The following is a 270877-nucleotide window of genomic DNA, read 5'->3' on the forward strand; positions in this document are numbered from 1 at the left end:
TGTTGGCATGCAGCCTCGTTCTGTGGATCATCGAGGTATGGACTTAACTCTGTGTCACTAGGTGCGTTTCAATTACAGTTTTGCGCAAAATAAATGCGATATTTCGACCATTTCGATAAAGTACAATTGCAGCTTGCAGGTGTTTCCACTGAAAGGTGTTTGACATCTAAGGCATAATTCTCGTAAAGCTCCGTCTCGTGGGATTGCGTAATTCCCGTAAAAAAAAATGGATGTCCAGAGTCTACTCCTTAAACTTATTGATATTGGCAATGTGGTTTTGGTTGTATCTACTGCTGTTGCCATGACCATTTTTAACAAAAGATGAGGGCAGCGGATGATAGCGGTTTCCTCTGTCCACATGTACCGTGTCATTTTGTTTTGGTTAAATGGCAGCTGCCGTAAATAGAAAAGAACCCGTCCGGTGGAAAAGAACCCGTCCGGTGACGTAGTGGGGTCACTTGACGTGTTAATGCGCTACAAGTGTTTCCATTACACTTTTGCGACATACATCTGTATCGACACGTCTGAAAAACCACCTCATGAGAGCGTAAAAACTTTTTAGCGATATTTGAGAGGTTTTGCGAAATTCAGGTGTTTCCATTACCTGTTTTCTATTGCGCTATTTAGGATTTGCGCATTTCTAGGGGTAATGGAAACGCACCTACTGGTGAAGAGCCAGGAAATACAGTGAGTGCTGGACAGAGCAGTGAGTAACAACAATCCCGCCCATATTTAGAGTACTGTTTGTGGTGAAAATGCTAAACTGACCAAGGGTCTAGGTACCATGTCTGAAGGGTATCAAAGGTACTATACCTACGGACTTGGTGTACAGAGGTCTTTACATGCTGAACACTGAATTCACTTTGTCACGAGTTATCTTCATAGAGCATATCATTTTGGCCGCATCTCCAGTACAGTACCCTTAGAACCCCTAGGTAACCTGCATGGACATGTACCTAAACCCTTGATCTGTTTTACTTTCCATTGCAGACAGTACTTCTAAATGTCACATGCTCACAGCAGAACGTCTGCACCTCGTTGATCATTCACAGAATGGGACTGCGCAGACATTTTCGGAACAAAAAAGAACAGGCTAGAGTGTTTAGAGTCTCTGTCACAATCAATGAGATATTCAAAAAAAAGGAGGTTTGTGCATTGAGTCCTTGTAGAGCAAAAGTGTCAATTCTCTTGACCAATCAACGGACTGCAGTGTTTGTAGCTCCACCTTTTAGCATCGCATCTGTGTACTAGGTAATGAAAAAACGGGATGGAATGGAGTTGCTCTCTTGGTACCATCCACAACTTTTGACAATGGAAACATTAAAAAAAAAACAAAAAACAAAAACGTTGTAAACTTGTAATGTATAACAAACTGAGACGAATTGACCTGAACCAGACTGCTTGAAAGAAGCAAGGCATATGTCGAGTGTCTGAACCCTACGAGGCATATTGTAGGCATTTTCACACACAGGACATGAACCCACCTATAGGCACAGACACATTTTGTACACACTCTCTAGAGGTCATGCTTTGCTACTGGATTTACTTCAGTTTAGAGTCAACAGCGTGAAAAATTAAAGAACCATCAGGTGTGTTTGGTTTGTTGCTGAGTCTGGCGTGCTCCTGAGAAAAATCACACAGCAGTTTTTGCCAACTGGGCCTCAGGACGGATGATTTAGTAGACTCTCCGCTCTCAGTCATTATCTCCAATACCAAATCTCATAAAAAAGGCTGTTGGTGTCATGGAGGGATGCATCCTCACGCTCCTCTCCGGGGTTTCATAAAAAACTGCAAAGACTCCCAGTATTACACTTCCAATAACCGTATGAGGCACAACAAGTCCTCAGGGTAACAGGTTGCAGGAGTACAAATGTGTGTGTGATTTGTAGAGTGTTGAGCATGTTGTTAAGTGTTTACAAAATCTTACGCAAGCTTGCCGGACAGGTATGTATACTGTGATTATCCGAGGCTTTGGGAAGTGCCCTCGGCAGTGACGGTCCTCCATTGATTTCTGTAATCACTTTGAGGTAATTATGCAGGAATACGCTGAATGAGCTCCTCGGGGGACAACGCAGAATGCTTTCTGTAGTGCGACTGTGTGATCGCAGCTCCCCAGTGACACCCGCTATGCTCTGCAGCAACCCTCTGCCACAGAAAAGCTCCGACTCGACACATTAAATATGGGCATTGAGGGATGGATCTTAATGCAACAGAGCAGCATCAAATACAGAGGGGCCCGCATACATTACTGCACGCTTTAAAGTTTACTTTGTGCTTGTCTCACTAACCCTCTTCTTTTAAGTCAGGGGAACAACTTCAATACAGATAGTACAGTCTCAGCCTGGGGTTTGGGGGGGGTGCTGTCAGGCTCCAATTACATTGACAAGTTTTATTTTAATGATCCCCGAATGCAGAAATTAAATAAGGAGGGAAAGCAGCGTGCAAAGTGTTGTCAAGCTTTGGTGGAGGAGGTGAAGCTCATGAATACATTTGGCATCCATCTAGGAACGGAACAATAATGCAACAAGCCAATTTATATAAGCTGATTCACTACATTGTAAAAGATTAACGCTCGCTAAACCTCCTCAAAGCAGCAATTGTCCAATCGTAGCTTAGCAACCCAGCTAGGTAAGGCACACCTGTCAAACTTTAGATGCTGAGGCAGTGTGTATGGGGCTGTAATGATAAAAACACTTTCCATTTAATGAATCTGGATGGGTTTGTTTTGCCTCTTGCAAAAACACAAGAGCAAAAGTGTAAAGAATGGATTAAGCAGTGCATCTATCTGTTTTAACGTTGGCTGCAAACATCAGTAAGTTCGACTAACTTACTACAGAGTTAACCGAGTGCCACTTCCAAGACCTAAGAGTGTGTCATGTTATGGGATTTGTTAAAAAAAAGCCCAGTCCTTGACTAAGGGCCTATGTCCACGTAGTGTTTCTTTGGCAGAGAAGCGGTGGAGCTCCCAGCATCTTTTTGATGACACTATATTAACAGAGGATTGATTACATAGCTTGTACAAGATGTCACCGCATCGGTACAGTGATAAAAACACAACACTCACCAGCAACCCACAAAGAAGCTGTTCTGTCTGTGCTATGATAGATTTTGTCCAACATATCATACAGCTTGGATAGACACCACCAGAAGAATCTTCTCTTACAATTTCTTAAGAGATTCACCTGTATGATTTGTGGAAAAAGAGAAAGAGAAAAAGTGTGACAGTGATGACACCAGTGCTTTTTGGAGTAGTTGAAAAGAACTGCCTTTAAAAAAATAAGCCATCTACCTCAAACTCCAAGGAGGTGGCCTATGACACCACTTATCACCCACTTACAATGCAGTCTTGGCATTACTTCCCAGACGGCTTAACACCCATTCACACCTGGACCCATCTAACCCTAACACACAAGATGGCTGGGTGGGTCAGCGACTCACATGTGACCTTAAAGGCCCTGACACACCAAGCCGATGGTCAGCCGTCGACCAAAGTCCGGCCGTCTGTGAGCGCCTGTCGGCCTACTTTTTGCAGTGTGTCCCGCACCGTCGGCACTTCGGTGTCGGTGGCTTTTCGGCCGATTGAGCATGTTGAATCAGCGGTGGAGCTTGTCGGTGAGAGAGATCACTCTGATTGGCTGTTCAGGTTTTATTTCCTCGCCCCTGTAGTGAGTGAATCTGCCTGTAGTGAAACCAGGGCTAACAGGTGCTTCCTCCTCAGGCTCCACTTCACTCAGCTGCCAGAGAGATCCGCTGCTTCTTCCCACTTTAACCTGAATAACAAACCTGGGCTAGCGGAGCGTTAGCCGCAGCATGACGGGAGGGAAGCACAGCCAGTTAGCCTCTGCTAGCCTCCGAGCAAGCCCCGGCTCTCCGTTTGGATCCAACCGGAGCACCGAGCCCTGGTTTGTTATTCAGGTTAAAGTGGGATGAAGCAGCGGGTTTGTCGGGCAGCTGTGTGAAGCGGAGCCTGAGGAGGAAACACCGGGCCGTCTGGATGTAATAGTCAGTGGAGGGGGCTGTGGTGCTCGGCTGCACAGATAGGAAACCCCTCGGCTGACAGGACTCCACTACTTTGTTTATCTCATACATTCCTCGGACTTCCGGTTTCCCTTTTTGCGTCATTTCCTCTCACGCAGGAGCAGAACGTACATGCTACTTGGCTGTCAGATGTAGTCCGTGTAGTGTGTTCAAATGCAACTGACACAGGGCGACGTGAGGCGACACAAACGACGCAACAGTTGGCTTTTGTCGCCGCACCTTAACAACTCTGAAACTCAGAGCTCACATGTGACCTCGACGACTCTGTAAGGGTTCAAACCTACATGGAGTATAGAACCTGTGACTCCGCACCAGTCAGTTATAACGGAAGAAGCCTCTTGGATGAGAGGTGAAACATCTTCAAGAAACACAAGCAAGTCCAGTTGCCTGAAAACTCAGCTTCAGATGTTTTTACTTTGTAAAGGCTGACAAATGCATGTGATGGCTACATGCATTATATTTGACTGAGGCAGCAAAAAGTCCTCACCAGCTGATGATGATCCATGTAGAAGAAATTAAAATATAACAAATAAAGAAACAGCATTGAAAGATAAAGATAGGACATCGTAAAATATATGGCAATGAATGGCAGCAGGGCGTAGCGGATGATAATTTAAATCACAGAGGAGCATGAACATGATATTGAATAATAGTCATAATAATAATGCAAATAATAATCACGATATAATAATAATGGATGTGTGCTGACAGGGCTTGACAGAGCATCTCAAGCGTATGTGACAAACGGTTTCCGCTCAGTAAGCAGAGGCGATTTTTGAGATGAGGGCTGAGGCTGTTCCCCTCAAGCTGTCACAGGAAGCTGGCTGCATCAGTTCCACTGACACATCTGAAATTGGCTTTGGTCTACCTGTGTGTATACACCAGGATCCACATCGACCTTTTGCTGCACTGATCAGCCAGAAGAAAGGGCAAAGTAGTAAAGGACAGACAGGGAAATGAGTTGTAGTGGGAAAACAACATGCTTTGTCACGGTGGTTGTCTATAAAGAACTCTTAGTCATATGTCATGTTAATAACGTGCGGCATTAAAGTAAAAAAAAAGATGAACAGAAGGAGTTATAATCCACAGGAAACCTATTTAATAGCTGCTTTGTTTCATTCTGCGAGTTCCAAATGGACATGCATACAACCTTTATATAAACTTACAATCTCCTGTCCGTATCTTTCATGTGCTTTCAGAAGAAACCCCATGGAACTCATTTGCATAGGCTGTGAGGGTTTCCTTGAATATCTTAGTCATACTTAAGCTCCCTCTGTTTATCATGGTCCAAACACTTTCTTTCCCTTCTGTTCAAAACACTTAGATTGAAGATTTCTACACCTACACTGCTCAAAATTCCAAGGACAAAGCACACAAGTTAAATTTCAAACAATAAATCAGATGCCATGATTTAGCGCATGCATGAAGTCCTCCTCGACAGGGCTTACTGTACGTGTTTGCACTTCTTAAATCAAAAGGCTTTCTAGCAGCTAATGTGATTTTCCGTGCATTTGTGTGTTGGCTGTAGCTCTTACGTGACTCTCTCAGATAGGGGAATCATTGTAAGTTCCCGAGGGTGCTTTTGGACGACTGTTGTTTTTAAGAGGCTCTAAATAACATAAAGCCCCCAGAGCTGGGCTTATGCCATGCCTGCCTATGTACTGATATTGTAAGTGATGCAATCCTGGACTTGCCACTCAAAATTATGGTGATGTTACAGTATATCTGCTCATGAAAGTTTAATGTGCAAACTGCTTTTAGGCATGTTTGGTGTTGTGTTATGCATACGTCTACTGCAAGTCTACAGTGTGCATATTGCAAAAAACCTTTGGGAAAAAACTGACAAGGTGTCTTTGATGCAGATTTTCCATCTGGAGGGAGGCGATAGCCTCAACCCAGTGTGTTTGGAGAAGGACCTTTGAATGTTTCAAACATTTTGCTGAGCTTGAGTGAACAGGATATCCTCAGGGACTCATTCACATCATTGATTTAAGGATCTGGGACTAATCAGATGTGATTATTACAGGTTTTGGATTGTGTTCATGAGTGTTTTGTTTTATTTACATGCTGATAAGGAGGACTAGCAGTTCATCAGCTGTACAAGCTACACTGCATTCAGATGCTTTTTTGTGAGGAAACAGGCAACAAACTGTTATCTGTTAAGCAAGTCTGCAGTTTAGCAGGTTAAAAAACCATCAGTGCTTTGGTGGATGTTTGCACAAGACAACAAGTGCACTCTAGTTCCCGAATTTCATTACATTAGCCCAAAAGCTCAATAAATGCTGACAACATACTGGTTAGGATGATTTAATTATTTCAGTATTGGATTTTTCTCAATTTAGAATTCATTGTACACCAAATGCAACAAATTTAACTGTACGTCTAGAAGACATCCTTGAAACTGTCTTTTTTTTATCAGTACAGGGCACTGAATATATGGAAGAAATGACTCCCTGAAGAAGAGCTTTGTTTAAACAGACTTGTTAAAGACAAAAAAGGACTGGAAAAACTACAGAAGTTCACTCAGAAGAGTGCAGAGCTCCACAAGGCAGTCGCACTCCGGCTGCAACATAGCCGCCCAAGTGGATCATGGCCACTAAACTCTTGTAATTTCAGCAGACGCACCACAGCATGTTTCAGAAGCATCCTTGAAGCTTATCACAATTAGCGCTTTGTCCATTTCTGACGGAGCTGCAGTGCGTTTCTAGGAGCAGATTGAGTTGTCCTGCTAACAGTGATTGTATGTGAAATATAGATATAATATAATCATGAGGATGAATGTATTCTAAAAAACTGAAACAGCCACAAATTCTTGATCCATGTCATTCATAACTGGATTTTAACAGTATTAACTTAACTGTAGGCAACGGCACAACAAAGTAGGAAATAACAAAAAATAAACATGATTAAAACAGACAAGAAAACATATAACTCCATAGCCTGCTTACTTACGTGTGGTAGAAGCACAAAATCATCAAAACCTGCAAGTCTAAAAAAACGGGCAGGCAAAACACTCCACTTCTGAGACACCCTTGGTTTGGTGTGACACTGTGCGGAGGATGAAACAAAACCAGGTCGCAGCCAAGGGAGCTGGACCATTGCCCTGCTATACCCGATGGAATGTCAAAATGTGGCCTGTTACAGACTGGGTAAGGCTTGTTGTCTTTAGCTGAGTAGATTTCCGAAAAACGTACAACCCCTACTGGCCGGTCAAGAAGAGTGAGGAGTCAGCAGTCAGTGACGGTGTCAGTAAAACAGGTTTTTCGACAGCTGTGAATCCCTACTAGAGAGCTCCTTGAGCATACAGCCATGTGCACGCAAAATATTAGGCTGATTGGTCCAGTAGTTTGCAGTTTGTGGACACACAGATACACACACAACCAAATGCATGATCCCGCAGGCTTACGCCAGGCAGAAATAAACATCATTCAGTATTTAAGTCAAACCTAACAAGCGTATTTCACGTAAGAGATAAAGCTACACAACACATTGCTACATAGCGAGAGAACATAGGCCAAGGCAAACTGATGGCAGGACACAGACAAATTTCAAGATGAATATAGTTCACATCAGCAGAAACTTAAGACCGAGGAACCTTGAAAGAGATACAGCGTGTGCACTGCCGAAATGACACAGGTCACACAAGGTACCCTGCGGTGCTGCTGGAACAACTGAAATGGACTTGGGGCACCCGCAGAAAGAAATGCACTGCTGGCAAAAGATTGTGACGTTGATGAATGCTGTCCTCCGAGTGTTAGGTAATATTCTCTGATGAGATGCAGCGTGTGCTCCGGCCCACAAGGTTGTGAGTACAGCACAAAAGTGATGACGTGACGGTGTTGGAGCCAGTACAGTGAGGGCCACAGGAGGAGGGTGGAGGAGTCACGAGAGCAGTGATAGAAACGATTTAAGCCATCGCACCTGGACATGTGGCATAAAATACAGTAAACTAAAGTGTTTTGTTTAGTTTTCCTTGGGTAGATCGATTCTGGGTGTTTGTCCTCCAATAAGCTTCACGCTCCACTCATTTGAACATGCTTTTAGATGAGTAAACAAACCTAGAGCACATACAGTGTGCAGTACAGTACAGTACACTGATGCTGACGGTATCCGACTATAGACTTGGACAAGAAACGATAAGATAAGCTCCTTATACTCTGCTGCATAGCTCCCCAATGAATTCTTGCAGCAGTGTTGCTGTCTTAATTAATTCCTTGTTCTGCCTTCTTGGAGTTTGTGCAAGCAAATTCTGACAAATCCATTGTGTAAGGTGTTATGGATTGATTAAAACAACCAGTGACAATATATTAACCAGTGTTATTCCACAAATCTGCATTTTGACACACGCAATGCCTGACAACAGCCTGACTCATTACTTGATGTCTGCCACATAAAAACAGAAATGAACATTTGGCAGATGCCGAAATGAAAACACGTTAAGATGAGATTTATTTTCAAATAACAACAAAATCTGAGCAGAATCACTGAGACTCATTATTGTCTTGTTCTGGCCTAAAGTTGCCTGGCAAAGCAAAGCAATTTTGCCAAAGACAGGACTGCTGTTTGAGCGTTTGTCTCAAGCGCTGGTTCAATATCAGGGTGGTTTTATTGAGCGTGACCAGCAAATCACTTAAAACAGGCTTTGAGGGAAAACAACAAAAAACGATTATCAAGCAAACTTTCACAGACCTAGAAAAATGGATTGTCTGCATATCTGCCAACGGAGTAAGGTTGTGACCTGTACAATCCACAGAAATTACTTTAATAACTATAAGTTCTTGGATTAAGGTGGATGATTTTTTTCTTTACTCAAAAAAATACACAGTGGATACACTATTAAAAAAAGCACAAGACTTGATGTTACTAGAAAGCCCTCTTGCCATAGAGAAGGGTGAAGGAGTCAAGAGGCGCTTCAGCGCCTTCTTGTGGCCGCTCTCCATCTCTTCTTTCTCCAGGGCTCCTGCTCACTAGTGTATCACTTTCAGTACATAGCCACAAGACACTGAGTATAAAAGACCTTGAGAAATACTATGTAAAATACTGTTAGGTTAGTTTCTCTGTAATGCCCATGATTTATTCTGTGATAAAGAGATAAAGCCTCTTAGTGTGATGCAAAGTCTCCACACAGCTTCATGAGCTATAGGGGATGTTTTAAGCAAACATGAAAAATGATCCCAAACGTTTCCAGCAATCACTATTAAGCTGCATTTCCTCTGTGTCATATTTTCTCCTTACAATTGCTTTCACGTGAGCACAAGGGAAAATTACCTCTCTGGTTTCGACAAGGAAAGACCATTTATCTTACTAATACCAGGGGTGAGTGATCATGAAGTGTGGAGACTCCAGCGGAAAAGTTGGGACCTAATAGTATCAATCATCATCACGCCTGCAAATGGAGATCTCTCATCGCACACCGCACATAGTAAGAGAGACAAACGAAAAGCTTTCAGTGCGACGGCTACTAACTGCACTCATTAGTCAGATGTGTTGGTCATTATTTAACACAGCACCTCGGGGGTTGTTGCTGCAGAAAAATAACATTCATCAATCCCGTGCGGATGTGACACATTCAATCACGGAGTGGGTGAGTGTGTAAAGGAATTGCATTTGATTAAGTTGACAGCTTAACGAAGCGAGGTGCACCATACTTGACCTCTAACACTCATGCCACTTTGGTGGAGTGTGTTTTAGAACTGATTTAATGTGGTCAACATGTCAAATACTAACTACACACTGTAATACTGCTGACTTTGCTTCCTCACTCACTGGTTTGATCCTTCTTTCACATAAATCTACAGTCATGCTAGCTGCTCTCTGAGGTGGCACTGAGGCACAGTGGTGCTTTGAGCTAAACGCTAATGTCAGCATGCTAACATGCTCACAATGACAATGCTGACATGGTAAGGTTACTAATCAATGATGCTCTATACGAAAAGATGATGCATCACAAGCTGCACCAATGGTGTGAAATGGTACTCCTAAGTGGGCCTGGTTGTCCCCCTATCTCCCCCACCTCATTTTGAAGCGTTGTGATAGTCGCGTGGATGGATGAAAGCAGATTAAATTCAGCAGAAAATCAGGTATAGTACAAATTTAAAGTTTGCTCCTGATTTTGTCGCTTGCTTTTATCTGCTAGCTTACTATCTAATATCAACGGAGTATAAGATCTTGGGCTCAGTTGACCAATAGTCGTCATTTAGGGCCATTAGTTGACTAGTCACCTGCATGTTTCTCATATTAAATTAATTATCAAATGATATATTCTGTCCGGGGCAACACAATGGTTTGAGTTGAAGGTGTGAGAAAGAATAGTGTCAGTAACATTGTTAACACTGTGCTACATTACAGAGAAATACAAAACCGTACTAATGAACCTTCATTAATATAGGCCTATATTTTATCTACAAGTGCACGTCACACACTGAGCGAGCCGCCTGTTAATGACGCTGTGGGCTAATGGGCATGTAGCTACTTCCATGTTTCAGATGATACGTCATGTTTGTAGTCGACCAATGAAGATGAGTTTACATATCACCTTGGGTTCGTCCTTCACCTTCTCAAAATGATCCCACACTTTGGATTTCCTGCCCGACATGTTATTAACTAGCCTGTGGAATAACCGCAGGTACCAGCCCTGGAAACTAACCTGACTCCTGTCTGACTGCTGAGCGTGGAAATTAAAATTCACACATGGTACAGTCATATAGGTTTTGATTTATTCGTGAACAAAGTTAATTTTCATTTATTCAACTGAAAAATGCCATAGTGCCAGAATGTTTGGAAGATATGTGGCTTGTAAAAAAACGGTCTAGTGTCTACTTCAGTGACTATGGGACAAAAGAATTCTCTAATAATCCGTGTTCAGGTAAACTTCTCCAATTGGAATGAACAGACTCAAGACCACCACTAGTCTCCTGACACAGATACAGGAAATTACTGTGCGCCGTCACACTTCTAAACCACCTCCGGTATAATGCTGTCCATGTTCAACATCTTAGTTTAGCATATTAGCACAAAACACAAAGTACAGCTGAAGCCGATGTAAATTTTAGTCTAAAACCTAAGCTTTGGACAAATTAAAAAACACTGTCCTGAAGATGACATCAGATGAAAAATTAAAGGTTCAGTTTTTACAGTGTATTCCAAGGGGTGACTCCTCTGCGAACTATGAATGTTTGTGCAACATTTTGCACCAATCCAACCAATAACTAGCCTGGTAAGACCATCCTGATGGCATGAGCTCAACTTTCTGTTTTGCTCTCTGTATCCGTCTGGACTCAGTGCTGCCCCAAACAACCGTAATGTTGATGACCTGACATGACTTCAGCCAGATGACCTGACATAAACTCTTATAGTGGAGATGACCTAACGTGACTAAAGCCAGATGGCCTGACATGACACTGACCAAATTTAGCTAACTGAAAAATTTAGGTAGCTGAAGTCTCGTTTATGTTACAAGATAATTGGTGTTATCGGCAGAGAAGACCCTGGACACGGCATCCAGTTTGCTGCGTCTCTTCACTCATTAGCCCTGATTGGATTTTGATTTCTGGAAAGTGTTTGGGGTGGTACCGAGTCCAAACTGATACAGACAGCAAAACAAGATGTTGAGCTTGCGTAATCAGGATCGTCTTACCAGGCCTAACCATGGACCATGACCACAGACATGCGAATTCAAGCTCTGGGTACCATGAACACCAACAAATTTCAGAGAAATCCATCTAGTAGTTGAGATACTTCACTAAAAACCAAAACTGTTAAACTCATAGTGGCATCAGAGGACCAAAGTCAGGGGGCTTTATCCTCTGAGGACCTCGAATGTCTAACATGAACACGAACATTGCATGACAATTCCTCCCGTTATTGTTGGGATATTTCGGTCTTGATCAAAGGTGGAGGGCCATCTGACTGACAGGCCAACATTGCCGTCTCACCAGCATGGCTATAAACCAACTGAGCATCTTTATCGTCAACTGGTGAGCACAATGTACAACACTGTAACATTGTGCTTTTTTTTGTAAGAGAACAGCAGATGTGCTTCACATTTCCACCTCCAAAAGGTCAGCGTTCTTGAGCAACAGCCAATGGCCAGCGAGGTCAGAAATACTCAGTCAAGGGTCATTGCCATAGTAACAAGAGGGGGATCTCATCAATTTAATATGCTTCATAAAGCTGCATCCTGGCAGCAACATAAAACACAAGGACAGATGCAGAGAGAATCAGTAAAAGAAAAGTACCCCGAGCAAATCAACAAAACTGTAGTGCCATGAGAGACAATGGAAAGTTCATACATAGAAAGCCTGCAGACAGCGTGGGTACAGTAGTTTAACTGAATTAAAATGTTATGACTCAGCGACATTCAGATGAGTTGGCAGGTTTCCGAGGAAAGGCCCAAGTATCAGCGTGGCAGACTGCCCACATATCCGTCTTAATTTGCTTTTGCGACAGGTGCAAGTATGTGGAAATGTTATTCCAGCCATAGTGACTGCCATCATCTTTAATAGGTGTCACACACAGGTGGCCCCACAACAGAGATGTGATTAAAAGGCAATCATACCCTACCAGAAAGCTGCCGCTGTTGAATGTGCATGTAACAGTAAAAGTAGTGGCGGCAACTGTGTTCTCCCAATGGGTAAATCTGGGTTGTGGCAGACTTACAACAGATATACAATGTGTGTATGTTAACATGTATGTTTCAATGTGGTTTTCCAATGTGACATTTGAACGCCTGTCAGCCACACAGATCTTCAGCAGTGACCTTCAATGACCCCAAGCAGCCTCTCTTTAATTTTTCCCTGAAGTCAGAGCTGTAAGTCGGCAATGAAGACCTCAATGTGGCACTTCACAGCACCGAGTCAGACACAAACAATGACTGATGGTGCTGTGGGAATCTCCAAGTGTCAAAAGCCTAAACAACACACGACTATGACATCGATATAACTAACCAGTGGGTTTTCAATAATTCATAGCCTTGTAAAGAGAGTTTACAGAAGAAATAAACAGTGCCTGGTTTGGTGGTACTGACCTGAAAATATCACTGGCACTTCAGATACATGCATAGATGAAGCACCACAACAATGTATCTACCGTCAAAACACACAACTGCAGGTGTTTGTACTCATGAAAACATCAGTGTGCCAGTTTGCACATAATGAGGAAGGCTTTCTTTGTGTGTCTCACAATCCTGCCTGTGTTTATCTCCCTCCTCGGTTTGATCTCTCTCTATCTCTCTCCGACTATCCCTCTTAATAGTGGTTAATCATGGTTCAGATCAATAGCGTTAGCCTCAGGGATGGACCTTTGCACTAAAACCAATTGTTCAAGGAATTCTGTACAAGCAGAGCCCCGGCTGTTTTCTGTGAAGCCTGCCTGATTTTTGCATCCAACAAAATATGCTAGATCTGACGGTGTCTTTAGTTGGAAAGAAAATGTGTAAATTCGACAGGAAGGCAATCCAGGCACTCCAGGAAAATATAGAAAAATGAGAAAGGAAGTATTACAAAGGCTTTGTTGTAGTGGGTAAATCAATAAAAGAGCCAAGATGTTTTGACCACTGCACGTCTTTAAAAATACGCAACGCAGGTATGGCCACACCTATATAGTGGCAGGAACCAATCAGAGGTCATCACATGACCCATCTAAGGGCATGGCAGGTGCAACAAAGAGACAATAATGAAAAATAACAAACTAATAAAATGCAGAGTGACATTAGATAAGATACCCAGGACCTATCTAAACCCAGAGGTTAAGAAAGACAAACTACACAAAAATGCATTGTTTGCTTAGTGTCATGGATAAATAATGTTTACTAGGGCTACACAATATGCAAAAAATAAAATTATGATGCAATTATTTTGACAGATATTGCGATATGAGTTGGAATTTTAGTGGGAATGGTCATTTCTGCATTTCATTTTAACTGAAAAACAAAAATAAAAAATCATGATGATGATATTTTTACTGAACAAGCACGTTCCCTTACATCTGAAATATAATCTGTAGACTGGGACATCTCTGTCACACCACAACACTTAATTTATAATGATGTGTTGTGACATATTTTACCTTTATCAAAAAATTGCAGCTCCTCTGATTTGGATATTGCACTTGGCCATGTTGAAATTTTGATAACATTTTGATTAATTTTGCAGCCCTTATGTTGACAATAAGAAAAAGCTTGTTAGTACTAGTACTACTTGAAGAACATATACAAAGTTGGACTTTTTTTTCAAAAACTCTTTGTCTGTCCAAATTATAGTCTTTTACAATAGTCGGGCTACTTCTAATAGAAACAAAAAAAAAAGGTATCAATCTTTACAATAGGTACTGTATGTTCATCCCACCCCACCATCCCAACATCTCAAATAACAAAAGCAAGCAAAACAAACAAACAAATAATAATAAAATAGATATGACAGTACTATAAATAATCATATATGCATACATTCTTACACACATACAGTACAGGCCAAAAGTTTGGACACACCTTCTCATTCAATGCGTTTTCTTTATTTTCATGACTATTTACATTGTAGATTCTCACTGAAGGCATCAAAACTATGAATGAACACATGTGGAGTTATGTACTTAACAAAAAAAGGTGAAATAACTGAAAACATGTTTTATATTCTTGTTTCTTCAAAATAGCCACCCTTTGCTCTGATTACTGCTTTGCACACTCTTGGCATTCTCTCCATGAGCTTCAAGAGGTAGTCACCTGAAATGGTTTTCCAACAGTCTTGAAGGAGTTCCCAGAGGTGTTTAGCACTTGTTGGCCCCTTTGCCTTCACTCTGCGGTCCAGCTCACCCCAAACCATCTTGATTGGGTTCAGGTCCGGTGACTGTAGAGGCCAGGTCATCTGCCGCAGCACTCCATCACTCTCCTTCTTGGTCAAATAGCCCTTACACAGCCTGGAGGTGTGTTTGGGGTCATTGTCCTGTTGAAAAATAAATGATCATCCAACTAAACGCAAACCGGATGGGATGGCATGTCGCTGCAGGATGCTGTGGTAGCCATGCTGGTTCAGTGTGCCTTCAATTTTGAATAAATCCCCAACAGTGTCACCAGCAAAACACCCCCACACCATCACACCTCCTCCTCCATGCTTCACAGTGGGAACCAGGCATGTGGAATCCATCCGTTCACCTTTTCTGCGTCTCACAAAGACACGGAGGTTGGAACCAAAGATCTCAAATTTGGACTCATCAGACCAAAGCACAGATTTCCACTGGTCTAATGTCCATTCCTTGTGTTTCTTGGCCCAAACAAATCTCTTCTGCTTGTTGCCTCTCCTTAGCAATGGTTTCCTAGCAGCTATTTGACCATGAAGGCCTGATTCGCGCAGTCTCCTCTTAACAGTTGTTGTAGAGATGGGTCTGCTGCTAGAACTCTGTGTGGCATTCATCTGGTCTCTGATCTGAGCTGCTGTTAACTTGCGATTTCTGAGGCTGGTGACTCGGATGAACTTATCCTCAGAAGCAGAGGTGACTCTTGGTCTTCCTTTCCTGGGTCGGTCCTCATGTGTGCCAGTTTCGTTGTAGCGCTTGATGGTTTTTGCGACGCCACTTGGGGACACATTTAAAGTTTTTGCAATTTTCCGGACTGACTGACCTTCATTTCTTAAAGTAATGATGGCCACTCGTTTTTCTTTAGTTAGCTGATTGGTTCTTGCCATAATATGAATTTTAACAGTTGTCCAATAGGGCTGTCGGCTGTGTATTAACCTGACTTCTGCACAACACAACTGATGGTCCCAACCCCATTGATAAAGCAAGAAATTCCACTAATTAACCCTGATAAGGCACACCTGTGAAGTGGAAACCATTTCAGGTGACTACCTCTTGAAGCTCATGGAGAGAATGCCAAGAGTGTGCAAAGCAGTAATCAGAGCAAAGGGTGGCTATTTTGAAGAAACTAGAATATAAAACATGTTTTCAGTTATTTCACCTTTTTTGTTAAGTACATAACTCCACATGTGTTCATTCATAGTTTTGATGCCTTCAGTGAGAATCTACAATGTAAATAGTCATGAAAATAAAGAAAACGCATTGAATGAGAAGGTGTGTCCAAACTTTTGGCCTGTACTGTACATAGGATTACTGCAATAAATAATAAAGAGGAGTAAAGTAAATGAAATGACTAAAAATTTAAAAATATAAATAAAATAGTTTGACTTTTGAGGAAAAAATTAACATTTTTGGCAAGATTTTTTTTTTTAATTTATTACTGTTTTACAAACTATTGACACCTCTGTGTAAACATATTTATCACTTCTCATTATGTATATAAATGTGCTTACATTCCTTTTTCTGTTTATTTGTAAAACTGTCAACACAAATTTATGTTACTTTACGTATGTTTTATTATGTTAACAGCTTAGCCCTATATTTTAAGTTGCACTTTTCTAAGTCCTAGATGCATTTACTTGGTTAAATCTCTTTTTTATGGTTTTTAATGAGCACTGTTGGAGGGTGCCTGAGGCCTAAGATTTTATTACAAGAACAAAGAACTTGAACTTGAGATAAGAAGCTCGATACCATTCTCGACCATAGGAGTGGTACCAAGCTTCTCATCAAACTCTCAGCAAGAAAGGAAAAAAGCATTAACTACCAAAATGCTGAACATGTCCTTTCAAATTTGTCTCAGAAAAATAGACCTTGGTGCTTAGATAACCAGGCAACCCTTTCTGAACCCGCATTCAACTGCAGCAGGATCAGAGAGCAGTTTGGACTGTACCTGCCTACCAAACATCTGCTCTGAGACCAGACAGCCACAGGATGTTACTGTGAGGGTAATACAAACTAGTGATCCGTGTGAAATTGTGGAAAGTGCTTCTACAATATAGCACATAATGTGCTGACTCATGCCACCCCTCTCATTCTCTGACACACACGCTGAGTAACTTATGTGAGCAAGTGAGGGAGAAATAGTGGCAAGTAATTTATTTTATGACACAAAGATTGTTCACCATCCAGTTATCCAAAATGAAAGATAATGTGAAGAAAAGTAAAGGACATAGAGACCCGTGGGAGCAGACATTGTTCCAGACTGAATGCCAGGGACTGGAATCCAACACTTTTAAAATAAATGTACTGTAAGTGGTCATGTGCCAAATCAGGGGGTCAATGCACTTTTAATTTTAGCAATTTAGCGAGTGAATTTTCTTTAACATGCCAGATTCTTTTCTTTGGAGAAAGTAGCAATACCACAGTGTCAAATACACAGTTTACACTTTGTTTGAGTGGAAGGGGACATATTATTGATACTGCAGTATGGTACATTACCAGTAGAACGTACTCAAGGTAAATTAAAGGGACAGTTCACCATAAAATCAAAATTACATATTTTTTTATAATACCTGTAGTGCTGTTTATCAGTCTAGATTGTTTTGATTTGAGTTGTTGAGTGCTGGAGATATCAACCGTAGAGATGTCTGCCTTCTCTCAAATATAATGGAACTAGATGGCACTCAGTTCATCATATCACTGTGCAGAACAAAGCATGAATCTCTTGCTAGCTCACCTAGCACAGCTGAGCTAGCTAACATTACAGCTCAGCCAAGATGGACGCCATTAATGTTTACATGCTGTGCTGTCACAAGCACAAGCCTCTCATGTATGGGTCGATGCACACTTCCTCCTGCGCAGTGATACGGTCGGTGGGTGTAGTTCAATAGACAGAAAAATAGTTCCTACATGACACCGCTCACAAAAAGGTCTGTGGATTACCTTGGATAACCGGGTCATGATTTCTGGAAAGAGACATTGCTGTTGAGTTTTTCAAATGTATTTTTGGCACTTTGAGCACCACAAGCCGAGTGCCATCTAGTTTCATTATACTGTAGAGAAGGCAGACATCTCTACGGTCGATATCTCCAATACTCTGCAACTCACACCAAAACAATCTGATAAGCAGCACTACAGGTAAGAGGAAAAGTATGTATATTTTATCTGGGGTGAACTATCCCTCTAAGGCACTTAAAATCCAGGACTGCTCTTCCGCAGTGGTTTACTATTATTTAAAATATTACTGGATCTGTATTATTGATGCATTACCACGTCAGCAGCTGGTCAAGGTGAAGCTACTTCATGCATTATTGGGTAGTTTGACCTATAACTACAGCTGTCAGATAAATATAGTGAAGTGAAATTTACAATATTTTCCTCTGAAATAGCAGGAAAGTGACCTTAGTTAATTAGATAACACCTGTAGAGAAGGCAGACATCTCTCAGGTGATCATTATCTTCTGCTATATACTCTGCAACTCACACCAAAACAATCTGATAAGCAGCACTACAGGTAAGAGGAAAAGTATGTATATTTTATCTGGGGTGAACTATCCCTCTAAGGCACTTAAAATCCAGGACTGCTCTTCCGCAGTGGTTTACTATTATTTAAAATATTACTGGATCTGTATTATTGATGCATTACCACGTCAGCAGCTGGTCAAGGTGAAGCTACTTCATGCATTATTGGGTAGTTTGACCTATAACTACAGCTGTCAGATAAATATAGTGAAGTGAAATTTACAATATTTTCCTCTGAAATAGCAGGAAAGTGACCTTAGTTAATTAGATAACACCTCCACTAGAAGGAGAACTGCAGGTGATCATTACTCTTCTGCTATATATCACTGCAGACCTTCTGAGATTATGCAGTTTTGATGGTGTTTCTTTTGGCATAGGTGTTTCGGGCTGTTGTGGGTGATGTTTTTCAGATAATTACAAGCGTAATTAACTTCTCTGGCCTACAGTGCTCACCCAAAATGTGGGATGATAGGGGTGAGGCATTGCACTCACTGTGATTGTCTCCCAGTCTTTTGGGAAACACAAATTGAGCTCTAATATTTTAAATCAGTTAAGAAAGTCATTGTGGATTTTGACGTGTGCATGCAAACACACACACACACACACACAATCAAGCACCCCTCGTAGTGAATTTCATTAGTTGACTGTTTTCCTCCAATAAGTGGGCTAAATACGGACTGTGTCATTGGCTTCCGTGGCTGAATAGTTTGTGGACCCAGCTGGTCACTCACGAGGGAGAGAATTAAAGGCTAAAAATGGAAGCAATTTTCTTCCAAGATTAGCCTGTAAGGAAACTAAGAAAGATGAGTTTAATGAAGCTTTATGTCACTAAATTTACCCATTCAGTGGTTTGGCAGTGGATTCCTTCCAAATCGTTATTTGCTGTTAAAGTCTTTTAAGTTTTGATTAACATACGGGCCTGTAATTACTTTACACAAGAGCAGGAAACGAAAGAGGGAAAGCAACATGAGGAAGAGAAAGAGAGTGTGACACATTTCTTGCACAGTGCAGAAATAATCCACAGAGAAGACATTGGTATTGTGGTATTAATAAAAACACTGCTAATCATTTATGTGTATGTTTCTCTATGATTATGCTCGGGCTGCTGAAAGGATGGAGAAAATGTAAACCACTGCTGTTTATGGACTCTCCCATTGTTTACTAAAGAGAGCCATCTACTGGAGAACTACCTATATTAAACTATATTCAAATCAGTGTATGTTTGCATTGATTTTTGCATTTCTAATTATAATTCCTTATAGAAAAATAACTGTAGGATCACTGACTTAATTCTCTCTGCAACAGCAGAGACAGAATATACAGTGCTTTCAGTCAAGGCTTCATGGTCCTTGCCCCCCAAATCCATAGTCTTTGTTTAGCCATTACTCACACTCAAACGTTTGGATAAGTGGCTTTATGTTCCTGCGAGTCCATTAACTGGCCCACAATACCCTTGGCTCCTGGTTTTTCTAATAAAATGAAGAATGAAGGATTGGCAGTTTGCAATAGCAGATGTGACAGCAAACAGTAGTGTGAAGGTCACTTTGATGGAAATGTGTTGTAACACACTTGTAACCTGAAAGTCATACATGGTGCACATCATTCTGTTCTGGTAATGGCCAATTTCATGTAATTTGTCAGTGCTTTCAGGGTCCAAGACGACAATCCCATGTACTGCTATATGACTTTCATCCATGTTGCCATAACAGCCATTTGGCCATTAAACAGCCCTGACATGGACGGAGCTGGAGAGCATATGGCCTGTTAAATGTTACAAACATGACAACACATGGAGTCCTTATGATTCAGGCAGTGTCTCTCCCCCCGTCACAGTTTTTGTCTCAATTCAATTGTGAAGCTACAAAAACAATTCATCACATATACTGTTGCCCCTCTTTTTCCCTCTGGCTCATTTCCCCAAACTATTTTGGATCTAGTGCTAATGCAGTTGGTGATGTGTTTGGAAAAATAAGCATCTTTTCAAGGTGATGATGACCCTCACAGAGAAAAAGGAAGGGAAGCCTCTGAAATCCTATTACCCAGAGATATTTTATTGCCATCAGCAGTGCTGGCCCATCGGCAGTGCACAGCAACTGTTTCCAACAATTGCTCCCACACTAATTCTATCGCTGTTGCCAGACTTGCCCAGGGTGTGGACATTAAACTCAATTTTCATCTTAAAGTGATTGCATCACAGCTGACAATGTAATTGAGGTAATGTGGGCGTTCAGGTAGAAATGCCACGAAAAGAGGAAACAAAATTTGCATGAATCACACAAAAGAAGCAAAACTTTCATTCCATTTATACATGCAAGGCATGTCCTCATTTTGTGACTATCTAAAAAATTAGAATACGTAGGAGTTAAAAGTTTTAATTTAAGGATTAAAAATCTTGAGGACACACTGGTCTTGGCAAAGGCAGATCTATCCAGAGAGAGGAAGGGAAGGAAATGATACCAAATACATGAATAATGAATATATCAGTATTGGATACTTTAAGTTAAAAGGGATCTGCTCAGTGATGAAAGCAGCTATAAGGGAGGATGACAAAGATACTACACAGTCTCCTCAAGGTGTTGTATTTTCCTCCAACATACTCACGATGTTTCTATATACAAAGAGACTCAATGTAAAGGGGCAATTAGATGATGTGATCCTTGTGTGTGTAAAAATAATTTCTGAGTCACTAATTGTCATAGTGGCGTGGTGCACTACAGTATAAGACTGGGTGAAAAGACCGCAATGACTCAGATCACCTCTGAGGTTTCTGTTTAAATATAGAGTAGAGAATGGATCACATATTCAGTGTGAATGCTACGAGGGGTAAAGAGGGTCTACTCATCATCGTGATAAAGATCCACATCTGCAGGAGTATGTTTCTGACAAAATCCAACAGAGTAGGTGTCTGTTTTGAATGTGCTACAGTAACTACTGTTCAGAGTTGTGTTCACAATACCTTGGAAAACATTGATATCTGATCCCATTATTAATACCATCAGGAAAACTGACAATAAGGGCATGCAAATTTTTTTTTTTAAGATAAATATAACATGATGATAGGGAAAACCCATATCTGGTTATTTGCGCTAGCTTGACTTGTGGGTAGAAACAATGGCGGAGTCAAGACTAGTCAGGCGTGTAGCGTTCCTTATCGCTCAAATTCAAATAAGAAACAGCCGTATTTGTCATTGTCATCATTCATTGTGGGAATATGATGGTGTCAAGTATAGCAGGAGAACACATTTGTAAATTGGAACTACAAATTGCCGGTAAATAATACTTCAAAAAGCAGAATTATTTCAGAAATCCATTTAAAAATGTATTTGTTTATTCAGCATTTAAAGACAATATAATGAAAAAGTATTGTTAATGGTGCAAATAGTTTTTTTAGCTGTGACATTTTCTGTAGATACAAAAAAAAAATCACTGAATAAATTGCTATTTATAAGTATTAATTAAGTTTAACCTATTATTTAACACTAAAAGCTTCAAATAATCCGAATGGCACACTCTTTTGTCCTTAAAAACAAGGTGCTGTGATATTATATAGTATCAGTGTCTCATACAGATATAATATGGTTTAACTGAAATGTTTAAAAGCAAAATCATAGCATCCAACTTAAAAAATTAAAAACTCAGAGCGTGTCCCAGAAATACTGCGGGTTCAGTAATCTCGACCAAAATGCTTGTTGACTTTGCCGACAGTCAAACACACGACTAAACTGATGAGGACACACTGCTTCTGTTCCTTCATCCAAACGACTTTCATCGTAACCTGACCGTCTGAGTCCTGATAGTGGATCAGGAAGTGCTCACCATCATAGTCATAGGAGACAGGTCTCTCCTCTGGCTCCATGGAAACAGGAGAGCCGACACACCAGAAGGGTTTCTTGAATTCGTCCAGCAGAGTGAGACTCATGATGCAGCAGTTCTGGTAAAGAGTAGAGACATAAACAAATGTCAAGACCTGTTTGTTTGCATGGAAGTATGGATACTTCTGGAAAAAGTCAGAACTGTTGAAATTCATGAGAAAAGGAGAGAACAACTGTATTCTCCTTCTCCTTCTAAAATTAACTTCTTAACAGATCTGTGAACATTCACAATGAAACACGGTCCCTGTTTTTCTGCACTTTTTACCATTTGTCCACAACCTACTTAAGATGTTACAGCCATGCCTTTCTTTGCTCTTACAAAACATAGTGAGATGAGTGTGTGAGTAGCCAGCAGCACATGTTGTACCTCCACTGCGCCCTGCAGGGCCTCACACCTCCAGGAAAGCTTGATGTTGCCAGACAAAGGTGTGTGCCGGGACAGGCTTGTCCCGCTAATGGCAGTCAGCTGGATTAGGCCGTCATGGATGTGAGCTGGTCAGAGAGATCATCTGTCAGTTATTTTTCTTGATTAATGGATTAGTTGTTTGGTCTATAAAATGTCAGAAAATGGTAAAGAAAATGTCAAGCTGTATTTCCCTAAGCCCAAGATGACGTCCTCACTCAAAGATATTCTGTTTACTGTCATACAGAAGTTAAAAGAATCAAAAAAATTTGAACTTTTGTCTCTAAAAAAATTGCTCAAACCAACAAATCAATTGTCAGATTAATTCGGATTAATTAAATAGTTGACAACTAATCAATTAATAGTTGCAGAGCTAATGCTTATCACATAAGATGATTGAAAACATTATAATGTTACTTGGATTTCAATCTACAAGCAATATAATTATCTTTGAATGCAAGCAGTTTCTGAGTGAACATGGCTAGTAAAGTGTTTTTACAATTACTGTTGATACAATATTTGCAAAAATGCAGGTAAACTCTTGAGACTGTGCTAAAAAGGTAGTGTGCAATAAAAAATATCTAAAATAAGAGAAAAATAAGAATTGGAAATAGAAAAATAAAAAGCTAAATATTTTGAGAATTAAAAAAGTATGTAAAAATATGTGATATAAAATACTGTGTGTATTAGTCTTGTGTGTATGACCTGCTTTGTATATAGAAATGTAAAACATGACATTTGGACTTTTTTAACCTTTGCATTTATAATTCATTAGTATTATTATTATTATTATTATTATTATTATTATTCAACTGTGCAATATGTTTCACCTCTTGAATGTGTATATTCATTCAACATATGCACATACCTACATATTTATTATGTTTACTCTAATTCTATTGTTGTTTTATTCTACTGATGTATATATTGTAGTTAAATTTTCATTTACAGCCTCAGCACAGTGGCAATTTTCATTTTATTTTAATTTCTTATATCTTAAGTAGTGTTAAACAGGGTAGCATAATGCACATTTATTTTTATTTTAATGCACATTTAATTTCTATTTTATTTTATCTTATTGCATTATATTTACATTGGTTCATTTCATAATCTTATACTTCTTCTAATTCTCTATTCTTTACATCTGAGCAACTGTGATGAATCATACCTTCCCTCAGGGATAAATAAAGTATTTCTGATTGTGAAAACGTACATATTTCACAGTCGTAAGGAAAACTAAAAATATGCAGTATGAGAAAAAAGACTAAGCAAATTAATTCTTGACACTTTACATTTTAAGGTTAACGCTCATGTGAATCACACCTCCTCCAATTAAAGACTGGAGTTTTTAAAATGACCTCTGCAGTACAGCAGGCTGTGTGACTTTGTGAAAATGACTATAAATAAATTACTTCTCCGGCAGAAGAGCTGGGAGAAGCTTCCGGACATGATCTCGCATACAGCGTCGTGGAGGACAATGTGTAGCTGGTAACCATGGAGACCGTATTCAGGGTCTATGTCATCAAGAGGGGGTTTATCCATTGGCTCCACATAGGGGCTGGAGGAGGAAACAAGAAAATAAAAAAAGGTAAATGAAATAAGGCTGCGCTGAGAGAGGAGAGCATTGAGAGAAAGGAATTTCATTAAGAGGGCATTTTGGGGGTTTATTAATTTGTGGACTGTAATCATGGTGTGCTGAAAACACTGTGTTCTCACAAGAAACCAGGAGAGGGGGCTGTCTACACACTCTGCTGAAGTCCGAGGCTCACAAAAGGTGGGGCAGACTCAACGGTGCTGTGCAGGCCTGCTCTCCTCTCAGATGATGAGTGAAGCACCTCCAAGACTATACAGCAACTCCAATACTAAATAACTTTTTTTTTATTTTCCAGATGCATGGAAAGTAAAATGTGTACACACAACATTCGTGGCTCATGACCCCATAAAATAACTTGTGACCCCTCTTCTCAGGATTTGAGAGGCCTATGGAGTGACAATATTCAGTGATTTACAAAAAGGAAAATTAGAAAAAGTACAGATTGTTTTGTTAAATATTTGACTGTGTTAACCCTTCATTTTTGTCCGAGGCCCTTTGAATGTTCCTAAACCCTGTATTAGCAACCACTGATCTAGCCCAGTGGCTTTACATAATTGTGATCGAATCATTTTAACAAACTCAACACTACAGAAGCAAATTTAATTACACTCTCTCTGTTTTAAGCTCTGCTAATGAGTGAATTCAATTATCTGCAGTTAACACCTGCACTGTGTCCTCATGGCAATGCATAAAAAACCCGTATCTGGTCCTGACACATGACAAGGAGAACATTTTATACACAAAAATGTGGTGCAGTCACATCACCCTATGTGCTGGTGATATACAGGCGCCAGTGATGCTGCTGACGCTTCAAATCTCACCCTGCTGCGCATCATAGATGGGTCACATCAGGGGCATCAAATGAATCGCATCGCCCGAATCTGAGCCCTAACCATCTGATGGTGATACACTGCACGCCACGTAAGCATGTGAATAAAAAGGTGCCTGTTCAAGTGCAGCCTACCCAACAGAAGACCCCTGGGTGCTTCTTTCCAGCAGCTTGTGGAAGTGGAGGGTGAGCATGACAAAGGCAACAGAGCACTGGTCCTGTGAAGAGAGCAATCACTTTAAATGCTTGAAAATTTTCGTCTTTTATTTTTCAGCTATTAAAGCTAATAATAAGCTAAAAATGGCCGCCTGTTAAGTAATTACCTTCCACACACCGATAATTATGCCAGGCTGCAGCAGCTTCAATTCAACCACTCGGTCCTGGCCAATGACCTGCGCACTTTCAGTTAGAGCCCGCATGTCTAACGTCGACATGAGGGACCTCCAGCCGGGGCTGACAGAGCGGGCAAAGAAAACAACAGGCTTCAGTGAGAGAAAAGAGGAAACAGAGACATAAGGAAAGAGCGGAGATGGACGCCGGCTGTCTCACTTCTTCAAACCGGGGCAGTCGAGGTCTATCCTCCTGACGCCGTGGAGTTGAAGGGTGGAAATCTGCTGGTAGCTGGGCAAGCAGCCTCCTCCGCTCCAGCACACAGTCACAGAAGTCTCGCAGAAGTGGGACCAGCTCGGCTCGAATGTGACCTCACGGCCTGACTTATCGGAGACCGTTAGCTCCCAGGTGACGTGCAAGTTCCTAGAATAAGAGGCAGAATTATAGCACGAAAGACATGACAGATATTTGGCGATAAAAGCCTGTACATTTGTTTGTGTGCAGTGTAGTGGCGGGAAGCTGAAATTAAGAAGCTTCCTACTTTATAAACAGGGAGATAAGTCACTTACTATTCCCTGATAGCTACATGAAGACAGAAATCAACCTTCAAACATTTATTTTAAGTCAACATGACGCAAATAATTGGGCAGTGTCGACTCATGCTCTTTAAATCAGCCCAACTATGAGTTTAATGGCTGTAACGTTTCTTTTGAAAGTAGTATGACTCCAGTTAAGCTGCTCTTGCTAATGAAATGATATGCAACGAATGAAATGAAACCGCAGCTGTTGTGATAAATCTCTTGATCCAATTCTGTCTAAACTGTGATTCAGGGCTGCCCCTACTGTGATGCAGCCGGTGTCTCGCTGAGGCACCATCCAATATCAATTAAGTGGAGGAACAAAGCTAAAAACTGGAGCAGCCCAGGAGGCCCCAGATGACCCAGGGGATTTCGCTCTGCATTGTCTGTGTGTGTGATGTCTTGTGAAATGATTATTACCAAGGTAAATCGCATGCTCCTCAGAGTCTCTAACAGACAAACCCCCCACAGGGAATTGTCTGAGCTGGTGGGAGGCGGGAGGAAGGGGGAAGGTGTGTGTGCGTGAGTGTGTGGGTGTGGGTATGTTGTGGAAGAGGAGTTGGGGGGCTAAGTAATTTATTTCAACAATTCAGGCAGCCTCTGCAAGGAACACAATTATTTCTACTTCCCCTCTGTACCACAGCGACTGCCACAGAACTCAAAATTGAGTGCTGCACAGCCTCTAATCAGAGGTTATAAAAACACAGCAGAAACCGCGGTGGAGGCGATGAGGGAGCTTTCCCCTGCGTGCTGGCATCCCCCTGAGCAGACATCTCGCTCAGACAGAGACCTCCTTTCTCACCTTTAATAAGAAAGTGTCATTAAGTGCGATATGAAAAACAAACCACGCTTTGTTTTTGATAGCCGGCGGCTTGAACTGTCCTCTAGTCTCTACCCTTGAACTTTCTTGACAGCGACTCGGGTGGATCTCTAAAGTTTTAGTGTTTGCTAACCACAAACAGGGCAGGGGTTCCCATGATACCTCGCAGAGCTGCTTCCCATTGTTAAAACAGCTAGACATACCAAACAGATGGCAGATTAAGGCGCGGTATACAAACTATGATAAACACACCTTTTGGTTGAAATAAAGTAAAGCAGCAAACTGTAAAATATAAAACTAATTGACATAAGGATTACCAGAGAAATAATGAGACCTTTTTTTCTCACCTGAGGGATTCAAATGCTTGAAAAAAAACCCCGGTAAGCACTACTTACAAACAACACTTGCCGGGCTACTCAAGTGTATGCAGAGTGAAATCAAGTGTCCGGTACATTAAACAAATCATACACCTCAGGTACTTCATCTAAGTGCCTTTCAAGAGCAGTTTCTGCCTCTCTCTGTCTCTTACCTGAGGACCCGCTCTGTTTGGCCGGGCAGCCCAGTGTGACGGCTGATGAGTCCAAGATGTCTTTTCCACTTGTCCATGTCACATGCGGCTACAGTCTTGAAGTGCAGCCACTTCCAGTAGCCTGCAGCCCGATCCTGCACTTCCACTGTGGCCATCTTCAGCAGCAGCTCGTCTGTGCACTTCGATTTCCGCTTTCTGTGCTTGCCGAACTCTGCCATGTGTATCTTCTTCCACAGAGCACTGCATGGATGGTACAGAGAGGTGAGAGGTTGCTGTGAGTAATAAGAAAATGATTAAATGGTGTCAAATATGTCTGATGTGCTAATTTGTGAAAGGTCTTTCATTCTAAGACAACGGAAAATGCAACTGACTTGTCCTTGAATATACCCTCCTTATTCCTCGCCCCCATTATACCTTGCGTGAATTATGGGAGTAACTTCCGGCGTTGAACCGCAATCGGCCATGTCTAGTGGTAACAGTTTGTTTACAGTACTCTATTCTTCTTTTCAAGAGCAACTGGGAAATAAAACGTGGAACACACTACCTGTTATAGCTCAAACAGGATTATGTGATCATACCTCTGCCACCTCTGACAGCCATCTCAAAGCATTGTTAGCACGCTAGCAATTTAACTTTAACATGTCTTGAGCTATCTTAAGGTAAACATATGCTCCTTCTAAAGATGATTTCTGATGACTTATTAAGACATACTAACACATTCAGCAAACATTTAATATAATTCAGTATTAACTGTAGCTCCATGTTAAGTGAACAAATGTGATGTTTCCCAGCTAATCCTCCTCTCGCTCGTCTATGTTAACGATGCAGTTTACACGTTTTTTTAACTTCTGATTTATTAAAAACTGTTCTGAGTGAAACATGAAGCTGAATTTAGCAGCAAACAGGTAAAAGAAACAACTTTTACCATTCATTTTTTATATGATATAAAGGAAGTACGGTAAATCAGTAACACATTCTCAGCCCTAATGTCAGACGGGGAAAGACACGGATATCATGTAGTGACGATGAGTGACGGACCTGTCAGTCTAGGTGTCATTCTCCTCTGCAAAGTCTGATTTAATACTTTTTCGCTATGTCTCGTGAAACTCTTGTGGTTTTATTTCTCATATCAGTGGTACCTTTGGCAACAGGAACAATCCCTTTTTGTTCTGGTTACATGTTCAACACATAGTTGCTGAAGACAAAGATTTAGTTGAGACTGGTTGTTAGTCATTACAGACACGGACAGTGCAACAGGTACTAAAGCTCCGCAAAGACATTTCAACATTAGTTAAATCTTTGCTAAAAAATAAATCAGTATTTGCTAAGCTGAAGGCAAATTACGTTCCAAAAAAATCAGCATTAGCCACCAAGAGTAGCCACTGGGACTAACCACAGATAGTCTATGGGACTAATTAGCTTACTGCTACTTCAACTATCTCACTGGAAGGTACGCCTATAATCATTTCTACAGTAGTGCCCTCAGGAATAAGGTGGATATGTTCTGATAAAGCTTACCAGTCTTTAGGTTTCGTGGAAGCTTCTATGTGACTTTTATGTTTTACGAGTCATAAACGCAGATATTCTTAGAAAAAGCAGCAGTTTTCTTACAGTCAGTTTGCTTTTTATCACTAGTTTCAGTTTGCTTTACACTGTTTTCCATCATAGTGAATTATAGTGTTTTCTGCAGGCTGCACAAATTACAACCTGTCAGGACGTTTGAACGTTCGTCTCCGTTGTTAAGAATCATTACTCATGACAGTTTACGACAACCACTAGTTTTGATACTGCCTGATATGTAGTAGCAAAAAGTACAACATTGTAGAGTGAAGCAACACAGCAATCAGTGTTACTAATACCTAATCACACTCTTCCTTACGGGATGTCATGTCCAGTTTTCCGAATTTAAGTGGACATGAAAATTGCCTCCCAAAAACAAGTCTCTGTACAGTTTATATTATATATATAGATTCTAGTTTCTATATTATTTTCTAACAAGTCAGTTCATGTTGGACGCCTTTACGTGAGCCATTTGTGGTGAAGGACAATGAGGTTGCCAGACTGCTTGTCGACAAAAGAGCTGTCACGTTGCAAAAAACACTCCATCTAACCCAGTCACTGCTGTTGAAACTGAATCCAAAACTATCCATTAAAAGAAGTGAACTCATCTGGCGATGCAGAGAGTATTTTTTAAGTTTTATCAGTTTGTATCTTCGATGCATCATTCATAATGTTGACATTTGAATTCTAAATCAACATTTGAATGCTGCACTGCTGCACAGTTGCAGAAAAAAAGATTAAGCTTCACTGTTATTACTGGTATTATGCTATTAGTAGAATTAGATTCCAGTGGTGGCTGCGTAGGATTGTTTTGAGACTTCTGAGCGCTGTAAAGTCCAAAAGTAGAAAAATAATTGAAAAAAGATTGATGTAATCATTCCCAGAATTCACAGCATGCTTTTATCTAATTAAATATTCTGCTTCAATCCATTTTTTGTTGATGTTTCACCTTTCAAAAACAGTTTCAAAATGGTTTGCTCTCCAACTGGCTGCACACACAGCGGGGCATGCACCTGTATTAAAAGGGTGGTCTAACAACAATCTAACAGCACCATAAATTACATTTATTCATTAAAGGAAGCTGATTTATGTAAAGAAAAGACTTATTCATTTAATCTGCTGAATCACTTTATTGAAATTGAGCATTCTGTTTGAGGATATTTTTTTTTATTTTTTAGGGTGGTAACATCATAAAATATGACAACAGACCATTAAAACCTTCATTTTCAAACATCAAAAGCTTTAAATGTCAAAAAAGGACATTTGGTATTATTTTTCCAACTTATTTTCAGTAAAGTAGACTTTTTTCAATAATTTTCAAAAGAAATTTGTGACTTTCTCTTGAGATAAATAAGAATAGTGGAGGCCTAAAACTAAAATTAAAATAAATGAAACTTGTTTTCACAAATACTTGAAACATTTGGATCTTTACTGAAGACAGGATGAATAAGTGTTACTCCACCAGAGCTGAAATGATTAGCTGAGGAAAATAAAATCAACAATTCTGAGGACCAATTAATCACTCGTGATTTAAACAAAAATGCAAAAGTATTCACTGCTTTCAGCTTCTAAAATATGAATATTTTGAGGTTTGGTTTGTTGGTCACCTTGGAGTCTGGGAAACTATAATGAGCAGTTTTTACTATTTTAGATCAAACAATTAAAAAATAACTGGCAAAATAATTCAGTTCAATAAAGCCCAATATCACAGATTACAATTTGCTTCAGAGGGCTTTACAGCAGACGACATCCCTCTGTCCTTGGACCCTCACAGCAAAATAATCTATGATAATTTTTTTTTTTTTTTTACAGCACCAGAAGATTTTTTATTTGACTCAAGTAAATAAGACATAAAAACTTGACAAGAAAGAGATTTTTCTGCAGTGAAGTGTAGATAAATCCCCTGACTTGTAAGCTCTCTTTACCCACTTTTGGGTTGGATCCCTGAAACACTCATGTATTTAAAGTACTGCCCGTGCTGCATTAACAAGACCTGGCTGATACTTACTGATCATTGGCGAGCTGATAGAAGAGCTTATTGACGTGGCTGACGGTATGAAGAGCGGAGGCATCCAGGTATGACAGAATCTTAATCAGGATGTGAGATGGCAGTCTACGGGAAAAAAGGTAATTAGACATCACTACAAGGAAGCGACACCAGTGTTTCCATGCCACCTGTTGTTCAGCACACAGTTCTTTAGAGGCACTGGTGCATGAGACAAATGTGCTCTCAACAGGATTCTTGGCAATCCAACCACACACTTCTGGCAACAAAATAAAATGACCTGCGTTGGTGTTCTCATTAAGTAGATTTGGTATTAAAACAAACAACAACATTCAAATACACTTAGACCACAAAACAGCAGCAGAAGGTGTTATATCCTGAAAGACACACAGTCGTTCTGACACATTTGCTCAGATAGTGTGAAGCAGACCCATTCTCAACTCTTAAGTGAAGTATTTAGGTACACACAAAAAAAGCTGAAAAAAGAAAAGATGCTGTCCATATCTGTCATGGAGATATATCGATCCAGTTTGCCCGGTTGCACCCGTTCTGCTTAAAGATGCCGATTCCATTCAATTTAATCTCTTGATTAAGGAATATATTGGTGTTCATATCACCTGCCTGCTCAATCACTGACAGTCCACTGCATATCAAACACAAACCACATGAAACAACTTCAGAAACCAGACACAACATGAATAAAACATATTTAGCCTGTATTCAAGCTTTAAAATTCAAATCACTCAATTAGTTAACCTCTCATTGACATTTGGAGCTGTCAGCATATACAGAGATACTGGTCTGAGTCTGTTTTATTTCTAAAAGTTTGAAAAGGGGAAAGGATGGATGGTAGAGTTGATGACATCCAACACAAGTCATAAGTTATAGTATGTCCACAATACTGCCGAAAAATGTCACATAAAAGTCGACATTTTGTCTTCTTAAAAGTCTAGGATTAAGAGGAATATATGAAAATAAGAACTGTTGTGTTTTTGTTACCTTAAAATGAGCTGTTTATATCAGCACAAGGAGCATGTCCTTGTCTGCAAAGTTTGCCATGTTTCTACAGTAGCCCAGAATGGACAAACCAAACACTGGCTCTCAGGGATGCACAATATTGGATTTTTTGCCGATATGCTGATATGTAACAACTCATTTGACTGGTGACCGATACTAATTGCAATATATCCACTTTTGTCCCTGCCTAATGTTACTGATTGTGTCTGAAAAACACTTCTTTTTAAATGTAAAACTGCTTTATTCTGTGTTTTTCCCGGTTTAAATCACCAGGTCCTTTTGTGTTGGAGAGGAAGAGACCTCTGCTGATAATTCAGCTCCCGCTATAAACCTTCTGAACAATAAAACTATAGTCAGTATCTAACCAGGAGAAGTTTCAACTGGTTGCAATCTGTAATCCACACTGTTATAGGCCACTAATTCCCCCCCAAACCTTACACAGTGGGCTTTTAAACCAGTAACTACTGAGTCCAAAATTCCCACTGAGGCCACCTATGATTTAGAAAATTTTTTAGGGACAGATAATTGCTTGAAAAGATTGTATTTCTACACTATCTATAGGCTTATATCCACATCACTCATGCTGAATAGGCTAGCTGTGAAACGAATGGCTGATTAATCAATTAGGGGATGAACGGGGAAAGAAATATCTAAAATTGTTTTATATTTTATTCACAGTTTACCTCAATTATGAGACAAAAATACGAAATATTGTCTGGTTTTATCTTCTCACACATGAGGATTTGCTTTTTGTTATGTAACAGCAAACTGAATATCTCTTGGTTTTAGAGTGCTGGTCGGACAAAATAAGCAATCTGAACACTTCACTTTGGGCTTAGGGAAACTGGGACAAGCAAAATTCACTTTTTCTTTACTGAAAAGAAAGAACAAATTCATTGTTACTTACATCCCTAATCTAAACTACATATTTACGATAACGTGTCAAGCATTTTTAGGGTGGGTTAGTCAGGTGTTTGCATTGCTTATAGGTATAGGCATAATGTTCCAGCAAACTGTGAGCACTTTTTAAAAAGGGATTGGGTAATGTGAGCATAATGAGGTCTTGAGACACAGTTTCTAAAAGAAAAAATAAATTTAAAAAGTGTTTTGTGTGCATGGTAAAACAATAACCCTGCTAAATATGAATATTTATCTGCTTTAACAGCATTACACCCTTGTTTTGCAGTTCACACATAAGCCTCAGTGGTGCTGAGGCAAACAGTTGTATGCTGACTGGTGTTTCATTGCTGTATTTACTGCCTCCATTCAATGGGGAGAGAATCAGATTGCTTAATATGAACATGTGAGGTGTCTTCCACCTGTATTGATTTCTGCTGTGCTTTTATTGTGTTTTGCCGCAAACAAACACGGTCTATAAATCCTTTTACTTACAGGGCCAATAAAGCCTTGACTCGCCACAGTGTGTGAACACTGGCTGTCTGAGGTGTTGATGTCACGCAGGTGGAAATATGAGCATGTTCTGATGGATTACCTTTCCACAAAGTTCAGAGATGATTTGTCAGCTCTTTTAGTCGTCCTCACTGCCCGTACTCTGGAGGAGACTGCTTTGGGTGCTGACATTTGTTTCACTAGTCTTGACCCCTCTGAGTCAGGCACAAGGTAATTTATGTTTGAAGGGACGTTGAAGCCGTGTAACGTTTAGTTTGCGTACAGGCCGCGGAGTAAAACAAAGAAATACACTTCCGTCACTACGTAAACTCCGTAACTTAGCTTTAAAAAATAGCGCGTCTCCCTTTTTGTCGCCACTTCGTGTAAAAGAAAAACTGTTTCTAAACTGTCCGCGTTCGGTTCTGTCACCATGGTAACGTCCGGTCAACTTCCTTCCACGTGCAGAAATAAATCTTCCGGTGGGAAGTGGCGACATTCCCCTTCAAAATAAAAGCAGGTAAACTTTTTATTTCAATCATAGACTGTAAATTCTGTAATATTTTAAAGTACACATTTTTCTTTGATTAAATAAAAAATAATTTGTTCGATTGTGGTTTAATAACTCGGTTCATTTTCTGTAGTGTTGCTGTGGTTTTAAAGGTGTTGAATAAAATAAGGGACTAAAAAGAGTCAGATTTAAAACAAATTGTTTAAAACAATAGCAGAAGATATGTTAAATTTCAGTTTTTAGTATGTGTCAACCTCTTTAAGCAGTGGATCCTACATTTCCCATAATGCAACTTGATGTGCCCATAATGAGACAGTCCCTGCCTTGGTGGAAAAAAATCCCTTATGACTTTTTACCCCCGTTTTTATTGCAAACTTCTTATTTTACATTTGCAGAATCTATTTTTTGTGTAATTTAGGTGAAGATGACAATGAGGTTCACTTCCTGTTTTACTGTCCTGTACATGAAGACATAAAGAATGTACTTCTCAGTAAGATGACTTTTATCTATGTTGATTTCTTTTGGTTGGATGATCATGAAAAATGTGAGTTTTGTTGTAGAAAGGGAACTTTTTTTGTGGCTGAATATCTTCTCCAGGCCTGGGATAGAAGGCAGAGTATTCTGTTTCTGGACTGAGGAGTTAAGTGACATGTGCTTTAGATTGTCACTGCAACGTCACTGCAATGGTGTCTTGTAAACCCACGAGAGAGTTGGGCACAGTGTTCATGACAAATAAAAATCAGTCAATCATGTAGACTCAGAGCCTAAACTGACATAACTCATATGACATAGGCTGAATCAAGGTTATTTTCTCAGACTTGACAAACTCTTCCAGAGCCCCAGAAGACATTATGCAAGCGTTTTAATAGGCGGAGTATTAAAGGAATACTTAACTCACAAACTAATCATTTGCATATCAATTACTCACTCCGTATTACACTGAATTCATGAAGGAAACTTTGTTTTTAATCGCATGGCTCCACAGCAGTGGTGTAGTGAAGGGTATACGTACACAGGTATATGGGGTAGACTCATCTCCTTTTTTGACCATTTGCAGTAAACCCACCTATCAGCCACTCGGCCACTGGAGTATATAGGAGAGTATACCAACTTCCTCCTCAGTAACCCACCCACCTACATAGTAGTACCCACCTACATAGTAAGTCATCTGGCAAGCACATGCACTTTAACTCTGTAAGTGCATCTCACAGAGCTGCCCAGGCCACTACTTGCCTGTGTGTGAGACTGCTTATGCAGAAGTGAGTTAAATAGTAAGGTTTTAAGAATAACGCATGTATTTGGGATGTTCTGAGCATACAACTGAATAAATGAGACTTGGGTTCTACTGCACAAGTTGTGTAAGACTTGGGAAACAGATGTTTTGATTTAGTTGTTAAATACGGCCCCCTTTTTCTACAGTTTATCAAAAACTTTCATAATTTTTTGGATTCTTCATTCACCATGGAGGCATGCAAGAAAAAATAGGTTTTCTTCACAAATTCAACACGACACAGAGCGAGTTATTAATACAGGCTACAAATTATCCTTTTGGAAACTCATTTTGGGCGCTTGTATCCACAATCTCATTCTTTCGGTCACTACCCACACCTCATGACCATAGGTGAGGGTTGGGACATAGATGGACCAGTAAATTGAAAGCTTCGCCTTCAAAATAGGGTAGAGAAGATAGGGTAAGGAGCTTGGACATACGGAGGGAGCTCGGAGTAGAGCCGCTGCTCCTTCGCGTGAAAAGGGGTCAGCTGAGGTGGTTCGGGCATCTGATCAGGATGCCTCCTGGACGCCTCCTGCTGGAGGTGTTTCAGGCACATCCCACTGGTAGGAGGCCCCAGGGCAGACCCAGAACACGCTGGAGGGATTACATATCTCATCTCGCCTGGGAACACCTTGGGGTCCCCCAGGAGGAGCTGGAAAGCATTGCTGGGGAGAAGGACGTCTGGGGTGCTTTGCTTGGCCTGCTGCCCCCCATGACCTGATATGTCTGTAAGCTTTGAGTTATGTGTGCCAGAGTACACACAGAGACAGAGAGCATATAGAGACACATACAGTCTGTTCATCTCTTTTATCTACAGGCTGTTTTAGTTGTTTCGTCACGAATTCAGCCCCATACACATTACACCTGCTGCATTTCTTTGTTTTGTGTACCAGCATTTACCTATATTTTTTTTCCAATTAAATAAACAAATATAGTATACATATAGTAGTTTTTGGCAGCTTAGAGTAGTGAGTGCCAAAGGTTTAAAGATATTGTAGATGCCAGCTGTACGATACATTCTGGCAAATACAGACATCAAAATATTAACAATAAAATGATTCAGTAATTGTCATCATCATCCTGTTGCCACACAACACAACTATACCCAGCTAAAATTTGTATGTCTGGCCCATGTGGGTACGAAATGGGCTGAAAATGGGCCCTATAAGGAACTGTCCATGGGTTCCATATTGACCCAATGCTAATGCCCACATGGGTGGGTTTACCCAAGTGAGCCCCATATAAGGTGTCCATTTTGGGCCCATCACAGTTGCTACCTAGGTAGTGGAGCCCACTTGGGTAAACCCATCCATGTAGGCAATTGGGTTAATATGGAACCCACGGACAATCCCATATAGGGCCCATTTTTCAGCCCATTTTGTACCCACATACAAATGTTGGCTGGGATATGTAATGAGAGGGTTTCCAAAATGGTCACTAATCAAGATACCTTTCATTCTTTTTAACTTAGATAAGAACAAAACTTCAGTTTCCCATGCGACTGGTGTACATTGTTAAGATCTGTAGATACATATAGACACACACACATTGCATTTACCTTATCAGATTGCCTGTCAAATTAACCATAATCACAATGTACCTTTATTCAAGTCTTACTCCTTATATTCAGTGGTTTACCTTAAAGCAACCTTCTTTCATCCCCTGAAGAAAACTATTCTGGTCTCTACAATTTCATCACATATACACACACACTCATACACAAAAGTAAAACCAGTTACTGTAAGCTTGAGCATGCACAATACCGCCTGCTGTAACCTTTCTCTGGGTTAGCAATATAACTCCTCGTCAGGGTGTTAGCCCAGCACTAGCAGGGGAGTAACAGGCAAGATTGATGTTATTTGTCTCCTCACACATGCTTAGATAGAGGTCACATCTTACTGATGTAAGACAAGACAGACATAACCAAATTCACTCGGCGGTTTCTTCCAGGGCTGCGGCGTGTGTGTGTGTGTGTGTGCGTGTGTGTGTGTGTGTGCATGTGTGTGTGAGAGAGAGAAAGCTCTCATATGAACTCGTTTGAGAGTCTGACCTCATTTCAGATATGAAGATACAGATTCATTTCAGGCTGCACACAAACAGATGGACAGGCAGGCAGATGGACGGACAGATATCGGCTATAAAGTGGGTATTTGAAACTCTGTGAAGCATATGATGGTGTGAGCACGCACGGAGTGCCTCCTCTTATTTTTGGGATGTTTTATGCATAGTATTTGTGACAGAATTATATGACAAACTGTGATAGGTGTGCAGACTCTGTTGTAACAGGAGTCCTGCATTAACCAAAAAAACGTAAAGTCATGAAAGGAATCATGCTGATATAAATATTGGTGTGCTTTGTACAGAAAAACGAACCAGACTGAAGTCCTTTTCTTTGCAAAAGCAGATGGCTAGCTTTAAGACCCATCACATAATCGACCTCCCCGTTCCTGGAAGCCAGTAGGCTCTGCTAGCTGTCAGGGAAAATAACCATAACACTGTTGTCAGTCTAGCCGATCAGCTTGCCTGATGGAAGTGAAGTCCCTTTTAGGGCAACGGCAGCCCCTGGTACGGCAACGCCATGTAGGCCACATCCCTTCCCCTTGCATGTCCCCTCGTACTTGACATTTGATGTTTTCTGTAGCTATGTGTCCTTCTGAAGGCCTGGGGTCAGTTGTAGCTCTTGGATACCTGATGTCACTCTTCCGCATGGTTTGTCAGTCAGCTCTGACAGTGTAATGTTTGTCAAATGGGGCTGAGAAAGGGGGGAAGGGTCGCCATGATTAAGTCTAAAATAATGTCCTCTCTGTGCACTGCGAGTCGCAGATCATTATACGAGGACAAAGCATTTATGGAAGCCTCATTCTGTGTTTGTGTTACGGCTTTTAGTGCTTATTCATAATGACATTTACCTTTAAGTAAAAGATTTAGTTTAGTCCTTTCTGCCTGTCCATTTGCTTGCATGCATTCAAAATTCAGCTTCCAGTTTTGATGAATTATGAGGGAAATTCAGACGTTTCCTCCCATTATTTACTTGAGCCGATGAAGCTGAAGACAGGCCGTACAGTGCCTCCTCTCGCAGATGTGAATGCCATGCATAATGTAGTCGGTTAGCATATCTTTAGGTCGGAAGATGACAGCTCATTAAAGGTCTAACGTGAGGGTTCACCACTCATGAAGCCCACTCTCTGACTCTTGAGAGGCGAGGAGCACTGATAGGGACCCTCTACACGGTTTTTCAAAGGATGATGACATGTCAGGGATTGAAAAGAAAGGCCAAGGGGTGGCACAGAGAGGGGCGCAGGACATTCTCTGTGAAGTGGGCATTTTCTGAAGTGTCATCAGCTTTCAACTTGCTCTTTGGGTGTTTGTTAAATGTGAGTTTCGTGTAAAATTATTTGCTGATGTCACAACACACCAAGCAGTAAAACATGCAAGGTGGATATCACACGAGATTGTTTTTTTAATCACCTCTAAGCTTTGATTTTTCCTCCGAACCAGATGCAGCACATTCTGCAAAAGTCAAATCCGCCACTGGATGGCGCACAAGTATCTTTATTGGAGTCATAAAAACGCTTGTTTAAGTCTCAAATTAGTAACATGTACATGCATGCTGAATGTACCATACAACAGCAAGGTTATCCGCTGCAACCCCCTTCATTTCGGATTAATCAGGGAGTGACATGAGAAACCCACAGCATATAAATGACAGACATTGAGAGCAAGTGATCTCTGCTGTCCCGGGGGGCCCCTGAGCTCACAACATCGAACTGATTAATATGTAAACAAAGCCATTAGTCCACGCATGTGCTCTTAATTGCGGGATACTTCTGAAGAGTCTTGTTGCAGTGGCTACACACAAAGAATGGGCGTGAGTTGTCCCTCGAAAGGGAGCCCAGAGACTCTTGCTTTTTTAGCACCAGCGATCTGAGCGCTCAGTTCACAGTCTGCGAGAGACAGAGAGCATACCAGCGGGATGGATTGCACAGGTAGGTCGTGATTTACCTCTTTTCTAAACAGAAACGGCTGCAAAGTGCTTGTTTCGCCATAATTTCCAATTAGAATGAGGAGAACATTTAACTGTAACACGATTTTCAGTGGACACTTTAATTTGTTACCAAGTGCTGTGGCGCACAGTTATAGGAAACAACCCGCAGTAGCACGACTAGTTGTTTTGCTCAATAAGGGAGGGGTAGAAAATGTTTACTAATATCAACAACGCGATTTTTACATTTTGGTATTTACTGCCAGCCTCTGGCTTTCATTTTACGCACGATAGCCATTTTACGCACACATGATATGCTCAAGTTTAATGGCTAAACTCTATCATTTTCTCCCTGCTGCTGTCTGATGTGAACATTCTCATTTTGTCTCTTAAATCATCAGGATTTACAACTACAGTTGTCTGAATACTCTCCCAAAATCAACTAAGACGCACAGGAGGGAGGGGAGTCACAGCCGGAGAGAGTCTGAGTGCGTCTGTGTGTCAGAGGGTGTTTGAGAGAGTGAGGGAGCTTCACAGATAGAGGAAGAGAGAGAGGGGAAGAGAAGGGAGTAAGTCTGGACCAGGTGATCGAGTACTAACAAACCTCCAAGGGGCTGCCGGGTTGTATCAGTGTGCACGGGATCAGCGATCCGACCATGGTGCCCGCGCGCTGCCCGGGACCCTGTGCCATGCTGGCACTGGTCCTCCTCTTGGGATGCGGCGTGGCTTTCTGCCTCGGCCAGAACGACACGGAGCCCATCGTGCTCGAAGGGAAGTGTCTTGTGGTGTGCGACTCGAACCCTTCTTCTGATGGAGCGGTCACCTCCTCGCTTGGCATTTCAGTCCGCTCCGCTGGGGCAAAGGTGGCTTTTTCCGCCGTGCGTGGAACCAACCACGAGCCGTCAGAGATGAGCAACACGTCTATGACCATCTACTTTGACCAGGTCAGATACCCACTGATTTTTAGCACTAACACAGCGCAGTGAAGTCGAATATTAATCAGATATGGGCCAGAGTCTCAGCTCCATTACCATTTTCTCTCCCTTTTCTCCCTACACCATACATACCATGAAATTGCCGTGGGCGAGCAGAACTTGTTTAAGGTCATGTTTCATCGATTTCCTATCACTGCTCACGCTCTGTGTGATCTGAGCCCTGAGTATCTCTAACCTAAACATCATGATGCTGTTTTGCTTTGACAGGGGCTCATTTAATGCTGTGCGTAATTGGCGTGGTTTAGAGCTGCGCTGCCAAAACGAATAACCATCCACGCAGGATCACTGGTCACATATGCGTCTTAGGCCTCGGCCGAATTGACATGTGCATTGTGCTGCTTTTGCTCGGATGTTCCACTAAGTTGTCACGGCTGAGGTCTTTGGACAGCGGCCTGTTATACGCATCAAATTGGGAAGCATCCCAAACTGCGACTGAAGTGCAGCCTTACAACATTTGGCATAGCAGAGCCAGAGTATGACTGATACGCCTCTCTGTAGTCACTGTGCGTGACAGAGACAAACAATACATTACTACAAAACCAGCTGTTGTGTGAAGTGAAGCATGCAGATGTGAGAGGGAGAAATAAATAAAGCGCTGTCTCATTTTGCGTCCCTCTTGGTCACAGGTTTTAGTGAACATCGGCAACCATTTCGATCTCAAAGCGAGTGTTTTCCAGGCTCCAAGGAGGGGGATATATAGTTTCAGCTTTCACGTGGTGAAGGTCTACAACAGACAAACCATACAGGTGAGCACTTATGAAACACTTGGTCTGCGTTCAGCATTTAATAGATGCCATTTCAGTGCACACACAGAGAGAGAGGTGAGACTAAACACGAGACTAAACTCTCCCCTCTCCTGCAGGTGAACCTGATGCAGAATGATTATCCCGTTATATCAGCATTCGCCGGTGACCAGGACGTAACGAGAGAGGCGGCCAGCAACGGAGTACTGCTGATGGTTGAACGGGAGGACCGCGTCTATCTGAAGCTGGAACGGGGCACCTTAATGGGCGGATGGAAATACTCCACCTTCTCAGGCTTTCTAGTCTTTCCTCTATAATCTAATCTGCGATGATCCACGTCGCACGGGACTCTGCTTAGGTTGAGGAAAACAAAAAAGAAAACACAAAAAAAACATGCCATTTATTTTCAACTTAAATAACTGTCAGCCAAGGAAGCCGACGAATATCTGTATACCTACACTCGTCCACTATCTAGTCAAATATGAACGTTTCCTTGGAGTTTCATATATTCAAAAACCATCAGTCAACTTTTACGCAATCTGGATGATTCAAGTTATTGATCGGCCCAGTGGCGCGTGCTTGTCGGGAATGTGGATTTTTTTCTTGCTTGGAAAACAAAACTTTGCCAACAGACAAACGGGTGTATGGGCAAAAAAATGGACAAGGCAGAAGACGTTGAAGTGGAAGAACTGACGTCCTGGACAGGCCGAGTGTGTTATGCTCTATTTTATGTTTGTATAGCCTTAAAGAATATATGGTTTCCGTCCAAGTGAAGTATATGGAATTATGGACAACCTGAGAAGAAGTGCTTTCACGCCCAAGGCATTTTTTTTGCACGAATGGAAGTTTTTACTTTATGTTTTGTGCTGTCAATGGTGTTGCGTTTGGATGCTGAACATATTGAAAATAAGCCAAATGTAGGCCGCCGACGAGTTTATTAAAAAGAGAAAAAAAGGCGACATATTTCAGCCACCGGAGACGACTTAGAGCCCTTTTATTAAAGAATAACTATATAATTTATAAAGTACATATTCACATTATTGTGTGTTCTACATTTCGGAATCTGCGTAGCTTTGACTGATTTAATGTTCAGTGACGTTGCTCACCAAATGTACATTGTGGAAATAATAGAAGAATCCCTATATGTCCCGCTTAATAAAAGATATTGTATTGTATAGGCTAAGCGCATTTATCACTTTTTATTCACACGACTTTGCATTTAAAGGGATCACAATGATGGTTTGTTTATTAGAAGTGACAGTTTTGTACAGTAGCTTGGAGCGAACCAAAGGCCTCAGGTGGAAACACAGTGTGACCAGCTCGCTTTAGCCGCTGTCCGAGGTGCTGGAATTTACTCTTGGCACTCCTCATCCAAAAAAAAATCTCGCAGCTGCACTTGTTACACGTTAAGAAATAAATCCAGCGACTTGTTTTTCACAACATAGCTGCACTTTTTTTTTTTTTTTTTTTTTTACAGAATAACATTGCTGGAATGGAAATACAGAGCATCAGGTTCCAGCACGGTGCGCCGGTGCGCCTTTACGCAGCGCACCACGGATAGAAACAGCCAGGCGCGTCCTCCTATGGAACATAAACCAACCCCGATTTACACAAACATACGTCCTGATGGAGAATCACATATGCTCGAGTGTGCTATGATAAAAGAAGGCAAAACATTCTCGATACTGTGGTTTAACACGCGCAAAGAGTCCCCGCCCTGTGGTGTAAGTTTGTTTTTTATCACATAATTGGTTGCCAGGATGAAAATCAACGTTTTGGGATAATTCCGCCCACACACACACACCACCCTCACCTTCCCTCCTCATCTCTCCCTCCCCCCCTCTCTCTCTCTCTCACACACACACTCAGTCACACCCCCACCCCTTCCCTAAACTAAATTCAAGGCCATCTCTGAATCTGAATCAAAGCAAAAGAACTAACTTGTGCCAGAATCTTTTAATGAATGATTTTTTTCCCAACTACTATCCTAAAATCAGAAGATGCAGCACACAGTTGAAGAGAAACTCAGCTGCCCTATTTTTTTTTTTTTTAAATATTTTAACACAGTTTACAGGGCTTAAAATGATATTAAATCAACATTCTGTGGGACCCTTGCTGGTTTTATGATGCACGGTGATGAGGTGAATCCAGGTGAACGCCTTTATCCTGTACTGATTTCCCTTGTTAAATCGGTGCCAGGCGCAGATGAGTTTGGGCTAACTGAGGTATAGGCACAGCTGCAGCTCAATATCAGACACAGGTCCCTGCTGTTTCGTACAAATATGGGAGTTGCCGTTAAGTTGTCTTTAATTTTGCAGGTCAACAGAGCTGATCTCTCTGATGTGAGGCTGTGGGGTCAAAGGGCAAACTGTGTTGCTTCAGCTAAGCTTGGAGAATACATATAACTGACTTCTTTTAGCGCTGTAGAGGCGAGCACTGTTGTGTTATGAACTTTGCTGTGTTGACACCTTTAAACTTGCTGTACTGAAGCTGGTGTGTAAATGAGCATGCTGAAACAGGTACACCTGGAGCAGGAGATTTAGAAAGGAACAACTAAAGCAGAGTCGCTGGTGAATACAAAACTTCTTAATTACTCTGCGTGAAAACAAAAGAGGACACACTGCAGAAAATGTGAAGATTGGTTTGAAAACAATGCACTGCTTTTCTCAAACGAGCTTAAAATGGCTGAAGAATTTAGGTTCGTGAAGCTTTATAAAACCTTTTACTTGTTTTCTAATCGACAAGATTCTTGAGTGACTAAACCCTCTGATTGGTTGAACACCAGGAAATCCAAACAGAGAGTCAGTCTGTGGAGGAAAATGTCCGTTTAAAACAAAGCCAGCATGACATTGGCAGAAAGAAAACACTTAGTTTATGAGTAATGGAGAAAATCCGCCAGAAAGAGTTAAGAGCCTTATTGCAACACTTTATGATAATCCTTAGCTTGTTGAAACACATTCAACTGTCGCACTGTGTCAAACACAAACATAAGAAAACATAGAAGTGATTGTTTGTTGGTGTGGGTTAAAGAATGAAATCCAGCAGCTGCTGGGCTGGGAAAACATTTGCATTTATAATTGATGATATCATACATGTGAGCATCTGGAAACTCGAGCTTGCTTGCTTCCTCTTCGCGGCTATTTGCTTCTTTCTTTTTCTTTTTTTTTTAATATAAATACCGTCTTCATGTGTGTAACCGAACACAACAGCTGAGAACAAAGAGAAAGACCTGCTGATAGCCTGCTGATGCCAGCAATAGGACTGCACAAAGCAGCTGAAACTGCCAGCAAATCGGAGTGATTTGGAGAGCGTGTGGAATTGGCCTATAAAGTGCTAATTGTGCCCATACTGGAATGAAAAGTCTGTTTCCAAATGATGTCCTTAGATAATTAAAATAGCCGTCAAACACGCAGAGAAGGAGGAATGGGAAACACTTTGGGTTACTGCATCAAATAAGTCTGACTTGTAAAGCGTATAACTTCTATAGATGGGATTATTAAAGAGCAAAGTGAGAGATATATCTTGAGAGAAAGACTTTTCTGCACGCTGATGGGCACATTTTGTCCAAAATGTTGTTTAAAATATCCCATAATGCTCCAGTTTGCTCAGCCTAACTGCTATTTTCTGTGTTTAGCTGTAAGTACAGTCATCCATGTTTTCAGGGGTATAAACCTACAATTAAAGCACCCCAAAGTACAATCAGTCTTCAAAAAGGGGGGCCATTTTTTATGGAGGCACAGATGGCATTTTACTGCGCTTTGTAGGCCACACGCAGATAATCACAAAACTTGCAGACGCCATTAAAAAAGCCCTGAACTCACACGGCCTTTTTTTTTTTTGCTTTTTAGAGCCTTACTTGTTCCTCCCTCGTCCCTTTAAAGATTTTGTCCTTGTGATACACGTCCTTTGAGGATTGGCCCTTTAATTTGTATGACTCCAGGACTCGGCACACACAGTAAAGATCATAGGCCGGCTGCAGTGAAGGCCCCTCACAGCGGTGCTCCATGCATTGGAACCTAAATTATGTAATAGACTCATCAGACGGATGTCATCTTTGGTTCTAGACGCTCATGGAGAATGTCAGTTATTCATTAATGAGGTTGTTTCAGTGTGTAAACACCCACGCCGGCTCAAATGCGTTTACACTTATAACTATTACGTACACGCATGCACGCACGCAAGCACATCACAGCGTAATCCCGGCTCATTCAGCCTTGAACAAAGTGGCTCATATTTGGAGACATCTAAACATATCTTCAATCAGCTGCAGAGAGAGGAAGAAAAAACAAACATTAAAAACCATTTTAGCAATAAGAATTTGTTGCTGGTGTTGATTTGAAAGCTGTCCTCTGAAGATCAAGACAGCTTTGACATTCATTTCTGCTCCTCTTGTGGTCTCTAAACATTTAATTACATTGCCTTTGCGTATCTTCAGTGGCTGATTTGTTCGGTTTTAACGAGGGTGATAGCTGGCAGGTAGAGTGTCATCTTTGCTTTTTCTTTCCTGTTTTTTTAACACATTAAGAAAAATGAAATTATAATTTGTGCAAACAAGATAACTGCCACCCTCCTCTTCCTCCACGCATCACTAATTTATTTATTAGAAGGAAATGACAAAGAGCTTAGTTTCAGCATCATTAAAACCTTTGCTTTTTTAAAGTGTATGCGTCATCTTGTGGCACAAACCAGTGTGTGTGTGTGTGTGTGTGTGTGTGTGTGTGTGTGTGTGTGTGTGAAAAGATTTGCGCTCTTCATCACCCTGGTGTCATAACCCACTTTGTTAACTTAGCTTCACACCGATGCTCATTCTTCCTCACGTCATGAATGTTAGACAATCTCAGATTCAGCGCTAAATATTTCTAAAACAAGAGGCACAACCACTGACTCTAATTAGATATTTTTCGACATATAAATTGGCACCTTCACCTTGAAACATCTCCTCGCTTGTTTGAAGAGTTCAGTCGTCACGGATTGAAGTAACAGCACACACACTGAGGATAAACTTGACCTCCACTATAGGCATTTCTTCTCTGTAGCAGTGAGAAGCTGTCTTCTTCAGACTCAACATTTACTTTTCCATCCAGAGACCCGAGGTCAAGAAAACATGTTGATACTGCCGGCACACTGCGAGACCTTTAAGAAATAGTTTCCTGCTCCGTCTTGAAACCCAACGTGGAGTTTAAGAGCAGGGGAGTTGAGGACTTCTTTTTTTTTCGCTGTACTCACTTCCTCTCTGAGCAGAGCAACAATTATTAAGTCATTATCTCAAACTGCATTTCACTGGCTGGTCAGTTCAGCTAATGACGCAAAGTTTGGTGCCATATTTGCTTCCTGGATTTCTATACCTCTTTCTTCTTTTCAGTATGTGGACGTGCATTGTGTCTTTCTCAGGACACACACTGCCAAAGGAGAGAGACCCTAACAAGATTTTCAACCTTTCCTTTGATTGCAGATGAGCTAAATACATTTTGTATGCATGAGGGGGGAAAAAAATCCTCAGAAAAGGTGTCTTTTGCCATAGACTCATTTTCTCCCAGTCCTTGTCCCTGTTATGGCTGAAATTGCCTTAAGTGTGATTGTGTGTGTGAATAAGCCTTTCACAGCATTATTTTTATTCAAGCTGTTCCCAGGCAAACCTACAGGCAGTTCCTTTTGGGTCTGAAATGACGCTTAGGGGCCCGCTCAATCTAATATCTAATGTGGCTCCGAGTTCAAAGGAAATGCATACTGAATGTCAGGATTTATCGCCACTTTTAATGGCCCAGACCTCTTTATATCATCTTTAAAACCTTTTTCCATAGGCCTGCTTCCAAATGAGCCCTGCTAATTTCACGGGCCGTGGTAATGGTGGCATTTTGTCGGCAAAGCATGGAGACATAACCCTGCGCAAGGCATAAAACCACCTGTGCCCTCTTCAACCAGGCCGTAAGACATAAGCACTTCTGCACAGAGGGATATTTTTATTCTTAATTATAAGGCTATATCAGGTCGTATATCCTTCCAGTCTAATTCCACCTCAGACTTTGGTGTTACAGTGGAGGTAGTGCAGTGACCTAGCTAATTTGCACTTGAATAGAAAGACACTGATGCAAACGGAGAATACACTGAGAGGATAACATGTGGCAGTGGCTTGTTAATAATGCATTTGTTTGCCAAACAAATAAATAGACGCATAACACAGACAAACATCAGTCACAGAACCGCCTCTGTGAGCAGACCCATCCCTGAAGAAAAGGGGGGAGAGGAGAAAGACAGAGAAAGTCTGTTTATTCCTTCTGCCACAGCCTGCAATATCCATACTGCTGAAACACGCAATTCCCTGAGGAAAATACAACCTCGTCCAAGCCCACCCCCCCCCCCGCCACACACAGACAGTAAGCAACTGCGGAGCCAGGCAACCCAGGCTCATATGAACAACTCCTTGATGTGATGGTTCCAATACATCATCTGTCTCCACATTAGATTCAGGCACAGCAAGCCTGAGAGAAAGCATCCCGGGCCCAGCATCTATAACCAGTTTAACTACATTCATTAGAATGGGAAAAACTGTGCCTCAGCACAACTAGCTGGAGAAGATGACAAAACACACACTGTGAGTTGTTGATCCTTTGGATTGCGGACACACACGGGGAGCTACACACACTTGTGTGGCATGTGCAAAGTGACAAACATGCACATTCACCACCACAGCAGCAGCAGGAGCAGCAGGAGCAGCAATACGACTATTTTTACAGGTGTAGGTGTGGATTCTGGGTATGGTAATTTTATAGATCATTTGGAAGGGATATAACACTGGGTTTAATAAGGTTACATTTCTTGCCACAGTAACTGGAAATAGACTATCACCCACCACAGCCAAGGAACTGGTGTATGTTTTATTGCTAATGGAAACCTGTACATAACTCAATATTTAAGGTATTTCATCCAGAAGTTGTTTTCTGAGCAGATGGGACCATAGAGACCACAAATCAGGTGTCACATGTAAGTGTTGTTTTTTTCATCTCATGCATGGCTCCGTCTAAAGATAGTAAGAAGTGTTTGTTGCTTTAAAGGTGCAATAAAACCAGAAGAAGACATCATATCAAATATTCACATATAATCTCAAGTGATTCCTGTCACCCTACAAATGTTAATGGAATTGAATCTAAGACTATACTGTAGATTATTGCATTCACATGGCTCTGTGACGGCATGTGAAGTACCCACAACTGCATGAAACACTCTGCACTGTTGTACACTGACAGAGACGTGGGCTGTTTACTTATAACTCTCTGTATTGCTTTATGGATTTATCAGACAGGTACCAGCTCGCCAGATTCCATCATATGACCAGTACAAAAGTCATCCCTTTCAGTCAACGCAGGGTGCAGTGATAATGAGCATCTAGAGAATTAGCTACAAGTACAAACAGCATAATGACAATATTGATTAGATTTCTTTGGCTGTTTTTTCATGTTTGATGTCACAAACATGAGACTAAGTTGAACTGAGAAGTTTTCACAACACAGTTTTGATGAAAATGGCATAACTGTATGCAAATGTATGGCACAGGAGGCGTTCATCATGAGCTAAATTTAGGTCGGCCTATCAATCTGTCAAAAACAGCTTCCTCACCGTAAAGTGAGTGAGTCTCAGTACAGGATGTTTTCAGTATAGCAAATATAGGTGCAACATTTACCTATTAGTGTCGAATACAATCTGATTTAAAGGAAAAATACCTGCAATTATTCTGCATACCAGGAGTCTGGTTTATAAAATGTACGTACAGAAAAAAGACAAAAATGCGCCAAAATTTTTGGACAATTTCTACAATCAGGCTTCCACCTCACCATCTGCGTCGCCAATATCCCGTCTCCAAAATGTTCGTAAGCATGCGTCAAAGTTTCTTCCATCAAGTCTGCTTTTACAGACCACAACTTTTGCGTGGGAAATGGCGTACACCACTTTCCAGTGTTGCCAGATCTCGTGAGACAAATAAGCAACCAGGCCTGTGAAAACAAGCCCAAAACAAGCGGCTTTTTCTACGGAGCCCCCCTAGGTTCCTGTGAGAGAAAATTAAATAAAGTGTGTGCACGGTTTTACAATCTGTGGGGACGCATTTTAAACTGTGGGTACAGATTGTCAATTTACATCCATGTGGACAGTGGACAGTAAACTGTGCGCAGTTTTGCAAAACTGTACCCACGGTACACAGTTTATTTATTTTTCTCCCCCCTGAGCTTCAGGACAATGACTACAAGAGGGAGTAGTCCTTTTAACATTATTTAACATTAGAAAACAGATGGGACATCAAATATAGACTCATGTACCAAGTACATTACACAGTAAACCACTGATAATTAAAATTTGCACACACAAATAAATATCATCCTGAATTCACAAATTCTTTATTTATTATTGCTTTTTATGCACTCATCTAACTTTTTTCTTTTAGTTACAGGACTGACGTTTTCCTAACCAGAAAAAAAAAACATTGCCCTGCTCTACCTCTGATTGGCTGGTACTCGTTGCCATCAGGGTGAGAGCCAATTAGAAGCAGGATGCGGGTGGGAAAAAACTCTGCTGTCTCCTGTGTGTATGGGGAAAGGGGAGGGACAGAGGGAACAGGCAAGACAAACTATCCTACGTTTAAATAACATATCAAAAATATCTGCTTGACAACTTATTATGGCGCTGGGAACAAGCCCAAATAAGCAACTACACTTTAGAGACAAGCCCAAAAAAACGCGACCCGCGACTACCAATATTTGTAAGCGACTTTACAGAAAAACAAGCCCAAAGTCGCTTATAATAAGCGGACTTGGCAACACTGCCACTTTCAAGCCTGGTTTTGTGCGTACACAATGTTTATCAATGAGACCCCAGACATTTAAAGTTTGCCCAATATAAACGTAAACCTTAAACTGCATCCCAAATCCACACACAGTAATTCTATTAAGTACGCACTACATGCTTATCGTCACAGTGTAGTCTTTGAGAAGTTAGCTTACAAATTTATCAACTTTTTATACCAACTGGAAATCATGCAATACATGTGACCAATGTCATATATTCATGTGTGAACATATGACATAGGTTGTCAGTGTGTTACCTCCAATTCAACTTAGAATAGATCAATAAAAATATTGTCTCCTAAGATTTAATTCTTACGTCTTTAGTACTATTCAGACGGGATTAGTTTTACATAGGGATGTGGACTAATGTCAGTTTACCAAAGGATGTCTGTACTATAAATGGCCGATTAGTGCGGGACAAGAAATCTCCGTAATTCTACTAGAGGTGGGAGTGGTAACTCAGTTTGTGCCCTGGCGTCACCTCCCTGTCGGCATGTGCGTGCTACGTTGCTTTCTGTATGTGTTATGTTTATATGAAATATTGCCCATGATCAGGATTGTGTATACACAATGATAAGCAATATACGATACGATACGATATGATACAATATACTTTATTGTCCCACTAAGGGAAATTTGTCTTGGACTCAGCAACTGCGCCATAAATGCCTTGACAGCCACAATGACAACAAACAATACAACAACAGCCACACCATCCCATCAATAATATGGACTTATATTAGGCCTACCTAACACAACCAGAAGTCCCGTGGCTCTGAAAAGTGCTTTCTTCTCAACCTTTTTGATTGGTCTCCCACGTAGGTCTATGTGATCATTAGAAGAATGTCCACTATCAGAAAACTAGTTCGGACAGGACTAAAATCCCTGGTAATAATTTACCCCACGTCTCCACGTCAAACTAATCCCATCTGAATAGGGCTTTTGTTTTCCAAAATATTTTTGAAGCTGCTTCATTCATTGTCACTTCACTTCTTCCAGCTATAAGGAGGTCTTCAATTTCCTCTGTGAACTGCATTGTTGGACAAAAATTTACACTGTCTTGAAAGGAGTCTGGTGCCCAAAATGTCACTTAGTGGTTATCATGGAAGCATTATCTAGTGTGCGAACTCTTGTTTTCCTTCTTTCATGTCCTTCTGTGCAGCACCTATTTATTGTCTGATGTACGTAATTTTCCAAACTTTACTTTTACAGTGGTGCAGTGGTTAGCATTGTCGCCTCGAGTGTTCCTGAGGTGAGTGTTCCTAGTTCAAACCCAGGGTGGGGGAGCCCTTCTGTGCGGAGTTTGCATGTTTGCATGTCAGCGTGGGTTTTCTCTGGGTACTCCAGCTTCCTCCCACAGTCCAAAGACATGCAGGTTAATTGGTGACTCTAAATTGCCCGTAGGTGTGAATGTGAGTGTGAATGGTTGTCTGTCTCTATGTGTCAGCCCTGTGATAGTCTGGTGACCTGTCCAGGGTGTACCCTCCCTCTCGCCCAGTGTCAGCTGGGATAGGCTCCAGCCCCCCCAGGACCCCTAACAGGATATGTAGTTACAGAAATGAATGAATAAATGCACTTTAATTAACCCTGCTTAGAATTAGTATTGATTTGGGGCACATTTGTATTGAGTGATGCTAGTTTGTACACGTTTTTAATAAGTCTGTTACCATAAGCTGATATTTACTGACGGATATGTTGAGCTAAATTAAGCGAGACCAAAAGAGACGTGGAACTTTTTCAAGGGGGGCTTTAGTTATGAAACATCTTGACTAACCAGCTGCCATGATACTGGAAGTCAGCTAACCTACTAGAGCATAAAATGTACAACATGGAGTTGTTATCCTCTTTATTTCAGGGCCACTGTGAGATTAAATACAGCTGCAGCTGCTGCTACATCACCTCGTAAATACTATATCTGTGTTGTATGCATTTTGGATTCACCGTGACACATATGGTCCCTTTCCCACACTCATTATACAATGACGTCAAAATTATTTGAAACAAAAGGTGAAAATTCTAGACAGGGGCTTTGGATTGATTTATCAAAATTCAGATATTTGTTAAAAACTGTCTTCATTATTGTATTTATGGTGATAAGGAAGCAGCCCAATTTTATTTCTTCCTATTAGCAAATTATGATTTTCGACAATAACCCAATTGCTGCATGAATAACTGATGACAAATTAGAGAACGCTTTAGGAAGGAAGCCGAAATTAAGCTTTGCATCCTCATCACCAGAGACAGCAACAGCCTCAAATCAATCAGTAGCACAGATATGTAAGCCCAGGTATATATTTTGGGGAGGACCCAGGGGACATGCCCGCCTCAGTATTTAGAGCATGAGCTTTTTTCACCCCCAATAAAAACATGGAAGTGTCAACATGAAAGAGGACTTTTATTTTAGGATTAAAGACCATAAATTGATGCAGAAAAGAGGTACAAATTGATGCGTACAAATTCACTAGAATGCAGGAAATTAAGTATTGACACTCAAAATTTCTTGGCAGAGGACCCATTTCATATGTGCCCCACCCCCCTATGCTGGAACAAGACCTTCACCCTTATATAGAGGGTAAAATGCTCTACAGTTAAAGGTTCCTATGAGGAAAGATGCCAGTTGATAGGTGTAGATTGCCCAGTTAGTTCAGCACTGGTGACAAGACAAAGTTTGAACACTGTTATGGCGACAAAGGCGAGCAGGCTGCACCACCTTGCAGAATTATTGTTCAGCAGCTAACAAGATAGTCAGCTACAGCAATGAATTACAGGTGCTGCTCAAAGTCCTTCCACAAGTTCGCACCCTCTCTCATCATTCACTGTCACATACCTGCACTGAATCTATACTGTGACCAGGAGCAGGGCTGAAACAAGAAGCATGTTAGCATGTGGACAACCTCAGGCATCATTATTTCTCTCCGTAATAAGCTGTTGTCCTAGACTCCTGCATGATGCTGCCTTTTAATAATGATACACATACTGCCTCTACCTGCTCCTGGAGAACTGTTTTTGGACACACTGACAGTCACGCCTACTTAATGGTATTTTAGACAATAAGACGAGTTACAAAACATGAGGGATTTTCTACAGAATTTTACAGATGTGGCAACTGAACCTAGAAATTTGATCGTGTCCTGGAACTTATTAAAATATACAAGTGCTTTTGTCATGTAGAGACCCATTTATTGGCAGATTTTAGGTCCTGACACATTGCTCCGGCTTCACAGTACAGTGCACTATACTCAGAGGTATTGTAAGAGACAGGAGAAATAGGGAGGATTTAAGGAGCCCCTGTATTTCTCAATAAAATGTTTTATAGAGAAAATATATATTTCAAGGTGGCAAGTGTCATATCTTTTCATGGGACTTGGAATTCATGTCATTATTCTTTGCCTATACGTTTTAAGAATTCCAATATTGACAAATTGCATGTTGCTGCAGGTCAGATCAATGTCTCCACGGGAAGGGAAATAAAAGCCTGAGCATGTCAAGCTCATCTTATCATAAACATACGGGTGGAGAGGCTTGGTGGAGGGATTGAATTGAGCTCCGTGTTCATCTGAGTTTCTCCACAGCCTCAGGCATCACGGGGGACCTTGAGGAATGCTACAGGCATGTTTAAGGGCAAAAAAAAAAAGGGGGAGAGAAGTATTTCGATGGGCTGGAGAGTTGAGGTCGGTCTGCGATAAGTCCACCAGAGTGAGAATGGAAATTCATCTCACTGTCAATAATCACCTTCATTTTCCCCCACCTGACATGGGAAGCTAAAGGAAGGAATATAAAGGCAAAGGAAGGTCATTTTTTACAGTAGCTCCGAGAGCTCAACACACTGCAGCTAATGAATACACATGCAAATAGACTAAATACAGGGAAATGAAGAAAACATCTTCACCTCCGCACATATGCAGCACATATGCAGCATAATGAAACGTGCTGTAAATACAGAAGTGCACTGCTAATGCAGACAATACGGCCAAACAGAGGAACATGAAACCAAATACAGAAATGCTACCTCTTCTCAATGTTGGAACCAATCTGCTACCGGTCTGACGAAGATAAGCCTTAGGGGGCTACGACCAATATTTTTGAAGATCTGCTGTAGCACGTGGATATCTGGGCCAGGACTTCGTCCTCCGTGTGCCGGTCATTTCGGCTAATCTCTTCAAACAGACATATACAACATGTGGATAATTCAAAAGAAGCTGAATCAAAGGAACATTTTCAGACAATAGCTGGTGGGTTCAGAGACAGCATTTCAGCCGATGCCTTCCACCTCTTTACATGGACTATTTATCTGCTGCTTACACGTTATAGGTCAGCTCTACTCTGACTACAAACAAACAGAACCCAGGATGCTTCCAGTACCAAAATCCTGAAGCTGCCAGCAGCGGGTTAGCTTTCGACAGGGATACTCGACTTGCTTTGCCTGGGGGCCACTTTTGCAAAAGGACAGGAGGCCAGGGGCCAGCCACAACACCCCTGAACAGGTCAGGTGTACTACGGTGACCATATTTTGATTTCCAAAAAAGAGGACACTCGGCCCGGCCACAAGATAGCCTACTTAAATGATACTCACAGTTTACTCAAAGATGCCTTATAATTTTAATATATTTAAAGTTTATATGTATGGATAGAAAATTCAGTTATATTACAAAATAATATCTCTCAAAGACAGAAATTCATATAGGCCCCATTAGGGGACACATACACACACTAGACTGTGACTACCCGATCCCAATGGGTCCCGACGGGTCCCGACGGGTCGGGCCGGGTTTGGTCAAAAATCTATAAATTGTATTCGGGCTCGGGTCGGATTCAGTCAGCTTTCAGTGAAAATGTAGTGTAAAAATAAATAAAATCCTATTGTCTGTCCTGTTTATTGCTTGGGGACTGTTATTTACGTGACAACACCTGAACATAACACACACAGACACACATTGGCTGTTTGTTTCTACCTCTCCCCTCGCTGGAAGTCTCGGACCTCCAGCCGCCCGCCTCCGCCTTGATAAAACGCTGAAAATAAAATAAAAGAGGGAGACAGGTTTTTCCTATTTTATCTTATTTTGTTATATTTCTCCCTCTCCCCTCGCTGGAAGCGTCGGACATCCCGCCTCCCGCTCCCATCTCAAACGGAGGTCTCCCTCTCCGCAGAGCACCCACGGCGCACGCCCGGCCTGTTAAATAGCCTGTAACCTTAACAACTGTGTGACACAAACTCAGTGCTTTAGTCATTAAATAATGTCAGGCTTGGTTTGGGTTCAGACAGAAATATGCGGCCCATGCCGCACTCTAACAAACACACACACACACACACACACACACACACACACACACACACACACACACACTTATCATCAATTTATATAAACCCCCCGGACGCCCCGGACGGGACGTGAAAAGTGGACATGTCAGGGCAAAAGAGGTCTAGGTGTACGCAGGGGCGTTTCTAGGATCTGAGGACATTCAAGGGTTAACCAGTGCCTCTGTCCAACCCATGCCTCTGCATCAGGCAACCCAGTTTACCTGTTCTTGATAACACACAGCCAATATACACACCCTAGCCTCAAAGACACTCGTTGCCAGATTGTTCTCCACGTCTCCTGTCTGCTCCAACACAGTACCGTTGCCTGTTATTAAAGTGAACAGAGTGTGTGCTTGGGCAAACATCACCGTCCACTCACCTGCTTCCTGGCAGCCTGTCGAACCAGGCATATTTTGGCATTTAATGTCATTACCAACTACCAGCTGCATCTGGGTGCCAGCCCAACCTGTTACAATAACACAAACTAACTAAGAGATCAAGGCAGTGGTGGACCAACAGCTCACATGTGCATCGAGGTAAAATTACCATCCTTGTTAATGAAATTTGAGGCTTTAACAAGAGCATAAATAGGGAACTGAAAACGTAAACGGCCTCCCTGTCGAAAAAGGCTGTCTGATGGAAAGATTAAGGGAGGAAAATACTCCCAATACTGTGCACACAGGTGGTTAAAATATGTTTTGTTGCTACCCCTGTCCAGCACAGTACATTGCAAAGCTCTTGCCTCAAACTCCAGCCTGCCTTTCCAAACTGTGGGTGTGCTGACTGCCATCTACTGTATGTTAAACACTGAGTATGGATAAGTGCCCTAAACAACCCCACCTCAAAAAAATCTGATCTATCCCTTTGGCTTAGCAAAACTCACCAACCAGCACTTCTTAGTTTTACTAAATAACACATTACATCTTCTTTATTTAGTCCGTACGAAGGGTAAACGCAATAATTTGCCATTTTAGAGGCAGTCATGTGACTATTTCTTGATTGGGGGCTGTTGCCAGGCAACCAGCAGAGATTCCATGAAGTTTATATAGGCCTAGACTGAATCGTAATGTTTGTTACTTTCAGGTAGAAAACTCCCACATCACGTACATAAAACGAAACCGCACTGAGCAAACGCTGCCTCAGTTGTTAAGTGTTTAGCTGCCCACAAAAATGGCCACCTGAAAAAAATCAATATTAGTTTAAGTGGATGCTCTATTTAAAACATTTTCACTGCTTTTCCTTGCCATCAGCCCTTTCTCACGGGGAACTGAGGCCAATATTTCAAAGCCATCAGACTCCAAAAACAAGAAATTTACTTCGTAGAACACGGTACTTGCTGGTCTAAAGCTGCCGATATCCGATCAGCTGATGCATAATAACTCACTTGGCCAATAACTGCAATATCAATAGATCCACTTTTTTCCTGACCTAATTTAGTGATCATCAAATCTCTTCTATACTGAAATTAACATATTTTGCATGCATACTCTTATCATGATGGCCAACCAGTAGATGGAGACATGAAATACAATACTTTTCTACTGTATGTAATATTCACTCATAGTGCAAAATAAATGAAACCATGTTGGCCGATCCTGATAGTTCATTTTAAAGTCAATATCGGCAGATACTGAATGCAGCGAATAACTGGGAACTGCCCATTGGTCTGACAGCGCATTGTTTCGACCGTATTAAACCCATTGTTCCGAAGTCCGTTCCGAAATCATCATGATGCCTTGTGGTTAAGGTCTGGTTAGGTTTAGGCACAAAAACCACTTGGTTAGGGTCAGGAAAAGATCATGGTGTGGGTTAAAATGAAAAAGAAAGTGACAAACACATAAGCTGTGAGCCTGCTCCACCTCAAGCCACTCGCAGCTGACCCAGAGCCGGTCACGACGCACCATACACCCGCCGCGAGCCATTCAGCACCGCGGACAGTCGGACTAATAGGATGTTGAACCAATGGGCTGTCGGACCAATGACATGGACCCGAATAACTATGTATTAACCCATTTTGGGAAAAAGTTTAAAGTGGATCACACAGGGAAGTAGCTGGGTATGATGATACCTAAATCACCAATGTTATGCCTTACGAGGAACCAAACAGAAACACTGAATGCATCAAAATATGACCTTGTTGTGATGAATGGAGGGGTCGTCACAGCTGCTCGAGTGATCCTCAAGTTCTGGAAGAGTACATCACCTCCAGATTTTCAAAAGCGGGAGGAATTTTAGTGAGAAATTGTGTCATACGAACACGTTAGCTAGGGTCCGCAATGAAGTTGAAAGCTTTAAGAGGTCATGAGCAGGCTTTGTTGTTTGTAATATGTCTGTTAAAGTGTAACAATGTGGTGTGTAGTTGTACCTCTGCGGTGCTAAATTACTATTATGAGTATAAGCATGTGTCGCTACCAGGTGCCAGTACTGTCAGTTTGTTCAGATTTGACTGAATTGATAAATAAAAAACTTGACTGATAAAAAATAATATATGTATTGCTGCAGCCTCCGTCCATATCAGTACATTGCTTAGCTTATGTGTCGGTAGATTTGGTTTATCAAAGACACAAGTGAAGCAACACAGGAAATAAAATAAGCACAGCAGAAATGTAAGACAGGTTGGACCATTGTGTTAAACTGTATATCTTTAAATGTTCCAGTTGTGGTTGAAAATGAAAACAGAAGTCAACAAAATTGCCGATTTCACATATCTCCGTGACTGGAATAAATTGCCAGTCGTCTAGCTGTAAGTGACTGATACATAGTGTTGTATTTATAAGTGTATATTTGAGCTTTAGACATACTGGATGGTGATTTTTAATCTTTTCAACAGAGCCAGGATAAAGTCAGGACACAGAGTGAGAGTGGAACTGATCTTCTCATCTAACTCCCTTGGCAACAGTGAATAAGCTCATTTCCCATTACGTCTAACTATTCCTTCAATACATGAACGTACAGGGTTTAAACCTGAGTGGTGGCTTTCTGTACAGACTATGCATGTTCTCAATGTGTTCACTTAGCCCGAGCACTTCTTTTCTTAATGCAACCAATTAAAACATAATTTTTTGTTGTTAAACACAATTATCCCACAACATCTAAAGCATCCTTCCCTTGGCCTGCGAATGAGCTGGTGTGTTTTTTCTGTGTGCTCTATGGCTGACAAAAAGAGCCTCTTGTTGGAGGCTCGAGCGTGCGTTGGCTCAGGTAACATGTTTAAAGGATGCGTTAGAGCCAATCCACTTTGGGGAGAACCTTGTGCGGGATCAATGCTAGCATGCTGATGAGCTTTGCTCAGGTGTTGCCAGAGGCACCATGATAATGGCCAGAGCATGCAGAATTATTCCAGGAGCAGTGATGGCTCAAGAGGAGGAGGAATTAATGAAATACAAACCATATCACACACGCTCACACAGTACAAAGGTTCACCGTTGGTAACATGGTGACATCATACTCAAAGGTGAGAGGTCAGAGCCGCTCTCTCTTTCCAGGAAATTAAAGGCAGCCATCACAGCTGACCCTGAGACTGCAACCCCAGAGAGCTGAATCCTCCACACAAAGCCCAAACACAAAGATGCTCCCTACAAAGTGTACAATTCCATGCTGAATTTCACCATTTTGAATACTTTAATATTCAGTATATTGAATAAAAAACTTAATTCAGAATTATTTAAAGCCATTTAGAATTACATGACAGCACAGTGCTTAGGAGAACCATTTTGTTCTGATGCTAGTGTCTGGTTTGTGTTGAGATTTGCCCAATCAGAGTCCCTCCCCATCCACTCTGCCCCAGTTCTCGAACAGTCCCCATCTGGTTTGACAATCTGTTTTGATGGAAATCAGTTGTTTTTTTCTCCTCTCTCATCTTCACTCTCTGCTCTTGCGGTTTTTACTTGAAGCTTCCCTGCGATCATGGCTCAGACGCTTCAGATGAAACTTGGGCATGATCACAGCCTCTCCTGCGTTGCCACCAGTGCCTCACAGCGCTCGCCTACCCGGGGGGAATAAGGCCTTGTACAACGGGATCTCTTAGATTTCACCTAAAATAGGACTCAGAGAATATTGGGATGGAAATGTAAGTGTTGGGTCTCCGTGCCACTGTAAAAAGAGGCTTTTTCACCATCTGTTAATCTTTAAAATCTGGATTTCTTTTTTTTCACAAGCTGTTTCAACTCATTCATCTTACAAGACCATTAGTCAGGCTAATGGTCTTGTAGATCTTTATAGGAGCTGGATGATGTGTCGTTTTATTTCCTTTTATCTATTTTTTCTCTGAGATACAGATGGACTTCATTGTTCTGTTGAACAGTTAAGTGATTGACAAGTTGGCTCCTGAGAAAGAGGGACAATTTTCACAGGATGAAAGTGCTAATGCTAAAAAAATACTAAATGTTAACAATTACTCATTGAACAGACCAATCCTGTTATACCTCTATCTGGATTTAGCTCTACATGAAGCGCATTAACGTATGTTTTCTAACCTTATATGCTGTCGGTGTTACATTTCAGCTGGCAGGAAAGTTTTATCGTCGCTGCATACCTTTGGATGTCAGTGTTGAAAGAGTAAACACAGTTAAGAGAGTCAGCAAGAAAACAAGAGAGGGGAGTCGACTCCCCCTCATCGCCCCTCCCTCGTGTATCTCTATGGAATAACTGTGACTACCATCACAAACTCTGTCTCTGTCAACAACTGCCAATGCATCTTCAGACGGTAAATCGTGATCAACGTGGAGAGACTCTACCCAGGCAGAGAGGCGAGGAAGCAGAAGAAACAGCGGCTTTTTTTTTTTTTTTTTTTTTTTTCTCGCAGAGGCATTGTGAATATTCTTTTGTGTCCTGCCTTCCTACTCCTGCCTTTTATATTGCAAAGTTTTGGAGTGTTTTTAAATGCAAAGGTGGTGTTCTTTTTCTACTCCCCAAGTGCATTCCCATCCCAAAACACTTTCTGTATGTGTGTCTCCCCCTTCCCCCCGTCTCTCTTTCTCCTCTTTCACCCTACACTTCTTGATTTTCCATCTCCCACAGGTTCACCAGATGATACCACTGCCTCAACGTTCTTTTCTTCCCTCCCTCCCATCTCTGCACATATAATTTCTTAGCTTCTGACTTTACTTCAAAGAGGTTTTAAGGCAAGTGGTTCTACCTTTCCTGTCTTTCATCTGAATGTGCATGAGGAGGATACAGCCAGCTGCTCAGACTGAGCTTCTGTGCACTGAAACAGCAAAAAAAAGCCTAGCAATGTACAGCTGTCGAAACCCACGGATATACAGGACATATGCACGTGGATGCAAAGACAATCAAAAAGCTCTCCAGTAGCATATTTCTGGCATTCTTCGCCACCGCTTTTATCCATCTAAAGAAAAGGGAAGCCACCTTCCCTTTTGTTACATCTAGCCTCCTTTAAGCCTCGTGTGCTCAGGAACAGAGGGATGAGGGGTGATAACACGCCACACGTGAACCTTAAAACACGTCCTACATCAAAAGATCCGCCTGTTCTCCGTTGAACCCCTTAGATTCTTAGAACACAGTAAAACTGTTCAGTTAGCGGTGGGCAGGAAGAAATGAAAAGAGCGCTTGATCCATGTTCGGCAGTGTGGGCTGTATTTAATCCTTACCACAGACTATACAAGAATCCTGTTATATTCACATATTCTTCAAAATAGCAGGATTTTTTTTTTTTTTTTTTTTTTTTTAAGGGTGGTGCTACAACCTGTCCCACCCCCTTTCTTCTACGCTCTGCTTCCTCCTCCATGGGCTGTCCCAGGTGTTCCTGTATTTTTGTGATTTAATAATTCTTTAAAAAAAAAAAAGTGCAGGGGAGGAAAGGGAGTCCTTGTGGCCACTCCCCGCACCCTCCGGCTGCTCCTCTTTCATCGCGGATTGTACTTCCTTTGCTCCACAATGTGTGTGATGCTATTCTTTACTTCTCTGCTGTATGGGCTGTTTCTGTTCAAACTAACAACAGGCCCCTTGTGAATCAAATCAGGAGATTATAAGAACATTCAAACAGACCAAATTGGCTTCCAGGAGAGCTTAAATCAATCTAAACTTGAAATTACAGGGAAAGAAGCCCTCTGGATATTTGGGGAAAGGAGGAAGATGTAGACAGGAAGGGAGGTGGTGGTGGTAGTGGTGGTGGGGGTGTGAGAGTAAACCAAGGCTGTTTTGGGTAATACGAGCGTGAAATGCCACAGCATCAATTACTGAGTGATTGAGGGCAATTCAACTGTGTGTGCTGCCATTCAGCAGGAGAGAGGAGGATATAATGGATAAACAGTGATTATGCCAAGTCCAGATTGAGAATGTTCATATTTACAGTGTGACACTGGGACAACAACAGCTGTATTACTGCCTGTCATTTATGCAATATGTATTTCATTGCAGCATGTCTCCAATTACCTAATGCTTATAAGGAGCACAATACAGGGAATCCTGGCTGCTGAAGCTAATAGACTGTGGGCTTTTTCCAGACCAATAGCAGGAAAAATGAATGCTTTAAACCACAGATATGTTACATTTGTAGGTTTATTTTTTTCAATTTTACACTGTGGTTAATGTGTGGTTAGGTATTGGCATAAAAACTACTTGTTTAATGTCAGGAAAACATCATGTTTTGGCCAGAAATAATGTGTCTGGTTGCCACAAACACAGCTGAGAAAATATCAGCTTTTGTTGCTACAAACATAACTGGAAATGTCCCAAACTCTAGTTCAAAAACATCTGCTTTTTTCACTGCAAACACAGCTGGAAATGTCCCAATGGTCGTCCAAAGAAAATACCCATTTTTGTCGCTACCAACGCAGCAAGAAATATCCTGAACTCCAGTTAAAAAATAGCCGCTTTTGGTACAACAAACACATGTATTTTCAGTTTTATGTTGGGACAACACTGCAGATAATGTGTGGCTCAGTTTCGGCATAAAAACTACTACTTTAGATGTCCACAAACACAGCTGGAAAATACCCACTTTTGTCGCTGCAAACACAGTTGGAAATGTACTGAACTCTCATGAAAAAAATACCCTCTTTTGTTGCCAGAAACATGGCTGGAAATGTCTTGAACCCTTGTTATAAAATACCAGTTTTGTCACTACAAACATGTCTAGAAATGTTCCAAATTCCTGTTAAAAATGACATGCTTTTGTCACTACAAACATGCCTGGAAATGGTACAAACTCTGATTAAAAAATGCCTGCTTTTGTCGCTACAAACACAGCTAGAAATGTACCAAACTCTTCTTAAGAAGTAGTCACTTTTGTAACTACAAACTCCACTACACACTTTCGTCGCTTCAAACACGGCTGGAAATTTCACAAACTAGTTAAAAATACCTGCTTTTGTCACGACAAACATGGCTGGAAATATTCTGAATTCCTGTTAAAAATTGCATGCTTTTGTCGCTACAAACACAAAGCACAAAATGCCTTGAACTCTTGTTGAAAAAATCCCAATTTTTATTGGTTTTGAACAGCGGTGTGCTGCTGTTTGATGCTTGGCAGTCGTCTCATCTAGGTGTCACACCATGCATCATGCCCTCCTCCTGTTTAGGGGAAACTCAGCTCATATACACGTCATTTTATAAATTTTCATATGATACATATGAAACATACACATGTAGTGTATTTGTGGTTTGCAGAAATGAACAACCAACATTTTATTCCAGCAACCCGGCTGCTTTTTCGGAAGCAATGTTTGTTGTATTCTGTGCAATTTAATGAGTAAGATGTTGACTTATTTTCTCTGAATGGCAAACTAATTGACCCGTGTGCCACATCGCTACAGCAAGCCACGGTTTAATACCAGATCTGTCATCGAAATAATGCTTTAAATCTGCCACAATTCTGCTTGAAATTCTGAAAAGGGACAGCTTTCATCTGGCAGGAGCCAAACCTGCACCATCCCACCTCTGTCTCCCTCTGTTTCTGTCTTTGTCTCTCTCTCTGTCTAACCCACCACCCCCTGCTTAGTTAAGCTTGCTAAGTGATAGGCCATGGCATGGGCTTCTTCGTTCAAAAGACAGGCACATCATTAGGGAGCTGAAGAGTGCAGTTCCTGCCCCCAGGGGAGGGTTGACAGTCCGTCACCGCCCTGGGGCTTACCTTACTTTGGACTATGGAAATCAAAGATGGTGCTGTGAAATTTGAATAGAATAGGATGAAATACTCATAGCTTTCTTCTTTGTCCAGTGTTAATTCTGCTGTTGGAGGAGAGGTAAAAAAGCTCACACCATTTTGAAGCGATGATGATTAATCACTGAGGGAAGGCCAGGCCACTTCACAGTCAAAGTGTGTTTTTGAGGTTGGACAGTGTAAATAAAGTGAAATTTGAGTAACTGAGGAAATGGTGCCACAGTTGGTCAAACACAGCATCAGAGATGTAAACATATTGATAATTCACAAGACCTGAAACAAATACCTTTATATTCTATTTGTCACAGTGGAAGACTTCTTTGTAAAGAAACAACCGTTTTGATTTTGTCTTCTGAGGATTGCCTTGTGTGAGCACGGTTCAGTATCTTTCAGCATCTCTGTGGTAACCTTGTTATGTCACTGCCATAGTTTTGCTCATGCGTCTGCAAGGTACAGGACTGATCTGCCGCTATTCATGCCAAACAAAGACTTTCATTTTGACTGAACTGCAGCACCAGAGAGAGCGCAACTTTGAATCACATGCTTTGAATCACTTTGCTATTGTATGGCTCCCCTCACTCCAATTACTCAAAGCACTTACTAGAGACGCTCACACTCACACAAATATGTGGGACATGAGAATGTAGCTTTACGTATTGGTAACACTCTGCAATACAGGTAAACAAATTCCTGAGCTGTTAGCAAATAATACAACATATGGGTGTTAACATCAGCGTAAATATGATGTGATGAATCTTAATTTCTGCAGTCTCTGGTTTGAATCATTGATAAACTAACGGTGCTTTTACAATCAGAACCCAAGCTAGATGTCAGATTGATAAGAAGACAGACAGACAGACAGACAGACAGACCCAACATACACAGCTTGGATGCAGCTGAGATGATGTAGCTTGTATCCATGGAGCCTTCCTGCCCCTCCAGCTGATCAATCAGAAATGACACTATCTCCAGAGGGTTGGACTCATCCTTCCTTCCTTACAATGGAGTCTAGGTTATGACGTTATAACATAGTTCACATCCTAACATTATGAACTGTACAGTATGAATTGTATATTGTTATAACAAGAACTGCTTCTCTTCATAATATAACAAGTTTGAATGTTGTAAAATATCTCTTTATAATGTTAAACAATACACTTTTGACGTTTTAATGTGATACTGATCAGTTTTTCTTTTTTTGGCTTCTGTAATGTGCTATTCAACACAAATTACACGTGCTGTCGCCCACCCAATCTCTCCTCTTATGAATTACATTGTTGTGGCAATGCAATTGCAGCCTGGATTATGTTCAAAGACAACGTTTTTTTCAGGTAACAAAATGCTACATTTATGTACCGCGTAAGCCTCGGAAGGACGTAGTTAGAGAGAATGTCAGGCGTTCAAAGGGCAAGACTTTCACACCACTCCTGTCTCAGGCAACATAGGCCATGTTGTTAAGGTTAGGGAAAGATCGTGATTTTGTTGACAATTAAATAAAAATGTAATAGCGTACTGCAAGAAATGAGTCCTTAAACCCGGAAATGATTTAGCATTTTAGCACTCCCAGCTACCTTGTCTCGAAGTCAATGTTTGTTTGTTTTTCAGTTCATGTTTTGTTCCACAACATAAAATACATCAGTTAAAACCCCACGTGAATTTTGAAGCTTTTATGTTTCTTTAAAAAGATTGCTATCAAGTGGCTTGGCTAAATGTCACTACAGGACGTCATCATGTGACCATGAAGCTCATTTATAGCCTAATGTTAGTTTTTTGTTTGTTTGTTTTTTTAACTTTTTTTGTGTGTAACGTGTAAGTGTCATGAATTTTGGTTTGCTATGGAGCTTATTTTCAGAAGTATTCCAAAATCCAATGGAAACATCCCATAGGCTTTTTGACGAGGGAACCAAGGTGACAAACTTCTGTGTCGGCCAACAGAAAAACGTTATCCCTGGAGCGCTCTGTAACAAATATTTGTCTTAGGTTTAGGCAACACAAGCACTTTGGTTAAGGTTAGGGAAAAATCGTGATTTTGGTTACATGTTAACAAAAAAGGTCATTTTAAAAAATTATGCTGTAATCACTACAAGAATTGCGAGTTGACTATTTTGGCAACAAAACAATTGAAATAGTGGACATTTTGTTGATAACTTATTGTGGAAAAAGTATTAAATGTTTAAGTCAAGTGAGGGTCCAAGGACAGAGGGATGTCATACGCTGTAAAGCCCTTTGAGGCACATTGTCATTTGTGATATTGGGCTTTATAAATAAAATTAAATTGAATACAATAGTAAATGTATGAATGTGTGATTTATTCATGATCATGGTTTGGTCTTTTGGAGGCCTCAGAGTCCTTCATTGTCTGTACGCAGGAATGTGAAGAAGCTGCAGGGTGTCTGAAGGCTACCATGCTGTAAGATGAGGAACTTTTAGATGTTCAGATTCCAATGTCGAACACATCTGTATGATATGTGTAATACACTATACAAGGCTGAATCGTTATTCTGCTCCTTTAAGTATTTGGTGTGGCTGTGTCCATGCATACATGTTGTACCAAGATCTTTTCTTTTTTTCTTTCTAGATGTTATTTTTGAGTTTTTAACACTTTAACAATACACAAACACGGGCATAAAAAAGGACCCAAAAAAAAGGAAAGAAACAGATGACCAAAAAAACCTAAAATATTAAAATAAATGAATAATAATAAAAAATAGTAGTAATAATAATGATGGTAAGAACGTGTAAGATAAATGACTTACTGCCAACTAGAGGAGAAACGGTCTAATCATACACCAATTCATACTGTGTCCACAGGAAGGTTGAGGCAGAGAGATAGCATCCATGGGGTAAAGACCCTGGGTGGTCAGGGAGGGACCAACGGAGATGTAGTGTCCTCGCAGATCGAAGCACAGTACAAGGATGTCCAATGTGGTTAGTCACCTTGACTCCTCATTCTTTTGATGTGTTCAATAAAAGGTCTCCAGATTTTAGAAAACTTGATGAGGGAGTTAGAGTGTATCAAATTTCTTCAAGATGTAGAGAAGAAACCATGTCATTCAGCCAATTTGTAAAACAAGGAAGGGAGGCAGATTTCCATTCTCGCAAAATAACCCTTTTTGCTGTGACTATAACAAAGATAAGAGCTTGCTGTAATGCAGGGGGAAGAGTCAAAGAGTAATCAGATCAGCCCAGTATCACTGCGAGAGAACCCAACTGTTTGCTATATATGTTGCTATACAATTGAAAAATGTCCGCCCAGAAATTCCTGTTTGGGGCAAGACCAGAAAAGATGACCTAAGGTCCAAACACCTGATACCAAGATATTTTCTGACATCAGATTGTGTTGTATTTAACATATTCAGGTAAGATCAACTGAGGCTCATCGAGTTTATCTTATTAATCATCAAAACAAAGACTGACCAAGAGTACAAGTTTTCTACATCATCACTGAAACACATTGTCAGTGATCACTTGCTGATACGTTCAGTATCAACATTTATGCGACTAGCCAGATACATATTAAATTCCCTAAACATATATTTGTTGTTTCAAACTGGTTGAATGTAAACGCAACCAGCTACTGTTTATTGAACTCAGTTGCTTATGTAGTCAGAAGGCTGGAGGATGCTTTTGTCTACTGAATTAATCCCACTAACATATGCTGCTTGTGAAGCAGAAGCCTGACAGTTGTCAAAAACTACTGAAAACAAATCAGCGACCAAACTGTTGTTCTGGGTGATATGTTCCTTTATTACAACGAGCACAGGCTATGTAGTTTATCTCGAGCCAGCCCCACATACACCACCTTAATGGCGAAAACACTCAGTGGTGAACCAAACAATGTATGTTGAAGAAAGACTCTATGACTTGGGGTCGATTCATAGCCTTTGCGGATATTTTTTTGAAGACACATCATACAACTTCAAATACCGCAACAATAAGACAGCCCCACAGAGCAGTTAACCGAATATTCTTCTACTCCTCCTCAGATAAACTTCATACATAACTTTCCGTGTGTGTGTGTGTGTGTGTGTGTATGTGTGTGGGAGTGATGTCCTGCCATTTCCCGGAACTTGTGCTTAATTCATCTTAATACTTGCCGTTTTACCCCAACTTGTTCCTGCCAACGACATCTGTTACCCATCACAATGTTTCACCATCACAATGTTTGCCAGGTCACTCTGCTCTTAGACTTCTCCCCAGAGTGAGACCACTCAGGGTTACTCAATTTTAGTAAACATGTTTTGCTTCTAACTTGACCTTAGGGTCAAATATTTCTAGGCCATTTCACCCCCACATGTACTGTTGCATTTGTATGTTCACCCATGCTGATTATTGTACACAGAGTTGTACCGATACTGATACCAGTATTGGAAATGCCTCCGATACTGCCTAAAATGCGGTATTGGGTATCAGCGAGTACAGCCTATGACCAATCTGATACCACGTAATGCCTCACGTCATTACGCATACGCACGCTACAGGCAAACGAAACGGAAACGGAGAGGAGTTTAAAAAGCATTCTACTGTAGCCTTTAAAATGTCTTTTTTACCAAATTGTGTGGCTGCACTTTAACCTGTGTCTTGATCTGTGTCAACACTGGATAATAATAATAATAATAATAAAAAGTTTGATGGGATTCATTCTACTATTATGTATTTATTTCTTAATATTTTACTTAGAGTTTTAGGAGTTGAGACATACAACAGTTCATATCCCATCCATTTTTATTTTACGCGTTGGTATCGGATCGGTACTTGGTATCGGCAGATACCTACGGTTCAGGGATCCACAGATTTGCATCTTCGGGAACAAATGAGGTTCAGTGCCACAAACAGGCTGAGGAAACTGGAATGTATTGAACGACGGACTAATCAGGTAATGTTTGTTTTTGTCTTTCAATTAACTTTAACACAAAGAAAAATGCTGCAGTTTTAGCAGCAAACAAGACATTTAGTGACCCCTTATAACATTATTTGATAGGGCTAAATTGCTACATGACATGACTATAACACCCCCTTTATACATGCACACATGGCAAGGGCGCTTACTACAGGGTAAAGGTAATTTAGCTGAATATCTATGCTCATATTTTATCATTAGCGAGCACATTACTAGTCCAACAGAAGGTCAATCACCTTTGAATCTCTTTTCCTCTGTGCGAACCAATATTCACCCTCATTTCTGAGTAACTGCTGAGTTCTGCATCCCCGCTGCTGCTCTGCTGCCTGCTTTCACAAATGTAACTAATTCCAGAGCATTACATGACCCGAGGCACACTGCCAAACTAAAATGCATATTGCCACATTAAATGGTTAAAAACCTTGATGAGAGTGTTTGAAATTATCAACTACATAAACCTAAATTACAGCTATTCAGGTGCTGCTTTTTAATTATTCATTGATTAGCAATTAGTACTGATTTGTTCCTTGCATCAGGAATTTGTGCACCCATGGATTCTTGTTCAAAATATCAAATTATGCACTCTATATGAACTCATGGGCATATCAACACATTAATGTAGACATATAAACAATCCACAGGAGCCCACAAACACATGCACACATGGTAATTTAACAAGGTGTGCGACGGTATGCAGAGAGCAGGCATATGGGTATGAAGCTGCACCACTGTTGCTTGATTTAAAACATTATTCAGTGGAGTGGTGGGGATTAAAGGACCCCCCACAGTGCGATCCATTTTGGCTCCTGAACAGAAATGTGCTATCTGGGCGGTGCTCTTCCTGCCTTTACACACGGGAGTCTTTGTCAATGCTAATTGGCCAACCTACCGACTAGCGAAGTGGAACACAGCTTCCCGAACACATCACGCCTTGTTTGTTATTGAGTGAATCCAAATGGTACTATGCCTGTGGCACTGTGGAAGCGGCCAGCAGCCCCAGGATCTGATAGGGGAGTTTAACCTGTAATTTTGTACCTACATGCGGCACACTGATCGGGGGGGAGAAGTCGTCACTTCACTGATTGCAGGTTGTAGAGAGAGAGCAAGCTCCAACCAGCTCATCCTGTCCCGCACTAATAGCAGAATATCAATGCCCTGACACTCAATTCATCTCAATTTATTGTATGTTGTTTCCATGGTGAGCCTATTAGCACATTAGCTGCATGCTCATTCTAACTGCCACAAACCACAGTGAGAAATAGATTCCTCTCAACTCTTGTGTGGTACCCAGTGTAACTGTCGGAAGCTGCTCATTGGTGGTAAGATAGCAAATGCCTCCATTTAATGTGTAGTGATTCTTTCTGTGGCATTTTGCCTCCTCCTGTTGTCTCGCCTCTCTTATTAACATGCACTTAAATTCCCTTTGTTCTCTCAAGTGCTCATTAAAGAATTCAGTGCCTTCTGATGTCTATAGTTTTACATAATTAGAACCCAAGAGGGTTCCACATGTGCACTAAAGTTCTCCATTTGTTTTACTCTGCATTAGAGGAGCAATTTGTTTAATTTCTCTGGAGTTTAACCTTGCTGACTGTGATGGAAAAGCACCTGCAAATCTTGCATTCAGTCAGATCACTGGTGAGAAAACGTTGCTTGGGAGGGTTGTCTTCCTTAGTGTAGCGTCTGTGGGTTATTATATATCCACGGCAGATGTATACACTATAATTTAAAACATGAAACTGCCAACTCACTGTCTTAAAAGCATTAAAGAATATGTTCCCATAATATGTTACTGTTATCTACAGCGTGTGATGTGGTGAAAATACAGGGTTCCCACACATTTTCATGGGTAAACTTTCCACATTTACCATGGCTTTACAAGGACCTATAATAAAGATTTTTTTTCTTGCCCTACTTGCCCAGCATTTTTCAAACATATCAGATAACAATCAAACAAAACCTCACAAATATTAAAGCTATGTTAAGATGACAGCTACAGAGCATTAATTTGGTGTGATGTTATATTGTGTTATATATGTTTATGTGGAAGGTTATCCATGGAAAATTACTGTAACAACTGAAAACAAAACAAAATTCAATGATTTCTCCCAAAACTTTTAATGATTTTGACTGATTCCATGACCCTGGGAACCCTAATACATTTAATCATGTTTATTGTGCTTTCATCATTTTGCATCTGTTTTGGTGGAAAAAAAACATAATGTTGTTAAAATTAACTACTTCAGTACACAAAATAAGTTATCACCTGAAAACCTTGTAGCTCCAAAACAATAAAAGAATAGGCTGACAGTTTGGTGAATATGCATATTTGCCAGCTTGACCGCAGTTAGATGAGAAGACCACTCATGTCTGTTTGATAAATATGAAGCGACTGCCAGCAGCTGCTTAGCTTAGCTTAGCTTAGCATGAAAACTGGAGACATGGGGAAGCAGTTAGCCTAGTTTAAGGCAGGTTTCTTCCTCCTGTCTTATCTATAAACTCAACAGTTACTGAATCATCTATCAATGGGCTGACACCAAGAGTGGCATTTCACATCTTATATATCACTCAGTGATATATCAAATAGTCCCCAGATGTAATGTGAGGAGCAAAATAAAACATGTTAACAATATATGAATGTAGTGAACATTAAATTATGTAGCTGCAAAATCATAAACAGAGAAACACAAGACAATCTACTTGATACGTCCTCATGGAAATAAATCTTCCAATACACTACCTTTGTCCAAAGTTAATAAAAGCTGCCTCCTAGCACCTGTAAAGCTAACTTATTCACACATATGGTATATCTTGTTTGTTTAATTGCTATAAAAACTTAAGTGTAAATATTCTATTGCTCCTTTATTTGAATTATTTTTATGGGAGTGATTCTACTTTTACTAGTATAGTAAAAAGTACGAGTATAGATTTTAGTGCTCCACTGATCACCACAGATCCCCGAGAAGGAATTTCACTTAATTTCGCTTTTGAAAGCCAAACACCTATTAAATAGTAACTAACCAGTTCATTTTTTAAGAAAAAATGCGAAGTGACATGAAATACCAGAAGCACTTACCTTTTAGTCCAGTGCTCGATGGGCTCAGTGAGCTTTGCTGCTGCATTTCGAGCGTTATCCATTTAGAAGGACTGAAAATTTTAAGTTTTTTGTCTAGCCTTTTTTTAATTACTGTTGGCTTTGCTGAATTTCATTGCCGCATTCTGATTAGGTCATTGTTGCAAAAGAGAATGTGTTGTCACAGATGGGGAGATTTCCCTCAAGTATCGTTCCACCTCACTTTCCGCCTCTCCCGCCTCATGTGCCGGCCTGCATAGAGGCCTGCAAGCATGTTGGGACCCAACAGGACCGAACACATTGAGTCGATTCGGGTCATACTCGGGCTCATTTAACTTCTGTCCTTTCAGTGTGTCCACATATGTGCAGAGCCCACAACAGACTGAGGAGCCAGCTCGCGAGGTATATTGGGTTGTATATGACTGATGCACAGATTGCAGTTATATCTGCCACAGCGATCCAAACTATAAGTGTGTCCCTCCATTAACAGAGATGCTGTGCGCATTTACGCACAAAGTACAGCAGCGTAACTTCACTGGTTATTTAAATGTGCAGACACAAAAAGAATCAGTCGGGATCGAATGTTAATTGATTGTGTTCTTCAATACACACTGTTTTGTGTCAGAGAGAGAGCTCACAATGATAGTCCCCGCCCAGAAACCACATCACAGCACTGGCAGCAGGTCGCTCTCAAGCTGTTAGTGCAAAGAGTGTGTGTATGCAAATTAACCTATAGACTGACATACATAAAAGGTGAAAAATATTCTTAGTGGTTGAACGATAAATCTCTACCCCCCAGTCACACTAAGCCCAGATGTGAGGCCTTTAGAGGGTTACTGGGAACATGGCAGATATGTCCCCGATGAGCCTTTTATTTCCTGAGCCAATATTACAGACTTTCTTCTCCAGGAGAGAAAAAGTATGGTTTGTTTTCCATCCCTTTCTCCTCTCCTCATGATCCTGCTACAAGAATGAAAGAAAAGCATTTGGCAATGTTTGCCATACAACCACTGGTGCCAAAGTGAGAGACAAGGACAGAGAATTTATTCAAAGCCATGCCCCCCTCAGCATCTTGTCTTTTTATTTGCCATGATTTCTCCACCAAAGATCCAGAATGCAAAAGCCCTTTGAGCCCATTCCTTGTCCTACAGCTGTGCAAGGCCAAGGGTGAGAGTGATGTGTGTGTGTGTGTGTGTGTGTGTGTGTGTTTATGTGCAGTCGGGATTATGTACACACAGTTTGACTGTAGTTTGTGTATGTCCGGGGGTCTGGAGTGCGGAGAGTGTGAGGTGGGGAGGGCTTGATGTGGTGTTCCAAAGTGAGTGGCCCGCCGAGGAAAACAATAAAGCACGAATGACAGGAACAGATGGCCCTCTTTATTGTCCCCTGAAATGCAAACACTGAATATCTTTGCTTGGTGGGTGGCATTATTATATATTTATTTTCTCCCTCCTGTCCCTCTCCCTGCTAATAGCACTGGTGGCTGGCACCCACCCACATTTAAGACTAAAAGGCCTGATAAAGGGTTGGAGCCAGATGCTTATTATTGGTTGCTTAAAATTTAATGGGCAGTGACACAGAACAAGGATGACGAGGGTGGCACAACTGTCCAAGCAGTTGGATAAGACTGCACTACAGTGAGGACATCCACATGCAAAAACATACTCGACAACAAAACAGAACACTATAGTGACGCTAATCTTAATTTACTACTCACTATAGGATGTAGCATGAACAATTTGGGATTGTGAAGGAATGATTTTAGACACAACATATGTCAGCTAAATGTCTGGTTTCACTTGGCATCAAATGCTGAGCTTCTGAAAAATATTTTCCCTATATCCACTTCCATTTACCACCTGCTGTGTGTTTGAGGCTTCTGCAGTGTAATTGAAGGTATAATGGACTTCTATGGTATGTACACAAGTTGCTCGCTAACTGAGACAAATATGTGCTCTGCTTCCTGCTAAAAGGAAGCGTCTGACAAATTAAAAACAAGCCTGGATGTGTTTGTAGTCTTATTGAGTTTGCTGAGGGATAGTCAGTGTCAGGCAGAAAATCTGAAAACCAGATTTAAAATCATGGTCCCAAAAAACAAAAACAAACCTCATTTCAGTCAAACCCTGTATCCTAGAAATTATATTTCTGCTGTGATTATGCAGGCAATTTTTTTTTCAAATGAATACAGCAATAAATTTGCATGCCACACAGAAGATATGGGGTGGATGTTTGGCATGCACAGCACAGGACTTTGACAGCAGAGATCAGGGTTGGCTCGTCGAGTTCAGCAAAAGCACTTTGGATAAGGTTGGTGAAAGATCATTGTTGTGATTAAATGTTAATAAACATGTTGTGTGTCATGCTTCAACTCACTGTGGACTTCCTCTGTATTAAACCAAGATCTTTCACTAACCTTAACCAAGAGCTGCCAGTGCCAAAACATTACAAAAAAAAATCCTTAATAATGCTTGAGCTACTATGAGAAGATATTTTAGTATAAAAATCTGTCAGAAAAACAAATGAAATAAGTCATCACTTAATATTTGACTGTAAAGTTCAAGGAATACACCACCCACAAAATGATCCTTTGTACATCAGTTACTCGCCCTGTGTTACTTTGAATATGGGAAGAGAACTTTGTTTTTCTAGCATGCCTCCATGGTGAACGAAGAATCAAAAAAATCTTGATAAATTGCTATAAAAGGGGTCCACATTTAACAAACAGAAAACTATATCAAAACATCAAGTTACAGACTCTCACACAACTCATGCAGTATTATCCAAGTCTCATTTATCCAGTTGTATGACCAGTATTTCCTAAACACATGTATTTTTCTGTAAATATCTAAATACGGACAAGTAGCATGCCTTGGCAACTCTGCTCAATGAAATGCACAAGCAGAGTTCGGATGCACTTGCCAGGGTGCACCACGCATATGTGTAAGTGTTTTAAATAGTAAGGTTTTAGAGAAAAAGTGTGTATGGTGAGAACTGAGTATAGGATTGGATAAAAATGCAGCCCCCATTTATTTCAATTCATCAAGACTTTATAGTTTTGGATTCTTCATTCACCTTGGAAGCAATCAAGACATGCGTATTCAAGGTAATACAGGGCGAGTAACCGATCTACAAGTGATCATTTTGTGGGTGAAGTATTCCTCTAAAGTCTATGGAAAGCAAGATCAGTGATTTCTTTCTAAACACATTATTCGAGCCTCGTCTCACTCCAAAGTCGTCAAAATCTGGCGCTTAGGCAGTGTCTTGCGGTGTCAGAAACCACAAAAAAGGCGTCCTTTAACGCCAGCATGGTACGAGGCCGGTTGTCGTTATAGTTTAACGGCGCCCAGCAATGTCAGGGGAAACGCAGCAGGACATGGACGAAAGTTAAGGCAGCTAAAGTCAGAGTAGGGTGGGTGGGAGTTGTGGTGGATGGGTCCAACAAACACCAACTTTCACCCAAGAGAGCGATGTTCGCGTCCCCTAAGATTCTAAAGCCAAACCCTGTTCTTTTGTCCTAAACCCAACCATGTGCTTTTGTTGTTGAAGGGAAAAAAAACTCCAATTCGGGGTTGTACCATCTATGCTATTACAGACTGTGTGTGGCGGCAAATGAGTCTGTCGCTGTGCTGCGTCTTGTTCTTTGGCTCGTGTATACTACCGTGCTACCTGCTTAGCTCCCAATTCATGTTTATCGTATCCCAGTGGTTCGATCTCTTGGGTGGTTTGTCGGCTTTGTGCTACTGATTTAGCTGATAACAAGAGCACGTCATTTTTTCGTTGGGGGTGTTTGTATGTTACTGTGCTACTTACTTAGCTCCTTATGAGTGAGCGCCTCATGGTTCCACCATCTTGCTATGAGTAATCACACCTTTACTAGCAGTTAGCTTAGAAGTGGAAGTGCTAATATTGGCAGTAGTAACATTGTGATCTTTCTGTAATAAGCACCATGGAAAGTATAGTTATCGTTCTAAATGATACTGTAATGAAAATAATTACAGACGGCTTTATTTCGGATTAGGGAGATTACTAGTTTAAGCTCTTCATTACAGAGTCTTTGCAAAGATACCTTCCATTTCACAGTGGCAGCCTTAAAAGAGGATCCTCAAACTCTGTCAATTTCCCGTGAAGCAAAGTTCAAACAATGACATAAATACTTTGCCGAGGCTCTGCCCTCACGCTGCTCTTGGTTAAATCATTACCTCATTTGTATCCCTTACACCTCCTTACCCCTTCCTCATTTCTCTTCCTCCTCTCTAACTTTTGCTCATCTGCTTCACAGCCTCGCTCCCTCTCACTTTGTATTTCTCTCCTCCTCCGCCTCTTATCACCCGGCAACTCTCCCCCTCTTATCTCACATGCTCTCTCGTTGCCCCTCTCTATTTCCTACCTCTCTTTCCGTTCCTCCCCCCTCATTTGACACCTTCCCCCCTCTCTCTCTCTCTCTCTCTCTCTCTCTCTCCCTCTCGCCGCACGACTGTAATACAGCGGTGGCCGCCCCGGTTTTTGCTGGGTTCATCGCTCCTCTCCCTGATAATTCCCCTGTATTAACTGGCTGGAGTTATTACCCGTTATATGAGATGTCTATGTTGAGAGCGCTTTATGAGATCCTGGTCCCCGTGGATAAGATGATGGAGTTGGTGAGTGCTGTCATCCCCCAGCCGTATAATGGCATCAGTTGGGAAATACACAATGCCATGGATTATTGATAGAGCCATATCTGCACTTCTGCTGACAAATTCCTGGCCTGGGTTGAAGGGGCACATAATCCTGAAGAATATCTCTGCTAATATGGCCGCCTCCATGCAGTAACACCTCTGCTCTCTTTGGGGTACTTTGGTTTCTCTCCTCCCCTGTGACAAATGATCAAGCATTCCCAGTGATTCAAATGAGAGGGGTGAAGATTTATTCCAACAATAGGCTCTCCCACACCATCTCACATAGAAATAAGTATCACCCAATTGAATAGACTGTCTTCCTGCCGCCGCCGCCGCCGCCGCCGCCGCGACTCCCAGCACCAAAAAATATGATTGTATTTTACGACAGGAAGCAAGAGGGAGCGCAATCGAATGAGGAAGACATGCAGAGTTTAAAGATGTGTCATGAAAACAGCTCTAAGGCTCTTACAAGTCATTTCCAACATGCAGTAAGTACCGGAAGGTGATACAAGAATACAGCAAAGCTACCTCCTCTCATTAGCAGTTCAGCACCCGTCAAAACAAGTAGCAAAGAAAGAAGGTAAACAATCTTGCACTCCCTATAAATAGCGTGTAGTAATTCTCCTGGCTCTCATTACATGCCTCCTCCCTCTCTATTCCTCAATCTGTCTGATGCTGTGCGGTGGGACTCAGGCTCAACAGCGTTTAGTCGGCATGAAGACCACAGGCTGCATTCTCAGTTATGGCCTTGATTTTTGATCCCAGATGCAAGGATTACTCTCCGACGTGTGGGGGGAAGCGAGAGACAATAACTGATCAAATGCGAGTGGTTAACGAAGCTACCCTGGGATGCTGTACGGGTCCAATAAAAGAGGCCTCCTCGGATGGTCCGCTGATGCATCAGAGGCTTCTGTGTTTACACGAGTCTTCTTCCAATACCTCCACACCAAACTGGTCGCAACACATTTGCGCGTTTGTTTGAGAAATTTTATGCAAATGACCAAACAAGCATCTTGTTGTGAATTGCTCTTCATTGCTCATCTCGAGACTCGAGCCTCAGTAGCCATGTTGCTTTTCAGAGGAATATGAAATTACTATCACATTGAGGGAAATCAAAGTCTTGTTCTGCTGCAGTCCTCTGGGCAGCATTGTGCAGTATTGCTTTGGAAACGGGCCTAATTGGTATGTGTGGGCCAAACTCACCCCACTGCCTGAAACTAGCTGGCTTCATGTTCACAACAATTGGATTTGGAATAGCTGCCCTAGATTGTTTGTGTTTTGCAGTTAGGGTGTGTGTGTGTGTGTGTGTGTGTGTGTAACATCAAGAGTGCAAGCTAATCCCAGTCTCTTCTCTGTCTATCATATTAGAATGCATGACTCTTGTAATTGCTTGATGCCCATTGTAGCCAATAGCGCCAACCATGTATTTTTAAAAGTGGTGGGCGGCCGTGGTCTCCTAAAGAAAATGGAGGGATTTGAGCTCAACAATTAGTGGCAGCTTCCATCTGACAGACCGTATTTCTGCCTTTTAGCTCAGTGTATGGCCTGGCAGTGCACCAGAAAGCAAAGAAAAAAGGAACATTATGTCACCTATAATTTGCTTTCCCACAGTCACAATGTCAAACAGACACATGACAGCTTAGTGATTCATCTAGTCCGAGCACCATGTCTGCCTCCTGAACGATGATTGGCTCTGGCACGGGCCTTGCCTCCACCATGCGAGCAGAGTGTGCCGCTCCCCGAGTCAGAACCTGTGATGCCGTCTCCTTTGCTGGGCTCCAAAGCAAGTATTAACCTAATATCTCATTTTGAAATATGGAGGCAGGGAGTTGCTTCTTTGCATGTGTCCGCATTCTGTGGTCTCAACACAACCGACCGTAAGGGGGACATGTTGAGTGAAAGCTCCCCTGCCTGCCTCTCACCTCTCATCGGAGGCTATAAATGCACAATGTGTTAATAATTTGGAGAGCATATTAACTCTCATTCTGTTGTTCAGCAAAACCCTAAGCACTGCCGGTAATGTGCACAGCGCTCACCTCCAACATGGAGGTTTGCCGAATTAGCTTGCGCCAGTAAGTTTTTTCCTCCCAAACGCACCATGGTGCAATATAGGGAGAGAGAGAATGTGATTACAAACAGTAAGTTATTGCCTCGGGCACAATTAAAACTTTGCAGACGAGCATTCCTGATTGCAAACTGAATCAGGTATGGTGTTGGTGGGGCATGTTGCTTGTTAATTGGTTAATTACGGAGCAGGAAGGCTTGCTGTACAAGTATTAAGTGGGAAATCTGCTCTACATTTTCTGTCAGTCCCACATGTAAACCAGACACTGGGGCAGCCCCTCGACTAAAAATAAGCTCATCAGCAATTTGGAGCTGTGTGGGCTGTCTCTCATCATGATGGAAGAGCTTTCACAAATGGGCGCTCGCTGCTCACACACACCACAATGCTCTCCTTCAAAACGTACAATCTCACTCGATGTATTTGTTGCCATAGAAGCAGTGATGCGGTTATATTGGGAGTCAGAGAAAACTGCCTTCATATGCATAATTAGGCAAAAAATGGTAATAACAGTTGTACACAAGTCTCGTTGGGTTGTTATTGCAGTAATTTTGAATAAAGTAAGAGGTCTGAAAATGCATCTTGGAAATTATTGGAGGTTATTTTTTGTTATGAAGCTGTTCTCTGCGAGATAAGGAATAAATCTGGTTAACTGCGGACTGGCCCTGGGACTGTGAAGTGCACAGCACCAATGACTTAACACCATGACTTGCAGGTGTATTGCTTCACACCACATGTTTCTGACAAAGTCAGGAAAAAACAGCCCAGGGCACGGACTCGCCACAAGGACAGCCTGTACACACACACACGCACGCATATATATGCACACCTCATACCTCTGGAGGAAATGTTGGGATTTCTTAGTCAATGCCCTCAACGCCACAAATCCTACAGGTCTTACTCAGAGCCAGTGTTCACTGTTGCTTGAGTTAATCAGAAGTGTTTTCTGACTGCAACTGCATTTGGCTTTGATTAAAGCAAAGCCACGGGCTAAAAGCTGTCCACATCCCTTTATGAGCATGCTTTTCTGACCTTTCTGTTCAGCGAGTCTTCTTAGGACTGAGGACTTGACACAACATGACATGTTGCCAGGTCAGTAAACATGGTGTTGCTGGAGATGAAACAACAGCAAGCAGAAAACAAATTGGAGATTTGATGTATGCTTTGATTTCTTTTCATCTATTACATACACTGGTGTTGCTGATTGAGACTATGTGTGTGTGTGTGTAGTAAACAGTGGAGTACATTTATTATAGGTCATCATGAATGTAAGTGTAAATCATTGTGAAACGGAGCCATGATCTGAGCTCTTTTGTTCTAAGTGTATAATTTTGGCAGGGTTTTTCTCCACACATGTAAGAACGAAGGTGACAAATCTTACTCTGTGTATTTGCTCTTTCCTATTTAACTTATTTATTTATTTTTTGTTGGAAGAGGCTTTAATTTCTGACGCATAGCTTTTTATTCATGCCCCCGTTCACAAATTAAGGGAAAATATCAGTGTAATTAATCCGTTGAACTCCATGAAAGCATGTAAAACATGTCAGCACACTTTGCACCTCAGCTTTGTGGAATATTTTAACACTACTAAGTGAAATTATGCTGCCTTGGTATTAATAACATGGCTGGGAGTTGTCATAATAATGTCCAGGATTTTTTGTTTTAGCAAAATAGACATGAATGCACTGCATAAATTCATGCCTGGTTCTGTTCAATGTTTTGCAAATAATTTAACCCTTGGATGCAAAGGTTGTAGGAGCCTACACTTTTCCATAAGCGGGTCAAAAATGATGTATTTAAAGATTATGTGCTCCTCACACAGAAGATTTTTTAGGAACACCTGGAATTTGTTTTCCGAAAACTTTATGTGACAAAAAATTCTTTCTGCTAGTGCTGGGCGATATGACCTCAAATCAATATCACGATTAACTGAACATCTTGAGATTATTTTGGTTTGGGTTTTTGGTTTCATAGTTCACTGACAAGGTTTGTACTGTAAATATGCTCAACTACTAAATCTGGGATAGTTTTTCTAATGGAAAAGTGCATATCTTACAGTATCTTTGTGCCTTTAAATAATTGAAGGCAACACACAGATGAACTATTTATGATTATTTATTGAACATTTTGTGATTGAAATCAAAGCACACATCGCTTTAAATGTAAATGAAAGAGCAAGTTCCCTAAAAAATAACTTGCATTTCTTGCAAATGAAATATTCTAAATATTGCCGTGTCAAAATAAGAAAATAACTCTCTTCAAAAATGTCACATTTTGTGTCACAAGTTTTCTACTACGGCAAAAGTAAATAAAAAATAACTTGTGTCACTTGCTTTATACGACATGAGTTGTACATGTTTGGCACTGCATTTTGGTAAAAAATATTTTTGCGATGGCACAGTATCTTCTGTTGAGGGTTTCAACGAGGTGTTTAAACCCACTGTGCTCCACTGTTGCTGTGGGAGCCATGTCCTTCGCGATGTGTTAGGAAATGGTGAGTGATTCTTTCCATTTTCTTGAATCTTTTTCATATCGTGTAGCCTTTGCAAATGCTCGTGTTATCGAGAGCTGCTTTGTGGAGGCACTTGTGGAGCCTTGTGCTGCTCATATTCGGTAACGTGATTGTGCTCCAAATGTTGACAGAGATTGTTGGTATTACCTTTGGTTGCTGAAATGGGTTTACATCTTATTTTCCTTCTGTTCAGTGTCATCATCACAAAAGCCAAAATGTGTGACGGACACAACATTTCTGTTTAGTACAAGCTGCTTAAGTTGCTCAGTTGGCTCGGTGTTTGAGTCCTCCTCCATGTTGCCTCCAGGTCGCGCACTGGACAGGGCGGAGAAGTGAATATTTGAGGGGCTTAAGGTGTTCCAAAACTCATGAAACTTTGCACACACATGTAAACTGGTGAAAATGTATATCTGATATGAAAGTGGTTAACAGGTGTCACAAAATGGCTCAGAAGCTCCCCCTAGAAAATTTCAACGAAACAGCCCCCAAAGTTACTTTCACCTACATGTACCAAAATTGGTAGGCACATAGAACGTCCCAAAAAGTACAAAAAAGCCTCTTGGACTCATACTCTATACCCAACAGGAAGTCAACCATTTTGAATTTAATGTGCAATTTTGGTGCATTTTTGGCCATTTCCAGGTGTCGTTCTATCACGAACTCCTCCTAGAGATTTAATCCGATTGACTTCAAGGTTGGTCTGTCCCACTGCAAGACCTTAAAGATGAAAAGTTATCACAAGCTTGAGTTTTCATCAATCCACGTGACCATGGCAGGGCGCCAAACTTCGGTGTTTCAGCACCAAACAGGAAATGGTTAATAACTTCAGCATACATGCTCCAATCTGCTCTTAACTTGACAGGATTGATGACAGTTGCGCCATGAACGCATTTATATGTCAATAATTAGTGATTGTTATAGCACCACCTACTCGCAACAGGAAATTACATGTTTTATTCTACAATCTTTGATGTACATCTCCTACAAAGTTGACCATGTCCACCTTAAACATTGACGACATGGGCATGTTTCTTTCTGCATGTTTTTTGTTTAGTTCTACTGTAGTAATTGCAGGATTATTATACAAGATTTCATTATATTTCACAATTGTCAATGTAATTGTTTGCACCCCTTTTAAAAAATGAACACCAGTTTGTTGCAAATTATCTATTGTTTAAATACCACTACTGACCTTTTACTATGTCCTCTCTTTTAATAAGATAAAGCTTAGTATTTGATACTTTATTATTCCAACATGGTCTCAGCAACCTGCAACAACATGCATCTCCCCTCTAACGTGAGTACCCACTTGTCACTGTCTCATTTAAGTTACATTACAAGTAAGCAGATCAGTAATTGCTAGTAAATGATCAAGTTATTTAGTGTAACATCTGTTTACATGGCTTTATTTCACATTAATCTGCCTGTAATGTGAGATTAGTGATAAATGTAAGGTTAATGAGGCATGGCAACAGAACATTAGTAGCCAGTAAATGGATAGGTTAGTCTTATTGTTAAATGCTGTGGGAGGATTGCATTGCAGATTTATGTGCAGGGACAGAAATGGATCTGCTGTCTGGTATCCACGTCACGTTGGCAAATACTTGTTTCTGGATGTTGGCAGCCAGACAACAGTGAGCAACCAGATTAATACTGTAACCCCTCCAACACTCCCGCCCGTCTCTGTTTCCCAGTTCTGCCTCTGTAGTTAGATACTTTTACAGTGAACCACATAAAATCAAAGGTTTCGTTTGTTTTCCTACACTATTGCTCAAGAATCTCTCTCCACGCTGGAAACTACTTCCTCAGCTCATCCCGAGCACGATGGTGTCTTTGCCAACAGGTCTGCAGTCTGGCAATGTCACCCACTGGCCCACCAAGTCCGGGGTTGCACAGGTATGCCAAGGTGCCCACCACCCACACATTCGTCTTATCTATCGCCAACTCAGCTTGGACGAAGTAAAACTGCTGTTATTTCACTAATACAAGCCTGGAGGAGTTGGTGGGAAGGAAATAAGGTAAGAAAGATGCTCTCGATAATGAGGGAAGAATTGGTGGTTGCAGTTTTCTTTTGGCAGTATACACACAACTTGGATTCATGGTGGAAATCATAGTAAATATTTGCACAATAAACTATTGTTTGGCATGTGTTGAAGTCTGAACAAATATAGCTACTAAACCCTTAAAATAAGCAGTGGCTGCCCCAGAAAGTTGATCCTTTGCTTTCTTATTTTACAGTTAATGTCACTAATTATTTGATGTATGCAATCTAACACCAGAACAGTTAACATTTGAAGTTCCACAACAATCTTTTTTTAATGTGTTATGTATCTATACATTGTTAGGTGACTCATTGTTCTTCAAATGGGCTGGTTTTCCTTTCCCTTAAAAAGACAAATATACAGCTTTAATTTGAAGGAGTACATTGATCGTAAAGGCAGATTTATACTTGTGCTCTATGCAGAGCCTTCGCCATTGTGAACATCCATACTTGTGCGGTGGTGTGTCTGTGTCACTCTGCAGTTAAGCCTCCAAAACACTAGTTGGAGGCGGAGGTTTCTGTGAAGTGCTGTTAAGTTTAGTTGATTCAAAACACACGTTAAACACACATTAAACATGGCTTAATAGAGACAATTTCAAACACAAGTACACAAATCAGCTTCACTATAACTCGCAGCATTCACAGACAAACACTTGTCTTTATCTGGACACATTTTCCCCACAAATACAACATGCTAACGTTTTTAGCACAAGCCTATGGCATTTTACACTGTATAAATTAGCCTAGCAACTAGCAAACTTTTCCTCTACTTTTATGAAGCTAGAGACAACAGCAACATTTAACAAAGGTAACGTTACATAATTTGGCTCTATTACAACTCACAATGTTCACCAACAAAACAACTGTCTAAGACTAAATATGTTTTCCAAACAAATACAACATGCTAACATTATTAGCACAAGCCTATGGCATTTTGCATTGCATAAATTAGCTTAGCAGCTAGCAGCCTTTTCCTCTTCTCATATGAAGCCAGGGACAACAGCAACACTTAACAAAGGTAACGTCACGAAATTTGGCTCCATTACAACTCACAAGGTTCACTGACAAAACAACTGTCTTATACTAAACACGTAATAGACATGTAAATAGAAAAGAGGTCTGTTTTGTCAAAACGTGTAGTTACATTTCTGGGGATTTGCACTTCAAGCTACCCTGTAGGTACAGCATCAGTTCGACGCAGAAGTACAAATCCTGCTTAAGGGACAAAACTTTTACTGGGAACAAACCTGCGTCAGTTTAGGGGAGACTAATGGTCACCCATAGAAACCATTTTCATTTTAATATTTTAAGGTGAGAGGTTCAAGGAATCCCTGTGAAAACTGCCAAGCCTGTTGTTTCCTCACCAAAATTTAGTCTAACTTTTGAGCATTATTTAGCCCACTTCCCGACAACCTATGCCGACATGGTTGGTACCAATGGATGCCGTCGGTTGCCGAGTTCACAAGATACCACTACTTTCAGTAGCTTGAGGGTGAGGGTGCCACAGCCCCTTAAAGACAGTAATATTGACCTTCCATTATTTTCACCCAGGGGTCCAGATGGGGGCCAGCAATTTTATCAGTAGGGCCAAGGCCCCCTGGCCCAGCCCTTGAGGTTGGCTCAGCACTGACAATTGGCAAATATACACAGTAATTTTGTTTTTTCATGACTGTTATTTGAAATTTTTTCCTTTCAAAACAGCATAATCATTGTCTTTCCATTATAAATGAGCAAAAATGACCTCTTGCTAATAAATAACACATTTTACCCAAGTAGAAAGGCTAAACACAGGCAATTGGGTTTAAAAGGGTGTCAGATGAAAGAGCGTATTATTTATACAATAAGATGTGACTTCAGTTGGGGGAGTACTGGTTGGGGTCTCCAGGTTTTGGGATTCAAACATTATCCTTTGCATAAATCATAAACCCAGCACAATTACAGTCTTGTATACAGTTTTGTTTTCCGATTCCCTCTCCCCCTCACACTCTCTCTTAATCACCGTGCTACCAGTGCCACAACAACAAAATCTTAAGCTTGAAATCACACAACCCACACAGAGTGCTATCATCAGATAAAACGCATTGGCTGATGTGAAGTAATTTATTGTGGCACTTGCTCATACTGGCACAGAGGGTTACATCATTGGCAGTATGAACTGGTGCCTCGCAGCTAATATCCTGTAGATTGATAGGATATTTTCTCCATGTCTGTCTCTGCCTTTGCTGCCTTCCCTTAACAATGCCAAGAGGGTATAGACTGTTGAGATTTGTGCACAGAACAAATCATGCTGTTGTTCTGGTATTGTTTGACAAACATCCAAGAACTCGAGGTGGATTGACTCAGACTTTCATATCATTCTGTGGTTTTGGAGACTAAATGGAAAGTGCCAGGGGTGAAGTCGAGGCAGAGGACACCGTGAATGGGCGAAGTGATTTAACAAGCACAGGACAGACAGATGGTGTAGCGAAACAAAAACACAGAAAAAAAGACAACAAAAAGGTAATAAGAGCGAGAAGGCTCACATCAGAGGGAAAGAATGGCAGAGAATCCCCCTGGTGAAAAGTTGTTGTGCACCACAGTTCTCAGATCTCTCGTCCAGAAAACATCTTCAAATACAACAGGAATAGCAACAAACGACAGTCTCCAAATGTTGCAAACATTTATCCTGATCTGTCACTGTATCAGTCAGACTGAATCAAAGTCAGCACCCCTGACTGGGGTTAAAAAGTTGTGATTCAAAACAGGAAAGAGGAAAAATAGTCCTCTTGATACACGACACATTTTTGAGAATCCATGATGACAGGATGTCGCGGAGACCCAGGGGGCGCAAGAGGCTTCACAATTAAAACTGAGAGTTATGAAATCGACCAACGGGGAAAACACAAAGTGGCTTTAATAAAGAATTCAGGAGTAAACTAAAACTACAGAGGACATTTGTAAGCTTATTCATATAGGAGTCATGGTGTCCTCCACAGCGGAGAAGGCCTTTACAGTTACAGTGTGTGTACATGGAGTCTGTCTCATTGGGGTGTGTAATGCTGTCAGAGGCAAAACATTAATTTTGAATCTTACCTTGTAGTTGATAGGAGAGTCTCCATCTTTATCCGTCTGGTAAAGATCTTGAACATCTGTAGGACTGCAAGGAAGTATGGTCAGAGGGTCTAGGAAGGTGAAAAGCAGCAGAGTCAGCAATAAAGCTAGGTATCGCTTAAAAAATTAGCAATACCAACAGTGTACTTAGTTCGATGCTCATAATGTGAATAAGGTGGTGAACGTTGTGGTGGTATCTCGGCTCGCTGAACTACCAATTCCATCAAACACATTGCTCTCAAATTCACCACACCAAGCTGTGAGAGTGTTGCTGCTGCTGCAGAAGTGTGAGCTCTGTGCCAAGGACAGTTGTGAGAGTCTACCCCGCACACACACAGTGATAGGGCTAACTATTAGCATCACATGGCAAATGTTACTTAAGGGTTATTTGCCGGTTTAAGAACAGAGTCAAGCTGTTTCGGTGTCAGTGTGAGTTTGCTGGGACCATTAAGGGCTTGGTGTTGGAGGTTAGCCAATGGTGCTGTGTTAGCTTATGCTAACCACGCAAATGTTGAACTGACCATTTGAGGAGGAGAGGCTGGAGAGGGGCAGCGATAGCAAGTTTTGTTGTGACAGTTTAACGGCTTGGTGTTGAATGTTAGCCACTGCTGCTGTGTTAGCTCATGCTAACCAGGCAGATACTGAACAGACCGTTTGCCAAGGAAAGCGCATCCGGAGACAGCAGCAGCAGGAAATATGCTCAGGATGTCAGGATGGTCTGGGATCCAAAGGATCGAATGCAGGTATTATTTGACTTAAGATACTACCTGTACTGGGTTATTTTGGTATTTCATAAAGGTGTCGAGTGCAGATCCCCAGCCCTACTTAGCAACAAATTCAATGACAATAAAAAATGTTGACGGCAACTGTAACAAAATAAAATGCTTAACTCGTGATTAATGGTTTAAGCATAAAGCACTGAGACTTTCTTTCTTCTTCTGTGCCAAAAAAAAAAGAAGATTTGAAGTGTCGGGGCTTCACACGCAGCAGGCAACGTGATTTCTTGTGGTTTGCAATACTTACAGCAGCTCTTCAAGGCTGGAGCCAAAGCACTACAACACCTCTATGATTGGAACTGTTTTAGTCTCATATGTGTGCAATAAAGGTCAACATGCTAGTAATAAATGTGGCATACGTTTGTTCAGAAGTGCTGCATTAAATGTAGATGGTACCTTTGTGAATTTATTTAATTGTAACCTCTGTGCGGTGCATGTATACAGATACATGACAGGCACACACTGGGGTTGGTGCTTGCAATGCTACAGATAAAGATGTTTAAATGTGATGATAAATGTCAGACTTGTGCTTGTAGATGTAAAGCACATCCGGAGTAGAGCAGAAAGTCTATTGGATTTTCGACAAGATAGAAAACTGAAACATTTCTTCATCAATTTCATTTATATTTAATTTCATTTTCACTTTAATGCTAATATAGAATATTTGTAGTTTGCAAAACATTTTCTTCTGGCGAATAGGACGAATGCTGATGTGTTCACTTTCCTCAGAGAGAAGGTGCACAAACTACAGAGTCAACGGCAACACATTTTTGAAGTGATATGCATCAAACTATTCTAATTAGCAGCATTATTTTTTCAAGAAAACACATTTGCTTAACTAATTCAGTTGTATATGAACACCACGTTTGGGTAGCAGGTGTGTCCCGGTCCAGGTGCTGATTGTTGGCAGCATCTTCCTTCTATCACCTCCTCCCCGCCTGATCATGGTGGTTCATCCCTGGTGATTTAGCCCACTATGAGTAAATGATATCAGATGAATTATTATTTCTGCATGTAAAACAGGAGGACCAAATTAATACCAGCGTGAAGTGAAGGAGAGAGTGGACACCGACACATGCTCAAGGTCGGTGCCATAGATTGGCCCGCTCCAACCGCTAATGGTTGTGTTTGTATTCAGCTCCAACACATGCCCCACCATTTACCCCACCGGAGGCATGTGTGTTCGCTGTTGGGTCTACTGAGAACCATTAGGCTAATTTAGATCCCCGCGTGTGCATGTGCGAGCGTGCATGTGTTGAAATGCACATGCAAGCTAATTTAGAATTTAAACAATGAGCGAGCACGACACTTCAAAAGGATTACTTTGCCGCAGCCTACATATATTCCGTATGTGGACTGTTTGTGGCCACACACTATCGATATTTGCATACTTGAAATATGAAATTGCTCTCAGCATAATTGTACCCGCGGAGAAGTGGCGTCTATGAGAGCGAGTGAAGAGGAAAGTAAATGGCATCAGACCAACTCAATAAGATTTTCTACGTTCTGTACATTCATTATAATATTTTGACACATGAAATTGATTATTTTTACATATTCATCATCCATGCACATGACTGGCTGTGGCGTTGTAGGTCTTGGCACTCTACGGAGCAACTAGTGACCTTAGGCTTTTTCCTGTAAAAGTAAAAAGTGAGCTGTGACAGATCTTGTCACAAACGCACGCACACACACACCTCAATGCTGACTGTGGAGATAAATAAATGAACATCCGCGGTCCCTCTCCACCCATAAAATATAACCCACAACCCTTCCCCAGGTTGTTGTGATTTGGAAGCAGCTGTTGTTGTGGTGGATTCGCCCCTCTCTTCCAGATCACGTTTCCCCTCTGCTTCTCCCCGGGGAAGCTCTGGTAATATTTTTGCGGTTGGGAGGGGTGTTGAAGAGAGGGGGGAGCGCGCGGGGAGAAACCTCGTCTATAGTTCTCTGTCAGAGCTTTAAAGCCCAAGGAGATACTTTAAATAATGGAGCACCTGTACCCAGTGTCGGTGCACGCACAACACATGCATGCACACTTCCACTCATGTATGTGTCTGCGTACAGTTCGGTGAAACAATATAAACCCGGGACAAAAACTTTATCAAATAAGATGTTTACCGAAGGGTACTGACTGTATTTGAGCTGCATATTATATTTAGAGCCAAAACACTCATTACTTTGCTATTAAACTCTCATCTACCACAATTTGCAGATGTATGTACTCTGCCATCTCTGGAGATGTCACCGTGAACAGCACATTTATAAATTATCCATTTGTAACAATGTGGATTTCTCTCTGTCTTTTTCTCTTCCCGCCCAGCAGCTCCCTCATTTTGCAAAGCATCTACATTATTACTAATCACCTGCTCTATCTCCAAAGATATTTCTTTTTTGAATAAGAGGCTATTATTCATCTGCCATTGCTGAACACTATTTTAATCATGACCTTCTCAGACTGCCAGATAGGTGCAAATCTGCAGTGACTGCTAAATTATTTCTTTCACTGTCTCGCAAACTGAATTGTTTTCCCTCTATTACAGGACTAGTTAGACATCTTGGGAAATACACGGATTCACTTTATTGAGACTTTATTATATTTACTGTACTGACAGATAAGACGACAGACAGCAGGTCTGTACAGTAAATATGAAGCTACAGCTATCTTAGCTTAGCTGGTAACTGGGAATCATCATCTGGGTCTGTCCAAAGCATAAACCATATAAAAAATGGACGTAGCCACCATGACATCACCCACTGGTTTGTGGACTGCTGGTTTGAGGCCTAGAGTTTGGCACATACAGCATTTAAGGTGGGACCTTGTTCATTCCTATGATTTGCTCATTGACGTCTGAGACCATTGCCAAGTCTGAAATTACCCAGATGATGGGCACTGCTACGGCACTATGTGGCCCATAGAGAAGGCACACTAGACTTCCGTCAGCCAAGCCAGCTATTTCCGGTTTAGCGCTCTGTTAACTTGAATGCAGCTCCTCTAGACTTTCCAGTTATCACACTGATCGGATTAAATCTGGTAGAGGATGTGATGCACAAAAAATGTATCCACTAATTTACAGACGTCTTTTTCGCCATGTAAGTGTATGGGAAAAAGGCTTTTTGGGCCATAGGGCATCATGTAACAGGCTCAGAAGTTGTAATTCCACCGTTTGGCCAATATAAAAATTGGCTTCAAAACCTGGTGCAAGTCCTGGGGGCCTTGTTTGGAATTTTGGCCGTTGCCATCTTGTTTTGTTTTTTTTGAGCCAGAGGTGACTTTATTTGGACAAGAATGGTGGAGGTGGGGTGTCCAGTAGCTCAGTAGGTAGAGCAAGTGTCCCATGTACAAAGGCAATGTCCTTGCTGCAGCAGCCATGGGTTTGATTCCAACATGTGGCCCTTTGCCACATGTCATCCCCTTTCTCTCTCTCCCTCCCTTTCACACTTAATACTGTTCTATCGATTAAAGGTAAAAGCCCAAAAACATAATCTCAAAAAGAAAAGAAGGGTGGAGCTGTGGAGGAGTGAGGGGTGGGTATGACTCATAGACTGTAGTGACGCCTCTCAGACAGTCTGTCACTCAAAGTCGCCCCATCCTTAAATATGTATTAGCCTTTATAAAAATATAAACAATGAGTTATTTAAAGAGTCACCACCTGTACAGTTGTCCTAAATGTTGAAATCCGTTACAGGGGCCAAAACTCTTTTTGTACCAGGCTGTGAACATCAGGCATTTTTAAGATTGACTCACTTTTGGAGCCAGCCTCCAGTGGCCATTCAAGGAACTGCAGTTTTTGGCATTTTTGCGCTATGGGTTAAATTTTCAGCCAGTAAGTTGCCGCTTGGTCCAAAGACATTAAATATAATTACCAGTGTGTCAAAATTTTCTAATCTTTATACCATTTGTTTAATCCACACAACTTAAGTCCTGCTATCACCATGAGGTTGCCAGGCAACCAGTAAGACTCCAAGAAGTTTCTGCTTGTTGACACTTTGCTCTTTGTAGAGTTTAGTAGAGCGAGATATAACGTGTTAATAAGTGAGCTTTAGATGTGCTGGTAAACAGTTAGACAGAGATGGCTAATTGTTGTTCTCTGTTTTCAGTTTTTGTGCTAAGCTAAGCTAACTAGCAGTAGCTTCATATTTACCATACAGACTTGAGAGCGGTGTCAATCTTCTCATCTAACTTTTCGTAAGCAAAGTCAAAAAGTGTATTCCCTAAAATCTCCTAAAATGTGAAACCATTCTTCCGACAGTGTGTGTCCATGCACTTCATACATAATTATCACCCCAGCTGATTGTAAAAGAGATCCGTAACCTTTTTATACGCGGGAGCAAAGGCAACATGTGCATTTGTGTATGCAGCGTAGGGTGTGTTTGTGTAGTAGCGTATTTAAATGTGCACACGGCATTCCCCATTAATCCAAGGTTTATGGTTATGGTTGGTGCAAAAGAAAAAAAAAAAAAAGCATTTTCTTTCCCTAAATAAGTCATTTTGAATTCAGCACCCTGAATATGTTTATTGCCATTGTCTGTGGAATACGCTGCAGCTTTTTTAATAGCCTGCCCGGTGTGCGCTCATCAATCACAGAGCAAGAGCAGCCCTCTCGTTCTCTCCACAGTCACACGCTAACTGAGTTACAGGGCTCGGAAACTAACTCCAAGTTTTGAAATGTGATAAAAGTAATCGCATTTCTCCCAGTCAGTATCCTTACAGATGTGAATCGATGACATTAATTACTGCATCTTATTATACACCACAAATGTGTTTTTGTTCATTCTTATTTATGAAAGAGGCCCTGATAATTTAGCAGAAGGGTTGGGAAGACGGGGAATTGGTATCGAGGTTTGAATTCTCAGCAGGAGAGTCGAATCCAACAACCCCCCCGTTCAGCCCCCACATCAGCATGCAGCATTAAACACAGAAAAAAGCAACACTTAACTTTGTGAAATACTGCTTTTTCATTATTTCTGTTGTACACTATGTTATATCTGACATCACCGTTTTTTCAGTGTGCGTGGAAAAAGAGACTTCAGGTTGTGTGTTTCATTGCCGCTCTGTCTGTTTTCTAGACAGATGTGTGCTCAGGATAGATTTTCTAAAGATGGTGGTACCTTTTGGGACCTAAAGACACACATGTGCCAGGAGACAGCATCTGCATGGCATCAGAAGTAAAAAAAAAAAAAAGTAGGAACCTCAAGGGCTGTGCAGCAACAGTTACTGACAGTAATCCAAAGGCCCGGGGTGACAGAGCTTCTAACTAAGACAGAACACTTCCCCCTCGCAGACAAGTGACATTACCACGGCCAGCGATGCGCAACTAAAGCCTCATAATTGTTTGGGTTTCCTTTATTATTCACTCCTTACCACTAAGCACCCACATGGAAAAGAAATTACGCTCACTCAAAGGCGCGTTATGAAACATGAAATATAGAGAAACACTCAAATTACGGCCCAGTTCATTTAAGCACTACGACAGAAGACATCCTTGTATCACCAGTGCTGAGCGGGAGGAAGACTCCCCAGAGGGTGCCACTGTGTCTCAGCCATTTATCCTTGTTAAAATTTCAATAACACACGTCTCCTGCACATGACACTTTTCAGTAGGCTCATCAATACAAATGGGATTTGTGTGAGTTTAACTGTTAAAGCAGATACTTTTTTTTTCATCGGGGAATATCACTACATCCCATTATTCATTTTTAAGGAGTTCCCTATTTGTGTGTTTCAATCTTTATTAACAAGCCATCAAAATAGTGCCTTTTTCCACACTAAATAATATATTTTTCCGCTTCGCTATGCGATGAAGGCAGGATCGGATTACACTGATGACAGTGTCATGAGAGGTTAATTGGATACACTGTGTTCTCAGAATACAAATCACAATACAAACACGCTTTTTATTCCCAATAATTTATCTTGATGTTTCAGATATAGTCATTACCGTAATGACACTATCTCCTCGTCATCTCTTTGATCATTTCATATCCATAAAAAGATGAATACCCCTTTACTTAACCCTAAAACCACATAATTGGTTATTCCTCACCAAATGTAGCTCTCCATGTCATATCAATTCAAAAAAAAAAAAAAATCACAATAATGAGTTTCTTTCCAAAGACGCACATTTTTTTTTAATTAGAATTCTCTGCCCAGAATAAAAATGGATTTTTAAACTGCTGCTATTTGGCAGGCGGCGTACAAAAAAACAGAAAGGCTCTGAATTCATATGCAGCAGAGCCACGGGCGTGAGCCGGCTGGTGAGGTGAAGAGTGGACAGGTTAAGAGGTTCCAAGCCACTGAAGGGGAGATGCAGGCTGTGATGGCATCGAATGAGAGCGGCGGCTGCATGCTGTGTGAGTGTCAGGCTGGCACTTGCCACAACTGGTGGTATTAATAAGACTGGGCTAAGATGAGCTCTGGGACGCGGGTGACTCAACATGTGCTGGTGCCGCTGATGGGCAAGTGCAAATGAAATTAATGGGTAAGGGAAATCAAGTGAGTGAGCCTGAAATCAAATTACCAATCCAGCCCTCAAACAAATTAGTCGGGTGCCAAAGTTGTAATTGATAGCAACACATGAGCATGCTATTGGATCAGACAATATGATCTAGCATGCATTGCCTCTGATGTGATTTGCTGCTGTATTATCATGATTAAATATTAAAGACGCGTGGATGACAGTGGGCCCCTTGGTATGCATGGCCTCATAGGACAGGCTGAATTCTGATTGGCCCTTTTTTGGCGAGGCAGCAAACAAGTCTCTCTCACCTGGTGTCTTTAAATAGCATAACTCAAAAGGAAGAAAATAAATTCAGTGTCCCATATTTACCAATCTAATCTGGCACTGAGAGAAAGCCGGGAGCTGAAGAACAGAATACGCTGTGTAATATCTGAGCAGAAAGAGTAAAACTCTGACTGGGTAATATCACAGCGATAATACATTTAGGCTGACAGCTACAGCAGCTCTTGTGGTAGCATTTATTTGTTTGGTTCATAAATGTGTAAACTCCGATACCTATTAAAGGCTTACTCTCCCTCAGTTCTGTGTGAGGCTTTTGATACGACGAGGCTTTTTCTTCCCAACGTCGGAGAGGGCTTTTTATATAATGAACTGAGATGCTTTTAATAAAATATAATGATCAGCTAAAAATTGGTTTGAAATCAAACACTCCACCGTGGCTCAGCAAAACGCGTGTCTCAAGGCACATCCACTCTGCCTGCATAAGAGATGAGAGATGGGTTTTTTTCCCTTCCTTCTTCTTCTTTTCAGATTTGCAAACCTTCAAACCCCCTAAAAACATCAAACCTTTACTGCTCCACCAAATTCCCCGGCTTTGTCCTCACAACTGCTGTGTCTTTATGATGTGGGAACCAGCAGCTACCAGCTCCATAATTCATTAAACATTGCATACAATTGGAATACCATTTGGCCTATAGCGTACAGAGACAACACAGGAGTCATTTGAGTTGATTAATAATTTAGATACTGTTGCAATGCCATGTAACGTTGTCTTATTTGCTCTTTTAACTATTTAGAAGAGCAGCTTGGCAGTGTAAACAACAATAAAAATCTAAATTTAAAGAAAGCAACATAGTGAGGCATCATGAGGCAGCGGGAAAGTAATAAAACTTAGTCCTGTCTTTGTTTTCCCTTTATGATCCACTCTTGCTAATAATGGATTTTTTGAAAAGTTCATCCTAATTAAATAGCGCATGCAGCACAGTACGCAATCGCTGCAATCCATTTGGGTAAAGCTCAGAAACAAATAATGTATACTGTGCACACACAAAGCCCACACAGTATTTGCTTTGCACACACGCACATCAAAGCACACAAAAGAACACATATAGCCTGAGAGAAGCACACATGCACACATCAAATCATCCGCCCTGACATGCTTATACTGTACTTCAGCCCGGCGTGACATTTCAAGTGACTTTGTCCTCAGATTTGAGCAGTTTCTATCTGATTCTGTGTATTCAAGCGCGCTGGACGCCTCACGCTGACACTGGTCTTATGCTGCGATACAGCGGCCACTCTGAAAAAAGCACAATGTGTTTACGTATCATCATGCACGTGTGTTGCCGAGTGTTTGTGTGCACTCGTGCATTCATGCATGCGTGCATATGTGTTCCCGTCCCTGCACCGGCACAGAGCCGTCTCCTTTGAAGTCTGTTTACTGTGCCGAAGCCTTGCTGAGAACACTGGGATGGCAATCTGTGACACCATTGACACCTGGCATGTAAACATTGACAATAACTCAGTCATAAAACCCTCCTGCAGGTTTGCCCTTTCTTACCTTCATACGCTTTGGCTGCAAACACAATGTCCCCTCTGCTCACTGTAACCTCCTTTGTCTCTCAACTTTAACTGGCTTTGTTTTTACTTTAAATGCGGCCTACTTTATCAACTTCTGTTACAGTTTCACAGTGCAGCTACTCACCCATTGTTCAAGGGCTTAATAAGACTACAAGTTAGATTCTTCACTAACTGTAAGTAATAATACAACAGTGTACAAATACTAGAAGTCAGAGTCCAGGATTCAAATAAAAATAGAAACACATTATCAGCAAAATGTACTTAAAGGTTTAGTGTGTTTGATCAAGAGGCATCCAGCCGTGACGTTGCCAAACTGAAACTTGTCCTGTGTGCCAAGCGTTTGGTGGCCAAAAATATGAAACAAGAAAACGCGGATGGCTCTGTCTAGAGCCAGTGTTTGGTTTGTCCATCCTGGGCTACTGTAGAACAACATGGTGGACTCAGTGGAAGATGTAGATATAAATGGCTCGGTCCAAGGTCATGAGAGCAAAAAAGTTCTTAGTTTAAGGTGATTATAAACTAATATATACATCGTATTTGCCAAAATATGCCCCTAAATCCTTCACACTAGATATTTTAAGTATCAAAAGTACTCATTCCACAGAACATTGTTTTTTGTGACTGATATTACTATTATTATTATGAACATTATTAGATTATTAACAATAAAGAATCACTGTGTAAGTATTTACTGCTGTAGCTGGTTGAGATTGATTTTATAAACTGTTAGCTTGTCTAGTGGTTCCTAAACTAGGGGTCTGGCCCTTCCAAAAGCTCAAGAGATAAATCTAAGAGGTCGCATCATGATTAAAGCAACACTTACCTTTCTGGAAATTTTACGCTTTTCTTTGTTTAGGTTAAAATGCTATTAATAAGCTAATGGCACACTAAAATGTAAGTGAATTCCACCAAAGATAAAAACTCATAATTATACCATTCTCACATGGTTCTAAGAAAACTCCGACCAATCATTGCATTCGGACCAAATGCAATGATTGGCCACCGACTTACGTAACTGCTCACGTAACACCCCCTCCCCAGCCTCTGAAACATTAACGTTATCTTCCTTGTGCGTTTCCACTTACTAGTAACGTTAACACTCCTATCTAATGTTAGCACTGTAACCAGTGCATCAGTCATCACTGACTCCCTTTGAGTTTTAAAACTCCGGGGTTGCGTTTGACTGTCTTGGTTGTAACGTTACACTCACTCTCCTCTTCCATGTATCTAACGTAACCTTGACAACACCTACGTCTATCATAGACGTAATGAGGACGTAATGGAGGAGGGCGGGGGGGTGGGTGCTGTGTGAAATGCAAGAAAGGTAAGAGTAGCTTTAATGGGGCAAGAGAGAAGAAAAACTAAAGATGTTACTAGGGATAAGCAAGAAGACCATTATCTGTAACTGTGTCTGCATCTGTTCAATCAACTAAATTATCTGTACTTGATATGGGCGGAGTTTATACCAGAAGTGGGTTGGGCCTAATCAGAAGCTTTTATTTTAAGCCTGAAATTCATATGGATTAATCAGAAGCTGCAATATTTATTGCGTATGAGACAGTATTTACCGAGCAGCCTCAGAATTGAGCTTTAGATCATTAGTAAGAGATTAAACCTAACTACCCAAATGAAGATTTTCCTCTGTCGTGAGTATCCTGACACATTTTACTCGTATGGTATTCGTACTAGTAAAAAGAACATGATGTGTACAGGATGCTCGTTTCATCTGAGTATTCAGCTCAGCCATAGAGGTTACAATACTGTGTTTTACTTCCTGATGTTGATTCCTTTTGCTGAACATACTGGTAGTTTCGGAGTATGATCATAAAATAATTGCTGTCATAGTTGTCTGGCACAATTAAGGTGAGACACTTTGTAAAACATGTACAAATACAGAGAATAAATGCCATAAAACTTTATTTTATTATCTAGTTTGGTCATTTGTTAATGGTTTACATTAAACCATTTACCTGCACAGCGCAACTACTGTTTAAGAGCGGTGAAGAATCGATTTTCAGAAAGAAAAAAAAATGCTGTTTTTGCCGATTCCCAAATCACCATTTTTGGCAGTATCTGAGACATCTGAACAACTCTGGGAAAAACAGTTCAGCTACAAAAATTTGAATTCTTTGTTGTTGCTGTTTTTACTTCTCTCTTACCTTTGCTCTCCTGAAAAATAACGGCTCACTTTACCTCTCTGGGCCTTGAATAGTTATTCAAATGAATAAAACCACCTGCGAGGAGAAAACTCATGGACATCTGAAACCTGAGGGGCCCCAAGCAGACACATCTTTTGCACTACAAGTTAAAGCAGTTCCTCACTATTGGTTCAATCCATAACAATGTGTTGTATTTTATAAGGTTATCATACAGGTATCCTTTTCATGTAAACATCTTAATCTGCAAAGGAACTAGTAGCTACAGCTGTCAAATTACTCTATTAATAGTAAGAAATGAATAAATAAAAGTCTATTATCCCAGTGAAAAGTAACGCAGTAGAAGTAAAAGTAGCATAAAATGGAAATACTCAAGTACAAATACCTCAAAACTAAACTTAAGTACAGCTACCAACTATCACTGCCACCTATTTGAATGTTATCACTCGCTTGATATATCAGTGTCATAGATATGGGTTAGAAGGCTCCTGCTACACTGACTAGTATGTTCACAATGCTGTAATCAGCACAATAATGACCGGTTGGTGACGGAGCAGTGTCTTTACGTGTCACTTTCACTTTCTGCACATGGAATCCGGCAGATGTGTATGATTTTAGTGGGCGAGAGCAGGACAGTAAACGCAACGGCAAGGGAAGACTGCACTGCCAAAAAAAAAAAAAAAAAAAAATCTTTTTTTTTTTTTTTTAGTTTTTGCCATCCTGCATGATGTAATTTACAACCTCATGTTACGTTGCTCCTTCATACAAGGCGAAAACATGGGCGATGCTGACAATTACTGGACATTAATAGAATAATTACTTAAGATAGCAAGCACAATATAATTTTATTTAATATATTTTATTCCACTCTTTGTAAACAATAAAAAAACCTTCACAAAATATCGTCACGCACGTTTTGTTTTACCTATGCCACCTGGAAGGCTGACGAATCAAGCTGTGCGCATGACTCCATGTGAACGCAGCATTAGACACAAAGACTGCATGATTAGTTTTAGAAAAAACATCATGTTTGGCTTAAAATAAGTAGGTTACGTAGTGTATGTCATGTGAGGTAAGTCACACACACCATGTGACATACCCCACATGGTATATGTCACTTACTTAAAATAAGGTTTGTTTTCCCTCCTTTTTTATTGAGTTATCAAGCACAAAATGATTTTCAATAATTTCTCTCTTTATACTAACATTACGTCAGCCGACCTCCTCTGGTCCAGCATAACAATTAACACGGCCATTTAATATGCTTATAATGGCATTGTGAAGAAGACCTGAACATATTATAGCTCTGTGTGCACAAGCCATGTTCTCATTGATTTTTTGGGGGGAGATTTACCACCACACATTTTTTCAGTTATTTATTCATTTATTTTTTATTGAGACACGTTTTGTTGGAGCAGTGCCCCCCCCCCAAAAAAAAGCCAGGATTTATGTTTTCCATTTCACTGTGAACTTCACTAACCACTTGTCTCGTGTCACTTGGTGGACCAATAATCTTGCACTCACCGCTGTCCTTGCTCACACTGAGGGCTCTTATGAGAAACAATTTACTTTTTGAGCATAATTTGTCACTGGAGCAACGCTGCTTCATTATCATATCATCCTGCTAACTCTTGCCTTTGTTTTGACAGATAGCTTTCATAAGTCACTGGTAAAAACCTTCAGCGGACGTTTGGGGTTTTACTGTCACATAGGCTCCATCTGCTCGGTTTGGTGAATTTTATGCTGAATGACTATGTCAAGGAAAACCAGCTCTCCACCACTCTCACCTATTTCTCTCTCCCTCTCTCTTGCAGTGTTGGAGGTCTTTTATAATTCTCTTTCATGGGAAGGAACAACAGAGCTAGGAAATAGTAGGCAGTGTATTGGTAACACAGAGAGGTTTGATCTATGCCTCTTTAGAGAAAAAAATAACTTCAAAGATCTTCTGAGGAATTTATTCTGATTAGAAAGCTTTATTCTGCAAGAGAAAGCTCAACTTTTGACTCCTGCTATATCGCTGATGAATACATGACATAATCTATGGGGATGAGATACAATTGTTTTCCCAAATCAAAATAAATGGGTCACACAAGGTTCTCATATCGTCAAATATTTTTGCAGTAGAAAGCCAGCCCTGCAATATTGACTGTATAATTGAATCGTGTGAAAGCACAGTCGATTTGAAACAATAGATTTGAGGGATGAGGAAACTGTCAAGTCATGCATCATAGTCAGCATTTCACCTCAGGTTGAGGACAAGATTACTTGAGTCCGTCTCAATCTCTCTTTCGCAAAACAGATGCACGACACGATATTTCTCACAAGTAACAAGCTCTCGTGGATATTTTGACATTTTTGAATAATTTCCACAGAAACTTAAGCATTAATATGAAAAACAGACTTTTGAATTAAGGCTAAGAAAGCCATAACCTCAGGGCGAGATATTAAAATCCTGATGAGGCATGGAATAAATGGCTTACGGTGAATAAAAGACTTTTGGTGGTGGTGTCAAGGAAAACCAGCTCCTCCACCAGCCTCACCTATTAAAAGATCTTTTTCATTTCTTTTCACCGCCATCAATCTCCCTGTTTTTCTAATTTCAGCTTTGTCATGTTCACTTTGTTCGATTAGAATCCACATATAGTGTGACTATATCAATTTCCTCCACCTGAGCCAATGAAATTACTTCCTTCAACAATTGGGCCTGTGCAGGATTTTATTGGAGAACCATAACCATTTCTGCCATGGAAAAAAAAAAAGAGAGAGAAACGCAGCTGTATGGCCAATTCAACTGTTATCAATCACCCAACTTGGTTGCTTTCATACAGTAAGAGGGCTCGCTTGTTTTGACAAGAGTTTTCATCAGAAATAAAGGCTGTCTGAAACACTGGTCTGTTGTCCAAAGCGGGCACAGGGTGACAGTGCCAGGCCGAGCACATTCAGCACCTGAGCAGGCTTTTTACTCACCCCCCCCCCACCCCCCAAAACTAAAAATGCAACTTTGCTGAGAAACAATCATAATAAATAATTGGCAAATTGGCCTTCATCTTTGTGTTCTGTTTTCTTTCGGTACTTCATTCCAGATGGCTTTTGCCTTTTCATTTTGTCTTGTATGCTCTCCACATCCACTCCACACCAATCAATGCTCTACAGCAGTGGTTCCCAACTGATCCAGATTTCTCCTTAGTCATTACTTCAAGGTCCACAACGATTTGTGCCAGAAATTCACTACACTTAAAAATAAAGTGTGTTTATTACAAACTTGACACATTTGGAAGTCACTTGCCATCCATTCAGAATGGACTAAACCAAACATTTGCATTTTTCCTTGTTTTTTTTTTGGTTTGTTTGTTTGTTTGAATCAAACTGTCTTGACTTCAGTTACACTTAATATTTTGAGTGCATAAGTGCTTTCACACTGAGAAGTATGGAAAAATGCAGTGCACCCAGATGGTGCACTCAAGACAGTCAAGAAGTTGAGTGTGGAACTATGGACACTTCTCGCACTCAATAGTCGCCATCTTGGCTACGTAGTGGAAGGGGAGGGACTACTTTTCAAACTGGAAATAGCGGCCGAGGACTTTGCGACCGTGAACGTCACTGCTTTGTACAAACTGACGTGTTTTTTGCACTGAGCACCACTATACTGTTGTTGGATATAAGCCAGCAGTATGTTTATTGGGTTAATTTAGCAGTCTGTAATGATTTGGTACCACGAACGATTACGCGAATGCTAATGCTAGTTTGCTAACTAGCTAATTTGCGGTCATCATTTCCGGTGAGTGCGCAACAGCCGTGTTTGGTTTGAGACAACACTACCCTGTCGAAATTTGTGCACTACGTCAGTGAGTAGATAGTGCACATAGTATACTACATGGAAGTGTACTAACGGAAGTATGTGATTTGAGACACACCATCGTGTCTCAACAAGAATGCCAACTAAAAAATGAAACAAACTGATTGTAAATATGTAAAGCCATATTGTATTAATAAGAAACTTGAATCGTGTAGGCCAGAGATAAAATTCAACCACAACCAGTATAGGCTTTGAAGGTAACCCAATAAAACTTTTATCATTACAGTCTGCAACTTGTAAAAACACACTCCTGCTTACCGTCTAACTTGCTATATAATTATTTCAATACTGCTGCAATGTTTCGGTGACTAGACCATCATCAGGCAAAACCAGCCTACCCTATGGGCTAAAAGCTGTGAAGTGTACTTTTAAAATGTTGGCTAGAAAATTGGCTGAACAACAATTAAAGGTCTTCTTCTAGAGATAGTCTGGTCCTTATTTATAAACATGTCTGTATTTAAACATTTGTAGCCTGAATTGTTATATAGAAATGTATGAATATCATTTAGTTCGGGCACAAGCAACCTGTAGTCTACGTGGGATTTATATTTTGTTATCTGCAGGGAAGCATGAGCAGACAGAACATGACAGCAGCGTCATCATGTACATGACCGTAGTTGCTTGAACATTTTCACTGCAACGAGTGAAAAAGAAAAAGCCAGACTTTACGTGATGACAGTAAACACACCACAGTGCCTACTACTGAAGTTGGCGACGGCTCAGCCAACAAGGCCAGAGGGTGGACATTTGGATTCAGCTAAAGATCTGCCACTGGGTGAACTAACATGGTTCCTATCTGGGTTCCAAGGCCAAACCAAGACGTTAGGCTACTGTATTTTTATTTTAGAAGATGGTGTACGTGTATGCGTGAACCTTTGGTTTTCGTAGACATAAATTTCCTCCTTTAAGACCTCTATTTACAGCAAAGGATTTGCTTGAGTCTGCATCTGTGAAACTGGCCGCTGAGGTTGTTTAAACATGTTATCACACAGGGGGAGATCCAAAGGATCTATGGAGAGACACACTGAAAGATACTGGCACTGTCAAAAAGACACATGTTGGCATCAGGCTGTGAGTATAAGTGAAACAGTCATATATAGATTGTCAGCTATTTGCCCATGTCCTGCGAGTCCTCCAAAGTTTCACATTCAAACCCTAAAGTTTATGTTTCCTTGTGGATATTAATAAAAACAAACTGTAAAAAATATATAGCCTGGCTGTTAAACACTTAAAACACTGTTAAACTGGGTTCAGTTCTTCTCTCTTTTCTCTCCCGCTCTCTAACTCATACAAATACAAGAATATTTATTCCCAGGACAGGGCCTGAATTTTATTTTGAAGCATAAAATTTTAAAATGTCTAGACAAAGCATTGTATTCCTCATGCACACCGAGGGCGCACTGTCTTTCAAGGGCTCGTTATATGCTAAAAAGCGGTAATATTTGTGGTCTGAGTGAAAACTTTTCATTAAATTCAAGGCTGCTGTGTTTCTCTGGTGTTCGCCTGTGGCATTGTCGGCTGTGAACCGCGCAGGCTGATCTCCGGGATAATTTCTTGGATTCCCTCCACGGGATTATTGATCCCTCTATGATGAAAGAGAGCACTGTACAATAGTGGTCCAATTATAGTTTCAACACCTGCACGCGGCACAATCATTTGTTTTTGATCATTGTGTCAAGTGCATTATTAGTTATCTGCCGTCCATCAGCAGTCATCAAACCTCCTTGAAAACAAAGTAAGAGATTATTTACCGCTCCAGGACCACTTTGTTATGAGGAATAAAACTTTATAAAAGGAGTGAGTAAGACATCCAAAAAGAGCTGCTTTAAAGCACTGCCAGTACCACTATAATACATGTGTGAGCAAATGTGACTGTAAATTTTCATGTGCAAACATAAAGTGATCATCAATTAGTAAGTTGTTTGTGTTCATTACCAGAATTGCCAGATGGCAATAAATGCAAATTTGCCAATTTAAGTAGATTAATTAGTTGGTAATTGATGGTGTCCTGGGGTTAATGTTTTGCAGAGCGATAGACGGACACGGGGCTGGTGGTGTGTCGGGGCTCCTGGATAACTGTGAGGCACTTGGTAAGGAGACAACAGACAGCGCGGCTCTGATAAATACCTTGTATTCCCTCTGGCTATCTCCGCCAGCCACACTTGACACGGAACAACATTAGATGTGTTGATTCAGTGCATGACCGCATTGATTTGCTTTTAGAGTAACGTTGTCATGGCACATGCGGATTCAGTCACGGGAGAGGAGCGGGGGACTGGCAAACACTAAAAGAAGATGAGGTGAGAGGTGAACAATGTTTGTAAAAGGAGGCTGTGGTATTTGTGCAGTCGATCAATCTTTTTAGTGGTCATTCTCAACGGCAGCTTTATGAAAGATTCACAAAATGATACGATGACATGAATCCCATAAAACATGTTTGTGGTCACTATGACAACAGTGGCAGGCTGTTAAAGGCTTAACCTATAGAAGTATATGAGGAAATAAAAAGGATATGAGCACAGATGCAAGCTTTACTTGTGATTTTTTTTTTGACAAACTCAAAAGTGCCAAATGAAAATTCCTTCTTTTTGTGTGTGGGAGACTTGAGAAAAGATACTTGCTGGCAGTGGTGAGGAGTGAGATCTACCTCACTGTCAGTCTACCACCTGCATTGTTATGTTATGACACTTCAAACATCTGGAGTGCACTTTATGTTTTGAGGCATCCAGTTTTCCACAGGAAGAAATTACCAATCAACAAGGAGGGCAGCTGTGGCCTGAAGGCTCGTGAGGAGGGTTTGTGACTGCAAGGTTGCCAGTTTGACTCCCCAGACCATCTGGGAATATCCGAAATGGGCGAGGTGAATGAGAAACACTCTCTGCTCCCCTCAATGACTGCTGCTGAAGTGCCCATATGTAAGGCAGCGAGCTTCCAAATGATCCAGTGGCAATTCTCTGGTAATACTGGGCAGCTCCCAGAAAGTGAGGCTGTCTGTGTGTGTGGAAACCCCTGAGGCAGCAAGGATAATCGGAAACACTTTTATTTTGCTGGTGTGCAGTACTTTACACTTAAACAACATAATTGCATGTTATAAAGTTGGAATGTATTCCAGTAACCAAAAAAAATATGTTGGCATTATACATTTATACAAACCATATATACATTAGATTTGCATGTTTTAAATCTATCATATGTAATGTATCTTACAGCTTTTTAGGCTCAAATCATGGGTGTTTTGTAGCAACCTGTCAGTGTGTTTCCAGCAGCCTTTTAGGCTCCAATCATGGATGTTTTGTAGCAAACTGTCGGTGTGCTTCCAGCGTTTTTTTTTTAGGCTCCAATAATCTGTGTTTTGTAGCAAACAGTCGGCAGGGTATGAAATTAACAAAATATTCTGGGGGCAATTTTGGCCCCCACAGTCAAAAAAATGGGGGCATTTTCAAAATGTGGGGGCCATCAAAAAATTGTAATTATGTTCTAACAATAAGCACATGAAAAGCAAAACCAACTAAGATAGTGTCTTCACTCTTCAGTAGAAACCACTATAAATAAAATAAATAATGGGTTACATAAAGTTATGGTTGCAAAATATCACTCAGATTTCCTATAATTCAACCAGTTTAAATGTGATGATTTAACCATTAATCTACTGATAGCAGTACTAATGTTTCACCACATTACAGTTACTTTTACTATTAAAAAAGCCAAATTACTATAAATTCCTTAGATGCAATCCTGGAAGTAAGTTAAGTTAAAATTTAACATTCATTCTACCTTGATTTTTCATTAATTTGTCATTGTGTAGACACAGATCACCCAAGAAATGGTTCATTTATACTTATGGTAAAGCAAAGCCCCCTCCCCTTCTCTGTCAGATTACTCTCACGTAATCAGTGCAATCTCGTTGATTATGTCTGGAAAATGAGTTGTAGACGTGATGGTAAATTAATTTAATGAAAATAAAATTATACTTTAATGTCAGATTGTAATACCATTAAAAATATAAATACATATAGTTGTTTCGAAAACCTGGGGGCAATTTTGGCCCCCGGAACATGGCTTTTGGGGGCATTCTTGGATAAATTGCGGGCCAAATGGCCCGTGGCCCTTGCTAATTTCTGACACTGACAGTCGGTGTAGTTCCAGCACCCTTTTAGGCTCCAATCATGGGTATTTTGTAGCAACTTGTCGGTGTAGTTCCAGCGGCCTTTTTAGGCTCCAATCATAGGTATTTTGTAGAAACATGATGTGTTTTTAAAAAGCTTTTTAGGCTCAAATCATGGGTGTTTTGTAGCAACCTGTCAATGTGTTTCCAGCTGCCTTTTAGGGTCCAATAATTGGTGTTTCGTAGCAAACAGTCAGTGTAGTTCCAGCGCCCTTTTAGGCTCCAATCATGGGTGTATTGTAGCAACTTGTCGGTGTGTTTCCAGCGGCCTTTTTAGGCTAAAATCATAGGTATTTTGTAGAAACATGATGTGTTTTTAAAAAGCTTTTTAGGCTCAAATCATGGGTGTTTTGTAGCAACCTGTCAATTTGTTTCAAGCTGCCTTTTAGGCTCCAATAATCGGTGTTTTGTAGCAAACAGTCGATGTAGCTCCAGCGCCCTTTTAGGCTCCAATCATGGGTGTTTTGTCGCAACTTGTCGGTGTGCTTCCTGCGGCCTTTTTAGGCTCCAATCATAGGTATTTTGTAGAAACATGATGTGTTTTTAAAAAGCTTTTTAGGCTCCAATAATCTGTGTTTTGAAGCAAATAGTCGATGAAGTTCCAGCGCCCTTTTAGGCTTCAATCATATAAAAACCTGGTTGTTGGCTACCTTAAATTATGTATCCATTCCTTAGTTACCCTCTTAGTTATCCATATTCCTTTAGTCTGTAAGGGTCCTCAGATCAAAAGAATCAATTTTTCAGTTTTCATGAAAATTATCCAAGCTGTGACAAAGTGGTGTTGTGTTGGTATGCCAGGTGCTGTAATCCTTGAGTGCCATAACTCTCTCTCGCTGATGCACTGTCTGTCGGAGCTGGATCAAATGACTGATTCATAACTGATATATTACCTGAAGCCTAACTTTTAAACATGTAATATTCATACTGGTTTAAATAAACAATTTGATCCTATTTCCTTATCTCTGCTGGCCAACAGTTCTGTTTAAAAGGAATTACAGGCCTGTCCCAAATATAAGCCTCTTGAATTAAGCAAATAATAATCCAAGCTATTAATTTAAGTTTTATGGTAAAATAATTAGCATGTTCGGCAAGTTACTAAATATTCGAGTCCCATCCTAAACTGAGAGCTAAATGGTAGATTTACAGTTTTTCAATTACATCTTAAATCAACAGACAGGTGCTCAGGTTTGCTTGCTGTGATTATTGATGTAGGGATGTACTCTCAGTGAAAAAAGTGCAACAAGGCTTTGTTAAGTTATTATTCGGCAGTTAGTCAAAGTGAGAACCTGAGAATAATATTTCCTCTTTGTGTATCCTAGGACAGAGTTTTTCTTGCTGAGCTACAGTGAGAGGGCTGCAAAAAAAAAAAAAAAAAAAAAAAGGAATTTTCTACTAAAAAGGATCTAACTTTGGACGACATATTCACTGGATTTAACCAATTAGGACAGCTGAAGCCTCATGTTAGCTTCAGTTAAACTTTTGACAATTCTTGTGAGGAAGGACTGAATTTTGTCCCCATTCACCGACATCAAAGCTCAAGGGATCTTTTAATGACAGGATGTAATTCAGGTTTTCTAAATCACAATGCAACACATATGCAAGACAATGTACTAAGTAAATTAATGAAGAACAAGTAACAAAGCAGGGCAGATATGGCTTATCAAAGTGAAATAAGTGAAGCCAATAACACAATGGGGAAAAAAGAAGACATAAAAAGGGGCACAAAGTAACTTAAATGCCACATAAATACAACATTAAGGGGTTAGCACATTTTCATTCTGTTATGCATCTTTGTTTCTCTACAGTCCAAACTTCTCTGTTAATTAGTAGTCTTTGAGATAAAAGATTCAAAAGATGCAATTACGTTTAACCATTCAGCAAAAACAGGCTCTGTCTGACTCTTCCAATGGCAGAGAACAATCCATGAAGCACCAAAAAAGCCTGCCAATGCAAGTCCAAATTTTTGTTTGGCTACACCTGGTTGGTAGGAGAGACCTGCCTCCTAATAAGCACAACTAGGAAGATTCTGGCAAATGGTTTATGCAACCACTCTGCAATACTTCATCCATGAGTCCAGTTCTCACTGCTGTATAATAATACCTGTGTATATTTTGGTGTGTAAATGTCATCAGCCACTATGTGTTGGCGTATATATTCTTCTATGTTTGAATAAAAAAATGAAATGTTCACAGTTACCAAGGAAAGTGTTTGCCGCCATTTCATAGAAAGACTGAGGCTGACTGTGCACTCCTCCACAAATTAAAATAAGATAATAGTTTGTTCTCTTTTTCACTTAAAATAACCCTCTCAATCTCTTTATCACCAAAATTCCCTCTTGTCCTCATGTTCTGAAACCGTTAGGCACTGGATAGTTTTCTGCCGTATTAGAGTTTATGAATTGCTCTAAATAGAACAATATTGCTTATAGTAAAAAATATGTAACCGATTAGTGAGCTTTTATTCATTTCTTTCTGGAATGCTCTAGAATCAGATTGGCATTCATGTTGACGATGCCTCTGTCAGCCCAAAGGGGGGCAGTAAATGTACATTCTACCTGTGTCCATGCAAGTTTGTTATTACAATTGCATATACAATTCTGTAATGTCAAATGATGATTCCCACAATTGCAGTTTGGTAATGCTAATCCTGCTAAATTCCTGGTTGTGAGCGTATTTTTCAATCAGGACCTTTTCCCATTCAACAGAAAATATCCAATCAACTGAACTGTTTAAAGTCTGTGGAAAAATGTTGACCGGCACCATCACTGTTTACAGGGACATGAAAAACCTGTTTACGATTGGGTTTTTGGAGGATTACATCTACGTGTTTGAGCAGGTAAACACCATAACCCCATTTTCAGGAACCTGGATAAGCCGTTAATGAGAAAGCTGAATATGCTACCTCAAGTACTACAAAAGAAACTGTGATACAAGTGCTTGTGTACACCTCATCCCGGTTACTGAGAGCTGCTAACTACCTGTGCAGGCACCCTATCATAAATGATCAGAACTGAAATTAGCCTCATGAACAGGTTATTCATGTCCACGTTAACACACTCACTGGAATATCAACCCGGTCTCACTCCAAAGTCGTTAAAACCCGGCGCTTAGGCAGTGACTTGCGGCATCAGACACTTAGGAAAAAAGACGTCCTTTAACATCGGCATGATACATGGCATTATAGTTTAATGGCACTCAGTGGGGTCGGGGGAAACACACCAAGACAAGAACGAAAGTTAATGTGGCAAAAGTCCAAGTAGGGACTTTCTCCTGGGAGAGTGTTGTTCCTGTCCCAAAACCCAGTTCTTTTTTCCTGAACCTAACCCGATTTGAGACTAGATAGACTAAAAACGTCTATCTGCATTGTTGTACTGATGCAGTGCATTTATTTTGAAAGAGGCAGTATGTTAACATTTAATTTCCTGTGAAAACAGAAGTGAATTTTGAAAGAGGATAATGCATGTAACAGGCAGAACTTGACAAGCTGTTCCAGGAAGTCACCAATAAATGCACCCAGATCTACAACCTTTTACATTGTATCTGGCCGTGGAAGGTCCATGACCAAACGTCAATATGCGACAAGGTCGCAGTGAGAATGTGCTGGAAATATAAATCTAAGTAGCAGTGAACTAATCGAGAACTCCTGATGACAAGTTCTCCACAAGCACAAACTCGACTCACACCAATTACATTTGCAACCTTGTACCATTGAATAAATTTCAAGTGAGTCTAATAATATAAAGGCTAAAGAGAAAGGGTCTATGGATAGCCATGAAATATAATTCACATAAAGCCCCCACAAATCCTTCGTATGTCTCTAACAGCCACTGTACGTGGTTCAAGATATGATGCAGTAAGACCTCTTGTTTGCAGCAACCACCAGGAAAAACAATATTTTTCAAAAAGGATGCTAACAGGATTTACGAATCTGATTTTAGATGTTGTCAAATTCAAGAGGAAAATGGGCGAGTTTTTTAAAGCAATGTCCCATGTTTCTCTCTTAATGGCCACTGAGCACAGGAATGAAACGTTTGAATGACCCAACCTAAACAACGGCTCGCATACGCATGCACATCTTTGTATATCTACATTTATGTTTACGTGCAGCTGAATCAGTATAACTATATATATGTATGTTTAACATTCGACTCACAGGACAACATTTTTGGGCAAGAGCAATGCAAAACATACCCAAGAAAATGACAGATGCCCAAGAAAGGGAAAAATCTGGCATGAAGTTTGTTTTCTTTAACAAACACAACACATCCCAGCGTGTAATGACTTGTTACTTTTTAAGCACAGTCACACCATACTTAACGTCAACACTTTCCTTTACATAAGGTTGTTTTGTAACTATTAAGCAGCTGGAGTGTGAATGCTTTAATTCCGAACTGTCTTCTAATGTGTTAATCAACAGTCATTGTACACCAGCCGTGCTGTTTTTGCTATATTTAATATATTTGGCATGTGTAAACATACTGTAATTGCAGTGATGGGGTACTGACGTATTGGTGCAATGTGAATCATCTTCCATTTATTTGGACAAAAGCAGTAATGAGCACTAATGTCAGGGGGAAAAAAAAGTCTTATTTTTCAGTTTAACTTATTCAGTGGCTGGACCTGCTTCCTGTTGGCACAGAGAGTAACTACATTATGGAGCATGAAATCCTGCTAAGAATATACGCATGTGTTAACACTGCGTCACTTATGACATACATGATGAACAAGTTGTTGTTTTTAGTGTCATTTGACACTAAACCATCCAATTTATATGAACTACCAAATTAGATCATCCCATGCGTGTTAGTGTGAAGGTGTGAATGTGTATGTGATGTGCGGCCAAGCGTACATGTGTATATTCGGTTGCACTTCAACGTGTGAAGTAATGCCTCGGATTAAAGTTTCACTCTTAACACTTCTTTAAATTACTTATGACACCAAAGATCTGGTATCAAAAAAGTTGTGGAAGGGAAAAAACTGTTGAATTTTGGGGTATGCAGTGCTGAGACTCTCACCCCATGCGCTCTTATCTGAAACACTATGAATGTTTTGACCTCAGACCTTGAGGCAAAGAAACAATTCAAATATACCTTTTATCACATGTGATTCAGTTCTCTAAGTCTGCAAGTTGAGAGAGTGAGAGAGAGAAACCAGGAGACAGATAGAGAGGGTTGGGGTGGTGGCCCTCAGCGTTTATCAAAGAGCTTTTCAGAGCCTTTGACAACGCTTCCGCACTTGCCACGGCAGCATACTGATCTACAGGAGCCCACGCAGAGGCACACAGATCTCTCCAAGGTTAGGGTGATGTGTGTAATGCCAAACAGAGCTCTTTAGTACTGTAAAAATGGCTTAGCTGGTTTACTGGGAGTAGATTTGTGAGTAGGGCTGCGACTATATATGTACAGAAATTCAAATTACTCCAATTTCCAATTAATTAATCATTTTTTAAGTCTATAAAATGCCAGGAAATCTTGCAAAATGGCCATCACAATTTCCAAATACTGTCTGTCAAACAGCATTTAGGCACTATATGCAAGCACACATATAGTCTCCTAACTGAACTGACGTAGGGATGTTTACACACCAGCATCCTGAGCCAAACTCCTCATTCGAGTGTTCACAATAAGAGCTATTATGAACATCTCGTCTTTTGTGGTATTCACGTCCTCGTAAGTGGAAATACTCTGAAAGCTCAGAGTTCAGGGTGTGTTTACCAAGGTTTTCAAAAATGGCAGAGGCCATGGATGTAGCTTTTTGGCGGATGGAATGTTAATATATTGTAATTGCAGTCAAATGGAGTTGTTTGAAATATTCTAACATATCTTATCACCAAAGGCCTCGTCTTTTTCCTCTGTAATTATGCCTTGGCATTTCCTGCATCACATAACCTGTTCGCTAGCTTGCTAAATTGTTAAACTCGCTGACTTCTGGACACCAACAGCGGAGTCCATGTTGCTGTTGTTTAGTAGCAGTGCTTTCACAAATTAACCACTAAAGCAACAAACACATTTTAAACATGGCTTTCCAAATTACAACTACTAGCTCAGGAGTTCCACTTGAAGGCAGCATTCGTGACATTCATAAAACACGTTTCAATTAGTTGTCAAGCCAAAAAATTAACATTTTTGTAATGTAAAAAGAAAATACAGTTTGAAAATATGTTTAAGTATGTAAGCTAAGCAGCTAAACAAGATTACGCTATGACAAAATAACAGCCTGACCAAACAACACTGAAAGACAAAGACATCTTTATCGAGCATTAGCATTACTGTGCCCGGCTAAGATGTGCAGTTTTAGCCTCAGTCTTTTGACATCATCTTTCAGTTCATATAATACACCTTTTACAATTTGTTTAACTTCTCAATTTAAAACTAGTCAGCTAGAAACATTAAAAAGTCAGCCATATATTGCTATTAACCAACTCTTGGAGCTAACGTTAGCTTATTTAGCTAACTAGATTGCTAGAGCTGATAAAACCTGCAGGCAAGAGGTGTAATTTCATCTGACAAAATTGACAGTCGCTAACAAGAATTAAGAAGCTGACTTTTGTCTACCTCAGAGACATGGTGTATCAAAACATACTGCAAATTTTGAGCGGTAAAATGTACAGCGGTAAAAATTATTGTAAACCAGGCAGCTAACTCTGGAGCTCAAAAATGAAGCCAAGGCAGAGGTGCCAAAAACTGCAGTTCCTCTAATGGCCACATTTAAAAAATTGCTAATTTCCCCATTCATGACAACTATGAGGGGGTGAATTTTTTAAATAACAATGGTTTAAAGTGATACATAATTAAGGGCATGGCTGCTTTGAGTGACAGGCTGAGGATTCACCTTCAGCTCTTAGTCAGATCCATCCATCCTCACTCTTCCACAGCTCCACCCTCTCCGCCAGATATGGTCACTTCTGGCTCCCAAAATCCAAGATGACGACTGAATTGCTGAACTCAAGGCTTCAAAACAGCAGTCCACAAACTAATGAATGACGTCACGGCTGCTGCGTCAATCCTTTTATACAGTCTATAGCCCTTTTTAAATAGGAATTGTGCAAATTTGCAGTAAAGTCCAGTCAGTCTTCGTTCAGCATTGGCAGTATAAAAACAAAATTGGGTGCAGCAAAATGCCGCCTACCTACTTTTGTTCATACAGAATGCACCTTTTTCAGGACAATGGGGGGCGTGAGCAAGTTACAAAACGTGTAGCTCAGCATGTGACGTAAACAGTGACGTGGGAGGGAAGTCGCGGCTGGTTAGTCCTTCGGCGATTCTCTTGTAAGTCGGCCCGTTCTTCACCGTCCCCGTCATCTGACGGTTAATGGCCTCTTTGTTTGCGAGGGCAAGGAGGGCGAGCAATTCCTTGTCTCCCCAGTTGTTCATCTTTACAGTGTCTGTCAGGTTTGCGTTTCCCTCTTGCTACTAGCTGCTCGCTAATTCCTGCTATCGGCTGTTTCCTGTTTATCCACCGCCAGTGGGTCGCACGTGTGGCGTCATCAACAGCTCCTCCCACAAGTCATCAACAGCCCCTCCAGTTGCGGAAGGCCGCCTCAGTCTTTTTAAACTAAAAGGGTTCTGCCATTATGACTACTCTACGAGGCGGAAAATTGGGCACCTTGGATCAACTCGCCAATCCGGCTCTGTGTGTCTAAACGCTTGCAGCTTGCCGGCAAAACGGCGCAACATTCGCGGAAAATCTGGCAGTATAAAAGGGGCTTATGTTGTAAATATAGCATATGTGCAGACACCATAGCAACAGTAACTAAGGGTGGGGCAAACAAGTCTTTTTCAGTGCATTACCAGTCGGCCACTATGTTCCCTTTACAGGTATCCGTCTGTCTCCAGCTGAGTCTGACTGTCTTATCTCTCCCTTACTCACACACAGTACAGTATGTACCACACACACATTAACATGCAACATTTACAGTACTGGCCCTGTTTTCCCTCCAGCAGCTTGCGGCCTAACAGGGCGCTCCCTCAAACAGCGATGCAAATAGCCGCCCCAGCTGTCACCTATCAGGGAGTATCCTCGGTGAGTACATAACCGGCGTGTCCCACCACTGCAGCCTACGTCTCCCTTCATTTCCCATTACAGCGGGTGGGAAAACATTGGTGGAGGCAAAATAATGGGCCCTGCTTAGATATGAGGAGGAGTAATCTAGGACAGGAATTAAACTTTCATCTCCTCCAAACAGCATTTCAACGACTCGACTGATTCGTCTCTGCGCAACAGTGCCATTTGTAAACTCAGACATGAATTATTAACAGGGGAGCTTTGCATATCGTTGAGACTCATCGGACAGCTTTTGCATCTTGGCACTCAGTGGGCCGCAGCCTCTCAGGTTGCGATCGAGATACAGTAATAATGCAGCTTAGTACACTTTAGTCGACAAACATAATAAGAATTATATTCATTTAAAGCTGGAGGCTGAGGAGAATGGAGCAGCATGCTAAACACAGATTATGATTATTTACAGAGTAACCACAATCATTTTGAAATATTGTTTCTTCTCCTTTTTTCCCCCCGTCGACAAAAAACACACACTGGAGCAAAACTCTCCAACTCAAAACTTCATTTTGTCATTATAGGAAGGCAGCATAAGGCTCCAGTTAAGGTTTCTGCTGCCTCTGCAGTTCCACCTATACACTGTATATTGCCTTGTGTATAGGAATTGCCAACAAAGAGACGATTGGAACCATATGCCACTCATTTATTGCAGCGTGTTTTTTTTTTTTTTTTACAATCAGCAGCCCCCTTAGATGCAGCTTTGTCATTTACATATTTGCATGCAAGACAAATTGTTGATTATGTCTTCTTCAGGATGTGCAGTCGTATATCAATACCCCACACCTTTTGTAGGCAGGAGCACAATGTTTTCTGTGTAAACATCGAAAGCAAGTGTTACCCAAACCGACTGTGACTGTTGGGGATGCGGTTTTTACACAGATGCTGTGGCTACGACAGTTTATCTCACACCATTATGTATAACATGCTTGTTTGGGATTTATATAATTACACTTCCAGCCCATTCAGGCTTCGCACTATTAAGCATTCAAGTATGATTTTATGAACTGGAGAATAAAAAATAGGCAATATCGCTATTACTACAACAGGGACAAAGTGTAGGTCATAAAAAGTTCCCCAATCCATTAAGCACAAGTGAAAAAACTCTCAAATAGGCCTTTTAATCTCACTTTATTGCTGCAGCATATATCAAATAAAAATGCACAAATGAATATTTAAATATTTCTCATGAGGTGGCCATTAAATGTGTTTTGTGTTGTTAGCTATACGACCCCTGCTTGTGCCGTTGCAAGGAAGCACAGCAGCAGATTGGAGATCAGGTTTCTGGGGTATGCAGATAACCACTGACCAAATTCAATTACAGACAATGCATCAGATCTCACACTCGCTTTCCATTTTTCCCATCAGTCTTTTTTGTCTTATTCAAAAATAAGCTGCTATTATTTATTCAGCTGTGATTAAAAATTGATTGGCACTTATGTTGGGTGCCAGGGCTGGAAACTCCCCGTGCACCGCTGCTGTTTTGTACCTTGGAGCATTAACTGCAATAAAAGTAGATGACTCTGAAGCCACCAAAGGGCCGACCGGGGCAAAAGGTCCAGTTCATGGCGGAAGAAGGAGGAAAAATAAGCAATTTATCCGAGAGAAAAGAAGCTCACCTCTAAGACCTCCCTTGGCAGCAACTCAGAAAGAGCTGGATACTGCAGCAATATAGATACAGCACTGTCAAACGGACCATGTTCAATGGCATATTTGACAATATTAAAGCGATAGTTCACACTGAACGCGGCTTGTTAAGAGGTGATAGTACTAGAATCCAAATCCAGTCATCTGGAATCTGTTAAATGTTCAGCACACTGTATTAGAGAATTCATTTGGCGCAGGTTGACAGCTTATAGCAGATAGCAAGATACAGTAAAGGGCAATGTGTGTGTGAGAGATGTCCGTATACAGTAAGCGTCTGGAGTGGAAGACACTTGCATATGTTTAAGCGCGTGTGTCAGTGTGTGTTTGCTTCCATCTGTTTCTACAGTATGGTCATTGCTCGGGGCAAAGGGTCAAATTGTGTGTCACACCGAGGTGTCAGGTTATGACGCAGCAACGTAGCTCGGAGAGATAGAAGTGCTCACGGTGGTTGACATGGTGATGCTGCGTCGCTGAAGGTCAAGCTGGCTAATGGTTGTCCAGGAAACAATTAACTTTACTATTAATAAAGCCGTCTCCTTCATAATTATGACAATATTAAAGGTATCACACAACTTGACTATTTAAATATTGATTTGTTTTGGGCTTGTTTTTGTTGTTTTATTTGAGGAATATTCGCATTCAAATATGTACTATGGTATGTAAATGTACTCTGCGTCATCATTGTCTTTAACTTGATTCAATCTGGCAAAATAAAACATTAATAATCAAATGTGCAACAGCTCAAAAAGTTCCAGCGTTTTACAGCCACCGTCCTTAATGCAAACTTAATACATACGCGTCAGAACATTTATGCATGCATCACTGTGTGTGTGTGTATGCCTGGGTGCCTCAGTGCGGCCAGAGGCCTGGATGAGCGCGTACATAGTCATGTGCCTGGCAGCTCCCTGCCGCAGCCTCAGACAGTCATGGCACTGCTCTAATTAGCTGACCTGTCACCATCGACACCCACAGCTGTGCAGCGCTCGGGGAGCGGGCTGAGCACAGACAGAGGCTGCAAGGTGCGGAGAAAGCCAGCAGTGAAAACACAGACACTGATGAACACATCCGAGACTTCTGTCATCACCTGCAGGACAAAGGACGCCACCTCGTACTTTTGCCTAAGCGGTCATACTGCAGCTTTACATACATCGTGATTACATTGGGGCTTTTCTCTTCGGGTTACAGGTGTAGCAGTACAGCACAGTTAGTCTTTGTAGGAGCTTTAAAGTGACTTTTCTGCCAACAGTAACTCTAGTTTGCTGCAGGTTTCTGCATCATAGTGACTCACCGAAAGTTTGACCTTCTACATGTGTATTTGTACTACAATCAGTCCTTCCTAAGCCCCACCACTTTATGCTCTATGCTCCAATAACAGTTCCCTTTATTCCCTTTAGTGTCACTATCTTTTGTCTTCATTGCCAGGTGATCTAGTGGTTCACCTTTACACTGAGATCTGTATAGTTGGGCTTGATCTTCTGACTATCTTCATCTATTTAATTATTATCCGCTGCTGAGTGGTTTAACCTCAAACACACATGGTAGACCCTTGTCTGCTTCTCTCTTAGGGTGCTTTCAGACCTAGAGTTGTCTTGCTTTGGTCCGTATCAGGGACTAATTTTGTATCAAAGTTGCATAATTGCCGAGAGTTGGTTCATGTTCTCACGGCAGCATTTACAAGTGGACCAGATCAAATGCCTTGTGCGAGAAAGCTGCTCTTGATTGGTCAGAATTTCCATGCGGGAAGAATCCAGGAAGTAAACAAAACGTTGAAGAAGAGTACACTTGCAAGATAAATGTGACACTTTGTAATGTCACAATGGAGGGACAACTACACAGGTTGATTTTAGCGCTGTTCATCGTGGACTATATTGCTGTCATTGTTCATTTTAGTCAAACCATACAGTTTGAAAACGAGGCGCGGCTCCAACTAGAAAACAATGTTTTGATGCATTGGATGTGCTGAATGTGCATATTAAGGCAGTACAGGAGGAGGTGCACATTAATAATCCTCCAGGACTGTAACATGTTCATGTTTAACCCAAACAATGTGTCATGTGACTGCAGTTGGTTCAGATCGAGGTCAGAACACGTTCTCACCACAAACGAACCGCACCAGAGTTCATTTATAACCAGACCGAGACCACCTCTTCAAGAAGGTCTCGGTCTGGTTGTTTTGGAGCACATCCAAATACGATTGCTGTGTTCAAACAAACCGTTCTTAGGGGGCAAACAAACTTGAGTTTAATTGAACCGAACCAAACAGGGCAGGTGTGAAAGCACTTTTAAATCGCTTTTTAATTTTTTCAAAAATTGAATACGATTTCTTGAGGGACTGAAGTTAGTTACAGTGTGGGCTTCATGCTAGCGACGACACCTTGACAGACCACCACTAAGGAGCGGGGCTTAGCAAAGGTCCAACTGGCTGCACCAGAGATAATTTAGAAATGTCCCATTTAAGAGCAGTTACTTTGTATATTATTCCTCTACTTTAATTTTCCATTTTCACACTAAAGGTTCTTTTCCTGTTGATCAGTGTCAAAGAGACCACGTTAAATTCCCTTAATGTAACACTTAACACTTTATATTTGGAGCCAGAGAGAAATACTACAACTCCAGCAACAAAAATCTAAATATACTTAATTGGTATTTTGAGCTGTGATTCTGTAATAAAAATACTCATCATGAAATCCATTGACTTGAACTAAATTCTACAGCTGGGAGTTGGAGCAGAAGTACGTCTAAAACACTTTCTAAACCAGGTTTACAAGCTATTCTTGTACAATCAGGGAAGTTAGTATCAAGTTGATAATGTGTGATAAAGTGTATTTTGAGCTGTTAGAGGGCCGGCAGTCTCCTGAACCCCACACACATCTTGAGGGTAACCAGTGGTAACCACAGTTTGCTGCAGAGGTGACTAAAAGCTTAAAACAAATATGAGGAGCAGTTGAAGAAAAGCACTGCTGCCAATGAAGCATAAAAGTGCTTGTTTCCATCCACACAGTTCTGTAACCTACCAGCTGCTCCACGGCCCGCCACAGGCTGCTGTTCCGGCCGGTGCTGCATGTGGGAACATGAGGGGAGATGACATCCGGGTAGAGATTTAAGACACGGTGCACTGGCTATCGGAGGTCTCCTGGTAGGCCTCAGACACAGCGCTCTGTGCTTCCCTTCCTCAGCCCAGACTCGTTCTCAGTCTGGCTGCCACGCACACACTTAAGCAGGGCAGAGAAATCCCTCATCTTGTATCTGGTTCAAGGTCCACTGCCGTTGATGACAGTTGATGACAATCCAGCGGGGAACAAGGGAATATCACCTGTGACTTGAAATGGAAAGCAGCAAGAGGAAGACAGAAAACGAGAAAAGGATACACTATTGGAGCAGAGAATAAAACCCAGGGTTTTGTACTTGCATTTGAAATATTGACACACAAACCTGTCATATTAGTGGATCAAAACATTCGTTCTTTTCTGTGAGGAGTAAAATGCTAATGAGGACTGTTTTTCGATTGATTATCAGGACATGATCATTGTAACACCCAGTCCCACTAATCAATCTGAAACACTTCTCATTAGTATGTTACTCCACATAGAACACTACAGAACAATATTAATCCCAATACATATTTCTCTCAATTTCTTATTCTCAGTATAGATGGCTCATCAATTGTTTCTAAGTTGAGAATGCTTATCATTCAAACATGCAGCGATCATAAATTTTCTAATGTTAAAACATTAGGCGTCTGTTCAAAACCGAGCCCAGATATTTTATAGTGGCAGAAACTAAACCACAGACAAACAAAACAATCGATCTCCCTCTCACCCACTCAGAAACTCACACCTCCTCCTCTCCCGTGTGCTCAGGCTCTTTTAAAATATGCATTGTGAATCCACATCTGCCGAGAGTTGTACGCCCCTGCATTATGCTTGAGTGATATAATTTATATCATTTCGGGGGAAAGATAGGAAATCAATGAGATTTAGTTGGCAGCAAGGCCCGATAATTAATTCTCAAGGTTTTGGGTAAAATATGCGTCTAATGAGGGAAAAATGTAAATGTTATGAAGTTTCACTTGAAGCTCACCAGCCCCCCGACCCCCCACTCAAAAAGTCAATAAGCTGTCTGTAGGAGCTATTTTAGCTTGTCTCCATCATTTCTATTTTGGAATTCATTAGCTGTGTTCAGAATTGCATACTAAGGTACTGCCAGCTACTGTATGTGCTGCATACTGCCTACTAAATAAATGATTATGTATGAATTATCAACAGAAGAACACTCAAGCATAATAGTTATGTCATGACTGTGTCACCTGACTAATGGCCAGTTTGACCTGGCCAGCAGCTCTCACATCTCTGAAAGTATTGCTGAATAGTCTGACCACAGGGTATGAAATTGACAAAATATTTTGGGGGCAATTTTGGCCCCCAAGGTCTAAAAATTGGGGGCATTTTCAAAATGTTTGGGGGCCATCAAAAAATTGTAATTATGTTCTAACAAAAAGCAAAACCAACTAAGATAGTGTCTTCACTCTTCAGTAGAAACCACTATAAATAAAATAAATAATGGGTTACATAAAGTTATGGTTGCAAAATATCTCTCAGATTTCCTATAATTCAACCAGTTTAAATGTGATGATTTAACCATTAATCTACTGATAGCAGTACTAATGTTTCACCACATTACAGTTACTTTTACTGTTAAAAAGGCCAAATTGGTAAATTAATTTAATGAAAATAAAATTATACTTTAATGTCAGATTGTAATACTGTTAAAAATATAAATACATATAGTTGTTTCGAAAACTTTGGGGCAATTTTGGCCCCCGGAACATGGCTTTTGGGGGCATTCTTGGCTAAACTGCGGGCCAAATGGCCCGTGGCCCTTGCTAATTTCTGACACTGTCTGACCATATATAAACAGTTACTTTCCTGTCTGAAAAAATGTTAAAACTTAATAAAGCGACACATTAACAGCTTTTTGCCTGGCTCGAAATCTCTGCCGTTGCTGGCTGGTACGCAGACTGAAGAGACGCAACAGGTTTCTCTTCCAAAGCAGCTACCCTGTCTTCCATGGACAGCAGTATGGTGTTCACTGTGGTCAGCCAAACCTTTGTTTTTCATGTCTTTTGCATGACTGGCTGAAACCAGTCAGTCTCGGGGCAATTCATTGTGCGCTGACGTGTTTCTGGAGATGTGTAGGCGAGACGCCGTCTGTAGATGTATACATTATAAATGTGGACTCCATGTTAGTCACAAGCAGCAAAGAATAAGAAATGACTTCAAAGCAGGAAACACTGGTGAACATGTCGGGTTTATATGCTCCGTCTCACGAGGTCCTTTGTGTGACCGTTAGCTCGCATGTGACTGGAAGGGCGCTAAAACACGAAGATGTAAGCGACTGATGTGGCACTTCCAGGATGTAAATATTGAGATGCAATAGAAATCACACTTTCCTTTCATCTACAAGACCGTTTATATCGATAAAGGTTGCAGTATGTATCTCTCCCCTCTTACACTCATCCCACAGCTCTCCAGCAACACTCAGAGAGACATAGAGCTGCTCCTCTGTTTAATCCGTCTGTTAATTAGTCTACAGTGTAACATCGGCCTATATGTTGCACGTGCTATGCTAAATCAGTCTGTGAGATGAAATTACAGCAGCACAAGTGCAGTACAGCGCTGTGCTGCATGTGTGGGAGACAGAGCTGTTGATTGTGTCAGGTGAGTGTGTTTGCTAGTTTGTGTGTAAGGTGGATCAAAATGCATCGCCATTCTTCTTGGTAGTTGTAGTCTATTTTGTGACATTGAGACATAGAGACCTGTCAAAAATGCAGCGACGACACAGACATTTCAAATACAAGAAACGTGAACAAAGAATTTCTCGCTCCTTCCCTCCCTCTGCCTCTCTGTTGATGCTATGTGCATAATTAAGATTAATAGCTTAAATAAATGAAAATATTTCAATCACTTTCCAGCACTAGATTCATTTAAAACAACTTTTTAACTGTATAGCCTTTATTTATTCTCGAGAGACATTGAGGTTACCCTCATTTTCAATGCCGTTGAGTTGACAAGCCATTAAAATATTGACAGTGATTACACACAACAATATACATTTAACAAGAAAGACAGTCATCTGAAACAATTACAATTAGAAACACAGTTATCTATGATTAAGGTCCTAAACTCTGTGAGTGAAGGGAGTGTGTCTAATTTCAGGATGTGTTGTAGTGTGTTCCAAGAACTAGGGACATCATAACAAAAGGCAGTCTTACCAATACTTGTACAGACTCAAGGAACTTTGAGTAGCAGCAATTCAGCTGAACGAGTCATGTAAGTGCCTGAGTTCCACTCCAACAAATTTGCAATATACGGTGGTAATTTGCCTAGAAAGGCCTTAAAAATATATAAAAGCCAGTGCCTCTTGCGCCTTTCCTCAAGAGAGGGCCAACCAACTTTTTCATACAGAACAGAGTGGCGAGTATCATATTTATCACCAGTAATAAATCTAAGGGCTGAATGATAGACCGATTCCAGACGCTTCAAAGTTGAGGCAGCAGCATGCCTATAGATAATATCACCATAATCCATAACAGACATAAACACTGCTATTATTACTCTTCTTGAGAGCACTGGGAAACAAGATTTGTTTCTGTACAGAACAAAAACTTTAAGGTAAGTTAATTAATATGATATTTGAATAAGAAATCCTCATCTAGCCAGATGCCAAGATATTTGTACTCTGTGACTCTCTTGATTTCTGAGCCAGTTTTGGTGTATAAATGCACACTATTGAAATCAATGTTTTTGGCTCGGGTAAACAGCACGTATTTTGTCTTATTTGCATTAAGAAGTAGTTTGTTTGATTAGAGATTCTTGAAAAGAATTAAAAACAGTTTGCAAATTATTGATGGCTGTCTAAACAGAATCCGCAGTACACTATAAAATTGTGTCATCTGCATAAAAAATGGGCATGACAACCAATTAAAGAAGGAATAATATCATTAATATAGACAGTAAAAAGCAATGGACCCAAAACAGACCCTTGAGGTACACCTCCACTAACTGACAAAAAAATCAGATTCTGTATGGCCAAGCTTAACACATTGACACCTGTCAGTCAAGCAGCTCTGAAACCATGCACATGCATTTTCATCCAACCCTATTGCATCTAATTTTCTCAAGAGCAAGTGATGATTGACTGTATCAAATGCTTTAGACAGATCTATAAAAAGAGCAGCGCAGTGATATCTTCTGTCTAATGCCGATATGTCATTTGTCACCAGTGTGATTGCTGAAATTGTGCTATGGTTGGCCCTGAAACCAGACTAATAAGGATTTAAAAGTGAGTAGTCTGACAAAGTCTGCCCCCACAAAGATTTTTTAATTGTTTCAACCCTACTTGATACTTTTATACTCATGTTATAGTTTAGTGTCCTGTGCTGCAAATCTTTAAACCTCTGCAGCTCCAGTGCTGTGTGCAAAAAGTTAACATACAGCGCTGCTATTTATTTTATATGATATTTCATTTACATGTTGTGCAGCTGCATATTTTCAAACAGGAGAATAAAATCCCAGTCTTTGCATTTTATTTTGATCACAGTCTGTTTTTGTAAGTGCTTGTGACATCTCAAATGTTGCTTCGACTTGCAACTGAACACGTAGCCCATTCTGAGATATATATCATGTATCGCCAGCCTGAAAATACTGAGATATACTTTTTTTTGTCAGTATTGCCCAGCCCTACAATAAACTCTCTCGCAAGCAGTATTCTGACCATAAAAAATGCTATTTTAGAATCAGCAAATAGAGGCCTCTCTATTGCATAGTTATGTAATACTTAAAAATAATAGTAGTAACAGTATTAGTTAAAATACTAAAAGATAAACATTCTTTTTTTTTTCCTTCCCCCATTTGTGGCACCCCCTATGGATGACGGTGCCCTTAGCATTCGCCTAAACTGCCTGTGCCATGGGAGCATTTCTCACGTACACAAAAGCAGTGTGGATGCTCTATAAACTCAATTTGACATTGAACACAGCCAATCCTGTGACAGTGAGGTGTCCTTCTGTTGTATGTCTATAAACTCAGCTACACATGCTGACACAGACATTATCTAAAGTCTTCATGCATTCCATGTATGTGTTAAAAGATATAGTTACACAACACGTACAGTAAGTGGGACAGTTTCTCCCACCTCTACCCGGCTTGTTTAGCAGAGCCACTATTAGTGAACACTGTTTAAAATTATGCTACATTTTTTGTCCTCTTAGCACAGTAAACAGTTAAAATGAAAGGGGAAAAACAACTACTGATGTTTTCAGAAATATTTTTCTTGGATAAATATTAAAAGTCACTCGAAACTTTGATCTGGGTTCTTCTGAGCCTTCTCGACATCAAGGAAACTACCCACTTTTCATTCCACCTGTCAACTGCCACAATCTGTTTTTATTTCCAGCTACCATCTCTGTCTGGGCTGGAAATCTGCTTCCCAGACTGAGTTACCTGCTACTGAGCTATTGTCAAGTATGTTTGGGACATGAAAAGCACTGTGAAGTAACTTTTGGTTGTGATTTTTTTTTCTTGCGCTGCATTATTCACTGAATGCAAATAAAAATAACATCATGGGGAGGAGGTGTCTCTGTAGGAGGATTCACTGCAGAGGGCGTGAGACAAACAAGATGCAAAGCTCCAGTCTCCAGTGTGATGTCTTGTGCTGTTTAACATAATTAGTGGACATGTGAAATGTGGAATTGTAATCTCAATACTGATCATGTTACGTCCTTCATCAAAGTCATCCTCACGGCGTCGTAATCAACCAACCAAGGACTGAATACTGCTGAGGTGTGATTGAGACGTGCGCCAGAGGCTCCCAGAAGCCAACTTCATGGTCTGTTTTTGTGTGTACAGCATGTGTGTGTGGAGGATGTTTGTGTTTATGTATGAGCGGTGGTACGTGAGTGTGTGGGGGTCAGGGCCGAGTGAGCGGGGCAGAGGGATATATACTCCGGGGACCTGGAGATTCACGTGGAAGACGAGGGAAGAGAGGGATGGATGGAGGACGGGTGTGAGGGTGAGGACGTGGAATGGGGGGGATGGTGAGTGGGCGTGTGGAGGTGGCAGGGAGGAGCGATGTAGAGGAGGAAGAGGAGGAGGAGGCAGAGAAGTGAAACCCCACTTAATCTGATAGGAATTCATCCAGGCAGAGGAGCTGAGGAGCCGTGCAGAAAGGAAACAGTGATCTATGAGCGGTGAAAAAAAGCCAAGATGCAGTTAAATGGATGAGAGCCACTGTGTTTACGCCACTGACATTAAAGGAGAATTCCACCCTCAGATTCACTAACATTGTATATCATTGGCTTGTGCATCTTTATGATAAAGTGCCGTAATTTAGTTTGTCGTTGTACACACTTGCCGACAACTTTTCCCAGAATGCCTTGCATTAAAAAAGTTGCCTTGACTTGTTGCATCCATCTGAGATTTACTGTGAAGGAGGAGTTTTTTTCCAAAAGATGAAAAAGCATGGCATATGTGGTGGCTTCAATGCATCCTGGTGTATCGAGCCAGTGAAGAAGAATGGACTCCAGAGTGAACTTGCATGATTGATGAATCCTCCTATTCTCAGACGCCAAAATCGGATTTAAATTAAGTGTTTAGACGGCTGAAAACTGCTCCCATATTAAGCTGCACAAGAGTAACTGAAACATCTTTGAAATATTTCTGGCCAGTTCTCCACAGGAAAAACAAAAATATTTCAAACCATAAAACAGGCTGAGAAATAAAAGTTACACTGTACAAGCTGTTGCTTTAATAGTGTTCAACATCACACTGTGAGCTGGCACATGTTTCAGGTTTTAACAGAAGGCTCCTACACAAACTTACCCACCAACTCTGTGATCTTCTTGTCATTTAAACAGTGTTTCAATTTCCATCCAATTGTTTTTATGTGCCCCTCCACTAACTATTACCATAGGGGCTGATAAAAACACCAAAGGGAATGCGTGATGAAGAGAGGGAAAAATTGATTCATTAAAAAAAAACAACACACACACACAAATGCTATCATAGGTTTTCCTGATATCAGACATAACTGTCAACTCGTTACACGTCGTTTCCATCTCCAGTCTGACATTCTGCCTCCATTCGAACCGATTTCCCGTGGGGGGAAGGGGATTAGATTTTCACTAACCAATCACTAGAGACCGACGTATCCGCCCAATCCAACTTGATTTTAAATCAACACTGATGCGTAGCCATGCCAACATGCTGGTTCTGCCAGGGTTTTAAAGTTGAGATGAAATGAAAAATGCCTTTTTAACCCTTTCAGATCACATACCTAGCCATAGTGTGAGCCTATTTGACAATAAATAATAATAAATACAATAAATAAAATAAAATTCAATTTCTTCCTAATTTTACATCAAAATCCAATCAGGTTTTCTACCTTTAAAGCACAATGTCATGTGCTTACTTAAGCTGGTAAAAACCAATTTCAACCAATACTACCACGACAGCCCTCATCAATCATGCTCCATCTTTTAGCCATACAGAGCTAAGATTAAATTAGCTAGCTAGCAACAGCATGCTACGTTAGCATGTCTTTGTTTTTCCAAAATTCTGCAGTTACATGCCTGCTCGCTAGTTGTGGAGAGAGGTATCTGTGACAGCTCCAGATTATGCACAAGGCAGTTGAAAGCTGATTAATATCCTGCTAAAAAATTAAGGGAACACCTAATTGAGACAATGTAACACCAAGGCAGTTAAACTTCAGGGATATCAATCTGTCCATTTAGGAAGCACAAGTGATTGTGACTCAGTTTCACCTGCTTTGGTGCAAATGAAAGTGACAACAGGTGCAATGGAGAGGCAAAAGCAAGGCGACCCCCAGAGAGGAAATGGTTTACATGTGGTGTCCACAGACAGTGTTCTGCTGGTGTCCTTGTCACTACTGGTAGCATGAGGCAGCACCTGCAGCCCAATCAGGTTGCACAGGTAGTCCAGCTCCTCCAGGATGGCACATCAATACGTGCTGTCCCAAGAAGGTTTGCTGTGTCTCCCAGCAGTCTCCAGAGCATGGCGGAGATACCAGGAGACCGGCTGTTACACAAGGAGAGCTGGACAGGGCCGAAGAAGGGCATTAACCCAGCAGCAGGACCAGTATCTGCTCCTCTGTGTGAGGAGAAACAGGAGGAGCACTGCCAGAGCTCTACAAAATGACCTCCAGCAGACTACTGGTGTGCATGTTTCTGACCACACTGTCAGAAACAGATTCCATGAGGGTGGCATGAGGGCCTGACGTCCTCTAGTGGGACCTGTGCTCACAGCCCAGCACCGTGCAGCTCGATCGGCATTCACCATAGAGCGCCAGAATTGGTGCCCCGTTCTCTTCACAGATGAGAGCAGGTTCACAATGAGCACACGTGACAGGCGTGAAAGAATCTGGAGACGCAGTGGTGAACGTTATGCTGCCTGTAACATCATCCAGCATGACGGGTTTGGCAGTGGGTCAGTGATGGTCTGGGAAGGTAAATCCTTGGAGGATCGTACAGGCCTTCATGTCATAGCCAACAGTACCCTGACTGCTGTTAGGTACTAGGATGAAATCCTCAGAGCAACTGTCAGACCTTACGCTAGTGCAGTGGGCCCTGGGTTCCTCCTGGTGCAGTGGGTGCTGGGCTCCTCCTGGTGCAGTGGGCCCTGGGTTCCTCCTGGTGCAGTGGGCCCTGGGTTCCTCCTGGTGCAGTGGGTGCTGGGCTCCTCCTGGTGCAGTGGGCCCTGGGTTCCTCCTGGTGCAGGACAATGCCCAGCCTCATATGACAAGAGCGTGTTGGCAGTTCCTGGATGATAAAGGCACTGATGCCATTGACTGGCCCTCTCTTTCCCCTGACCTAAATCCAATTGAGCACCTATGGGATGTTATGTATGGGAGCATCCAATGCTGCCAAGTACTACCACAGACTGTCCAGGAGCTCACTGATGCCCTGAGGTCTGGTAGAAGATCCCCCTGGAAACCATCTGCCGAATCATCAGGGGCATGCCCAGACATTGCTGGGAGTGCATACAGACAGGCGGGGGCCATACAGACTACTGATAAAATTCATAAAAGTTGGATAAGCCTGTGATTTAATTTTTTTACTTTGATTATCGGTGTGATTTTTAATCCAGCCCTCAGTGGGTACCGTGCATGTAAAACAGCCTGATAACAACAAGTTGACAACAATGTTAGTCCCCCCCACAGCGCTCACTGGATCTATTGTTTTTTTAACTAAGAAACTGCTGTTTCTTGTCATGATGCCAGACAGATCAATCCACTTGGTGGAGTGGGTGGTTTCAAAGTTCTGGTGTCTGGTCCTCGGCAAATCATAGGTAGAAGCAGCAATGAAAGGCAATGATGTCTCAGAGTTACTGGTGCTTGAGTAATTATGTAGCCTTGTCACATACTTTTGGATATATTTGCATAAAAGTAGCTGATGAAAAACATGCACTGACTCACATTTTATTTTGCCAGAAGTTTCTGATATTTGCTTAAAACTTGTGCAACATTTTAATGGAAACATAACTAGTTATCTCTCAATCCTTGAAAGGTCAACGGCATGCAGAGAGTTATGGGTTTTGGCTTTGAAGTGATTTATAGTTGGTTTTTCGAGGGAAACACCACCTAAATTAAGGATTCCAATATGTTATTGTCATGTCCCAGGAAAATTTAATCTGCATTTGTAGACATGAGCTCTCTCAAAGCCATAAACCAGGGAGTAAGACTCAAAATTATGATGTTAAAGGGTATAAAATCTGAAGCTGCTCCATAGACACTGAATAGGAGACTGATCTTGTGGATCCACAGAATGTTTGTTTTCTTTTTTTATACCCATATGAGCTTTATTCTGTTGTAGTGATCTCAGCTCTGAAACAGAAAATGTACCCGTATACTCAGAACATTCCCCCAGTTGCTGTCAGTGTCATCTATAACATCTTTCACCATTCATTGTCTATAGAGCAGCTCCAGGCTTTACATCCCATGACATCACGAATATGAGTTTCAGCACTCTAGTTTTGGGATTTAAGAGAGAGTTGTTCATGTTTACGAATATTTTATACTCTCTGAGAATATAGGAATGTTTACGAATATTTAAGACTCTGTTAGACCATAAGAATAACATGTAAGGATTTTGAAAATGGGCCTTAAAGCTGCTATAATCAGTATTTTCTTAAATTAACAATTGACATAATGACCTTGTGTATGCAGGAGGACAGACACATGACCGAATTATCGCTCACTTATTTGGTCTTAGGGCCCATAACGTTTTGATTCATTCTCAAGACTCTCATCAGCGTTATTTTTAGACATAGCAGGAAGTGAAAGAGCTCTAAAAACCCAGTGAACATTATCTGCCCACCAAACCGTAGACAATGTTAGCAACTTGCTGGTGAACATAGTGGAGTGTTTAGCAGCTAACAAGCCATATATTTCCCACGGGAGTAGGCGGAGACCAAAACTGAGATAAAATGAGTGTGAAATGTCACTTATGCTATGCTTTCTCAGACCTTGAACTCAAACCCTGTGTTGCCCTGCAAAATTATATAATTTCATAATTAAAGTAAAATAGTAAACATGCAGGTGGCTAGTCGACTAATGGCCCAAAAAGATGACTATTGGTTGACTAGTAAAATCCGCAGTCAGAGGCAGCCCTAGTTTTTAGAGCCAGATGTAACCAAATTTGGACAAAAAAGATGGAGCTGTGGAGGAGTGAGGGGTGGATCTGACTCATAGACTGTGGTGACTATGGTTGGGAACTATTTATATTTGAACTGATACTGGTACCAGTGTTGGTACCCCAAATTTGATACTGTATCCAATGGTACGTGTTATGGTCCTTTAACTTTTCTGTAATAACAAAAATTTTATTTTTGAGCAAGCTGCGGTCAACAAGCAATTCTGTTCCTGACATATTACACATGGGGCTAAGTCTCTGTCTGTTTGCTTAATTGTGTGTGTGCCTGCTTCTCTCTTTCACTCTCTGTTTAAACTCAACAAAAAAACATGTGGAATAAGTGCACAGTATAAAAAACACAATAACACACAGCAGTGATACCAGGCTATTTCTAAAATACAACAGAAAAGAGAATTAACTAAATATAGTCTTTAACTTCAGCTTGCTGGGAAGCTGACGAAGCTCACTGGCCACCTTCCCTGCTTCAGGGCATTTCCCGGTGATTCTGCCTCCTCTCTGAACCCAGCAACAGCGTGGAGCTCTGTTGTCTCTACCACACAGCAACCCAAAGTGGGCCACAGAGTTTTGTGGGCAGCTACATGGCTTCAGGGGCGCTTTGCGGTACTTCCACCTTCTGTCAGAACCCGGCATTTGCACCCACGTGTGCTGTTATGTACCTAAGTTTGGCACAGATTGATTTAATGTGAATTGGTGCTCGATAGTACTGACGAAATATTGTTGGAGCCCTTATAAGTAACAAATTTGTTACCAAGCCGTAGTGGTGACGCCTCACAGACAACCTGAGGCCTTTAATTAATGTAAATGGGGGAGTTATATAAATTCATGAATAGGGAAATTAGCTATGGAGACCAAAACTGTTCTTTGTACCAGGCTGTAAACATGTTTATTTCTGCTGTAAAGATGGGCATTTTAACATAGACGTTTACGAGGATTGACTCACTCTTTAAGACAGCCTCAAGTGGCCATTTGAGGAACAGCAGTTTTTGGCACTTCGGCTGTGGCTTCATTTTTCAGTGTGAACAGTGGACTTTATCAAATGGAGAGAAACACAACACCAGATAAATACTAATGCTGCTCCGAAAGTCAAGCTTATCTTTTCCACACCACAATGGGGAAAACTTATATTGATATAAATGTATATTGATGCATTTAGTGACACAATAATAGCTCATTCTATCTATAAACTGTCAAAAGAAACTCCAAGGGCCATGCTGGCATGCTTGCAGCACGCATTTCTTGTGTGAGCTGTTGCATATACAGGATGTGGAGTGTTTTCATCTCCTTGATGTTCCACAGACTCAAGCAACACACGGAAAGGCAGGCAGGCAGGGAAGGAGATGTTGCTTTGGGCCTTACAAATGACCTAGATACTGGAGTATGAATTTCATTTACCTCTATCGCAGCATCTAAGTGTACCTCACTTTCCTTACGCATCCATATGGCAACCGGTGAGCTGGAGCGGATACAAAAACAGCCCACAGATAGGCTTTTTTTGATCAGCATTTACTCGCTCACTCCTTCACTCAGTCACTCGTTCACTCACCCGCTCAAAATAAACCGCAGCCAGAGACCTCCGTGTTGTTAATCCCGTAGAATTTATCTACTCAGTGGGTAAAATGTTTTGCAATAAGTAGGATTTGGCTGTAGCCAGGATAAGTTAGACGTTTGCTATTCTGCTCCAGGACTGAAAATTTCCCTCCATGTAATGCAGAGGTTACAGGTGTTAACCGCAGCCAATGGAACTATTGATTAATCGGAAAGGCAGTTTGGCAAGCCTTCTTAGACCACAAAGTGGCTGATCAGAATTCTGGGGCTGCTAGTTTCAACAGTTTCTTGCTGGGCACGGAAGGAGAGGTGAAGAAATGGTGGAGAGGGAGAAGAAGGAGAATAGCTAGAGATGAGGGCGGAGGAGGCGGTGGGTAGGGGGCAAAGAGATATGACACATGGGGTAAAGAACAGATGGGGGATGATGGAGGGAGAGTGAAAGTGTTGAAGGAGAACAAGTGAGGAGAGAGGGGAGAGCGATGAATAGTCAGGCAAGAAAGAGATGTGAATTGAAGGCCAAGTAGCGTGGGTTATCATATCTGAACTGCAAGACATGAATCTCAATCCATCAATAAGCGCTGCATTTTGATAAAAAATACCCCTGCTGCGCCCGGCCTTAATGGATAGTGTGCTGTTGAATGCGTCACTTTTACTCTTCCCCTGAAATACCAGAGAGAGAATGGGTCCCTCTCCACAAAGAGATCTGGATCAAGGTCAGTGATCACATCAAAAGTAATAGTACCTCTCACTTTCCCTATATGCTCTGTCTGAGTGCTCGGTGAATCAGAAAAGCTTGCTATTTCTAAATAATTTTCACAGATTCCCCACAGGTGTAGCATGCCTTTCATAATGTAAAATTCCTTAGGCTGAAATGCAACTTATTTCACTTCCATATTAACAAGAACCTTGCCTTTGGAAAGGTAATCTCTTTGCTTAGATATTCAGTATAGCCTTGATCACAGTAAATTTTGCAATGTTTAAGTTAGACTTAAAGAGTTAAATTAAACACCATTCCGGAGGTTTATTTCACCCAATTTGGAATTTGTGTTAAATTGACTCTGGCACTAGTGTAGAGTTAAATTAACGTTAAATAGAGTAACAAATTAACTCTCACATACACAGTATAGCATTATTTAAACCCTACACTTCTCAGTAGTGTTGGTAATTTACTCTTCTGCGACAACAAAACAAGTCTGATTGAGTTCAATTTCAATGCTCATTAACACTGCCAGGGCTCAAAATATTACACGCAAACAGTATACAGGGTAGTGAACGTCAAACTCTAGCTGTGCGCGTAATTGTCAGCTCTACATGCACCACCATAACTTGGTACAGCTGACTTTTCACAGGCTCTCACACCAGAAGTCCATTTTCTCATTAAGTGAAAAATATATTTATACCTGATAATGTCGTGGCGTGGAAAGAGGACGCGACAGCGCATGGACAGACAAGACAGAGCAGCAAAAGGCATCAGAAACACCTAAAAACACTGTGGTCAAGCCAACCGCGGCTGCCACAGCAGTGAAGTTATTTTAGGTAGGATGTTCATCAGGCGCTCACTCCGTGTTATCAGTGGACGGACTTTTAGCTCACTGCTGGAAGCCGACTTGGGGACGTTCCAAAATGTTCCTTTGACCATATAAAATTTGAAACAGTTTCACTGAACATTACTGTAATTTCACTGCTGACTGAATGAGTTATTACAAGTCAACACAGGAACTGTTAATGTTAAACACTACTGTGTAGATATTTTACTTATTTACAAAGGTTATATTCTAACACTTACTATTGCTACAGTGTCACTGAAACCTGCCTCTATTTGTGAAAACAAATCTCAGTGGTGTTAATTAAACACTTAAATTATGCTTTTGTTGTGTCAAATTGTATCTGACCAAATTTGTTTTCAATATTGCTTTTTCAAAAAACACACTAAAGACTTATTCACACAGGACTGCTATCACCAGGGGACCTCAAGTGATTTAGAACTTGTAAACAGAATTGGAGCTGTTTTGTCGTTTTCTTTTGTAAACAGAATTTACTGATATTATCACCAAAATATGATGCACACAGTCACTTGTAACTCCACTCTACACAACACAGACACATATGCAGCACCACTAGTGGTTATGTTCAGTGTTCATTTCCTTTTTTAAATCAATCAAACAGGAGCGACTCTGCCACACATTGTTACGTGTCATCCATTTCATCATCTTTTGAGTTTTCGCTCCTCTGATTGATTCAAACTTGCTTTTTCTGCAAATGGGTCTCCATGCTGTGTAACGAGATGAGACTCCGGCACCCAAAATGCTGTCAAAACTTTTATTTATAATTGCCAATGCAGCCTTCATAGTCCTCTACTAGGAAATGGACAGAAAAGAGGTGCGGAAAAAACTACAGATGACCCTAAATCGAGATGCTGACTAATATTATCACACGACCACTGTGTTTGGAAAATTATGGTGGAATTATTACTTGACAAAGTATAAACATACAGTATCTCACATAAGTGAGTACACCCCTCCCATTTTTGGAAAATATCTTGTCATGGGACAACACTATAGAAATGACACTTTGATATAAAGTAGTCAGTGTACAGCTTGTATAGTAGTTTAGATTTACCTTCCTCTGAAAATTACTCAACACACAGCCATCAACATCTGAACAGCTGGCAACATGAGTGAGTACACCCCACAGTGAACATGTCCAAATCGTGCCTAAAGTGTCAATATTTTGTGTGCCAACCATTATTATCTAGCACTGCCTTAACCCTTTTGGGCATGGACTTTACCAGAGCTCACAGGTTGCTTCAGGAATCCTCTCCCACTCCTCCATGATGACATCATGGAGCAGATGGATGTGAAGACACCTTGCGTTACCCCACCTTCAGCTTGAGGATGCCCCACAGGTGCACAGGTGAGTTTAGGGCTGGATACATACATTTCGGCTCAGTTTCTGAAGAGGGGCGATCATGTTCTGCTTGGAATTCATGTTTCCCTAAATGAGCCGAGCTCCATGCTTACAGTCAAGTATAGTGGTGGCAGCATCATGGTTTGGGGCTGCATGAGTGCTGCCGGCTCTGGGGAGCTCGATTCATTTAGGGAAACATGAATTCCAAGCAGAACATGATGGCCCCTCTTCAGAAACTGAGCCGCAATGCAGTTTCCCAACATGATAATGACCCAAAACACACCTAGTAGATGACAACTGCCTTGCTGAGGAAGCTGAAGGTGATGGTGATGGACGGGCCAAGTATGTATCCAGCCCTAAACTCACCTGTACACCTGTGGGGCATCCTCAAGCTGAAGGTGGAGGAGCGCAAGGTGTCTTCACATCCATCTGCTCCATGATGTCATCATGGAGGAGTGGGAGAGGATTCCTGAAGCAACCTGTGAGCTCTGGTAAAGTCCATGCCCAAAAGGGTTAAGGCAGTGCTAGATAATAATGGTTGGCACACAAAATATTGACACTTTAAGCACAATTTGGACATGTTCACTGTGGGGTGTACTCACTCATGTTGCCAGCTGTTTAGATGTTGATGGCTGTGTTTTGAGTAATTTTCAGAGGAAGGTAAATCTATACTACTATACAAGCTGTACACTGACTACTTTATATCAAAGTGTCATTTCTATAGTGTTGTCCCATGACAAGATATAATGAAATATTTGCAAAAATGGGAGGCGTGTACTCACTTATTTGAGATACTGTATGTGCAGATTTGCATGGGATTTAGATCACTAGAGTGATACAGTCATCACAGCCATAGTCTTGATCTTTCAAAACACAGGCATCTCCAAATGCTACCTCAGTACAGATAAATGAAGTCATGGCGCTACTCTGTACCATGATGTTTTATCCACTTGGCAGGAAACACACTGGTACACAATACAGCTCCAAATTTGGAAGCAATCTCTGGACCTTCTTTGAGCTCACTAAAGCCCCATTCACACATGCACTGCAAACCTGAAATTATCCAGACATTACCCAGAGGAGCTGTATGTGAGTATGCAAATGTCTAAAGCAGTTGGACCAGACATAAACAGACTTTATCCCACCAGATCCCTTGTACAAAGTCCGTGTAATGTCCGATTGAGTCGATGTCTGAATAGAGCAGGTACTTTTCATGGAAATTAAAGGCAAGCGATCATAACATATGCACAAAACCAAAAAAACCTTTGAGGGTGAGGACTACGGGTCATTTACACGACAACAGCAACAAAATTTCAAGTGGGAATGACGAGATTTGTGAACTTCTGTCTGTTAGGGCCGAAGCCAAAATCGTCACAAAAGAAACTGTTGCTTATGACCAAATTACCAACCAGCTACGTGACTGTGGTGTAATACATTTCATGTCCTGCCTCGTACATGTTCTACTTAGGTGCCACCCCTTGACTAAACCACACCGAGTGTTTCCTGTAGGTGAGAACACGTCTGACACAAACATTCTCCTGTTGTGTGCTACGTGTATGAAAGGGAAACTCTGGACAATGGACGGACTTCATTCTGTGGAGTTCGTCTGAGAAAATGCCGCAAGTATCACAATCTTTCCTGGACCAAAAGTTAAGTCTTCCTCCAGATACATTGCCACACAACTATAATGGTTTTTGGCTAATGTCTTGAAATGAAATTAGGTTTGACTTCCTGACACTTACACCACATGAGCAGAATTGGGACTGTGTTCCTCATATTTCAAGGGTAGCAAAGGCATATTGCGCAGTAAGCACCAAGATTACATGGTATTCAATCCCAAGTCATTACTTTCATCAAACAATTTTACTCTTGGCAGTTGATTTGCAACTGATTATAAGTCAGATGCATGTACTCTGCCAGCCGGTTGTTCAGCACTTAGGAAGGCGTCCTGAATGTACTGGAGAACAAGTTTCACCTCCAGCTGAGCGACCCCCTTGAAAACATCAAGCATTACATTTCCAGAAAAACTGTTTGCTGTGTTGAAATATTCACATGAATTCAACAGGAATGCATTTCACACCATGTAGATGAGTTAGTGTAGGATCTGTTTGTGGAGTTTGACAGTGCTGTGGGTGTATCTCAATAGTTTGCGTTACAACATCTGGATCATCCTCCTCAAGGTTAGAGAAACAGCAGCAATATCGAGCCCCAAATGACTCCAGAAAGCCAAACAGACTATGCAAACCAAGGTTATCCCCCAGTGACCTGAACTGTGGTGCCATGAATCACGTTTTTAAACATGGGAATGATAAGTCCCTCTGTCTGGAGTACCTTCAGATCATTGACAAGTGGCTCGAGTATCAAATTAAAATCATAACTCTTGATGTCCTGTGCATGGAAAAGAGCACACAGATGAATATTAATCAAAGAGGAATTAGAGACCGGGGGAGTCCTTAATGTAAAATATATAGCACCTAATTTATGTACACCCTTCTTGGAGCCCAAGGGATTTGCAGTTTTAAAGCGTCATAAAACAGCTGAATCTCCAAGGCATCATTTTCTACAGAAAATAAGGGACTTTCTTTAAAGGTTTACTACATAGGAAATATCACTGTTTGTAAACATATCATTTAAACTTGGCCCCTCCTCCCTACACCACTTGTACATACAGCTTTTGTACTATTGTACGAACAATACATTTGTTGTAATGGAAAATCTAATACTTCAGCAAGCTATCTAAGCTAATCGCCAGTATCTACATGTCCGACAGAACACAACCCAACTCCACGTGGTCCCTCATTTTCTCCTTCAGCGCTCGCCAGCAAAAGGGAAAGAGAAAGTTAACACCATATTAATGCTTATCTTGGAACAAGATGTGTCCACTTGCCATTTCGGCTCGTTATGTTTACTTTTTTTTGGGCACCATGTCTGTGATTTTTGTAGTTTTCTCTTGGATGCCTGCTGCTACTTTTCATAAAGTCCTGACCTCACTGTTATTACCTGGGGGTTAAACACCTTAAAACAACCTGACCACAACAAAATATGAAGAAAATAAGTCAGAAAGCAGAAACAAGCAGGAGTCTCTGTAAATGAATACACCACCACACACTTCTAGAAAGATGATGAGGAGGGATTATTTTTGTATGAGTCTATACATTGTTTTTGGAAGATCCTGCAGAGTATACCTTTGTGTTTGTTACGTTTAGCTTGTGAATTTAAGACTGCGGATGGGTTTTCCTACTTTTGGAAAGATTGTTCTATTTTGTTTTTTATTTTCTGCATCCTGTGGAGATAAGCACTGTAAAGCTGTGTCTTTAGTCTGACTATGAATCTTAAAAAACATCTCTTTCATGGATGAGACAGAACTATCTACAGTGTTGTGGTCGTTTCATCTACATCTACATTAACTGTCACCTCCAGTCCAGCACTGCTTAAATTAACATCAGTGTCAACCTGTTGGTCAGTTTGTCAGTGTGTTTGGTCTTTAAATGTTTCCTAAAAAACAGAAAAGGTGCCAAACGCAGACACAGCCAGTGTCTTTCTAGGCAGGTAATGGTGAATTAATCGTAAAAGCATATTTGAACTAGTTAACTCAGCCTGACAGACAAAACTCTTCATATTGGCTGTTGAAACTTCAAGCGCTAATGGAGCAACCTTGCCCTAACTTCAGCAACATAAGGACACTGCTTGACTTTGCCAGCATCAATGTGGTACACAGTGGTCTAGATCAGGGGTCGGCAAACTTTACTATCAAAAGGGATATTTTCGGGCCAAAACCAAAGGAAAAATAAAATGCCTGGAGCAGCGAAAAAACAAACATATTTGAGCCTTGTAGTGAAGGCAACACAGTCTACTTAGTCTAAATCAGCCAGTAGGTCTAAATATGCACTCATGAATATGTGTTAGCGTAACATGGCCACTTTGAATTGGGCTTTTTCTGGTTATTTGGTTCTTCTACTTTGCAGTGTTGGTGGTGAAAGCAAATGAACCTGTCCATTCACTTTTAAATTCTCATTTTTTCCCTTTTTTGGATTCAGGATTCATAGCTAGCTTAGCTAGAAAGACTCAAGACCAGCCATTGCTACTGAGTTCTGGCAAAATTTAGAGGAAAAGGCACCAGGTCGTAGACTGACAAAGCACATTTTAGTTGATGAAACATTAAAGACACTTTTTTTTTTTAATCAGTATATAGGCTACACACTTTTACCATTAGAGAATTTAAGAATCACTTTTGGCCAACAACAGTGATGAATGAAAATGAAAATCTTAAAAAAATAACATTATTCATTTCCATATAATTTTTTTGGAGGCACTGGAGAGGGGCCGAAGAGCCACATGAGGCTCTAAAGCTGCAGGTTGCCTCCCTCTGATCTAGATGAACATATACATGTTGTAAAGCCTGGTGTTGTAGCACATAATGTGCTTTAAACAGTTCATCCAAAGCACCAAGAGAAGAGGCTGACCTGCAAGGTGTGGCAGTCTTGTCAAGAATGACAAAGAACTGATGGATTGCATTCTCCCCAGCTCCACCAAGTTTGGTGCTGGTCGTGATGAGAGATGAGATGCTCTTGGATGCTTGTTGCAGCCTGAAAATACAAACACATGGAGAGATGATTAGAGATACATGTTTGTTACATTATAATCCAATATTCTTACCATAAATTAGGAAGAAACACAAACCTTCTCGAAAACCTTGGGACCTTGATACCTTTCCTAGTCTCTTTTGACTTTGAGCCCAGAGTGGAATCAGGTATAACAAGTGAGAGGTCACTTTTCCAACCTGCAACAACAGAAGTTTGATGTTAACACTTAAATTATGTGGACCATCAACAAATTTTGTGCATCTGCAATATCAGCAGCGTTTTACAAAATACAGACAAGAAAAGACAGTAGTTTTATATCATAAAGAAGCACTCTAACAATCCTCTCAGCTCAGCCAAACATTTCACCACTACTGAGTTGTTGTTTTTTTGTTTTTATTTTTTTCAAACCACAGTACTAGTCAAAAGTTTGGATGTACTTTCTCTTCAAGTGAATTGGAAGGTACGTCCAAACTTTTGGCTGGTACTGTATACAAAATGTTCTCTTACATTTTTCAAATACGTAGTATATATATCTCAATCCAGCTTTAAGTACACCGTTGATAGGTACATATTTTATACATGATACATGAGGTCGATATATTAAAAGTCTGACTGCAGAACAACAACAGTGTGCTTACAAGTAGCTTGCTGAAGTCAAGATCCACTTCAGTGCCACCCTCAGGAGGATCCACTGCCAGCAGGACTTCTTCGAGCTCCCTGATGGATGAAAGCTTTCTGCATTGCTGGATGATCCACCTCTCCAGAAACTTACATGATACACCCTCTCTAAATATCAGAACGTACACTTGTTTAATTTGGGGTGGGGGAATTGGGTGACAATTCAGGGATATCACAGCCAACCAAAGTTAATAGGTGCTTCCTGTTTGAGTATCACTACAGTACCTATCTGCTATCTTAAAAACTATTTTATTGTCATAACACTGTTAAAATTATGACAGATAATCACCAAGTCTTTGACGTCTTTGATTCATGGAAAGTCAGACAGCACGTTGCTTGACTGCTGGGGTCAAGGACCATGTTGCGGCGATAGACTTGACTGTGTCCTCATCAGCTGAATGTTTCATCAGTGAGATCTCTTCTCTGCACTCATCTTTGCTCAGAGCAGTCTCTGGAACAAACTCGCGTCTGACAGTTGGTCCCCCAGGTTTGTCTTAAGCAACCATGTACATTTCAAAATGCTTTAGTAACTTAGATTTGACCTAACTTAACAAAAATTAGTTTGTGCAATACTGACTGCAGAGACATTATGTTAAACAAAGCCAATAATTGATCTTGTGACTGTTTTGTTCCAGTATTATTACAGTAATATTATAGGCGCTGAATAATAAACTGGACGACCTCTCTGCCCACATCGGTTTCGAATGGGATATCAGGAACTTTGATGTCCTTTGTTTCACCAAATCTTGGCTATATTCAATAAGGTGACTCTTTTTCTATATACCAATCTGACAGAACAGAGGACTCTGGGAAGAAGAAAGGAGGAGGTGTGTGCTTTGTGGCAAATAAGGTGCAACAGTAGGAATCGTGAGATGCTGTCCTATTCCTGCTCGCCCTGCACCACATGGGGAATGGATAGATGACAGAGCGGGATCTCTGCAGCATCCAGAATATCAGAAATACAACACAGTGGATGTGACAGTCATGAACAGGCAATTTTTTATAACATTTTTGTGTAACCCCACAAAATAATGTCCGAGGAAATAATGACATAACACTGGGTTAGGTTAGCTCTGTAGGTAGTAAGCTAGTTCGCCAGACATGCCAATGACTGAAGCTTACATGTTAGAGCAGATAAACACACTGTGTTAGCCATTCCTCACACTTTTGCTTTTTCATTTTGGGGTTTGGAGTGGGTTAAAAAAAAGAAGAAGAGAAAATCACCATCCAAACTCTTCATAAAGGGTTCAGGAGCTGTTTCTGTTGTAAAATGTATATGGGATGCTTATTAGTCCTGTAGGGGTCACTGTTCTGCCATGTGTTTCTGTCAATATAAGTAAGAACCATTCATTCAGGGACAGGTGTTGCTAGATGTTTATGGACACAAATTCTTGGATGCTTGCATGTTTGTTACAGAAGACACCAGCCTTGAGAAATAAATTATACATCAAAGACAAGAAGAAGAAGTGGGACTCCTTGTTTTCAGTCCTGGCAGGCGAGCGTGTCAATTAGTAGCCTGTCTATGCAGCCCCTCAGTGGCTGTGACTTCAGGTTTAGCAGCTATTAAGGAGGGTATCACTCTTACTACAGCCCCATACACACCACTTCAACATGGGGAAAATCATGAATGTATAAAGAGAAGTGGATACAGCACTGGAGGCGGGGACCCATTCATCCTGATGGTTGCTCAGTGGCACATTAAGTCAAAAGTTTGACTTCTTTGTGTAAAATTACCCAGATCTTCCACTCTGCCTCCATGTTGTTTGGCCCATAAAGCAGAAGCACGACTTCGGCAGTGCAGCTAACTTCAGGTTTAGCCCTTGGCTAACTTGAAAGCTAATGAAATAGCTTCATCATGCTGCCCTTGTAGACTTTTAAAATGTTATTGGACCAAGTAGATGAAATCCAAAAAGATTAAAGATTCATTTTGCAGTGGTCACGATGCTCAAAAAAAGTACCCAGTGATTTACAGACGTCTCTTTCACATTGTAAGTCTATGGGAAATCGTGTTTTTGGGCCACATGGTATCACATAATGGACCCAAAAATTGTACAGGGCCCTGTAATTTCAGCAGATTGCCATATTTGGCGATAACAATGGAGTCAGCCGTAAAATGTGGAATTTCTTGGATGCAATTTATTAAAATCACAGTTTTCCCTACCATTGTAAGGGTTTTTCATGGTGTCTTGGTGCCAAATGAAGGAAAAAAATGATGCCGCTATGTTTTGGTGTCATTTACAGGCATGTAGCTTCTTTCACCGAAGGCAGGGCTACGCTCCTCCACACACTGGCAGGGCCGCCCATACCATGTGAACGCCAGGTCACTGCCAAGACTTTAGCGTTGACAGGTTTGAACATGTAGATGCAAATGACTAGCTAGCTTGGCCGCAGTCGTTTCCTCGGTTAGCTGAGCTAGGCCAAATCCCGCCGCCACGTTCTTCTGGAGTCGTCCAGATGCATCTTCCGATGATTCTGCATCAAGCCAGCCATCACTCACATCTCTGTGGTTGAGCCGGCAGCTGCCACTAAAGTCGGACTGCACCGTACTTCTATAGGCCTATTCTGACCTGTAGCCCATATGCACTGAAACAGCCCATGATGCACATATGGCTATGTCAGCTTTTCAAAATAAGACGTTACTAGAGTGCAAATACATATCTGTAAATAAGAGTCACTGGATTATGTTCACAGGAAGTATTTATCACATAACCCTTTTAAATTAAGAAATCCCACTAAACTGTGAGGGACATTACTAAATTATTGAAAACAGTGCAAAGAATGTTACATCAAATTCAATGATATTCATTAAATTTTGAATAATTTCTCCATAAATTGTTGAAATTTTATTCATCCACCACATGATTAGACTTTCTAATGACAACATGTGAAAAACTGTAAAACACAGAATTCAGAAAATTGAAAACAGCAAACACAAAATTTGGGAAAAATTAAATGGAATCTGAAATAATTAAAACAGATTTCACAGGGCTCTAGTTGTAATTCCACGTCGAGCCACTATGTTAAATTGGCTTCAAAGCCTGGTGCTGTTTCTGGGGACTTGGGAAAAATCCAGAGCTTTACTGGCCTGCTGTGCCTAGTTACTGTTGCTAAGCTATGAATGCACAGTCACTTTTCAGGGGAGGGGTTTAGTGACAATTTGACAAATTGCACTGATGCTTAAACAGACATAATTTGTTTCAATTGGCTGTCATGCTGTTACCACTCTTGTATTATGCTTTCTCACAGTGTTCCTAAAATGTATCACAAGCCATTTCCACTCTGAACAAGTCTTTTCAATCACTGCTGCTGTAAAGGTTCGGCCTGCTATATAATGCACCAGTGCCCCCCTTGTTTCTAGTCAGCTTTAAACCCACCTCTATTAGGCCATTTTCTACAACAGATGCTCAGGACACATTCAGTTAACTCTCTCTCACACACACACACACACGCACACACACACGTGCTACACACATGCACACACAGGGCTGGTGCGTCTGTTGTTCCAAACCTCCCGGTACATAAAACTAACATGCAAACACAAATTGCGTTGCGACATCTGAAACGTTGTGTCACATCACTAAAAGAGGAGGGAGGGGGGCAAAGCAGACACCCAGGAGCGGCGGGGGGATTTCATGCTAGCTTAAATTTAGGCACGCTGTTTGGGGTCTTTATTGTTCCTCAGAGACCAAACTTTAAGTGAATTTCTCCACCAGGGGGGCTGTTCCATGAATGCCGCTTGCACCGTGCATACTGGAGTGAGCAGAGGCAGACATCTGCAATCTGCCAACGCCCCAGGTAAAACTCTGTCCTTCTCTGTTCTGATCTCAAATGAGCTTTCCCATCCTGTTCCGTAACACTTTCCTGTCAGTGAAAATAATTCAAAACTGGTCTGTCATCTTGTGTCTAGAGACAGCTGTACAATGCTTTGTTTAAAGGCTCTATTACACTGGCGGGGGGAGAGTGAAGGCTTTGAGAGATGATTTTGTCTCCCTCATAACTTTTCATCTCAGATATTGATTTGAAAGGCCTTTTTCCCCACTTGCCAAGGAAGATTATTTTACAACAGCTTACCATGCAGTCTTACCTAACAGGCAAGAAATGAATATTAAATTTCACAGCCGCTGAAAAAAAAAAAAAAAAGGCGTAGGAAAAACAAACACTGTGAAAGCATACAAAACACAGGAGATTTCATCATATTCAAAGCCGTGTGATGTGCTGTGACCTAGTCGGTGCATGTTTTCTCATGACTTCTGCCATGTTTCAAGGAGTAGTGAGCATGTTCGTTTTAGCGGAGCATGCACCGAGGCAAAAGTAATCAGCACTGCGGGAGTCTTTGGAGAATACTGTGTAACAGGTTTACAGGCAGACATTTTAGGAGGACATGATACCAGGAAAGGAGGTATAGGTGACGGCGAAAGGTCCCCGTAGGAATGGCAGGTAGCTGACCTGGTGGCTTACAAGCTCAAGCTCGCATTTCCCATTTCACGCTTTGTGTTGCAGAAAGATTCAAAAGACAGTGGATATTATTCCCTCTGCACTCGACCCCGCTGAGGTCCGATCAAAGATCCGACCCTTTGATGTTTTAACCCCTGGCTGTTTGGAGGGAAGAAAAAAAACATCCCTTCTCTGAACCAGATGGTGCCTGTTGCATGCTGGGTGCAGCGAGGCAGTGTTACGGGTCCCACCTGTGGTTTTAATTACAGTGCATGACGAGGGGATGCAGTGGAGCGGAAGGAGAGAGGAAAGTAGGGGTGACCCTCGCTGTTCGGTGAGGGTGGAGGAAAGAGGAGGGGGGACTGAACGTTCACCTGGAATTCAGGTACCTCTTTGTCGCCATCTCTCACAGGGACTTCCTTTTTCCTCCTGTTTCCATCACGTACCAAGTTATCTAATGAGTGGGTTTGTTAAGCCACTGAGGTATACCTTACACATTTACCTGTGCATGACTCCAGCCATCATGTTTTCAAAGCACCCCATGATGCCTCTTTTCTCTGTCTTCCCTCGTCTGTCACAAATCATCTACATTCCACACACACGTCCATATATTTTCCCCTGTCTGTCTTCTCCTCTCACCGGTGTATAATTTGTGCAGATCACTGTTGCTTCTCTGCATGGTTCTCCAGCTCCTCTGCATGGATGAACTCCTATCAGATTAAACTGGCACTCACTGATTCTGACCTCCCTGCCCCTCCCCTGCATACACCACCCCACACCAGGATCCCTAGGGTCCACACCTCCCCTCCCCTTTCTCTCCGCCAACACCTCTCCTTCTATCCTTCTTTTGACATTTCGGCTCCTTCTGTCATCTGAGAAGTCCTGCTGAGTGCTGAGGTGCCTCGGTGACAGGAGAAGGGAGCCCAAAAATCCCTGCAGGCCCTTATGTATACATTCACAAAGGTCCTGAATATTTTCTGATTTTGCAGAGATATTCCCGTGTTGTCACCGAGGAGGAGTTTAAATTTCACTCCAGCTTGAGTAGCACAAAATGCTGCGTTGTAGATTTTTCTCAGGTTCCCTTTCTTCGTAAGATTATGTTCCCGTACGCAACAGGGTGTGAGCACTATTTGAAATACAGAGAGTGTAATTTTACAGTCTCAAAAACCTTTTTTTTTGTCGTGCTCTTGAGTATATTGCATGCTTCATCTTTACTTATTTTGACCCCAGCTTTGGAAAAAAAAAAAAAAACTTGATAAAGTTAGTTTTTATTTCTCTGTAATGTATTCAGCCAGGATTCTTGGGGAACTGTATTTTTTATTTTTTTCTCCCTTCCTCTCTCTTTCTCTGTGAGCGTGCGGAGCTGCGTGTCAGATCTGTGGGATGCCTGTAGGCTGCTCCCAAGAGAGGCACGGTGTGCTCATCCAACACAAACAGGGTCACAAAACAACGACTCAGCCACTTGTGCAGAGTTTACTTCAAATTAGCCCAACTCTTGTTTAAGTACATCGCAGCCAATCAAGCTGATCTCATGTCAGACAATGAGCTGACAATGTGAGACAGAAACGGAGGTGATGCCAAAGGTAGAAACTGAAATAGATTGCATCAAAGTGATGTGAGGAGAGCCTTTTTTTTCAGTGATTTTTGAAATAATATCTGCACAGAGAGGAGAGGAGCCAGCTGAGAAACAAACTGTTAAATACTCCTGTAAATAACAAGCTGATCTTTTTGTTGCTCGTTTTGGTGTCGAGTCCAATAAAGCATTCTGATTCCCAGAGGTAAGGCTTTGATTTTCAGGTAGTCTAACCCGTGCTTGAGGGAGACAGTCATCATTGCTAACAGGGAAACGTAACAGGGCTCGCTGGACCTCCTGAGCGTCACGAAAAGCTGCGTTAAGCAGAATTAGCAGCGCAATTAATATTCCAGCCATATTTTCCAGGGAGGAAGCAGAGGGCACAGCAGCTGCTCCCATATGCAGACCTTGCTGTTATGACCGTGGGGGCGATGTCAGACACCCTACCCCCCACCCTATCACCACACCCCACCCCCTTCCTCCTCATCCCTGTGCCGCCGACCGGTCCTCTCCCACCCCACCCTTTTCCGACTTACCTTACCTTCCTGCGATCTTTCCCCTCTCATTTGCATTTTAACCTCTTAGTGTTTTTCCTCTCTTACCTTTTCACGTGTTCTGTATTTAAGCTGCAGGCACCCTGATGGTTTAGTGAGTCAGTTCAGCAAGTATCCAAGCTGCTGAAGTGCCCTTGAGCAAGTCAGTGAATGCCTACCTGCTTCCACTCTGAGATTCTAAGTGAAGAAGCTGATCATCATTACTACGTTTCTCGCTGTTTTTCCAACATATAATATGGTGGACTCCGAGAGGCTGGTGAGCGACTCCACCTGGTAAATATTCATCTAAATGAAGAGTGTGTTTTAACTATGTTTCACCAGTAGCAGCTCAAATTCTTGTGCTCCTGGGTGGTCTATATTTGGGCACCAGCCAAGTGGAGAGCTAGAGAGGAGACAGAAATTATATATTTTTTTACCGAATAATTTTTTCTTTCAGCCCTATCAAAGCGTTGTCTGATCTACAATGATTTCATGTTAAAACAATCCTGTCCTCACTCGACACTGCACATCTCACACAGTTTTGACCTATTGAATTGGCCCGACCTGCAGTGCTCGGCTGGCCCGTGACGCTCACAGTTTGAGAGTGACAGCAGCTCAGGCCTGACAGAAATGCACTGTGGGTAAAGAAGGAGGGACTTACAGACGTGCTGTAGGTCAAACGCAGTTCGGTATTGACAGACCACAGCTTTACACATCAAATCTAAGCAGGGGTTGAGTATGTATGTGATTAAAGTATATTTAAAAGCGTCCCAATGCACTGTCACTAAGCTACAAGCTAGAATTATGGTCTCAATCTCCTCTTCTGTTCCACAGTTTGCAATGCATCATGATGTCACAGTAGACATGTCATGATATTTACTATTTACATGATGTGTATGGCCTCTAATTTCCAGGGCTGGTACCTGCGGTTATTCCACAGGCTAGTTAATAACATGTCGGGCAGGAAATCCAAAGTGTGGGATCATTTTGAGAAGGTGAAGGACGAACCCAAGGTGATATGTAAACTCATCTTCATTGGTCGACTACAAACATGACGTATCATCTGAAACATGGAAGTAGCTACATGCCCATTAGCCCACAGCGTCATTAACAGGCGGCTCGCTCAGTGTGTGACGTGCACTTGTAGATAAAATATAGGCCTATATTAATGAAGGTTCATTAGTACGGTTTTGTATTTCTCTGTAATGTAGCACAGTGTTAACAATGTTACTGATACTATTCTTTCTCACACCTTCAACTCAAACCATTGTGTTGCCCCGCCCAAAATATATAATTCAATAATTACATTAATATCGTAAACATGCAGGCGACTAGTCGACTAATGGTCCTAAATGACGACTACTGGTCGACTAGGAAAATTTCCTTGTCAGAGGCAGCCCTAGCCAGATGCAAGTGTTTTCCTGACCATTATAAGACTTGGGCGTAACGATTCTCTCTTATTTTCCATCTACTTGCGTGAGTCTGCAGAAAAATAAAACTTTAAAGATGACACAGCAAAGCTTAGTGGTTGCCAAACCCTGGAACTGAGCCAAAAAGTCCAACACCTTTATTCTCCACATCGTAAATCCTCAAGCAAACTGCCCTGCTCCCAGATCGTCCACCAACAGCAACATACTGGCCGGATTATGGAGGTCCCATAGCTTCGCTAAGTTTGTCTTCGCTTAGTTTATCAGTCACAAAAAGCATCCCTTGGTTTTGGCGTATGAATTCTTGAGTTATGGCTAAACCTGTGCTTTGTGAGGTCACAGTGACCTTGACTTTGATCACCAACATCTAATCAGTTCACGCCTAAGTCCAAGAAGTTCCCTCAAGGCTTTCCTGAGATGTCGCGTTCACAAGAATGAAATGGACGGACAACCCCAAAACAGAATGACTTGGGCTATGACTGACAGAGGTCTAAGAAGACTACATGTTCGTCTCTTTGATGTTTTGAAGATACATGATCTTACAATACGGTTGACGTTGTGTACACTACTTAAAAGTGTTTACTCAAAGGCCCAGAGTAATATTTAACTGATTTCATTCACACAAATGAGTAGCTTTGTATGCCTGTGTGTGTTTTAAGATTGTACCAACCAGTTATCTAGGTTACCCACCCTCAGCATAGTTGGAGACATCAGGGCTCACTCCCCTAAATATAGAAGCTGCCATTCACTGCCATTCTATTTTTTTTTTTTTTTTTTTTTTTAAAAAGAGAAAAGAATACAAAAGAAAGAAAGACAAAAAGCACAGACTTTGAAATTTCCCAAGCGGGATAATCCATCACAGTCTGTGTGAAGCCGTAATTTCATTTCATCTCTGTTTTATTGTTATTCTGTTGTGACTTAGATGAGTGTTTTCATGTCAGCGCACACATTACATTACACTCTGCTTACTGTCAATCACCTGACGCCCACAGGAAAAACGTAAGTCTCCACCAGGAAATAGTCCCATACAAAAAAACACAAGCTATATCATCACATCCGCGTCTTCTTATTTCAGATGTCTTCGTTCGCGGGTCATTTGAGGATGGATTGGCAATGTTAAGTCTGTACATAGAAAATGCTGAATAATGTAAAGACGTGTTGCATGTGTTAAACAGTAAATGACACCTATGTTCTACTATTTTCTGGACATTAAACCTGTCCTCACACAACTAATCCCTTTGTGTGTCACTACAGCTGCAATTACCTGCCCCTCGCCCCTCACACTAACCATACTTCTGTCACTTTCACGGCATAAATGTGCACCAGCTACTCTACCTGTGAGTGCAGACACTACATCCGAGCTTATTGCATGACAGCAAATGTATACATACGCACAACAGCGGTCTCTGTAGGTCATGGATTAATAACAAGGGCTGGCACTGCAAAGTCGGGGAGGAAAGTGTAATTGTGGCCGTAGTGAGACTGTTCTCTGACATGTAGTCACACCTGGGTGGCTGGCAGCACAGTGAGGAGGAGAGGATCCCCCACAGTCCCAGTTATTGGTATGCTGAAATACTGCAGTGTTACAGTGAGAGGTGAGAACAAGAAGGCTGTGGAGCGCATAGAAAGAGAGCATGTTCCTCTCCCGCACTGCGAGATAAAGTGAGAGGAGGGGGGGAGACAGTAAGAAGCTTTGCTGGCCCAACAAGACATGTGTCACAGCCTGAGGAACAGTGACACGCATCTCCTCAATCTCTAGCACAGGCGAGGGTTTCATCAGACTACATTCAGGATGTGACTGTCAATATTAGGGCTGCATATTCTGTTTATTTTACAATAACACAAATATGTGCGCTGCATACAATCTGCAGCGAGGAACTTTCTACTGTGTCAGACGCCTAGAAAACAATGATCCTGTAACAGCATGACACAGGTGTTAAAAAGTTTAAGGCGTGTGCTTTGGGTGAAACTTTTTAGTGTACATCGCAGGGAGTGGGAATCCATACGCAGTACTTTCCCATGCTAATTCAGAGAGAAAGGAAGTATCGAGCGCACTGTAAATCAAATTCAGGAAGTTCAAAGACAGATAGAAAAACACAGTTGTGTCCCGGGGAGAGGGAGAAATATTCGCTCATATACCAGGGGATCAGTGTAAGATCAGTGGCCATTGGCGCTGTCCAAATTTGCACAGAGGCCTCCATGCGACAGCCACGGCTGAATTCCTGCTCAGGAGGCGGAGGGGGGTTATTTGATTGTGCATTTACAGTTAAGTTGGAGACTTTTTGTGCTGTTAGCACACAAATGGCAGACTTGCTGACTGCGGTTCAGTCGCGCCACATAAAGCTCTTTTAATAGTGCTCGGCTAATGTGCTTCATGTTGGGCTCCTTTGTAATATTTCTCATTTTCAAGAAAACATTTCTGACACATCAAATGGTAACAATAATGGACCTGAACAGCCCTCCTCCCACCCTCTTAAATCATGGAAAGTATCAGTGAGAGTTAGCAGCCCTTGATAATTACAAGCCTTTCTTGAACAATGATTGTTTATTAAAGAGTTGCATTCTGTCCAGTTGATCGGTAAATTGCCTGTTACAGTTGAAAGGTTTCTAATTCTGGACATGCTTATTGTGTTTACTAAATACTGTAATATAACACCTTAGTGTCCATTCAGATGGTGAAAAGCATTTAAAATGGCTACTTTCATGTCATTAGACCTTATTCTAGCCTGTGTGTATACTGTACAGTTCTTTGAAGTTTCCCATATAGGACAAACTTAAGAAAAGCTGTAGCAGCTAGGAAACTAGGGGTGCTAACGGAGATATTTTTTGTAACCGACAGCTGACTCTCTTGACTGACTGGGGGCTGAACATGACTATTCTCTTTTTTTTTTTAACAATTCAAAGTGGGTCTGCACGTAAAAAATTGCTTCTCTCAGCGCCTCCTTGCCCTGCTACAGCCCTCTCTTTTTCTCTCTCTCTCTGTTTATCATGACACTACTGCTGCAGGAGTGTGAGCTCCAGGGTTACCTATCAGCATCACACAACTGATGTGACCTAACCGATTTAATGACAGAGTCTAGCCAGTTTGGTGTCAGTGTGAGTTTGCTGGGAACAGACTCGGTTTCAGATGTTAGCCGCTGCTGCTGTGTTAGCTTCAGTTTATTATATTTATCATATCATTTTTAATGTTTAACTGAGTAATTTAATTGCTCAAAGTTCTTATTGACAGTTAACAGTTAAATGGTTGATCATTAACATTCCTACTATGTACTCAATTTTAGCTGCCACCATCTAGGGCTGAACAATTTGGAGCAAGTCAAATATCATGATATTTTTCGCCAAATACCTCGAGATATCAATGTGGTTACCGTATTGAAGAGCTGATTATTGGCGCTTTTAGAAAACATTTACACAATGAGATAATCATCAGTAATATGACTGGGTAAAGGCAGTTACTAGAACAGCTCACTTTACTATATCGCAGCCTTTAAAGTCAGGAAATTATGACACTTGCGGTCGATTACGATATTCAAAATTGATTCAATATTTTATCATTTACTGCTGTAATATCCAGCTATTCACTTGATACTTTTTCTTCTGTTTTACTCCTGCACCACGAAGCACTTTGGGCTGCATGATAGTATGGAAGGTGCTATATAAATAAAGTTTGATTTGATTTGAAGATCTAAGACGATCTCAAGTCTCATATATCACGGTATCAATAACATTCATATATTGTCAAGCCAACACAATCTCATCACAACTCGTTAAATACCACTGCTTTGTCAGTGGTACCTTAACGTCTAAATGAGAAGCTGATGGGCTGAGCCTGGCCCAAACCCAACAGCCTTTCTGATTTTTTGGTCTGAACCCGACCTGAGCCCGACGCAGTTTCTTGCCTGATATAGTTACTGGGTATGGTTACATGATGGCTTCTCATTCAGAATGAAATAAATCTGAATGAAATCATGTGGAATTGAAGTTTTTCCAGGTAGTGTTCATGGGAAATATTAATTCCGAATGAGGGTTTACATGGGAGATCAGTTTAATCGCCTTTATTCAGGTCTGCGCAAGGTTTGGGTCAGGGAAGGTTTCTGATTGGATAGGGGGTGGGGCGGATGTTACGTGTTTACGTTCTCCGGAAGAAAACACTGTAGTCCTCGCTCCGGATAACAAGATGCTTGACGATGCCGATGCCTTTCTCGGGCTTGTTTTGCTTATATTCTTGAAGCAGCAGTACAACAACAACCTTGTTCTGCTAATGCTGCATCTGTTGAGGAGGAGAAGGGAGATAGAAGACCGTGCTTTGGCATATGGAAACCGGTGAGTGCAACGAGTCCGACTGCTGTATCTCAGCCCATTGCTATGCGCGCTATATACGTCATTGCACCAGAAGGGCAAGGAAACAAGCATGTGCAGAAAGACCGGAATGAACTTAAAGAGGAATGAGCGTTTACATGCACACAAAATTCTCTCATTCGGAATGACAAACGGAATAAACCACCCCCTTTAATCAGATTTAATTTTCAGTCGGAATGACCGTTTACATGACCACTTTTAATCGGAATGGCCTTTCATTCTGATTAAAAGTGGAATTAAACTGTCCATGTAAACGTACTGAGTGTTCTGCTCAGCTTGTCTGTTTACCATGACACACACTCAGTTGGAGCGGAGCCTGTGTTGCGTTCAGGCGTTGTCACATAAATAGCAAATTCCAGCACTTCAATAGGCCATAGCACAACACAGCAGTATGTCAAGTGGGCCGAACAAGAACCAAAGTTGAGCAAAATTTCTGGTTTGTTGTCCGACCCGAGTATCCACACTGTGCTAAGTACCCTCCTGCATCAGTTTTGGACTTTCAGGGACGGCGTGTCAATTTTCACTTGCAACATGCATTGCAAAATACTTTCCTGTTGTCACGTGAAATGAGCAGTTTCTGCTTTTTACATGTAAACAGTTTGTATTTCAAAATAATGAAACACTTTTTTAAGTTTGTTTTCTTAGATTTAGGCAAGAAAACTGTGGTTAAATTTAGGCACTAAAAGAATGTGGTAAGTTTAGAAAAAACATCATGGTTTGGCTTAAGCTTCACTTCACACAGGAATGAAGAGCAGGCTATTGCAGGTTCCTGAGTGAAAGTTCAAAGTTTGTTGGACTTGTCCACCTCCAGTCCCATCCTTTATATTATGGCTGTTGCTGTGGCAGTGTTACAAACTGCCACCGCCTGGTGCGCATCATACCACCAAGAAGGGTGCCTCTGTGTATCAACGTCTTACAAGGCAGTTGTATTTAATAAGTTGGGAGTGAGAACGAGTTGGCCCCGCCCTCCTACCCACAGAGAACATAATACTGTTTCACCTTTCTGACTGTTTCAACACGTTCCACCTGTTATGGGATTACGCAAACACATTTAAGGATAGAGAATTTTGTAGTGCCATGTAACCGTCTCCACATGGTGTTTTTCCTGTCGAGGTCAGACTGCTCGCTCCATCTCACCATAATGAATGTAAAATCAACTCAGTCAACATGGGTGATAAATTACGAGCTGCATTCTAAGAGCACATACGTTCTCATGGTCAGAAATGCTTGCTCTAACTCACAGATGAGGACGAGAGGCTCTCGATCACAAATCATCAAAAATAAACTATAATCTCTAAATATCCTTTATCAATATGCTGACTTTGAGACAGCATACGACACCATATGAAAGGGTTTAAGAGAAATCACCACCTCGGGCTTGAGTTCTGTCGAACCAGCTGTGTGAGAGAAATGACAGCTTTATTTCCCCAGATTCCATAACCTTTCGCAGTTTAATTAAGTTAACAAACTGCATATATTGTGATGCTTTGGCTGTACGAGCTGGTTTCTCTGGTTTGAGTGAATTACAAATGGATCTTCTCTCTCTTCTCAGGGCTTAACCAGGGAGCTGCCTCAAACAGACTGTCAGAAGCTCACACTGAGTGACTCCAGGCCCAAATCTGGAGCAAGAAGTGAAGGTTTGCAGAGTGAAGCTGAGCGACGGCAGAGAGCGAGCTCTTTGACAGTGGATCAAAGATGAGTGGGAGGTCAAAGTGTACAGCTGGTGGGGATGAGGAGAGCACAAAACGCAGCGGAGAGATGGAATCACATGCCAGTCACAAGCATATTGCGGACATACAGTCGCACACAGCCACACACGTTTATAATTGTGCGTCTATATATGGCCCTCTTCTTGAATATATTACACCCTGAAATTAAATGCTATTCAATTAAATGTACTTTAAAAATGTCAGCGCAGAGTGGCTCATACAGATCAACCTTAACTGCTATGCAAAGGTATTAATTTCACACTCAGCAAGGGAGAAGAGCATTGAGCGCTTTCATCATTGTAGCACCAGTCTGCTCCATCCGGCTCCCATTGCAAGGTAACAAATTAGACCTCCAAGATGAGATGAGGGATCTTTCATATTACAGCTAATAGTGACAAATGAGACTGGGTGATAGCTACAGCACATCTATAAATGTGTGGCACTTTCTTTTTTGGCAAATGCCATTAGAATCCGCCAGTTTGCCATGCTAATCAAAATTATGGACTGTTTCTTTTTTTTCCCTGTTAGGAACTGATAAGACATTAGTCTTCTGTGATTTCAGAATTGAAAAACCAAGGAAAAAAAAATCTTTTTCTTCTTCTTCTTGGTCACTAATTGCACTTGGTTCTGAGCCGCTGTCTCTTTCCTCTTGTCAGGGATGTTAGCGGAATATTTGGAGTGAAATGTTGACGCAGTCAACATAGTGGGAGCTAAATATAAAATGGCTGCTGTTATGCTAATGGCTGCCACTGAATAATTCAAGCATGGATGATAATAAAAATGGGAAAAGAGGGGACCTGTCGAGCCACACCACCGCATGTGTCATGGCAGGCCACTAATTTGCTGTCAAGCCTCATACTATACTTTTTCCCCCCCTTACAGTTCAGCTGTGAAGATTAGTAAATATTTTGTCTGTCTCTCTGCTGATTGTAAATTGTCTAGAGCAGACAGTGAAAAGGGTAGTAGGGAGCTGGTTTGGCGGGCTCTGGCAGGCAGGGGAATTTGGCTCAAGCAGGCTAGTTGCTTTGCTCGATGCTCTCTGTCATGTGTTCTCAGGAGGGACTGAGGATGAGGCTGGTGGGGGAGTACAAGCTCGCCTCCTCCCCGCGCACTGCAGGCCATCAGGGCCAACACACGAGGGTGAAGGCCATGTCAAAAGGCAAAAAAAAAAAAAAAAAAAAAAGAAAAAACAGACAGGAGCAAGTTGCCAAATTGGGGTATGGTTCTGTCTTTCTTGGACTTGTCTCACAATCACCTTTCCCTGCTTGTGCCTTCACTGTGCCGCCCCCCCTCCTGTCCACCCCTCCCTACTTGGCTCTCAGCATTCACTCTCTTATCTCTTTTAAATGAGTGGTGGATACCTTCCAAACACTCACACTGCATCATCCCCTTCCAGAAATAGTCACATGTGATAAATGCACAGACTGTTAAATGTGCGACACATATATTAATGTGTGCACAAGATGCAGATGCACACACACACACACACAAATACACACACACTCCTCTGTACTGCTGGAGCTCCTGCAGTGAGCCGTGGTGTGTGTTGATAATGAGACGCAAGCTCGACTGCTTCGGTGTTAACTGTAATTAATGTCATATATAAGGTAAGATAGCAGCGCACACATGTTGCCGGCTGACATGTAAACACGCAGCTTTAAGGTGTACCGCGACGTGACAAAGCCGACTATAGCCGTCAACTTTTCCTTTATTGTAGTTGTATTCTGCTGCCTTTGCATAAAGTCCCTGTGTGTTGGATCCAGCGCCGCTCTCATTAGCCACATCCAGCTCTTCCCCGGGATTTTCTGCAGTATCCCTGTCCTGGGAATGGTCTCACACTATTTAGCACTGTCCCCAGGTATTGCTACCATATTTCCTTCTGCTTACTCCGGATGCTCCCATAAATAAAGTCCTCTCTTCCTGGCATAATACATCTTAATTCCCAGCTTTCCACGAGGCATGCTGTGGCCCTTTCGCCAGCTCTGCGCTTAGCTGTAGTAAGCTTCCTGAGCCGGATGCGAAAAATGCAAACGTTTCACCCGTTCACTTTCTTTCAATTTAACATTAATGATGTTGTTCCACATAGAGGCATGAAGATGAAAGATGTGTGGAAAGTCGTCTTTAATGAGTGCTCATAAATGGCCTTTGAGTGTTCATTTAAAATATTTGAGAAAAGGCAATAACGGCAGAGTCACTTTCACGTTATTGATCATCACGAGTTTATGATATGTGATAAACATGGTAATGGTTATTAATGCTACCACTCTTTATATCTCCATTAGCAAATAAAAGGGGCGTCAGAGCAAAATGCAAACACAGTGGTCATTTGCATACGAGGCTGGAGACCTCCGAGGAGACACAGGAAGCATCTTAGCATCCTGCTTCTTTATTTGCTCGCAGGAAATAAACACAGCCGTCCCAGCAAGGTATGATGTTATATAACAGTTTGTTTTGAATGTATCCACAACGACTGTTACAGCACATACTGTAGTGATAACAACATCTGATATGTTTCCACGTCAACTCGTTGGACCATCTGCTCCGCTAAAACTCAGACTGGGTGAAAAGTTGCCCCTGACTTCCATGAATTAAATAAGAGTTTCATAATGATGAGTCGAAGTTGTTCCACACATCCTCCTCTGGCACAGCTTTGTCATTACTTTACATTATGCTACGTCCGCGGGGCATTTCATTGAGATAAAAAAGAAATATGCAATGCAAGTTGAATATTAGTTCATTATTTAGTAACATTGATTGCTGAATTTAAATACATATTATTGCACATTCTGCAGCGATAATTATATAAATATAAAAAACATGATTTGCATAAGATTGCATTTCAGATACAAGCATCATGTGAAATTAATTATCAGAAGCCAAAAGCCACTGATAACACAGCCCCGCCACTCCTCTTGATTTTGCCTTTTTTTGTTATGTGAAAATAAACGGCAGGGCTGAATCACAGCGGTGATGAATTTAATCTGCATGTTCCGCACTAAACGCTGCCCTGGACACCGCGGCGTACAGCACATCACGCTCTCGCTGAATGTCTTTTGAATGTTTAGACGCAATGTGTAAGACTTTAATGTGTCAGCTGAGATGAATATGAATTTCTCAACAATTTCTTCCAGGGAAAGTGCCGTGCTGAGATATCTATTAGATGCTCTGGATACAGGAGGAGAAAAAAAAAAAAAAAAGTGTCTTGTAAAAATGTCTATGCCAGTTACATCTGTATGTGGGCGGGAAAATATTACGAGGTGTAAAATTTAAGAGTGAGAAAATGCATTGGGAAGCTGAAGGAGACAAAAAAATGCAGACAAAATACTGTAGATGATGGTGATGCCAGTGAAATAGTTGGCAAACCCCTTCAGATATGTAAGAGAGATTGCCCTTGAAAACTAGCTTTGTCTGATGCAACAGCAAACTCATAGTCTGTGTCAAGAGCCATTTTGAATCCGCAGCTCTGCAAATATGTTTAATCATCGCAGTCCTCTGCTGTCCTCTGTTTTTGAAGTTTGACTCTGTTTTAGATTTCCAAGCAAAATGTATCACTCCTTTGTTGTTTTTTGTCGTTTAGCTTCTTTTTAAAATCATGCCGGTCTCAGCTTTTTAGTCAGGGGGGTTTTGTTCCTCCAAAAACAGATTTTTCTGGTACTACCCTAATGAGACCCTCTCACCGTTTCCATGGAGACAGTCACAAAACTGTCAAGTTTCCACTCTTTCAAAAATCTTGTTGGGGGGAGGGTGGGGGGGGGGTTCTGCAACTGTCAGAGACACATTTTCAAACGGCACATCGTCTCTTTCAAAGGTGAACCTTTCATTTTCGGTGAATTCAGCCAAGTTTGTGGATCCTTTTATCAAAACACACAGCCTCGCTGTGTCGAAGAATGCCAACGCGCCGATTGTTGAATAAATAAAACACATAAGCAGCTGAGCCGTTGTTAACTTGTCGGTTGGCTTTCTGCGAAGCTTTCTATGGCTTACGCTGCAGAAAGTGACTGTTAAATGATCTTGGAGGTGAAAAGCATTAGAATCAACATGTGAGTGAGTAAACTGCGGAATGAGGAAAATAAACACGACTCTGGCATTAAGTGGAACTTAAGAAACATCTTTTATTCAGTCTTGATGTCACACACCATAAAGTCGCCCCAAAATTTGATTTTTTTTTTTTTTTTTTTTCAAAAGAGAGTGCCGCAGCGACCTTCCCTGACATCAGAAGGGCACACAGTGCTTTGATTTGTGCCCTGGTTTAAGAGCCATTGCCCCGCAAGAAGTTAAATGTGACCAAAGAGGACACTGAAGGATTGAAGAACATCAAAGCCGAACACATACTAGCCTTCTGTAGAGCGAAGACGTGTGTGTGTGCCTCTGTGCTCCTCAGTCTGACCTCAGGGTGTAAATGCACCCTATGGTCCCATACAGCATGTACGGCCTGCAGATGAGCCCTGTCAAACCACACCTGTGTACCTGTCATTTTCTGCCAGGGCGCTTGGCTTGGCTGGGAAACAATAGATAAGGCACAAAAGAGAAAGATCTCACAGTCTCGCCTTCACACGCACAGCTATGCATACAGGAATACGCCCAGGAATACACGCAAAGACACACACAAGCAACCGCTCACGCTCTGTTAAATAAACACACAACACACACGGGGGACCGGAATTCGTCTAAAACACGCTCATACTGTCTTATCATTATTTTTTCCTTCTTCCTCTTCTCCTTTACAGTTTCTTATTCTCCCTCAATGTCCTCATTTTTGTTCACACATATTTTGGCGCACTGAACCGTGTGAGAGACGGTCCCTTCTCCTCAAGCAGATCCCGACGTCAATCAAACGGCACATGGCATGTTTCCCTGTGAGTGACAGGTGATGCAAATGCACATTTCAGAGAGACGAGCCACGGCGACACAGCACTGCTTGGCAAAACAATGCGGACAGGAAGGGGAGCAGGACCGCGCGTTGCGTTTATCAGACGAGACAGGGACACGGGCCACGGTGAGGGGGGATCAGTTTAACATGGCAATGTAGCAACAACAACAACACTGAAATACAACATGTAGCATGTAATGTTATAAAAACCTTGTCAAAGCACAAGTGAGCAGCTTACAGAAGAATGCTCTCATCACATTCCCTGCTTCATTAATAATTATAACGAGCAGAAATCTATATTTTAAGCAGTTTGTAGTGTGATGTTTCACCCTGGCAGTGGCTCAAGGTTATTTAATGCCATCTATATAAAGTGGAATAAACAGGTATTCCGCGGCTCCACGAGGTGAATGATGTGGTCAGAGTGTGAGGTTAGTAGTCAGACCTTGTTGTCCTGTTTGCGCGAGGCTACGGAGGAGAGAGTGAAGGAGAAAGAGGAAAAAAGAGGAGAAGAGGAAGGAGGGTAAGATTAGCCAGTGCCTGTCTGCAGGCAGCGAGCCACAGGGCAGGTGAGAGGTGAGAGGCAGTGGAGCGAGAGGAGAGTGAGGGGTAACGGTTGACTCAGAGACGCCGATGGCATCCACCCCCTTCTCCACATCCCTCCAGCTAACACACACATACTGTATTTATATGAGAACAGTAAAGGATGACCCAGAATTACGGTCCATCACTCATTAAGATGTATCGTGAAGAATCTTTATGAAGTGAATCACATACTGTAGCGTCTCCCAGCTACGGCAACAAAAACTTCTCCGGCTAAAAATATATTTGGCACATCGACGGGAATTCAAATGTTTGTTTCCCCCTTAGAATAAATCTATTTTTGTTTTTCCTCTCCCCTCCTGTCTGTCTCTCCCGTTCTTCAGTTGACTGAATAATCTACTGGCATTTCGGCAAAGTGAAATGTCAAGGTCATGCGACTTTGTCTTTCTAGAATTACTGATCTGGGGCGTCATGTTTTCTCGCCGTATGTGAGAAACTGCCCGTTTTTGTTTTGTTTTTCTCTTTTAATCACAAAAAGGAAAGATTAATGAGATAATCCAGATGAAGGTGCGTGTATTGTTCCCTGGGCTTTGAGACGGAGGGAGAAACAGCAGCGTCATGTCTGGGAGCACAGTTTTTTTGGAAGCAGGCTTTGTTTGGGATTTGTAAATGCTAGTGGGACGCCAGTAATGGGGCCTGGGAGAACGTGATCCGGTATCATTCCTCATAATCTGCATATATCATAAAGAATGGGTCTCATCATCTACCCACAGGTTTAATATGTGATGGATATGTGCGAGCAGCCTTGTGCGGTCCATTTTTTAGACGAGATATTCCTGAGAAAGAAAGATGTGAATACTGGAGAAAAAATATCAGCACTGCTTATTTTTCATTTACTTGTGTTGCGCAGTTTAACTTCGGGGTGAAAAGGTTACCGTTTTTATTGTACTCTGTGTTTTAAATATGCTTTCCAAACTCCAGGTTCCATAAACATGCCAAGTCATGCCCCTTCCAGCTGCCCTCTGGGACATTAAAGCCATATTTACCTGAACTGCAGCCCTCTAAGTGCCCCGATCATTCCCTGTGTCACAAGCAATCCACCAAGGCCACCATGTGTTTAATTAAAAAGACAAGGTTTACCCGAGAATATATCCCTCCAGCATTCCACATACATTTCAATGAGATGCATCTTATTTCTGTAGCAAAAGGAGAGTGATGGAATTTCAAATGGCAGCATAATTATGGTGTGCTTTTCCTTCTGACAGAAAATCAGTAGCCAGTCCTCCAGGTGGAGTAAGCTTGGCTGAGCGGAGCTGATTAGAGGCAATCAGGGGAGAGAATACACCTTTAACAACATTGATGCCGAAGCCCAGAGAATGCTTTATTAGCATACAGCTTAGCTATGGGCCATATAGATCACTGTATGTGTTTGAGGGAAACAGTTTAGCAGTCAATTATACAGCAACAGCCAGGAAAATATTGTTACACTCTTGCTCCTTTGATATCACAAATTCTTCCTGCCTTTCATGAGTGGCACCTCACCTTGACAGTCCCAATTATAAGTTACAAGCAGAAAAACAAAGAGGACCACCGCAACACTTGGGTAAGCTTAGATTTTGTCTCTGCACTGTAAAAAATGACACTATTTCAACAGTAAAACCTATGCAACATAACAGTTTGACTTATATGGTCAGTATGTGCTTTATTAAACACAGTGGTTCTCAAATAATGTGCTGTGATGCCAGTCCAGGTATGCTGTGGGGTTTTTGTGATAACTACATACACATTATTCAACTGGACCTATACAAAATATTATGAATAAATTTAATTTAAAAAACATTCACCGGGAACCTATTTGTCACCATTCGCATGTAGGCATTGTAAGTGTGTGACACATCGCATTATCTTACATTATTTTATGTTGAAATGGATGTGTTATTGGTGCTTTGATGTCATTTTAAAAAGTTTAAAATTAATTCTTGAATCATTTTGTTACAAATATTTCGAGAGCAATGGTTGGTGGTCAATTGTTATTTGATATTAGTCAATAAAAACACTCGCCCTTTGGTGTGGCTTGGGCACAGAAAGTTTGAAAGCCACTGGTTTAACATATTTATCAGCCATTCTAATGTAAAACTGAGTCAAACTGATGGAAACTGAGATAAAATAAATAAAGTTGAGCTTTTATTATATTGACAACTTCAAGTCTAATCCCTGGTGCAAATGGCTATCCAATTATTGTAATTATTCTGTCTCATTATTATTGCAGTCCTGCAAGTAGGAATATCTAAACCAAGAACTGATCAAGGACCCATTACATATTACTTGATGGAAAAAAATAATCATTAATGTACATTACCTAACTCAGCTTAGACAAAGGTGCCTTTAAATGACTCGAAATCCTACAAATCCTCCACCACAAAAAGTCACATTAAAGGAGCAGTGTACTAGGGCTGCAGCGATTAGTCGACTAATCGATGACTAATTGACTATTAAAATAAGCCGTCACTATTTTAGTAGTCGACTAATCGGTTTGAGTCATTTTTCATAGAAAAGTATTATAAAAGTACCCCAAAATACTCTTATTGCAGCTTCTTACACTCAAATATTGGCAGCTTTACATACACTCCCATGATGGTGAACTAAATCCCTTTGGCGTGAGTACGAAACATACATAAGACATTAATTAGAGGTCATAATTTTGGGGTTTGGGAGAGACAGGCCGACATTTTTCAACATTTTAACACATTTTTCGACTAATCGAAGAAATAATCGACAGATTAGTTGTAAATGAAAATAATCGTTAGTTGCAGCCTTACAGTGTACAAGACAGTGATAGTCAATGTACAGCCCAAGGGCCAAATCTGGCCCGCAATAAGGTGCCCATTTTAGGTAGGTAACCCTTTTTTTTTAAAAATTCAAAAATTAAACTGATTCACAGTGAGGTTTTTTTCACTTTTAAAGTAAATAATTTGTCAGAGTGCATTAAAAAAAAGTGCCAAAGGGAGGATCCCTCTGACCCCCCGACAGAGGTCCTTGCTGAGCCCTGAATGTCCTCAAATCCTACAAACGCCCCTGCATAGACCTGACCTGTGCGGGGGCTGCTGCAACTAGATTTCCCTCTTAGCAAAGATGAGCAAGTAAAGCAAACATCAAAAGGTTGAAAACTGGCAATTTATTTATGATATACACTGATGAACATTATTTATCTTGTTGTGTATTATCTGGCGCTGGGTCTCCTGGGTATCCCTGGTGAAGGATTTAGTAGCGTCTAGCAGTGAGGACTGCAGCTTGCAACCAGCTGGAACTCCCATGTGCAAAGTGTGAACGCCTGGTTAGGTTTCCTTCAGTTTTCATTGTTCAGGAGGTTGTTACAGGGAGCCAAATTATCCACAGAGGTCTCTTCTTCTCCATACACAAACAGACCAGGTGATTAAAACAGTAAAAACACTGAATAAAGCAGTTTCAGTATTTTATTTTTCAGACACTCATTGCAGAGGAGCTGCTGACTGCAGTGGCCAATGTAAAACGTGACTGGCCCTATCTAGAGCCAGTGTTTGGTAAGTCTATTCCGGGCTACTGTGCAAACATGGTGATGTAACATGGCAGGCTCCGAAGACAAGGACCCTCCCTATGTAGATACAAACGGCTCATTTGTATGTTGCTTTAAGTATGCTTTCCTTGAAAGAATAACTGATATTCCATTCTTGCAAATGCATCACCTTAAATCCTTCACACTGGAGCTTTAACACAGGTTGAAACAGATAATGAGACACTTAAACAAGGAGCAAGCCTGAAGGTTCTTACAGACTATAAACAGCTACTGTAGCTTAGCCAGGTGAGAAGTCCCAGCCTACAGCAACACAGTTTGTCCTTTGACAAAACAAGGTGTTTTCTGAATACTTATCAGTAGCTATACATAGCCCACTGAGACAACACAAAAATGAAACAACTTTGGAGTTACTGGGTTTGCGGCCAAAGGTGCTCGTCAAACTGTACTGACATATCCCATCACCACTGTCAGTGAACAAATCAGTGGCTTTAAGCCGTGGAGCTCATCTCACAGGTGATTGAGAGCACCTGGTCCAGACCCAGCCATCTTATCCAGACCAAAACCTGTAACCAATAAATAACTGAGAATTACTCAATTTTGGCGACACTTTTAACACTGGTTTAGTGGACTGAAACTCACAGACCAATTTAATTGTTTTAATTGTTTATTTAATTGTTTTTTTTCCCCGTTAAAGGGTTTTTTGGGGGAGGTTTTCCTTATCTGCTGCGAGGGTCCTTTCGCTAAGCCCCGCCCCTTTGTGATGGTCCAACAAGCTGTCAGAGTAAGCATGTACAGTAGCCCACGCTGTCACTAACTGCACTCCCTGAAGAAATATTATAATATTTTTGGAAAAATGAAACAGTGATTCCAGAGAGCAGCAGACAGAGGGGTCTACAGTCTGTGTTTGAAGGATATAGAGTGTGCCAGTAAACCCAGAACTCCGTTAGCGCTTTTAGCACTTCCGGTTCTCTCGTCTAAAAGTCAATACGTTCTTTGAATGGGATTTTGGTAAAATGCCTCAAATAAGGTCTGTGGTTAACAAAAGCTTAAGCGAGTTTCAGGTTTTGTTCTACGACATAAAACACGTCAGTAAATACCCTATTTGTGAATTTTGAAGCTTTTACGTGTCGTAAAAAAGGCAGTTGCTAACAAGTTGCTCAATACGACTACAAACCCTTTCGGGACCATTAAATGTCATCACCCCCGAACAGGCGAGAGTGCTGGCAGTCCACCATTACAGCTTCTTATTTAGCTTAAACAGTCCGATTTCCCCATTATACAATGTTTTTAAAATAAAGCAGCCGAAATCAGTTGAAAGCTTAGTGGCGGTGACGTCAAGAGTCATGCGACCGTGGAGTAGTCATGTAGTCCGTTACAGCCTAACGTTAGCTTTTGAATGAATGAATGAATGACTATCTCGCTGAACAAAACCTTTAAGTATCATAAACTTGTATTAGCCACAGAGCTTATTTTCTGACATAATCCAAAACGCAATGCAAAAATCACATTCACTTTCTCTTCCGGGAACCAGCGCAATGCTAAATTTCCAGGTTTTGACGTCAGCCCTCACACACTCTATATCCAGGATGTCAAACTGACTCAGCAGCAACAACAGGTTAAAAAGACAAAGATAGTTAGGAGCTAAAGCCGAACTACAGGCTACAGATCACAGTGTAAAAGTGAACCACCACATCACTGCTGATCGCCACACAAGACAGTGAATATAAAGGGAAATTTTGCTGATATTGAACCAGCTGTGTGGCATCACAGTGTGTGTAGATGAAGGTTCCTGTAAGACAGGGTCAGTCTTTGTTTCACTGTTATAACCATTAAAAAGCAAAAGCAGCATGTGTATACGTTCAGTAGGCTATATCTTCAGTAGCTAGCTAGATAACTCTACACTTTTCAGGGTTTGATTTTGGTTTTGGAACAGGGAAGAAATGTGTATCTTTTTCCAACCTCTCCAGGTAACGAGTATCATTAATACACAACGTGCCCCAGGCACAACATTTAGCTCCAAATCCACAGAACCAGCCTGAAAATGAAGGAAATCTGAAACGACTGCATTAGAGTCAATGGAGCACAGCTGTGTCTGAGCCGGCCCAATACTACGTTATGATTGGCCAGTCTGCAGTCTGACAGAGTGGGTGCAACAAAAATTCTGACCACGCCATACCACACCTATCACACTGATGCCGGTTGTGTGCAATACACTTAACTTTCAAGCAGGGAGGGAAACACTGCTGCACAAACACTTTCTGCTAGTAGCGTCATGCATTTTCTGCCAGCCGTATCAGCACACAGGACAAAGACGGCCTTGAATACTCCCTAACACACACATACGCATGGCTCCGCTGAGTTTTTTAATGTCTTTGTTGTTGTTGTTTTTTATACACACTGCACAAGGACAAACAGCATCTTCTATCTCCATCACTGACACAATGCAGGCAATCACTCCATAGCACTTGACTCTGATGGGCTGCCTGTGACTAGACAGCGCCCCACACATCAAACAGAAGTGGAATGATTACTAGTTACTCAGCCAGCCAAGTGTGGGCTGTGGAGCTATGATTTGACAAAAAAAAGCACAATTTAGGGGGACATTAAAGACGCGACTGCTGTTGATGCAATAATCAGAAGTTGTCTGCTGACGACATGAGACGACAGACATGGGCGTGCACTATTTGCAAGCGTGCACACGCATTGAAATACTCCAACCAACAAGACTGTAACACATGCCAGCTGAGTAAAAAAAAAAAAAAAAAGACTTGTACACCACCATATGTTCTCCATTGACCTTGTGTCCCTCTCAGAATAATTTCTATCCTTGAAGACGTGTCTGTTATGGAACTGAGAATTGAAGCGTTTTCACGTGTGTACAAACTGGGAAGTGGTGCTGAATATTTATATAGTTCTCGTTAGCACTTAGCGTTTTCTTCTCCTTTGCATGCGAGGTGAGCGTCAACCACTCGCAATGTTGTTGCTAGGAGCCATCAACGGAAATGTCAGTCGACTCAGCAAGTGATGAGATTTGACATATGGCATCAAAGCATCATTAGACCTGCACCTGCTGCAGATGGAGTCTGCTCTTTCACAAGGGGTTCGGCACCGAGGGGAGGCCTATTGAGGGACAGGGAAGGATAAGTTGACCGGTAATACACACCCATTGTGTGTGAATTACAATCCATTTAAATGTTTCAAAGATCTCAAGAAGGCCAAGTCAGCGTGTGGACAGCCACTGTATTTCATTATGTTTATGATTATCAGGGAGGTCCAAGGAAGGCTGGGGCACTTAGGATGATTTAAACTCAAGCAGGCTTCAAGGTACCAGCTGTAAACTATAATATTTATTCAAGTCATTGTTTAAGGTCCATACTGTTGATGTAGTTATACTAACTGTACTCATAAGCTGCTCACTGAATAAGGAATATTGTTTTTACCCTTATTAATGACTCTTTCTGTGGCGAAACCAGCTTATAAATCTAAATTATAGCATATAAAAATAAGAGCACTGAACTCTGGTGATACATATTTTAAAAACTGGTTCTGTCACAGATTTTTCGGGGCTCAGTTTGGTGGTATTTTCTCACTGCATTTGGAGTCAGTGATGACTCATTTTCTTGCAGGGGCCATGTCACATTCACATGGTAATGTAATATGATTACAGCAATTTCACTTTCACAAAAATAAGTTAAAAGACACCTTTTTTTTTTGTTTCAGGAATATAATTACCATTGGGTTTGCTTTGTTTGCAGCTGTATGACAGTAAGTCAAACGCATGACAAACTGCTGCAAAAAAGAACGAAGAAAGAAGAAAGGTGATGATGTGACATTGGTGACAAAGTGCTACACCAATGTAAAAGCTTAAAAAAAAAAATGCCACAAAATTTAATTAGCGCCCCGTCATCCAGACACACCCTAAACTGTAGGTTGAGAGCTCCAGAAAGTTGGAATTTATGGCAGTTGTATGACATATAGAGAGCTATAAACACACTGGTTGTTCATGATGTTTCCATATTTAAGGAGACCCCCATTAATGCTAGAAAGCACGTTTAAGAGTGTCATTAGCATTCTTATGCGACAAAGAAAATCCCAACTTCCCCCCTTTTACTAAAGACACACTTTTTTGTGACGTTTAAATCGAGACTGTGTAATAATAAAGAATGGATACAAACTTTATATCACAAATGAAGAGCTGAATTCATAATCAGTAAAATGTAGCCTCACCCCGCTGGAGTCTTTCTTAGCCTGGCTATTAGCTTAAAGGGATACTGCACCCAAAAATGAAAATTCACCCATTATCTACTCACCCATATGCCAAGGGAGGCTGAAGTTTTAGAGTCCTCACATCCCTTGTGGAGATCCCAGGGGAGAGGAGGTAGCAACACAACTCCACCTAATGCAGGCTGACGGTGCCCCAGATTCAAACGTCCAACAACACCTAACTGAAACCACAAAGTATCTCCATACTGCTCGTCCGTAGTGATCCAAGTGTGCTGAAGCCCCGACATAAAAAGTTGTTTGGAAAAACGTCATTTGAACTCTGTTGTTAGCCTCATTGTAGCCTGTAGCTCTAACTGCCTCTCTTTACACTGAGCTCACGTGCGCGCTTGCGTGCAAGACCAGCGAAAGCACGTGAACACACATGAAGGCGGTGCCCATGTCTCACGGTCTCGCGCAGGCGCGCACACGTGAGCGACCCCCGCCAGGTCCCGCGGGACCCAACCCAAATCTTGTGGAAGCAGGCGGTTTGAACTTTGCTGTGGGCGGCAATGGGCAGCTAAAAAAAACACTGCGGAATTGGGATGTAGCCTATAGCGACAGGATGGAGTTAACAAATGATGTGGAAAAGAAGCTCAAACAAGGTCTGAAGGCGCACTGAGCCCTCTACGTACTTACTCTACGCGTTTCATCTTCAGTATCCCCGCATCCAGTGAGCCTTCAGAGCGGGCCTTTAGTGTCTGTGGGCGCATCTTGGAAGAGAGACGCCCGGGATTGGGACCGCAGTCGGTCAGCAACGTTCTCTTCCTCCACAGCAATATTATGGCCAAGTGATTCATTTGTTAAGTTAATTTGTTTCATTCGTTAACGTTGTTTATGTCATGTTATTTATTAGTGTTATTTGAGCCACTCACAGCCTACTCTCATTGCTATTTGTTAATTACATAAAGAGGCGTGATGATGCCGGTGTTATTGAGCATAGGCTTTATCTTTATCTCATTAATGTTTCTTATTCAGGTCTCTCTTAGAAAAGAGACCTTAACCTCAACCACTGCGTGATTATATAAAGGTAGAAAAATAAATAAATACAGAGGAGGAGAATAGAATATGAAACAGCCTTTATTTCATATACACACACGTTGCGGTTGCAGGCGGTAATGGTCAGAAATTCAGCGGAAGCGGGCAGGAGCGGGATGAAGAAAACTGTCCCGCACAGGGCTCTACTTCACGGTTTAATATGCAACTAAATATTATACAATATATGTAGTGGTCCATGGCCCAGAAACTCTGAAGGCCCTTGCTCTTGCTGATTGATTCTCATCAGTTTCAGAAGTGACATTCTTCCAGTCAAATCTGAGTTTAGAGAAATCAACATGGCCATAACATGTCAGCAACAAAACAATGTGTGGCAGCCAAAAGTCACAAGAAAAAACTGTTACTTTTTGTATCACAGAAAATCTGCGTTCAGCATCTGCCTGAGAAATGTTTGTTGTGTGCTTAACAGATGCCACATGATGGTATAGGGGCTTTTTTCCAATCTTTAGTCAAGAGCGTGGTCTTTCAATGTGAGAGCATGACTCATTGATTTCAGCTCTTCCCTTAAAACCCTGCCCTTGCACCCAAATCACCCGCCCAAACTGTATGCTTGTACCTATATATTGTTGCTTGCACAGATTTCCTGTGCTCCGGTTTAAGCCCTTCTCCTCACACTGGCTGCTTCTGTGCACTTGTGAAACGTCTGCTCTCAGATTGCTTCTCTGCTCTCGGACTTTTTTTGCAATAACCCACTCAGTTTTCCTCAACCAATAGAATGCCAGGTGTAGTGTTGACCAATGACATGATCCCTGCTTTGCTGTGGGCAAGTTCACTTTACTTCTGAAAGCTTCCCTTATAGGTGGTTACTCTTCAACCAGGTTGCGTCTATCGTTTTTCCAAACTACTTTGGATGAAACCCCGCCCACTCCCAAATGATGAAAGCCTCAATAACTGCGTTCTAATGATAACCACGCTCACACACCTGTGAAAAAGGTGCTGCAACTGATGAGTTTACTGTTTGCGAGACCATAAATGAGACAAGAATTAACTAGCTAGTGCACCCTGCTGTCCCTCCGCCTCACTCCCCGCCACTAGGAGATTCCATGGTGGGAGAGAGCAGGTGGCAGCTCCAGAAACAGACCATTAATTAGCGCAATAGCAATATGAATTTAACCATTGCAAGCGCCAGCATCAGGGGTCTGATCCTGGACCACCCCAACTTCTTCCCAAAAAAGAAATGCTGGAACATACTAGATGGGAAAAAAAAATTGATACTGCATAGTATCACGATATTTTTGTGTGGCAATATTGTATCATCACACACTGCCACATAGATTTTTTTTGTTATATATTCATATTACAAATACAAAATAAACCATAGGTAGTCTACCAAAGTAATAAAATCAAATGCTTTTTTAGTCCACAAGATACTTTTTGCTGCAAAAAACAAAAATGGCTGAAGCGAGATGAACAGAATGAAAATTTTATCCTATTAGATAAAAGGGATGTTGACAATTTTTTCCTTTGGGAACATAATGTACAGTTTAAAAAAGGTAATAAATGGCAATATATTTTATCACAATACTCAGGATATCGCAACATATTTGAAATTGCAATAATATTGTATCATGACTTAAGTATCGAGATAATATCGTATCGTGGATCCTATGGATTCCCACCCCTAGAGCGCACCCACAGCAAGGCGGGGATCATTTCATTGATCAACACTACATGAAGCATTCTGTTGGTTGAGTCATTTTGAGCGGCTTGTTTCACAAAAAAACTCCAAGAGCAGAGGACTGAACCTGGAGCACAGGAAATCTGTGCAAGCAACAATATATGCAAGCATGCCGTCCGAGCTAAGCAAAGCAAATCTAAGCATACACAGTGGCTGACTGAGTGTGAGGGCAGCATTTTATGTGAAAGTATTACAAAAAAAACTAAAATCAGTGAGTCATGGGCTCAAATTGAAAGACCAAGCTCTTGAATAAAGACAGGAAAAACAGCCCCATAATAGTAGATGTTTTTGCTGCTCAACAAGACAAGTGTTAAGTGTTGGGGTCAGAAACTTATCAACTGAGAAGGAGGGGGTGAGTAGACTAGAAATACACTTTCTCCATCGGAGCAAAATGTTTCATATTGCAGCTTCTCCATCAAAATCTATTCTGACTCTCTTGAGTTGCCAGATGGTGCTGGAACTTTCTAAATGAACATGAAAATAAAGATTCAAAGATAGGATCCCTTAATTAACACATTTAGGAAAAATATTCTAAACCAGCTAAAGCTACGAAAATCAAAGTGACAGCTCTCCATCCTTGATGCAATCTCTTTTCACACATTCCTCAAGCACCACATGCGGGACTTCAGCTTGTGTATTTCTGCATGAAGAGCCTGCAGTCCCTGACAGTAATAGCTTCAACGAGCAGAGTCTATCTCGGTGTGTATGGACAGAGTGATTTAGCCTTACCATGATCATTTTATCACCAGGCCAATTATGTGGTAATGAGGAGCTACATCATAGATAACCACACACCAGCGGCTCAGATAGCACAAAAGCACGCCAACATGTCTGTGTGCATGCACAAGCGCAGACACAAACACACACGCAGGCATTAGCTGTGAATTGGTGGATACTGAAGCATGGACATTACCGTGGCATGATAAATGACTATTTTCCTCTTTCCCAGCATTGCAATATGTTTTAATACAGCGTTGCACTGCACCTTTTCCTGCCCCTGCTGCCTTATGAGGAATCTCTTTTTCTTTATTAAAAACCATTAATTATACTCGACACATCTAATGGGTATGAATGATTTGTGAGGGAAACATTACAATCGCAGCCTTATTAATAATTATTGTAAAAGAGGAATAAGCAGTCAGCTAATCTATTTAAAAAACAAATTATTTTTTAAAATAGGCTTCAGTGGCTTATTTCACACTAGCGAACACAGGTAAAAGCTTTGTGTCTGAATTATAGCTAAATTCACAGTACCCACAAAGGACACTGGAAAACCCATATTCCGTGTTATAGATGTTATTGCTCCGTTTTATTCAGAATGCTACTCTGAATGCTCACAGAAAGTAATTTAAAGATGCCTCAATGCATTGAAGGTAGTGAATATGAAACAGGACATGACAGTTTGTACCTAAAGCACAAATATTGTAGCTGAAGTGCAAGTTTAGCCATTAGTAGCCATTAGTGATAACCAAAAAGTAGTAACTTACTAAGTCGTAGGGTTACACTGACGCTCTCAGTCACAGCAGTTTCCTTTCATCACCAAACACTGTGGGAAATATGTGCAAATAAGAGTGAGAAGTAAAGAAACCCGAGTACGCAGTCATATATCATAAGACAGAATAAATGAAATGAGAGTTGAATAATGATCCCTGAGGATTCTGAGATATGCAATAAGCCTAACTTCTGTCAATATGGAGGTAAAACCTCATTCAGATCCAAGCAGTCGAAGTGATTAATTGTGTTTTGGTCTTATTAGATTTACAATGTAGTTCTTGTCTGATTACTGTAGACTCAAACTGATAGTCATCATTTTGAAAGATGGGCGAGAGCTGCATATCACAAAGTGTACTTCCAACTTTTCTGGCAGTGAGGAGTTGAAATTTATTTTTGTTCGTGCAGTGATTGTTTGTGTTGATGTTGTGTCTGAGGAGTCGGAAAAGTAGAGAACAAAATGTACTTGTGAAGTATATGAATTTGAACTAAGGCATATTTTTCCTGTGGGATAACACTGTGTAGTCTTCATCAAATCAATGCAGATGGCAAAGGCAATTAAGTTTTTGTGTGGGTTTCTTCTAATTTGCGAGTGGCCGATGGCAAGTGTGTTTTGATTTTGGGGGGGGGGGGGCGGGGGTAATTGCACAGTGGAAAAAAACTTCCGCATGCTGAAGATTGTAGAAGGAAATGAAAGACAGAGGAATGAGAAAGGCAAAAAGAAAACAACACTGGGAGTCTACAGCCATGCTAACAGCTCAGTGGTGCTTAGGGCTAAATGCTAATCTCAGCATGCTAACATGCTCACAGTGACAATGCTAACATGCTGCTGATTATTAGAAGGTTGTGGTGCCGCCACCCCATGTAAGATAAGGTGGTTTGACACTGGAAAACCTTAAAAGGGATGTTTAGGAACCAGATTGAGAAACAGAAGAGAACAATTTATTTATTAATAATACCTTTACTGAAACAAAAGATGAAAAATGAACCCAGGAAATTCAATAAAATTCAATTAAATTGAGGAAAAGAACACCACACAAGCATGCCAAATACTATAGGATGTCATTTACTCCTACATCTAAACATGGCTCAGCCCTGCTAAGAGGCAATAACATGGCCAACCTGTTTGCACTATGCCTGATTAAGTTGCTGAGCAGGTGATATACCGCAACATCTGAGGCAGAACGACAAAGAAGAAATAATATCACACAGACACACACACACATACACACAGAATAGGGTGAAAACCTTCCCATAGATCATGATCCTATGAACTAGTAACACATTCTCACTCCGATTTCGTCACCACTGGTCATGGACTTTCCACGTCGACACATGACATGCAAGGTACTCTGGGTGCATTGGTTGGGTTTAAGCAACAAAAGCACAAGCTTAGGTTTAGATAGAAATAACAGGGTTTGGCTTTACAATCATACCTGAAGCGAACACCAGCCTGCCAGCGGACAGTCCGTGGTTGTTGGACCTAGCTACTACCCCTTCTGCCCACCCTACGTTCGGACTTTTAACACCTTAACTTACATTGTTGTTGTCACACCACGTTTGCCCCTGATGCTACCGCGAATCATGCCGACGTGAAAGGACAGCTTTTTTCATTTGTGTGTATTTATGGGCTCTCTCGCTCATTATGTTTGACTAGAGAGCAGCTGGCTTAATTTTTACACCGTCCCAACCCTACTAAACTACTAAAAAGTAAATATTTAAAAAAAAACAGCACAAGACACAATTTACAAACAGTGATACAGTAAAAAATACTGCAACACTCAAAAAAAATAAGAAATCATTTATGACTGATCCCTCTGTTAGGTCCCTTAAATTACTAAAGCAATTCATCCTAAGGGGGACAGGAATGTCTTCACCAAATTTTATGACAATCCATCAAATAGATGTCAAGACATTTTTTTTTAAATGTTTACAAATGTCAACCTTGTGGTGGTACTGGAGGAAAGGTCAGGGATTGTCAAAGTCATTAGGATTCACCCTCCAGGAACTATGAATGTCTGTTTTGTGCCAATTCAACCAGTCAAAGTTGAGACATTTCACTAAAAAACACAGAATGAGGGAAAAAGTTGACCTGCTGGTGGCACCAGATGGAAAGTCAGAGAACTGCCAAAGTCTTTATGGTTCATCCTCTGGGCACCATGAGTACCCGTTCGAAATTTCAGGGCAATCTCTTGGGTATTTGTTGAGAAAGAAGTTGAGAGTAAGGAAGTGGGAAAGTAAGAGGCGGTAGTGACCCAGCCCTTCCCCAACACACATGCAACAATTCATGCACTGGCCAAACTCTCAGCACATACACGTACACACACACAAACACATGCACCCACAGCCTGCTCCTTATCAATGCACTCCAGAGGATTTGATGGCTTTCAGATCCCGCCCCTCTTATTATGGTCATCTTCAGAGCACATTCACAGTGGGACGATTGAAGGGAGTGAATCTGCTTCCAGCATCATTCAGAAAATTCATAGAGGCCCTCAACAGGGAAATGAGATGGATGATTCCCCCCCCCCCTCTCCTTTTATGTATCCATGGAACACTTCACAGTAATATGCTCTCGCTCTATTTTACCTTCCCTCTGTATTTGGCTTCAACTCTGAGACTATGGCCCCTTTTTTCCATTTGGAAAGCTGGCGTCTGGAGATAAAGACACTGAAAACAAAAAAAGGGGAGAAGACAGGCTGCTGAGAATGATTCTGACTGACTAGAGTGACTCTGGACCTTCTGTGTGACCTTTGTCTGGTGGTGTTGTGAGTCCCATTTCCTTGGGATTACAAGCTCTCTTAAACACACTGCAGTTCAGGGAGAACATGACAAAAACAAAAAGATGACATTACAGAACCCAGATGATTCAAATTGCGGACATGCCCCACAACAATCTCATTTTTTATTCCGCCTTTTTTCCCCTTAGTTCGATCCATATGTTGCCCTTTGCCCTGTGTGTTTCAATTGCAGAGAAAAAGACGTAATTACAGGAATCTTTGCACTCTCGCCATTGCCCGACAGAATTGAGTTTTGGCTAGCAGGACCAAGCTGTGAACAGTTGTTTACACACAGACGAGAGAGGAGGAGGTTGATGCCATCTGGCCTCGCTGAGAAACAAACCCAGAGAACGGCTATCACGTGTAGACGCTCCTTCTGCCCTCCTTCCCATTGTACATGATGTGGAGACCTTGCAGTTCAGTGAAACATGGGGTTATTTTTTTCTCCTTTGATTATAGCCTGGGAAAGCCAGGGTTTTTTTTTTCGTCTTTGAACTCCTTTCAGTCATTGTTAGAGAAAGTCATTATTATCTGTGGCAATTGCATTCACTCCATCCCCTGTGGCAAGGGCAACGACAGATGAAGTGCTCCGATTATCTGGGGTTTCTCATTCAGTATCTTCAAAATTTGGATGATTCAACCTGTAAAAAATAAAAAGTTACCGTTGCACCAACAAATTTCTTTTTTTTATGTGCCAAAAATTCTTTTTAATTTGTGGCATGAATCATTCCTGAGGGTACATGTCACCTTTTATCAAATCGCAGGTGGAATGAAACCTCTCAGGTTTTTCGGAAGTTGTGCAAAGGTGCTTTATTGTGACTGAGGCCACAGTTTGCAGCTGACCTTCTACCCAAACAAGAATGTCACCCAAAATCTTGTTAAAATTCCTGTTTAGCAGTTATTTGTGTGGGCAAAAAGCTGGGAAGGCAATCATGGCTGTAACCGTGCGAATAAAATAGATGCCATAGTGCACACAAGCTGGTGCGCATGACTGAAAAGATGTGGCTGGAACACTTGCATCAGTGTCAATATGATCACAAGAGGGCAAGCCCCATATGCGCACATAATACACACACATGTATACGCTGTAGACTGTGAGGAAGATGAAGGAGAGGGAAAGAACTGGAAGCCAAATCGGCCCTTGGGGCACAATAACTCACCGGTAAGCTGCCACATCAAGTCGCAAGATTAGGTCTGAATCATATTTTTTCTCCCCCTACCATCATTTTTCCCCTGCCATGATTAGCATGATGTTGGAGCACTGAAACCAACTGCAGCCTTGCACTTATCCCCATTCTTGCTGCCAATCTGACGGCAGAGCAAGTAAGCGCAGAAGAAAAGAAAAAAGGTCGCGCGAGAGAGAAAGTCTGCGGCAAATGAATGAAGCAGTGACTTCCTAATAATAGGACCACTTTATGTGATTGAAGGGAGGAAAGAAAAACTGATTGATTACCAAGAATTGAGCCTATGAAAGATAGGAGAACTCTGTATCTGCACTTTGCTTCCTACCAAAGTGCCAATCAAAGTCATGCCTTTGTGTTTAATGTGGACGACTGTGCTTATCTAAGACCTGACATTACAAGGAACAGTAGAGTCGAATATATCTATGGATTTTAACAACAAAGGCACCTTCTGGATGAAAAATAATATCTGATGGATGCTACATTTTACTGTGAATATGTAATATCTTAGATGTTTCTTGAGTCTTTTATTCCAAAATTTGAAGACCACCCATAGCTTCTCAGTAACTGTAATGTCTATAACATCTGGAATTTCAAATCCATTAAAAAGGTGGGCTTGATATTCATACTTTTAAGCTTACATTTTTTGGTTTCGACGGTTTTGGTTTCTTCTTGTGCACTCTGCTTTAAGCATTCACATCCGAGTGCAAACTTAATTTTACAAGCTGGCAGGAAATTTTTGTGTCTTAACACTCCAAGTCGTTTTATTTGTAAATGGTTTGCACAAAGTGCTTTGAAAGGGATACTTTGCTGATTTTCAACCAGCTTTGTATCACAACAATGTAGGCAGTATGTGTGAATGAACTATGTTAAACTTCCTCCATCTTACCAACGTCCAGATCTTCCTGCCAGCAAGTCGGATGATGCAGATTTTCACTGGCGCCAGTGCTGTTGCTTAAACTACTGTACTTCCTCATTTTTGTACGCCCGCCACGGACACAAAGAGTATAGAAGTAGATTGAGAGAGTAACTTGGAGAGGTAAGAAGAGAACTAAGAGGGTAACTCAGAGAAACTAGGCAGTGCAGCTCAAATATAAACCAAGATTCTGTTAATGTGTCATCTATTTGTTGCTTAAAATGTTTTAAGAAACCTATTTAGCTTCCTGTTTAACTGTTATACAACATCATTTGTTATGAGCTGGCTGCCTTATGGTTTTTGGACGGGCAAATCGCATTACATCAACCCACAGGTGAGAGTGTTTATTGGTCTGGTGCAGCTCAGTGCACTCTGGTTGTTTTTGGTTTTCTACCTCTTGGGGAAAAGCAAATGTTGCAGCCCTTTTTCTCTGGTCATGTAGCACCAATTTTAAAACTACTGGCATCAAGCCAAGTCAAAGTTTACAATGGCCCAATATCACAAAGCATGCTTCAAGGGGCTGTGCAAATATTTTTTTCCTTTCTACAACTGGACAGCCTAGTTTTGTGGACAGACCATCTTTCAAGCAGTTTAATACATCTCTAATAGAAAACAATGCTGTCTAATTCTGTGGTTACATTTAAGACAGGAAAGGGGCAAAGTGTTGCCTTGAATAGGACTGAGCATTATCTTTCAGTTGCTGTTAAGGGTTCAGGACTTTAGAGCTCCCTCTACACCTTCAATTATGTACATAATCAAAGCAGCTCAAGTTAAAGTTGGGCAGAAAAAGACAAAAATACTAACTGTTCAAGAGGCAGGCAGCTATTTTGGTAGACTGAATGTTCAGCAATATAAGCAACATTATCACCAAACCAAAGAATACACTATCTTCCATACTGTTCTGCAGAAGGTGAAAGACTTGCCCGTCAAATTCATTATGCGACATCATTCAAATGCAGCCAATCACTTGTCAGCTCTGTCATATTCTTTCCAGAATTTATTGACCCAAGTATTAGGAATTTGATAGAACATTTTTATTAAACCCATATTCAGCAAGAAACAAAAACAGAAAAGCTAACTCAGGATTTTCTATAAATCTATTTATCTTTGCTGCTGCATGATATAACCCTTTGGAGCTGCTTCCTATAAGAATGCATTGGGTTGTTTTGTCCTCTGCTCTGGCAGTGGTTTGCTTTCAGTTTAGAATCTGCAGTTTATAATGTTTCCCATTGTAATGAATGATGTACTCAATCAGATCACGATGTCCAAACTGAGTTAGCTGGAACAAAAGAGTGAATTTCATTGCTGGAGATTGTCTTGAATTATTTTTATTTGGCCCTCTCAACCCTAATGAGTGCACTCTAAACAACACACTACAACAGAGTGTGGTTGCACTGGTGGGAGGCTGGCAACCACAGTGCCAGTGTCTTACGAGAGCAGATGGACCAGAGTGCCACAGTAACTCATCAGACCAAATGTGACTCATGACTTCTGCCTTTTAACTCATGGCATCTGCTTCAAAGGCTGAACTATTCAAAGTTTGGCGGGCTGTGAACAGAAAGGTCCCACCACAGCGTCTGACCCAGGAAGTTAAACATTTGTTCTTCAAGATGGAACTTCCATAAAAGGCTGGATCCGAGTAGTGTGCACATTATGTCAGTCCATATGGCGACTAGTCAAGACAGAAGGCCTTATTCTGATTCAAATCTAGTTGGTTTGGAAATACACTCACTTGCTTTCTTTGATAAAAGACAGATACCACTTTCACGTAACTATGAAGCCACTGCTATAGGAGCTGGTTAGCTTAGCAAACTGACTAACCCTAACCCTCACTGAGTGGATAAGGATCAATTAAAGGGATACTTCACCCACAAAATGATCATTTTTAAATCAATTAGCTCACCCTGTGTTACACTGAATTTGTGAAGGAAACTTATTTTTGCTCAAATGCCTCCACAGTGAAAGAAGAATCCAAAAACAAGGAAAAATTCCGATGAATGAAAGTAAATGGGGGCCATGTTTAACAATGGCAAAGCTGTGTACAACTCGTGCTGTATAATCCAAGTCTCATTAATCCAGACATTGCTGAGTACTTCCCAAACATATGCATTTTGTCATAGACGACCATTTATTTCTGTGGAATTTATTAACACACTGTTGTAACTTGCTCTAGATTAGTGAACATCAAGTCCGCATTCTTTTGTCAAAGTTAAATTAAGGCCGTAACTGATGGCTGTTTTCATATATTAACTAGCCATTATTTTCTCTATAATCAGTTTCAGAAAAATTAAAAATAAATGCCCATAACAGGATCTCAGAACCCAAGGAGATATTATCAAATCATTTAAAAGGTCATGGTCTCTAAGTTACATTATTGTCGCATGGTTTAATCAGAACTGAAATTCTTCAAATAAATAATTGGCAACGACTTGATAATCAGTTTTTTAAGTCATTTTCAAGCAAAATGGCCAAAACTTTCTCTAGTTCCAGCTTCTCACTTGTGATGCTGCTTTTCTTTCTCTCGTTATAATTTGCTGAATAGTTTGGGTGTGGGAATCTTGGTGAGGAAAAACAAGACATATAAAGTCACCACATTGGTTAAAACCTTACTATGTGAAACACTTCCGCATACACAGTCTCATGCATGGACGAGTGGCACGCTTGGGCAACATTTTATCTCTGCTCATTCATTCCATTGACATCCTGCCTTCCAGCTCATTCATTGGCTGGGAAGCAACAGGCGGGGTGGGTGACAACATAACTCCTAGCCAATGAACAAGTAACGTTTCCATGGCCTTTACTGAGTAAGGTTTCAGCAAAATTGTTTTGGGAAGTAATGATATTTTGATAGAATTTTGTTGTTGTTAACCATGGCCCCTATTTACGGCAGTTCATTGAGTTCTCTGAGTTTGTGGATTCCTGATTCACTGTTGTGCCGTTTTATTAAAATACACAGTTTACAAGAGTGACTTTATCCAAGCATCTCTCTACTCGTGATACTTCAGTTCCACTGACTGTATAATACTGCAATTATAGGTAGGCCTACATGTAGATGCATACTGATCAGATGATAGCTGCTGATGAAGCTAGTTATTGTTTTCAGTCTGTCTTTTGTATACACAGTGCGTAAATAGAGTAGTTATGATGTGATTTGTAAATTAGTATACAGTACGGTGTCATGTCGCAGTTGTTTTGGCAGGCTTGAGCTAACACTGGACTAGCTTGGTTAATGTTACAATTCCACCTACCAACACCTTTAAATCTCACTAATCAACACTGTTTGTCTCATTTGTTTAACCCATACCAGATTTTATGTTAGCTGGCGCATGCCAACTTTTGGCCAGTATCCAGTGTAGTTGTCCCTTAGATTAAAATACCAACAAATTAATTGAAAATAGCAGCTTAATACTGTGTGGCCTATAACGTATGTTGCCAAGACAGTTTAAATGTAAACTTATATTATGCAGACCAGATTTTCGGATATTAATTACCAATGGATCTATCTATCCACCCAAGTCGTACAGAGTGCGTCACTGCCTCTTGTAGTTAGGTGATGGCAAGATAGATCATGTTCTCCAGAAAGACTTCTGGTAGAACTGACCTGAGATAGGCTTCACTTCACCATGGTGAGCCAGACGGTGGACCATCAAGCTGGCCCCAAGCTTGGGGATCACGAACCTTGGCCCTGAGCTCAGAGGCTGGCTCTTAGATCTGCAACGATAGTTTCAGCATCTATTTTTTCCCAGAGTCACTAACGAATCTGTCAAGAAAACACATTGATTATCTATTATGAATGATATAAAGGCTATATTAGATAATTATAAATTATCTGATTATGATAAAAGATGGAATCTGCATCCCGTGCCTCAACAAAGAGCGAGACGAGCGGACACACACAGACACACAAGCAGACAAAGGTAGGGCTCTACATGTGATTAGAACAGAGCAGAGAGCAGAATCCTCTGGCTTCTGGTGTAAACGGCCTGGCGACTGGCTGCATGACAACTGACATATCAGAATGGCGATGATGATGAGTCCTTTTCCTCCTTCAACTCTGCCACTAAAGCTATGATTAGTCCCTCTGGTCATTAGGATGCTTCATCATATAGCTTATTTTCAGGTTATTCAATGTGAAGTGTTGCAGTGCCATTTAATGTCGGCTATTATATGGCTGTTTAAAACATATGGCCAGTAGTTATTCCACATGGCCGGAATTCTGGAACATTAACAGCCATATTTACCGTCAAAAGTAAAGTATAGTGTATATAGTGTAAACTCTCATCCATACAAAAATCAAAGTATAAAAATGACACACTGGGGTCAGCCTATTAGCTGTTTGCACTGTCTTCAGTCTTGACGCTAAGCTAACCAATTCCTGGCGATCAGATTGAGAATAAAACTGAGAGTGGTGTTGATCTTTTCATCTAACTCTCAGCAAGAAAGTCATCCATTTCCCATAATGCCTCCTCTTCTTTAAAAATTGAAATCATAATGATATCCCAGGCTGAGCCTCTTTTCACATGTATTAATAATTACACACAAGGTATTTATGACATATTTCCTGTGCAGACCCATAGGGAGTCTGGATCTGCAAAATAGCTCTGCTAGATTTAAAAACAATGCCTTAGTACCTGTTCTCAGTAAGGGCTACACCTGCCAGCGTGTGACTTTGGCGACAGGGTAACACTCTTTTACTTAGTCCTGCTTATAGCCTTTTTCTTTACCCTCTTATTCAAGTACATAGACAAAGCAACACAGCCGTGCAGAGCCCCTGACAGGCATAAAGGCTCTCCAGAGTGCAATGTAATGGTTGTACCTTGTCTACCTTCATCAAGGGGGATGTTACACAGCCTCTCCAACTGAACTACTTTAATTAATGCAGTGGGAACTTTTGGGGATGGAGAAGATTTTAAAATGCTTAATAATTCAAAGAGCACAAGCTGTAGCATGTTCTGGTTTTCTTCAGATACTCTGTCTGGCCTTGGATTTAATATTCGCTCAGATATCACGCAGGATGTAGAGGAGGTCTTTTTGTTACCTTAGCTGAATGTACTGTTTGACCAATTTGCTTGTGTTTGTGTGTCAGTCATGGCCGATGCCCCCCTCCTCTCTCAGGTTCTACATGGACTAGAGGAAGTGTGTACTGTAATGAGATCATTATCCTCTGTTATTCAGTCTGAGTTGGTCTCTGGTTCTCTGCCAAGAGAAATTAGAAAGGAAAAAGGCCTGGTGAATATCTCGCACATTTAATCTAATTGGTGTCACTTTTCTCCCTCCATTATGGTACTTTAATAGCCCTATCTGTCTCCATGTGGCTTAGCGGTGTTTAGGGTCAGTGGTCAGGGCCTAATCTTTCTGCTCAGATCACATTAACACACCGCAGATTCTCAACACTGAGATAAACAAAAGCTCTTTCGAACAACAGGAGCAACAACAACTTCAATTTGCATCATTAAAAAGTAGCAGTAGGCCTCTCATCGCTGACTTTACTTTTAGTTTCTATACAACAGATGGGCTTTTTTTTGAATGCTGAAGAGGAGCACTCGATGTTCTCTCACAGTCGCCTTCGAGAGCGGACTCTAGGAGATCTGAACAATGAGAAGCTGGCGAGGCTACGATGGTCGAGGGGAGCCCTTTGAACGTTTCAGTGCAGCTTTGCCACTGAAACAAAGCCGGGGCTGTCTGACACTAGTCTGGGATTTTCTTAAGAGGCTATTAGTGCCTCCCCACCAGCAAAAAAGAACTTACCATTATTTCTCCTGCAATCTTTGGTGAGGAAAGCTTACAGGCCCCAGGCAGTGTTTGAATTGGGGCTGCATCAGTGCTCCCTTGCTCTGAAATCTATTATGCACTCTAATCCCTCCAACCTCCAGCCCCAACACATGTCTTTGAGTCATGAGTAGGACTAGGCGTCCGTCCCAAGCCAGCATTTAGACTCCCTTCTCCTTCTCTCTCTCCTACTCTCTCACTCTCACTCTCTCTCTCTCTCTCTGGATGGAGGATTTCCACCAAGTGCCTATTCTCTGTGTCAGTTCAACGTGTAATACAGGATCATCAGTCAGCTGTGAGACGGCCAGGAGGCTTCACTGTAAAAGGATTTAGATACTCCGAGGTGCCAAAGGAAGTGTCCCTGTAGGCTTGGTAGGAGGAGGCGCACAGTATGGATTGGCTGACAGGCAGAGGAGGAAAGGAGATTTGCGGTGATGTCACACAGGAAGTCACCTGCGGGTCACGCTCATCAACACTGTCGGAGCTCATCATGCACAGTCACAAGTAAGAAGAGAGGCCCCTTTAATTTTCTTTTGTAAATCATGGGGAGGAGAAAAAGAAATATCAGTGTACTCCAATCGAATAAACAAAGGCACAGATATACATATTTAATGGCATGCATAATTGATCATTTTCGCTCGCAGGGAGTCCTTTGCAGTATACGCTGAGCACTGAAGACATAAAAATAAAACATGAAGTGGGAAAGTCATTAAAACAGTTTTGGAGAAGTAGTGCGCAGAGTGGTAGTGACTCTCACTTGAGCTGAATGCACTCCCAGCCTCCTCCAGTGTTGGCACAGGTGCCACTGGCTAATTGGCCAGTGATTAATCACATCCACTGTGAACTGCATGACCAATTAAGGGAGCCAGGGCCACTGTGCTCCGTAAGTGGGAGTGCGGTTCACTTCGCGGGTCCATCAACGAAAATGTCTCAGACCACGAAAAACATCAGGTGGAGTTATGTCAGACTGTGGCTCGTTCTGTTGGAGAAAATAGCGCTTGTGGCCTGAGAAGGAGCAGCGAGAGGCAGCAGAGAGCGCTCGGCTTGCTCAGATGGAACATCATATCATACTCGGAGGATTTTAGCATAAAAAGTCCACACACAGGCAAACCAATGAGCCGCCATTTAAAGCTTAATTAGTTATTAGGGCCAAAGCACTTGCCAAGAAACTGGATATGAACAGACAATAATTCCTAAAGGTCATTAAAACTGAATTTTGTTATATCATAACTTGGACTTTATTTTTGTGGCTTTAGCCATCAATGCGGTTATTATAACTTTGTACACACCAACTCTGCCTTATTAACATCCATCACAAATTATTATTTTTATTAAATAAACTAGTACTTTAAGTAAAAGCAAACTGGATGAGGAGAGTGTGTGCGTTTTGCTTATTATGTCGACTACCCCTGTAGTATATTGGGTGCCAGGAGGCCACAGATTGAGCTGCTGTGGTGCTGCTGCCTCTGTGGCCAGTTAAAGCAAGGTGGAGGTGATTCATCAAGGGCTCCATGGGGCCATCTGTGGAACAGACTGACAAATGTCTCCCTCTTTTGTCATAAGGACACACGTCTCACAAAGCTGGCGATTAATGCCCCTTTTACAACACATTTATTTGTCACCCAGGTATTTATCCCTGCAGTGTCTTGCACTGTATTACCATGGCTGACAAGACCAGGAGCCATTTCCAGGCCGTCCTCCAAGGAGGGCAGTCCATGAGGGACTGTCCTGGACGATTCCTGCTGAATTTTGATGGGCTCTCCTCGCTGCTGCTGCTGCTACTGCTGCTGCTGCTGCTGTTGCCGCCACCCCCTCCACCCCTCCTGTCTCCGGCATGGGAGGGGGGGAAACATCAGAGATGGAGATGAAAATGTTGCCCAAAGTCTTCATTCACATTCAGGCATTCATGCATTTAACAAAAGCAAGGAAGGGGAGGGGACGAGGGAGGAGGAAGAGGAAAGAGAAAAAGGTGGAGAGGGTGCAACCTGTTGTTTAAACATTCATTCTCTGACTTGATCACGTGTGATGAAATCAGAGTGTAGAACAAAGCGCTGATGGTGCCCTTGCCCTGACAAACGAGGGGGGGATGGGGGGGACTCGGTGTCAGTGATGAAATCCTTCTTGTTTGCCCTGCATTATGAACAGGTTTAGTCGGGATAAGCTGCTGTAGGAGCTCTCATCCTGCTGGATCTGATTGCTTTGTTGTCAATCTATCCATCTCGCCGCAACAGTGGAGATTGCTCCAAATACTATTTGGTAAATATGACGGAGGTGCCATTAGGCAAGGTCAGGGCCACTAAACTTGTTATCTCATCACGTGGGTATAGTCAAGACCTCCAGTCCCTGGCCCCTTCACCTGCTAAAAGGAGCGATAACAATTTATTTTCAAGAAGCACCCGCTCCTGAGGAAGTGTCGCGTCTTAATCATTACACCCTGAAAGAGAGAAAATTACACATAAAACACTGTGGATTGTACCACTAGTTCCTTTTTGTGGCTGCTGTTTATTCGTTGGATTTTTGTCTAAAAGAGTGCAAATAGTTTGCCTCTGTAAATGTCACCCTGGCAGTTTTGATATCATTACCGTTTTGCCTCCATCTGCAAAACAGACCATCCTGCTGCTTCTGTTTTGTGCGAGATGCAGAAAAAAGATGTGCACAAAAAGAACAGAGTATGAGACAGGTGCCTGTGTGTGTGTGAATGCATGTGTGTGCTCGTGCAACAAAGGAAATGAGACAGGGCGAAGGATAGAAAGGAACTCACACTCAAAAGGACGTCAAACCTTCCCCACTCTCACAAACTCTCTTTCCTCGCATGTAATCAGGGACAGGGAGAGAGAGAGAGAGAGAGAGAGAGAGAGAGAGAGAGAGAGACGCGCAGACAGATGAGGGTGAAAGTGAAGCTAAAGCTCGCACTCCAAAGGACTTGCCCTCTGGAGCTGAATGTGCACACACCAATACAGAGTCACTTGTTGGTAATGAGGGAGTCAAATCAGAATCAATTATGAATGTTCCATCAGGAGGCTTTGGGGCAATATCAAGGGAGCCAGGTATTAGACAGTAATGAGAAATGGAACACAGAGAAGTATGGCCCTGCAGGCTCTGATGTCTCCAGGCAGCATGTGATTCAGTGGTTTAAATACATTTGCATTCATTCAATTCGCAAGAAGGCCATATTTTATTAAAGTGAAACGGCTTCCTTCATGTGCCTCATGCGGGTAGACAAAGCCTTTGATTCTTGGTTAGATGAAAACCGCCTCTTTTATGACCGATATGGACTGGCACTATTGTACAGCACGTTAGGGGTGTGTGTGTGTGTGTGTGTGTGTGTGTGTAAAGAAGAAAGAGGGAGAAAAGAGAGAGTGAGTTAGTTCTGGCTGTACTGATCCCAGCCAGTCTACTTGTTCTCTGCTGGCCAGAGCTCCTTTGCTCCTGCCCGATGATTGATTCTTGTTTGGGGCCATGCCTATGGGCCTTATTAAATCAAAATGTAAACTCACTCTTATAACAAATTGCAGGGAAAATGCCAGTAGCCAGCTCCCCCCTTAGGGTTGGACCTGGATTACTCTGACAAGTTAAGAACCCGATGAGCTTTCCAGAGCTCTCCTCACCTGCTCACACAGCTTGGATATATTTCCCCTGAATCCCAGAGAAATTGAGGATTTCTTCCACTCCCTCTTTTTGTCTGTCTTGATAATGCCTCATACTGCATAATGGATCCTTTCCATTATACCCAATTTAAAAACCAAAAGGGAAATCATAACCATGAGAATGTTAAAGGACACGGCGAGACTCTATATTTGTCCACGAATCCAACAAAAAGAACAGAACCAACCATTGATCCCTCTAGCAAGTACTGTATGAGCAGCCAGAGCCTGATATACTGTAGCTTACTCCTCAGCGCCTACAAGCTCCACTGTAGTCCAAAAAAATATAAAATCTTAAATCTTCAAAATCTGTCTTGAAATCTGGTACGGACATACTTTGGACAGTATCTTTGAAACTGCCAGATCACATTTTAAAAAGTCACTTTTTTCAACAGTTAAAGTCAGGAGTTTTGAAAAATGAGGAAAAACACTGACATTATGCTCATTAAAGGAAAACTTCAGCCACAAAATGTCCATTTGTTAATCAGTTGATCATATCGTCCATCCATTTCCATAGCCGCTTATCCTCTTGAGGGTTGCAGGGGGGCTGGAGCCTGTCCCAGCTGACACTGAGCGAGGGGCAGGGTACACCCTGGACAGGTCGCCAGACTATCACAGGACTGACACATAGAGACAGACAACCATTCACACTCACATTCACACCTTTAGAGTCACCAGTTAACCATCCACAACCTGCATGTCTTTGGACTGTGGGAGGAAGCCGAAGTACCCACGCTGACACAAGAAAAACATGTGATACCTTAAATTCATGAACATTATTTTTCTTGCCTCCACTGGAAAAAGCGGACATATTGATTTACTGATTGATTGAGGACTGCATTTAGCAACAGCAGAACTATACCAAAACTATGGTTGCAATGGTATGAGATTTTCATGGTACGATAGCCGTCTCAGAAAATATTGCGGTTTCGCAGTACAGAATTTATATCATCAGTCAGAATGACCCTTAAGGTAATGAAAAAGGACGGGTTATTTTTGGTTGAACAAATGTTTTATTACTATAATTGAAACCTGAAACCATTTTGTTGATGGAAGTATGTGTAAAAGTCCCCTTTGAAAATGGCTAAAGGGGAGAGTCTTCATCCAGTTACATTTTTTTTCCAGTATTGTAAATAAGCAAATGTACACAGTATGATAACCATCAACTTCCATATCACAATATACCCTAAAACCGGTATATCACTGCAACCTGAATCAAAACATCTGTTAAAAATCTCTCCCACAATTTGTATAATCCAAGTCTTATTTATCCAGTCGTTTCCTCCGTACTTCCCAAACACATACATTTTCACTAAAAAAAACCTTTAATATCCTTAATATGGAGTCTGGATTTGAAGAGAGCATAGATACGTTTCACTTTCAGTTTTAAATAGTAAGGTTTCAGTGAAAATGCATGTGCTAGGAAGTACTGAGCACATGACTAGTTAAATTAGGAAGATTGTGGGAGAGTTTGTAAATGGATGTTTTCACATAGTTTTGCTGTTTTTAAATGTGGCCCCCATTTACTTATTCATCAAGAGTTTTCCTGGATTTTTGATTCCCCTATTGATCAATAAATCAATAGGTTTGCAGTTTTATGTGAAGGCATGGGAGAAAAATAGATTTTGCTTCACAAATTCAAGGTGACATGACATGAACAACTGATTCACAAATGGTAATTTTGTGGGTGAAGGATTCATTAAAATGTTTTCCATACGAAACATATGTTACGCTCCATATGTGTGCATATATTTGATATTCAACTTGTTGTGAGTTCGTGGATACCAAGTATTGGATTGTGCTTTTTGTAAATTCTGAGAAGCAGCTACTTTCATATCATATTTTATAAAGTCTTTGGGAACATGGGACTACTGTTTTTACCTAAAACATATAATATACAAAAAAACAGTGCATGGTGGTGCAGTGTTTAGCATTGTCACCTCACAGCAAGAGGGTTCCTGGTTTGAATGTGAGATGGGGGAGATGCAGAGTTTGCATGTTCTCCCTGTGTCAGTGTGGCTTTTCTCTGGGTACTCCAGCTTCCTCCCACAGTCCAAAGACATGCAGGTTAAGTGGTGACTCTAAACTGTCCGTAGGTGTGAATGTGAGTGTGAATGGTTGTCTGTCTCTACAGCCCCTTTTACACTGCCAGATTTTCTGTGAATGTTGGGCCGTTTTGCCAGCAAGCTACGAGCGTTTAGACACGCAGAGCCGGATTGGTGAATTGATCCGAGGTGCCCAATTTTTCGCCTCGCAGGGGTAAACATATTGGTGGAACCCTTTTAGTTTAAAAAGACTGAGGCGGCCTTCTGCAACAGGAGGGGATGTTGATGACTTGTGGGAGAAGCTTTTGATGATGCCGCATGTGCGAGCCACTGGCGGTGGATAAACAGGAAACAGTGGGTAGCAGGAATTAGCGAGCAGTTAGCAATTAGCAAGAGGGAAACGCAAACCTGACAGACACTGTAAAGATGAGCAACTGGGGAGACAAGGAATTGCGCACCCTCCTTGCCCTCACAAACAAAGAGGCCATTAACCGTCAAACGATGGGAGCGGTGAAGAACGGGCCAACTTACGACTTGAGAATCGCTGAAGGACTGACCAGCCGCAGCTTCCCTTCCACGTCATGAGTTACGTCACACGCGAGCTTTATGTTTTGTTACTTGCTCACGCCCCTCATTGCCCCGAAAAAGGCGCATTTTGTATAAACAAAATTAGGTAGGCGGCATTTTGCCGCACTCCCCGATTTTGTTTTTATACTGCCAATGCTGAAAGAAGACTGATTGGGCTTTCCTGTAAATTTGCACAATTCCTATCTAAAAAGGGCTAATGTGTCAGCCCTGTGATAGTCTGGTGATCTGTCCAGGGTGTACCCCGCCTCTCGCCCAGTGTCAGCTGGGATAGGCTCCAGCCCCCCCATGACCCCTAACAGTATAAGTGGTTACAGAAAATTAATGAATTAAAAAAACATAGTCCCATGTGCCCAAAGACTAAATATAGTATGAGAAAAACTCACTTTCTAGTTAAATGGTTTGACCAATTTTAAAAATTCAGGATCAAATTTGTGCCCTGACAACACAGGAAACTCAAAATTTCAGCTGCAGGCACGAATGGATTAATGAGCCACGCCTTCATCACGATGATTTAGGGCTGCCCTTTAAAAGTCAGATATCTGAATCATCAGTTGGAGACCCCTCAGTCAACTGAGTGCTTCAAGTCGAGCAGTAGCACTGAACGTCCTGCTGAGCACCGTTCAAACTTTAAAACTTTATATGGAAAAAAAAACCTAATCTTCGAATACTCGTATTTAACGGCCGAGTCCAGTACAGCCTTACAGTGAACACAGGCACTATGTTTATTGAGTCAATCCCACATACGCACTCCTCACTAGCGCACTTCATGTGCATTATTGGACTAAAACAAACCTGTGCTAAAACTGCAATGAACTGCACTGTTGAGGGTTTGTTTTTTCAAGTGCCAGTGAGACACCCTTTTAGGGCTGACAGTTAGATGAAAATATACAAAGGTTGTTACCATTCTCATATCTGTCTGTTCAAAGTGAAGCTACAACCAGCAGACAGTTAGCTTAGCTTAGCATAAAGCCTTAAAACAGCTGTCCTAGCTTCATCCAAAGGTAAACTAATCAGCAGGGTTTGGAAGTATTGACTAATAGACGAACACATTGTTGGTTTTGGTTATTTCAAAATTAAAAATGTATAACAAAACGCCTGTCTTATCCTATGAATGGACTTGTGATATTGCATTAGTCTCCAGGTCCAGGAGATAAATAATATCCAATTCCATTTGCTAGTGTACACTCAGATGCACATGCAAAACACACACACACACACACACACACACACACACACACACACACACACACACACACACACACACTGGCTGTCACCATCCCTCACTGAGCATAGCAGGGTTCTGAAAGGGCAACTTGGCTGGCCATCTGGCCTGCATATCAGCAGAGGTTATTGTGTCGACATCATCATTACTGAACACATTGCTGTTTAGCAAAGGTTATCCAGAATCTGCACAATTATCTGTTGCAACACGTGTAGAAAAACAAAGCTATGAAATGGAGATATCACTGTAGTGCAGCGTCCAGTTATCGTATCAAGAATGTGGATGGTTTAGTAATACAAAGCTACGAGTGGTGTATTAATAAATGCATTCTGTTTCATATCCTACAAGAAAATGTAGTTTTTAATTCACATTAAGTTATACATTTTGTACATTTCATTTCAGTTTTTAACAAATGGATTGTGTTTTCTTGTGAATAATTTATTTCCAAACCATCCATATGTTTCCAATTCACTGAGATAAGAAACCACAACATTCAAATTATCTTAGTTTAACCATTTCCAAAAGGCAACATTAAATGAACATTCATACTGTCAGCCTAAATTCTATTTGCATCATCACACCAAACTAAATCAAAACTGATTTTGTCCCTAATGTCCGTACTTCCCTCGATGTTCCCCAGTTCATAATTTCTAATGTGGACACTGACACAAACGCATATTTGTAAATGGGCTGCGAGTTGAGGTCCACGATTAATGATGATTAATGGAAGGAGCTCGATATACTGTACTTACTGAAGGGGAAAAACCCTTTTTAACACCAATCTACAGTAATTTCATTTCTCAGACACAAGCATGGAGTAATCATTTAGTTACTGCTCTCATTTTCAAACTGTCAAAACAAACGCAAACATGTTTGAGCTGAGCGGAACATTTACATGATGAGCAAAGATGTTGCTGAAGCTGTTAAACACACACACATATACACACTTAGCACACACAAGTCCTTTCAGCACGCTCCATTCCTGTCTGTCTCCTCACGATACCATCACCAGAAATGTGAACCTTCAGGCTTCGCGGGGAAGGAGTGATGACATGAAGAAGGTGAAGAAGAAGAAGTTCTTTGAGTTGTGGTATAGATATTCACACTTGGAGGCAGAGTTAAGTGTGATTCCTCATTAGACAGCAGCCATGGCTCTTTCCAGGTACAGGCATGCACTGTTGAGCGCAGCCACTTAGCACCTGATTAAAACATGGAAACACTCCCTGTGGTGTTATGGGATCTGTGATAAAGCTACTCCCTCATAATAGCATTAACCATGTTGAAGTGTAAAGTAAAATGTCTCCTGTCTCTGCTGCGTTGCTTAATTATTTTATATGAACCAGTTGGGAATCCTTTGCCATATATTTAATTTCAGAGTGCTGTAATTGCAAGTCTGTAGAAAAGCTTTTTGTTTTTAAAGTCTTGGTTTCAATACGCTGCGAGGACTTTGCTTACTTTCAAATATGTCACAAGTTATCATACTTGTATTTCTGCCACTTGAGCCAATGTTTCCAATATTCTCCCTACATTTCTCCTCAAGCCTCAAAGTTAGACAAAATGTTCATTCAGAAATACCCAAACGTCGGAACATCACAACCTGGAAGGTACTATTCCTCCAAATTATTAATAAGTTAGGTGGCTAGTCTGCTAACAGGACCATCATGTGCTCATAGCTTCTGAGCAGCTCAAATGGAAAGACTCAAACTGGTGATTGCCAGCACTGTAAGAGGTCACTCCCCTACAGGCCCTACAGAGACAACAGCAATCCTTCTGGTCCTCAAAGTCCGTCAGACCACATTTGGTCACACTGAATAACACCACCACCAGGGAAAATTGGCAATTTTTCAGATGGCAGTGTGTCAGGCTCCATTTCATCTGCAGCAACAGGTCTATCACTGTATTGTTTTACCACTGTAGCACTTTATATTCACTGACAAATCATTGGCCTCCTGGGTTTGGATCCCACTATTGGCCACTTTGGGGAATATGCTATGTTTTGTTTACTGTGCCACAAGATATGCATACATAGTTGGATTAAAGAGGATTACCCAAACACTGACAAACACCAATATTCTACTGAAATTCAAACACATTTGTCTTTACAAAGCTTATTTAAGTTGTTTCTTCCAAACATTGTCTGATACTTGCGGAAGCGTATTGCATTCACTTGACAAATAAAAAAAGCCCTGTTTTTCTGAGTAATTTTTTCTGTTTTTCTGAGATTTTTTTTTTGTTTTCGTGGTAATTTTTTTTCTGTTTTTTTGTGGTATTTTTTCTCTGTTTTTCGTGGTAATTTTTTTTCCTGAACGAGGAGACGAGATACTTCAAAATCTCTCGAGAAGCTCCCACCTGGCACCTGCAAGTAACTCCTGCATCCATGGTGACTCCTGCTCATGGATGTATTTTGCATCCGTGCTCCTGCTCCTAGACAATTTCAACTACGGGATCATTAAGGGTAAAGCACGTAATTAGTTACACATAGGGTATGATAATCTAGCTATGTTTTCGACAGCATCCTTCTAGTGTAGGCCTATCGCTCAATGTAACAGGTTAGGTTAGTAACAGGTTGTAACAATGTTAGCTGACAAATTTGTGATGAGTAACAATGTTCAGCATGAAGGTAACGTTAAACTGTTAGTTTAACGTTACCTTCAACTGAAATCATGCCCATACACGTTTGTCAGCTAACGTTACGTTTCCGTAGATACTTCTCGTCATTAGTTGGGTTGTTAGTCATGCTATCAGCATGGCCCTGGTCATGGCAAGGTTGGCCGTTCCAACACTGTCGTCCAGACTGAAATATCTTAACAACGTGAAGTTTTGTGCAGACATCCATCATCCATGAAGGACAAATACAACTGCAGAAAGTTACCTACCATTGCATTTTAGTGAAATGTCTTCGCAATCTTTGGCTAATGTCTTGAAATTTGGTGGACACTTCAATTTCTGAGAATAAACTGCAATATTTTTACTAGTGCCATAATCACGTCAAACTTTCCATTAGTCTAGTATCTCAATTAATGACCTGGGACATGAAGGAGGACTTTACCTGACTCAGAATCATGTCAGCTGAATCAGATTTGGCTGTTTAATATGAATATTAAAGTTTGAATGGAGCAGGACATTAAAGGCGTTTCTCAATCTGCGTTCTTGCCTGTACTTGTGTTCTTGCAGACTTGTGAAACGTCATCAGTCGCAGCCCAAGTACTGTTCCAATTCAAAGTCTGCATCCAGCCAAGTACAGTCCAAATGAGTATCTCTGAGCTGTAAATTCACCATCTCCATGCAAAAAAGAGAAGATAATGTTATCTCGGAGACTTATGGTGGAAAGTTTTTCCTCCTTTGTGCCACTGCCGCATGTCCACACTAATGCCTCATGCAGCAGGCTGAGTTCGAAAAAAGAAAGAAAAAAAACACTGCGAGACATGAGGCAATCTCAGTCAACTGAGGGCTCTTCATCTGACTATTCATTCTCCCACTTTTGAGGGGCAGTCGTACTTCCATTAGCCTTAACTCTACTTTATGAATTTATTGGAAAATACATTTCTCTGTTTCTCTTTCAGCCCCACTGTCTACAGTCAACACTTTGTTGCCTAGCTCGATGTCCCACCCACAGCTCTATCTGACTGGTAGGGCTGGGCGATAAATCGATTTTATTGATTAATTCGAATTTGTAGTTTAGGTCGATTTGTTTTAATGAAAATCGAGTTTCTCTTTAAAATCCGCCACCGCCGCTCACCGCTGGGCTCCCGTAGTTCAGAGTGGGCTCACCCCTCCCCCCGCACGCTTAATACACAAACAACATGGCAGCGAGCGGGGAAGAACTCGTTCTCAAGAAAGGGAACGAGTTCTTCAGCACTTTTGTGTGCTCACCTGTGTCTGTGAGTGTGTGTGTGTGTGTGTGTGTGCGCGCATCAGGGCCCAACTCCGCCATGCACGACACAGAGAGCAGAGGAGGATTTTAGACGCGCACCGTGTAGGGACAGAAATGACATGCCGTTGTGTAATTAAGATAAATAAGTGTTGACAACGCCAAGCTGGCAGACCCCTGAACCGTAGTAAAGGGACCACCGAAGACCATTAGCTCCTTTAGCTTGTGTTAGCTCGTTGTGGCAACAACACATAAACAACGGGACTTCGTCTGCATTGAAGAATGGCACTTTATTTTCAGCACTGCAGGGATGATGCACAGCCTCTGTCATCAGTGTCCGACTTTTACATAGAGGGAAATAACTCAAAAACAGCACGCAGAACTGCGTAGGCTTCTTCACTGTAGCTGCTCGATGTAAACAACATAGCACATGCCTCACTTTCTTCCTGGGGTGCATCCGTCTGACGTCACACACCACACCCGGCGCACTAACGTCTCATACCTCCTACATCAACTGCACACATACACAGCTCCACACACACACACACACACACACACACACACACACACACACACACGCCACACACATCAGGCTCAGCCTGTAACATAAGGCTATTTAGTTTGTTTAATAAAAGGACAAGACCTGTTCTATAGGAAAGGCAACCTTAAATGACTTCTGTTGTGATCCAGTATAATGGTAGGGGAAACACTGCCGTATGATAAGAAAGAGATATGGTGCCCATATATAGGCTACTGTATGATACTGTATGGTATGGTATGTGCTACCAGGCCACAAATATTTCTTTTGTAAGCAGGAGGGGAAAAAAATCGATTTAAATCGTGAATCGGATTTGTTGTGAAAAAATCTGAGATTTTTTTTTTTAGGCCGTATCGCCCAGCCCTACTGATTGGTTACACGTCACAAGTAATAAGCTATCAACACTGAAAGCTTCCATGGAAGCAGCCTCCCAGGAGCAGCAATGTGCAGATTTGGCCAACATTTGCCCAGTAGTGTTCCTTTTAGCTGCTCAGACAATTGCTAAAAGTTACATGCTTTGTGTATGAAAAGGACTGTGACCCCATCCCTCTTTGTTAGACTGCGCGAAAATGGATGTTGCCTAACACAAAACTGGCAGAGGTCAGCGCCCATTTGTTTATTCAACACAAAACTCAGTTAAGGTGAAAGTATTCAGTAAACCTGCAGCAAGAGGCCAAAGCACTCGGCTCCAGTCCTGTGGCGAAAATTGGGCCAATTCGGGTCCTCATCAGTTTTGTAAGATGTGCTGCTTTTTGAAAATCAGCACCAAACATGGTAATAGTGTCTTGGAAAGCATTTGAAACATGCCTGCCAGATTTTGTGTAATTTGGACCAAGTGAGGAACTGTGGTGACATTTCCAAAGATTTCAAAGGCCATATTTGAGATGGTTTTAAGTCCAATTAACACTCTTTTTTGTTTTGTTGTTTGCAAAAGTCAATATGAACCGTACTTGCCACATGATACCAGGCCAACAAAACAGTCAGCCAAGCTTTTCTATATTTGCTGTCATCCATAGGCATCCAAAACTGTAGCCGTCAATCACTTTCATAACATTACCAGCGCTATAAATGTCCCCTCACAGCCTTAAACCCCTTTTTGGCTGCTTGCTGTTAAATTCAATAAATGCTTTCACACACAATATTCCCAGTGGATATAGGGATTCTATCAGCAATCTTCTTTTTATAATAGGTCTCTTTCAATGATCACTGCCCCACTTCTTCCACCCTGAAATACCATTACACTGTGAAATATCACTCTGTGACAGTGGGTGCACCTGCTTCATTTACGTCTCTGTCCAGGTTGGTCAACAACATTGTTAGATGTTGATATTGGCTGAATTTAGGTTGGGATGTCGGGTGACAAAAATGTAATGTCTCGACAACGTCTGATGCCAATGTCAATTTGACAACAGATGACACTGATATTTTGTTTGTTTTAAATTGTGGTATGAAGTAACCAAAATTCAACATTTTCCAAACATCTCATACTGACATCATCTTAATACAGAATCACAAAATTTAGTTGTGAGGTGAGGAAAACAAAATTCAACACCTGCAAAACATCCCCGCAACATGAAATTCTAAAGTCGACCCCGCCCTTTTTGGCTGCTGGGGTGGCTGCTTGTTTTTGTCTTTGCACTGTGTTGCAGGTGGTGGTAGGTGTGGTCAGGTTGTAACTCATTGGGAACACCTGGGGCCCAGTGTTCCCAGTATCAAAGAACACCTCACATATGCCATGATGAAAGAAAAAGCGGAAACTTTGCTCCACGCTCCTCATCCTTTTCTTTATTTTTCCCTTCTATCATACAAAACTCCATTTACCATTCTTTCCCTCATGCACACATGCTGGCACTACTGACTTAATGACTGTCACACCTCATGCTCTTTTGATGCTGTTAGCTGTTTGTTTTGTTTTTCAAATAAGTTAATTGTTCATTTGCACCCTGTGTTGCCTCCTGTCATTTGTCATGGTTTTTTAATTTGCCATGACATATTATCAACCCAATTTTCATTCTAACCAAAAGTTAATGTCTGTTTGACGTAAGAGTCCAATGTCTCTCCAATGTCATATTGACTTCTGGTGACAGCTGAGTTGATTTCGACAGTTTGTACTTACTTAAATGCCTTTGAGTCTTTGTGTTGAAGTGCGAAGTCTGAACTCTGAATTCTCTGCTCTCTACAAGGAACAATACAAGAGTGGCCTTAAGCACATACTCTCAAATGACAGGATGTAAAATGAAGATGTTTGCCGACAAAGTCAAGTCACATTTCGTAAAGTCTCGTTTCAAACGAGTAGTATGGTACAGTTTGTTTTGACAGTAAAAGTTGTGCATGTTACCAATGGAACCGTTCCGTACCGTCCCCATTTTTGGTCCCCCCTCTGTTGGGGTACCCAGCACACAGATCTGGTACTAAAAGGTGGAGCTTATATCGCCCATCAGCAATATAAGGGTTGTTTCACAATGTCTTTTTTAAATGACGATGCAATTGCGAGGTGGGGGGGGGGACAACGCGTGTGTGGCGCATGCTGACGAGATCGAGGCTGAGTGAGAGGAGACAGAGAGAGGCTGCTTAGTGAGAGAGCGAAGGGTGGGGGGGGGGAGGGAGATCAACGCCTCCACCCGCTCGACACTAACACGCATGTCACGGAGCGGTGAACAAACCAAACAACACAATGTCAGGAGAAACTGAAAAGATATGCCGTCTATGTAAAGTCAACTTGCTAATTAAGGAGCCATTACATGTTCAAGAGATTTATAATGCTGTTCAAACGCCAAAGAGAGGCTATAAGTAAATGTTTCAGCGGCGACGCGTAATGACCGCGACCCCGCGGATGGACGATAGGATATGGACAAGATCACCCAACTCTACTGCAGTCCGATGACTGGTTAATAGAGGATGGTCACTCTGCTCAGGGCTGAGTTGTGGCTGGTTTTGAGGCTCATGTAACCACTGTTCATACCATGGCAAGCTTGACATACATTAGTAAGCTATGACTATTAAATAAAAGGATGTTTTGCTGCCTCTTGCAGCAGCTGTAGTCGGAGAAAAAATAACTTAATTCACTGGGCCGACTGCCGGCAACTTTTAAGGTGGAATGTTTGCTTGTTATGCTACTCAATGCATGAGTTGACAATGTGAATCCATCGGCACACCTTAAATTTCACTGTGACAACTTTGACCATCACTTTAGTTTTTATTGTCTCTCTTGGATGACATACACATTTAGAAATAAGCAGATCTTCAATCATATAAAAATATATATTAATTTTCGACTGGATTATTTGAACTGCATATATTCTAATCCTCACTTGGAGAAAAAAAAAGTGCTGCAGAGCGTTGTTTCTGTGGGATCCAGCAACACTAAAACCCTGAGCTTGCCTGAGAAGGACTAAATGCACAAACCTGTTATTTCAGAATAGCCCATGGAGGGACTGCAGCCTGTTTGATTTTGTTGTGAAAATGTCGGCGTGCAGCCTCGTTCTGTGGATGATAAATGAGGTGCAGACTTCCACCTGTGTTGCCAGTGAAGAGCCAGGAAATACAGTGAGTGCTGGATGGAGCAGTGAGTGATAACAACGGACCTAGGGTCTAAGTATCATGTCTGAAGGGTTACTTTTGGTTCCAAAGGTACCATACCAAAAGTGTTTGGTGGAAACAGGGCTTACCTTAATACTACAACAATGTACTTTTTCTATGTATTTAAAGAGATGATACATGTTTAAATTGAAGAACCTGCAAATACAGTAAAGAAAGCCGGTGAAATCATTGTAATTAAAAGTTTCTGGTGCAGAGAGACACAGTTACAGCAGGCGGCCATGTTTTCCCCACCTTGGATGCACAGAGGTTGGTAATGATGTGCTTTGCACCTCTGACTTCCCACGTCAAGCCATAAACAAGCACAAAGTATGTCTGAACCCTTTGCATCCAGCTGTTGGTTGCATGGGTTTGTGGAGAGAGCAATCAGCATGAGAGTTCTCACAGTTGAGAAAAACAAGAGTCTCAGGCCAAACTAAATACACTGCATGTCTCATGGATACATTTTGTTCTGTTCAACTGAGGATTTCAGTGTAGAAATTGATTTTTCTGCAATAGATTTCTCCCTGCATTGCTACAGAGGACATATAGATGTTCGGCCAAAAATATGCAGTAATAAAAATATTATAACATACAATGATTATTTTCCATTGAATAACAACAGAGCCAAATGTAAATGCAGAGATCACTTCCTTGTGCATATTTTTTCCATGCTCAAGTAGTTGTACCTCATCACGCCCACAAGGATGTTAATTGGACAGACTCGAAACCAGACCTTAACCCTGACCTTATTCAATTGTTTATGTTTGTTTATGTGATCAGTGACCCGTTCTGTTCCTTTGGTGCATTGAGAGGGAAATAACCACAGAACGGTGATTGCATATTGTGACAATAATAATCTAAAACTCTGTTCTAGGAGACAGCTCCATCTACAGCAACTCTAGTAACAGTCAGTGGAGACTTTGGTCTAAAGTTACAGGAAACAAACCATCCCCACCAGGGATTCATACTCCGTCACTAATAACACTGACAGATCTCACAGCTGTCCTGCTCCTTACAAACCAAAATCCCTGAAAACCATTTTTTCAGCTTCTAATTATGTGAAATGGGGTCCTCCATGGACACAAACGTTGCTACTGAAGTTAAAATTGTTGTGGTAAATCCACGACTGATATCTGTATTTGAGTTTTTGTCCTTGTTTTTCTCTCTGGTCTGGTCCGAAGTGGGTGGGGCTCAGTTAGAAAAAGGTGATGTCACACACTCCCTGCGCCAGTAAGACTCACAGTGGACAGTTTAAAGAAACAATTGACACATTAGAGCCATAAAGAGAACTGGATACAGCTTTGGAAGTGGGGCCCGGTTCATTCCTATGAAATATGCTCAGTAGTAAAAAAAAGTAAAACCTCACGGGTGTTACATCCACATCTAATGTCCCGGATCGTGGGGCTCATTGAGCAAGTGCACTAAAGACTTTGCCTGCCAAGCGGCTAACTTCCAATTTAGCCCTCTGCTAACTTGAATAGGGATTATACGATTTAATCAAGCAGCTCTTCTAAGGCTTTAAAAATGTTAACAGACTGAATGGATCAAACCGCAATTGTAAAAAGAGCCCTTTAACTGAGGTTGTGAGTTCAAAAATGTATCCACTTATTTCAGTAAATCTCTTTCACAATGTTAGTCTATAGGAAAAAGTATTTTTGGGCCCCATGGCATCACTTAACGGACCCAGAAGCTGTGATTCCACATTTTGGCCACTATGTCATATTTGCTTCAAAGCTCGTCTTGGGGGCTTCATCAGAACCAAAAATATCTGCTTTTTTAGTCCTCTGAACCTGGAACCTACATTACTAGGGCTGTGTGGAATACCAGTTTTGAGGCATCAAAGTTTCATTGAGAAATATTAGGGATTAATCACAAGTTTTGATGAGAGAACAAGAGACAAGATGACATTTTTTGAAACATCAGTTTTCAGTGGTTGCATCGAAAATAATGTGAGTTAGCCATTTTAGCATGCAAGTCACAGAAACATGAACCAATAGCTAGAAAAAAAAGAATACTGTCCGTGACGGCTGAGCAGTTACGCACAGTTTTCAAGTCAAAATCAATGATGTTGGACTACTATTTCTTTTATGGGCTATTTGGGATTTTCAGGATAATGGTACAGCAAAAAGAAGCACTCGAATAATGATCAAAGCTTTAATGCACTCGGGTCAATTTCAACTCAACAGCCAAAAGTTGAATCAGAGTTTTGGGTGTGATATTCAATACATTTATGTACACAGTTAAAGAAGCAACAGACAGCATTTTTGCCGATATATACCTTTATGTAAATAATGTGGGTTGCACAGGGTAGTATACACAGTAAAATCAGACTATCAGCGTTTACATAGGTTACTTAATGGCTTTGCAATCTTTGCAATGAGCCTCTGCCACCGGTGCCGAAATTTCACAGAAAAAATCTGCTTTACGGCAGGAAATACGTCATGTATTGCCAAACCGGGACTGGAGCTGGTCCTTATGAGGAACTGGCCGGGACATGAGATAGTTGAGTCAGGAGCACAATGGCAGACGGACAAAGTTTGAGACAAGTGAAAAACGACCTCCCAAAATAAAACGAGCTAATCTGTCTGAGGAGGCGAGGATGCACAAAAAGGATAAAAGAAGAGGAAAAACAAAAGTAAACCTCAGTCAGGCGTTCAAGAGATGGAGGGAGCTCCGTGACCAAAGAGGCTCAACACCGGTGTCCTGTTAGCTTTCTTTCTAATGGCTCAGTAAGTAACACGGCTAAATGTTAGCTAACGTTAGCCGAGAGAGGACTGTACTGTACTGGCTGCTAGTTAATTCCTAGCTGGCCAGCATCGCAAATCGCCGCGACCATGGACTGGGTAGTGAGTGTTGGTCGGCTGAAGTGGAGTAAAATCCTCTCCTCCGCTCAGGTTTGTCTGGTGAACGCCTCTCCTCTGTCAATACACTCTGCCAGCAGTTTAATAATATTGATGCCAGTTGTAACATTTGAATGTTTTAGTAGTAAGCCATGTTCTAAGCGGGATAATGTATAGTGAGCTGGTGACTGTTGAAATATAACTCCGCTGCGCGTCAGGGTTCCATTCCCCTGTCGGGAGTTATTTTTCAACAGTCACTGGCTCACGATACATTATCCCTTACGTGTCTACTGTTGTTTGTACTGATACTGTACATATTGGTATCATTTACTGTGAGTTGTTTGTACTGGTACTGTGCATTCTGGTATAATTATTTGCATTACTATTTGTTTTTTCTTCAGATAAATCTGATAACTGTTGCTCGGTCTCTTGACTCATTTATTTAGTATAGTGTCCACACACCATCTCATTCTACATATACATAGAGGTATACTGATGGCTTTACAGCCTACATTTTATTAATAATCTGATCCCCACAGTCAATTTGGTCTTTGCGACAGTGCGAGCAACACTGCTGACGCTAGGTGGCGCCAAGCTAAAAAAAACTTGAATCCTATCTGTTGCCTCTTTAAGTCGAGCGGCCATTTAATTGTACCACTGTCCTTGTCCCAGTATATAAGCATGGGAGGGGAATTGATTTATTGACTGAAGCATGTCTGACTCCCATACCATAGCTGGCGGTATGCCCCCTTTCAGCTTGTTAGTATTGGACCTTTTTCTGGTTGGGCCATTACATCATATACCAAACAAGTTAGCTACAGTTAGCTAGGAAGAAAGTGGCACCATCGTGAGCAACTTTACAGCTCTGTACATTTCGTACATCCACAATTGCATGACTCTGGATGTAGATTTCGCCATATTGTCACCGGCTTCTTCTTCTGTTACGAAATTAATGCTGATACCACTTCTGGGTCAAAGCTTGGAGCGGAAACTGTGGTGCATGCACAGAGCGCCTAGACCAGCTGAGGTCTGATTGACTGTATACATACAGGAGTAATTCAACTTCTCATCGCATTATCTGGGTGTGTTAGTTGCACTTTGAGAAATTCAATACGGTACAATTTCAGGCGGCCTACCATGTTTACATGTATTTTCAAAAGTCAGGCCAACACAATATATTGATTTTCTCTAAGGTCATGCAAATGTAGTGATTCTTGCAGCTAATGTAGCCTAGCTTCAATTTTTTTTAATTCCACTCTCTTTTTTTTTTATTTCAAACTTGCAGTTTTCAGCCCCAACCAATGTTACCTCAAGTGACATCACTTCATGCAGCTCCCTCAGGGGCCACAAAAAAACTTTATACAACTTTTTCCACATATGTAAGTAGTACTCACCAACACCTGTAAACAGACTGTGGAGCTGCTCTTCAAGCACAGGATATGTGGAGATCAAATAGGTGTGTACACAGTGGCTGCTCTGCACCTGGTTTCTTCTCCAGATTATCAACTGTTGTCGTGTTGTTGTGTTGTAGTGAAACTAGTGCTATTGTGGGTCCAGTTTAATTCTCCCCTATCCTGAATGTCCTATCATATCCTTGCCTTGGGTTCATCGTTCTTCTCCATTGGACCATGGACATCACACTGTCTGCCAATCAGTTTTGACAGACAGATGTGACTGTGGCGCAAATGCTGAAAGTATAACAGCAACAAAACACAATTATATATATATATATATATATATATATATATATATATATATATATATATCTTACAATCTAATCTCTAGCCAGCCTATACAGTGGGTTCTTTTTTTTTTAATGCTCTGTTCTGGTATGATTTATGTCAGTCAGTGAAGTTGAGAAAAAGTTCTCTTCTTATACCACCTTTATCCTTTAATTAGAGATCGGTGTGGTGATAAAAAATTTGATTTAAATTCAACTTCCTGTCTTTTATTAGGAACACAAAGAAACTTGGAACACGAGGCAGATGGAAGTGGCTTATGTCTCCTTGGTAGCACACTGAGATGAAGCCAGGATGGCAGCCAAAAACAGACACACACACACACACAGACACTCACACGCAAAATACATTCGCACACACACACACGCACGCACACAAACACAGTCAATATTTCACCCCTTGCATCTGCCAATTACGAACTAGATTCGTTTGTGGAGAAAACATACACAAGTCTAAACATAGCAGTGTTCCATACACATACTGTGAGTCAGTAGTGCAAAACACAACGGCGGAGGACCCCCCAGGTGAAATCCCAGAATATCGACTGGATGATTCAACTCTTTAGAGTCGTTAGGCTTTCTCTTTTTTCCGTATCTTTTGTAAACACCCAGTGAAAAACCTTCACTCAGATATCCTCCCTTTCTCAGTTGAAATAATCCTCTGTATGACAGCACATACTCATTGTGCATGGATGCTTAACAGTGCAGGGTCCATTGAGAAAACCTCGGTATCTGATTCTCATCTAACAAACAGCTTGAGGGTGGCATGGCCTCGAGGCTTCCCTCTGTCCCTCTGTCCGGGTTTGGAGACAATCTTTTGATCTGTGGAGGAAGGCTACCACATGCTAAGAAAAACTCATGCTACGCTAGGTGTGCATTTCTTTCATGCTGGACCGGAGGGAAATTTGATAAGCACTGAATTGTGAGTCTCTGTGCTACTCCGACCCTGATGTGCTCGCTATCCATGTCAGACACTTCCCAGAGCCTTGTTTTCTACACCTTTAAGAATGCAGTACATTAGATGAAAAACTTTGGGCAGGAAATACAATGTTTGAGCTGTCATGCCCTCTCCACTGCCTCAAAGCTGTTTGCTACCTTTGTTCTCTCCCATCTGCAGTGAAACACCCAGCAGTTCAAACTTTGCTGAATCCTTGTTTACATTACAGGCTGCAATATCTTACCCCACTCTGAGAATACATTTGCAGGAAATAATCCAATCATGTTCCATTTCCGTGGTAGGTTTTATTGTTATCTTTTGTTTCCTTGTATACAAAACCCATTAATTTCATTTTTTTTCTCCATCCAATATGATGTCTGGCTTTATTAAAAGGTTTTTATGAAACCCAGCTGGGAAAGAGGGACAGAAACACTGCTGAAACAGCTTATAAATATGTGCAATGTGCTCGCTGTGATCTTAAAGTTGCACCGTTAGAGGATCGGGTGAAGAGAGACATTGACGGTGAATGCGGTGTGTCACAAAGAAAGGGAGAGGGAATAATGAGGAGCTGAAGGAGTGCAACACAGCGTCAGGGTGTGGGGGGGGTCCAGACAAACAGCTTTCATTAATTCCATTTGTTTCTGTAAAAGGGTGTGATAGTGTGACCTTTGCAGGATCCAACCCAGCTCCATCATTTTTACTCATTATGCAAGAGCCGATAAGATCAGGGCTGACACCTGTCTCCTCAGGGGGCGATTAAACAATAAATGAATCCTCTGAAACTTCGTAAACTAACTATCTGTGTCTTGGTAAGTGAAGAGTAAAAATAAACCATAGGATGGGAAAAAAGACTGAAAAGCTAATAAGACTTGAGGGCATTTCAAGAACCCATAATAACAGCTGCCATTAGCCTTAATAGTCTGAGTTTCAGAGTGGGCAAAAAGCAGCCCCGTTAGGCAAAAAAATAAAGATTGTATTCAGCAGTAACCTGGGCTGCAATCCTGCTGTTTTCAGTAAATAAAGTCCTTGCAGTACATAATATCAAGAAGATACTTGAAGATCTGTCTCTGATTGACAGGTGTTAGGACCAACAGAACTTGGCATATAAGAGCAAAGAATGCCCAAGAACAAGTTGCCATACATGTAACATCCCTTTCAAGACCAAACACTGCAATGCCTCTTTAAAGATATTTTTTAGCTCTCTTCATTAATTCAAGCATGACAGTTAATTAGGCAATAGATTTTTATATTAGAGACTTTCATGCTGCTGCAGCATGATGCACAAATATTCTGCTATCACTGGTGAATTTTAATCAGCTACAATGCAGCTGTTTTAAAACAACTGGCAAACTGTAAGGCCCGAGTATATGCAATGTTTACAGAGCCCTTAGATCAAAACTTGTGGCACCTCCACACACAGACTGTCTTAATGGGAATATGATGGAAGATGTGGCCGGTGGGATGGAAGATGGTTAAAACACCGTGAACCAGAACATCCAAGTCATTAGGATGGGTTGAAAATGAGACAGCTGGACTATGAAAAGGCCTGACAGTTGTTTCTTAACTACTCTATCCATTTCACTATTGAGGCTGTTTTTTGTAGGCTGTCTTTATGGACCAGAATATTTCAGAATTCTGGGAAATATATATTCTTGTCAAGAGTTGGATGAGAAGATCTTTACCACTATCATATCTGTCACGTAAATATGAAGCGAGAAGATGGTTAGCTTAGCTTAACATTAGGACTGGAAATAAAAACAGGTAGCCTGGCCATGACAGAGCACAATGCGTCATACTCTGAACTCAACACCCACTAGAGGGGAAAACAATTGGCCCAACAATATGCAACCAAGGGCTGAAACACGTACAAAATGCCTGTAGCTACTGTGGCTAAAAACAATAGGTTCCAGCATGTCAAAGAATTATTTTAGCGTCCTACAAACCAAGAGGAAAAGTTATACTGACAAACTCAGTATTGTCACTCTGTCTCCTAACCTTGCTTATCTCAGAAAATATTATCCCACTAAAAAGCCAGAGGTGAAATACTTTGATATTTACAACTATGTGATCAAATCACCAGGAGAGATCATCATTTAACCCAACAAAGATCAAAACCATGCCCTGCATAGCTCAGTCGGCTTTAACCTCTACTATTTGTCTGGCCAAATTAGTCATAAAATTTAATCAAGGCAAATGACCTCAGCTTTATGAAAGTTACATCCCCAATGTAACATCCATTTTTGTCTTCTTAATGAGTCTTTGTTTTTGTTCAGCAGCTTATAAAAACTCATTTCTGGGTTCTTTACCTTGTTGGTAGTGCACCCAGCACAAAGCAGCTTGTAGGCATTTCTGTGTTGTTTGCTAACAGATGGAAGTGACAAGGAGGCACCTTCATTCAAAACAAAGTCCATGGTGAGTGATGAATTGTTTCCCCTTGTGGTGCGGGTAGGACTTAAATGCGCTCTGTCTCTATTTGCCATATCTTGCTGCACCCAATGGGGATGTTATCAGCCCATTAAGTGGCCATTATCTGTGGTTATGAGCCTCATAGATATGCAGTATCATCCACCAGCAGAGCCAGAGAGCCACCATTTTAGACGTACAAATGCGCGAGTCAATCATTTTTTAATGTAGCTAATCAGACACGAACAATCTCGTCAGTCAAAAACTTACCAGTTTTTAATTCATCACTTCACAGTGGTGGGAGTACTCAACATTTCAACTAGCTAGCTATGCTAGCTCTAACTAGTGCCTGCGTATCAAATCCCCAATCATAACTGAATATAGTAACTTAAACCACTGCTCATGTTAGAAAGACCACTGCCAGAAAGCTTGTTCTTTGTTTAAATTATCAGACAATAGACAAACTAATCATAGTTATTTTTTTCTGGCTGCTAGCATTAGCTCACTTAGCTAGCACGCCGAAAAAAGAAAAGTCATGTATTTCCACTTCAAAATGTTGATTTAAAATGTTGCTGTCAGTTGATACTTTGTTGAGGGTTAATGCTAAAATGGATGGTCCAGAGGGACAAGTCCGCCTGTCCGACAGTAGGGGCACAACAACCCCAGGGAAAAAAATGACAAAGTCCACAGCTCCTCGTCCAGGGGTGTGGGGACACGGGAGGAAAACTGACAGACCCCGCCAGTGTCCCGCCCTCCCTCTGGTTCTTCTAGCGGAGGAGCAGAACACAGCTTGGGTCAGCGGGGTTTGCTGAAGGCTCCTTAGGGGCTTAGAGCCAGGACGCTTGTCATATTTTTCCCTGGTGGTTTCGTCCTCCTGCCCTCCGGATGGGCGGATTTTCGGGTGGATGTTTCTCTAGATATGGATCAGTAGGGGCCTGCTACACCTACCAGTAGGTTCAGAAGGTGGTTATCAGCCCATTGAATGGTCATTACTAGTTTGTTGGGTTTCACTTTCTGTTTCCTTGGATTAAGCTGCCAAAACTACCGGTTTGGTTCATTAATGAAAGTTGTGGTTAGTGACCACAAAATTCAACAAGATGTGGCCACCAATCAACATGGAACTCTCCATAACACCACAACTTGTGACTTTACATTTTGTTTTTGTACAGATTTTTAAAAAAGATACATAAAGTGCTAGTAATTATTGAGCTTTGGAGATGCTGGTGGTAGGTAGATTATTTTAATTCTGGAAAGAATCAGGATACCTGCCTCCAGTCTCTGTGCTAAGCTAGGCTAACCACCCGTTTCCATCTTACTCTCAACAAGAAAGTAAGATGTGTATTTCCCCAGAACATCCTGAGTCTTTCCAGCTCTGTATTGGAGAATACTTTAATCGATTCCCTGTGAACTCGGTCTTTGTCACTCTGAGCTGTTGCTCTGAATTAAAACTGAGAAGAGAAAGCAATGTTCCTACCACTTACAAACAGCCCTGTGGGGCTCCCACCCTGTGAGGGGCACAGGAGGCCATGCCACAGCCCTCCTTCGGGCGTCTGGGCACCAGCTTGAGATACATTAACTTTCACATTAGAGCCTAATAAGGGAGAGCAGCAGCAGCTTCTGCACCCTGCCAGTATCTTTCATGTGCCCAATTACTGACAGATCCCCAAAATCATATTCACCTTTTACCACCTTTAATTAGTTCTTTATCACTACTGCTTTTTCTGGATGTCGACTGCGGGCCCAATATACTCCTGTCAGCATGCTGTGAGACGACTGCATTAATCAGAAGCAGATATCCCCCGAAGATGCATAAGCATTTACAATCTGTCTCACGTGCTGGATTCCAGGGGGTCTGTCATTGTGCGTTATCTACACTCAGAATTGTGCAGAAGATACTGTAGAGTTGAATGGAATAAAGACACAGACAATAACAGTGACAGAACAAGCACTGAATAGTGAAAGAAGTGAAGCCAGTGAAAGGCTTTTTGGTGTGCAAAAGATGACTGTGATACTGTAACACGAAATGATCCAAACAGTTAGCCAGCTACCGCTTCTTTTTTCTTCAGTTGGCGTTTGCATGATTTGAGAACCCTAACAAAATATTAACAAGGAAAATGATTTCTCCCCTTTGAATTGTTCACAGCACATCACTTAACACTTCTGCAGAGCATGTTGATTAGAGAGAATCCTGCAGTTGATGTGGATTCATAGGGAGGGGGAGCGAGAACATGTGATGGGTCTGACATGTTTTTAATTCTACATTAGCGTCTTCCTGGTGGAGCCAAACAGGCTTGCCATTAGACATTCATTATATTGATCGTGCTGCGGCGTCGAGTCTCGTAGGAAAATGAGGTTTCTCTCCTTTTTGTCTGTCAGCTAATTATTGAAAACAAGATTTGCTTCTGATTAAGGGAGCAGATCGTTGTCGCTGCAGACACATTGACATGCACAAAACACCTGAGGTTGGTGAAGGGAGGTGGGTGGATATGGTTGGGGCAAGGTCTTTCCTCCTTAAGCCTATTAAAGAAACAGATGCCAGATTTTACAAGGTTTGCTTTAACAAGATGGATTAAATAGCACCATATGTCTGGATTACTTTTGTCCCGTTTTAGGCGCTGAATTTGTGCAAATATTTATGTAATGTCATGGCTGTTTTCGCATTTCCATTTCTAACCCATTGACAAAGGCACTATCTTTGCTTTCTGGGCTTGTTTTGGTTACTAACAGACAACTGCTGACACCATTTTTTACAACACTTCCCTTTCCTCTCTTTATGTGGCAGACAAAACAAACATCATAATCATTTCATGTTCAGAGCAAAGGTCATGATTTCAAAATGACCCAATGAAAACTTTAAAACACTCGTTAATGAGTGGATGTGGGTTTTGGTGTTCTGAAATTCACCTTGCTTTCATTCCTTTGCCCTGTCCAAATGTAAATGTCATTCCTCTCCATCAACTCCACTCACCAGAGATAAACAAGTGACCTTTTCCAGCTTCCACCTGTAATCACCTGTGGTGACTGTCAAAATAAAAGAAGAGGGGAAAAAGAAAACAAAGGAGGAAGACAATCATACATTGTTGACTCCTCCCCCTCTAAAATGAAACATTAAAGATTACTTGACATCAAGGGTCAATGATGTTTCAGGTTCATAACCACAAAACATTTCTTTGATATGATGAAGAACATTATGGACCTGTGTGTGTAGTCTTATGATGGACGCCCATGGCTATGTGTGATAGCATCACACTGTCCATATAAAGGTTTCCCCATCTCATATGAGCCCAGGCTGTATATGATAAATCAGTAATGGAGGGATTTGATGCTAGTTTGCCCTGTGGTGCTCGTCTTCCCCTTTGACCCAACGCCATAAACAGCCTCCACTCCCAGGGGGAAGAAAGTAATTGCTCATTTTGTAGATACAACACCTTGTGACCAAGTCTCTACTTAATTATTTACATGTCTTCCTGGTGGGCCTTTCCCATGGATCGCACGCCAATATTGAAATATGACCGAGAGCTTGAAAAACTCCCCTCTGAGTTGTCTTTGAAGATGCACAGAATTGATTTTCTTTTTCATTTTTTAAGACAATAAGAGTGAGTAAAGTGTGTCTGACTGGAATGCATATTTTTGTTGCATGTCATAGAGAGTGGCGGGGGGTGATTTTGCTGTGATGTAGTGGGTGTAGAGGCCGTAGCCGCACGCAGAATGCCAGAATGCACAATGTGGAGCCGTGGAGTAATTGATCTGCGTTGCTGTCTTTTCTCGGTTTCGCTGCAATATTTCTGGATCACGCACTGTTGTACAAACCCTTGATCAACATGCTGAATCATTACATGTAATTCTCCAGCTGAGTCATAAATCACATTAGGATGGAAGGTGGAGGTAATGTTTTTCGCTTTTGTTTCACTACGCCACATTTTTAAATTTGACTCCTCGCTGTCGTCATTTCTTCCTCGTTGTTATTCAAGTGCATCCTTTTTAAAAGAAAAGGTGGAAAAACATTGGCTGCCTAAGTCGGGCTTTTGACTTGTCACACATAACTTACTTTGGAAGTGGAAAAAATAGATTCTGGGTACAATATAGTTGCAGACATCCCCACCCAACCCAAAAAAGAGAAAAATCAATACAACTGATAATAAGTTGCGTCGGCGTGCTTTGTCTTTCTTTGCCTTTCACGGCACGGGTGAAGCATCCTGGCACAGCAACCACACTCTTAGATGGCTTTGTGGGAATATGAATAATGTATTTTTCATTTACATTCGCCCTCATCCCACAGTATGTTAGGGGCATTAAGAGATGGTGGGATGTACAAACACAGAGGTTAGAAATTAGATGATTCCACAAGGACAGTATGAAAATGCTGCGCATCTGTTGTTTCTATCAGGCTATTTTCTTCTTCTGGCACTAATTCAATCTGTGTGAAGGTGGGATGATTTCAGATATAAGCAAATGTTCTCATGCGGTGCCATTCAGGCAGCTAACGAGCAAGGCAATGCAAGGTAGAGAGAGGAGGTGAGTGTGAGAGACAATCCTCTCAGTGTTTATCAAAGTGGTCTAATCAGGTCAGTTACTCATCTCTGACGTCACCTAATCTCACACTTGTGCGTCCCTACCGCAAACTGATGACACTTTATGAGCCATTCTTCACTGATAATATTTACCCGGGTGCATTGTTAAATGCATTATGTCATCCGGTAATATTAAATCACATACGGCTCCATCATAAACTAAGTTTGTACCCTAATGTCAGGGGAGATGGAATTCAAAGACAAAGTCTAAATTGCTGGGTGAATGTCTGTGTGGATGAATACGATGGGACAGATAAGGAAACTGAGACTAAGCCAGATGTTGTATTCCTGGGTGTGTCTTTGGAGTCTCGCCTCGCTTTTTCCTGGTTGCTGAGCTAAGCTGTTTGAGCAAAGCATCGTGGGAACTGTCATCTCTGCTGAGCGGCAGATGAAATCAGGTGGTCATCAAACAATAAGGGAGGCAAAACTGAACCGGAATTTGCCTTAAAAACTTTTGTTCTCACGAAGAAGAACGCCTCGAACATACTTGTGCAATAAACGCTTAATTTTCTGGTGAAATTAAGACAGTGTCCCCCCCCCTCGCCACACATACACACACCTTTTTTTGTGCAGCCTTGGCAGAATTTTTCTAAACTGAATTATGTAGCAATTTGCTGTGTCTTTGATGTGATAAATTTGAAGCCCTACTGAAATGTACACAGACTAGAGGGGTCTGTGAGCAACCATCAATGCTGTTGTGCTATACCAGTGTAGCCTCCCCTTCCCTCCTGAAAACAGAAAGATGAGACTGTAGCTGTTGGGCTTTTTTGCATAAAAGTGCTTCGCTCAGAGTCCGGGGGCTTCCTGATCGGGGCCGTTTATACCGCTGTGGCTACAAAAATGATGACTATTCAGGAGTAGAGAAGGATGCTGACTGGTAGTAACCTCAGGAAAAGGACAGTGAAATGAAGGCTGGTAAGCTGTGAAGGGGGGGGATCACATTCATTATAATGAGAGGCTAAAATTAAGAACATTTATCTGGGGTGATGTTTCCTCCGTGAAATACAGGTTACACGTGTGCCCGTGCGAGCTCAGGTATAACACTGTAGTCTCTGTGGTTTTAGCTTTGTGGAAAGATTGCAAGGATGGAGGTCTGTTGCTGCTGTTTTTTCCCCTCTTTCATTCGGTCTGAAAAAATGCATAGGCTTCTGTGGTGTTTGTGGATCAATAGTGTTGCTCCATTGGTGAGTTCCTTGGTATGGGTGACACAGCTCCGCAGTTATTTGGAATTGAATTAGGGGGGTTGGGGAGGGAGGCAGAGATGATGAAGAGTATCAATCATTCTGTCTCTTGTGTGAAGTTATTTGTGGGTCGACAGAATCGGCAATAATGAAAGTTCACTTGTTCACCACTGAGGGTTTGTGGGTAAATTTACTTTCCCCATGACACCGGACCTGGTACAAAGGGAGCCAGCCCTCGCAAGAGGAAGCAATGTCAATACAATCTGAGTGATTCTTTACAAGTGTTTGTCCTCACAATGTTTGTTATGACACAAGCCTCAGGGGTTTCACTGAGCCACACTGCTTGGCCCAAACACAGATTGCTGTGTCTGTTCAGTTTTATCACCCCTATTAACAGAATCATAGCTGCTGTTATGAGTTTTTCCTCATACCTAACTGATGTCTGACACTGTACCTACTGTATCGCCCTTTCCTTTTTTCATGACTATGATTGCTTTACTATTCAAACACAAAAATAAAAAGCACAATTACCTTTCATTTTTCCTCTCTCCCCTCTGCCTCCCCTTTATTCTGCGGGAGAGTGATCACCCCATCCCTCCAGAAAAGATCTGATAACATTACTGTGGAACTGCCCTCTCTGCTGTCTCAGTATTAGAGAGCGCGGCTGCGATGGAGAATAGCTTAAGTGAGATTGATTGAACCCAGCTGGTCCAGATTCCTAGTGTGTCGGAGTCATTTATGCAGGGATTGGCTCATAACCCGTCAATCAGATGGATGGATGGACAAGGCGGCGTGGCAGAGGGTGGGACTGAGAATGCGGGAGAAGTCGATTCAGATGACTGAGGGTGTTGGGGTGGTGCTGCAGAATCACCCTGAGTCTGTGGTAGGTGCAGGTTCCTCCTGTTTGGCCAATCTGTCACCAAGGACCTAATGTGCCCTGGCTTATTTTGGACAACCTTCAGCTTGAGGTTGACTCGATACCATAGCTGCATTAAGCTCTATTCAACACAGTTACACCTTACACTTACATATGATCTGAATTCAACCAAGTGTAACTGTATAATCACACTTAAACCAACTCTGGAAGACATGACAGAAGTTTGGAGGCAGGAACTACGTTTAATTCACATAAATAAAACTGAAAATGACGAGTCACATTAAATGGACCTACCGCAGGAAGCAGCTGTTCTGTCAAAATCATATGCAAATAATAGTCTATTTAGTTATTTATAGGCACTCCTATATCTTAAAGGTCGGCAAAGGTCAAATGAAATGTAATAAGTAAGTTTTCCTTGTGTTTAATCACCTGAAAATAAGAATCTTTGTGTTTTTGTTACCCTCACAATGAGCTGTTTATATCTACATGGAGAGTGGGTTCCCCTCCAGGAAACAGCCATGATGAGCCACCATGTTTCTAGGGTAGCCTAGAACAGACAAACCCAACACTTGCTCTCGATAGGGCCACATGTTTCCAAGTCGGCCATCATAGTTAGAAGCCTCTCCGCAATGAGAGCATTGGGGGGGGGAAAAAGGATTTTTCAGCGTGAAACTGCGTCATTCAGTGCTTTTGCTGGTTTGAATCACCTGAGGTCTCATTTATAACCACTGTGTACGCACAAAACAAGGCTTGAAAGAGGCATACGCCACTTCCCACGCAAAAGTTGTGATGTATAGAAGCAAACTTGACGGCAGAATGTGCGCACCTGTTGGGAAACTCTGACCCACGCATACGAACATTTTGGAGACGGGAAACTGGCAACACAGATGGTGTGGTGGTGAATTGAAGCCAGATTGTAGAAAATAAATGTGAGAGGAATCATCAAATGTATAATGATATCTCTCGCACATTAAATTTCGCCTCACATCACACGTTACTTATAGATCGACTTTATCATAAACATGTGTTTGTGAGTCATAAGCACCTTTCAGTTGTAAAAATGATGAGCTCACTCAAAGCTCAAATCAAATTCTGCTCAATATTTCATCAGAGATGTCTCGCCATCTCATTCGCAACCCCGGAGCACGGAGGAGAGGGTCGGACTGTATGCTGCTTACACTCGTAGAGCTGTAGAGCGCACCGCAGCTGTTGAAATACGCACATGAAATAGCATGAAGTAACTGCAAAACAGAGCGCCGACAGTTCTCAACAAAGGAAAATGGACACTAGCAGACATATGCATGGTTTTATAAATCTGAATACCTTCTGGTGCACGCCATTTTCAGCTTTTGTCCGCACGTACACTTTCAGTATTGATCCCACTTACTGTTTTCTAAATGGGACCCCTGGTCAGTTTGTTTTGGAGAGAAGGAGACCTCTGCGGATAATTTTGCTCACAGTAAAATCCTCCGAAACAATAAACACTGGTTTCAATCTGCAATCCTCGCTGCTAGATGCTACGAAACCCCCCTGAATCTTATACACTGTTCCTTTAAATTGCTATTCAGTGTATTTACATTCAATAATCACCTTTCTATCATATAAATCCAAGTACTTTACTCCTGTGTCATGCCTCCAACCCTTCTTGGGTAAAAACAGACCCTCTAATCTAACTGGCGGTAAATGCAAATTCAGAGGTCTTCGCCAGTTTAATAGCATAAAATAAGAATACTTTATTGCTCCTCAATGACCCCACCCAATGGCCGAAAAATGAATATCACTAACAGATATCTCAAACAGTTCTCTTTGTCAGTGGCGGAGTCCGCCATTACAATGGTGAATTTTCCCAAATAATGCCATTAAGTCACAATGTCATTAAGCTTAAAACACTGCTGCTATGTTACCATATACATATCTGTCACATTTCCGCGCTGCAGTTTCTTCTTTATTGGTGGTCAGATGCACGGATACAAATATGTTATAAGCTAAATAATTCATATTACATCAGCCAGCTGATGTAAGAGTCAGGTTCTCGTTTTAGGCCCCAAAGATTTCAAATATCTGTCTCTGAAAATTCAGACGCTTCTCCAGTAGAGGTGAATAAATTACATTTGTGGTGCTCAAAGTTTTGAAAAATGACATTTCGTCTCACAGCAAATTGTCTTTTCAGAAACAAGGTCCCTGTTACCGTGAATAACTCTCAGATCCTGGCTTCAACAGTTTTTAATTGGAACTACTTTCTACCATAGACAGTCCATTCACCCCTTTTGTGTATTTGACTGCTTCAGTTCCAGAAGTGAATACCTCAAAATCAAATCAAATCATCATCAGCAAGGCCAAATACCACTAAAGGTATGTGTAAATGAGACGTTGTAACTTGCATGAACTGGCGACTTATGTGCACTAGACAAGACACTACATTTATATAATCCATTTAGGAATTTAAGAAAATCAAGACAATAGTTGATAATAATAACTACATAACCGACACCACAATGGCGCCTATTGCTCCGCTGGTGCATACAAGCTTTAAACAGATTTCTAAAATTGTTTTTCCTGATAAATATAAAACCTCCTGGATCAAAAATGTATAAGACAAAGATTAATAACTGACCTTGTTGTCAGTTCTAGGTGTCCTGTCAACAGTTTTACAGATGTCTTTTTCACAATGGTGGTCTGTGGGAAAAGTGCTTTTTGGGCCGCAAGGGAATTTTATCACTGCAATACCGCGAGTGGCCACTGGGAAAATTCGAAGCAAGGCTGAGCTGCATCCCTCGGGGCCTTATCAGGGCAAACTAAACAGGCCATGAATGATAATATTTCTGTGTTGGTGGTACTAAAGTCTGATAAAGTCATCTTTCAACAACGTTTTGCTTAAAAGAAAGATCATGAGACACAAACTCAGCTCATCAAAAGAGATAAAGATGTAGTCTGGCATCCTGTTCTCCAGAAAAATGAAAGCATTTTTAGAGACAGCGAGAGCAGCACAAATTTGCGCAGAGACCAATGATGTGTGAATTTGTATCTGTTCCAATTTAGCCACAAATTAGAGAGGTTGATTTTCACAGCATACATTATCGCTACACATATTATAATATAATTGCACAGCCAACCAACTTCATTATTTCATAGACAGAGGGAAAGCAGAAACAACTGGCTGTTCTTCACACAGGTAACACTCTTTACATAAGAGGTTACAGTAATGACACCATGGGTCCTCTGAACTAAAAAGATTTGCATACTGATTGAACGCAGTGCAGACACCTCTACTGAGGACTAGCTGGTAAAAATCTCCCTAATAACTGGCTTTATTTGAATATCAAGAGAATATTGGGCGGAGGGAGACAGAAATTAGATTATTTGATTTTCCAGCATCCTTTGTTTTCTTTTAGCTTTCAAAGCAGAATATCAAAAGTGAAGTGATGCATTTACATTTCTTTACTGTGGCAGTATGGATGTGAATCCCTTGAATACTGACATACATGTGTAGCGGACTGCACATGGGATGAAAATATAATTGTGTCTGCATGTTTATTTGAAAGCCGAGACATTTTTTCGTAATGAGTTGTAATTACTCTCTCCCAGATTTCATATCCTAGCTCGTGTGAGCTGATCAAGTAGCCTGTTGTCAAAAGCCTGTTGCAGGATTGCTGTGGCTTTACAGCGAATAAGTAGAGTATGAGCTGATAAATGAGGTGTCTGACTGTCCGGGGCCTCGGTGTTATCTTGGTGCTGCTATGTACAGCTGACTGCTGTGTAGGCGGTGAAGGCAGGTGACAAGAAGAGAGGGAGGAAAGGGAAGGAAGAAGGGGGTTCGGAGGGGAGAAAGGGAGCGACAGAGTGACAGACACAGAGACATACAGAGGGTGGAGAAGACAAGAAAAAACAGGGGTAGGGGTGGAAGCCTATGGGTGCCTGGTCTGTCAGGCATGTGATGTGCGATAGTGGCTCTTTTTTTTGTCTCTAACGCTGAATATAGTGAGGATGATTGTGTCTGTGTTGGTGCCACACCCCTGACAGAGGGGAGCTCAGCTGGGTTTGAAGCTAATTAGGTGAACTTTGCTCCTTTACAAAAGGTGAAGCAGAACTATATGTGAATGCATAGCGATGTGCACAGCGACTGATTTTAGGATGGATGCACAGACAGACGGATAGATGGATGGATGGAAAAACAAAACACTAGAAATCATTTAAATAAATATAGCCTACAGACGGATGATGGTTGTGAGCTGAAATATAGCCTTTCCCATGCAAGCTGCACCGTTTTTTTTTCCACCTCCATTTTGCAGGATTTTAATAAAGCATGGGCCACTTACTGCCATCTAATGCTTCAGCAATACAGTTTCATTTGGTATGAAAATATTCTGGCAGATTCACAGCATCCTCTGTGATATGGTGTAGCTGTCAAATAGATTATAATTCATGAGCAACAAGATGTGCAACACTTTGCCTACCCCTTACTTATCATAGAATAGCATATTAAGAGGAGCAAAATTTGCAGGATTCTTGTGAATGAGCCTCTGGGTTCTATTTTCAATTATCTTTATGCCTGACTGGGGTTGCCAATCATTTATTACGTCTGCAACATGAAAACATGCTGTCATTTCCCATGCATTGTCTTGCAATAATTAAAATTTTATCACGTCATTTACAAATTTATGGAAAAAATTAAAGGAGAACTTCAAACCAGTGTTCAATCAAGATGTCCCTCTTTGAAGCATCACCTTTGAATTACAATTTTATTAAAGCGGTCTTCCAATGCAATCGTGTTTGTGCAGATTTGAAGTTTATTCAAGTCATAAAAAGGGCCAGGGATTACAGTATATTAGGCACTGGCAGCTGGTAAAGCATTAAGAGCTTTCACAAAGATATAGCACCATAGTGTTCTCCACACTGCTAATTTTCAACCCAGTGTTTTATCCCCGTTTCACTATTTATTCTTGGGCTGACAACTACAAATCAGTCAGCCGTAGAAATCCCGGGCAAACTCTTGAGACTAGCAACTTAGCCGCAGACTAAACACTGCTCAGCCTGCTCATTATGAAATGTGATGTAGCTCGGTGATAAAAACCCTAATGCTAAAAGGCTGTTTAGAGCATGCGACCTTTTGGGTGAGTGCATTTTAAGACAGGACTGCTAATTCTATACAATACTGTGTCATATTAGTAACCACAGTGAGTCACTTCATTATGCACAGACAAAGAAATATATGTGGGTAAGTGCAGAGAATATTTTAGAGGCCGCTTACGTCTTATACATTCATGATGTATCTTCTTGTCCTATTTCTACACTAGCTCTTTGAGTGTGCGCCAGATCATGTGCCAGATATTAGAGGTGGCAAGTGAGGGAGAAAAATAGGCAGATGAAAAGGAGTAAAGCACGAGATAGGGGAAGAAATGGATGGCTGTTGCTAGGTAATAATGACACGCTAAAAGATGAAAAAGAGAAAAAAGATGAGACAAAAGCAAACTGTTATGGCATAGTATGGATACTGACAGAGACAGAAGAAGAGGGTGACTTGAAAGAAGAAGAGTCTGAGGGTACAGTGTCTTAACACATTGCTCTTCACCAACAGCACTTCTACAAGCCTATTGTCAGAGAAGCCAATAATCAAATACAGGTAATTGAGTGCAGTGTAAACTAGTCAGTGCTCCTCAAGAGGTTCTTTGTGTTTGAGGAGACCCACTGACCTCTTTCCTCTCTCCCGTGTGCGTGTGTGTGTCGGTGCGTCAGTGTGGTTACAGCGGCCTGGATGTGTGCGTTTGAAGTGTGATGCAGGGGGTTGGCAGAGCTCTGAGATACACTTAAGGAGAGAGTGAGTGGGGCGATTCAGGGGCACGCCTGACGCAAGTGGAGGGGCAGATGAGTGTGTGTGGAAGGGGGGGGGGGTCAGCTTGCAGATGGGCTCAGCAGGGGAGCTCGTGTGAGCGGTGGGAGAGCTGAGCACTCTGAAGCACAGCTTCAGTGTGCCTCAAAGGTAGGGGGTTCACTCCATGTGAAATATCAGCGCTCCGTGTGCAAATGAGCTTCAGTGAGCAGGAGATATGGGGGATCGGGCCACCATTAGAGCTGGGTGATCGATTTTTTTTAACATATGCTGTATCATGAGGGTGTAACAATACATCAGTAAGGATCAATATATCAATTCAGTGACAAACAATCGAATATTATTACCGTAGTGTAAAAACATTGATACAAATCGTCATATTCTCCTTAATTTTTTGACATGTCTGTGTCACCATCCCTGTTCAAGCACACCTCCTTCTTAAACATTAGAGTAGTGGTAGTGGCCTCGTGCCCAGCAGGCAGCCTAGAAAAAGACAACGAGGATATTTACTATGGATGTTCCTGGTGACTAATTTCCCTGTCAACTAAACGAAAATTCTAATTAAGACTAGTCAACTAGTCTAAAAAAAGAGAAAACACTCAGAAAACAGTCAAAATTTAGCACAATTTATTGTTTAATATTTGAAACATTGTCCCAAAAAATATTGTGTGCATTAAGAGCCCTTTGAAGCCTTTAATCACAATCTTCATCAACCATGTCGGATTTTAAATGCCGCTGAGGTACAGGACACTTTGCGCAGTGTGGTATGAATGTGAACATGAACATTCAGGCTCAACATATTGCATTAACTTCCTGAAGCCTTTACCTTCAACAAAGTCAAGTGGAAGCACATGCGAGGTCATTGTCGTGATGAGCTGCGTGATCGTCTCAGACCAGGCGGGATCACAGCATCTCCAGGTGAACGATGTCAATTTGGGTTGTGTGTGGCTAACACCACTAGCAGCAGCAGCCATCGGTTTGTGCAGGTTAACATCCAAATGCTAGAGTTGAATGTGGTTGCGTGTTGCTCCAGTCGAGTGATTATATGCCAGTTTATTTTCTGACACAGCCTACATGGTTTTCATTTTCTAGATCAAAGTACTGCTAAACTGTGCTGGTTTTGCAAGAGGACATCGCTCTTATTTCCCACCGTGCTGTTTTAAAACTCCAGGTGGGGAGGGGGACTGCTGTCTGACGGCTCTGTAGCACCCACTAGTGGCAGGCGGCTGCATGACAGGTAAGCAGTCTCGTACATAAATGAAACACTAATTGGTTTAACCGACTAATATTTCTGGTACCGAATAGCGAGGGGGCGGACATTTAATGGTTTAGACGGCTAATCGCACACATCCCTAATATTCACTGATATCGTCTCTATAGAGCTCGTAAGTTGCATGTTTCCGTTACATGGGACCTTAAAAATCAATTTCTCATAATGTATTCCAATGGCTAGATGAAAATTATTTTCCGGTCCCGTTTGAATTGTGCCATGAATTTCACATATGCTGTTTGTGAATTTTTAATATATTTTTTCGTGCAAAGAAGTCTACAATTTAGCAGTAAGAACTCTTGATACTGTTAGGTTTTGTGTGAGAGCACTTTGTGGACTACAGCTCTTCGCTGCTCTCGACGCGTATGATATACATCACCACTCGCACTCGGAACATGGCTGTGTCTCTGGTACACTTCACTGCCTCGAAAGAAAATCGAAAGAACAGCCGTTCTTGTTGGAATGGTGACATTCGGGTACGAAACACACCGGCATCTTGATCTGATGGCTCCGTAGATTGTGGCAAAAGACGCAGCAGCAGCACTGTGAGTTGAGAAGTGGAGGGAAAGTGTGATGACGTGACGTCACATAGGCGACATGTAGTCTTTTTCATTACGTTGTTTCCACAGCCTTTAACTGAAGAATCATACAATAAACTGTCAAACTCTTAACATGAGTTACTCAAAACATTTGTGTAATCCAAGGCATTTAATGACTGGGATCACAAAATAATAATTTTCCCTCCATTGACTCCCATTCATATTTTCCGAGCCTAGAGGTCCGATGGGGGTCTACCGGAAGGGGCGTGACTTACGAGCTCCATTGATCGCAGGCCCTTCTAAATTCGTATCGTTGCAGACTTTGTGATAGCAAATATCATATCCTTGTCCAAAGATTCGATATAATACTGTACAATATAATACTGAAAATATATATCCATATATTTTCACACAAGATATAGGATGAGAAATATCGATTTATATCGACACAGTTCAATGCTGCATTATATAATCTGTTTCTTCAGCAAAGCTGCATCAGTGTTTGGATCTCACATGCTCTGCACAACTCAGTGGGCCCGCCACCACTGTCTCACAAGTTCTGCAACATGGAGGGAGACACCTGCCCTGTCCACCATCGTGCAAAAGTGTGGGTGGTATCTTTGTCAGCGTCTCAGTTCCATATTTAAGGTGTTAAGCTTATAGGCTTTCTTGTAGATACCGCTACCGATAAACTGATACCGCTTGCATGTCATCTCCTATGTCAAGCCACAGCCAGCAGACAGTTAGCTTAGCTTAGTATGAAGACTCATAGCAGGATACACAAGGTAGCCTGGCTCTTCCACGGCTCAGAAAAGTCTGTCCACTGACGCTGCTAAAGCTCGCTAACTCAAAAGGCTATCTCATCTGTTTAAGCTGAAATGTACAATTAAAGACTTTTGTTGATTTACAGTAAGTTATTGTTACCCATAAACAACACATTGGTGTTTTAGTATGGATTTATACAAACAAGACATACTGTATGTATGTGTTAATGAGTGAGCTTTAGAGGTGCTGGTGGGCAGATTTTGTTACATTCAGACAGTCAGGACAGCTGTTTCCACTCTTTATGTTAAGATAAGCTAACCGTCACCTTCAGCTTCATATTGAACTGGCATGAGGATTGTATTGATCTTCTTATCTCACCCTTAACAAGATAGCGAATTAGCAGTTGTGTTTGATGACATATGTGCAAATTTGCACGTGTGTGTGCGCTTAGATTGTGTGTATTCAACAACGGCCCCTCGAGGAGGTATACAGACGTAGTTACATGTGGAAAAAACAAAAGGAGAAGATATAATGTGAGTCAAAAGCAACACTTACTACCCAGTAATGGGCAAATGCAGTGCAATAAAGAGGAAAAAGATAAGGAAATAAATAAATAAATATAAATAAAAACAAGCAAACAAGCACCCCATGATAAATATTCATTGGTTACTTAATGGAAGAAATTTTAATTTCAACAAACTCTTTAACTCTTTGATGTTCAAATGTAACAGATGGATTAATTTTACAGTTTAACTCATCTGTTGCCCTCATTGTGCACATCCATGTTTTGTGTGTCGATATGTCTATGCACCGTGTTGTTTACAGCTCATGTGGGGTAACATCAGTGTGGAGAAGTGGAAAATTTATGCCCTGACATGGTTAGCCTTTCTCCATGCCAGCCTCATCCAGGAAAACATCCAGGCCGCATTTTCTGTAAATGCAAATGACATCTGTCTTTTTCCTTCCTTTGGAGATCCAAACGAAATGCTCAGGGCAAGGTCTCCATCTTTCCTGCTGGTAACAATAAGAGACAGCAAAGGTAGGCTTGGCACGATGCCTTGTATCTGCAACGGATCAAGCAAATAAATGGCAAAATGGACAAGAGAGGGACATTTAAATGGAAGAGTCATGAAGGCTCAAATGTGTAGAGACTCATCTTTACATCGCCCAATAAATTGTAAGTGTGCTATGAGAGCAAAGAGGGTGAACTTGACCCCTCATGATGATAGAGTGCACTCTCCTCCTTTGCTCTATTTGCCGCTATCCCTTTCATCCTACTCAAACAGATCTGATAAGAACTACATGTTTGCATGTCGAATAACTGCGTCGTGAGTTTGCCTTCCTCCACAGATGATCACAGCAGAGCTAGCCAAGGCCGCTCCACCACCATCGCCACAATCAAACAGAGGAAGGAGGGAAAAGCTAATTGAAAGCCAAACACTCCACAGCCCAGTGGGATCGTCTCTTTTTTTGTGCGCGGAACGTGCCGAGTGCTCCGTATTTATGGGGGGAAATCAGATTCTACAAATGACATGGAGTCCCCTCCAATGGCGCTGGAGCCTCCTCGTGCAGCACGGCGCGTGGTGCTGAATGCAGGAAGAACAGCTTGGCAGCTCCCTCAGGAACAGACCTGCCGACTATCTGCAGCTGTGCTGAGAATTGTCATTTTTAAATATTCACATATTTAATCAGCTGAAAGGGCTCTCACAACACACATGCATGCACTCGTGCACAGACACACATTACACTGGTAAGTCGGCTCCATGTGACGAATGTGCTGTAGGGTTTGCTTGCAAGAAAAATATTTATATTGTGATTATGGTTTATGATTATGTGATTTATGAGATTTTGTTAACTATTAGAGTTATGTTGATCTGTGTCTGAGCAGCTTGTCATTACTTGAGCATATTTTCCAGCAGTATGCATCACACTGACTGGAGGTATATTTGGCAGGACTGTGAATGTTCATATTTTATTCTATAACAGGTCCATTGTGACACTAGCAAGGCAACTACAGATCTATTCTCCATTAGCAGTGTTAGCTCAGCAGTAAGTATCGAATGCACCTGCTGGTTTCATGAATCATTAGAGAGACCATTAGAGCCTCAACTACCAATAATACCTTTTTCCCTCAAGTTCTTCATCTGTGTCTGCAAAGTTTTTCTGTGGGTTTATAAATGATGTCGCTCTTGAACTGAATCAAGAGAACAAATGTCAAAATCTCACAAAATCAGAAAGTTTTGAAAATGAGGTTGACATGCATGAAGAATAGGGGCTGATTTGGATAGCACGTACTGTATTTCCTGGAGCTAAACAGACATGACAATATCAGCTTTAAACGAACACAGTGTCTGGCCTCTTTGTCCTTGTTTTAAGGCAGGTACTAAATAGAAGTGATTGCTTGACTAAAAGTATTATAACAGAAATTAATTCTACGTTACACCCAGGAGGATAAATATGCACGCTAACGGTGTGAAACTGCCAAATGTTTCTGATACTGCGGTGAGATTCTGAGGCAGCATCAATTAGCTGTGTGCATTGCTTTGACCTGTCACTGGGATATCTGAGCACCTTTTATCATTGTGCACAGTGTGGAGCGTGAGAGGCATCATCTTTAATCATGTGTTGTTGTTCTTTTTTTTTTTTTTTTGCCGGGGTAAAAATATGTCCCTACACCATGCAGAGTCCCCAGACAGCCATGTTGTTTACTGCCGATTAACAAAGGGAAGGGAAGTCAAGACTGTGACACCAGGTAACGTGAATGAGGTGCCACAATACCACAGCAGGAAAACAGGAAGAATTCCAAAGCACGGAGTCTGGGAGAGAAAGAGCGAGGCACAGAGAAGGAGAGTAAGACAAAGAGGAAGAAAAGAAGAGGAGGGGACGAAAGAGAACGAAGAAAACGTCAGAGAGACAGTGACATACCTCCCTATCAATCTTCTTTGCCAAATCCTTCCTCACAGAATCCAAAAATAGTCTACTGTACAAAATTAGCACATAGAAAAATACTAGATTGCCAAGTGTTTTGCAGACATGTATTAATCCAGATCAGGTCATTTGTATTGAATAACAGAGTCTATTGCTGAATAAAAGCCTTGAAAAAAAAAATTAAATCAAGTGCAAAGACGTATTGGGTCAGTTTCCACTGCAGCTTGCTCAAAACAATTTAACATTAATGGATTTCAAAAGCTAAATTCTTTCCTTTTTGATAGCCTTTATTTAACTCATCTCCATTTGAGCCATCACAGCTGGGTTTGGTCTTGACTGACTCACCTCCTAAGCAACAGTTAATATCCTTACACTCAGGCAGGTTTGCAACATTTCACCTGCCTGTCACACCCCTTCATTTGAATTAGAGAAGCCAGTGTTGTCAGGCAGGCAGGAATATGCTATTCTACCTCTATCTGAGAGGATCTGCTTTGCATTCACATGATATTGGAGTTATCACAATATATCACACATGTGGAAGCTGTCAGTCTTGAAATTAGTTCACGCTTTAACTGAATCATCTGTGATTTGTAGTCATTATGAAACTAATAAACAGACATGAAAAAGAGTCTACAGCCATGCTAACAGTTACGTGAGGCTGTATCACGATTGTTTGTACCAACGTTCATTAAAATGTATCCTAACTCACCATCACAATTGTCAGCCTTATGGTGGTGCTAGAAGAAAAATTAAGAGGATCACCAAAGCAACTTATCGTCATACAACAATTTGTGTGACATGACCTTTCTCGCGCCCCTGGAATGATGCTGCGTACTTAACATTCTCTATATAACCTATGTTAAGTTACATAAGTTGGGTCTCATTTATGAAATGCTGGTAAATCTGTAAGTAGATTTGCACATTAAAAAAACCTTGGAACTGGGGCGTCGGTGGCTTAGTGGTAGAGCAGGCGCCTCATACACAAGGCTGTTGCCGCAGCGGCCCAGGTTCGACTCCAGCCTGTGGCCCTTTGCTACATGTCACTCCCTCTCTCTCTCCCCCTTTCATGCTTAACTGTCCTATCAATTAAAGGCAAAATGACCCAAAAAAATATCTTAACAAAAAAAAAAAAAAAAAAAACCTTGGAACTAAAAAGCTTCTCCAGATTCAGGAATGCTGCAGAAAACTCGGATTTGATCGTAGGCACGTGTGTTTGTTCATGAATGCCAATCAATTGTTAATTGACCGTGTGCTCCCATGAGTCAGCAATTAGCATACATCCCCGCCATGGAATAGCCAGTGACCACCAAACAAAGAAAGAGAAAACTTGAGATTAATTAAACGAGATTAAAGTTATTTTAGGTGAAGTGGGGTTGAAAAAAATATTTTATTTTCTGTTATTAGTAATGTGACAGAGATAGTGCCGTTAACTCCATATCCTCTGTCATAAGAACATCTAACAAAAATGGTTTGACATTACAGCGCTTGACAGTGCAAGCGTTTCACTCGCATTTGCGACTAAAAATTGGTGTGTGCGAACTGTAAAAAATATTTAGGGGCACATGTGCGCATAAACAAATCAGCCAAAACAGCCTATATTTTTGTCAATAAAAAAAATATGATAATCTAACCGCAAATGTTGGAGGAACTCCAGCTGCCTTCCCTCTTCCCTCTTCCCCGTGTGACATGGTTATCGGCAGTTTTCCAAGCCACTGTCGGCACAATGAATATAAGTCCCACTGTCGGCTGGGTGGAAATAAGTCAAAGTGTGGTGGAGGAGACGGACCGGGTTAAGCAGCGGACCTCTGGGGAAGCCTGCTCCGTTCTCCCCACAGTTAGGGACCGTTCTCCACGGCCAGGCTGTTGGCTGGGTGGAAATAAGTCAAAGTGTGGTGGAGGAGACGGACCGGGTTAAGTGGCGGACCTTTGGGGAAGCCTGCTCCGTTCTCCCTGCAGTAAGGGACCGTTTGCCACGGTACCGCTGCTGGGCAGGGTGGAAATAAGTCCTGCAGAGTTTCAGAGGACCTGGAGAATGTTTTAGGATAGTAATAACATTATATAAGATAATAATATTGCAAAGATAATATATATAAGATAATAACATTAAAGACAAATTAAATTGCAATACTTTTTCAAAACTTGATGATTTTACCTTTCTGTACATTTTGTATACAAATTCATTAAATAATTTTGCTTGTAAATGTCTATTTGCATCACGTTTATTACGGAAAACACATTATTTGATCAATTTACATTGTGTCCCTAAAGTTCTTTGTGCGCTCCTTGGGAAAAAAGTTAGCGTCAAGCCCTGCATTAAACTTAATGCAAAAACGCACAAGTAGGCTACACACAAAAACAATACAAACACGGGAGGCTATTCCCAGTCACAGCTGTCTGCTGCAGAACAGTGCATTGCTTGCGTCATCGTCAGTTTGCCCTGAGCCTTATATTAAAGCATCTTAATAAAGGCAGTCTAATGTAGGCAATAACCCACTGTTAGGTTTAACAACAAGTAAGATAGTCTGGTGTAAAACCACGCCGCCTCCCTCCGAAATACACGCAAATTTCCTTCTGCAAATAGTTTACACACAAATTTGTTCTACTCACATTTCATGAATGAGACCCATTAAGTTTAGGCAAGTTAGGTTACTTTGGTTAGGTTTAGGAAAAGAAACATGATGCCAACATACCTTAAATATCAGTTCACCTAGTTTCACATGGTTATAAACACCAGTCTGTGTCCTGTGTTTTGTGACTCATTCATGACCTCAGCTTGCCTTGTTACATGAACCACTTCCTTCCTTACTCTTGTCAACACACTGGTCACATAAACGCAGCCTTCCCAATTACATGGGAATCTCTGCCTCATGATTTCATGGGTTATATACAGTATAGGCCAAAAGTTTGGACACACCTTCTCATTCAATGCGTTTTCTTTATTTTCATGACTATTTACATTGTAGATTCTCACTGAAGGCATCAAAACTATGAATGAACACATGTGGAGTTATGTACTTAACAAAAAAAGGTGAAATAACTGAAAACATGTTTTATATTCTTGTTTCTTCAAAATAGCCACCCTTTGCTCTGATTACTGCTTTGCACACTCTTGGCATTCTCTCCATGAGCTTCAAGAGGTAGTCACCTGAAATGGTTTTCCAACAGTCTTGCAGGAGTTCCCAGAGGTGTTTAGCACTTGTTGGCCCCTTTGCCTTCACTCTGCGGTCCAGCTCACCCCAAACCATCTCGATTGGGTTCAGGTCCGGTGACTGTGGAGGCCAGGTCATCTGCCGCAGCACTCCATCACTCTCCTTCTTGGTCAAATAGCCCTTACACAGCCTGGAGGTGTGTTTGGGGTCATTGTCCTGTTGAAAAATAAATGATCGTCCAACTAAACGCAAACCGGATGGGATGGCATGTCGCTGCAGGATGCTGTGGTAGCCATGCTGGTTCAGTGTGCCTTCAATTTTGAATAAATCCCCAACAGTGTCACCAGCAAAACACCCCACACCATCACACCTCCTCCTCCATGCTTCACAGTGGGAACCAGGCATGTGGAATCCATCCGTTCACCTTTTCTGCGTCTCACAAAGACACGGTTGGAACCAAAGATCTCAAATTTGGACTCATCAGACCAAAGCACAGATTTCCACTGGTCTAATGTCCATTCCTTGTGTTTCTTGGCCCAAACAAATCTCTTCTGCTTGTTGCCTCTCCTTAGCAGTGGTTTCCTAGCAGCTATTTGACCATGAAGGCCTGATTCGCGCAGTCTCCTCTTAACAGTTGTTCTAGAGATGGGTCTGCTGCTAGAACTCTGTGTGGCATTCATCTGCTCTCTGATCTTCGCGGCTGGTATCTTTGTACTTCTGAGGCTGGTTACTCAGATGAACTTATCCTCAGAAGCAGAGGTGACTCTTGGTCTTCCTTTCCTGGTCGGTCCTCATGTGTGCCAGTTTCGTTTGTAGCGCTTGATGGTTTTTGCGACTCCACTTGGGGACACATTTAAAGTTTTTGCAATTTTCCGGACTGACTGACCTTCATTTCTTAAAGTAATGATGGCCACTCGTTTTTCTTTAGTTAGCTGATTGGTTCTTGCCATAATATGAATTTTAACAGTTGTCCAATAGGGCTGTCGGCTGTGTATTAACCTGACTTCTGCACAACACAACTGATGGTCCCAACCCCATTGATAAAGCAAGAAATTCCACTAATTAACCCTGATAAGGCACACCTGTGAAGTGGAAACCATTTCAGGTGACTACCTCTTGAAGCTCATGGAGAGAATGCCAAGAGTGTGCAAAGCAGTAATCAGAGCAAAGGGTGGCTATTTTGAAGAAACTAGAATATAAAACATGTTTTCAGTTATTTCACCTTTGTTTGTTAAGTACATAACTCCACATGTGTTCATTCATAGTTTTGATGCCTTCAGTGAGAATCTACAATGTAAATAGTCATGAAAATAAAGAAAACGCATTGAATGAGAAGGTGTGTCCAAACTTTTGGCCTGTACTGTACAAATAGTGGGGTATTACTTTTCATAGAAAACCTACGAAAAGTGCATGAGAACAGCCTGACCAAAAAGATTAGGCTTCATCGTCTAGGAACCATGATCTCATGATTTCATTGCAATCTATCTAATAAATGTTGAGATATTAAAGTCTGGACCAGGTTAGAGTTGGGCGGTATCCAAATTTTGTAACGGTTAAACCTTCCCCACATTTTCCCGGGGTATACGGTATTACCGTGACTAATTAAAAATCACTTTGAAGGGCTCAGAGGGAGTCGTCAAAATGTCCGCTTGTGCCTATACCATTCAGAAACAGAATAGCAAACATTACAAAGGCCTAAGGATACTGAAAAAATAACACAAAACATGTACAACATTAACAACTTTTATTAACAAATATTTTAAAAAGTGCAAATACAGCAGTCAACCAAACAGAATGAAATAACAACTAATTGTCTGTGGGCTACGGTCCACTTCCAAAAATGTAACAATAAATAAAAGGCAGAACGATAATGTGTGCTATACAGCGTATCCTCAGACCACAACGGGTACTGTCCGTCGGTTTATTTTTATAACCTATCAACATAAATCAAACACATTAAAAGCACAGCTCTACAGCATCCAGTACTAGGGCTTATCAAATATGAAAAACAGAACAATAAATAAAAAGGCATAACCGAAAATGGGCATATATATAATCTTATCCTGAGAAGGCAACGGGAAATACTGTTCGCTGGTTTATTTTTAGAGCCTACCTTGAAAAGTTCACCCTCTCAAGTCTGAACTTTTCTGTCCGTCAAAACAGGCTACTCCTCATTGAAAATGACATAAAAACAAAGTATAATGATAACTATAGCAGCATCCTATGCCTCAAAACTATTAAAGGTTTTTCGCCAGAAAAACCAGCATGTTTACTTTTTCCAGCTGGAGCAGGGCACGTAGTGGATTGACAACTTTGGCCGCGGTGCTGAACACTCACTCTGATGGAGAGCTCGTGGCATAAACGCACAGGTACTTTCAGGCAGCCCTCGACATCAGAGGAAAACGCCTGGCTCCATCACATTTCCACCTGAGAAGGGGGTCTTCGTCTCCCTGAATAATAGGCTCGCGACTCCCCAGAGTCATCTGTTTTTTCGGTGGTTCGGGTTGCGCTTCTCCCTCCTCCATCTCGATGGCCACTGGACCTGCTGCTGCTGCTTGCAGAAGTTAAGAAGTTGTGGTTTTTTGCAACCAACTCGCTCGATGCGCGGGTTGCTATCTTTTCTTCTCTTTCTCACGTCCGAGCTGTCACATGACGACGTCACATCCAAAAACTTTATCAAAAATGTCATCTCCCAGGGCGTCGGTGGCTTAGTGGTAGAGCAGGCGCCCCGTGTACAAGGTTGCTGCCGCAGCGGCCCAGGTTCGACTCCAGCCTGTGGCCCTTTGCTGCATGTCACTCCCTCTCTCTCTCCCCCTTTCATGCTTGTCCATCCTATCAATTAAAGGCCAAAATGCCCCAAAAATATCTTTTAAAAAAAAGGTCATCTCCCGACAACAGTTAAGGGCAGTTATAGGAGAAACATTATAGCCTTCTATTAGTTTTAAACTGTAAAAGTATTAAACTGAAAACTCAACCACACATACATAGGTGCTAGGGCTGTCAACGAATATTCTAAATTCAAATTTAAATTTGAAAAAGAAAAAAATGGACCTTCGAATGTGAAAATTGATATTCGATTGTGGAAAGAAAAAAAAAAAACACCACCGCAGCTGTCCTCTTTGCGAGTGGGCGTTGGCCTGGCCCGCTGCACTGAGCGCACTGCATGACAGGTCAGAGAGGGGGGGGCGAGCGCGAGGTCCACGGTCGTTTATAACGTAATGTTATAGCTAATTTTTTTATGTGTTTTAATGTGTAGGTATGTAAATGTTTTCAAAGATGTTTATGTTGAAATAAAAACACCTACAAGTAGTTATGTTTCCTTGTATTAATATATATACAAGTATGTTTCCTTGTATTAGTTTGCCCTCTTGTGGACATAATGCGGGAAAAAAAATTTTTTCGAATGGTTCGAACCTATGAGTTATTTTTAGAAGGAATATTCAAACGTCATTTTTGAGCAATTTTGACAGCCCTAACAGGTGCTGGACAAACACTCATTATTTAGGCATTAAATAAATTATATTTAATATTATATCAGGCTCCTATAGGCCTATATGCGTGGCAGATTTTTTTTTAATGACGGTAATGAAAGTGATATCATTGCTATTTTTAGATACCGCGGGATACCTTATTACCGCATTATCACCCAACCCTAGACCAGGTGAGAGGAAATTCGTGGAAATTTGGGGGAAAAACTACCTCAGCTTGTAGCTTCTTAATATTGGCCACCCACTAAGGTGTAACCAGGAACATGGCACATGCAAATAAACAACACAGCTTGACCATGCATATCCTTTCCTTGATTGCAAAAGCATGCGTTTGACTCTGCAAACATTTCAGGAGAAACTAATGAGAAGTGACATGACAACTAGCAGAAGCAAGATGACACATCCTTCCAACATTACTGTGGGCAACATCACATTTTTCTAATATCCTAAAAATACACTTTAAACAGGATGGGGAGTCTGCCAAAGGATCAAACAGGCACAAGTGGTGCACCAGCTGGTACCGTGGAGAATACCTTGGATTCCTGCGGCACAGCGACTGACGTAGCTCTGCACAGGTCAAAGGATTAGCAGGTTTGTTAGTGACAAAGATGAGTAACAGGAAGGAGGAGGAAGGTAGAAAGTGACTGCATTTTGTTTGAGGTGCTTTGAGATGCTTTCTTACTGTACGTCACAGCTTTTTGGAAAAATACCTGAATAAATATCCAGCTTAAAGGAATTCACTTCACTGCTTTCTTGGATGGGTAGGAAGTAAATATAAGGTATTATTTTCCAACACTATAAAAATTAAATCTGCAGTAAATGTCCATTATAAAAATGTCAAAACCTGTTTTCTGTTGCTTGGAAAAGGTCCGTCCTGAATATGCTTTTCTAGAGCCAAATATAAAGACCATCCACATGGTTGAATCATGATTCAATAAGCTTATATATAATAACAGCATGACATGCTACATCTTCTTCTATAATTAGGTTACTATTTCCTGTCCCCAAGGAGCCCAGTGTCAGATGGATGAATATGGCTTATTATTTCCCTCTTCTGCTCTCCTCTCACTGGATGTCTATCACCACACCTGAACAAATAAGAGCACAGCTCCTGCCGGGAAACTCATACTGGCACAGAGACACAGTCAGTTGGCCAGGATTCTCCTTAAGCTCCAGTTTAAAATGGAACAGACTAAGAAAAATCCATCGAAAGTGTAAGTTCACACTGTTGGCTGGTCCTAACTGGAATTCTGGGTACGACAAAATGCATAGTTCATTAAGATTTTGTCACTATAACTTTCAAACATTTCCACTGTGTTCCTACATCACGACGCTGGAATTATGAGGTTCCATCTGTGATGTGGGTGGTTCTGAGATATTGAGGTTCAAAGTTTTCACATTATGGATATAAAACCAAGCAGCAAAACTGACGTGCAGTGAAGAAAAAATCTCCCTTAAGATCTCTTTTTTTGGTCAGGCACTTTAAATGAACACTAAATATATAATATCAAAATCCTATCACATAAATGTCAAGGTTTTTTTTTTGACAGGCATTTTTGCAGATATAACCTTCTAATACTAAGTAGAAAAAGCTATTTTCTTGAGAAAGTATGGAAAGTTAACTCAGAGAGATTTTCGCTGACACATTTCAACTGAAAATACAATTAATAAAGCTGCAATTCAGCACAATGCAAATAATTCAGTCAAGACGCAAACTCAGTTAAAAGTATGTTATGCAGTTAGCAACCGATCACTAAAATGTTACGCAACTCTAGCAGCTAAAAACCTGAATTTATCTCAGATTTCTACATATTAAACTTCTGGGGCCATATTCACTAAGCTTGCTCGTACAAAGATTTGCTCCTGGTGACGAAATTCTAAGAAATTCTTAGAATTGTGATGTTTCCCTTAGAGTTAAGACTAGGTTTTTGCAAAGATAAGTTATTCACAGAGCATCTCAGACCTTAAAAGAGCTCCTAAGGTGATAAACTGTTAGGAGCAGGGAGGAGGACTTTTAAGAGGCTTAAGAGTTTCTTAAGCAGAGGAGAAAATGGTGGAAACACAAAGAGGTCGGAGAAATATTCTCCCAGCACTGGATGACAGTGAGCAAATAAAATGCTACAGATTAGATCAAGCAGGGATATTATTTGTGGTCGATCTCATTAGGAGTACGCACCCAACGACGCAATGCTGTAACACCAGAAATAAAATGATCACAACACTAAGATATTTGGAAAACTGGAAAAATGCAATTGTGCAGCAGTGATGAGTTGAGTCTGTCTCAACCTTCCATCAGCAGAGTGATCACACTAACAATGACAACACTTTCACAGTCAGCAGTTCATTTCATTTCCACTGGGTGTCCACACCTTGCAGGCTCACAAAAGGGTGTGTCTGTGACAACCAATCACACCTGTCAAAAGAATGCATCAAGCCTAGCAATGGGATCACTCACACCTCCTCACTAAGGTAAAAGTTTCTGTCCGTTCCTTGCTCAGAGTTGCTCTAAGAACTTTCCTAAATAACTCCTAAGCTAGGACTCTTTACTAGAGCTAGGTTTTGAGCTCTCTGAAGCTAGCTATCTAGAACATGGATGTATAAAGAGAACTGGATAGCGCGTTGGAGGCGGGGCACTGTTCATTCCTACAAAAGGTGCTTGGTGATGCATGAAGCTAAAAAGGTTCACTACCATTTAAAAAAATTATCTGGATGACAGTACTGCTTCTGCACTGTGTGGCACATAGAGATGGCGCACTAGAGACCTCCAACGGTTTAGTGCTCCACTAACTTGAATGGGGATAAAATTATTTAATTGTGTGGCTCCTCTAGACTTTCCAAATGTTACTGAACAGAATGGATGAAATTCTGACAGTGAAACGAGTCATTTCACATGAGTTGTGAGGCTTAAAAAAATGCATCCAGTGATTTAAAGAGAGTTCTTTCACCATGTAAGTCTATGGGAAAAAGTCTCTCTGGGCCACATACTGTAGCATCATGCAATGGGTGTAATTACACCACGCCACCATGAATATTGGCTTCAAAGCTTGGCACACGTCCTGGGGGACTGGTCTAGCATGGTAGCTAATAGTTAAAAATCAACTTTTCACAAACTGAACAAAATGAGCCTTTAACAGTATTCACAAGGTCTCCCCTAATTTCACTGAAGCTTGTAATTGTAATGTTTCTTAAATATAAGTATGCCTTCTTTTGCAGTGAGTAAAACCATCCCTGACACCTTCCGTGCCTGCGCCTCTGTAGCAGGGGTGACACTGTGAATAAAGAAATGTCCTCAGGGTGCAGGACTAAGGTTCATCTTCTGGTCTAGCCCCAGTGCTGCTGAAGTGTCCCTGAGCAAGACTTTGAATCTCTTCCAGCTCCACAGGCGCTGCTTTGTTGCTGACCCTGCTGTGAGGAAAGTGTGGGCAACCAAAAAAAGAAGTTCCCTATGGGAGACATGGAGGAGACAGAGGATGGTTGTAGCACTGTCGGTTTGACCAGTCAGGAATGAACGATGGTGGTGTGATCAATATTTTACACAGCTGCTTTCTTCTGAAGCTTGCAGGCAAAGTTCCATGTCTCTGTGTGTCGCACAGAGACAAGACAGCACAGAGGAAAAAGATAAACAAGTAAACATTTTGAGCTAAGAAAATAACATCTCTGAGTGTAATATTCAAGTTCAATTATTTATCTTATATCAATCAATAACTGTGCTGGTTAAATTTGGCCTTACTGTCACTCTGTGTTTTTCTGTGACAGTGTGCTGCACTTTTTCTTCCAGCTATCACTCCCTGATTGATTTTGTGATTATCCTCCAGTCGCAGGCAAGTGTTTGATGGTAAAAGTCAATTTTTGGCGGTAGTTTGCATATTTGTCATTATGCATTAGATCTTTAAAACCTACAATAACTGATTGGCCACTTGGGGGCAGCAAAAACAAGCTGTAAAGATAACATTATCATCTTTTAAGTCGATATGGTGAACATCAAGCCAATCAACATTATCATTCAGTTGGCATTGTGTTACTGGCCACCTGATAAATGCAGAGTACTTCCAACTCTAGTTGCTTTCCTTTTAGCTCTGTTTTTGGTCTCCACCAACTCCTGAAGGGAATATCTGGCTCTTTAGCTGCTGCATGTTTCTTTACATTCACCAGCTTGCTGCTAACTGTGCCTGTCCGCTGCTTCGTGCTGTAGGGGTTTTGGGGCTTTTTCACTGGAAACATTAGTTACACTGATGACAGTAGTGAGAGTAAACCTAAACAGTACAGCTGCAAACTAAAACAATGTGCTGAAGGATGCTACAACACTCATCAGAAGTGCAAAGTGAGTGATAATTGTCTGCGAGTTCATCACCTCGAGCGACACCTTTCACATACAGTCCTGTGATCAATTATTAATAACCACATATTGTGGCTGCTTTAAAAGGCAATAATTGCAGTAGACAAATAAAAATAGCTTGTACACAAAACAACTACAGATTTATGGATGTTAAAGCCAAAGGTGCTAGTACCGTCTCTGTGTTCTCCCATACTACTCCTCTACTTTACTACCTTACTCCTCTGTAAGAGCACACCTCATCCAGAAGGGTAAATGATTTATTGGTGACTCAATGAAGGATGCGGGTGAAACTGAGATGGTTGCACTGAGTGGATTGGTGACGGCGCACCTTAACAAATATGAAAACATTATCGGTGACAGCACACCCTGACACAGATGAAAACATTTTTGGTGACAACGCACCTTGACACAGATGAAAACAATATTGGTGTCAGCGTACCTTGACACAGATGAAAACATTAGTGGCGACAGCGCACCTTAACTAATATAAAAACATTGGTGACGGTGCACCGTGACATATGAAAATATTATTGGCAATGGCGCACCCTGACACAGATGAAAACATTATTTGTGACGGCGCACCTTGACAAACATGAAAACATTATTGGTGACAACACACCTTGAAAAAAGATGAAAACATTATTGGCGACGGCGCACCCTGACACAGATGAAATCATTATTGATGACGGCACACCTTGACAAACATGAAAACATTATTGTTGATGGCACACCTTAACAAATATGAAAACATTATTGGTGACAGCGCACCCTGACACAGATGAAATCATTATTGGTGATGGCACACCTTGACAAACATGAAAACATTATTGTTGATGGCACACCTTAACAAATATGAAAACATTATTGGTGACGGCGCACCCTGACAGCTATGAAAACATTATTGGTGACGACGCACCTTGAAACAGATGAAAATATTATTGTTGATGGCACACCTTAACAAATATGAAAACATTATTGGTGACAGCGCACCCTGACAGAGATGAAAACATTGGTGATGGCGCACCCTGGCAGATATGAAAACATTATTGGTGACAGCGCACCCTGACACAGATGAAAACATTGGTGACGGCGCACCCTGACAGCTATGAAAACATTATTGGTGACGACGCACCTTGAAACAGATGAAAATATTATTGTTGATGGCACACCTTAACAAATATGAAAACATTATTGGTGACAGCGCACCCTGACAGAGATGAAAACATTGGTGATGGCGCACCCTGGCAGATATGAAAACATTATTGGTGACAGCGCACCTTGACACAGATGAAAACATTGGTGACGGCGCACCCTGGCAGATATGAAAACATTATTGGTGACGACACACCTTCAACCAGATGAAAACAATATTGGTGTCAGTGTACCTTGAAACAGATGAAAACATTAGTGGCGACAGCGCACCTCAACTAATATAAAAATATCGGTGACGGTGCACCCTGACACAGATGAAAACATTATTTGTGATGGCACACCTTGACAAACATGAAAACATTATTGGTGACAACGCACCTTGAAACAGATGACATTATTGGTGACGGTGCACCCTGACACAGATGAAAACATTATTTGTGATGGCACACCTTGACAAACATGAAAACATTATTGGTGACAACGCACCTTGAAACAGATGACATTATTGGTGACGGCGCACCCTGGCACAGATGAAAACATTATTGGGGACGGCACACCATGACAAACATGAAAACATTATTGTTGATGGCACACCTTAACAAATATGAAAACATTATCGGTGACAGCACACCCTGACACAGATGAAAACATTTTTGGTGATGGCGCACCCTGACACATATGAAAACATTATTGGTGACGGCGCACCCTGACACATACGAAAACATTATTGGTGACGGCGCACCCTGACAAATATGAAAACATTATTGGTGATGGCGCACCCTGACACATATGAAAACATTATTGGTGACGGCGCACCCTGACACATACAAAAACATTATTGGTGACGGCGCACCCTGACACATATGAAAACATTATTGGTGACGGCGCACCCTGACACATACGAAAACATTATTGGTGACGGCGCACCCTGACAAATATGAAAACATTATTGGTGACGGCGCACCCTGACACATATGAAAACATTATTGGTGATGGCGCACCTTGACACAGATGAAAACATTATTGGTGACGGCACACCTTAACAAATACGAAAATATTATTGGTGATGGCGCACCTTGACACAGATGAAAACAATATTGGTGTCAGCGTACCTTGACACAGATGAAAACATTAGTGGCGACAGCGCACCTTAACTAATATAAAAACATTATTGGTGACGGCGCACCCTGACACATATGAAAACATTATTGGTGACGGCGCACCCTGACACATATGAAAACATTATTGGTGACGGCGCACCCTGACACATATGAAAACATTATTGGTGACAGCGCACCCTGACACAGATGAAAACATTATTGGTGACGGCGCACCCTGACACATATGAAAACATTATTGGTGACAGCACACCCTGACACAGATGAAAACATTATGGTGACGACAGATAAAAACATTATTGGTGACGTCGCACCTGCACATTGACAACGTGCATAGAGGCCTCAGAACACAGGTGTGTAATGTTAGGTAACTTAGATCATTACGTAAATAAATAAGTTGTACTTACTTCATAGGTGCTCTCTTCGGGCTGTTCGCTGTGCCAAATTGTCTATCAAACCCTTGGGAAAGGACATTTGCTCCCACCTCTTCCGTGACATAGGCTTACTCAAATAAAGAAAGATGTGATAGCAGTTGTAGCAGTTGACTCCAGCTCCGGCACTTCCCACTTTACGTCGTTTTCACGGTCTCCAGTTAAGTTGAACGGCGCGCTGGTGCTAACATTAGCAGGTGTGTAACGTTACTCGGCTCTTCCTCGGTGGAACAACTGGTGCTCGCTATTTCGCCTCAGTTTTTACGTAACTGTCTCTTTTTTATTTCTTTCTCGGCTGTTTCTTTCATCTTATAGTGCTGAAACCCGCTTTATGCTTCTACTCCGTCGCTGGTGTCTCCCTTGCTGTCTTCAGACGTTGCTAGCTAGCTAATGATGCTGCGTGGATTTTGGTACGCTCTAGTGCGCATGCCCAGAATTGCCATGACCCAGAATTCCGCGGGCACACGTTGGCACAGTTTTGAACTTTAAAATCGTCCATTAATATTAATTTAAACTTAATTTAGAAATGTAACATAGAGATATGAGTCAATGTGCTTGTGTATATTAAATTGCTTTATGTCATTGTGTTATTTATTTGGTGAATGATAGGAAAGAGCGGGGTACAAACACATTTTAATTTGGGCTACATTTGGTTACATAGTTCAAAATGGTACTATGTTTAAGGCAACAAGACGATTGTTTCGATGCTATATGGTTGGACTCGGTGACTTACATAGAAAGCTCAGTAATCCAAAAACAAGTATGACATTGAAATTACTTATGTCAGCTGAAAACGCTCTGTTACTGAACTCATGTTCAATCTCTGTGGGATTTTGCAGGTCACTGTTTGGTGGTATTGTGGTCAACTCGCCGGAAGCAGGAAAGGATTGACCCTGTGTAACACATACATAAAAAGTCTGTGTTACGCCATGGGGCACATGATTGGCTCACTGAGTACTACAAATACTTTCTGCTGACCATAGTGTTTTTGTAGAGCGACTCCTACAAATGTATTGTCCGAGGTAACAGCATAAAGGAGTGCTGAACTGAAAGGAAAGGCACCATGTGCAAATTTACCAATGCTCAGCTGTAAGGCTCACTGTAGTTGCATTTTCTCACCAAGAAAGGAAAATCAAGTTATGAAATGATCCTTATTGTTGCTGCACTGTACTGTGACAATGTCAGACATGTTCATATGAAACCCTTTCTTTCCGTCCTGTGATGAGGAGTATGTTATCCTTTCACCAGCGTCTGTAACTACCACCTTTCAGGACCATGTGTTCACTTGAACTGTACAGGTGAATACACTTCCGAGGAAGAAAGTCTCCTGTAACTGCTCCAGAACGAACAATGAAATGTCTCCTGTTCCTGTAGGAGTGGCAGGCAATAGCAGTCTTGCAAATCCATACTTGTTGGGGTCCTTTTATATTTTTGAAAGCTCAATTTGAATAATAAGCTGAAAAGTGCTCTTTTATGGCTGGCATTCATGGTATCCTTTCTCTGAAGTGATGAAGGGAAGGAAATTTAAATGTCTGTGAAGGTGATACCACTTAAATCCACTCCTTTTGCATGAATGAGACGCACTGTATGTAAACATGCTTCCATGTGAGTCACAGGTGCGGTCACACTCAACGCGGCGATAATTGCACCAGGTTAAAAACATGTAAACATGCGTGGAATAAAAATACCAGTGCTGAGCTGAGGCACATAGAGTCAAGGCTAAACCAAGAAAATTAAGCAGCTTGTCCTCCATTTGCTCTATTTGGATTCATCTTGCAAGAGATAGCTATCAGCTCAGTGATGTAGGTAGGATTTATTTATTTATTTTCACCTTTTATTTATTTATATGTAGTTTTAAATACCACCCACGTCTGCTCCACATTCCTCTTGTCTCCTCACTCGTTAAGATCTAGGCACTGCAGCACCGCAGCTGACAGTCTTTTTACCTTTGTGATTCATAGATCCAAAAGCCTTACATACTGCATATTTACTCCTCTAAATGTGGGTTTATAGACATTTTGGGCCTGACAGAGGCTTTATATAAATATATGTGTGTATATTATGCATATATGTGAGTGTGAAAAATGATTTCTGGATTCTGAAATAAACAAAAACAGCAACAAAGACAAACAATCAGCGCCACAGGTCGTGATCAGGTCCATTTGGGGACTTTAAAACTGTCATTAAAAACAGTTTGCAGTCTTTGCATAATGACATTTGGCAACTGTGAGAGGCTTTAACATTTGAGACATTTAAGATTATGTAACAGAACTCACACGCAAAGTTTGAAACAGTTGAGAAAGTTCTAATAAAAAAGACCCTAATAGCACTCTGCTGAGCCGCAGTCAAAATAATGAATAATCACGGTAGCTAATCGTACCTGCAAGTTAAATCTGTTACAGGCAGTCTGGGTGGATTCATCTACAACACACACACACAAAAAAACAGGATTATGATTAAACATTTTTTTGTGTGCGTCTATAATATGTGTGAATCAGACTGAGACGTTGCCGGTGCATTCTTGGATCAACTTGTGTCTGGGATGCTGAACCGCAGAAACCTCTGTAGAGGGCTACAGAGGAGATGAGTCTGCACTGCAGCTTCCAGAAGGCTTCCCTCTGCAACACATCCTTATTTAGACCTGCAATAAATACACACAACACAGGAGAGAGGCTGTAAAAATTTAAATTGGACCTAACTATGAATCTGACCAAGGGCTCACAAATCATATTCATCTATATTAATGAAAGGAGACGGAAAAGGAGACATGAACAGAAAGGAAAAAGAGCTGATATCCACATCAAAGTCTTTATGTCAGACATGCATGTGATGTTATGTCAGCGTGGGCTCTCACTAAACATACTGATGCATTATTTTCATTATAGTCTGAAACAGAGGTAAGGTATTTATAGAACAGGGTCGGAGCAGGATGACTTGCTGAACAAGGACATCTATGGGTAATATAGGATAATGCAGAAATCATGACAGGCTCATTGAACCTTTTTCAGCCTGATAAAAAACACTAAACAAAGAATACAATTTAACCACTATAATCTTACAATAATCTAAGTTTGTTTTCCGTAATAAACACAGAAATTCAAATTTGCAGCGCCTTTTAAAACCATTCATTTGTCACATTAGTGATCTGCAGATGTTCATACCCATCAGAATAAATGCTCTATGAAAAAGAATCACATGCATATAGGTCACATCCTGCTGTCCCTTCCACTCATGTCCGTACGGCTCACAGCTTGTACGATAGAAATGATTCACATCCTCCAATATAATCTTGCACAGAGTGGAGGAAGTAGGGATAGTGAACATTAACCTTACTTAAGCTGCTGTTTTTCTCGAGGGGATTTGGAGGGATTTTTTTTTTACTTAATATTGAATGGCACTCTTCAGTAGGAGGAGCGGACATGCATGGGCTAAAGCTACTTAGTCGAGCTGACACACTAAACTGAAAAATGTTTTTCATATAACGGTTGTGAATGTGCTTTTCTTTGTCCCTTTGTTTTTTTATATATATATATATATATTTTTTTTTTTTCTTCCTTTTCTACTCAGAAATTACATCACACACCACAAAGGCCACTTCACATCTCTTAAGTTTCCACTCCAACAGGAAATACTGAGGCACCCTTTTCAGGAGCACTAATTTTCCTCATCATGCTCAATCAGCGCAGCGTTTAGTGCTTTTGATTTGGAATCAAGAGGCTGCTTTGACCTTTGAGACCTGAGCAAAGAATGATGAAGGGCTTCTAAAGATAACAATATAAAATGTTGAATAAAAAGGTTCAACTAGGCAGCTCCCTGCTACTCTGACTGGGCCCTGACTTTGTCCTAAATGATCTAACTACTGGAAATCTCTTTTCCAAAATCTATTTGATGCTTTGTGTATGTGATAGAACCTGATCCTGATGGCCATATTCAACGTCCCTGAAGAGGTTAGTCCTCTCAAAGGAGCTAATTACACGATTGTAGCTTTTATAAAGTTAAAAGCACACAGGCTAGTTAGCCTAAACTGGAAAAATCCCACCTCCCATGTCACAGAGCTCCTAAAACTAGACAAACTCAGGTTTATACTTTGTGGCTCTGCTGAAAAATTTGAGAAACTGAATGCATTAAATCTCCTCATATGTACCGTGACTTGCAGATCTACAGTTATTGTCTTTTTTTTATTTATTAGGGCCTGAACACCCTATTGAAATGCAAGGAATTCTTCTTTGTTTTTGGGAGACTTAACATACTCAAAAACTTATGAAACTTTGCACATATATATCACATCTGGTGAAAAATTGCTCAAAATGGCTCAGTAGCGCCCCCTACAAAATTTCTACGACACAGCCCCCAAAACTGGTTTGACCGACATGTACAAAACTTGGTAGGCACATGTAACATCCCCAGACCTACAAAAGAGCCTCTTGGACCCATTCTCTAAACCCAACAGGAAGTCGGCCATTTTGAATTTACTGTGCAACTTTAGTGCATTTTTGGCCATTTCCAGGGGTTAATTGTTATTCTAATTAACATTTAATTCAATAATAATATAATTTGATAAAATATTAGTTTTATTTTATTTATTTATTATTATTTTTATTTTTATCTTGTTTTGTTTTAGTTTATTTTATTATTTTTAATTTAGTTTATTTTAGTTTGTTTATTTATATTTTTCCTTAATTAATTTTGTTTGTAAAACACAAAACTATTGTTTGCATTCATGGATGAATACTGAACAGGCCTATTGGGCACAGGTCTAGGGGCCCAAAGTATCAGGGGGCCCCTCATGCTTTAGCTGCAAAATGGCACTTTAACACATACCAACCAGGAAGAGACTCAAAAAGACCACAAAGAGATGCAAGGGACCTGCAGACAGAACAACTACACAAACAACCACAAAAAGGCACAAAATGATCTCAAATAGACACAAACAACTACAAAGAGACACAAAACTACCACAAGATGATGGAAAATTACCACAGAGATATTAAAGAAAAGATGCACAACAACCACAAAGACACACAAAACAAAAGAGGGGGCAAAACCACCACAAACTCTGTGTGTCTTGCTACTATATAGGAGAGGTGGTGGGGCCTTTTTCCTATCTGTGCCCAGGGGCCCATTCTCTCATAATCCGCCCATGTTTGCAGTGAACGTATTTGTAAGATTTAAAATCACACACAAATGAAAAAGGTTCAGCTCTCTTCTATTGGGCCAAGGACATACTCTAGCTTTATGTGTATCATAATCAAAGAATTTCATACTGAGATATACTCATGCTGAGTCATAAATGCCAAAAATAATTTTCAAAAAACACTCAGTTTTCCCTTTTTGCATGATTATGTACATACACTCAAATGAGCATTTCTGCGGGCTTGCCATCAGCAAATGATGTTTCCCATCAAACCTCACTCAAAGCATTTTCCCTTCATTTGCACTCTGACGTTAAACAAACTTACAAGTCTTTAGAGCACCTGACAGTTTGTGAGATGAATAAATAAAGGAACACATTCTTTCATCCGAGCACATCCCTGCAGATCTGTCTAATGACAGCTGTGGATATTTAACCGTCCTCCTCAAACAGAATTATCTCAGTTCTGCTTGAGCCTGCTCCCAGCGTTCATTACTATTGCATGGCCCGTGGCCACTTTCACTCATCAAGACTGCATTACATTATTTACAAACTGGAAACAATTGAACACTGGAAACACTGTATTGCTGGACTGGGAGTCACCCATTAAAATACCTAATCCTAAATTATGAATGAGTATTTCATCTGCCATGCCATGTTACATTAAGCGTCTTTATATGGCGAAGGTGTATTTAGGGGACTTGCCCTTCTCTCAGTCTGCTGTTTGTTTTTTGGAAGAAGAGGAGAGGACAGATTCAGGACATTACTTCTCTATTTGACTTGTTCTGGGCAGACATTGGGCAAAGAAATACTCGCAAAGCCTAATGGGATTGAAGGATTTCGAGCAGGGTCTACATGGCTGCAGGGAGTCCAGAGAAGCAGGGATGGGTTGACAGACAGACGGACTCAATAAATGGCTGGCTGGAGACAACGTCAGTAAGATTAGCTGATATAACCACAAAGGAGATCATGTTATCGCAACTCAAATGACCTGAGTCATGGTTCAAATAATAAATGGGTCTTCTTCCAACAATTTGATAGTGCAGAATAAAGCAAAATCAAACCATGACATCTGCTAGCCTTTGTTTCTCTCTGCATCATGCTGATATCTGACATTAAAGTGCTGATTAATAACCAAATGTGAAGTGAGAATAACGAGAAATCAGCTGGTGAAGACATGCACTCCTGCTGTATATCTACAAGTGGTAGGCACTCGCCAATATTCCTCACAATTCCTTCAGTTTGGATCTAATTTTAAAAGACTTCCCTCCAGGCCCACTTTCAAGCCAGCTACCCGTGTGTGCTTGTTCAGATTTACATCAATGTTAGAGATAGAGCCCACTCCTCTGATCTCCTCCATCAGAGGGGAGAAAACTGTGTACACAGAGGATAAACACTATATTTTAAAGGGCAGGCACAACCAAATCTTAAAAAAAACCCCACATATTTCTCCCTCTTACCTCTTGTGGTATCTGGAGCAGACCTAGAGGTATCTGCTGCTGTTTTCTGACACCACTCTGATGCAATGCAGGAGAGTGGGATTTTTGTTTGTGATGATTAAAGCATTCCCAGTTACTGTGGATAATCAATACAACTCACTGTGGACGGTTTCTGTTACATCTAAATGGTTACTATTACAAGACTAAGAGTCTACCATGCTCGCACCTCTGTGAGACTGTAGCTTGCATGTACGTATTTAATACAGTGAGTTTAATAGCATGTTAACACGCACACAATGACAATGCTAGCATGATGAGGTTAGCACACATTGGACGTGTCGCGCTGCAGCTCGTCAACAGACCACCACACAAAGTTATTACTGCTTTTACTAAAAAATCTGTACTTCCTCCACCTTTGCATTAGCTTAAGATTGTGTGGGCAGCCCCTAATTAAACGCGATATCTCACCTGAAGAGCCAATCTCTGGAGCTACAACTGGCCAGGCAATATCTCTTGCCTTTGTCTTTATAATGACCGTATTGTGGTGTGTTTAGCCCGGGATATTTCTCTACCTCAACAACCAGTCTCTCGTCATCCTTTCTTTGTCACACACGAGACACAGCAACAGCTACCGAGGTCTCTTTATACACCAGTGGTGAGGAGAGGAGTTGAGCTGCCATAGGAGCTGAGAAAAGGAGCTGCTACGGGGGCTGGTATGAACAAACATATAGTGAGTGGGGGGAAATGCATTTAATTTCAGGGCGGCAATGCTGGAAATAGAACAGTGGCGCGTGTCCAGGGGCTCCAATATGTGTCTTGCCACCGGTGAAGGGTAGTACATTGAAAATAAGTGTCATAGTGTGTGACGCCTGTGTGTTTTGGCTTTACGTTTACAGCGTTAGCATCCTAATATTTGCAGTGGTGCCCCCAGAAATCTTTCATAGGTGTGGTGGTCACATGGGGCCATTGAAAATCTAGGGGCAGCACAACACAACCAAAGGCCATAACTGAATTTTAGGAGTTCTGGTATGCTGTTGTAGTTTAGGCTAGTTCTTATTTTACTGTTAAGGTGAGAAACTACAGGTGTCTATTTTAAAATAATAGATATCATCATGAAACTTCCTCAGTTGATTACTTACAATAGTATGAAAAAAATGTATTATAAGTTTTTAAAATTTTAATGTTTAATTATGCAAATTAGGCAGTATCTCATTAAATATGCACCAATTTTCTGAACATCTGATAAAGCCAGGTGCAAAATTCTTTTTTCATTTTGTTTACATATAAGATGAAAAAAAATTACAGAGGGATTTAAGAATATCTGCTTTTATTAAATAAAAATATACTGTCCATAGCCTTAAAAAAATTGATTTGTTTCCATGTTTTTTTGGAATAAAATGTCACATAAATCAGGCTAGGAATGATTTATTAACAAATCCCTATATAAATATCTTCAAAATATAGCTAGGTGTATAACTGGAAAGTTTGGTGTACATAGGTGCTACAGAGGCTGAGATGTTTGACTTGGAGTATGACAAAAAACATTCAGAGATTTACATAATAACATAGTAACATTATACAAGTTGACAAAATGTAATAAAATAAACATCTAAATGTATAATGTGAATGTTTTCTTTATAGCAGTTTGAAAGAATACATATTTAAGAAGTTAACTTGCTGCATGAAAAACTGATGTTTTTGCTTGCCATGTCTCGCCTTAATATTACAAATTGTCTAATGTGCAGACTAATACTGGTACAGTTGGGTATGGGTACCCATAGAGTCCATTTTCATTCAAATATCTTTTAGTGAGAGTTCAAGGGACCCCTTTGAAGAGTGCTGTGCCAGTTTTTCCCTTGGCAAAATTTAGCCTAACTTTGGAGCTTTCTTAGCCCCCTTCCCAAAACTAGTATGACATGGTCGGTACCAATGGATGCCTTAGGATACCAATATCTTTGTGCTAGCTTACAACATGAGTGCAACGGCCTCAAAAAGACAGTGACGTCAACCTCCAATTATTTTTGCCAGGGGACTCAGTGGTGGGTAACCCGCTTATGGATCTGAAGGAAAAGTCAGAGGACAACCAAAGAATTTATTGTCAAAGGCCTTTGAATGTCTGTTGCAAATTTAATGGCAATCCATCCAGTAGTTTTTTGCATACATCAATCTTGATTAAAGTGGTGGACCTTTTGACTGACCAACAGACAGACACTGCCATCCCTGGAGCCATGCTGTGCTTTAGCATGGCTAAATACCCTAATGTAGATATGCATTGTGCCAGTTTTCAGGCCTGCACACTGTAACAAACAACACCACACCTGCACACTGTAACCAGGGGGTTTGAACCTGACACTTTCTTGTTGTGAGGCAACAGCACCTTTAACCACTTTAGCACCATGTCACTTTTCGATTTGGCAGTGTGAGATGAACTCTTTGCGTCCGGAGTGTGTGTAAATGAGACACAAGACAAGAGAGCATCTAACCAGAGAGGGAAGAAATGATATACTCTAATGTGCTGTGTACACATACAAACATTTACATAGATAATGAGCAGTTTAGGACAGTAAACAATAAAGTGAGACTGTTCTAATGAACCAGAAAAACACTAATGATTTTAGTTTTTTTCCCCAGAAGTTGCTGCTCTCTTAAGAATTTATTTTGCTGCTGGTATTTTGATGAATATCAGCCACTGATGTAAAGCAGCAAAATTAGCATACATCTCAGTGATTAGACTAAATGCAGCCGTCCTGAAGCTGTGACTAAGGAGGTGAAATCTATGAGCCTTGCTGTCACATAGAGTAAAAATGATGGATACCCATTTTACTTGAGAAAATATCACATCCAGGAAGAGAAATTACAACTCTGGCTTAATTGTCTAGTAAATGTAATCAAATACAGAACAGATGACAGCATATGCAAAGAGAATTAGGATGCCTTTCTCACAGCTACAATGGACTGAGGCTCAATATGAAAGTCACCGCGCTTGCTGTGCGGCAGGCAGGTGCCATGTACCAGAGGTGTGGTGGACGGAGAGATTGAGCTCATTATTGCACCAGAGGTTCAAAAGGCCCTGAGCTTCTGTAGCCAACACATTAGGTGCTGGGAGAGAAAGGATGTGGGAAGAATAAAAGCAGGATATGGCTGCAGAGGAGGGCGGGTGCCCTGCTGAGTAATGCACGCTCAGATGTGGGGGAGCTGTTAATTGCCATGCAACATCTCAGTTGAGGGAGCACTTGTGGAACAGTGGCAGTTCAAAGAGCGGGGAGTGTGACTGCAACTCAATCAAAGTACAAAATGATGGCATTACAGCCCTTGACCAGCAACAGATTGGAGGCAGGTACGTTAATGATTACACATTGTTCGTTCTCTTCCGTCAGTTCACTTAAGTTTTTAGTTAACGTGGACAGACTTTTTCTATTTACAACTGCCAAAATTATTTAAAGTGACAATTTACCCCAAAATAAAAAGGCATGCTTTTCCTCTCACCTGTAGTGCTGTTTATCGGTCTAGATTGTTTTGGTGTGAGTTGCCCAGTGTTGCAGATAGTGAACGTAAAGATGTCTGCTTCTCTCCGATATAATGGAACTAGATGGCACTCAGCTTGTGTATCACTCCGCAGAAGGAAGTGTGCATCTAAAGAGGCTTGTGTTTGTGACAGCACAAGATGTAAACATTAATGGCGTCCACAGTAGCTAGCTTAGTGGTGCTAGGTGAGCTAATTGCATGCTTCCCTCTGTGTGGTGATATGATTGGCAGGTGTAGTTTAGTAGAAAGAAAATAGTTCCCACATGAAACTGCTCACAACAAGGTCTGTGGATTATCTTAAGTAACCCAACCCTGTCTCACTCCTGACAAATACCAATGTCTGGCCCTCAGTGTCAGATACCACAACACAATGTTTGATGCTACCATATATATATATATATATATATATATATAAAGAGCAAGAAAGTCCACATAGGGTGTGCGCAAGTGGAGATAGATGGGTCAAACAAACTCTGGACTTTTACCCACAAGCTCACTGTTTATGCCTCATATGAAACCAAAAGTCAATGGAGTTATTTTAATAAAAACATAGTGTGATAGTATGTGTAGCATACTATACTAGTGAGGTATGTCACGTGACATAACATTATATTATATTATATAACATACTTATCTTAAGCCAAACCATGATGTTTTTTAAAAACCTAACCACATACTTTTGCTGCCTAAGCCCAACGAAGTAAACCTAAAAACTAAGTTAATTTTTTATCTACGTTTCACATTTATTTTGAAATTGACTTTAAGGTAAGGTAAGGGAAAACTTTAATGTCTTTAATTTGGGATACAGACAGTAGTCACAAGTAAAACAAAACATACAGTACAAGACATAACAGTCAGAATCCAGCATTACACACTGTCTGGAGTAAATCATGGACAATTACTGGTCACTGCTGGTTAAGATAAGTGATAGCAGATGGAACAAAGGACAACACTTAGCTACATTCAGGGAGGTAGTACCTCCGCCCTGATGGAAGCAGCTGAAACTCAACATGGAGGGGATGTTGAGAGTCTGAGACAACAGACCGAGCTTTAGAGGTGACCCTGTCTTCATACAGATGCTATAGGTTATGAAAAGTAACACCAGTGATCATACAGCACAACTTGACCAACCAGTGAAAACTTAACATTTCCTGTGAAAATGGAAGTTTATTTTGAAAAAAAGACAATGTATGAAACAAATGTAAATTGCCACGCCATCCAAAACTGATGCAGGAGGGCGCTTCACATTTTGACGTGTAGGGCTACTGACCAAGCATCGGTATTTGACGAGTTGGGAGTGAGAATGTGTTGAGTGACCTGGTCAGGATATCTGGAAAGAGACACTGCTGTTGAGTTTTAAAAAAAAAAAAAAAAAAAAAAGTTTTGTTTTACACTTTAAGCACCACAAGCCAAGTGCCATCTAGTTCTATTATATCCAAGAGAAGGCAGACATCTCTACAGCCGATATTTCCAGCACTCTGCAACTCACACAAAAAAAATCCACACTGATACATAGCTCGACAAGTAAGAGGAAACATATGTATTTTTGATTTGGGGGTGAACTGTACCTTTAAGCCAGCACTGTGCAGTGTGAACCTCATATAAAAAGCTCTTTTGTTGTGGATTCACTGTGAGGCCCATTGAGACATGCGAGCAGTAGTAGGGTAGTCCATACTGCTCTATTGGCTGCGCTTTCTCAGATCTACAGGGGAACTCCATTCCTCGTTAAACGACAAACCACCACCTGTTCTCATTTCATCTCTCCCGTCCTCGCTGTGCCTCTTGGACCACTGGTGAAGGGCAGACACCCAGGTACTCCGTGAGGAATGGAGGCAAGTTTCCCATTCAAAACATTCCCCATCCATTTCCTGATGGCCGCCACCTGTTCAACCCCCCCTCCCCCTCTTCCCACCGCCACGCCACATCCACACACACCTCGCTCCCGCATGAGGGATGGGCAGATTGCTGGGGGATGAGAGTGGATTGTCACTGTCACAGGGGGGCAGAGGAGGGAAGGAGGTGGGTACTCTGTGTTACTCGATGGCCCCCAAGTTCCAGATGTCACTCTTTTTAATGACATAATTATGACCATCTTACGACTCCCCTTGGCCTTCAGTCTGTACAGGAAGCTATGCACGCTGCACACATGCACATAAACACACCGAATTCCTGCATACTGTTATTATCCAAAGCCGTGTGCCTATGCCATTCATAATTATGAAGACGTCTTACTGAAAGATAGTCTCGCCACCAGACAATCAGAGATCTCCGCCTTCTGATAGTCTGGGGACACTCCTTTCTAAAGTGTGTTTAACACACCGGCGAAAACGGCCGGCAACAAAGCAACGCCTCTTGCGTTTTTGAAAAGGACACGCCTTCTCGGAAATGTGTGCGCCCCCTTTTTTGTCTGCAAGGAAACAAACACACAGAGAGCTTTAAAATGGATGCCGAGAGATTAAACTCCGTTTGATCAAACGTGTGCTCATCTGTGAAGAAAATATTTTTTCCAGCGGATGTCTTAGTTACAACATGATTGAGCTAACTGGAGTAGTTTCATGTTGTATCCGACAACAGGAGGCTTTTAACAGATGACGTCCTGATGTTAGCTTTGCTGCTAGTGTTAGCTGTCCCTGTCAACTGATGCTTTCTAGACATCGTGATTTCCCAAAACTGAATAAATACCACACATAGCAACACAAAACTGCTTTGCTAGGTCAATCATGTTGTAACTAAGATATCCGCTGGAAAAGATATTTTTTTCACGGACCATTTAATGAGTTATTACCTACTACAGATACCGCTAACGGCTAACAGGGCTAACAGCTAACAGCTAACGGTTAGCCCAGCTAAACGTGCACACAGAAATAGTAATGTTTGTTCAATCATGGTGTTTATAGACTTTACAAACATCGGATTAGTCTAAACAGTGATACAGTGATGTGAAAAATGTGATACGTAGGCTATATATATAGCTTAAAGCTCTGCTGGTTTTCTACCTGGACTATAGAGGGAATTGCCTTGTTGTTTACAAGGCGATTGCCTCTATAATCCAGCCAGACAGATGAGTCATGGCCTTGTAAAAGATTATGTTTGTTTCTTTTAGAATGTGTCGCCGCAAACGCGACAAACATCCACTAACTTTGACGGAGTTTTCTGCGAGCACGGCTGAGCCATTTTGTACCGCTACACGTGTTTTTAGTCGGACTATGTTTACAAGCACCAGAGTTCAGTGAGCCACCGAAGGACCGCCATGCAGATTTACTACTGGTTCTGCAACGTAGGGAGTTTTTTTAAACTCTGAAATTGTATCCGCCCATCTAAACACAAAATCAGGGAGAAAGTCATCAGTCTTTAGTTAAGCAAAGGTCTAAAGACTGACTTGTGAGTCTAACTGAAAGATGGTTAATAGGTAGCTCAGGTAGCTGATTTGCATTTCCTCCTGCTGTCAAGTAATATCACACAGCACGGTGTAATAATTGAATGAAAATCATATACTAATCATACAAAATGTGAGGCATGAACGAGCCTCTCAAAAGGAATAATTTTCTTGACAGATTATCAATCAAGAATCAAACTGGCCAGCTTCTTCTCTGCTGACACCCTGCAGCTGAGGCCATCTGGATTGGCCATTTTCTGGTCATTAACCGCGCTCACTTCCTAAGAATCCTGAAGTAGTTTCTCTTTCCTGAAAGAGTGGCTGAGACTGGTAACTATGTGTTCACAGTTTGAACCACTTTGTTTTGCTAAATTCTATCTTTGCTTAGTGTGGGAGAGATGTTGCTTTTGGAAGGGGACCATGATGAAAGGCGTTTTGATCTGGAAGGCACACAGCCCAACAGTGTGAGACACACAGAGTGGAAGCTACCAAGCTGAACTTCAACAAACACGCACTTCACGAATACATAGGAAACTGTGAAGAATGATCACAATGAATACCACGATGAGCTGTTGTTTCAGTGGGGACCTGGTAATGATGAAGGCAGTCCCCTCTCTAACAGGGCTAATTGGGGTTCAGAGGCATCTAATGCATGATAGATGGAGAAGGAAAGGGTCTCAGTGGTGTATGGCACTGCTGGCACGAGATCACAAGCATTAATAGAGCCGAACCTTTCACTCTGGGCTGAAAGACATCTGTTGCCAGCAGGTAACCTCGGCTTTATCATTACCAGCTAGACCCACCGATGTTTGCCTGGCATGACAATTTAAAGCGATATATATGTTTGCTGGCTAATTCAAGCTGTCAACATCATCCCTGTTTGTAGGTGAAAAATGGGTGCACCACGCAGCGCACCAGATGGCAGGAATGGATCATCAATCTGAGACAGCAGACATGTGATGGATGGATTCTCCAGAGTAAACACTTTCAAACTAAGAACCACACTGAGAAGAAATTTGCTCACAAATGAGCACTTTTGTGTCGACATTATGCACCGAAAGACATGCAAACGCTCTCTTTGATTATTCATGTTTTTGACTCACAATTTTCCAGGCACATTGCAAGGTGCTAGAAGAAATAAGAGGCAGAGACACCACCAAAATTAAAAAGACAGGTCTGGAATCTACAATTACTTCACAGTATAAGGACTAACACTAGTAAACGAGCAGGTCAGATGTCTCCTGTAACAAGGCATTAAAGCAGCTTTAATGGATATTTTTAAACTTACAACTTATCAAGTGACAATGTGAAAACAGGTCACTTGTAGTGGTGAACCTACAGAGAATTAACACCTGTATCTGCTCCCTTCAGTTTTCTAGTGAGTATAAGCGTATTGTGAAGCTGTCTGGCCTGCTACTCTACTGTTTGGGTTCAATCTCACTGCTCTCGTAAAGTCCTTTTCTGCTGCAGAAACCAGCTGTTTTCAGCAAAAAAAAGCTTAAAAACCCCACTGCACACATCATCAAACCTGCCCAGACGGACATAATGGAGTATTTAATAATAATAATAATAATGATAATAAATGTTATTAATGGGCAGCACAGTGGTGTGGTGGTTAGCACTCTCACCTCACAGCAAGAGGGTTGCCGGTTCGATCCCGGGCGTGGGAGCCCTTCTGTGCGGAGTTTGCATGTTCTCCCCGTGTCAGCGTGGGTTTTCTCCGGGCACTCCGGCTTCCTCCCACAGTCCAAAGACATGCAGGTTAATTGATAACTCTAAATTGTCCGTAGGTGTGAATGGTTGTTTGTCTCTATGTGTCAGCCCTGTGATAGTCTGGCGACCTGTCCAGGGTGTACCCTGCCTCTCGCCCGATGTCAGCTGGGATAGGCTCCAGCCCCCCCGTGACCCTCAAGAGAATGAAGCGGTTAGAAGATGAATGAATGAATGTTATTAATACAGCAGTTTTCAAAACAAAGTTGTAAGTGCCTGACATGGTTGAAACAGGATCAGCAATAACATTTCAGGACTGCAATAAAATCAAATCAAACAATTACAGCAATCACTAGAATAAGTATTCAAATCCTTTACTTAAGTTTAAGTATTAATAGCACACTGTGGAAACACACCAATAAATGTTGAGGTCCTGTATTCAAAACCTTAGTTAGGTAAATGTATGTAAGTATTAATAGCATAGTGTACTTAAAGTATTTAAAATACAAGTCCATATCCATTGAGTACAGCATACCATACCATGACTTAGCCATACCAAAAATTAGGAAAAAAAACATTGGTCCACAGTGGGAGCCACAGTGATCAGTCGCATTTTAGCCATTTTTAAGCATTTGTTATAGCGCCACCCAGTTGCCAATTAGAGTTAAATTTCTCCAGTCACCTTGAGGCGTCCTGTTCTACATATCTACCAAGTTTAGTAAAAATCGATATGGCGGTTCGGCCTAGATAAGAAATTAGCTCTCTAGCGCCCCCATTTTGTTTGATGGAGTCAATAATGGAGGGGTCCCCTCAGATTATGTGTGGTCATATGCCTACAAAGTTGTGTGGTGATTGGTGAAACCCTTGAGATGTTATACACCTTTATGTGATGAGCCACACCCTCTGCAATATTCATTGCCTTATAGAAGCTCAGTTTTAGTAAGTTTTCCAACTTTTGCCAAGAGGGAACTTCAGATATTGGTCCCTAGATTATGTTCACCCAGTTTCATGCAGATCGGTCAAACTTCCTAGGAAGAGATCGATTTTAAGTGTTTTTCAAAAAATTCAAAATGGAGGAAAATCTATATAACTGGAAGTTATGGGTTCTTGAGGCAAATTTGTTCCTCATGAGGAGAGGCATCTCTGTGCAAAGTTTCATGTCTCTACGACATACGGGGCATGAGATATGCCCATTCAAAGTCTGCAATTTCAATTGGTTGCTATAGCGCCCCCTTTGGCCAATTGATGTAATATTGCTTCATTCACATCCTCCCATGACCCTCTACCACTGTGCCAAATTTCACATGGATTGACCAAGTCAGTGAGATTAATATTACTATTACTTAAATGCAGTGGTTCCCAACTGGTGGATCACAGTCTAAAACTGGACTGCAGGTGACTCACAAACATGTCTGTAAAAACCAAACTTTATTTTGAAGTACAGTGAATTTCCGAGCTTTTACTTTGAAATGCTGTTTCCTGACTAATGGACAGCTACTCAACAGAGACGGCAAACTAGCTCAACGACATGGCCAAACACAACTATGAAACTGAATATATTAAACTGTGTGGACCTTGAACTACTCATTAAGGAGAAATCTGGACCCCAGGGCCGGACCAGTTGGGAACCACTGCTTTAATGTGTGTTTCATTTTACTGCTTTAAATGTTTCAGGCTGTGCTAATTTTAACACTTATATACAGTTGGATGGTTTAATCTACAGCAATGCATCATATTCTAAAAGATCATCATGTTTCCTGTGAGAACCACGTATCCCTCTAACAGCCCTGTTTTCAGCTTTGTGAAGATGATCCAACAGGGTTTTGAAATATTTTATTCAGCTTAAGAAGTTGGAGAATTTTCTCAACACATGAAGGAACACTTCATTCCTCACTTTGTGAAAAACATTAAAAATCAACACATCTGGAGGCTTTCAAACAAATCTAGTGGAGTAAAAAGTAAAATGTTTCCCTAGAAGTATAAAGTTGCACAAAGTGGAAACACTCATGTAAAGTACACATACCAAACTTTGTACTTGTGGACAGTATGTGAGTAAATGTACTGAGTTACCTCCTACCAGAATGGAATTACAATACAATAAAGTAATATAAAAGAAAATACAGGACAATGCAATTAAAATGTTGGAAACAAATTGTGTTCTTACATTAATAAAGGTGTTTTTTTTTTAAAGATACATCAGAAATATGATTTCAAAGATGACCCTGATTCTTCAAGTCTCAGATCGTCAGACAGGAAGTTCCAGAGCGTCTCTGAATGCAAATGCCCTGTCACCTTTAGTTTCTTTATTTAGCAGCTTAAGAGCCAGATATTTCCCTCAGGAGATGGTGGAGACCCAAACAGAGCTTAAAGAATAATAACGGGAAGATTGTCCATGACTCCAAATAAATGATTTTGTACAGACCTATATGTAAATATGTTGTTCTGTGACTGCTGGATGTTTAAATAAGCAACTGTTTGTTGTGTTCACAGCTTGTTTCTGCAGCCCTCAAGTGGTAAAGCAAAACAGAACAAAAAGTTATCGCAGGTTTAAAGAAATATTTCTACATTTTGGGAAGCTGCACATCAAAATAATGTGCCCTTATTATTTTCAATGTACGTACATCTCCACACCGGCAGCAGCTAGACACGTGTCTGCGCTCCTGGACGTGCCGCCCCATGCTGCTTCTCGCCACTATCCTATTTCCAGCCTCGCCGCCCCTGGAATTAAATGCATGTTTCCCCACTTGTTGTCTGTTTGTACATATCAACTCCTATGGCAGCTCGACTCCTCTCGTCACTACTGATGCAAAGGGAACTCTGTTGCTGTTGCTGTGTCTCGAGTGTGAGGAAGAATGGATGAGGAGAGACTCGTTACTGAGGTCGACAAATATTCCAAGCTAAAGGACCCACACTCCTGTCATAAAGACAATGGCCAAAATGATATTGCCTGACGAGTCATAGGTCATCAGGTGAGAAATCATGTTTAATTAGGGGCTGTCCACACATGATTTTAAGCTGATGCAGAGGTGCAGGAAGTACAGATCTTTCAGTAAAATTAGTATTAACTTTGTGTGGTCGTCTGTTGATGAGCTGCAGTGCAACACGTCCAGTATATGCCAGGGGCGGCACTTAACGCACGTCACATGACATGCCATGACAACGCTGATGTGGTTACAGCTTTAGTTTTGTTGCTGAGAGTTAGATGAGAGGATCGATTCACCCTTTCGTTTCTAAATTATAAATATGAAGTTGAGGCCGGCAGCCAGTTAGCTTAGCTTAGCACCAAGACTGGAAACAGGTCGAATAAGCTAGCATGGCTCTGTCCTTAGGCAACAGAATTTACATACTAGCACCTCTAAAGCTCATATATCTTATTAGCTTGGTATCAATCTACTCAACTAAGTCTTGGGAAAAAGTCCATAAGCATATTGTCTACTGTCTCCTAAATCTCCCCTCTACCTTGGTGCACTTTTCGTAATGAAATTGGCTGCGACCCAATCACCAGAATTAATATTGGCATTGTAACTTTCTGCAAACCATGGATATGTTGCATTTGCATGTTTAATATGTCGCTGATATGTTCAAACCTACCGTTTCCACCTTGTGGTAGACGTGTGTTAAGACTTAAGCTCAAATCCCATTTAGTCAAGGTAAGGAAAACAGTGTTTTGCCTTGAAATACTTGCTTTTGTAGCAACGAACAGCTGGAAATGTCCCAAACTCTCATTAAAAACGACCCACTTTTGATGACTGCTGGTCTCAAGCAGAGGTCTGCTGCTGTCTGGTGTTTGGCAGCTGTCTCGCCTAGATGTCACATCACCCACCATCCCTTTGTCCTCCTAATGAGGAACTCAGTTTTTACACATGTAATCTTAACTACATAACTTGAGATATGTTGATATGATTAGTATGAAACATTCAAATGTGCGTTTGCATAGATGTACAATGTCAACCTTTTATTCTGGTGACTGGGCTGAAAATGACACTGTACCTAGAACACACTGACATGAGACCCTGTGTATATACCTCTGTATAGAATATTTATGTACATGACAATTAGCAAGGGAATCTCATCCAGCATCTCTCCTCAGGCCCAGGTTACTGTATACCAGGCCAAACTGTGCATGTTGCAGTTTTTGCATATGAATTGCAAATAAGACTTTAACCGAGGGAACAAAATATGCTGAAATTTCTGTTGATTTTGTCAAGACTTTTTTTACTTGTATCATTTTAATGTTTGCTGAAACAGCAACAGATTTGACATTTTGTCACCTGAAAGCTTCCCTTCAAAGACAAGAGAAGCACTCGGCTTTAAGTAGGCAACATCCCGGGTACGGGGTGGCAAAGTGAGCAGGCTGCATATCACAATGTTTGCAAATTCAAACCTGCTGAGATGCCGTGTCACGTCATGACAAGTTGCACTTTCCAAGCAAAAGTAAAAATCTCTCCCACTAAATTCGGAGTATAAACAGTTTGAAAAGCGGCAAATTAAAAAAAAAAACCTAACAGTGCAAGGCAGAGATGAGTCCTTTTATAACGGAGGCATCTCCATATGACATGCGACCACCAATGTGTGCCATGAATAAATCATCCCGAACCGGGCAGAGAGAGTAAACACTTGTGTATCTTCACCTCAGATGCCTGGAGAGGCCTGTCAGACACAGTAGTTAACAAAGCCTACCTCCTCATCGTCATGCAGACCGTGTTTCAGCAGATCCAAGTCCAAACCTGACACCATTACCCCCCTCCCCACATCTTCTCCTCCCCCCGTCTACAAAGCAGGAACTCACTCTGTTTCTCCAGAGTCGACTTAAAGTGAAGTTAAAGCGGCGATGGTAGCAGTGCTGCTAATCTTTCCCCAGAGTCTTCGCTTCGCTCGGTTGTATTTAAAGACCGCCTGGATTGTCTTTGTAAATTAGGCAACCGGGAGCTCTGGGATTAGCTGCCAATTTGTACCCACTGTGGAGAGAAACTCATTGAGACCTCCATGATTTTATCTATTAACAGAGCTGCAAGCATGATCAGGCTCTTGTGGAGCGCATCACTGGCTCCAAACTTTGGCACCATCCGAACTTCGTATGCATTAATGCTTAATCTGATGACAGCAATGCTCCTTTCATGACAACACACACACACACACACACATTTTTTAGAATATAGTTTTATTTATAATTTATAATTGGCAGATACAAAAAACTCTTGAACTGTATCCAAAGTGTGCAATAAATCACTGTTGATTTTTTTTCCAAAAGAAAAATACAAAAAGACCATCTACTTTGGAAAGTTGACAACCAATGTAAACTGGAGTGAACTGGTAACTCTACAGAGGGTTTACTAATCGCTACTAATGCTCTTTTAACTGACTACGGTTGTTAACAAATTGCAAATCTGCTTTGCTCTCCCAAGATGATAACCAAAGTCATTATGTGTACATACATCTACATTGGTGACATTCTATTTCCCCCCGTTGTTAAATACAAGAAAGGCAATCATATCCATAAGCAGCACAAATGTGTATAACACATTAAAATGAAATAAATGAGTTTTTAAAATTGTACCAAGATGTTCATGTGAGAGAGGGTGAACAAAACAAAAATTAAAAAAAAAAAACCAACAAAAAACAAAAAGGGAGGGGAGGGGCGTTCTGAAACATAGCGTTGTAAACAATCACCTTCACTCACGGAGATGCACAAAAAAAATCGTCGGGAGCTTGTTAAGTGCTAAACAGCTGTTATTAATCATAATGCTTCAGCAGTCCGAACAAGCATCAACCTCTGGAATCAAACATTGAAGGCAATAATGCTTAATAATAAACTAAATACGTATTTTAAAAAGTCACAGCAGTGAAACCGTGTGAACCCGGTTCCTGCTCGTCGAAATCTGATGACAAAATTAAAATGGAAATACCATTAAAATAACAGTTTTTAAAAGACTAACATTTTACTTTCACATTTCAACTGAAACACATACACACACACACACACACACACACCCGGAAAAAAAAAAAAGTCGAATTTACATCCACGTTCTTGCCATGATCCCATTTTTCTTGACAGCCCATGAGCATTAGCAGGCTTTGATATGATGCTGGTGCCTTACCCTTTGTATCCCACACGTATGACAAAAACAAAATCTTGTTTCAATCTAAACAGTTATATGAACACGTAAAGACAAATGTGTGACTTTAACAAAAAAAAAACAAAAAACAAACGCCATCTGAAGGGAAACTCCAGGCAGGAGAGGATCCAAGCATGTCAATGGAGAATATTCAAGTGCAAAAAATGTGACAATGTCGTTTCTTTTTCTTTATGATTCTCATGCTTTCTGAAACTGGTCTGCAGGCAGATAACACGGATACCTCAAACAAGCGTACATTCCTTTTTGTACAGCCCCGTCCCCCAGATGGCAAATGTCACAAAACAAACTCACACGAGGATTCGAAAAAAAGAAAAAATACATTTTCTTGTACACAGAATGTCCAGCCAATGTTTGTGACAGAAAAAACATCCCTCTACACAGCCAAACACACACAGCCTAGATCCTTCATTCCTATACAACTCAAAGCTTTAAAATGCTAAGTCTTTAAACATGCAACACCATTCAGAGTTCCTATCTAATTTCCGCTGTGCTAGATTTCATGGTTAACTTCCTCAGACACTGACATTTCCCGGCTAACTAAAACTAGAACTATGCGCTAACGACCTACCGAAGTTGTCCGAGGGACCATTTTCCAAATACTTTTAAGGACACGGATGTCAAAAAAGATGCTCATTCATAATGTGAAAACACAATTCCCTGTCAAAGTATCCATATAAAGCACTTGCGTAGCATACTGTGTGCTCTTCCCTTTACTCTGGCACAAACAGCCAAGTAGAGACAATCTGTGGGGTAGTGCAGCTCTGTGGGGACAATGTGAATAAGCAATGGCAAAATCTCTATGCTGCTTCTTCTTTTTTTTTTTTTTTTTTTTTTTAAATGTCCTTGAAACCCAAATGACACTCATGATGCCATGCAGCTGTGATGGAACTTTTGTCGTACGCTGAAACCCTGGCATCGCTCCAAGATGGCGAGGAGGACTTAACCCTGGCTTTCCCAAATCCCTCAACCTAAGCTTGCACCATTTCTGGGATTCTTTTGATCTGGGTCCAGCTCGTTGCCGGCGTTAAGAGACTAAGAATCAGCCATCACTACGTACAGATTCAGGTCAATTGACTAGGAGGTGTGTTTATCAGTTGTGGGTTAACTGAGGGCAATTTGCTCTACTTATAAACAGCCTAAGGTGAATGCAATTGTGCATTAAACAGCCTTTTACAACACAGCCAAGCTCTTTCGCCATCACACCGTGACATCCTCTCTCATTTAGTGTAACTCTACAGTGCCCTTAATTGACCGCCGTAAAGCCTTTACTACATGCAGATACAAGCGTTACAGATAGTGACACAGTTGTTAGGGCTGAGCTGCAGTGCAGTTTTTGTAACATTCCTAATGCACAAAGATTTCAATTTAATGCTTACATACTTTGAAAAGGTTTATACATCGACTCGATGCTGTTTCTACAAACAGCACGTTTAAAATCCAGCATAATCAGTACCTTCAGGCTCGCACATTATATAATGGCTACATGCAGCCACACTATTTAAAGTTACTTCTCTCAGTGACCAAACGGTTTAGAGCTTCTCACAGACTGGCACATTTTGGACATCTTTTGCAATTAAATGTTGTTAATGCAGTGGACCGGGTTAACCCTTGTGACTCTGGCTGATTTTATAAGATCTGTTAGTGATGCGATGCTGTGGTTATTAGTGTTAGAGCTTTTGTTTGACTGACGCGCATCCATATCCATAAAATGATGAAACCTGCACTAGTCAAAGCATAGTGAAGCACAAATGCATCTGTAGTGTGTCAGCTGTCACGTGATATGATGATGATACCTGAGGAAGAAAAACTGCAACCACTGGGTGAGTTGTTTAGTTTGTAAATTAGCAAAAATCTGGTTAACATGAAATCATAGGTCATCACTTGCTGTACGATGAAGCCTTGATGCTTGACTATTTGCACAGACCCTTTTAGCGTTCGTAAACAGCAATGATGCATTTTGTGGGCAGAGACGACGTGGTGGCAGAAAGGGACAGTAGTGGTGTCAGTAACCGCGCCAAATAAAACGCGTCAAGGACTGTAACATTTATATTTCTCAACTGATTGCAATGGGCCATTTTTATGTCTATGGGTTTATGATCTATGTGTAGCAGAAAAATAAAGTTTTGTCTCCAGTTAATTAGAATCTCGATATTTAGGCTGTTATCACTGCTGGATGCTCAGTACAGGAGTGTGTGTTAGGTTACTTCCACATTTAATCATATTCTATGGGAACATTTCCACAAGTATTAGCCAAGGACAAGAAGCCAAATCCATGCGTGGCAAATGTGAGTTTGTACAGTTCCTTATGATCATTAATTACCTTTCACCACATCAGTAATTCAGTTCATATAAGCCAAACACACACTCCTCTACTGAGCGATCCAGCAACCTAAATATTGAGATTGTAATTAACTGGAGATATAATTTTATTTTCTACTACACAGGGATCATAATGTATGAATGTATGTGTCTGTGGTCTTGCTCTGACAAACTAGCCCTGAGCAATGGAGTAAAGTTTCCTGACTGTCAGGTCACTGGGTCAAAGGTCCAACTCAACGGACAAAGTTACAGTGGTCGGACATCTTCATATATCTTGTGAAAAAACCCAGAGTCTATCCAAAGGAATAACTCATCTCTCAATGCATATAGTTTTGTACTCTGCTGTCACGTCCAAGATGTTAAATAGAATTGTCACATGATTTTTGTTTAATATGGACAGGCGTGCTGCCTAGCAAACAAATCAAACAACTATATACTGACAGCAAGCTGCAATTCACGGCTCAGTTAGTATTAACTTCTGTTCATTGTTTAATGCAATTTAGAAAGATGTAAATACTGTCGCCACTAGATGCACGTAAATATAAGCCCAAATATAATTCCGTGCTGTAACTGCAGGACTCTATGAATTGCATATGTGAATATTATGTTCATTTTTTGTTAACATCAAATTCTAGCAATTATAAAAGGTCTTAGCCATTTAGCATCAAACGGCGTCCCTGGCAACAGTTTTCTATAAAAATTAAGGTTCTTTTTTTTTTGTATTGCTCTTCTGACATCCAACGGCACAAGACATTCTTATTCTGAGTGTTTAAACTGTTTATCTCTGGTTTCAACTGCTTTTCTGCCACCACGATGCTCACGCAACAGCTGTGACGTAACAGTGACGTCCACTCCAAATTGGTCTATAAGTATGGATGCAGAATATTCTACCTCTCAGTTTGGTCATACTGAAAATATTTTAACAATGCACTGTCTGACGAGTACTAAAATGCAAAAGATGATCAAAACTGCTCAGTCTGCAGACAGGTTAACATGTGATTTAAGAACTTCATTGTAGCAATACTTTTACATCTTCAAAATGTACAATTTAGTGGATAATTCTTTTTTTTTTTTTTTTTTTTTCAAATTCAAAGTGGAATTTCTTCATTCCTACAGGCCCAACTTCAACACACACGGCAAAGTTTTAAGAATCTGACCTACTTGAACAGCTGGATGTTACACTTAACCATACAGTACATCCCAATGCACATGTCTAACGTCTGCACTTAATGCATGCAACTAAGACAACCTGGCTGTATACCTCTTCTACATTTTTGCAATAGATTATGTGCTGGACTATGTTTCTGGAAGAAGAGCCTCCTAAAACGAGCAGAAAAACCCAGAACAGTGGAATGGAGGACTGAACGGTGACGAAGTCACCTGGACACAAATCAAGAGCCACCAGAAGCAATCATCTCAAAACTGTGGTTGTCTGTAAACCTTGTTTAAATCTCTTAACTGAACACAAAAGTGCAAATTGCTACCACTGTCCTATCTCTGTGTCCTCAGTAGTGCTTCTCCTGCAGATAATCTTTCATCTTGTTAGGTAAGGGCAGTTTCTGGATCAGGTCTATTCTCGTGTACTGTCTAATAACAAAGCGACAAAGATACTGCAGGGAGCGCACTTGCATAAACCGAGATACTGGGTTGGTTAGTCTGACAGGGTAGGTTGCAGACCCTGGTAAGCGAGACCTGGAATAGCAAAAAGCTCCATTCTCTGAGTCTTTGATAGAGTGTTCGATTAAGTCGACGATGGACGTGTGTCCCTCCACATCGGGCTGCTCATAGAAGCTGAAGCGTCCATTGGAGTGCTCGATGCGGGTGTGGAGGGTTTTGCCCTGTGACCTGAAACTCAGGCTGAGCAGGTACCTGTCGTCCGAGCTGTCTCTGACCAGGAATGAACCGTCAGCCAAGTTGACCAGCTTTTCCTCTGCCTCCCAGCGTGTGATGGGGCCCCAGTACCAGCCCTGCCTCGCCAGCTTCTTCAGCTCCTCTGTCAGACTGGTGACGACCATGGGCCCGCTGCTCTGGACTGAGTCGTACACCCGACTGACCCCCGGAGCTGAATTTGGGTCAAAGTTGAGGTGGTGTCTTACCCTCTCGGCTACCTGGCTGTCTGACGAGCTGAACCCTGAAAAAGTCCTTGGAATATGTCCGTTACTTATCATGGGCGGCAGGAGTGGAGAGAGGGGAGGCTGAACCTCTACTCTAGAGCTTTGGAGCATCACACCAGCGGAACCGATGAGAAGACTATTAACTGAGGTTTCCATAAAGAGATCCGGAGGCATCCCACTAACCAGTTCATGTTCCTCCTGACCCTGGTCTGTGTCGAGGGTCCGACTGTCTGCCTCAGTCACCACCTCCATAGGAGAGGAGCTGTCCAGGCAGAATGAGTGGGACCCTTCTGGATACATTCCCTCATCTAAAGGCATTGTGTACTGGATGTAGTCCTGGGGAGTCAACCCCAGCACCACAGGCACGTCATTGTCATCAATATTTAGATGCAGCTCCCCGTTTTGTGGCTGCTGGAGATTCTTTAAGGATTCTGCTTGGTCCTGAAAGAGCCCTTCCATTTGAAAATCATGAAATTCTTTACGGACACCGTTTAAGTTGGGACTTGGGCTGGGAGAGTGAACCATGGCCTTTACTTTTACCTCCATCTTGATACACGCCTCGTCGGAGTTTACTGACCGCAGAGGCCATGGCGAGGGGCTATAATGGTGGCTCCGCAGAGACGCAGATCTAAGGGGTCTCTGGGCTTTCACCTCATTGAAGCTGATGGGCACAGAAGAGGATGAGAAGGTGTCGTCATCATCCACTGAGCCTATGGCGGAGGAGCTGCCTTTCACTTTCGCCTTCTGCTTGGCAGACAGTCTCCTCTTTAGCGATCCCATCAGGCTCTCACTCTTTGAGCGGCCCTTATTCTGGCCTCCTTTGTCCTCTTCACCACCAAGGTCACAGCCAGAAAGCTCTTTGGTGTAGCAGCCCCCAAAAAGTGACTCTTCCTTGGAAAACTCTGTAGTCACCGAGGGCTGCTGGAGCATGACAAAGTCACCCTCCTCTTTGCCCTTTATGCTGAGGGACTTGCGGATGGTCTTAAGGCTTATCTTCTTCATTCTGACAGGCCCTCCAAAGTGGGGGCATGGGTTGGCTCTCCTGGTATCCTGATGAAAGTACTATCCACAGCGTCCTCCCATCAGGCTGCACGAAACAAGTCATGCATACAGTGGAGCCATCAAACCCTGCAGAGAGAAAAAACACACAAGATTATAGATATTATATTATAACTATGTTTAGTCCTAAAAATACATCCAGACAAGTGTACATTATGTTCATATTACTGACTTATGCCCACTTAGAACATTGTGCAAAATTCAGAGTATCACAGCACACTGAAAGGACTTCATTTAACAACAGTACAAAAAAAGAGCTACTTAAGATTTCCTGCAGCACCGTGTAATGTTATCAAATGTCTTGTTTCTCTGACCAACAGTAAAAAACTGAGACATTCATTTCATCATCAAATAAGACAAAATGAAGCAGCAGATCCTTCCAGCTGAGAAACAGGAACCTGAAAGTTTACTTTTGCTTGAGAAATGATGAAAGTGATTTCTCAATTACTAAACTTCATTATTTTTCTGTTGACCTAGTTATTGCTTCAGCTGTACACTCTGTCCTCCCAGTACAATGGATTACAAATACAATAATGACTACTATACTACAAGTGCTGACGTATAAGTTTGATGCAATGTGTATTTATATCCACACTGGGTGAGCCGTGTACAAATTGAGGCCCTTCTGTATGTCGTTTGCCACTTTAATGGGGCTAAATTAAATCAGTCAAATCACAGATATATAAACTAAATTATTTTAATACCTGGACGCAAATCCTTTGTTTCATTGTCTACTTAAAGTCTACGATTCACAGACATTAAAAGATGCCTGGTATTTTCCCAAGTCATGCTCTGCTGGGTTTGTGCTCCTGCCACGATTTTGCCCTTAAAATGTATTGGTTGTGTTGTCTGGGTGTTTAGGATCACTGCCCTGCAGCATTGTTTACTACGGACCATACCATAAGGGCTTGAGTTCCTACACTGCTCCTACAATATAGATGTGAACACCTACAAACAGCCAAGCAAGCATTTACACCTCACAGTCGGTATTTCATTTTCAGGCTGTTGTGCCAAACAATAGAAAATGCACCTCTCTGTCCACATACTCACTGATCACACTGGTTTATGATACTGATTTACTGAAATGGATTAAGATCATTGCCTTGCTATCTGTCCAAAACAAAAAGAAGAAGCCATGACAGCCCTGGCAAAGCAAGATTAAACCCCTATCTAGAGACATGTGCCACTGAGAGCACCTAAATAAAGCTGCTTGATAATCAAGGCAGCTGCAATCTGATTACTCACCATTATGTGCAGGAAAATGGTGACTCAGTTGGATGGGTCAAGTTCCACTTCCACCACCTTTCATTTGATGCTGTGAAAAACAAAGCCAGGTCATTTGAAAAGTTGTATATGATGATTAACACTTGACTTTGCCAGGATATAACAGAAAACACATAACTACACAATCACTTGACACAAGCGGTGCGTATAAATAAAGTCTGCGTTAGCAAGGGTTGTCCTGACCTGGCAGGGCCTACGGACACAACACATGCCTTTAGCTTAGCTACGCTGGTTAGTTTGCGACTTTAAAGTGAATATTCTGTAACTGTCTGCTACAATTACCATTTAATAATACATTTAAAATATTAAAACCAAGAAACAAAATCAGGTTAGCCGAGCTAGCTTGCCAATTTCACAGATATCGGCTATGCTAGCATCAAATAGCTAACAATCAGTGAACTAGTTTGTTAGCATGCCTACTTTTAACTAAATAAGTCAGCTGTGTATATTTAAAATTTAAAAAATATGCACATTAAATTGTCTCTTACCCGGTCACTCCTGCGTGTCCTACTTTGTAAAATAACCCAGAGGTGTTGTCTTGTCCAACACGCTGTTCCTTCACGACTGTTGGCTAATGTTAGCTTAGCTAATGTTAGCTTGCTCCCTAAGTGAATCAGCTAGCTTTGTTAACGTTTGCTGCCGAAAACACCACCGTTACCTTCCCTCCAGTCAGCCTCCGCTCCCAAACGAAACTACAACGCGTTTATGTGGCCGAGTTTGGTTGTTCCCTAAACGTGCGGGTTTATATTTCCGACCGGAATGACACAATAAGGTGACATCTCTCTGTGTAGGCTGGCTAACACTTTGTAGCTCACGGCCTCTTCCTTTCTTCCTTTGTTGCCTGTTGAATTGTGGGAGCAGATTCAGATGCAGCGGATGAGACGCACACAGCAGCCACAGCAAGTTTTCACATCCCAGAGGCACAGGCAGACACTTGGACATCATGTGCATATTTTAAATATAGAAATTAAGAAAAATAAATGCAACATATAATTAAAACCAGCATTTAAAAACAACTGACCTAATGTGCACATTATTTCACATGCAACACAACAGACAAATAAATGGAGTTTCATCTGTTCCCTGAAAAAAAAGAAACATGGGTATTATAACTAAACAACACACCTAATATGTGCATTGCTTTCTCATGCAACTTTATGTTTTTGCTTAATAAATTAAAAGAATTGCAATCAAATCATCTAAAGCACAATATTTTGGGGCTTTGAAGCGACACTCACGCTTCTCCAAATAACCCACCACTTAATGCTATTTTACAACAATGTGGTTGCTCAGTTGCCCAAAGCGGAAGGAAGAGGTTATGCAGGGCAGCTCCCAGGCATGGAGCAAGGTGTTGCAGAAGCCATGCATGTTCTGTGAACCATATAAAAGATACCGACTCAAGAAATAAATAAGACACTATTACAGTAATTGTCTTTCTCCAGAGGATGTAAAGATGTACTGAATACCACTGCATAAAAATTCACACAGTCATGCCAAAGGGAAATTCAGAAATTGAAAGTAGTGGTGTGGACACATGTTTGCACAATTAAAGGATGTAAATTAGCAGCATGGTCCTTTCTTTTCCCTTGGAAGTCCTGTGTGCTTGAGCAAAGAGGCACCTGATGCAGCTGGAGGATGCGTGGGGAACCCGCTTTTATGGAAATTAATGTGTTGCACCACAGAGATAAGAAAAAAAAAGAGTGAAGAGAAAAAGCTAAACTTGGAACAGGGAGTAGTTGCTGCAGAAAGTTGCAGTTAACTCATGCTAGTAGAGAAGTACAGTGAACTGTACTGATAACTTAATTTGATGACCTAAGATTATTATTATTAAGGTGCTGCTGCATTCCCACAGACAGTGGTTTTAAAAGTTATTTGGAGTTTAGGTTAAGTCTTACATGGGTAGCATGCCTAATGCATTTAGTTTTACTTGTCCTAAATCACTCATTTTCCATCTAAAGTGTCGCATCATGTTTTTTTTGTAGAGAAACGTGACACTGAATTAATTAGATTTCAATCAACTTATGTATCACAGTCTATTATCTTGCAGTGGCAATGTGTGTGTATAGCAGCTACTTATAAAAATGCTCAAAAGTACATTATGATTAAAGTTAATGACTGAAACATTATTTATTTTTATTTGTTTCCTGCTTGTTTGCTTGCTATTTACACCCCACAGTTTGAACACAGGATTAAACTTCCTCCCAGTGCAGTAATCAGGATTTTTATTCTCCACCATATCAGATAACTGTAGAAATATCAACCGCTACACTTCTCCCCCTGAAGCCGGCTGTGCGTAGCCTTTATGCAGGAAGGTCTCTCTAATTTGTATTCCAGAAACATCAAGTTGGCTCTCCAAGTATTTTTCAAGTGTTTGATACAGCAACTAAAACTTGAACTCTGAAATGATACATTGGTTGCCTAATTAGTGTCAGTATTGTTCTAAAGTAGATTGTGTTTACCACTGCCAGGCTAATTTGGTCCATATACTGAACATTACATTGTTTTTCCACACTGTCAAGTGTATGGCAGTCCTTCCCCAACCTGCTTAGGCTAGCTGTGTGCAGACAGGCTCTATGCAAAGACTCTAATTACCAGGCCCTATTAGGGTTGATCAGGCTGCCTTCACTTGATGTGTTGGCACAGGAGGGGAGGGCTGGCGTAGGGGGAGGAAAAGAGGGCTGGCAGCTTTTAGATATAGCACCAAGGACACAGGGAGGCAAGGATGCGATGTTTCTACGAGCTAAATTAGACCTGACAAACAAACTTTAGACTGGTTGATATTTGTTGCCAGACAGGAAAAAACAAGTATTCAGCTGTGGGCATAACCCAAGACTGTTTTGTCGAGACGGGATAAACAGATCAAATAGTTGCTAATAGCAGGCTGTTTAGATTTTACATGAATTAAATCTTAATAGTTTGATAGGAGCTGAATATCTGCATGATGTTGTCAAATACTGCAGAGCACATGGGGCCTCTCTCTCTCAAGATCGATATTTCTAAGAGAATTTGAATTTATGCATAAGCATGACTCAAAGTACTGAATCTGAAGCCAAGACAGAACATTGTAGACATGGAGTAGGCCACACTGTTTAATGAGATACCTCCACATGTGGGGAAGCTCCTCGCATTTCATCTTAATTTCAAATGAACGCTGTATCAGCCATAAATTATTTGCACAATATGTCTGCGCCTGCCTCTGTTTCGACTCAGTCCTTTGACTTGACTCCTTTGCCGGTGGGAGATTGTCGGGGGGCCCCTAGGTGCCCACGCTCATATCTTCAACACTTGCAGCGGAGCGGAAGACGGGTACAGCAGGCATGTCAAACAATGACAGGGCCAGTGGGACCATTTGGGTTCTGTTTCGGGATGACTGTGGAATAACATAGAAAGGGTTTGCTTAAAAAATACAGTCTGAGCATTTATGGTGGGGGTGATGTCCGCAGTATCTCATTGTTTTGGGTGTCTCAGTAGATTCATTTCAGCAGATTCATTTATTAATTTTCCTCATTTTGTTGCAGCAATATTCAAAAATCAATGAGTGCCCCCTGGCTGAATCAGTCCATCATATCACTTTTTGCCTCAGGTAAAAGAGGTCTTCAGATAGAGTGCATTAATTACTGTTACACCAGCTGCATCCACATGTAATGTAATGACTCAGCTATAGAGACTTGAGCTCGGTCCAAATGGCGCCTGGTTAAAACAATGCCTGTGCTTGCTTATGCTCTCTGGGTCTGTTATAACATCACCCTTGATTTCACATTACTAATTCTGGAAGTAGCTCCTTGTATTGCGTCGCCATATGGGGTGCTGAATTTTGGACATCTACAATAATGATATGATTAATTAGGTGATTTGACCTTGTTTTATGCATGAAATGCTGAAAAGGGCAGCAACCGATCCTTATGCCCAGCAGCCCGTGTGAAGCACTTGGTGAAACATTTACTGTACATGGCTTAGTTTACTTCAGCTTCCTCACATTTAAATTTATTTCAGCCACTTTTTAAGTCCCTGAATGTGCTAAAAGGGACTGTGTGAAAATGATTAGGGGTGTCAGAAAAGTGGGAGAGTTGTGTGTTTTTTCTTTTTTTTTAGAGGAAGACAGGAGAGTTTGTGAGAGAGCAAAAATTCATTTACTGTTTGATGGCTTTTCCCTCCGCAGTCAGCCAGCTAATAGGGCAGATAGGTCAATTATGAGAAGCACGGAATGCATGGACTATTTTTTATGAATATTATGTTATTCCTCCCATTAGTTGTCCCTTCCTTTACATTAGTCTGCAAGTTTTAAAATGTGAAATGTGTCAGAAAGTTGGCCAATATTCTAATATTATAAATCAAGTATAGCTTTTAATTTAGCGTCTCTTCATTCTGAAATATACATAATTTTGTTGCGTTTGCCATAAATTTCAAATTAGCTAATTTCACTTCTTATGTACGCATTGTAAAACTTAGCTGTCCATTAGTGTATTGAGATTTAAATGACATTACACCATCATAAATTATTTATACTTTTTTTTTTTTTTTTTCTAGTTTTTAAAGGTCCAGTGTCTGGGCTTTAGGGGGACATAATGGAAAAGAAATTGAATTTAATATGCGTAACTATATTTTAATTGTGTATAATTAACTGAAACTAAAAATTGCTGTGTTTCTGTTACCTTAGATCTGTTCATATCTACTTCTACAGTTGCCCAGAATGGCTAAACCAAACACTGGCTCCTGACAGGACAGGACAGGACAGGATGATTCTGCGTGGGCCACAATAGTTTTAGTTGGCTGCCATCTGCAACCTCACCACTAGATACCGCTAAATCCCACACACTAGACCTTTAATAGTGAAACAAGTTATAACAACGGACTATATTTTTGAGATATTGTCAAGGGAAGGGTACAAAAGATATATTAATAATGCAGAGGTTTGTGAAATATAAGATTCAACCTCTCCTCCCCACCCCAGTATTTTTCATTTTGCTCCGTGTTTTATACATTTATACTACTTTTCCAGCTGTACACAGTATGCAGTCACTACCGTGTATCTCCAATGAAATGAAACTACTTCAGCTTTATAACTTCTGTCCAGGTTGGCCAAAGTGGTCAGGCACATGATGACTCATGATCAGCTTTAACCACAGTGAGACTCCAGAGACTGTGATGCTTCAAGAGTAAATCTGGCTTCAAAGTATTTAAATTGGCATGATTTCCACTCACAGATCAGGCTTACATTCGTCGAGAGCCTGAGGTGCTTTTTGGCATATGAGTAATTCAGCCTGATGTAAAATAAGTGACAGATTTTGCAAATGATTTACAATGATATGGATCCTTAAGTTGCTTTTGAAAAGCAGAAGCTATACTATGTTTATACTTATATAATTTAGAGAACCACAAATGTACGAGGTGTATGAATAAAGAGATAGTTGCAGTTTTTAGGACTTAAGGGAAAAGCATACTTTATGTCTGATGGTCAAAAATAAAGGGCATGAGAGACGTAGTGCGCCATGTTTTCATTTATTTAAAGTGAAGTTTTGTTTCCTGTCTGCAGCCTGTGCTAACAAATGATCCAAAACACACAGTGCTTGTCAAACAGACATGATGTGATGTACCGTTTGAAGCAGACTCCACAGCTATTGAGACCTCCTAGTCTGACCTAGGGCGATGTATTTTTCCACCAGGCAAAGAAGACCTCCTCAGCTGTTTGGGTGTCAGAACTCTCACTCTGTATTCTCATTGTACAACTGCGGAATGTCAAAAACACTCATAAAAACTCAGTCTTATATACTGTATCAGAGCTCAGGCGAACTGGAATACATATTTTAACTTCCAGGTCAATGGACCCTTTGGCAGGTCCATCAATATGACTCATGCTGTGTGGACAAGCTCTGTTGCAACCCACAAAAGTTTGTTTTAAATTCTGGTCAAGGGGCAAAGGTTTCCAAATATGTTAAATATTTCGCACAAAATTAAAAGGATGTGCAATAATTTTTCTTTCATCCAGGCAGCTTGGATTTGAATATCAGTGTGCAGTCAATGCTCTAGAGCAACACATGATGTACAGTATATGAGGTATCTAAAGGAGGATATTATATTATCTGTAAAATATACCTATTATCGCTGAAGTAAAACAGTCATGAATTATGAAAGCACAAATTATCATTTTCCTTCTCTCCCCTCAAACTCCTCTAGGTGACAGTGGAATATACAGTACGCAGCCAAATTAATTACAGGCTTAAATCCCTCCGGAATTCTCAAAAGCTGTGCCATTATATTATTATCATAGCAAATTATCATTTGCTAAGTTTGTTAATTATCACCCTGTCGGCTGATCATATCCACATCACATCTCGAGTCTGAGATCTTGTGCAATTGGATTAACTTACACACAGAGTATGAAAAGAATTTACGCCTGCACTCGTGTTGAGAGGCGATGCACACCAACTTTGATTTCTGAGAACATCAGTGATTGAAAAGATTAATTTAATGACAGGATAATGTGGCTGCTGTCAGAACTTCTTTCAATATTTAAAGCAATGCAAGAAGCCGTCAGTGATTTTGAAACACGCCTTGAAACACTTGTGATCCTGGCAAGAAAAATTGCTCCAGCGTGTTTGCATAACATTTCAAAAGATCAGATGAGAGAGACGTGCCACATATTGGCTCATCAGGCATGCCATGTCACAAACACTGATCATGGGACATTATCTGATCAGTTGTGAGTTACTGCTCATAGTAAAGGGTTCTTGTCAAAGAGATATTAAGTCGTTGGACTGTTAGTGTCATTGTTGATGGGGTAAAGATGGTAGACGCAATCAACAGTCAAATTTGTGAGTTGTTAAGTAAGTAGAAGATGGACTGATCTGCAAATGGCATGAAGTTTAAGATCAGTGTATTTTTTTGTTTGTTTTGTATAATATTACAGTGAAAAAATGAAAGCAGCACCATGTAAAGTTTGGGCACCCCAAGATATTTGAGCTCTTTTAACAGGGTCTCACACCTTAATTAGGAAAGGCCAGGTGATTCAAATTTCAAAGCTTTATAAATACTCTGCCTCCTTTAATCTTGTCCCAACAAGTTCAGATCTGGAAGACCAAGAATACTTTTTTTTAGAGAGCTGCTCATAGGATTCTAAGAGAGGCAAATCAAAACCATCGCTCGATTGCAAAAGACCTGCAGGAAGATTTACCAGACTCTGGAGTGTTGGTGCACTGTTCTACTGTGCAAATATGACCTTCATGGAAGAGTCATCAGAAGAGAACCTTTCCTGTGTTCTCGCCAAAAAATTCAGCATCAGGCATTTGCAAAGTAACATCTAAACAAGTCCTGTGGACTGATGAAGTTAAAATCAAACATTTTGGATCCAATGAGCAAAAGTATGTTTGGAGAAAAAAGGGTGCACAAGTTCATGAAGTGAAATCCTGTCCATCTGTTTAACACAGGGGTGGATTGATCATGCCTTGGGGTTGTGTTGCAGCCAGTGGCATGGGAAACAATTCCAGTGATTCCTGCTAATTCTGGAAGGAAACATCACACCATCTGTATAAAAAAAAAATGCTGAAAATGAAGAGAGGATGGCTTCTAAAACAGGACAATGATCCTAAACACACCTTGAAATCCACAATGGACTACCTCAAGAAAAGCAAGCTGAAGGTTTTGCCACGGCCCTCACAGTCCTACAACCTAAACATCATCTTAAATCTGTGGATAGATCTCAGAGGAGCAGTGCATACAAGACAGCCCAAGAATCTCACAAAACTAGAAGCTTTTTGCAGGAAGAATGGGTGAAAATCCCCCAAACAAGGACGGGCAGACTCATACCTGCATACAAAAAGTGTTCAGAAGCTGTGATACTTGACAAGGGGGG

At 41.3% G+C, this 270877-nt stretch overlaps 3 protein-coding genes across 4 annotated transcripts; 1 reads left to right on the forward strand and 2 right to left on the reverse strand.

Annotated features, from left to right (window-relative positions):
- Positions 1 to 21683: 21683 nt before the first annotated feature.
- On the reverse strand, positions 21684 to 235321 carry fbxo15 (F-box protein 15). 2 transcript variants are annotated; one of them, XM_049564796.1, is made up of 9 exons: positions 234911 to 235321; positions 30869 to 30973; positions 27301 to 27540; positions 25593 to 25796; positions 25367 to 25496; positions 25179 to 25261; positions 24033 to 24178; positions 22585 to 22709; positions 21684 to 22276 (listed from the first exon to the last, which is right to left on the reverse strand). In XM_049564796.1, exons 1-9 carry the CDS (start codon positions 234913 to 234915, stop codon positions 22010 to 22012), a joined length of 1305 nt encoding a protein of 434 aa, XP_049420753.1. In that variant the 5' UTR covers positions 234916 to 235321; the 3' UTR covers positions 21684 to 22009. The 2 variants fall into 2 exon arrangements, with proteins under 2 accessions (XP_049420753.1, XP_049420752.1); XM_049564795.1 differs by lacking the exon at positions 234911 to 235321 and adding an exon at positions 33375 to 33718.
- On the forward strand, positions 38716 to 41946 carry cbln2b (cerebellin 2b precursor). The gene is made up of 4 exons (XM_049564797.1): positions 38716 to 39038; positions 39436 to 39978; positions 40656 to 40775; positions 40892 to 41946. Exons 2-4 carry the CDS (start codon positions 39691 to 39693, stop codon positions 41087 to 41089), a joined length of 606 nt encoding a protein of 201 aa, XP_049420754.1. The 5' UTR covers positions 38716 to 39038; positions 39436 to 39690; the 3' UTR covers positions 41090 to 41946.
- A 21731-nt stretch (positions 235322 to 257052) lies between the features above and the next one.
- LOC125881605 (suppressor of cytokine signaling 6) lies at positions 257053 to 263913 on the reverse strand. The gene is made up of 3 exons (XM_049564793.1): positions 263517 to 263913; positions 262990 to 263059; positions 257053 to 261813 (listed from the first exon to the last, which is right to left on the reverse strand). The coding sequence occupies exon 3, from the start codon at positions 261685 to 261687 to the stop codon at positions 260077 to 260079; it is 1611 nt and encodes a 536-aa protein (XP_049420750.1). The 5' UTR covers positions 261688 to 261813; positions 262990 to 263059; positions 263517 to 263913; the 3' UTR covers positions 257053 to 260076.
- Positions 263914 to 270877: the final 6964 nt, after the last annotated feature.

This window comes from Epinephelus fuscoguttatus, linkage group LG21 (genome assembly GCF_011397635.1).
Source record: "Epinephelus fuscoguttatus linkage group LG21, E.fuscoguttatus.final_Chr_v1".
Lineage (NCBI taxonomy): Eukaryota > Metazoa > Chordata > Actinopteri > Perciformes > Serranidae > Epinephelus > Epinephelus fuscoguttatus.

What these genes read in the sequence shown, in the direction of transcription:
- fbxo15 (XM_049564795.1), bottom strand. Translation starts at nt 33,463, where the DNA reads ATGTCAGCACCCAAAGCAGTCTCCTCCAGAGTACGGGCAGTGAGGACG. An exon ending in TATCAGCTCGCCAATGATCA is followed by an intron (nt 27,541 to 30,868) that starts GTAAGTATCAGC and finishes CCATCCATGCAG; the next exon opens with TGCTCTGTGGAAGAAGATAC. An exon ending in CAAACAGAGCGGGTCCTCAG is followed by an intron (nt 25,797 to 27,300) that starts GTAAGAGACAGA and finishes CTCTTATTCTAG; the next exon opens with GAACTTGCACGTCACCTGGG.
- cbln2b (XM_049564797.1), top strand. Translation starts at nt 39,691, where the DNA reads ATGGTGCCCGCGCGCTGCCCGGGACCCTGTGCCATGCTGGCACTGGTC. An exon ending in TGACCATCTACTTTGACCAG is followed by an intron (nt 39,979 to 40,655) that starts GTCAGATACCCA and finishes TCTTGGTCACAG; the next exon opens with GTTTTAGTGAACATCGGCAA. An exon ending in ACAACAGACAAACCATACAG is followed by an intron (nt 40,776 to 40,891) that starts GTGAGCACTTAT and finishes CCTCTCCTGCAG; the next exon opens with GTGAACCTGATGCAGAATGA.
- LOC125881605 (XM_049564793.1), bottom strand. Translation starts at nt 261,687, where the DNA reads ATGAAGAAGATAAGCCTTAAGACCATCCGCAAGTCCCTCAGCATAAAG.